Source organism: Delphinus delphis, chromosome 9 (genome assembly GCF_949987515.2).
Source record: "Delphinus delphis chromosome 9, mDelDel1.2, whole genome shotgun sequence".
NCBI classification, from domain to species: domain Eukaryota; kingdom Metazoa; phylum Chordata; class Mammalia; order Artiodactyla; family Delphinidae; genus Delphinus; species Delphinus delphis.
In genome coordinates this window covers 10,443,121-10,705,406 of record NC_082691.1, presented here as the reverse complement: position 1 = coordinate 10,705,406, position 262,286 = coordinate 10,443,121, and the positions used below count along the sequence as shown (strand labels likewise).

At 52.0% G+C, this 262,286-nt stretch overlaps 6 protein-coding genes, 1 long non-coding RNA gene, 4 other non-coding genes and 1 pseudogene across 25 annotated transcripts; 2 read left to right on the top strand and 10 right to left on the bottom strand.

The window, feature by feature from the left end:
• Positions 1–8,766: 8,766 nt before the first annotated feature.
• On the bottom strand, positions 8,767–8,873 carry LOC132431426 (U6 spliceosomal RNA). Its single transcript, XR_009520732.1, has one exon. It is a non-coding gene; the product is annotated as a U6 spliceosomal RNA (small nuclear RNA).
• Positions 8,874–18,191: 9,318 nt separating this feature from the next.
• PURB (purine rich element binding protein B) lies at positions 18,192–24,251 on the bottom strand. The gene has a single exon (XM_060020144.1). It carries the CDS (start codon positions 24,108–24,110, stop codon positions 23,193–23,195), a length of 918 nt encoding a protein of 305 aa, XP_059876127.1. The 5' UTR covers positions 24,111–24,251; the 3' UTR covers positions 18,192–23,192.
• Positions 24,252–45,216: 20,965 nt separating this feature from the next.
• On the bottom strand, positions 45,217–60,464 carry MYO1G (myosin IG). The gene is made up of 22 exons (XM_060020167.1): positions 60,345–60,464; positions 58,674–58,882; positions 58,407–58,500; positions 57,476–57,641; positions 57,147–57,200; positions 56,327–56,422; positions 55,952–56,071; positions 55,106–55,330; positions 54,867–55,012; positions 54,297–54,411; positions 53,950–54,120; positions 53,669–53,739; positions 52,560–52,634; positions 52,227–52,359; positions 51,348–51,514; positions 50,731–50,938; positions 48,510–48,733; positions 47,793–47,937; positions 46,984–47,088; positions 46,663–46,776; positions 45,550–45,704; positions 45,217–45,474 (listed from the first exon to the last, which is right to left on the bottom strand). Exons 1-22 carry the CDS (start codon positions 60,434–60,436, stop codon positions 45,318–45,320), a joined length of 3,042 nt encoding a protein of 1,013 aa, XP_059876150.1. The 5' UTR covers positions 60,437–60,464; the 3' UTR covers positions 45,217–45,317.
• Positions 60,465–63,835: 3,371 nt separating this feature from the next.
• Positions 63,836–67,316, bottom strand: LOC132430586 (uncharacterized). Of its 3 annotated transcripts, none has more exons than XR_009520533.1 (6): positions 67,179–67,313; positions 66,796–66,844; positions 65,457–65,550; positions 64,910–65,130; positions 64,212–64,346; positions 63,836–63,961 (listed from the first exon to the last, which is right to left on the bottom strand). It is a non-coding gene; the product is annotated as an uncharacterized lncRNA (long non-coding RNA). The 3 variants fall into 3 exon arrangements; XR_009520531.1 differs by lacking the exon at positions 64,212–64,346 and adding an exon at positions 64,080–64,183 and having other exon boundaries at positions 67,179–67,311; XR_009520532.1 differs by lacking the exon at positions 64,212–64,346 and having other exon boundaries at positions 67,179–67,316.
• On the bottom strand, positions 66,203–66,335 carry LOC132431452 (small nucleolar RNA SNORA9). The gene has a single exon (XR_009520754.1). It is a non-coding gene; the product is annotated as a small nucleolar RNA SNORA9 (small nucleolar RNA).
• Positions 67,317–73,720: 6,404 nt separating the features above from the next.
• On the top strand, positions 73,721–132,832 carry CCM2 (CCM2 scaffold protein). Of its 9 annotated transcripts, none has more exons than XM_069541008.1 (12): positions 73,721–73,897; positions 76,381–76,439; positions 91,788–91,902; positions 98,018–98,191; positions 121,803–121,886; positions 122,551–122,734; positions 126,146–126,282; positions 127,201–127,336; positions 129,985–130,042; positions 130,389–130,527; positions 131,226–131,364; positions 132,317–132,832. In XM_069541008.1, the coding sequence occupies exons 1-12, from the start codon at positions 73,868–73,870 to the stop codon at positions 132,595–132,597; spliced, it is 1,536 nt and encodes a 511-aa protein (XP_069397109.1). In that variant the 5' UTR covers positions 73,721–73,867; the 3' UTR covers positions 132,598–132,832. The 9 variants fall into 9 exon arrangements, with proteins under 9 accessions (XP_069397109.1, XP_069397110.1, XP_059876158.1 ...); XM_060020172.2 differs by having other exon boundaries at positions 73,820–73,897; positions 76,376–76,439; positions 132,317–132,831; XM_060020170.2 differs by having other exon boundaries at positions 73,821–73,897; positions 76,376–76,439; positions 91,747–91,902; positions 132,317–132,831.
• Positions 132,833–133,019: 187 nt separating this feature from the next.
• Positions 133,020–144,010, bottom strand: NACAD (NAC alpha domain containing). Its single transcript, XM_060020160.1, has 8 exons — positions 143,881–144,010; positions 135,977–141,739; positions 135,719–135,831; positions 135,563–135,637; positions 135,032–135,178; positions 134,802–134,948; positions 134,571–134,693; positions 133,020–134,481 (listed from the first exon to the last, which is right to left on the bottom strand). Exons 1-8 carry the CDS (start codon positions 143,945–143,947, stop codon positions 134,467–134,469), a joined length of 6,450 nt encoding a protein of 2,149 aa, XP_059876143.1. The 5' UTR covers positions 143,948–144,010; the 3' UTR covers positions 133,020–134,466.
• A 6,464-nt stretch (positions 144,011–150,474) lies between these two features.
• TBRG4 (transforming growth factor beta regulator 4) lies at positions 150,475–160,342 on the bottom strand. 5 transcript variants are annotated; one of them, XM_060020141.1, is made up of 12 exons: positions 160,264–160,298; positions 159,553–159,686; positions 157,875–158,339; positions 155,635–155,958; positions 154,858–155,029; positions 154,424–154,581; positions 153,701–153,811; positions 152,790–152,934; positions 152,187–152,432; positions 151,647–151,758; positions 151,419–151,533; positions 150,475–150,764 (listed from the first exon to the last, which is right to left on the bottom strand). In XM_060020141.1, the coding sequence occupies exons 3-12, from the start codon at positions 158,286–158,288 to the stop codon at positions 150,663–150,665; spliced, it is 1,899 nt and encodes a 632-aa protein (XP_059876124.1). In that variant the 5' UTR covers positions 158,289–158,339; positions 159,553–159,686; positions 160,264–160,298; the 3' UTR covers positions 150,475–150,662. The 5 variants fall into 5 exon arrangements, with proteins under 5 accessions (XP_059876124.1, XP_059876125.1, XP_059876123.1 ...); XM_060020142.1 differs by lacking the exons at positions 159,553–159,686; positions 160,264–160,298 and adding an exon at positions 160,303–160,342; XM_060020140.1 differs by lacking the exon at positions 159,553–159,686 and having other exon boundaries at positions 160,264–160,323.
• Positions 154,675–154,808, bottom strand: LOC132431449 (small nucleolar RNA SNORA5). Its single transcript, XR_009520751.1, has one exon. It is a non-coding gene; the product is annotated as a small nucleolar RNA SNORA5 (small nucleolar RNA).
• On the bottom strand, positions 155,195–155,331 carry LOC132431450 (small nucleolar RNA SNORA5). Its single transcript, XR_009520752.1, has one exon. It is a non-coding gene; the product is annotated as a small nucleolar RNA SNORA5 (small nucleolar RNA).
• On the top strand, positions 159,625–213,923 carry RAMP3 (receptor activity modifying protein 3). The gene is made up of 7 exons (XM_060021226.1): positions 159,625–159,633; positions 159,988–160,101; positions 160,225–160,469; positions 164,127–164,297; positions 175,564–175,631; positions 208,532–208,664; positions 212,897–213,923. Exons 1-7 carry the CDS (start codon positions 159,625–159,627, stop codon positions 213,150–213,152), a joined length of 996 nt encoding a protein of 331 aa, XP_059877209.1. The 3' UTR covers positions 213,153–213,923.
• Positions 169,946–171,333, bottom strand: LOC138414172 (whey acidic protein-like; annotated as a pseudogene).
• Positions 213,924–262,286: the final 48,363 nt, after the last annotated feature.

Sequence of the window (262,286 nt, the reverse complement as noted above, 5' to 3'; positions counted from 1 at the left end):
CCTGTTTGGGAAGGAAAGGGTTGCTGTCGTTGCTTCTGCTGGCTGCTGTTCACAGATTCCGAGGGTTTCTCCGTGCTAGCGGGAACTCCCTCCGCGGCGGGCACTGTTTCCAGGCCTGGCAGCCCTTCTCCTCAGCGCTTTCCCTCTGGCGTTAGGTTAGCCGCCCAACCTAAAGGAAAGAAACTCGGAAATGGGGTCGGCGTCCCCGCTCCCGCTGCGAAATTGAGGGAAGGGCGCGAAGGAGGGCTTGTCTGCCCATGGCCGCTCCCCCCGGCTGCCCTCCCCCCTCCCCAAGGCGGCGTGCGGGTCCGGTTGTCCCCAGGACGGCACAGCCCGCGGTCGCCGGGGCCCAGGCCCGGGCTCGGGGCCAGTTCTCACCCGCTGCAGTTTGAAACCTTTGCTTCTTTTCACAGTTGTCTGCACTGACCGCGCCGGGCAGCGTTCCGGGTGCGCGGAGCCGTCCGTCCCCGCGGAGATTTGGTTCTGGCGGGATTTCCCCAGGCGGGCATTTCAGAAGTATCACCAGGTGGGCAGATGCTGTCCCAAAGTGAGATTTCTCTTTCGTCTGACACGGGGGACCCTGAGTCTTTAAGGAAATGTAACTTGAGTTCGAGGAGAGGAAGGGGCTGAGCTTCTAAGTAAGAGTTTGGAAAAATGCGAGTGAAGGTGTAGACGAGCGTGAGGAAGGAGGGGCCTTTCAAGGTGGAGGCAGAGAGCAGTGTGCCCAGATGAATGGAAAACCTGACAAGTAGGTGGAAGAGTTAGGAGTTAATTCAGTAATCAGTAGCCATTGTTAATTGCTGCCCCTCCTTTCCTGTTTCTGGCCTGAGTGACTGGCATTACACGTCTGCCAAGGCATCCACGTGTGAGTTCACCGTCAAACAGTCACCGAGTGATTTGTTGGCACTGTTTGGAGGCGCTGTGCTGGGTATTGGGGATTCAGGGGTTGGCAAAATAGACCTGTCCCTGCCCTAACGGTCCTTGACAGCAGGGGTCAGATGTTACAGAAGTAAACAGGCAAATGTGTGAATTACAAGAAATGCAAGTGCATGGAAGGGAAGAAACAGTGCTTTGAGAGAAGCAGAGTAAATGGAATTTAGAAAGGGTGTAATTTAGCAGTGTTCCACGAAGAAAGAGCAAGTATAAAGGCTCTTGAAGTGAGAAAGACTTGTCCCTTGTGAAGGGACTTAAAGCAGGCTAGTTTGGCTGCTGTAATTCTGACCAGATCCCTCTACTTCCTGAATATCAAATCTGGCTTTTTTTATTTGCTGTGTGTATTGCCACTGATTCAGTTTAGCCTTTGTCATTTTTCTTCTGGATCAGTGCAAAAACCTGTTAACTAATGTCCTATTCTCTTCCTCCTTCATTGCACCCTCCACTCTTTCTAAAATACAAATCTTACTATATCTTCCTTTAACCTCACTGACTTGAGAACAAAATTCAAACCCTTAGCATGGCGTAGAAAGCCCTACCTTTTTCTGGCCCCTGCTCATCTTATGTTTTGTTGCTTCTCCCTACCACCCCTGAAACTCCATCTTGCCTTTGCACATGCCTTTGCTTGAAACAGTCCTCAGTCTCAGCTTCTCCCTGGCTAACTTTTAATTATCTTTCAAGGGCCACCCCAGACATCACTTTCTTCAGCATGTCTTCCTTGACACCCCTGATTTGGATTAAGTGCCCTGTATGACCCAGTGTATTCTACTGTCATCAGTCCTTGTCATGCTGAATTGTGTTGGTCTCCCTTGGCGCATGGAACTCTTTTTTTAGGTTGTCATTGTTTGCTTGGTACAGTAGCTAGTACCATGAAAATGTCACTTGGCTAATGAAAAGAAAGAATACTAACTCATGTTTAGGCCACTTAGATAGGCAGTGTGGTCTGTGGAAAGACTTGAGTTTGAATCCAGACTCCTTTACTTACTAGTTGTGTGATCAGGGTGAGGGATTTAATATTATCTATTTTGTCATTTGTAAAACTGAAAATAGCAATACCTATTTTACAGGTTGTGACCGAGCACTAATTCAATAATGTATGAGAAAGTATTTAGCACTGTACCTAGCATGTAATAAATACCCAATAAATGTTAACTTCTTTCCTTAACAGGAAATTCATTTTCTCACTTGCCACTCTCTACCCCTTAGCCTTCGTGTCATTGATTCAAATTTTGATGAAAATGGAGTCAGATTGACAGAAACTGGTTCTCATCACAGGCAATAGTAATCCCTTTAGTGATTTATACATCTTGTTTAGAGATGAATGAAATATATTGAAGCCCACAGACTGAAGGAAAATGGATGGAAGTTTTCTGGCATCTGTAAACAGAAAAACTGCCTATTAACTATTTTATAAAGCAAGTGTGTTAGTGAATAAAGTCTAATTTACAGTGAACTAGGGTTGCAAAGAAGGCAGCATGAGCTCATAAGGAGCACATCTAACCAGAGAATCTTAGGTACTAGCATCTATAAATTATAAATACTAAACATTAACAAATGATTCAGCTTTGCTGGATTCAACCCAGTAAGATACAGTGGAATTGTTCTCGTAGTGTGGTCCCTAGGCAGCAGCATCAGCACCACCTAGAACTTGTTAGAAATGCAGATTCTGACCCCCAGCCATACCTACTGAATCAGAAAGTGGGGTGGGGCTCATCAAGCCCTGCAGGGGATTCTGGTGCACACTAAAATGTGAGAACCACCAGTATAGTACATATAATATATATAGTATATAGTATAGTATAAGCTATGGTACAGAGTTCCAAAGCCCTTTTCAAAACGGAGGCACTTATTCCTTCACCTCCTGAGAGTGTTGACCGATCATTGCCCGGTAGTCTCTTCCCAGGAATTGTACTCAGCCAGAAGGAGCTGCATCACCCAAGGTTAACCCCTTTTCAGCGGGCAGCCTACTTCCAACGACTGGTGGAAGTGGGATAACTGCACAGCTGCTTTGCCTTAATTTGGGACAACTCTGAAGGGCCGTTCCAGCTCCAGAATTTTCTATGTGATTAACACCAGTGCTTGAACTGTATGGCAGTTCAACTTCTCCCTCTACTTAATCCTGCTTCCTTCATTTTCTTATAGTAATGTTGCCAAGAGTATTACTGTGGAATCACAGTAAACTTCTTGAAGGCAATTAGAGTCTGCTGGGAAGCCTGATCTAAGACGATGGCTTTTCTCTGCAAAAATCTAGTCACTTTTTGATAGGGCAGTATATTCACATGTACAAAAATTTAAAGGTACAAAGGCTGAACAGTGAAAAGACCTTCTCCAGTTATCCATTTTACCTATGCATAGGCAGCCAGTGTTGTCAGTATAGTAGAAGTATTTCAGCCTTTAGAGAGGAGAGCCTTAATGATTACCTAGTTTTTGCGGTGCACGGGCCTCTCACTGTTGTGGCCTCTCCCGTTGCGGAGCGCAGGCTCTGGACGCGCAGGCTCAGCGGCCATGGCTCACGGGCCCAGCCGCTCTGCGGCATGTGGGATCTTCCCAGACCGGGGCACGAACCCGCGTCCCCAGCATTGGCAGGCGGACTCTCAACCACTGCGCCACCAGGGAAGCCCTGATTCCAGGAGTTTTTAATCCCTGTGTTCAGTTTTAAATTTCCCTTTAACACTGCAGTACTCCCCCTAAATATTATAAAGCCTTTAAGAGACAGAAATTTTCTTCTAGTCAGTCTAGTAAAGGACAAATTCTTTTTATTTTTTAAAACATCCCTGCTCTTCCCTGGTGGTCCAGTGGGTAAGACTCCGAGCTCCCATTGCAGGGAGCCCAGGTTCAATCCCTGGTTGGGGAACTAGATCCCACATGCATGCTGCAACTAAAGAGTCCGCACGCCGCAACTAAGAAAGTCCGCATGCTGCAGCGAAGATCCATTGTGCCTCAACTAAGACCCGGTGCCGCCAAAAATAAATAAATATTAAAAAGAAAAAAATCTCTGGAGGTTAATGCCAGATCCCAGTGGCTGGGCAGCTATTTCCATGAGCCAGAACCTGCCAGGTTCTAATGAGGTCAATCAGGATGCAGTATTCACCTACCTACATTCAGCTTTGTGATTCTGAGGCTGGGACTCTGCAAACATTTCTGCTTTGCCTTCTGCTTCCCTGCTAGGCTTTGCCAGTAGGGAGCACTAGAGGGAAACTCCAAGAGTGGAGGAGGGAGAAGGGACTTTTTCCTTTCTGTGTGCTTTCTGTCCCTCCGAGGATCATCACCCAGCCAATGCTTCTTTACTCTGGCAGCAGCAGTTCCTTTGGTAGGAGCAGCTAAATCAGCTTTTCCAACATTTGTGAAGCCAGCCTCATTGCTCCCTCTCCCTTCACGAGCAACCAGCCAGCTCCTTCCTTAGAGGTTTGAGTTCTTCCTAGCTTCACAGGGCCCTTCCTCTAGGTTTCTAAGGTTTTCCCTTTGTTTCTTCAAGGTAACTGCTATTCGTTAACCTCTATGACACCTTAGAGTTCTCTTTTTACCCTTTAACAGTTAACTTTGTATTCAGTTACCAACACTTTGTTAGTTCTCTCTGTTCAAATAACTGGTGTTTTCTGCAACCTGAATGGACCTTGACTGATAAGCCTATGATATATATATTTCCAGTTTTTTATTATGGAAAGTTTTAAACATATACAAAGTAAAAATAGTAAAATGAACCTGATGTTCCCTTCACACAACTGTAATGATCATCAACTCATGGCCACTTTTGTTTTATTTTACATTCATATATACATCTGCCCCTCCCCTCACTGGATTATGTTGAAGCAAATCCAAAGTAAAGGAAAGAGGCAGCAAATATTTTTACAGGAAAATAGTTTCCTTACAAAAACCTTGGGTCATCTTGAATTTGTGCAATGTGCATGCATTGCTTACCTAAACAAGACAAAAAAGAAGAACAAACAAAAAGCAAGCAGAATGAAGAAAAAAAGATTAGAGAGGAAAATAAATGAAATAGAGAAGAAAAACAATAGGAAAAAAATTAATGAAATCAAAAGTTGGTTCTTTGTAAAGTTCAACAAAATTGACAAATCTTTAGACTGAACAAGAAAAAAAGAAGATTCAAATTACTAAGAAGTTAAAGGGGAAATCACTACTGACCGTACAGAAATAAAAAGGACTCTCAGGGAGTACTTTTGAACAATTGTGTGCCAGTAAATTAAATAACCTAGATGAAATGGGCAAATTCCTAGAAAGATATAATAAACTACCAAAACTGACTCAAGAAAAAAATAGAAAATCTGATAGACCTATGACAAGTAAGTTGAATTAGTGACTTAAAATCTTCCTACAAAGAAAAGCCCAGTCTTCACTGTTGAACTCTATCAAATGTTTAAAAAAGAATTAATACCAATCCATCACAAACTCTTCCAAAAAATAGAAGGGTACATTTCCCCATTCATTATATAATGCCAGTGTTACTCTAATACCAAAATGAGACAAAGATACAACAACAGAAAACCCCACTGGCCAATATCCTTTTAATCCAATCAATATGCCATATTAATAGAATAACGGGCAAAGACCACATGATCATCTCAATGGAGGCAGGAAAAGCATATAACAAAATGCAACACTTCATCAAAAAAAACATTCAACAGCTAGGAGTAGAAGGGAACTTCTTTAACCTGATATATGTCATCTGAAAAACACACAGCTAATATACTTAACAGTAAAAGAATACTCACTCCTGAGATCCGGAACAACATGAGGATGTCTACTGTTGCCACTTTTATTTAACATTGTACTGGAGCTTCTAGTAAGGGCAATTAGGCAAGAAAAAGAAATAAAAGTCATCCAGATTGGAAAGGAAAAAGTTATCTCTTCACAGATGATATGATCTTGTATATATGGAAAATCTTAAGGAATCCACGAAAAAAGCTATTGAGGGACTTCCCTGGTGGTCCAGTGGTTAAGACGTCGCCTTCCAATGCAGAGGGTGTGGGTTCGATCCCTGGTTGGGGAGCTAGGGTCCCACATGCCTTGCGGCCAAAAGACCAAAACATAAAACAGAAGCAATATTGTAACAAATTCAATAAGACTTTAAAAATGGTCCACATCAAAATAAAAAACTTGGGGGCTTCCCTGGTGGCGCAGTGGTTGAGAGTCTGCCTGCCGATGCAGGGGACACGGGTTCGTGCCCCGGTCCCGGAAGATCCCACATGCCTCAGAGCAACTAAGCCTGTGCTCCACAACTACTGAGCCTGTGCTCTAGAGCCCATGAGCCACAACAACTGAGCCTGTGTGCCACAACTACTGAAGCCCATGCACCTAGAGCCTGTGCTCCACAACAAGAGAAGCCACCGCAATGAGAAGCCCGCACACCGCAACGAAGAGTAGCCCCCACTTGACACAACTGGAGGAAAGCCCACGTGCAGCAAGGAAGACCCACGTGCAGCAAGGAAGACCCAAAAGAGCCAAAAGTGAATAAAAATTAAAAAGAAAAAGAAACTTAAAAAAAAAAAAGTCAATTGTGGGACTTCCCTGGTGGTTCAGTGGTGAAGAATCCACCTTACAATGCAAGGGATGCAGATTCGATCCCTGGTCAGGGAACTAAGATCCCACATGCCATGGAGCAACTAAGACCGCGCGCCACAACTACTGAGCTCTCACGCCTCAACTAGAGAGCCTGTGTGCCACAGCCTACAGAGCCCACGTGCCCTGAAGCCTGCACACCACAACTAGAGAGAAACCCACACACCACAATGAAAGATCCCGCATTCCTCAACGAAGATCCCGCGTGCCACAACTAAGACCCAACGTGCCAAAATAAGTAAAATAAAAAAATAAATCTTTTAAAAAGTCAATTGTATTCCATATATTAGCAATGAATAAACTGAAAAGCACTTCCATTTATGATAGTATCTAAAAGAATAAAGTACTTGGGAGTAAATTTCACAAAAGAAGCACAAGACATACTTTGAAAACTACAAAACATTGGTGAAAAAAATTAAAGATCTAACCAGAATCTCAGCTTGCTTCTTTGTACTCATTGACAAAACCATCCTAAAATTCATATGGGAGTATAAGAGAGCAAGAATAGGTAAAATAATCTTGAAAAAGAATGAAGTTGGAGGACTCACATCTCTCGATTTTAAAACTCATCTCTGCTTGTTTTCATAAAAGTAGAAATATTACCTTTTAATAAATCAAAGTCTTGGGCAAATGCTAAATCTTGGACAAATGGGACACGGAGACAACAGACAAAAATGGGACTGTCTAGAACAAACACTACCTGTGGGAAGGTTGGGGATGGATGGAGACAGTTAAGAACAAGATTTCTCAATTTCCTTTTCATTTTCTTTTGATTTTGAAATATGTAAACATCTATTTTAAAAGTTAAAGAGAGGGCTTCCCTGGTGGCACAGTGGTTAAGAATCCGCCTGCCAATGCAGGGGACGTAGGTTCGATCCCTGGCCCAGGAAGATCCCACATGCCGCAGAGCAACGAAGCCCGTGCGCCACAACTACTGAGCCTGAGCTCTAGAGCCTGCAAGCCACAACTACTGAGCCCACATGCCACAACCACCAAAGCCTGTGTGCCTAGAGCCCATGCTCCGCAACAAGAGAAGCCACCGCAATGAGAAGCCCATGCACCACAACGAAGAGTAGCCCCCACTCGCTGCAACTAGAGAAAGGCTGCGCGCAGCAACGAAGACCCAACACAGCCAAAAATAAATTTAAAAAAAAAGTTAAAGAGAAAAGCAAGAGATAAAATAGTGTATAGAATGCCATCTGGGGCTTCCCTGGTGGCACAGTGGTTGAGAGTCCACCTGCCGATGCAGGGGACACGGGTTCGTGCCCTGGTCCGGGAGTATCCCACATGCCGAGGATCCCACATGCCGCGGAGCGGCTGGGCCTGTGAGCCATGGCCACTGAGCCTGTGCGTCCGGAGCCTGTGCTCCGTGATGGGAGAGGTCACAACAGTGAGAGGCCTGCGTACCGCAAAAAAAAAAAAAAAAAAAAAAAGAATGCCATCTGTTTATTAAAAAAAAAAACCCACCTGTCTATAGTTTCTTCTTATTTTAAAAAATGTTTATTTATTTATTTGGTTGCATCAGGTCTTAGTTGCGGCACACAGGATCTTTGGTGCGGCATGTGGGCTCAGTAGTTGCGGTGCTCTCGGGTTTAGTTGCCCCCCAGCATGTGGGATCTTAGTTCCCCAACCAGGGATGGAACCTGTTTTCCCTGCATTGGAAAGTGGATTCTTAACCATTGGACCACCAGGGAAGTCCCTATAGTTTCTTTTTTTTTTTTCAACATCTTTATTGGAGTATAATTGCTTTACATTGTTGTATTAGTTGCTGCTGTATAACAAAGTGAATCAGCTATACATATACATATATCCCCATATCTCCTCCCTCTTGCGTCTCCCACCCTCCCTATCGCAGCCCGCTAGGTGGACACAAAGCACTGAGCTGATCTCCCTGTGCTATGCAGCTGCTTCCCACTAGCTATCTATTTTACATTTGGTAGTATATATAAGTCTATGCCACTCTCTCACTTCGTCCCAGTTTACCCTTCCCCCCCCCATGTCCTCAAGTTCATTCTCTACATCTGCGTCTTTATTCCTGTCCTACCCCCAGGTTCTTCAGAACCTTTTTTTTTTTTTTTTTAGATACCATATATATGTGTTAGCATACGGTATTTATTTTTCTCTTTCTGACTTACTTCACTCTGTATGAAAGTCTCTAGGTCCATCCACCTCACTACAAATAACTCAATTTCGTTTCTTTTTATGGATGAGTAATATTCCATTGTATATATGTGCCACATCTTCTTTACCCATTCAAATAATATGGAACGCTTCACAAATTTGCATATCATCCTTGCGCAGGGACCATGCTAATCTTCTCTGTGTTGTTCCAATTTTAATATATGTGCTGCCTAAGTGAGCATCCTATAGTTTCGTTTTAAACAATATTCTGAGGCTCCTCAAATTTGACTTGTAGTCAGTGAAAAGACAAAAGTATAAGAAATTCTCTTTTTATTCCAAGTAAAAAGTTTCTCAGCTTGCTGTAAAAGAAAAGGTTAGGATTATAGTATGTAATAGTTTAACACAGACATTTGGTCAAAAATGAGTAAGAAATAAAAATTCTATTTTTTATTTATTTCTATAAAACCTATAGCTATCTTTTGGGTAGGTTCCTAGAAATGGAATTGCTGGATCAAAGGGTAACTTCTTAGGTAATTTGCTAGGTATTGCCAAATGTTTTCACAGGGGATTTTGTGGTCCCACAGCAATATATGAATGTGCCTGTTTACCCACAGAATTGCCAATGGCTGCCAATGGAGTTTGTTGTCAGACGGTTGGGTTGGTTTTTTTTCCTCAGCTGGTAGGTGGGAAATGGTATCTCAGTATAGCTGCTTAAATTTTCATTTCTCTTATGAATGAGATTGAACATATAACTATGGACCATTTGTATAGCTTTTTTTTCTGTGGATTGTCTGTATCTAGTTCTTATACACACGTGATTTGCTTTTTACCTTGATGTATTCAGAATCCCCAGGACCCAAATAAAGGATCCAGAAACTGCCATGGCAGAATAGTCATATTTTCTTAACTGTTGCCACTCTTTGCCTGTAAGTAAGGCTATAATGCCACAAAATAAATAGTTCTAGCACAGGGAACTGAAAAACTGCCAGTTATGGAGAGTTTAGCTCTTCTTCTGGGAACCTGGATCAGTCTGGAGCGTTGTAACTGGAACATTACGTGTGTCAGTCATCTATTAGTATTTATTGAATTTTAACAACGGTAGAGTACCTTCTCCTGAGCATAGTAACCTGTGTGCTCCTTGTTTCAAAGTTAGTACAGTGAAAACATCACAATGCCCGGTCACTGAATCCTGGGAAGACCAAGTTTGTGGGCTTGATGGGCACGTGGAAAGGCCCCCTGTTGGGCCTAAAGAATCAAAGAATGACCACTGCCTCCTGCTCTACTCTGGAACACACCCTAGCAATATCAGGCCTGGTCCTTAGAGGGCAAATGAAAGCAGCTTTTAGGGAAAATAGAAGAGCTAGCCCCATCAAAGTGTGACCTTTGAAGGCTAAATGGTAGGTGCAGTGTAGAAACTCCAAAACAAAAGCCCCCAAAATTCCCCATAAACTTGTTTCTTGTCCACAAAAGAGAAAACCTTGAGCTGACGAAAGCTGGGGAGAGTTGAGCAGTTGTATCCGAAAGAGAACTTGCAGTCCCCACCAGAAAAGGTATGGTGTGGAATGAGGAGTAGACAAATGAAATCCCACTGCTCTGATGAGTCACTTTCCTGAGTGATGTCACCAGCTGGGTTTTCACTGCTGGAAAGTCAGCAGCTGCTGGACTAGAACATTCCACATTGCTGACAACAGATCTCCTTCCGTCAGAAGACTGTTTTCTTTTATTCTTCCTCAGAACCTAACATGCTTTCTCTTTTTACATTATTTATACTAGGGTGGGGAATCTGCCTTTCTGTCCTGAACTATGCATTATAGAGGACACTATATATTCATAGGGTGGTTTCTGAATTCTGAGCAAAATCTTCAAGATCAGAAGCAGCTAGATGTAGGTATAATTTTTTTTAATGTACAGACAAAAATACCTCACTGTAGGTCTTATAACAAATTATTCATTAACAATAATTTCTTAACACAAAAGCTAAGGGTAACTGGGTCCCTGTACCCAGCTGAAAGAATTCTCAGCAATCACTTCATTTATTGATTTATTAATTTTATATGCAAGTTGTTTACCTGAAAGACAAATACACACAAAGTAGAACAGATCTATGAAATGCAACCAGCAAATGCTCCATTTATCAGAACTCACGGAATACAGACATTTTCTCTAAATCTGGAGGCTGGAGAGTTCTTTGTTTTACCACCAGAGAAGGTATATTTGCCTGTGCCAGATTGAATGGAACCTAAAATAATGAAAATTAAATTACTTTTCAATTTAATTTCTGCATAAGAGTTGTTGGCTTTGTGGCACAGCTTAAAAATATGTACGTTAGAAAATACCACAGGAAACAGCCATCAATGTACCTAACATGAACTCCTTATTAAACCTATTTAGTTAATACATTTTTTTCAATATATATCAATACATACATAAATGTGATTCGCCATTTAATACTGTTGAGATTTTTTTAAACTATCAAAAAATTTCAAAAGGATGTACGCTAAATTATTTAACAGTAGTTACCTTTAAGAAGTGGGTTTGGAGAAAGAGAGCACATTCATTTTTATTTCTTTACAGTGATTCTCTTCTGTTCACATTTGTTAAAATAAGTATGCATTAATTTTTAAAAAAATATTTATTTATTTGACTGCGCTGGGTCGTAGTTGTGGCATGTGGGATCTTTTTTTTAGTTCCAGCATGTGGGATCTAGTTCCCTGACCAGGGACTGAACCCAGGCCCCCTGCATTGGGAGCACAGAGTCTTAACCACTGGACCACGAGGGAAGTCCCTGCATTAATTTTTATAATGAAGGAAATTTTGGAGATTATAACTGCCAAAAACAATGCCCATCAATTATGAGGGGTAGTGAATAAATGAGGCCAAGGACAGGGCAGTTTTGAGGGTGGGATATCTAGGGAGAGCTTCCTGGAAGAGTCTCGAAGTTGAGAAGATGGGGAAGCCTGTGTGATGGTTGTGTCTTGGCCAGTCCTGTACCGATGGGCTCGAGAGCTTTAGTCCATCCTCCCCAACCTCTGTTCTATAAACTACCCATGGGAATCCTGATCTATAGTTGAATAAATGGACCACTGCTCATTCTTACTGACTTGGCTATTTCTTGGTTTGACATCTAGGATAGGAAAAATACAAAATGACATAAAAGGAGCTATTTTCAGGTCCACATTGCTTTATGTCACTGATTTCGTACTGAGTACCTATCTGGTTCCAGTCCACTCCGGCAATGTGACTTGTGTAACCATTTGTGTTCTGGCGAGGACATGATTTTAACAAATAGAGGGTGTGCTGTTGGTACTTATGATTGAATTGGGGATCCTAAGCTGTTTGCCCTGATAGAAGACTAGCATTTTATTTTTTAGTCGTTGATACAAATGAATCAAATTGGCATGTTTTTCTTTTATCTTTTTTAACTTGGGGAACTATTTTAAATTTTGTTCTCAGATACGTATCCTGAAAACGATGAGTGTGACCCACAGTTTCTACATCTGACTGCCTTCGGGCAGAAATCACATGAGGTTCTGCAGAGCTTTGTGGAATACCTGTGGATTCATCATGTGTCATCGTAGGCTCCTAGCATAGGAGTGTTCTCCTTTCTGTGGCAGTGTGGTATAGCAGATGAGAGAACCAATTTAGATGTGTGTTCACTCTTGCCACTGACTAGTTTGGAGCCCTTTATTGGGCCCACTGAGAGGTCTACCAGAGTACTACAGAAGAGAAGTTACCTCTTGAGTGGGGAATATCTTCTTTTATGGTTTCACTGCTGCTGTCTCTTAATTTAAGGAGTAAAGCCTGGGCCAGGAATGATGTTGCAAATCTAATTCTTTATTTCTCGACTGCCTGGATTGAGGCTTGGTTACTAGTGAGAGAGACTGGTTTACTCCGATCTCATTAGGAACCTCTCACTTAAAAAAAAAAAAAACATTTATTTATTTATTTATTTTGGTTGTGCCGGGTCTTAGTTGTGGCACGCGGGCTCTTCGTTGTGCCATGTGGACTCCTTAGTTGCGGCATGCGGGAATCTAGCTCGCCGACCAGGGATCGAACCCGGCCGCCCTGCGTTGGGAGTGTGGAGTCTTACCCTCCTGACCACCAGGGAAGTCCCTCTTCATCTTTTTTTTTTTAGACAATTTTTAAAATATTTTATTTATTTATTTTTGCGTTGGGTCTTTGCTGCTGCGCGTGAGCTTTCTCGAGTTGAGGCGAGTGGGGGCTACTCTTCATTGCAGTGTGCGGGCTTCTCATTGCCGTGGCTTCTCGTCGTGGAGCACGGGCTCTAGGTGTACAGGCTCAGTAGTTGTGGTGCGTGGGCTTAGTTGCTCCACAGCATGTGGGATCTTCCCGGACCAGGGCTCGAACCCGTGTCCCCTGCATTGGCAGGTGGATTCTTAACCACTGCGCCAGCAGGGAAGCCCCTCTTCATCTCTTCCTGATGGAAGCACGAGCAAGGAGGAGCACCTACTGGACCCGGTCAAAGCCCAGTGCTAGTGCTCACTACCCGTGAGCCTGGAGCCCGTGCCCCGGCGACGGGACCTCGCCCCTCCCAGGTCCTGACTGTATGATGAGAACACGGACCAGGGCTCTGAGCTGATTCTCCTACTCCTTCCTTCCTCTGTCCACCTACGCTGGGCCCACTTCCTCCCTGGGGTCTGGGGAAGCGACTTCTCAGGATTTGAGATGCACAGAGGTGTTTTACTGAGGAGGGAGATATGTCTAGTAAGTTTGAGCTGCAACCCATCCTAGCCTCCTGGAGACCCAGGGTCACGTAAACCAGGACTTTTGAACCCTAAATATACCTCAGCCCAATGTGACTTAGTTCCTTCTAGTTCTTCCTAAAAGCTTTCTATTCTTTCTCCGGACTAAACTGTAAGTTCCACTCGGACCGTGGACCATATTTTGTACACCTAGTATATAATACATGGCATATAGTAGCTACCTAATAATGAACTGAATGAATGAATTTACAAATAGTATGACCTCACAAAGGTTATTTAAAAAGGTTTCGTCACTGACCACCAGGTGGCTCTCATTTTCTTGAGAACCAAAGGCTTGGCTTCTCTGGGGAAACTAGACACTGTTGTAGGACCTTAGGATTTTTAAGTGTTAAAGATACTAGCTCAGTCACGCTATTAGTTTATGACAGATTCGGGGATAGTACCTAGCTTACAACATCCACAATACCGAGACTATGAAGTAAAACCCCTATTCCTTGAGGCGCTGGCTCCAATAGAACTCCTCAGGTTATAGCCTGGCTACATCTAGTCCTTAAATTTGTTAGGTGACAACTTCATACCAAGCTAAAAAATTCAGCGGGGCTATGGCAGAACTAATGCGTCAGGGTAAAGGCTTCCTGACCTCTGTCAGTTGGTGGCAAGTGAGGTAATTTTTACCAGAACTTTTGTGATTTCTGCAGCGAGTCTCAAAGAGTGATCCTCAGCTAGCAGCATCAGCATCACCTGGGAACTTGTTAGAAATGTAGCTTCTCAGGTTCCACCCAGACCTGCGCACTCAGAAACTTGGCAGGGTGGGTGGGTGGCTCAGTAATCAGCTCTCCAGGTGACTCCAGTGCACACTCAAGGGTCCTCTGTGCCGGTAAAAGCCCCAGGTTTCCCCGGTGAGGGGGCTACCAAGACAATGCGCCATGATTCCATTTGCAAGCTTTTCCCATGATTAGTTATTTGGGGGTTTAAGTGGTAGTGCGGGTAACGTGGGCAACAGGAGTCACAAGGTGAAAGCCGTATGTTCAGGGAATGCTCTGCCATCCTGAGTTTCTTTTATTCCCTCTAGCAGAGATTCCCAGCCTTTCATCCCTTTCTCTTCGTACCGCAGGCCACTGGTTCTCATCCCTGACTGACTAGACTCCCTTGGAGTCTCAGGAATTAAGAGGTAGAACAGAACGCACAAAACACTGGGTTTATGTCCCCCAAATTCTGATCCAGTTGGTCTGGATGGTGCCTGGGCATGAGTATTCAAGGCTCTCCAAGTGGTTCTGCAGTCAGCATTGAGCACTGCCAGGTCAAAGAAGTGGACAGTCACAGGAAAATTACATACGTGTGTGGGCTGGGGTGGTGATAGGAGTAATTTATAGTAAGAGCCTCTAATACAGAGATCGATCATAGGGAGAACTAAAGGATTAAGCTATCTTAGGTCTTTTCCAACCCCACCCCTTATCTTCAGAAAAGCATGATTTACATACCAGTCTAGTTCAGTGGTTCTCAAAGGGTGATCCAGAAACCTCCAGAGGCCCAAGACTTTTAGGGAGTCCAGAAGTCTAATCTACTTTCCTAACAACATTGTTAGCTGCCTTGTTCACTTTCATTCTCTCACAAGTTTTTAAGTTTTCCAGAGGCTAAATGATGCGAGGTCACTGCTCTATAGCAGATGGAACACGTACTTATGTTGTTTTTGTCTCGAAAACAATTCAGTTTCTAATAGATAGGTATCAATTGATAAAGCCCTGAAAGATAAAAGCTCCTTGAAGGTCTTCAGTAAATTTTAAGGACGTAAAGGGGTTCGTGAAACCAAAAAATTTGGAACTACAGCCAGGATGCATGGACATAAAATTTTTATTTTTCCTTGAGCTTGGGGTATAGGAGACTGGCCTAATCTACTCTCTAAGCAGTCAGTTATGATAAATGAGTGAACACATGGGGTAGCAGTTTCTTTACAGCCTTTGGAAATGATAGGGCCTAAAAGCAGGTAGAATAGAAAGAAATTAGGGGAAGCAACAAGTGGCCCGTCTGGAATATGAACCAAAGTATGAAACTATGTGCAACTTTGATTTACTCCACAGATTGCTTACTAACTAGAAAAGGGTTTTGGGAACCCAGAGGGTCTAGAACTGGCTGTATTTCAGATGAAATGTGCAACAGCTTTTAAGTCATTTCAAGTGGGAACTCACCCAATTCCAGACCCATTTACGAACCCCAGCAGATGGTGTGTGGTATTTCCCTCCTGGTCACCACGTAATCCCTTAAATTAGAGACACCAGCACAAGATTATCATTCACTTTTTCGCATACTTTATTTGTTACAAACATACAATTTTTTAAATATAGACTGTAAAACTCCATCTGCAAAAGTCTGCTATTGTAAGGAGTGCACACCAGCAGTAAGGATTTTTTCTCTATGAGTTTTTCTGTCAGTTTTGCTAGTTAGTGGTAAATACGGGACCCGCCATTTTACAGACCTGACTGAAGCTTCTGGTTGTATTCACATTGCTCTATTGAAGCAGCCCTGCTCATCTCTAAATTGACCGGAATCTGAGCTTCAACCTCCAGGCAGTGAGATCAACAGCCCATCTACACTCTTTGAACGGTTTCCAGGAAGTATGATTACTGAATGGGTACTGCATTTCACGGATTTGTTTGAATTGCCCATGCAGCTCTGTGTTTGTTAAAGTGCATTCTTCTTTTAAAAAATAAGAGGAATAATCTTTACTCTTTAACCAAGGTACTTAAAAAAATGAACTTTTTGGTCTCTCAGCAGATATTCCCAAATTGATCCTATCACTACAAATTTTAGTGTTCTATTTACAAATATTTATAGGGTAACAGGCGTAGGGGACCTTATAAAATTAAAGGTGCATTTTCTCTTGAAGCAGAAATCAGTTCTACAAATTCATACATAGGAGTACACACTTGGTTTACAATGCACAAGCATATGGATATTTACAGAGACTGAAGACATCCTCCAAAACCCCCTTTAAAAGTAACTTCTAAACTCTACTTGTAAATCTAGATCAGGAAGCTCTGTCTCCTGCTATCAGGATTTGGTTTTAATTCATTCAAATTACTTCTATAGATTCTCTACTGGCAGGACATCAGTCCCAACTTTGGAGTGAAGAAAAATCTAGTTTAAGGAAGCCCCTGGTAGATATGACTGGCAGTGAAGGTTACTATAGAAAGTGTGTCATCTGGAAATATATATCAAGATGGATAGACTTCTAGAAATGGTCTTGGAAAAACGTCTGCATGAAGGTGCAAAAGGAAGAATAAATTCCTACTAATCATTCTAGAACTTTAGAAAAAAGAAGTCCAAATACACTGATAACTTCAGTTATTATTCAAATATTGATAATCATTGGAAAAATACTCAAATTTACTTGCCTGCTACCATAACATGCAAAACTCTTTTTAAGTGTGCCCTGTACTGATTTAATATCAGCTTCTGGACTTTTCCCAATCTATTAGCTTCTAGGAATCCAGAGAGCTTCTGACACAGAGGTGACATGTGGGCTGGGAGAAAAGGGTTTAACGCCTCATATCTGAACAGTTTAAAATGAAATTCTCAAATTCCTACGATACAAACGTACCTGTTTTTCAAGTTTCTTGGGACTCTCCCTGCAGTTATATGTCCCTGAAAAAGGAATTTAAAAAGGGAAGAAATCTACTACTTGCCACTCTATTTCCAAATATGTGTAAAGATTTTTCGAGCCAGCCTGATCTTGAAACATAGGGCAAGACTGGGGATAAGAGTTTGCCTTTAAGAAATAAGAGATGATCTAAATCAATTTTCTTGAAAGGTTTACCCATTGATGTCTTCGAAATAGGGAAGAGAAAAAAAGACAAACTCCTTCTTTTGCAATATGCTAGTGGACAATGAACTTGAATAGGTCTATTGCTTTCTCTTCAATACTCTGGGCCCACATTTCATCATACTAAAGGTATGATCAGCCCTCTCTTATCCATGTCAATGGATATTTTCCATATAACATAGGGAAAATGAAATATGTTCCTAGATGCAAAATCCCACGTTAATCAAAAGTAGTCATACTCTTTCATCAAATCATTTGTTAGAATCACCTATGGAAAAAAATAACATTTTTGCATCAAATAAAGCTCTGCCCTCTTGTTATTAGAAGTCCTATTGAGCAGTGACACTACCAATTTGGCATTTGCTATCGTTTTAACATGGCTTTACCTATCCCCACTGGAATGTCTAATCTGAGAGGCGTGAGTTAGACTTTCAAATGAAAAGTAAAAGATTGCAAATAAAGGTGATTACATTGATGGCATATTCTCTATTTCATTAGGAAATATAAAATACATTCATAAAGGTCTTACTTAGATCAGGGGTACAGATATCAATTGGAAATTACTAGAGTAATAAGTCTTCATGATGCAGCAGTATTTTCCAAATTTAATTTTCATACTGACAATTGGACCACATTTACTGAAATAAGAGTCTGTTAAATTCATCAGTAATGAAACTAAGTTTTAAGACTGAGGGCTGGGAACAGCAACTTTAACTAAATAGCAGACAGATACTGATATATCAAGAGAAGTCATCGTTCAGTCTATCTCTTGAAACTTCTGGGGGCTAACACTTGAAAATTAATGACTTTGCTTTTCTAGATTAAAAACAGGGAAATGAGGTTATAATTTGCCATTTCCACCTTATGTCTGGAATTTCAAATGAGGCATTGTCATGTACTTCTTTCTTCTGTGTCTATATTTTTCTTTAGGTAAATGTGGTTTTTTTTTTTCTTTTCTTCTTTTCTACAAACAATCCCCCCCCGCCCCCCGCCCTGTCCCACCCACACACCCATTATCCAGTTTATTCAATGGGAATAGTAACTGTTTAGGAAGACAGCTAATTGATTTACAGTACTCTAAAACCAACCCTGAAAACTGGTAATCTCATTCATTTACTATAACTTCAGTGCTGTTATTGACAGAAAAAAAAGTTACCTTAAGGCTCAAGGGAAAGTAACTTATTATATTGTGAATGCAGCATTATTTACTCTCCCATCCATTGGAAGCTAGCAAAATGCATTCTAGATCAATAATACAAACTTTCTAACATTAGCAAAGATTTCCACTCTTCTTACACAGTTAGAATGATATTCATAAGCAAATTACCTAGGGGAGCCTGAGAAACCATGATCCATATCACACAAAGATTCCATGTATTTCATGATCAAAAAGTGCTTTATCTTTGAGAAATATGTCAGGGTTAAAGTGGAAATATACAATGTAAAATCACGAGACACTTTCTCAAGTGAAGTACAAAGTGGAAAAGGAGCAAAAAGATGGGAGGCTCTGCTCTCTGAACAGGCCTTATGCAGGTGACGTTTAGGGTGTACTAAATTAAAATTGTTTTAAGAGTTAACAGTGGAATTTTACACCACTATATATATTCTAAAACCTGAGATTGGACATCAAAGCAGTCAACTTTTTTATCACAGCAATTCTGATACTTCCTAAAAACAGAAGACAACTCAATTGAATTAATAACTCCAGGGTCAAAAACATTAACTTTCCCCAATCAACAAGGAGACTGATCACAAACGCATTAGACACTAAGAGTGCTGCAGAATGACTCTCGGCAAACGAGTCATTTTACATAAGCAAAAAGTCACTTGTTTCCTTCCCCTTCTCACCGATCAAGGCCACACTATTTTCAAATGAATATCTACTGAGAGATCAGTTGTGCATTGGACAAAGTACCATAATTGGGTTAAAAATGAAAACAAAATTTACAGTGAAGAATACCTATGTGCATGGCTTACACACTCAAGCTTCTTAATTTCATCCACCTCAAGAGCAAGGTAGACACAAATGAACAGTTACCTTTTAATACCTTGTGTAGAGCACATTCTACCCCCTGTAAAGCCAGTCAAGGTCATATTTAACAAAGCATCCTCAGCAACTATAGTGCCTGAAGTGTGCAGCCATTTACAGACCACTCAATATGAGGGCATTATTATAACCAGCCTCTTTTGCCCACAACCCTGCATTTTCAGATAAGCCAGGAAAATTGTTTTGTTTTTTGAGAAAACTGAAGCTTGAATCTCTTAAAAGACCTGCAATTTATTGCAAAGTGATTGAGAGGTAACAAAGGAAGTAGTAGGTTAATAGGCTGCCTGCACCAAAGCCTCTCAATCATTTTGCAGTAAATAATTATGGAAAGTGACTTGACAAGTAGCCATGTGTGCATCACAGCTACAGTCATTTACACCACCTACATGCCTCCCATAGTAACATAGGGTGTCTGGGTTTTTGGTTTGGTTTTCACTTTGATTTTTTGGTGCCATACAGATTTACATTTTGTACTGTGCAGCATATGCACTGAAAATGTTCTTTGCTGGCTAGAACTGCCATTCTACTTGAATGATAGGTAGGGACAATAGAAACCAGAAGGGAAGAGGAGTATCTTGACACAGATTTTTGCTCTTTTGATTCTGTTCCTGAAATTTGATTTCTCATGTCTGTAACTGCAGTAGTTTGAGAAACAAACATTCTACCAATTATCTGAAGAGGAATTTTAGTTCCCTACTTCTCAAGAATATGACTGTTTTGAACATGTGATTAGCTGGGATGTTTGCCAAAGCTGAAAAACAGCCCTAAATCACTGTTCATAATAGTGGTTGAAAGACAAAACAAAAAAATTGGTTTCCCATAGTCTGTACAATGCCATTTTCTGACTGGAATTAACAAAGATCATTTCCTTTAATAAGCAATACTTTGAATGAGTTCTAAAAGCTAGCCTGTTACTATCACCTTGTTTAACAAACCACACACCAAGTGTAGTCTCTATGCTTTGCAGATTTCTATTGTCCCTAGTACTGGAATGAGGATCAGTGAATGCTACAATTAATCCACATCCTCCTGTAATCTTCCTGCAGTGAGAAGAGGCCGTGAACCACCCCCTGCAGGAGAAACAAACCTTTGAGATTGGTTAAGACTTAAAAACCCACCACTATGACGTTTACCACTTAATCTTACATAGGCAGGTCAAAATTTTAATATAAATTACTTTTTCCAACACATAGCTTATGCATTCTTTGCTCCTTTTTTTGGAGGATTCTCAAATTGATATCTAAAGATTTACATATGATATACTACTGTTATATGGTCTAATGACTAAGAAAATTTCTCTGGTAACCAAAGCTGATGCCATATATGGTAGTGTTCTTGGCATATACTCTATATGCCTCAGACCACTTCCACATTCTTTCTGTTCAGCTAATTATAGCTTAGTAGCCACTGGTGAAGGATTGTGAAGACCCTGTCATTTCTACAGAGTAGAAAGGGCAAGGCTAGTTACTGCAATTCAGCCAAACAAAAAGAAAAGAAAAAAGAATAAACCAACCCCTTAGAAAGGAGAGGTACTGCACCTTTGCAAAACTGAACTGGCTCACAGCAGCTGAGCAACAGAACCACCACTGAAGCAGGAAAACAAGTTGGTCTCTACAGGAATTATACATGTTTTGAAAATGAAAAAGTTACAGCTATCAACTAAGAGCTGCAACCTTAATTTTCATTGCTGCCTCAGAGTTTGAAACTTAAACAGTTTCTGCAAACCTAATAATGCTTAGTTTCTCAGCTCCTTTACTAAAACTATTTAGGGATTTGTTCTCCGCAGCAAAGAAATAAACACTCAAAACACATAGGTAAATACAGCAGGACATTATTGAAAACAGCTGCCTTGTAGTACAAAATACAGTACAAGTATACAGATGTCATTAAAACATCAAAAATACTATTGCTCCCATACAATTTAGGAAACATTCTTTGCAACGGAGAAACATTTTTTAAAAAAAGAAATGCTTTAAAAAAAATCTGTTTAAAAAGTCTACTGTGGATGATGAGAGTAGAGAAATAGTCTGAAAAGGGCACCAATGTTTGTGGCTCTTCCACTATTTTTTAAAAATCTAAGATGAGATATTCTGAATCAAATCTAATTTTTAAAAAAGCCTAATTTTATATACACAATTATTCCCTCCCTCTCAGCCACTAATTCATGAAAACGACCTTTTTGTATATTACTCATTTCCCAATAAATACAAAAAGATTGTATAGATTGAATACCAAAATAAGATAATAAAAAGGGTATGCAATAAATTAAAAGGCAGCTCAAATAAAGGGCAGGCATGCAGTTAAAAAAAAATACTAAGATTGTGGAAGTGGGGTTACTTGCCTCCTGGTTGAGAAGGTGTTGCACAAAGTATACCTGAAAACTTTGGAAAGAACATTAGCTCCCATTCAATTCAGTTACCTAGGTTCTGACACTTCTAGGAATACCTTTTGATGGGGTGGGATTAACTTGATTAGTAAAGATCATACTGAAAATCCATTTAAAATATAGAAGAGGCGATCCTTGAAAACCCCAACTTTTATTCTTGAAAGACAGCTGGATAAACTGGCAAAAGGCAGTTTTGTTGAAATTTCAAGATGGTATAAAAATGCTTCCAGGATATAGTCAGCATATTCACGTTCACTTCAGCTCCATTCAGATGGATTTCAGCTTCCAAAGGGCACGCTACTTGAATCACTCATCCATCGTTTGCCAACTTGATTGTGAGGTACTGATACAATGGATCAAGTTCTTAAAAATTTATTTTAAAAGAATAAATGTTGCTGGAATTCTGGACCTGAGGATCTTTAGTGTTTAAACAAATCCACAGATTAAACTGAAGGTAGATGAAGACTTCAGTTTTGGTTATTTCGAACTTTTCTGTGAGGACTTATATTCCATTAAAGCTCAGGCTTGTAGCCACTGTTCCTTTTGTAGATATCTTCAAGTTTTACGGTTTAAAATCCAGCCAACCAGTGGCTGAAACTGCCGAATTAGCCATAATTCACTGGCTCACACGGTGGAGCCACGGGGATCTGGCTCTCATTCATATCTAAGACATGACCTCCATATTTGGAGATCGGGGAAGAACTTTAGTGAGCAGCAACCAATCCACTCAAACAGTTTTCCTTGTGCTTTATGCCTGATTTCTGCTTGTGCCTACCTCAGCAACCCCCAATGTAAAACTGCTTTTATCTTTGAAAAAATTTTGCCAACTTCCAAAATATTATAATAACGGATTCTAGTTCAAGGACTGACACCTGAATCCATCTGCATCCCGGAAAATAATTCTGCAAAGACAAGACATGGACCTTGTTCCAGGTTCCATGCAAAACCATTTAAAAAAAAAATGGATCCGACTTGTTTCTGTATTCCCTGGTGGCTTCTTGAATTCTTATTTTGCCCTGTCTATGATTACTTAAAGTTGCATTCCTTTTCATAAAACTTGTACCCTCAGAACTGGGTAACTGCAAATGCCTCTCTCTTCACAAGAATTCCATGAAGATCTAGATCCAAAACGCTGATTTCAATGGAGGTGAAGGGATAAGACACTATCTTAAGACCAGGTTACCCCAGGTATAATACAAATTCAGCTGTCATCAGTGGGTCTGGGTAACTCAAGAGGTGTTCCTTGGCCAATGTGCAAGGATCTACCCCACCCAGGATTATCCTGATGGATTTAGGAACCTCAGCTGGGAAGCAACAGAAGTTGAGACTTTTGCTCAGGTGAGGAGGCGCTGTCGTCCTCTCTTTGTAGGTTGCTGTCAATTCCTTGGAACTTTACTGCTTTTCTCTAATTGTCCGTGACTGTTCTCTCTTATGGTTATTTCTCTTAATTAACTATATTATTTTAAATTTTGTCTTCTCCTTCTGGGGCCTCCCTTCCTCCCCCTCCACTAGCTCACTGGGATGAACAGGAAGGGGGGCTCTCTAGTGGTGGGGTGGGGAGGCCCGTAGGGGAAGCTAGGCGTTTCAATCCTCATCCACCTCCTCTCCCTCTGACTCGTCTCCGCCGCGTCGCTCATAAAGCTTATCCCTCTGCCGCTCCTGGATCTCTTTCATCTCATCCGCATACCGGCAAAAGGCGCCCCCGAACTTGCCCCAGGCCTTGAAAGGGACGGTAATGGCGTTGCGGTAGGACGGCTTCACCTCGCTCACGCGCAGGAACACTCCGTACTTGTTGCAGCCCACGTCGAAGAAGAAACGCTTAGAGTCCACCGTGATGGAGGTGCCTTCCGGGAGCTCCCCGTACAGGCCGCCCCCGGGGCCCCCGGCACCGCCGCCCGGGCCCCCAGCCAACTCCTCGTCCTCGCCGCCGTAGTCGTCGATGAGCTTGGCCAGCGCGTCGCGGAACTCGATGAGGCCCTGCGCGGGCAACGCGATGGTCTGGCCGCTCTGCAGGCCGCCGGGCCCCGGGCCACCGCCGCCGCGGTTGACCGTCTGGCGGATGCGCAGGAAGCGGCCGCGCTGGTTCTCCTTGAGGTCCAGGTAGTACTTGCGGTTCTCGCGCACCAGAAACTCGCTCTTGAGCGCGCGCCGCGGCCCACCGCCCTCCTCGGCGCCCGCTGCCGCTGCCACCTGCTCGGGGCTGCTGGGGCCCAGCTGCGCGTAGTGTTCGATGAAGTCGCCCAGGTAGTCGCGGAACTCGGCGGCCACCGCCATGGACAGCGTGAGGCGGCTCTTGGAGCCGCCCGCGCCCACCTCGGCGATCTTGAGGAAGCGGCCCTTGGCGTTCTGCTTCACGTCCAGGTAGAAGCGTTTGTTCTGGATGTCCAGCCGCTTCGAGGCCAGCTCCTGCGTCTCCTGCTCGCCGCCGCCGCGAGACGCGGGCTGGAAGCCGCCGGGCCCGCCACCGCCGCCGCGCTCGCTGCCGCTGTCGCCGTCCGCCATCTTCTCGGCCGCCGCCGCGCCCAGGCCGCCGCCCGCCGCCCGCCGCGCTCGCGCCCCCGCCCTCCGCCCTGAGGCTCGTTCTCCGGGGCCCCCCAGCCTCGCCCGCCGGCCCGCTCACGCACTCCCGCTGCTCATCGCCGGCCGCCGCCGCCACCCCCCATCGCCCCCGCGCCCCGCCCCGCCACTTCCGCCGGGCCCGCTTCCGGCGCACGCCTCCGTGACGCCCCCCAGCCCCGCCCCCCACGTCCTCGCTGCCGGAAGCGCCGCGCATAGCGGCGGCGGGGCGCAGGGCAGTGACGTCACGCCCCGCGGGGGCCCGGGGTCAGGGCGGGCTAAGCTGGGAAGGAGCTCGGGAAGTTTATGAGGGTAGGAGAAGTCTGCGTCCTGTTTGTGGTGGTGGTTTCACAAGTATGTCAAAACTCACTGAAATGTACGCTTTAAATAAGTGCGGTTTATTCTAGGGAAATGGTACAGTTATTATTTTTATAAGCAGGGAGGAATTAAAGGAGGGAGGATATGGGGTCATCTGTACTCAAAACAAAACTAACCTTATAGGATTGCTGGATGATAAGCCGTGAGTGATATTTAGCGTAATACCTGAGTTATAGTGAGTGCTCAATAAATGTGCACTCTTATTTTTAGTTCGTGAAATACCGTACTTAGTGCCTGGAACATGCATGATAACATCGTCACCGTCACAGCAGCATAAGAAAAAATGATGGCCTGAACTAAGCAGTGGTAGTGGGGATGGAGCGCTTAGGAAAGGAGTTAACATTTAGCAAACACCTATGTAGAGGGACTGACAGCCATTTTACAGGAAGAATACGTGTTTCATGTGTTACGTTGAAGAAACAGGAATGGATTTTATTTTATTTTTTTTTCAGGAATGGATTTTAAAAGTAAGAAAGTATGTCTTTCGGTGGGAGGAGGTGTGTGCTGAGAGTCACTCTGCCTGGATCTGAATCCCATACTAGCTGTGAAGTCTTGAGCACTTCAGTTAATCTCTTAGTTGCCTCATTTTTAAAATGGGAATAATAGTACCTATTTTGTAGGGCTGCTGTAAGAATTAAATGAGATAATGCACATAAACTGGCACAGAAGAAGCATGCACCGAGGTTTTTTTGGAGAGGCGGCGGTTTTTTTGGCCATGGTTCGGCCACGGTGCAGGGATCGATCCCGGGCCCGCTGAAGTGGAAGCCCAGAGTCCTAACCACTGGACCGCCAGTGAAGTCCCTCCCCAAGTATTTAATCACCCTTTCTCCTGTTTCATAAAAAAGACCCAATCAAACAAAATTATGTAATAGCTATCAACCAAACACAGGAGAGTCCAGGGGAAAACATCAAATCTGGGCCTTGACCATTTCAATCCTGGAGAGGATTTGGACATTTCAAATCCCTAGGGAAGGAATGTGATGTCAGGCATCACTTGGCCTTCATAAAAGGTGTCCATGAAGCTCCTTCTCTAATTTCTTGCTAACCAGACCACTTCCCTGCATAGGGGACGCCAACAGTCAGTTCATGGGAAGGACTCTCTACCCTTCTGTTCATTTCTTTTTTTTTTTGAATGAGCCTGCCCATCCATTCCTTTGTGAGCCTTTTTTTTTTAATTTATGTACTTTATTTATTTACTTTTGGCTGTGTTGGGTCTTCGTTGCTGCACATAGGCTTTCTCTAGTTGCAGCGAGCAGGGGCTACTCTTCGTTGTGGTGCTCAGGCTTCTCATTGCAGTGGCTTCTCTTGTTGCAGAGCAGGGCTCTAGGCGCGTGGGCTTCAGTAGTTGTGGCAGGTGGGCTCATTAGTTGTGGCTCGCGGGCTCTAGAGCTCAGGTTCAGTAGTCGTGGCGCATGGGCTTAGTTGCTCCTTGGCATGTGGGATCTTCCTGGACCAGGGCTCGAACCCGTGTCCCCTGCTTGGCAGGTGGATTCTTAACCATCTCGCCACCAGGGAAGTCCCCCCCTCTGTTCATTTCTTATCAGTTTGGTTTTAATGAGTCCGGTTCTATTTAATGAGTTAAATCTATTGCTTTGTTTCCTTTGAAATTTCATTCTTGGCTTTTAAGCTGAGCATCTTCTCCCTTTTAATCTATTCGACAACCATACTTTTTCAAACTTTTTACAGTTCAATTTTTTTTAATACATGTGATTATATCATATATTTCTATTGAATATATGATACTCGATATTTTATGTTTAAGTCTAGTTTATCTAGAATACATTTTGGTGCATAGTATGAGGTAAGGAATCTAAAAAATTTCCTCCCAGTGACCAATTGTCCCAGTACTATTTATTGAATAACCCTTCAAGGACAGATCTCGACAGGTGGAGATGAATGTAGGTTATTTTGGGCAGAGGGAACATGTGTTCCCAGATGGCGAGAAGTCTAGTTTGGCTGGAGCCCAGGGTGTGTGAGGAGGGGGTGGTGAACAAAAGAGTGGGAAGCAGCTAAACCTGGGCCCGGCGGGGAGACCTTCATTTGGGGGCAGGGGACTGGGCTGGAGTCGAGGGCGAGCCCCTGGAGCCGTGTGAACAGGAGCGTGATGCCTCCCCTCTGTGCTTGGATGAGGTGACCACGGCAGAGGACAGCATGGGTGGGCTTGGTCAGGAGGCAAAAACCACATTGCCCACCCAAGCCAGAGGGGACTGGACGCAGCTGGTGGAGCGGCAAGGAGCCAGTGGGGCTTTTTGGGGCACGAGAAGGGTCCAGATTTAAAAACCGAACGTGGGGGGACTTCCCTGGTGGTCCAGTGGTTAAGACTCCATGCTCCCCATGCAGGGGCCCAGGTTCGATCCCTGGTCAGGGAGCTAGATCCTGCTTGCCACAGCTAAGAGCCCGTGCAGCCAAATAAATAAATATTTAAAAAAATAAAACATTAAAAACCGGACGTGGGGATGTGAGAGAGGAGTGAAGAGTGGTTTCAGAGTGTGTGCTCTGAGTGACTAGAGCCGAGGCCGTTGTTGGAGATGACAGGGGCACTGATGTGAGACTTCAGAGATCCAGATGCTGCAAACCTTAGGTGCTCTTCCCCTCTGTAATTCACAGTAAACAGTACCCAACAGGAAGAGCTGCTCTGATGCATTTTGGGAATATCAGGTTCTTCCCCCGGAAATTTATTACTTCTTGGTGGCCTTAAGCACTTGCTGTGACTGCCTTTTGGCAAATCCAGCACGAGTGAGTGTGAATCTTAAGTACTGGCATCTTAAGTTTGAGGAGCCAGCTGGGTGCCGGAGGAGGGGTGTCTAAGCAGCTGTGGGACCCAGAGAAGTGGAGTCGAGAAGAGGGGCCTCAGCGGAGACGCAGGTTTGGGAGCCGCCAGCAGACAGCGTGGACTTGACAGCAGCTCCCAGGAGGCTGCATAGAGAAAACAGGGACAGGTGAACAAGTGGGGGGGGAATGAGGCCAGGGGTCCGGTGTCACAGTTCATAGGGAACCTACACAAACACTTCCCACCGTCCTGGAAACGTGCCTAGAATCGCACAGCTCTTAAGGGGTGGAGCAGAGGCTGCAGCTCAGATCTCCAATTCTGAATTCTGTCTTTGACGCTGCCACCTTGGGGGGAGCATGGAAGCCGTTTGTCACAGTTTGAATGAGGGCAGGAGTATGGGTTGAGGGGCTGCCCCGGTGACAGAGGGGCTGGTAACTGGCAAAGAGAAGCACGAAGCTGCCTTGTTCAGAGATACCTGAGCCAGCTCCGAGGCTGGGGGAGCTTTGAGGGGGACTGGTTGTTGAGTGAGGTCCTGGAGATGGTTACGGGGTGGGAGGGAGTTGGGGGCTGGCGCTGGGAGGCGAGAAGGCATCCTTTGGCTTGTGATACCAGGGAGAGTGGAGGAGGGGCACAGGAGGTTCTGGTGGAGAGGAGAGCCGTTGGAGCCATTCCTGCGTCTGCTCCAGGGCCCAAGAGTGAGGCCACGTGCTGAGAGGGAGGCCGTGAAGACTTGGGAAGCTTGCACGGGACGAGAGTCCCTGAATAACCCGGGATCCCGCTAAGGCCGGGAAGAAGCACACTTTCTCGAGTCACTTAGAACAGCTTGGAGGCTGGGCAGGAGGCAGCAGATGGGAGCAGGCCTTGCCAGGGCTGGGGAGACCCCTGAGGCAGTGGGGGACAGGGGCCAGTGTCCTCAGATGGCCAGAGCCTTCTGGTTTCAGGCCAGGAGAAGGAGGAAGCGGTCAGACATTGTAGGGCACACGTTTGTTTTCCTGTTATTTTTCCTATTAAGCTTAAAATTGAAACTCAGAACAATTGAAGAATAATCCTGCTCACGCAGATCTCCCAAATGTTAATATCTTACCACATTGGCTTCCTCATCTCTCTGTGTAGTTCTTCTTCCTCCTGAATCATTTGAGAATAAGTCGCAGACATGATGTACCCTTCAGCATCTTTTTCCCAAAACAAGGGCATTCTCTTGCCTAACCAGAGCACAGTGATCAAAATCAAGCAATTAACAGAGATCTGATACTCTTCTCTAATCGACAGACTTGAGTTAGATTTTGCCAAATGTCCCAATTATGTCCTTTGTAGCAACAGAAGTTCCCGTTGCATCCAGTGGGCCCTCATCCTTCTTTGCTTTACTCTGGAGCCGCTTCTCCCTCAATCTGTCTGTGTCTTTCCCAGAGTTGACGTACCCGAGGGGGGAAGGGGCATTATTTTGTAGACTGTCTCTCACTTTGGATCCGGAGAAACTTCTTTACTTCAGTCTGAAAACCCGCCCCGCCCTGGCTAGCTCAACTCCCCACGGAAAGCGAAATGCTGCCCGCCACCCAGATGAGCCTTGGTGCCAGAGCAGGGGGGAAGACGAGGTGGTGGAAGGTTCCAGAGTCAGCAAGGAAGGCAGGAGTGGCAGGCGAGACTCGGTGGGGGGTGGGGAGTCAAAGTGTGTTCGTGACCAAACCTGCAGTGGAAACTGCCCGCAAGCCTTCCTGCCGCGCGCTGCTCGGAAGCTGCATGACCCCCTCGCCTGCTCCGTCCTTTCCCATCCAGAAGGAAACTGGACTTAAGAGAGGAAGGCGGTCTGGTGGCTTAGGAGAAACTGGTATCGAGGGGTGCCATCCCCGAGGGCACTGGCACTGGGATTCCCGGCCCGGGAACCCAGCCCTGCAGATGCATCTCAGCTTGACGCGCCGGGGGCCGGTATCCAGCTGGCGTGCGTTGAAGCCTCCAGTGACATTTTCTTGGGTTTGCTGGAAGCAAGTGTGTTCTTCTTGCACAATCTAAAGAGATTGCCTCATCTGGCCTGGGCAGAAGGCCTGCACCTGCTGTTTATTCTAGGGATTTTTGTCTTCCAAGAGGTAGAAAATCAATTCCTTGCATTGGTGTTGGGGTCCAGGGGGCACAGTTTCTCAGCCTTGGGACTTAACTCAGTAGCCCCACCTCCCTGCCCCCTGCCATAATTCATAGCTCCTCTTGGCCTTAAAAAATAAAATGCTTGGGACACTCGCAGAGGCTGGAGGTGGCGTTAAGCACACCCATCAAGCCCTCTGTACCCTACATTCGCCACCTCCCAGTGACCCCCAATTCCCTGGAAGGGGTACGTGTTCCTTGGAACGTTCCAGGCCTCCACTGCTTCAGTCCCGTTTCCCAGCTGTGAAATGTGTGCAGACCCCTCGGTGGGTGCAGGTGGCACACGAGAGCCCCAGACAGCATTGCCCCGTAGGTGTGATTCATGGGTGTGGCTGAGCTTCCTGTGGGCGTTTCCCTCAGGCTCCGTGTTCTGCAGAGACCCAGTGTTGAGTAGAGAGAACATGAACACAAAACCCAGGAGGACTTCTGTCTTTCTTTGGGAGGCACATTTGTTGGACAAGAGAGTTGAAGCCCCAACACAACCATCTTAAAAGGAACGGGATCCCTAGAAATAGGACGGTCGGAAAATGTATCAGCTGATAATGGATAAGCAGGCCTGAGGAGGCTGTAACTCAGGTCACTAGTGTTTGAACCCACTCACGTCTTAAACAGCAGGGGGCCGGCCTCCATCCCCATGGTCTCTCCTCAGTGACAGGGGGGTGTGAGGGGCCTCCTCCCAGCTGCCCCGGCGGCTCAGTCAGAGCCAGCTGTGCCCACAAAGCCTCTAGTCAGGCCTCTCCTCCCAGCTGCCGTGGTGAACAGGTTTGCCCTTTCCAAGCGCCTTTAGGTCACTTGTGGTCTTTCCATGGAGCTGGACAACAGCCATCTGTTCTGTTTCTTATTTCGTCCAGAAAATCCCAGTGTTCTGTCCCCCGCCTCCTCCTAGGGGTTCTGTTTCAGCTCCCCTGTCCAGCCTTCCAGAAGGCTGTCTGGCTCTGAACCGGGCCCTGCTGGGTTCCTCCGTCTGCCCTTTGTCCAATTAGACAAAGACTGGTGATGCCCAAGTCCATGCTGAGCACAAGCAAGGCCATATGGTCAGGAGATGAAGGTTTCTGAGGCCAGTGGTAATGATGATGACCTGAACTGAATCTGCAGCTTTTAAAGAACCTTTACCTGGTAGAAGTTAGGAACATGGTCTGGGAAAGATGAGAACAAGCCCTATGGGACTGGATTAGAATTGGAGGTATCAACATGAGCTGGTGGTTTCATTACACAGACTTGTGTGTGTGTACATGCACACACACACAGGCAAATAAACACAGAAACACACAGATACACACACATGTAGATGCAGAAATATATACACACACTCAGACATATAGGTATGGGTGTATGTATTTATACACATACAGTTCCTAGAAGCAATGACACCCCAGTAGCAATGAGCACACCTAGCACCCAGACCTTGGTTTCTTAATACCATTCACTACTAAAAGGAACCAGAGCTCCTTGGAGAAATGGCTGGTTTCAGGGCTGGAGGACAGAAAGCACAAGCTGAGCCTGGAATATCTTGTGTCAGAAAGTAAGTAAATGCTCAAAAAATAAGGGGAAAAAAAAATAAGGGGAACATGTCAAAAGGACGCCCCTGTTGGCCAAATCTGAGACAATTTAAGCATCAAATACAGAATGATAGTAACAGACTATAAGCCACTGAATAAAATAAGGTTCCATGTATACATGCTGATATAAATGAGTAATTGAGGGAAAGGAAAGCTCTTCTTTTTCTTTAATATTTATCTTTTTTTATGTCATTGCGCTGGGTCTTCGTTGCGGCTGGTGGGCTCCTTAGTTGTGGCATGCAAACTCCTAGTTGCAGCATGCATGTGGGATCTAGTTCCCTGACCAGGGATCAAACCCGGGCCCCCTGCATTGGAAGCGTGCAGTCTTAACCATGGCGCCACCAGGGAATTCCCAAGAAAAGCTCTTCTTTTCAGTAGAAAGCAAAGTGACAAGTATAGAAGAAATGGTGGAATCTGACAAGCATCAATAGCAATTATCACAGTAATAATTGATTCCGGCAAGAATCATCAATGGATATTAAAAACAGTGGGTGAAAATTTGCTGGGTAAACTGAATATTGACCTAGTCTCAAAGAATCTCACTGTAAGTACGTGTTAATTACAAAAAGAAAAACAGTGACTCTGCAGTGGAGAAACCTGGCAGCCACCACCCTAAGCCGAGTGATCGCGGGTAACATCACCAGGAATGGGACAAATCGACCTCAGGTGTCGTATGATCACAGAGAGGGACACAGGTCACCTCTGTAGTATTCCTACCAAAAATGCAGAACCTGCATCTAGTGTTGAGAAAACAGCCGACAAACCTACACTGAAGGAACATCCACAGAATCACAGACAACTAACTTCAAGAATGCCAATGCCATGAAAGACGACGACTGCAGAACCGCTTCAGATTAAGGGAGAAGGAAGAGATGTGACGGCCACGTGATTTCTTCGCCATAAAGAACATTATTGGTGAGATCTGAATAAGGTCTGTAGGTCAGAAAATAATGTGGTGTTAATTTCCTGATTTTGACAATTGTACTTGTGGTTGTGTAAGAGGTTATCCTTGTTTTTAGGAAATACACCCTGAAATATTTAGAATTAAAACAGACATCATGGCTGCAATTTACACTCAAAGGATTCCGAAAAAGACGCACCTGTACAGAGAGCAACAAAGCAGATGTGGGAAAACTTTAGCAGTTGGAGGATGGGTGAAGGGTATACAGGAGTTCTTTGTGCTAGCCTTGCAGCTTTTCTATAAGTCTGAAATTATGTCCCCCAAAGTTAAAAATACATCTTCAAGTTGTCAAAATGTTTTAAAAATCATCCAAAGTAAATTGTGTTGGCCCTCCTTGTCCCATTGTACCCTTTTCATATTCACTGCCTACTTCAGCATGCAGTCCTCTGGGACTGGTCACTTGCCCATTTAGAATCTACGTGAAGGTTTTCGAAGCCTTTCTGGGCAGCAGGGAGTCCTCGCTAGGCTGAAACACACAGCTCGCGGGGTATTCTCACAGCTCCTACATGCTCTGCCCTGTGGTCAGTTATTTCCCAAGTCTTATTTTACTGCTGGTCTGCAAACTCCTTAAGGGCAGGGACTGTGTCTTATCTTTGCGTCTCCTTTACAGTGAATACTCAGTAAATATCTAATGGAATTAAGTTGAAAGGAAGTATGCATCTTTGACTCTCCGTGTCTTTGACCACTTGGTAAATCATGAAAATAGCACACAGTGAGCAATTACAATTGAGTTACAACTGGGCATCCTGGTGATGTTACTGTGTTTTTCCTCCTATTAGAAACTGTGTTCTTTTTTTTTTTTTTTTTTTTTTTTTTTTTTTTTGCAGTACGCGGGCCTCTCACTGTTGGGGCCTCTCCCGTTGCGGAGCACAGGCTCCAGATGCGGAGGCCCAGCGGCCATGGCTCACGGGCCCAGCCGCTCTGCGGCATGTGGGATCCTCCCGGACCGGGGCACGAACCCGCGTCCCCTGCATCGGCAGGCGGACTCTCAACCACTGCGCCACCAGGGAAGCCCTAGAAAATGTGTTCTTTTAAAAAATGTCTTTATTGTAGAAAATTTGGAAAATACAGAAAAGCAAAAGTAGGAATGTAAATGATTCAGAGATGGCAGCATCAGCTCTTCCCTGATGAAGAGCCACCCACTACCCGAAGATACCAGTGTCTGTCCTTTCGAGCGTTTCCTATGCAAAATTTTAAATGCGAACTTACACATAGGTGTGTGTATATACATATATTCATATTATGCATACTGATGTCTGACAATAAGTTTTTGTTTTTGTTTTTATTGGCCATACCACACGGCATGTGGGAATCTAGTTCCCTGACCAGGGATTGAACCTGCGCCCCCTGCATTCGAAGTGTGGAGTCTTAACCACTGGACCTCCAGGGAAGTCCTGACATTAAGTTTTTATTTTATGCACAGAATTAGATTGATCAAAATCTTTGGTTACCATGTATTTTTATTATTAGTCCATGCGTCACAGCTCTCTTTTATCATTCATTCATCAATTCATTCAATAATAATATTGTAATAAAACTCAAGAATTAGAACACTGACAATAATTGAAATCTACCCTATGTATTCCTCCCAGGGTTTATCCCCCCACCTCTCAGAGGTGACTGAAATCCTAAAGTATAAAAAATACATTGTTTATTTTTATTTTTTTAACTTTATAAAAAGGGAATTATACTGTAAGTTGTATAAGTCAGGGTTCTCAAGATAAACAGAACCAAAAGGATATATATATATATATATATCCCTAAAAACAAGGGGGGTAGGGGTGCCAAGCCTCCCATAGTTGAAAATCCAAGTATAATTTAGTCTGCCCTCTGTATCCGCGCGTTCAACAAATCACAGACAGTGTAGTACTGTAGTATTTACTGTTGACACAAATCTGTGTATAAGTGGACCCATGTTGTTCAAGAGCCAGTTATATATATACATGGAGAGAGAGAGAGAGATTTTAAGGAATTGGCTCACGCTACTGTGAGGCCAGCAAGTCTGAAATCTGTAGGGCAGGCAGCGGGCTGGAGAGCCAGGGAAGAGCTTGAGTCCAGAGGTCATCTGGAGGCAGAATTCCCCCTTCCTCAAGGGAATCCAGTCTTTTTTCTTAAGGCCTTCAACTGATTGGATGAGGCCCACCCACATTATGGATGGTAATCTGCATTATTCAAAGTTGACTGATCTAAACGTTAATCTCACCTAAATAATACCATCACAGCATTTAGACCGGTATTTGAGCAAATATTGGGTACTGTGCCCTGGCCAAGTTGGCACATAAATTAGCCATCACATAAATAGCCTCCTGGACTTGATCTTTTTCACTCCACATTATGTTATGAAGATTCCCACACTTTTTTGGGTTTGCTTGTTTAGCTGGAGTTGATTCACGTTCACTGCTGTATAATATTCCATCGCGGGGAAATGCCCTCACCCTGTTCCATCTTCTGCTGGTGGGCATCAGGGTCATGGCTGCTGTCACAAACAGCCTAGGGGACCCTCTGGCACTTGTTTTCTGGGGTAGAGGTGCAGGGCTTTGTCTTGGGTATATACCCAGGTGCGATTTCCTGAGCTGTGAGGCACGTGAATGTCCAAGTTCATAAGGAAAAGCCAGATGGTTTTCCCGAGTTGTTACACTGGTTTCACTCTCCTCGGCCGTGTTTAAGAGGCCTCTGATTCACAGCCTCTCCAGACCTTGGCATTGTCAGATTCTTCATTTTTGTCATGAAATGGATGAAAAACTCTTCTTTTTTGCCGCCTTGGTTTATGTTTCCCTGATTAACAAGGCCGGGCATCTCTGTGTGTGCTTCTTGGCTGTAGGCGTTTCCTCATTGGTGAAATGCCTATTCGTGGCTTTTGTCCATGCTTCTATTGGGCTAGTAGTTCTGTATATGTTTTTAACACAATTATTTGTGCTCCTGCCCTGCTTACCTCCCACTGCCACCCCTTTGGGGTCCCAGTGGTCCCTCACGCCTTGCCCTTGAGTGTTGAGGGACTCTGAGCCCTCACTGCTTTCCAACAGGTCATGTCCTCACCACAGCCCTCGACCTTCTGTCTCCTTTGGGTTCTCTCACTCGCTCTCCATACGGGCAGCTCTAGCTGGCCATCTTGCCTGCATCCTGGACTCCATGTGGCTGAGACCAGCCCCGGCCCCGGCTGTCCCCACTGTTGGAGTCTCAGCCACACCATCTGCCTCCAAGTCACCAGCTCTAGCTGAAATTACCCTGCAACGGAACCCGACACTGAGAGTCAGAGCCATGGGTCAGCGTCTTGACTATGCTTCTGTTTCCAAAGTCTGGATCCTCCTGTTTTCAGAGTACAAAAGGGTAAACTTCAGGTCCAGGGAGGGGGTTATAACTCTCTCTCTCTTTCCAAACAATTCGTGTTTTCCTGCCTGCCTAGTGGGTTAAGCAATGAGACATCCCCTTTCTCGTCCTCGGATTGAGTTGCTTCTTTGTTTAACACAAGCTTTAGTTCAGGAGATAGAAATACTTATAAAATATCATTTAGTAAAACTTTCCTGAAATATTAAAGGAAGTTTAAAACGAAAAAAATGTCCTACATAATCCTACCAATTCCCTCCGTTTTCATTCTTCTGGTTCCCTTCTAGTTTCTATCCACATGCGTATCTATTTTTATGTTGTAATTACTGTGTGTAGTTATATATAGTATATTGAAATAGTTTCTCCTCCCCCCCCCGCACTCTACATTACTTTTACATGGCTTGAACATGTCTCCATATTTTTATTGTTATCTTAGTGATCACCAATTTAGATGAACCGGTAGAATTAAGTGTCCTGTGACGGGGGCTCTAGGTTGTTTCCAGTTTCGTGTTTGTTATAAGCAATGCTCCTATGAATAGTTATTTTTACTTGGGAAATCTGCAGGGCTGGCCCACTGGGTCAGAGGTGACGCTCGGACGTCTGCGTTTCCAAATCGGTTTCCTCCACCTAGGTGGCTCACAGTGTAGATTTCCGAAGCTGCTTCCCCACAATTTGTTTTATCGTTTTCCTCTAAATATGGATTTTAAGAGACTGGAAAGTGGGGGAACTAAGATCCCGCAAGCTGCACAGTGCGGCCAAAAATAATAAATAATAAAAATGCTCAAAGGACTTGAAGAATAGATGTTTCTCCAAAGAAAAAATATATATAAATGGCCAATAAGCACATGAAAAGATGCTCAAAATGACTAATCATTAGGGAAATGCAAAACAAAGCCACAAAGAGATACCACTTCACACTCATTAGGATGGTTATTACAAAAAAAAAGGAAGGAAAATAAGTGTTGGCAGAATGTGGAGAAATTGGAACCCTGTTCTTTGATGGTGGGAATGTAAAATGATGCAGCCCTTGTGGAAAACAATCTGGTAGTTCCTCAAAAAACTAAACCATAGGGCTTCCCTGGTGGCACAATGGTTGAGAGTCAGCCTGCTGATGCAGGGGACACCGGTTCATGCCCCGGTCCGGGAAGATCCCACATGCCGCGGAGCGGCTGGGCCTGTGAGCCATGGCCGCTGAGCCTGCGCGTCCGGAGCCTGTGCTCCGCAACGGGAGAGGCCACAACAGTGAGAGACCCGCGTACCGCAAAAAACAAAAACAAAAACTAAACCATAGAGTTACCATATGACCCAACAATTCCACTCCTAGGTATATCCCCAAAAGAATTGAACACAAGGTCATGCAGAGATATTTGCACACCTATGTTCATAGCATCATTATTCACAATAGCCAAGAGGTAGAACCAACCCAAGTGTCCATCGACAGATGAATGGATAAACAAAATGTGGTATATACACACAATGGGATATTATTCAGCCTTAAAAAAGAAAGGAAATTTTGCTATATTCTACAACGTGGATGAAATGTGAAGATATTATACTGAGTGAAATAAGCCAGTTACGAGTATAAGTAAGGACAAATACTGAGTGTTTCCACTTACATGGGGTCCCTAGAGAAGTCAAACTCATAGAGATGAAAAGTAGTATGGTGGGTGCCAAGGACTGGGGGAGGAAGGATGGGGAATTAGTGTTTAATGGGTAGAGTTTCAGTTTGGTAAGATGAAAAGGTTCTAGAGATGAATGGTGGTGATGGCCGCACAACAACGTGAGTGTATTTAACGCCACTGAACTGTGTACTTAAAAATGATCGAAATGGTAAATTTTATGTTATTTGTATTTTACCATAGTTAAAAAATATTTTATAAAAAGAGGAAAAAGAAAGAGAGAGAAGAGCCCATGAGCTGTGCTGGTGAGACCACGTGTATGTGTTGGTTGGACAGAGCCCCGAGGCCACATTTTCAATGGTTTAGTGACAGGTAAACCCTTGAAGAAGCTTGATGAGGCTGGAGAAGGGCCTAGAACTTTGGAGGAGCTAGGTTACGAGTTTTGGCCCAAATTTGGAGCTGGGTAGGGGTGGGAGGGTGGAGAGGATGACCGGCCAAGGTAGTCCCAGACATGGAAGGACAAACAGAAAGGGGCTTCTGTGTTGGGTGAGGTGTGCATTAGCCCAAGAAAGGCTGATTTCAGCTTAGTAGGAAGGAAGACTTCTCACAGTCTTGAGCTCTGAGTCATGAGAGAGTTGCTTTGTGGCACAATGACCCGCCTGATGTGGTCTAAATAGGACCCGGTGACCAGCTGAAAGTCCCACCCCACCAGAGAGTAACCCCCTGCCAACCACGAATACCTCTGCGGGGCCTGCCAGACGAGACGCACCTCCAGTCCCTGCAGGGCTCTTGTTCAGCAGTGCTAGGATTCCTTTAGTGATCCCAGGGCCTCGGCACCTCTCAGAGGCTGAACTACAGCCAAGCAGCTGTTTTCACCAGGCCCTGTGTTTGTTTTTTTCTGACATCAACCAATTCTCCGACACCAGGTGCGTGTCAAAGGATTCAATTCATTTCTCACATTCACCTCCCGAGTGAGCACAGACCCCACAGGGGGAGGGCCCAGTCCCACAAGGATACCCACACCCTGAAAGCAGTTGGTACAGGCTGCCCACACTTCTGCCCAGCTGACTACAAATTCAGGGGCTCCTACGACCCTTTCTTTCATGTTCCACACATGGCTAGAATGACTCACAGAACTAGGAAAGCACTATACTTGCAGTTGTAAAGGAAATAAATGAACAGTCGTATGAAGAAGAACAAAGGCAGGTTTGGATACTCTGGGTGGGGCGGCAGAGTGCACCACCCTCCCAGCACGTGGGAGCGTTCACCCACCCGGAAGCCGGCCCCTCACTGTCCAAGAGCGCTATGGACATTTCATTACGTGGGCCTCAGTGATGAAGCCACTGCCACAGACGGAACTCCAGCTCCAGCCCCCGTGCCCCCGGTGGGAGCTGATGGTTCCGGGTCTTTCTGGTGACCAGCCCCCCATCCTGAGGCGAAGTGAATAACAAGAGACACTCCCACCACTCAGGCAATTCCAAGGGTCTTGGGAGCTCCAGGCTGGGACAGAAAGTATACACCAAGTACATATTTCTATGTTACACCATGGGTTCAGATCCACTGAGAGCACCTGGTGGAAAGTGCATTGAGGCAGGCCGGTGGTCTCAGAGGGGTGGCTCATCTCCCTTCCTGTCTCCCCAGGGTCCGCAGGCAGACAGATCCCCATTTCCCTCAGTTGAGAAATGAGGGCATTCACTTTAAGGTTAGTTGTGAAGATCAAATGAGGTGTGTGTCAGAGTGCTTTAGAAATGTCAGAACTAGTGTCTGAGTCTGCCTTTGGGCCATTTCTGCACTTGTGCTCAAATACTGAGATTGGGCTTAATGGCAGATGTGGAAATCATTCATTCATCCCACCAGAGCCTTTGGTGAGAATCATTCATTCATCCCGCCAGAGCCTTTGGTGAGAATCATTCTTTCATCCCATGTGGTCTCCCACTGAGCCTGGCCTTCTGTTAGGTTATGAATACACGCCCACCACCTGCTGAGTGTGGCCTTCTGGAAGGGTCCTCAACTTTAAGAAGGGGAGTTCAGAGGGGGCAGACCACCTCCAGATGTCTGGGAGTTTTTCTTCGGGTGGAGATGCCACCAGGGTATTTGCATAAGAGCTCCCCAGCCCGGGCCAGAGCTGCACTGTAGAATCCAGTGAGGGTTGAGCAGAAAGGCGAGAAACCGGGCAGTCGGCAGAGCGCCCGCGCCTCCTGGTGGCCGCCGGCTGCACCTCGCTCCTTCCCGGACAGGATCTGCGGCCCGGCAGCCTGGCTCTGGGTTCCCTGGTCCATTCACTGGTTGCTCTTGAATGGCTTGCGAGTGCCTGCGGGCCTCCAGAACTCTCGGGCTGTGCTGTGCGCCACCAGCCACAGGGCTCTGAGCACTTGCAGCGGGGCGAGTCCAAAGTGAGGTGTGCAGCCAGTGGCAAACACACCCTGGGTGTCAAAGACAGTACCCCCAGAAGTAAAATGTGATGTTGATAATTTTATATTGGATGCCTGTTGCAATAATAATATTTTCAATAAGTTATGTTAAATAAAATATGATTTAAATGTATTGTGGCTGTTAGAAAGCTTAAAATTCCATATGTGGGGTGAATCCCATTTCTTTAGGTTGGATAGTGCCGTTCTAGACCCTTGGTTCCCAGGCTTTGGGATTTCACGGGTGAGCAAAAGCCCGCCCCCACCGCCCCGCCCCAGGTCTGACTACCAGTTTGATACTTTGCTAAGTGACGGTGTTTTAAAAAGTATTACCACCGCCATTCCCGTGAGGATGGGCGTTCTGTTATAAGAGATGCAGGATGCCACGGTCAGAGTAGAGAGCCCGCTGAACTGCCCACTCATGGCCCATTGATTCGTTTTCTCATTGAGTGGGGAGAGCTCTGTCAGGCCCAGAGTGCAGGGCGGCTCTCCGAGGGGCCTCTCTTGTGAATGTGCACACGGTCTTGCCCTCTCCCTTCTCGGCGTCCACACCTTCTGCAACCCGATACTTGCAGGAGCCCTGCGAGGCGCGGGGACCGGGAAAGGTGAGGAGGCAGAGGACTGCCCAGCCTTGGTCTGTGGGTGTCACCTGGTCCTTAGAGCCACGACCACTGTGCGAAGCTGAGCGAGACCCGGGCAGCTGCAATCAGTCCTGAGAAGAAAGGGCAGGCTCAGTCCCTAGACCTGGCCCTTGGAATCCCATCACTGTCCCCTGATCCCTGCTGCCCACCCTGCTCTGCTCAGGGACGGAGAGAAATATACTAGGGAAGGCCACATTCCAGGCCCACATCCATAGGCTCATTGGCGTAGTTCCTTGTCAAGGGTGTGATTTGGGCTCAAAATATTTTTTTTCTTACGGCAACATAAAATACGTTCAGAGCATAAACTTCAGAAGATAGAGTTGACTAAAAGGAGATAGACACACAATGACATCATACAAAAGATAGCACCGTTAGCAGTAAGATCTCTCCTGTCCTGCCCCCTCTAATACACACCCATATATTTTTCAAAACTGTAATTAGGGACTTCCCTGGTATCACAGTGGTTAAGAATCCGCCTGCCAGTGCAGGGGACACGGGTTCGAGCCCTGGTCTGAGAAGATCCCACATTCCACGCAGCAACTAAGCCCGTGCGTCACAACTACTGAGCCCATGTGCCACAACTACTGAAGCCTGCATGTCTAGAGCCTGTGCTCCACAACAAGAGAAGCCACTGCAATGAGAAGCCTGCACACAAAAACGAAGAGTAGCCCCTGGCTGCAACTAGAGAAAGCCCGCACGCAACAACGAAGACCCAACGCAGCCAAAAATAAATAAAATTTTAAGATAAAACAAAAATAAAAATAAAAAAATTAATCAGCGATCATATTAAGTACAATTGTATTTTTTTAAAAAAAGGGGAAAAAGGGACTTTCCTGGCAGTTCACTGGTTAAGACTTCATGCTTCCATTGCAGGTGGTGCGGGTTCAATCCCCGGTTGGGGAACTAAGATCCCACATGCCTCACGGTACGTCCAAAAAAAAAAAAGGGCAAAATACTTGAATAAACATTTCTCCAGAGAAGAGACACGAATGGCCAATGAGCACATGAAAAGTTGCCCAATGTCATCAGTCATCAGGGAAATGCAAATCAAAACCTCAATGAGATACCACTTCACACTCTTTATGACGGTTATTTTAAAAAAAAGAAATAGGGCTTCCCTGGCGGCGCAGTGGTTGAGAGTCCGCCTGCCGATGCAGGGGACGCGGGTTCGTGCCCCGGTCCGGGAAGATCCCACATGCCGCGGAGCGGCTGGGCCCGTGAGCCATGGCCGCTGAGCCTCCCGGAGCCTGTGCTCCGCAACGGGAGAGGCCACAACAGTGAGAGGCCCGCGTACCGCAAAAAAAAAAAAAAAAAAAAAACACACCAAAAAACAGAAAATAACAGAAGGTTGGCAAGGATGAGGAGAAACTGGAACCCTTATACACTGGTGGTGGGAATGTAAACTGGTGCAGCCACTTTGGAACCATCTGGTTGTTCCTCCAGAAAGTTAAACTTAGAGTTACCATTTGACCCAGCAATTCCACTCCTAGGTATATATGAAGAGAATCGAAAACTTACATCCACGCAAAAACTTGTGCACAAACGTTCACAGCACCATTATTCATAATAGTCCACCAAATGTCCATCAACTGATTAATGGATAAACAAAATGTGGTATATACAAACAATAGAATATTATTTGTCCATAAAAGAATGAAGTACTGACATGTGCTACCATATGGTTGAACTCTGAAGACATTATGCTAAGTGAAAGAAGCCAGACGAATGAGATCACACATTGTATGATTCCATTTATGCCAGGGGTCCCCAGGCTGCGGACTGCTGGTGGTCCGCGGCCTGTTAGGAACCGGGCTGCACAGCAGGAGGTGAGCCACGGGCTAGCGAGTGAAGCTTCATCCGATGCTCCTGATCGCTCCCCATCACTCCCCACCGCTCCCCACCGCTCCCCACCGCTCCCCATCACTCCCCACCGCTCCCCACCGCTCCCCACCGCTCCCCATCACTCCCCATCGTTTGCATTATCACCTGAACCATTCCCCCCACCCCTGTGCATGGAAAAATTGTCTTCCATGAAACTGGTCCCTGGTGCCAGAAAGGTTGGGGACCGCCGCTTTATGTGAACTGTCGGAATAGGCAAATCCGTAGACACAGAAAGTAGGTTCGTGGCTGCCAGAGGCTGGGGAGAGGGGAATGGGCGTGACTGCTAGTGGGTGCCAGCTTCTCTCTGGGGCGATGAAAAGTTCTAATATTAGATAATGGTGCTGGCTGGTTGCACAGCCTTGTTAATATACTAAAAACTACCAAATTGCTCATGTTAAAACGGTGAATTTTGGGGACTTCCCTGGTGGCGCGGTGGTTAAGACTCTGCGCTCCCAATGCAGGAGGCCTGGGTTCGATCCTTGCTCGGAGAACTAGATCTCATATGCCACAACTAAGGAGCCCACCTGCCACAACTAAGACACAGTGCTACCAACTAAATAGTGTTTTAAAAAAATGTTACTTTCTTCTTTAAAAAAAGTGGTGAACCTTGTGTTGTGTGAATTATACCTCAATAAAAAGTGGCAGGAGTGTGCGCAAGGGTAATTGAAAGAATTAAGCCTACACATTTTTTGAGGGGAGACCAGTATAACTTTACATTTTAAAAAAAAGGCCACCTTTAGGGTTGTCTCCTCATCTGCTAAATGGAGACGGCCTTTCCTGCTCCTGTGGTTCTGGAGGGACCAGACACGCTGAGGGAGCCACCGACTGAGCCACACATGGACTTTTCACGTCCCTGCATCTGGACAAGGCTCACCCCGGCATGCTAGACATCTTCCCTAGGGCCTCATGTAGTCCTCGAAACAACTTTAGGAGAATGTTCTAGCAGACTTGTTCTGTTGATAGGAAGCTGAGAGGAGGGCCCATGTCTGGGTTACCCGATTCTAACAGGAAGAGCTGGAATTTTTGTTTTTGTTTTTTAGAAATAGACCCCACATATACAGTCAATTGATTTTTAATAATTAATTAATTAGTTTTTGGCTGTGTTGGGTCTTCGTTGCTGCGCGCAGGCTTTTCTCTGGTTGCGGCAAGCGGGGGCTACTCTTCGTTGCGGTGCGCGGGCTACTCATTGTGGTGGCTTCTCTTGTTGCGGAGCACGGGCTCTAGGTGGTGGGCTTCAGTAGTTGTGGCACACGGGATCAGTAGTTGTGACCCGCGGGCTCTAGAGCGCAGGCTCAGTAGTTGTGGTGCGCAGGCTCAGTTGCTCTGCGGCATGTGGGATCTTCCCGGGCCAGGGCTGGAACCCGTGTCCCCTGCATTGGCAGGCGGATGCTTAACCACTGCGCCACCAGGGAAGTCCAGAAGAGCTGGACTTGAACCCAGTCTGTGGAGCTTCGGGGTGGGTGCCCAAACCCTCAGCTCAGCTTCATTGTCGGGAACGGCCACAGTCTGACATGCCCAGAGCTGGCAGGTTTGTCTTGTGGGTACATGGCCCTTCTGGGGGGAGTGTGTACTTTTGGCATGGAAACTCTATGTGAACAGTTCCCATCCTCAGTGGGAAACCTCAGCAGGTCAAGACACAAGACTGCAAAAGCGGCCCCTTCTGTGGAAGGCGGCCCTCCTGAGAGACAAACCCTTGACAAACCCTCTCTAGACCCAAGCCTGTTTGCTTTCGTTTTCTCACTGATGGGAGCCTTCTCTGCCAAGCTGCCACTCAGCAACACCTCCTGTCGTTGGTCAGTGAGTGGTCTGTGTGTGTCCACCAGGGCCGGCCCCGCACTGGAGCCAGCAGCTGTGGCGCTGAGCAGCGCAGCACCCATCAGGGCCACCGTGACTGGCGGTGAGGACTGACACAAACAAACGATGACAGAAAGCAATGAAATGTCTGCAGGTGACCTGCGTGCTTCAAGAGGGAAGTACTGTGTGTCTCACTAGCTCAGGACAAGGTGCTCCGCAGAAGGGGGCCGTGAGGGTGGGGTGGGAGGGGAATTCAAGGAATAAAGAGCATGTAGGAGAGGACCCGAGGAAGGAGGCTCAAGCAGGTGAAGAGGGGCAACAGGGACACTCCTCCCAGAGGTAGAAGCATGTGCAAGGGTCCTGAGGATGGAAGGGGCTGGGGTCCTGTCACCTGAAAGTGCTCTGCGCTTGTGTGTGGGGATGATTCTGGAAGGCCAGCAGGCCCATCTGATTAGGATGCTGCCGTCTTCCTAAGTGCAGTGAAAAGGGGGTGTTAAGCCGGGTGGCATTCTCCACGGACAACTGGTAGCCACGGGGAATTAGACCGCAGCAGGTTAGGATTTGAGAGAAGGCGCAAGTCCAGGGTGAGAAGTGTGCTGATCCCACAGTTACTCAGGGGTGGAGCCAGCTTGCCTCGGCAGGGGCCCCACATAACGGATAGAGGTGAAGGGAGGCAGCAGGGTTACTGGTGTGAGCAGCAGGGACAGGAACACCGGGAGGAAGGGCTTGTCCCAAAGCCACCAGAGTCACCAGAGCTGGGGAGAAATGCCGGAGTAGGCCATCTGGGGGCTTTGGGGCCTCAAGGCCTCTTCCAGGGCAGGAGCAGCCAGACACAGACCTGCATGGCGGGAGGTGACCCCCCCCTGCCCCCCAGGAGAGGAGAGGTGACAGTGACAAGGGGAAGCCTCAGTAAGTTCTCAGCCCTTCCATGACACACCCAAAGGTCACGGCAAACAGCGACCTCTCTCCACACCAACAGGGCACAATCAAACAAGGACGCCCCCAAATTTAGGGTGCCCCAGGAAGAGGAAGAGCTTAGCGTTGGGGCCAGAGAAGCCACCTACTGAGAGAGGAGAGGAGAGGGCCTGGGGCTGGAGGGGGCCGGGGCCGGGGCAGGGGCTAGGGAGAGGCTCTGCTAGCCTGAGCGGGGGCGGGTGTGCTCAATCTGGCCTTCCTTGGGTTGGCTTCCTGGAGATACCCCAGGCATGGGGACGGGCTCCCAGAGTCTGGGGGGTCCTGGCTACCGGTGTCCCAGAGGTAGGGTTCTCAGGCCGTGGGATGCCCATACCCAGCACCGACACAGACAGCAGCTGGGACAGTGTGTGCCCCCAGTGTGTGCTCTGCCCAAGCCCCGTCCCAAGACGGCCCTGGGACCCCCAAGCTTCCCCAATGGCCCAATAGGAACAATGGAGTCCTACAGGAGGGGAGGAGAGAGAAAGAGACCAAGGCGCTGGGGACATTCGGAAACCCAAGAGGGGCAGCCTTGGATTCAGGGGTCAGCAGAGGACACTGGGGTGACATTTGCCAAATCGGCGGTGGCTGGAGACTGTCCGCCCCCCGACACAAGCCTATGCCCATCACAGACTCAGCGTCCTTTATTGCACAGCGAGACTGCGATCCTTCCCCGGTGTGGGCGCGGGTGGAGAACCCCTCGGCCAGGCCCTGGTGCGGGGGGGTAGGCCGGCTCAGCAGTCCGGCCACAGGAGGGTGAAGGCACCGCGGCTGCAGCGGAAATCTGGCTCTGGCTGCCCCGTCTTGGGCTCCACGGAGACCAGGCGCCGAGCCCCGCGCTGGGTCAGCGGGATGCAGTCGGAGACGCGGACCTCCAGGGCCCGGCCCTCCCTGAAGGACGGAGGTCAGGGTCAGGACGGGCAGGGTTCCGCAGCCCCGCAGCCGCCCCCGCGCCCCGAGACTCACCCCTGGCAGTGCGCGGCCAGCACGCCCACCAGCTCCCCGACGCGGTTATCCAGTGGCGGCCGGGAGCGGTGCAGACACACCACCAGGTCGTCGTAGCCCCGCGCGTGCAGCACCACCAGCTGGTCCCGCCCGCTGGTCACGCTCAGCCCGGTCACCTGAAGGGGGCGGGGTCTCAGGGTCAGGGGCGCGGCAGGCCCTCCTCCCCAAACCTGCACCTCCACCCCACAGCCCAGCAGCACAGGCCCGCCCCCCGCACGCATCTTCCCCTCCCCAGCACCCCGCCCACTCCCCTCGGCCTCTCCTGAGCTCCCCTCCTCTCCCCCAGGCCCCACAATCCTGCTGTCCCCTCTAGGTCCCCTTCCTCCCTCTCTGGTTCTGCCCATAAAGGCGAGGGTCGGGCAGGGCGCACCGCACACGAGGGCTTTTTGCCCTAATGGAATGTTCTAGATCTGCACAGTCTAACGTGGCACCACTGCTCACCTGTGGCTCTCCAGCACCCGAATGTGCTGGTGCCACTGACGAGCTGAACTTTTACTTTTCTTTCCTTTTCATTGCATTTAAATAACCACACGGGTCGTGGCCACCATACCAGATGGTCCTCCAGCCTGACAGTTACACGGACCCCCAGCCTCAGTCCCTGCCCTGGGTTGCCCCTTGGCCTGTGGGAATATGAGCTGCGACTCCAGGGAGCAAGTGGGTCACAGAACTGGACAGAGGGGTGAAAGGCGGGGACAGGGTCCCAGGGGTGGCAGCCACACACTGCAGCCAGCTCCACGCGGTCCAGTGGCGGAGAACCCCGGGCAGGCACTGGCACAGATGTGGGGAAGAGGGGCCATGTGGCATTTCGTTCTGCCAAAGAGTGGAGCAGGAGGGGGGCGAGGAGGCTGAGGATGGGGCTCTGGGCTCCCCACCCGTGGGGCAACCGGAAGCCTCTGCAGGCTGTTCAGCAGGGGCGCATGGGGCGGGGGAGGAGTTGCCGTCCTGAGCTGATGCTGAGTTCTAGAAAGCTCCGGCCATCCCAGGTAGGCATGAGGGGAGGGGCCCGGCAGTGCCCAGCAGGACACCAGGCCAGCTAGGGCCTCACGGATGCCCCCGCCCCCGCACAGGGCTCACCACGTCCAGGGGCACGGCCCGCATCACCCGGTACTGCCGGCCCGGCTCCAGCTTGTAGAGGTGCCGGTCTGTGAGCAGAAGCGCCCGGTCCCGGCTTTTGTTGAAGCGATTCACCTGCGGGACAGGTGCTCTCAGGGTCACTTGCCTGCCCCAGGGGGCTCCCCAGCAGGTGTGGCCAGTGGCCTCGCCTCCCTGAGGCCACTCTCTCACTGACGGGGCTGGAGCTGACGACTTTTGAAGTTTCAGGGTCAGCTGTGAAACCTGTAAGCTAGGCCTGGGCCAGGGCTGCCACGGGCCTGCAGCCCTGTATCCACTGCTCACCTTTCGGACATGGCTGGAGAAGAGCACGGCCCCGAAGCCGTCCTTTTCCCGAAGCGTCTTCAGTCGCTGAGCAAACAGGCCTGAGGCTGTGGGGTTGTCTGTGGCCTGAGGACAGATGGGGGCTGCTTGGGATGGGGTCTTGGGACCATGCTTGACTGACAGCAACTCTCAGGGAATTGGCACAGTTATCCTTGACCTCAGAGAACCTCGTCAGGCCATGCGCCAGCCTCCTGGTGGGTCCACCTGCCACGCTGGCTTCCCTAAGGCCCACCGCACAGACCCCCTGCAGCCCTGAGGTTCTAGGCACACATGTCTGTGCCGTCCACACCACCCACCAGCCCAGCTCCCCACGCCAGGCCCGGGCAGACTGAGAGATGGAAGGGGCTGGGTGGGACCTCGCTCCTCCATGCCAGGCCACCCACCTGGGCAAGCCTCTCGCCCCTGAGCCTTCATCCCCTGCAGAATGGGGCCAGGGGGCGGCTCACAGCACCCGTGTGGGCCAAGGGGGGCCATGGCATGGAGTCAGGGGGCTGTGCCTAAGAAGGGGGATCTGTGCCGGAGAATGGGGGGGCTGACCTGAAAACACAGGAAGGCAAGTGGGAGTAGGGCAGAGGGGGAGGTGCTGAGTAAAGCCCAGGCTAGCTGGTGCTGGGTGAAAACCCTTGCACTTCAGAGGCCAGGGGCAGGAACAGAGGGCTACAGCCCACAGGACAGCCAGGCTCAGGGAGAGGACAGCTGAGGCGGACATGGGCAAGGTTTCAGCCTTGAGCCTCTCCTTGGCACCCAGACCCCACAGCCCTGACACTTACGGAGGACAAGTAGTCCCGGGCCCAGGCCCGCCGGCAGCCCCAGTCCTGTCGCAGCTCCTGCAGGGCCGCCATGGCGGCCACCTTGGCCTTGATCTGAGCCATGTCTGAAGGGGGGATGTTCTTCACCAGCTGCCGGGCCCGCCACCTGGAGAGGGCCAGGTGGTCAGACAGACCCCTGTGCAGGCCTCACCCTTCCCTACTCCTGGTTCTGCCCCTTTTCCTGAGAACGCACGTTAGTGCCTTTTCATGTCCCTTCCCCCACAGGATAAGGCCAGGCCCCTCAGCCAGGCACTAGCCACCCTCTGTGTCCCAGCCTCCCTGGTCTCAGTGGAAGGTGGCCTCTCCTGCTCTGAGCACGCTGGTTGCCCTTCACACCTCTCCTAAAGAACTCCTACTCAGCCTTCAAAGCCCTGCTCAGTTGCAGAGTTTCCCCCACTTCTAGCTCTGACCCACCACCCTCCCTGCAAGCCTCTAGCAAGGAGATGGAGGCCTGCATCCCCTCCAGATGTCCAGAATGGTGCTGGGGACATTAGGAATCTTCCACCAGCTGTGGGGTGTGGGCAGCCAGCTGATGTGCACAGCCCCCTGTTTTCTGCTTATCCAGTGGGACCACCTGTCTCCTGGCTAGCACCAAGGGGTTCAGATGGCCCGGTCCGGGTGTTCAGTGGGCTCTAGCTGAGTGGAAAAGAGTGAGGGGCGGTGGCAGAGGGCGAGTACCTGCAGAAGAGCGCCTGGCAGATGTCCTGGAAAGGCTGCAGCACAGCAGGGGGCAGCGGCCACACAAGGTCACGGCCGTAGAGCGGGGGCTGCCGTGCAGCCTGGAATCGCCGCTGCATCTCTGCCAGGTGAGCACGCACCTTGTGCCTCCGGAACCAGCGCATGATGGTGTAGACGGCCCTCAGTCGCCGGAAGTGCCGCCTGGCCAGCGTGCCTCGCCATGCCTGGGGGGCCAGTGGGAGGTGGTGCTCCATTAGGCCCTGCCAGGCCCCGCCTCCCTCACCTTAGGAGACCCCAAAATGGAGGGGCACCCGAGAATGTAACCATCAAAACCCAGACTGAAGATCCTACAAGGCAAGAGGCCCAGCGAACCCACAGATTGAAAGAGACTTAAGCAACGTATAGACCCTGAGTTGAACAGACTGAGGACACGACTGGGGACGTGTGGTTATTGACTGGACAGGAAAGCAGCAAGTCAGTGTGAACTTTCTAAATCCTGTTTCTGTGATGCTATTAGGTCATGTTCTTAAAAAAAAAACCCCGTGTGTTATAGGAGATAACAGAGGTAACAATGAAATGCAGTGTGTCGTCCTTAGTTGGATTCTGGGTTTTTAAAAGATGTAATGGGGGACTTCCCTGGTGGCGCAGGGGTTAAGAATCCGCCTGCCAATGCAGGGGACACGGGTTCGATCCCTGGGTCAAGAAGGTCCACATTCTGTGGAGCAACTAAGCTTGCGTGCCACACCTACTGAAGCCCGCGCACCTAGAGCCCGTGCTCCGCAACAAGAGAAGCCACCGCGGTGAGAAGCTCACGCACCGCAACGAAGAGTAGCCCCCGTTCACCGCAACTAGAGAAAGCCCGTGTGCAGCAGCAAAGACCCAACACAGCCAAAAAAAAAACAAGACTGCTCTACCATACCATTTAAAAATTAAAAAATAAAAGATGTAATGGGTCATAGTGGGACCCTTTCAGAAATTTAAATATGGCCTACATATTAGACATTCAGATGTGTAGAATATATTTTATCAGTGTTAGGTTTCTTTTTTTTTTTGGTCATGCCCTGCAGCATGCGGGATCTTAGTTCCCCCACCAGAGATGGAACCCGTGCCCCCTGCAGTGGAAGTGCAGGGCCCTAACCACTGCACCGCCAGGGAACTCCCAGTGTTAGACTTCTTGAATGTGCTAATGTCAGTGTGGTTGTAAAGGTGGATGACCTTGTTCTTAGGATATGCGTGCTGAAGGATTTAGGGGTGTCATTACTTTATATGGTTTGGGAAAAAATACAAATATATGCATATGTGAGTATCTGTATGTGCGTATGGAGAAAGAGAGACAGAGACGGGGGGGAGGGGAGAACATAATTGGAGCAATCCAGGTGAATAGTAATCATTGTACAAATCTTTCCACTTTTCTGTAGGTTTGAAATGTTAAAAATAAAAAGTTATGGGGAGAGGTGGGAGAATCCTTATCCTTTGGGAAGACATACTGAAATGATTATAAATGAAATGATTTGCTTCCGAATAACTGGGATAGAGGTGCGATGTCTACCCAAAACCACATTGGTCATGTGACGTGGTTGACACAGGGCAGTAGCGTGTGGGACTAGAGCACACCATTCTGCACGCTTTTCTCCAGGTCTGAAATCTTTCAGAATAAATGGAAGAAAAGAAGGAAAAAAGAAAGGAAGGAAGGAAGCCAGATTCCTGAGTGTCTTGTTTTGAGCACCTGGGCCTGAGGCTGGTGGCCACGGAACAGAGGGGACCCGAACAACAGCCCCACTTTTTTTTTTTTTTTTTTTTTTTTGCGGTATGCGGGCCTCTCACCATTGTGGCCTCTCCCGCTGCGGAGCACAGGCTCCGGACGTGCAGGCTCAGCGGCCGTGGCTCACGGGCCCAGCCGCTCCGCGGCATGTGGGATCCTCCCGGACCGGGGCACGAACCCGCATCCCCTGCATCGGCAGGCGGACTCTCAACCACTGCGCCACCAGGGAAGCCCCACAGCCCCACTTTTTGCTTAAGTCAGTTTCAGTGTCGGTTTGTCACCGGCGAGCAGGGGCTCCCCCGGTACTTGGAAGTGTGCCTGTGCTCTCCCCAGGTAACGCACATCCCCCCAACTCCGGGTGGTACACATCCATCTCTCCCCTCCCCCCAGGTAACGCACACAGCTCTCTCCTGCCCATCCTCCCACGCCCTCCCTGGGGGCCGTCCAGCCCCGCCGCACCTTCTGTAGCAGCAGCACGATGATGGGGATGAGACACGCGCGGCTCTGCTCCAGCGTGACCAGCGTCCGGGGCGAACGGATGAAGAGTTTGCTGTGGCCGAAGGCCACGTCCCCCTGCAGCCCGTGCTGCTCCAGGAGGGCGCTCACGGCCGCCCTATCGGAGCCCAGCAGGTGGTTTGGCCACGTGTACTCACAGGTCATCTTGTACCTGTCACAGAAGGACCGGGCAGTGGGCGCCAGACCCTGCGGAGGAGTGCGGATTCGCCCCGCCTTGACTCGCCCCGCCTTGACTCGCCCCGCCCCCATCCCCCCGCCCCGCCCCTTCCCATGCATGCAGGCTCCCGCCTTGAAGTCTGAAAAGCGCAGGCTGCTTTAGGCACCCGTGGCCCGCTGCTGGAACCCCTCAGGGACACGCCCCTGGGGGAGGGGGCCGTACCTGAGCAGGAATCGAGAATAGGGCCCCGCCTTGACTCGCCCCGCCCCCATCCCCCCCCGCCCCGCCCCTTCCCATGCATGCAGGCTCCCGCCTTGAAGTCTGAAAAGCGCAGGCTGCTTTAGGCACCCGTGGCCCGCTGCTGGAACCCCTCAAGGACACGCCCCTGGGGGAGGGGCCGTACCTGAGCAGGAATCGAGAATAGGGCTGGCGGGAAGCGAAGCCAGCCCTGCGGACCCTCACGTTCTCCAGCAGCCCCAGGTATGCGACCTGGTGCCGACAGTGGCCCTCGTCCAGCTTCGCGGCCACCTTGTCCTCATTGGGCTTGATGCAGCGGATGTAGAAGGGCTCCTGTGGGGACAAAGGACACTTGGAGAGGCCAGTGTCACGGCCCTACAGTCACCTGGCAGGGGCAGCAAGTGAGCTGTCTCCATCCTGCCGTCTCCATCCTCCCACGCTGCTGTCTGTCCGCGTGGGGAAGAGGCTCTCAGGGGAAGGGGAGGCTGAGGGCCCAAGGGCAGGCCGAAGGCTGAGGCCAGGAGGAGACTGGGGATGAGGGGCGGCGGGCAGCATGGGACCTGGGAGCCCAGTGCTGGGTGCGGGCAGGAGGCTGGCCCAGAGCCAGGTTCCGACCGGGCAGCAAAGTCCCTTAGCCCTTCCTTTCGCTCCCCAGAGGCCCTGCTGAGTCTCTGGATATTCTGCTGTCCTTCCACTGCCCCCTCTGACTTTGGGCCCCAAGCTCTGTAAGGTGCTCGTGCCACTTTCGTGTCCCTGTGACCCCAGCTTCCAGAAGCTAACCCGTATCTGGGCAGCACCAGGGCTGGGCCAACCCAAGCTCTGAGCAAGGTCTCCCCCAGCCCATCCCCAAGAGGCAATGAGGCCAGGGGAAGGCTGCTGGGACCCCGCATTTACTCAAGCCTCGGCCTGGTCCAGGGCATCTTAACCTGTGCAGTGGCCGGTCCCTCCCTGCTGGAGGGGTTGTGGCTTGCAGCAGAGAGGAAACAGAAGGATCCGGAAGGATCCAGACTCAGGGTGGGGTTGCAGGGTGGGGGGGGGCCCGTACCTTGGAGGCCAGGTTTTCCACCAGGGCCACCATGGAGTTCTTGAAGAGCGTGCCAGCCGTCAGGGGGCGCTTGGTCACCTCCGTGATGTCCTGCTGCCCATCTGGCCACATGGCCCGCAGGGTGGGGTCTGTGCTGTGGACACAGGCTGCATGGCCAGCCGCCCTCCAGGACAGCCCACACCCCAGCCTGGCCATTTGTAAGCTTCATGGCCTCAGCTTTGACCCTCAGGCTGTCTGTGAGGGTCAGACCGGAGTGTCTGAAGGCCCTTCCAGCCAGAGCCCCTGGGCCCTCGCCCTCTGGTGCCCACACGCATGCCCACAGAGCCTGCTCACCTGTTGTACAGCAGCCGCTTGAAGTCCTGGAAGAGGGAGTCTCTGTTCTTGTCAATGAAGCCCTCCACCGAGTACCTGGTCGGGGGGGACAGGGCCACTGAGGAGACGGGGCCCTCGGACGGCCCCCAGCATGCCCCTCCCCCTCCCCCCACCTGGTCAGCCTCTCTTCCTTCCTCCTCACGTGCTCGTCTTCCTTCCCCTGTCCTTTCTGTCTTCCCTCTCATCACATAAGCCCTCCTCCCTCCAAAGCTTCTCTCCTGAGAGATGCCAAGTGTCGCATCACTGAACCCTGGCTCTAGCACATACGTGCGGTGTGACCTGACCTAGGACAAGTTACTTAAACTCTCTGTGCCTCAACAGAGACCACGAGCTCAGAACAGTGCCTACTGAGTTTCCAAAAATATCCGCGATTGCAATTACAACCAGGAACTCCTGAGTCATTGGTCTACTTTGTTCCAGTGGCACCGAGAGCCTCAGATTCATCGTCTCATCCTTTGACTGTTAGAAAGCTCAGTGCTAAAATCTTGGCTTCACTTGCAGCTCCTAGAAAGGCTCAAGGCCATGGGATCTGACTTCTGGTGGCTTCGTCTTTTGGACTCTTATTTCTTCTCCTTGCGAAGGACACGTTGGACACTTCCTCAGATCCACTTCCAGGTGAGGTGAGTGACAGGGAAATTAATAATAATCATGGCCACTCCTGGAAGACACCTGGGGCCTCGGTACTCAGTGTGTGGCCCGAGGACCCGCAGTGTCCATCTGGCCTGGGAGCTTGTTAGAGACACAGCCTCTCACCCCTCTGCTCCTCCTTGCTGGCCTGCACCTTGATGTGCAGGCTTTGCTCAAAGCGTGACAAGAACTGGCCCTGGCCTAGGAGCAGAGGTCCACCCTGGCTGCACCTCGGAATCTCCAGCCCCTCTCCCAGAAATGGGCATTTTTTAAAAAGCTTCCCAGAAGATTCTATGATGCAGCCAGGGCTGAGAATCGCTATCTTAAAAGCCCCATTGTATGTATGCTTTTTACTTGTGAATCTGGTGAAGGGAATATTTTCAGTGCCTTAAAAAGGGGAAGGGGCAGAGGAGGGGGACCAGATGCTCAGTGGGGGCCCTTACATGACATCCCCTGCATAGTGCTTGATCCGGAAGTCTCGGCCAAACTCCATGGTCTTGTCTGTGGGGCAGAGCTATGGGGGGGGAGGCAGGCCAGGTCAAGGCACAGAAGGTGTGGGGGGATCTGGGGGAGGGGGGGCAGTCCTGCAGAGAAGGCTGAGCCACCGCCAAGGACCCCACCCCCACCCCAAGACAGGCACCGTGGCACCTGTGGCGCCCTTTCCAGTGCTGGGACCAGCCGGGGGGTGCACAGGGCGGGGGAGACCGCAGGGGCGGAGGGGCACCTGGCGGCTGGTGTAGTGCGGGTGGTGGCGGTGGTGCGTGTCCAGGGTCTGCAGGAAGATCCGGTCGGTGATGGGGCCCGCACTGCCGCAGGCCTCATCCAGCACAGCCAGGATGCCCCGGTGGGGCCGCTCCACCAGGTCCACGATGGTGGCGTTGTTGAAGTACTCCACCTGCGGGAGGGCAAACAGGGCAGCTCCCGAGCCCCGTCGGCCGGCCTCGCGCCCGAGTTCCTGCCCGGCGCCCGCTCCCCCACCCCCCCACCCCGCCCTCCTCTGCACACACCCGCCCGCCCAGCGCCATGACTCTCCCTCCGGGCCCGCGCTGTGCAGGACGGCCCGGCACTCACGCTCTGCCAGGCGATGCCCTCCCGCTCGTACTCTTCCTGCTCCTGCTTCAGGATGAGCTGGATGAAGAGCTGCTGCAGCTTCTCGTTGCAGTAATTGATGCAGAACTGCTCGAAGCTGGGGGCGGAGGGGCCGCTGAGAGTCATGCCTCGACCGCCCACCTCAGGGCTTTGGCTCCACGGGGAGCGAGCGCAGCAAATGGCAGGCTTCCCCGCAAACAGATCCCCAGAAGTCTGCCTGAGGGCGCTGGTGCCAGGCGTCCCAAGTGGCCTCTCTGTCGGGAAGCATCTCCCGCTCCGGGCCGCTCTTTTACCCGCCTGCCCCCAAGTCCAGCACGCACGCCCTGGAGTGGATCTGGGAGTCCCAGCGACGGGAAGTGAGCCGAGATATCGCCTTCCCAGGCACCAGTTGACGGCGGCACAGCTAAGGCCGGCTTGAAGGCACGAGCCTGGGGCCAGGGACCGACCGGCACTGACGCCGGACCCCCTGCTCCCCAGCCCAGCCGAGCTCCCCAGGACTAAGGCGGCCTTAGAGGGTGGGCGGGGTCAGGGTGTGGTGGCAGGGCTACCCACCTGTTGACAGGGAACACCTCGAAGCCGTAGATGTCCAGCACGCCGATGACTGTGTCCTTGCCGTCGCGTCGGGGGTCCCGGTCCCGGGGTTCCATGACACGGTTGATCCGGTCCACCACCCACTCAAACAGCCGCTGGTACACTGCCTGGGAAGAGGCCAGGAGCCAGCTGCCTCTGACTGCCTCTGGCCTCGTCTCCTCCGGGAAGGCCTCCAGGTTGCCCCCCCACCTCCAGAGCACCTTGGCACAGGCGTCCCGGGCATAGCTGGCCTCGGCCGCAGTGTGGCCCTTCTCGATGAGTTCCCTGCCTCCCGAGGCCACGGTGCGAGCCAGCAGGCAGCGCAGCACCATCTCCCGGGGTGTGGCCGTCAGCTCAGCCACGTGCTCCACCAGCACCTCATCAGTCACCGCCAGGCCCCTCTGCTCCAGACTGCCCTCCTCCGGCTCCACAAACTTGATGTTTCCCTGGTGATGCGGGAACCATGAAGTCAGGCTCTGCGCCTCAGAGGAGCCTGCTGCACCCCTCTGCCCCTGGGGGGGCGGGGGGAGGCAGGGACACGGGGTACAGTAGAGCTTGGCTCCTACCACATACACAGCCAGAGAGAGAGAGGGGAGCGCTTCCTGGAGCATGCCAGAGCCTTCCCCAAGGCTTCCCACCCGAACGTCATGTGAATGGTCCCACTGCATCCTTCTGCAGCTGGCTATGTGCTACCCATTCCTCATGCTTCCTCAGAGAGAACTAAGGCTCAGAGGCGCTGAGTAACCTGCCCAAGGCCACACAGCTCTTAGGTGACGGAAGCAAAAGGCCAGTCTGCATGTGTTCAGCTTTACTGAGCCCAGACTGCCCTTGCCTGCTAAGTCCGGGCTGATCTGCCAGACAAGGACCAGGCCCATTCTGGGCACGCAGGGCCCACGGCTCAGGGCCCGGCCTGTGGGAACCCACAGCCAAAGCAACTCAGTTTCAGCAGAGGGAGAAGTGGGCCAGTTACATGGCTGGTTGTCAGAGGCCAGTCTCCTCCTCCAGGGGAGGCACCCGGCCAGGGCACCGCATGGGGAAATGGCCGCAGAGCCCACAGCCAGGCTCACCAGGTGCAGAATGGCGGCCAGGATCCGGTGCACGGAGGCCACCTCCTCAGGACTGAAGCCGATCACCCGCATGGCCTCCGTCACCGCCTGGTGGTGGCTCTTCTCGTCGCTGTCCAAGACCTGGGGGAGAAAGGTCCCAGCACCCAGTGCCATGCTGAGCCTCGACTCCTCTGTCCCAGGGAGCATGCTCACCCACTGCACCCCCATCCCGGCACTGAGCCCCGATTCCTCCAACTGAAAGCCTGCCGAGTCAGGGCCCCCCCAGTCCCTCTGAACCATGCACACAGCCCTGGCCCCTGCTGAAGCCACTGGCCACTAGCACCAGGGTCCTGGGACTAAGCGTGATTAGAGCCTCGGCTCCCTGCCCCCACTCACACTGAGCCCCGCCCCCTGGCGGGTGAAATTATATAGCGCGGGGTTTCTCTGCAGGTGCAGTTCTTGCAGCTCTTTGTCCTCACAGCCCCGCAGCACCTGGAGGACCCGACACCCCTCCGTTAGGCCCCTGAGCTCCAAAGACCCCACCCACGTACGCAGGACAAACAGACGCGTCCTTCAACCACCGCTGACCCAACAAATTCATGGTGTGGGTCAGCACAGTGATGGTGTGGACACCGCCTGAGCCCAGGGAGAACCTGCTTCTAGGTCAGATACTGTGTAGACACCACACCTATCCAGGGAAAGACCACTTCAGTGGTCACAGAGAGTGACCACAGAGACCCACTTCAGAGGTCAGACACATTGCAGACATTGCCTGTGTCCTGGGAGGACCTACTTCAGTGATCAGACACCATGTAGACGCTGCCAATGTCCAGGCAGACGCACTTCGGTGAGTCAGAAAGAATGTAGATACCACCCAAGTCCAAGGAGACCCCGCCTCAGTGGGCCAAACATGGTGTAACCACCTGAGTCCAGGGAGACACCACCTCAGTGGGTCTAACCCAGTGTAGACACTATCAGTGTCCAGAATCCACCTTAGTGTCAGACATGGTGTGGACACTGCCCTGCCCGCGTCCAGGGGGACCCCACGTCAGAGTCAGATGAATGAGGTGTACACACAGCCACGTCCAGGGAGCTCCCACTGCAGTAGGGGTGGGGCCGGGGCGATGGCACGGAGGGAGAGGGGAAGGAAAGGGACTGTGGGTGGGGCAATCAGAAGTCCTTCCCTGCAGGTCTCCCCCTGCCTGCTTTGGCTCACCTGGTAGAAGGCATGGAAGTTCCTCTCGCCCACGTGCTGCTTGAGGACCCGAGACTGAGGAGAGAGGAGCAGCTGGACAGAGGCCTGGATGTTGGCCCCACCCCAGGGGACCTGTCCCAGAGCCCCTGGGGCAGTGCAGGTGGGGGTGGTGGCTGACCTGGCTTCAGGGGGAGCCCCGCCCAGTGAAGCTGGGACACCTGAGAAGGTAGGTTCCTGTCCCCAGGATGCCAGGCCTGGGGGGCTCGGCGTGGTGGGGCAGCTCTGCCTGGTCCCCCCAAGGGAGGCCTTTGTGCGGCCCACCTGCCCAGGGTCTCAGTGTTAAGGCCCACCTTCTCCAGCAGGTAGCTGTGGATGTGTCCCCCCACGGGGTCTCCTTTGAAGTCAAAGTTGATATCCATGTACTTGCCGAAGCGGCTGGAGTTGTGGTTGCGGTTGGTGCGAGCGTTGCCGAAGGCCTCCAGCACGCAGGTGGACTTGAGCAGCACGTCCTTGACCCTGCGGGAGGCAGAGGGCCCGAGGGGCTGTAGCGCAAAGACCTCGCGCTGGGGGCCGTGCCCAGGTCCAGCATCCCCGTCTGAGGCTTCCCCATCACAGGAGGAGAGGGAGCCTGAGGGCCTGGCCTCACCCTGCGCTGCCCCTTGCAGGCCTTTGACTCTGAGATGCTGGGCAAGGCACCTGCAGGGGGCTCACGTCGGTTGTCCTGTAAAGCCTTGAGCCTTGAAAGGCATTGGCCCTGCCTTTCCAGACCAAAGCTGCAGCCCGGTGAGGAGCTGGGTCTGCACGCTCGGCGCTGCCAGCCGTGTATGCTTGGGAACTTCCATCGCTGTTCCCACCCCACTCCTGCCCCGAACCCCACCTTACCCCACCTCAACAGGAAGAGCCGGGGCTCCCACACAGCTCCTACAAATGCCCGCTGGTGAGCAGCTGGCAGGCAGGTGGGCCCTGGGTTCCTGACCCAAACCCTGACACCCGGCCTGGCATCCTGGGCCTTCCTGACGGGCCAGCCAACCTCTCCACTTCCATCAGGTCCCGGTGAGGGCTCGGCACCCGTCTGTCGGCCCTCTGCACCTCACTCCCTTCCTGTCCCTAGAGGAAGGGCACCCACGTGCTGGGCCTCGCCTCTCCTGGGGTCGAGAGGTCCGGGCTGCGGCTCACCTGGAGGCTTGCTGACAGCCACTGAACTGGGCCTGAGCCGGGCTCCATTGTGTCTCGTGCCCCCACCAGGCAGGAGGCCGCTCCCCACCCCCTCCCCAGCCTCACCTCTCCACCTCGGCCCTCTGGCTCGGGTTGGTGACGGCAGCGATGTACTGCATGATGTGCCTGCTGGCTTCCGTCTTCCCTGCCCCACTCTCCCCTGCCGGAAGGAAGGACAGTCAGACAATTTCTGGCTGCTCCCCCTTAACCAGCTCCCGGTGCCCATCCCCACTCCCAGGTGCTCCAGTCACCTCCCCATCATTGACAGATGAAAACACCGGGGCGCAGGGAGGCTGTGAGCCAGAGCCTGGGCCCTGGCTGCAGGGCAGGTACCTGAGATAACAATGCAGGTATCCCTGGACCGGCGCTTCATCGCCCTGTAGGCAGCGTTGGCCACAGCGTACAGGTGGGGCGGCCGCTCATAGAGCTCGCGTCCCTGGTACCTGGCGATGGCCTCGGGCCCGTACAGGGGCAGCTCCTGGTAGGGGTTCACGGACACCAGCACTTCACCGATGTACGTGTAGATGTGGCCCTTCTCGAACCTGGCACAGGCAGGGCCAGTCCTCAGTGCTCGGGGCCTCGGGGACACACACCTAGGTCCCGGGGCATTGGGCCCAGGCGGGAAGCCTTGGGGCCCTGGCCCACGCGCAGGGCTGAGAGTAGACGAGGGAGTCGGGGGGAGAGGGGGTGCCGGCTGACTTGAGCCTTCCTGGTGCCGTTTGCCGGGAGTCGCACCCCACACGAGGTGGTGGTGGGATCCAGGCTGCTCTCCACGGGGATCCTGATGTCCCGGGAATCATGACTACCCACTTTATTAAGGGACTGACTTGCCCCAGGCCTCGCTGGCCAAGGCAGAGCTGGCAGTGTGGGAAGCTGGGTTGAGGACCAGAGCAGATGGGGGTGGGAGGCGGAGGGAGGGGCCTCCAGCTGTTTCCGCCTCAAGACCTGGGCGGGGACCCAGAAGCAGAAGCGACCCCGCCCAGCCCCACCCAGACAGCAGGGACTGGGAGGGGTGCCACCACCCTCCCCCCGCCACACCCGGCACCTCCTCAGAGTTCTGGGCGCTTCCCTGCAGGAGCCTAGTCACCCGGAAGGGTGCCTGTGTGCATCATCCCTCCCTCGACTCTTCTGCCCTGGGAGGAGCCTGCTGCCCTGACGGACCCGCCCTGCCCCTGACAGCCGGTCCCGGGTTCCTCTTCCTCAGCTGCCTCAGACGGACGCGGGAGTTCCCTGGCTTGGCTCCCTGCACACCCGGGACCTGCTGGAGACAGACTCTCCCATCTGCAAGCTGTGTGGCCCCAGGCTCGGGGTTCCATCGTTAATACGGAGATGGTAATACCTGTCTCAGAAGCTAGTTTATAGGAATGAAGTGAAATCATGCTTAGCTCTCTGCCCCCAAAAGAGCAGCTCATTTCCTGTCTGACTCTCCATCCCACAGCCCTGACCTTGGCTCAGGGCCCGCCTGTGCCTGACTTCAGCAATCGGGGGTCAGTGGGACCTGTCCCCAAGCTCTGCACAGTCACCTTCTGCTCCCCCCGGCTGTCCAGGGATGAAGCCAGCTCCTGGTGCCACGACCAACTCCTCCCTGCCCTCTGCCCTCTGGCAAGTAGGGCCCCGTGTCACTTCTACCGGCCATGCCCTGAAGCATCCCACATGCCCTCCTGAGAGTGTCATCTCAGCTTGTCCACCTGCACCCCCCAGGGTGGGCCCTGATCACTTCCCTTGGTGCCCCCAGGGCCCAGCACAGCCCCACTAGGGGGACGGAGCATCCACCCAGTCCGGGGGCCTGGCACCTGCCAGGAGGAGGGGTCAGGAGGCACCTGGGCTGTGTGGGAGGCCCGGGTCTGGGAAGCCTGCTCTAGCACTGGCTGGTTGCCCTGGCCCTGAGGCGACAGTCCTTCCTGTCCCAACGTCCCCCTGCAGTCACGCAGACAGCGGGCTGGGGCTGGCGGAGACCAGCCGGAGTGAGGATGGGGAGAAGGGGAGCCCCTGCCCTAGGTCTACCTGAGCTTCAGGTTCTCCATGAAGTCGTCCATGGTCACTTGGTCCAAAAGCACAAAGTCGGGCTTGCCGCACTCAGGGCCTTCGTCCTCCATCCTGCCGGCGGGAAGCACCCAGACCAGGTTGCCCCGACCTTCCTGTGCAGAGCAGCTCAAGGGAGGGGTGCTCTCGCACAGGCCCAGCCCTCCCTCACGCAGCCAGTGTGGTGAAGTAGGAAGTGGGTTCTTGTGGCCCCAGGGAGGGTTTGCCCTCCCTGCCTGCCGTCCCCTCCCAAGGGGCTCTGAGCCGTGCTTCCTGGTTCCCCTCAGGGCGTGCCTCACGGTGGAAACTCCGACCCTCTATGATCTCACCCTCGCCCCAAGCAGCCGCGTCTCTGCGGTCCCCAGCCCTGCTGCACCCAAGCCACGGGTGGGCCCCTGAGCGGGGTTTTCTTGACGTGGCGGTGGCTGCAAAAGCCGTCAGCTCTCAGACCTCAGCACTAGGCGGATTTTCGGGTAGGTACATTGCACCTCGACAAAAGGTGAACAAATGCCGATACCCAGGCCTTTGGGGCAGGAGCCTAGGCAGTACTCCTTCCAAGTGTGACCACGCTGCAATGTGAACCACAAAGCCAGCTTCCAGGCTTAGCCCGCCACAGCCACGGGGCTGGTGGTCTGGGTTCGTCATGCCGAGACCCAGTCTTGCCACTGGTCCAGGCTTCCGGATGTTTCCCAAAAGGGTCCTTTGTGTCCTCGGGGCCCGCCTGCCTGTCTCTCTAGTAGTGAGACCCAGGAGCTGCGCCAGGAGCCCTCCTGTCCCACCTTGGTCCTCACCTCCCAGAGGTGTGGCCTCACTCCTCTCCGTGGAGCAGGCGGGCCCTTGACAAGTGGCCAGACGGGCCAGCTCAGACTTCGACCACACGGCGTCCGGGTTGGGGACACGAGGCAGTTCTCTCTCATCCCTCCCCTCGCACAGGGAAGACAGCGCATTTCCCAAGTTTGAGTCATCCGTGTACTACCTTTGGGATTCTCTACTCAAAAAGCTAGTTTATTTAAGAACTGTCTTTCAGTCAAGTCACTTTTTTTTTTTTTAACCTGAATGAATAAAAGAATTTATTCTATGACATTTAGGGTCTAGACTAGAATACAATTTGGGGTTCATTTTAGCTCGAGACTAGAATAAAATTTCTAACCAAGCGTGATCAAAAGTCTCTTCTTTTAAATCAAGTTTTATTGGAGTATAGCTGCTTTCTAATGTGTTAGTTTCTGCTGTACAGCAAAGTGAGTCAGCTACACGTATACATATATCCCCTTTTTTGGATTTCCTTCCCATTTAGGTCACCACAGAGCATTGAGTGGAGTTCCCTGTGCTATACAGTAGGTCCTCATCAATCAACTCACTTTTTAAACTCTGAAACATTGTTTGATATGCAAGGGTTTTTTTCCTTCAGAGACTTTAAAACGAATACATATCTAATGAAATTGTAAAGTGCTTATTTTCAAACGCCTGATAAAACCAAGCCTCACAGCACTGCGCCCATTGTTCTGAGGGGACTCTCCCGTCCGGACCAGGCTTTGGCTGCACCCTGCGCCAGGCCTGCGGCTTCTCGTGAGCAAGTTCTGGTCAAGTTTCATCCTCCCAGTCTCTGAAGACTCCCTTCGCACCCCCTGCCTCTTTGGCTGGTGCTTTTGAAGGGTTTTCCAAACCAAAGCTCAAGAGTACCTGGGGAGTTCTCACAGAGCCTCAAGGTTTCACTTCCCCAATCTCTGGGCCTGGGGTTTGCATTAAATTAACAAGTGAAAAGAATGATGCGGCTGTTCCAGTGAAACTTGAGACACAAACCTGAACTCAATAAAATTTTCATGTCATGGGACTTCCCTGGTGGTGCAGTGGTTAAGAATCCGCCTGCAGGGAACACGGGTTCCAGCCCTGGTCCGGGAAGATCCCACATGTGACGGAGCAACTAAGCCTGTGCACCACAACTACTGAGCCTGCGCTCTAGAGCCTGTGAGCCACAACTACTGAAGCTCACAAGCCTAGAAACCGTGCTCCGCAACGAGAAACCACCGCAGTGAGAAGCCCGTGCACCGCAACGAAGAGAAGTCCCCACTCGCCACAACTAGAGAAAGCCTGCATGCAGCAATGCAAAAACCCAACACAGCCAAAGCCAAAAAAAGCTTAAAAAAAATGTTCATGTCACGAAATAGTCTTCTTTAGGTTTTTTTTTTTCCATGTAAAGATGTCAAGACTAGTCAAGACTATTCTTAGGTTGGGGGTTGGCCCGTGGGTTAACCAGTCCCAGCTTTAGACCCTGCTGCTGTGGCCCTGCACTTAACTGCGATCAGGACTGTGCTCTCCACTGACAGCTTGCACAAAAGATTTGCCACTCAGTGCCTTACTTATCTGAGGCCAATGACAGCTCACCAGAAATCCTTCCCCGTCCTGGGTCTGGCTGGACCTCTGGGTCCGCTGGTCTCAGGCAGGACAAAGGGTGGCCCTCTATGCAGCTTCCCCGGGGTAGGGTCTGACAAGTTGGGGCACAGTGACAGGTGGAACAAACAGGTAGTCAAGTGAGGATGGAAGGACGGCAGGGAGGTGGCCTGGGGGCTGAGGGCGGCAGTTTCACTCTCATTTTCCAACCTAGGTCGATTTCAAGATGCCGCCCTCTGTCCAGTCCCTTCGATGGCCCCTCACTCTGGCTCCCCTTGCTGGTGCCACTGCCCTCTGTAGCAGGTCCCCAGTCCCTTTGTTTCTCAGTTCCCCTACACACTGTATCCACTTTAGGATTTGCGTTTACTTCCACCTCATCTCAGAGCACACACACTGTTGGGTAGTTGCAGGGAAGGGCCCTGCCAAGGTGCCCTGGAGCGGCATGTACCCACAGAGGCCACACAGCTCACCGTCTGATGGCGCTCGGGAGGAGCCGCCACCTCTCACTCTTCCTCGTCTGCTCGGGAGGCTGTCAGAAGCAGTTCCCCTGGTACCGGCTCGGAGCTGTGAGGCTTTATGCCCCCGCCCCCTCAGGGTGTAGCTGCAGTGACTTGCGGTGGAGGGACCTTTGGTTACTTTTCCATTCACAACATCACTAACAAACTGAATGTAAACGCGGCTCACTGAATCTTTTCTAGCTCAGTCGGCCTTGGCCTAACCTACGGACATTCCTTGAAAAGGTCACAACGTTGAGCTAAATGGGCTTCCACTGTGAAGTTATTTATCAAATGAAATAGATCGTGAGGGTGCATCACTCATCCTAAAAGTATCAATCCACACACCGTGGACTCAACACTTTGGTGTGTAACCGAGTCTGACCCACGCTGGTGAAGAGGACAAAAGACAGAGAACGCCATCAAGCCAGTGGAAGCTACTCCAGGAGTGGTGCCCTACCACCCACTCTGCAGTCTCAAAAGCAATGAGAGTGGGAGACACCCCAGGGGCCCCCTCAAACTTGGCTGAAACTCCTTCAAGGAGGGGAGGGCCCTCCTCCTCTTTGTACCTAACAGAAACAGAGGCTGGACTGAACTACAAATTTTACACCGTTTTATTAAATCCCTTGTTTCTCATTCAGGAGATGTCAGAGGGGCCTGGGTCCTGATGTACAGTGAAGATCCTTGTTCTGGAAGCAGACAACACGGCACCGAAACCTGGGGTCAGAGAAGGTCAGTCAGACATGCACACCTGGCCCTGAGCCACCCACACCTCAGCTGGGCCAAGAACCAGAAACTCCTGACTCCTGGAAGGGGAGCAAGTGAGGATTTGAACCTGCTCAGAGAACTGTGGTGCAAAGGCCTGGGTTCAAATTCTGCTGCACCTTCACCAGGTATGTCAGTGTGGGCAGGCCACCACCTCAGTTCCCACTTCCTCTTCTATAAAAAACAAGGAAACAGGGGTTACCCTGATGGCGCAGTGGTTGAGAGTCCGCCTGCCGATGCAGGGGACACGGGTTCGTGCCCCGGTTTGGGAGGATCCCACGTGCCGCCGAGCGGCTGGGCCCGTGAGCCATGGCCGCTGAGCCTGCACGTCCAGAGCCTGTGCTCCGCAACGGAAGAGATCACAGCAGTGAGAGGCCCGCGTACCGCAAAAAAACAAAAAAAAACAAAACAAGGAAACAACTTGGAGGCCTGCTGTTAAAATAAAGTGACGTGAGGATATAGCCAGGGATTGTTGTAATTGCCCACTGCTACTGAGTGGCAATAAACAGAAATGAACCTGAGTTCCCACTCCTGACTCCACCATGTGCCAAGAGGCCTCTGTGACAGAGACTTAGTAGCAGCCCACCCTTTCCAGGCTGACACACCACTGACCTAGGAGATTCTTGGGGAAAAGGATGCAGGTTGAATCCAAAACCACAAAGGCAATCAAAATGCCATGCCAAAGAATCAGACCTCCACGAGTCTAGATAGTAGACAACTATCTGTCCACAAAACAGTCTCGGGAGCTTAAAGACAATTCATCTGACAATCACCCGACTTACAATTCAGGAAGGTAAGGATAAATGTATGGTTTTGAACCTCTTGACAAGGGGACTTATGGAAAATTAACATATAAAATGGAAGTGAAGTGATTTGCTAGGCCAGACCCTGCACACTTACCACTGCAGAGTCCCCAGAAGAACCTGTCGTCCTTGGAAGGGATCATCTCTCAGGTGTCTTCTAGCTCTCACATCCTGGGATTTCTGCTGCTGAAGCTGGAGCAGGAACACAGGGCAGAGTCTGTTGGGGGTTGGGAGGCTGTGCTTTCAGGAACTGTGAAGGGTCTGACATACCCCCTCAGCAATGGCACGTGACAAGGTAGCCCATCAGTTACATGGAAGCTGGTAGGAGACACAAAGCAAAGACAGCTGATTATTCACCACAGCAGTAGGTAGACAGAGCACCAGCGTTCTCCACCAGCCCCATTTCCCTTCGGGTGACACAGGGGAAGCCAGAAGGCACTCGCAATGCAGTGCGCTGCACCACAGAAAAGGCACCCTGAGCACAGGAAAGCCAAATCTTTTACAGTCGACAGTGGGCAGGCCTGCTCTCTGCTCTGGAAGTACTAGCTCGTACATACCCAGGCTGTCTATTTGAACATCTTTGAAAAGAAAGTCAAAGGGCAGCCAGTGCCTCGCTCCCAGGACTGCAAAACCATGAGACTCACCGACAGTGTCCCGACGGCAGCCCCAGGAGACTGGTGTGTTCAGCATTTGCACTTGGACTGAAGAGAGAGATCCGAGTCTGCTAGAAGCCTTGACCTTCAAGGGAGAAGGTGTGGTGTGACCCCCGCCGTGCAGGAGCATAGGAGCTGTGCTGCCCTGCTATGACCATGCTGGCCATATCCCTGCCTGTACCCAACAGCCCTCGCCCCAAGGCAAGGCCCAGTGGCATTTCCCTAGAACCAAAACTTCCTACCCGCTTCTGGATTCCATTCCTCCCTCCCTCCCTCCATTCCACCACTGCAGACTTTAGCCTTTGCTTCTCTTTGGTTTACCCACAAATGGTAAAGTCCCAAAGGGCAGGGCCCATCCCTATCATTCCTTTCTACTCTTTATTCCTTGCTGCGGGTCTAACTTCACCTTTACCACTCTCTCTGAGCTTCACTTACAACTTCTGTAAGGCTTCTGTTTGAAGGATATAATAAAATAATACAATAAAATTGACCACAAGCCCGGAACAGAGCAAACACCTAAAATCCAAAACGACTTTGGCAAAGACATCAACGTTCTCTAATCTGCCCGGTGCAGTATAGTAGCCACTTGCCAAATGTGGCTACTGAGCATCTAAAAATGTAGGTAGGGGGAATGAAAAACTGAGTTTTAAATTTAACCATATGTGTCAAGTGGTCACCACATCAGACAGTACAGGTCTGTATGCTGCCCAGCACACCAGATACGGAAGGCAGCAGGGAAGTGTCTGAAATTTCTATAACCTTGCTCTGGATGGAGCAGGGCAAGGCCTCAAACCATTTCAAAATTTTTCTTGCAAGCACTGTAGGAATGCACAGGGCCACTGCAGACCCAAGCACGCTGGAGGCTTGCAGCCCACATTCCTTCCAGCCCCTAAAGCTCTGGACAGGCAGCCGCACTCCTACTGAGCACCAGCCGGGACCAGAAACTGGGACAAGAGATCAAGGGTTGAATTAGGCCTACTTGGGTTTACCCACTGGACACAGATAACTGACCAATAGTAGGAAGGGAAGGACTCCGGACAGCAATCCCTTCTGGCTCAGGGAGTAAGGGAAGGAGCCTTGGGAGAGGCAGCTTTGTCAAGCAGTTGAAAGGACAGGAGTTAACTTTAACTTCATTCCTTACGACCCTGTAAATATCCTTATCACCACCTCATTACACAAAATCGACTTTTCTTCCACAGTCTTCTCAGAACTGTAGACCATGACACAAAAGTTGACTCTATCCTCATTTTACCCCATGAAATAACGGTGGAGAAGAACTGCGGGCCCAGTTCCGGGAATGGGGAGCTGGGGCCGGAGCAATGTCACTTACCAGGCCATCTTACAGATCATCTGCTGCGGAGCAGTCGAGGGTCGTCCACCTGGAGGGGGCACGGGGTCAGCTCAAGCAAGGTCTCGTGTCGCCTTCCTAGTTCTCGCCCCTTGGGAGGCTATACCCACGAGCCCATTCCTCCCGGCGCTACCTGCCAAGGCCGCATGTGTACTCCGAACGGGACCCTCAGAAGCTCGGTTAGAACCACCCTCGCGTTTCCCCTCCAACCGCAGGGCGGAACGGCCCAGGCCAAGCACCCGCAACGATCACCGGACCGACGGAGCCAAGCGCGGAATAACTTGGAGACGGCGCGCCCGCTCCAACTGGGCCCGGCGCCCCGCACCTCGCATCCCAGCAAGGCCCGCACGCCCTACGACCCTCACCTGGCTTCAGTAGATGGCAGACACCACCTGGGACCCTTGATGGCACTGGATGGCCACGACCCCAAGGAGCAGCCACACCCCAACTGCCACCCATGGGTGCAGCCGCGCACGCTCCCGCCGCCCGCTGGCAGGCGCACGTGCCGTCACGTGACCCGCGCGGCCCTGGGAGATGACGTCACGAGGGGCGCCAGGGCGAGGCTGGGTGCGCGTTAGCTGCGCCCCTCGGTAGTCCCTTGTGAGGCCGAGAGCGGAAGTCTAGTAAACCGGTGGAGGCGGGGCGCGCCGCGTGCCTGTTACCCCCGGGAGGAACTGGCGGACCCAGGAAGGCGGGGAAGCGGGCCTCGTAAAGGAACAGGAGGACGGCAGCCAGCGGGGAGCTGGGCGCGGCAGGCTGGTGCAGGCGGAAGGTCGCACAAGTGAGAAGCTGGACGCTTGGTCCCTGTTCAGAATAGGGGAAGACACCCCCTTTGCTTTTAGAATTGAATTCTCTGCCCTTTTCAAAGGAATGTCAATCCCTAATGGCTAAATATGCCCACGGCTAGTCTCACGACTCAGGATTGTTTCTCAAGGGCCTGGGAACACTCTTTCTGAAATGTTATTGTCAAGGGGGAGAAACTCTGATCTCCCAGTGTCCTGCGAGGCTACGGGCCCACTTGTCACCTGACTCCAAATTGCCCTTAACTATACGGAAGAGTGGGGTTTCTTTCAGTGTTTGCGTCCCTTTTAACTGTGATGTGCATCACATTCTGTCTTTGTGGAGAGGTTCTCTGGGTTGCGAGGAAATTTGGGGTTTAAATATATTTCTTCCACGCAGGCAGAGGAAAGCGCATTGGAAGGTACTTAGACTGGAAAGGGCGTGGCTTGTTGGAAATACAGCTAAGCATTAACAGGATTGTAGAGTCTTCTCCATGACGAGCAATGGATAAGAACTACATATTCAAAGGTCTTGAATATAAGGCTACGAAAGCAAGAACTTGGTTCTGTAAACAAAAGCTGAGTAATACTTGAAACTCATATTTTATGTATAGCACCTAGTAAATACATTCAAGCAGTTTATAGTATACAAATCCCATTATTTTGTTAAATGTCATGAGACAGATAGGGTGGGAACAGATTGCTCACATGGAGACTAACATTCACCCAAAGAGGTTAAGTGGCTTGCTCAAGGTCTCATAGACGGCTAGGGCTTGTTTTATCTCAGATCACTGCTCTGTCCATTCTGTCACTCTGCCATGATGTAATCGAGAGAACCAGGAAGGTAACTGGTTATGGAGGGTCAGAACATGGGTGACAGTGTGGGTGTCTATGTGTGACCAAAAAAGGTGGGCTTGCCAAGGACTAAAAGAGGACAGCTTTTTTTCTGAGATGATAACCAACAAAATTCACTAGAAAGGGGAAGATGTTCCATGGAAACTTTTATCCAAGTAATAAAAAAGGATGCCAAAACATTAAAAACCACATAATCAAAGCTTAATTGCCTTATACTAGGAGGCTGCATGAGACTGGCACAAAGAGAGACAGACCTGTCAGCAATTTCTTAAGTACTTATCAGAATATTGAAAAGAACTTTTTCTAAAACCACATCTCCAAAGAGTAACTCCATTATTCTTCTAAGCCAAGTGGGATGTATGCCTGGAAAGAAAATCAGAGATTTGGCTCTGAAAGAATACACAGAAAGCAATAGGAGCTTCCCCAGTGGCTCAGCGGTTGAGAATCCGCCTGCCAATAGAGGGGACACGAGTTCGATCCCTGGTCCAGGAAGATCCCACATGCTACGGAGCAACTAAGCCTGTGCACCGCAACTACTGAGCCTGCGCTCTAGAGCCTGCAAGCCACAACTACTGAGCCCATGTGCCACAACTACTGAAGCCCGTGCAGCTAAAGCTCCGCAACAAGAGAAGCCACCGCAATGAGAAGCCCATGCACCACAATGAAGAGGAGCCCGTGATCGCTGCAACTAGAGAAAGCCTGTGCGCAGCAACAAAGACCCAACGCAGCCATAAATAAATTTTAAAAAAACAGAAGGTAATAAGCAAGGAGGTATCAAAGTAGGGCTTACAAGGTTTCTTTCACCGGAGGCACACAGGGTGGCTCTACTTCCAAGGGGTCATTAGGATTTAGCGTTGGTTTGGTCCTTTATCATTTACAGGCCTGGAAACTGGATATTATAAATGCATTGAGAATTCACTTGAATCAACTCTAAAGAAATTCTTTTCTTCACTAATTAAGTCAATACTGGATTTGTCACATGCACAGCATGGTATGAAGTATTGCATGGCATATGTCGAAGAACAACTCAGAGACATCTAGGTAGTTATTTGCTAGCTATTTAGTTCTTGATGAGTGAGAGGGACAAAAAGGAAAAAGCTGCAGTCAGCCTTGGAAACAGTGAAAAGATTCACTTAAAAAAAATAAAGAGCTGGAATCTTGTAAAGATGTGAGTCCAGGAAACTGTCTTTGAACAGGTCAACTGAGGGTAAATTTTCAGTTGTTCAGGGATTTTTCGAAAACTCTAGCTAGGAAGCATCTGTACAAAGGTGTCTCCAGGTGATGTCAGTGCCTTTCCATCTTAGTCTGGCCTGGTGCACATCATTCCTTTCATTAGAACTCTCAGATACAACGAGGAATCCCACACAGTCCCTATCTTTACAGGAACTTAACGATCTAGTACAGGAATGTCCTAACATGGTTAACATCAGAGACATATGAATAAAGTGCTTTGGGAGCGGGGGAGGAAAAAATTTCATCCAAAGATTTAGTGGAAGAGGTGATACTTGAGCTGGGTGATAAAATCTAACAGGTAAGTCCACCAGGGACAAACCAGGTGTCCAACGAAGTTTGTTTTATTAATCTCTTGCAACAAGGGAGAATCCCAGGGAATTCTGGGCTGCCTCTCGTTACAAGAGTAGAAAAGGGGTTTTGTAAGGTTTGGGATTGCCCTGAATAATTCTGAGGAGAGGAGAGGGGAAGTGAGGATCAGCTCTAGACTGCGGCTTTCATGAAGTGCAGGCAGTTCAATAACTGGGTCCCAGTCATTTTTGTTCACGGGATGGGGCCACAGAGCAGGCTAGGGAAGTAAGTGGTAAGAAAGCAGTAATCACGAAAAAGAAGAAGGTTGTTGGGACACTTTACAGTCGAGGTGTGACCTTGGCAGAAATGTTGTTCTCAATTAACACTGCAGCTAGCCTTATGTCTGTTACGAGAGACTGACTACACAGACAATGGTCCGACCGTTTATAAAAATAGCATTCTGACCCACAAAGCGCAGCAACCAGCCCAGGGAACCCACCCCTTCTCTACAGTAGCCAGCCCAGGAAGCTGGCTGTTGTTAAGTCAGACCTGGGGGGAGTCAGACTGCTATCTCTAGTGACAATCCAGGAAAGCAAATGATAACCTCCAAGCAAGCCAAATGGCCAGAACTTGGTCAATAATTTACAGCTTCCCTAATTTTTGTTCCCACTTCTAAATTAGGACCAACCAGAGAAAGCCCTACACAGTCCTCCAATCAATCGCATGGATACCCCACTTCTAGGTAGCCCACCTCCAGCCTCCCCAGGCCACACCCCCGACTTTTTCACTAGGAAGCTCTGCCACTCCTCTGCCTGCCTTTGGGTCTCTGCCAGATGCACGTGATGGTGGCTGACTCCTTCACTACAGCCAGCTCCGAACAAATAGCCTTTGCCTGTTCTCATTTAGTTGGTCCTCCTTCATTTCCAAAATTATCACCATCTGATTATTAGTAGGCAAAATTTTACTTGAAGCCTGGACTTGTGTGTGTGGAAATGAGGCAAAGGCGTTCTAATGGGTAGGAGCAGCCTGAGGAGGGTCAGCCTGGGATCAGGTTGTGAAAAAATAGGGAATACATATATTAGTCTCTACCCCCGGTTCCTAGCGCAGAGCTCCCACATCGCTTGAAATTTCCTGGGTGATAGGAATGTCTTTGTTCTAATGAGGCAACTCTGGGTGGGCTCCTGGATGGTTACTGGATGGGAGCTGGTCAACAGAAAGACCATGATTAGGAGCTTGAAATTTTCAGCCCCACCTCCCCATCCTTCAGAGACAAAATAGAGTTAATAATTGATCATGCCTATATGATGAAGTCTCCATAAAATTCCAGTAGTATGGGGTTCGGAGATCTTCTAGGTTGCCGATCACGTGGGGGGTGGCTGGGAGAATGGTGTGTTCAGAAGACAGCTATACTCCTTCCCATATACCTTACCCTAAGCATCTTTTTTTTTTTTGCGGTACGCGGGCCTCTCACTGTTGTGGCCTCTCCCTTTGCGGAGCACAGGCTCCGGACGCGCAGGCCCAGCGGCCATGGCTCACGGGCCCAGCCGCTCCGCGGAATGTGGGATCTTCCCGGACCGGGGCACGAACCCGCGTCCCCTGCATCGTCAGGCGGACTCTCAACCACTGTGCCACCAGGGAAACCCTTAAGCATCTCTTTTATTTGTATGTTTATCTGTATCTTTATCATATCCTTTTATAATAAACTGGTAAGTAAAGTGTTTTCCTGAGTTCTGTGATTCATTCTAGCATATTAATTGCACCCAAGGAGGGGGTCCTGGGAACCTTCAATTTATAGCTGGTCAGAAGCACAGGTAACAACCTGGACTTTCAATTGTCATCTGAAGTGGGGGGCAGGGCAGTCTTATGGGACTGAGCCCTGAGATGTTTTGCTCTCTCCAGGTAGATATTGTCAGAATTGATTTAAAATGTAGGACGGGACTTCCCTGGTGGTGCAGTGGTTAAGAATCCGCCTGCCAATTCAGGGGACACGGGTTCGATCCCTGGTCCGGGGAGGTCCCACATGCCATGGAGCAACTAAGCCCGCACACCACAACTACTGAAGCCCGTGTGCCTAGAGCCCATGCTCCGCAATAAGAGAAGCCACCGCAATGAGAAGCCCAAGCACCGCAACTAGGGAAAGCCCACGTGCAGCAATGAAGGCCCGATGTAGCCTAAATAAATAAATAAATAAAATAAAAACAAACAGTAGGTATAAGGAGCAGCTACTGTTCTGAGGGCTGTCTAGGGAAGACCCCCTCCCCCTCCTCCCAGGGCTGAGGGCCAGACTTTGTTGGAGAGAGAATAGCTTCAGCTCACCGAATGGCAGAGAAGTGCTGGCAGAACTGGCTGAAGTCCACCCTCTGGAAAACTGTTGATGGAGGTGTCTTGATGACCACTCGGATATAAAACTTCCCAGCGTGGGTGCTGGAGGAATATGCCAGCTGCTGGGTACTGGGTACTGCTGGCAGCCCCGCACTGCAGAGCCAGGTGCTTCGCAGAACCCAGAGCTGGAGAAGCTACCCTTGATGCAGGGAGGTAGGCGCTTCAGAGGCCTCTTTCTGCAGGTGCCTGCCAAGAAAGCTCACCGGAACCAGGTGGCAAAGCCCCTTCCTCCTGCACTGCCTCCCAGCAGTTTCTCCTGGCAAAGCTTCACACTGGGCCACCTGGCAAAGCAGGAATGCTCAAAAGGCCCAGCTCCATGCCGCGAAGAGAAATGAGAGTGAATGTGGAGCTGAGAGACAATATATTGACCACTGGCACAGGAGACAGTACTCTTAAAAAAAAAATCAATTGAGACAAATACTGGTTTGGTGTCAGTTTACATTCTAGCTGTGCTGCGAGGTTCTTACTGCCAGCTTAGTCTAGTGGCAAAATAGTGGGACTGCTGCTGCAGACTCCAGTTTGCAGTGTGCTTTTGGGCAAACCAACCCATTGGGACCTCATCCGTAAAAGGTGGCAGTTATTTCTAAGTGACTGTTAAGGTTCCACCTTTTATTCTGATAGGGTCCGGACGGGCTCGCTGTTGTATTTAAACTTTCCTGACGGGTTTGCCTAAGGAAGTCTGACATTGGAACAGACGAAGACTTAGAAAAAAGCTTCACTGTGGCCGCAGGAATGGAAGGCAAAACGAGAAAAGAAAAGGGAGTGGGTCTTACGCCCCTTCCCCAAGGCCCGGCTCCTCCAGGAGGCCCCGCCTTCGGTTTCCCGCAGGCCACGCCCTTCTATTCTCGCCGGCCCCGCCCACCCGCGGCCCCGCCCCTTTTGTCAGCCCCGCCTTCCCCTTCCACAGGCCCCCCTCCTACAGCCCCACACCCCACCCTCTTCCCGTCCTCCCCCTCCCCACAGGTTCCACCCCTCCCACCGCCCCGTCCTCTGCTTCCTGTTGGCCTGAGCTCCCTCTCCCTGAGCGCCAGGCAGGCTGGGAAGGTGGCTGCCGTAAAGATGGCGGCAGAATTGAAAAGCTGGAGCAGCTCCCTTGGCCCTGAGGGGCCAGGAGGGTGGGCTGAAGGCGGGGCAGTCGCGCTCGCGCCCTCCCTGAAGGAAGTGCGGCGGGATAGGGGCGCGATAGGCGCGCTCCCGCGGCCCTGAAGGGGTGGGGAGGGCAGGCGCGTTCTCGGCCGCTCACAAGGGTTGGGGGCGGGGCGTGTGGGCCGAAGGGGCGTGCGCACGCGGGGAGGGGCGTGCTCGCGGGGGCGGGGCCGCGCCCTCGGCCCGGAAGTGCGGGGTGCGGGGTGCGGGGTGCAGGGCGCGGACGGCCCCTGGCGGCCGCGGGCGGAGACTGCGGCCAGGCAAGCGGCGCAGGAGCGGCAGCAGCCGCGGGGCCCGGGCGAGCATGTAGCGGCAGCGGGCGGCGCGGGGCTCCCGGGGCGGGCCGGGCCGCGGGGGCCGCTCGCGGCGATATGGAGGAAGAGGGCAAGAAGGGCAAGAAGGTGAGCATGCGGGGCGCGTCCTCCCGAAGGCCGGGTGGGGGGCGGGCTGGACCCCAGACCGAGGCAGGCGGAAGGCGGAGGGGCTGGGGTTCGGGGGGCGAGGGGAACACGGGAGGGTCCCTCGGGGCCGCCCGTCGGTCTGCCAGCGCGGGGCGTGGGAAAGTCTGGCTTGGGGATGTCCGTGGAGGGGAGTTCTGATTTGGGAGGTTCGGCGTGGGGAGGCTAGGCGTGGGGAGGTGCGGGACAGGAGTCTGGTGGGACTCCAGCGTGGAGAGGTCCCGGGCGGGAGTCCGGCGTAGGGAGGCCCGGCAAGGGAAGTTCCGAGGTGGGGAGTCCGGCGTGGGGAGGCCCCAGGTTGGAAGTCCGGCGTGGGGAGGCCCGGGGGCGCACACTGTTGGAGGTGAGCGTGGCGGGCAGGCCGGGGACCCCGGGTGGACGGCGCACGGTCAGGCCCGGGACGGGGTCGCGGGAGTCGGTCTCCGCGCGATGGAGTAGGAGGCGAGCCCCTGGACAATGGGGTTAGGTGGTCCTTTGCCGGCCGGGCGCGCGGGGGAGGAAGGAGCCACGCCTTTCCGCCCCTTCCGGTCAGTGACTCTCCCCCAAACCCAGGCTCTGCACATGGCCTTGCCCGTGGGTCAGTGACCAGGGGCTGCAGAGGAGCTGGACCCCATTATGGGCCAGAAAGTTTTCCAGGGTTAGCATCTTGAGAAAATGGGGTGTAAGGTTAATGTAGAAACATTTGCTGCTTAGTTGACTTCAGTATTGGGGTACCAAGTAAAAGCAAAAACTTCTTCATGGTACAGCCCGTTCACGGTCCGGTCCGGCCGGCGCGGGTTGAGTTTTGCTCTACCTAATACCAGCTGAGTGATTTCAGTGACGTTACGTTTGGCAGTTGGATTTAGGACACAGTTCAAGAGGCTCCTTAGTCTTTGTAATTTTTAAAATGTGGCTTTAATTACAAGCTAGAGTAATTGATAAAGAAACTCAACATTTTAAGGAGACAAATAACCATGTGAGATAAGCTATCATTAAAATGTAAAATGGATTTCAATGAAATGTATCTTTTTCAAATACAGGCTTTATAATCGAAGTGTCTTACCTGTTATTTTCGTTTTAATAAATGTGTGTGCACTTTTATGTGCAAGTTTAAAACAGACCTTGATAAATCCTCTGATCTTCTGCTCTTCAGAGCCAGCTGTGTCCTTCAGTTGGCGATTACTCATCACAAGGTGTCCCATTTTAAAAAGGTATTTGAAATGAAGTGTAGCCAGGTGGTCTTCGGGGAATTGTGCAGTGCTTCTCCTCTCACTTTCTTCATTCATTGTTTTGTTAGGTTATTAATACACATGTGTAATTTAAGTGCAGTATCAGTTGCAGTTACCTACAAAGATGGTTTAAGTCTGGAAAACAGCCCAAGAAAGTGATTCAGCCTGCAAGCATTAGACCACAGAGGGGTGCTGCCCACCAAAAAGGGGGAAAGCTGAGTTTATTTAGTGTTTCTACCAAAGCTGGTAGATGCCTTCACAAGAAATGTAGTCAGTTGCATCCTTTCCTGTCAAGGTAGGCAGGTGGGCCAGGGCCCTTATAGGAGGAGGCCTGTCACCAGTGCTCATGGCTGCCAGCATTCTGTGGATAAGCTAGCTCAGTCCTAGCAGAGGACCAATCCTGGCCACACGGTATCTTCCACAATCAGTCCAAATGGTGCCTGACAAGGAGAGTTATTCTCTTCATGTGGGTACTAGCCTATCTGATGGGGAAGGATGAGAATGAACTTTTCCCAGAACTTTCAGCCAGCTCTGGAAGAAACATTTGAACATTCAGCATATTGAGAGAGACAGAGAAGTGGTAAGATATTCCTGAGCTTTTGGAATAGAATCAGTCAATCTCAAGAATTTTATAGTAGGGGCAATGGAAAGATTCAGGCCTAGAGAAGACGAATACATTTCATTGTCTCTATTAGAGGAGATAACCGGTTATTACACAGTTGCCGAAGCCAGGAGGTTAGTGTTTTCTGTGTACTCTGCCACTGCCGTATCTCATTTTCCTACAGGCAGGCTAGACAGAGAGCTCTGGGGCATAGATTTCTATCCAGGCCACGACTTAGCACACTTTACCTCTTGCTCTCAGCCAATCACAAGCCAGTAGAACCTTCCTGCTCTGCTCCCCCATTCAATGTGAGGTCACCTCCAACTCAGTCAATTTGATGCTTAAGTGGTTCTCATTATCGTAAATTAACTAGAGCTATCGATTTTAAAACTTACACACAGATTCAAGCAGAAGCAGCGAGTAATGACTTAATAGTTTTATGAAAGTACCATTTGGACATTTAAATTCTCTTTCCAAGTTAGCTTCCTCCAAAAGTGCAGATTTAAGCCTTTAAAAATGTGGATTGATAGGCTCTTCAGGTCTTCAGATGCTTGTCTTGGTGTTCTGTCAAGCAGTTATTCAGGCTTGTTCTAACGTGGCCTGTTTCCTCAGGACAGGACTCATCGAGCTGCCAGAGAACCAGTAGACCAGAGTGGATTTCATATAAAGTGCACAGGTACAGCCCTGTCCTTACTCAGGCTACCTTGGCACACACGATGATGGTGACTGGAGCCAGTAATGTCCCGTGGAAGGTGCTGGGTGATGGGGTGTGGGAGGAGCTGATGAGAAGATGGGGAGGTCTGGGATATGGACGTGTGGACAGAGAAGTCCACTAGCTGCCAGAGGCGTGGGACCTGGGGAGTAGGAATGACCATGGAGGTCACTGTCCTGCCTGAACGTCCCCAGGGTGACTGGTACCTTTCAGGCCACCATTCCTGCTTGCGGGTTCGGAGAATGAGGCTTCCTCCTTGCAGAGCAGACCCAAGTTCCATGCGTTTTGATACTCTTCTGTTAGGATGTAATTCCTTTTTGTAGGAAGCTTAGGTGTACACTTGAGTTGGATTATGTGCATTTTTATAAAAACACTTGACTCAGATGCGGATCACAGCCTTTGGGAAGACACAGTTGTGGGAAGTCACCCTTGGCCCTCAACCTTGTTCAGGTCCCGGTTTCTGCTGCTTCTGCTGCTGTCGGGGCATAGGTCGCACCACAGGTAGCCATGATTTCAGCCTGAACAAAGTTAAATAGTTTTACATTGGTCTGTTTTATTTGTATTCTTTAAATGAAAAAAAACAAAGGTTATAAAGTACCCTAGAAATGTAGGACTTGGTGTAAATGATAATGAGGCATTATTATTAATTTTGTTGGGTGTAATATTTGTAATGTTTTGTCAAGTTCTGATCTGATAGACATATACGCTGGGGTATTTATAGGTGAAACAATATGATTTCGGAGATTTGCTTTACTCAGACTAGAAAAAAAAGAGGGGAGACAGCTGAATGTTTTGGCAGTGGTTATTCATTATTCGTTATTCTGCTTACTTTTGTGAATTTTTGAAGTTTCCATAAGAAAAGTGGGGAGAAAAATATTCCTCTAGGTTATGGGTCCCCAGTTATCTGCCCACGTACTTGCCAAATCATCCCTTAGCTAGTGTCTGTGAGGAAGTGGGAGTTTGAGCTAGACCAGCCCTCAGGCAGCCATACCTTCTCTACAGGTATGTGTGCATATGTGTAAGTATTTGTATAGCTGAAATGAAAGTTTAAAGAAATAATTATTACTACAAGCAGGGCACTCTGATTTTTTTTATTCTGTTCTTTTTTTTTGGTTTTTTTTTAAACTGCTGGTCATGACCTACTAAATTGCTTTTATAACTGTATTGCTTCTGTAGGTGTCACAGCCATAATATGGGTTAACAAAGTGAATTTGGGCCTCTCCACCTTTTTTTTTTTTTTTTTTTTCCACCTTTTTTTTATTTCCTCTCGGATAGTTGTCACAGTGATTCTTCGATGGCAGTGTTGCACCCGGGGGTGAGGAGGCCGGAAGACCACTGCAGGAGGTATCTGGTGGAGACCAGACGTCAGGCCGTCAGTAGATGAGTCCAGAATAACTGGCAAACATGAGGCTCATTCCTCTTCTGGTTTGGAGAATTACCGTTTACATAGTATCATGTATTTATTAATTTTCTGCATTAGGAACTGTAAATTCCCTGGTCTTCTTCAGTCAGATTGATAACCCACTGATCATGATAATTTAGGTTCAGAAAGCACATCAGAATCTTCTAGTACTTTTCTATTTCTGCTCTGAGCATCGTTTGAGAGGAAGACATTTTTATGACCAATAGTACTGCAATAGGGGGCTGTTCTGGAATGGGAAGGGCTGTCAGTGTTCTGCCTTATGAGGTCAAGGACAAGTGCCTTCTGTACCCAGTAGGTTTGGTCACTGCAGTTACTGTTAGTCTTTTATTTTTTCATTTCTGTCAGCAATAATAACCCACCTGCTCCATCCTCATCACCACTCTGTGGTGTGATGCAGTTAAGTACTGTAGATTTAGCTGATTGGTGTGAAATCATCCTATTTATTTATTTGGGTGCCTAGCACATGCTCAGTACAGTGAGAAGGGCTGAGGCCATCTCATTTTATTTGGAGAGTAAGCTGCTCACACCATGTTAGAGAATGAGAGAGGGCCAGTGCCCTCATATCAGGCGAGACAGGCAGGCATCAGCTAATTCCACCCGGGAGACCATGCATGTGACGTACAGAAGCAGGCAAGGTGGGGACTGAGGCCCTGAAGTGCTGGGAGGGCTTGGAGCCCAGGGTGTTTGTGTGTAGGGTTGGTTTTGGTCCCGGGTGCAGCTGAAGCCATTGGAGGTTTTCATTCATTGCTTTAAGAATTGTTCATTGTCACTGTGCGCCAGGTGCAGATGCTGGGGAGACAGATGAGGTCTGTGGCCACAGAGCTTGAAGCGGAGCTCAGAGGACAGATGAGGATGGATATTAGGAAGTGTGATTTGATAAGAGTGAATAAGGAAACCTTTTTGTTATGAAGACATCAAGTACAAGTGTAGAGAAAATCTTCTAATGCAGATTCAAATGCCACAATGTCAGATATCATCAATGCATGAGCAGGTTGTTTCAGGTACACTTTTTCCTCATCCACTCCTGCTCCCCAGGTGTTATGGGCTAAACTATGCCCTGCGTCCCCAACTCATATTGTTGAAGCCCTGACCCCCCCCAGCACCTCAGAATGCGTCTGCCTTTGGAGATAGCGCGTTTAAAGAGGTGATTAAGGATAAGTGAGGTTGGGCTTCCCTGGTGGCGCAGTGGTTAAGAATCTGCCTGCCAGTGCAAGGGACACGGGTTCGAGCCCTGGCCTGGGAAGATCTCACATGCCGTGGAACAACTAAGCCCGTGCACCACAACTACTGAGCCTGCGAGCCACAACTACTGAGCCCGCATGCCACAGCTGCTGAGCCCGCGTGTCACAACTACTGAAGCCCGTGCGCCTAGAGCCCGTGCTCCGCAACAAGAGAAGCCACTGCAATGAGAAGCCTGTGCACTGGGACAAAGAGTAGCCCCCCCGCTCGCTGCAACTAGAGAAAGCCTGCGTGCAGCAACGAAGACCCAACACAGCCAAAAATAAATAAATAAATTAATTTTTTTAAAAAAAGGGTAAGTGAGGTCACTAGGGTGGGCCCTAATCCCACATGACTGATGTCCTTATAAGAAGAGGAAATTTGGACACAGAGACACCGGGGATGTGTATCCAGTAGAGGGATGTTGTGGAGATCAGGGAGAAGATGGCTGTTTCCAAACTGAGGAAGCGGCCTCGGGAGAAACCAGCCCTGCCGACCCCTTGGTCTCGGACACCCAGCCTCCGGGACTGCGAGACAATAAATAACTGTTGTTGAAGCTGCTGGGTCTGTGGTGCTTTGTTCAGGCAGACTAAGTGGGTTATTTTGAAGCATACCCTAGACATCATGCTGATGTGACAAGAGTCTAGTGCAGTCAGTCCTCTGCTAGGACTGGTTTGGTGGGACCTGGTCTCATTCTAGCCTGGAGGTTCTGAGGACCTGGTCTCCACTGTCACCTTAGACGTGGACGAGCAACTCAGAGTGACGGGACCACCTGCATGTGCTCTGTGTGGGCCGCAAACCGCACACTCACTGTGGTCATGTGACCTAGGGTCTGTAGCAGGGGATTGGGCTGAGCCACATTTGCCCAGCCTCCGTGCCATTGTCCTGCCCTGTGTTCTTTGTGGGCACTTTCACTGCTCCGTTTGCTCTTTCTTATCCCTCAGTCCAAGGCCAGTGGCCGTTCTTCAAATGTGACACTCAGTATTAATGGTTATGCAGTTGCGACAGAGTTTAGATTTGGATTTGTCGATTTAGTAGAAATAAAAAGGACATTTCTTCTTAGCTGTGTGCTGGTGCCAAAAATGTTACAGGTTTTCCTCCGAAGTGTGCCTGAACAGTAGCAGTTTTCTGCTGGATTGCATTAAGAATCAGGGCATTTGATCACAGGCATTAGATGTGTTCAGTGCCATGAAAAGAAATCCTCTTTAATGAGTGCAGTAGGAAGTTGGAATTTGGGCTTTTGTTCAAGGCTTAGGATGGTGAACTGCAGTGTGTATCTTGTAACCCAGGAGGCGGAAAGAATAGTTGAATTCGGAAAGTGAGAAAAATGGTCAGTCTGACCCTGTTGTGTTACCTGGTGTGGGAGATGCTGGCTCACCTGTGTTGTTACTTGTGACTCTGAGAAGAAGAAACTTTTATTTATTTGAATCTTTATTATTCATTCTATAGTTTGAAACGACATGCAGTTTTTTCCCCAGATCTCTAATATGCTTCCTGTGTGTCTTTACCATTAACTCTACAGTCAGGTGTGGTTTAGAATATTCCATTTTCCCCTTGCCGTTTACATGGTGGGGATACAGTTTTATTAGTTTAAGGCCTTGGACAGACCTACGTGTCAGGTATGTTATCCTACTTGTCAATGTCAGGAAACGCTTTGGGTCTGACTGTGTCTAAGTGTTTTATTACTTCCGGGAGAGGTGTTGCTCTAAATAGCTCTTACATTTTATGTTCTGAAATATGCATAGTAGATGAAGGCAGGTACATCCAATGTCAGACCTATTTTAGGCTGTGTTCTAAGCCTCCACATAAAACATGTGCATCTTCAGCGCCACTTCTCGGAAGAGGAGTCTACAGCCACAGTCTGCTTCCTCCGCCCCCCACGCCCCAAGCATTTTATTATGAAAAGTCTTGAATACACCGAAGTTGGAAGAATTTTATGGCAAATACCCATATACCCACTGCCTAGATTCTACCATTAACATTTGGTATATTTGTTGTATCTCATGTCTGCCCATCTCTTCATCCTTCTACCTGTCCATCGACCCATTTTATTTTTCTGATGCATTTCAAAGTAAATTGCAGACATCAGTTCACTTTGATCTAAACACTTCAGCATGCGTATCATTAACTAGAGTTCAGTATTTGTTTACAGTTTTCTTTCTCTGTAAAATTTATGGTGAAATGGACACATCTTAAATGTACATCAGCTAAATTTTGGCAAAAGCATACACCTGTGTAACCCAAACCCCTGCCGAGAAATAGACCATAATCCTCGATCAGAAAGTTCCCTTCCTACCTCTTAGGAAGTCCCTTTCCCAGGCAACCATTGTTCTGTATTTCCACTATAGATTATTGCTGTTTGGATTAATTTCCAATATACATTAGTACTGTCTGAATTAGTTTTATCTGCTCTAGAACTTGATACAGATGGATTCATACAATATACTTGTGTGCAAGAACCTCTACTCAGCATAATGTTTTTGAGATTCATCCACAATGTTGTGTGTATGTTGTTGCTGAGTAGTGGTCTGTGGTATGTATATACCACAGTTTGTTTCTCCGTCACCTTTTGTCGGACATTAGGGTTCTTTTTAGTTTTGTATTATAATGAAAAGCTGCTGTGAACATCTGTGAATGACCCATTTTGTGGACATACGTTATCATTTCTTTTGGACAATAACTACTAATGGAATTGCCCAGTTATATAGGAACTATATATTTAACTTTGTAAAACACTGCCAAACTGTTTCCTACTGAATTTTTGTATGCTAATTCTGTCAGTTATTGAGAAGGGGGGTGTTAAAGTCTCCAGTTATTGTTTTAGGTTTGCTTGTTTCTCCCTGTAGTTCAGTTCATTTTGGCTTCGTGTATTTATTTTTTGATAAATTTATTTATTTTTTAAATTTATTTTCGGCTGCGTTGGGTCTTTGTTGCTGCGCGCGGGCTTTCTCTAGTTGCGTTGAGTGGGGGCTGCTCTTCGTTCCGGTGCGCGGGCTTCTCACTGCGGTGGCTTCTCTTGTTGCGGAGCACGGGCTCTAGGCTTGCCGGCTTCAGTAGTTGTGGCTCACGGACTCTAGAGCGCAGGCTCAGTAGTTGTAGCACGTGGGCTCAGTAGTTGTGGCTCACGGGCTCTAGAGCGCAGGCTCAGTAGTTGTGGCACATGGACTCAGTAGTTGTGGCTCGTGGGCTCTAGAGTGCAGGCTCAGTAGTTGTGGCATGTGGGCTCAGTAGTTGTGGCTTGCGGGCTCTAGAGCACAGGCTCAGTAGTTGTGGCACGTAGGCTCAGTAGTTGTGGCACGTGGGCTCAGTAGTTGTGGCTTGCGGGCTCTAGAGCACAGGCTCAGTAGTTGTGGCACGTAGGCTCAGTAGTTGTGGCACGTGGGCTCAGTAGTTGTGGCTCGCGGGCTCCAGAGTGCAGGCTCAGTAGTTGTGGTGCATGGGCGTAGTTGCTCCGCGGCATGTGGGATCTTCCCAGACCAGGTCTCGAACCCGTGTCCCCTGCACTGGCAGGCGGATTCTTAACCGCTGTGCCCAGGGAAGCCCCCCAGTACTCTCTGAGTTCTTGCTTACGTTTGCCACAAGATGCTCCAGGTTCATCTGATACTTTCTTGTCCAGCCCTGAGCTTGACATTTGTCCAAGGAGCACTGGTTGCTCTCGGTGGAAATGATATTTAGAAACCAAGATCTGGTCAGTAGATGTGCTTATTGCTACTGGGGTGTTATCACTTCTAGATCCTAGAGTGCATAACCCTGATTTGTGAGAAACTTATTCTGATACAATCTACTCCTCTCTTTTGCAAATAGGAACCTCTTTGGTGTTATTTTTTCTTGACAATATTTTCTGGAGCTCTTTCATTATGGGTATGTAGATTCTTTATTCTTTTTTAGAGCCGAATGGCATTTTCTCCTGTGGATTAATATAATTCATTTAAACAGTAGCCTGTTTATGGACTTTTAGGTTGTCATTTTGCTCTAACAAAAAAATGCAGATATTAGCTTTCTACCAACCTTTCACATGTGTGTAAATGTATTTATAGGATTAATTCCTGAAAATGCAATTATCAGGAAAGCATACGTACATTTGTAATTTTATAGATATTGACACATTGTTCCCCATAGTGATTGTTCCAGTTTTTCTTCTTCCATTTAAAAAAAATATATATTTGTTTATTTGGCTACTCGGGGTCTTAGTTGTGGCATGCGGGATCTCCAGGCCCCCTGCATTGGGAGTGTGGAGGGGTCTTAGACACCGGACCACTAGGGAAGTTCCTAGTTTTTATTCTTAACAGCAATTTATGATGAGAGTGCTTGTTTTTTAATATCTTTGCCCACATGGCATATTTCCAAGCTGTTGAATATTTGCCAAGCTAGTAGATGAAAATGGCATTTGCTAATAATTTTGGATTTTATTTTCCAAAGTGCACTTAAAAGTTGGTTTTTTAAAAAAAATAATTAATTAATTTTTGGCTGCATTGGGTCTTTGTTGCTGCGTGTGGGCTTTCTCTAGTTGTGGTGAGTGGGGGCTACTCTTCGTTGCAGTGCGCAGGCTTCTCATTGTCGTGGCTTCTCTTGTCGCGGAGCATGGGCTCTAGGCATGCAGGCTTCAGTAGTTGTGGCATGTGGGCTCAGTAGTTGTGGCGCACAGGCTTAGTTGCTCTGCGGCATGTGGGATCTTCCCGGACCAGGGCTCGAACCCATGTCCCCTGCATTGGCAGGCGGATTCTTAACCACTGCGCCACCAGGGAAGTCCTGGTGCTTTCTGTTGGTTTTGTTTATTCACTTATCCATTTTCTTTGATTCCCCAGTCCTCACTCCTCTTTCATGCCCCTCCTTCATTGGCAACCATCCTTACCTGTTTGATGCAGGTCCTTTGGTTTGTATACCCTTGTAAAATGTTTATTATTTTGATGTGTGGTTTTTTGTTTTTGTTTTTGTTTTGCGGTACATGGGCCTCTCACTCTTGTGGCCTCTCCTGTTGCGGAGCACAGGCTCCGGATGCGCAGGCTTAGCGGCCACGACTCACGGGCCCAGCTGCTCCGCGGCATGTGGGATCTTCCCGGACCGGGGCACGAACCCGTGTCCCCTGCATTGTCAGGCGGACTCTCAACCACTGTGCCACCAGAGAAGCCCAGATGTGTGTTTTTAAGAATCTTTTTATTTTGAAATAATTTCAAACTTAAGAAAAATTGCAAAACTGGCCCAGGAATTCCCCCTAATTCCTTAGCAGAATTAGCGCTGAGGTGGTGGCCTCTATGGAGGCGGAGTTGCATGTGCACTGCCCATCCCTTACGCTCAGCAGGTGCTCGGCGTCCGTGTACGCATCTCCTGTGTTGCTTCCATCACATTCCTGATGACGTGCTCACCAGGGATGCGGACAGGTTTCCAAAGGCCGTCCTCTTGGCTGCACTAGTCTCTTCTGGTCGCCCATCACCAGGGGGTCAGGCTCTAGTAGAGATGCTCGTTGACTTTGCCCATGGCAGCGCTTCCTTTGTGGGTGCTCACACGGGCTCCATGAAGATTCGACACGTGGATAGGTTGTCACATCTGTCCTGCAGCAGGGAACCTGGATGTTTGGCCCTTGGTCAGTGTGTCCAGTGCGTTGGACTGTGGGACACTCATGATCGGTCATGCAGGCAGCTGCAGCCTTCCATGGGTCATGCACCTCAGAAGTGAGGCAGGCTTTACCATCCGTGACCTGGGTCCGGTCTGGTGGGCGAGGCTCTACCTGAGTCAGCAGTGTGGGTAAGGTAGTGGACCTTGCTTCCTCTGGGGCCAGACCACGTGCAGCCTCCTGTTTATGGAAGTGCATGGGTTTTACCTTTAAGTGGAGCTGTTCTTTCTGTTGGGTGTTTCTGGGGCGGGTCTCACCTTATGAGAATGCAGTTGGGAGAGAACTTGTTCGAATTGTGGTCGAGCTGTCATCGTTTTGCCTTCGGTGAGCGTTCCTCCCCCTCATCCCATTCCCACCTCGGGTGCTCCTGTCCTTACGGGAGAAGCGCCTTCTGTATCCCAAGGGGCCATCAGGGATTGGCATCCTCTCTGTTAGTGGCTGTGGGGTCAGAGTGTGACATGCTGTCCGTGATGCTGTCCAGATGGCCCACAGGTGACCCGGGGAAGCCAGGCCTTGGACTTTGCTCTCCTCATGACCCGCCCCTTTAGACAGAGGTGGGCAGGTGGCACGTAACCCTCGCAGGTGGTTCTCTCTGGGAGCCATCAGTCTGCTATGACTCCCACAAGAATGAAGTCCCACCGTCACTCGGCACGTGCCAGCCGGGCAGCCGATGGAGAGTTCAGGCAGTAAAGGTCAGCTGTTCACTTTGCCAGGTGTAGGCAGACTGACTTGTTTTCTTGCCAGAGGGCACAGCGTTCTTTCAGAGGGCACTGGTGGTGTCTGAGGTGGCACATCGGGAGCCATCAGTGGCAGCAACACATTCAGGCCCGGTTGCCATGCCAGGTGGCATGGGGACAGCGGCCCTGCTGTTGGAGGGCTCCGTGCACCAGTGGCTTCTATTACGCTGACTGGGTGGAACCTCGGGCCCAGACATGGGTTCAGTAGTGCGTCTTGGCCCCTTTAGGGGTGCCAGCAGCTCTTGCCGTGCATTTGTCAAGGCTTGCCATGCAGGGTCACCTACACCAGCCTCCAGGCCCTCCCATCAGTGCCTCGTAGCTTCTCTCCCAGTTACACGGGCCGATGAAAACAGCTAGTGCAGCTCAAATGCAGAAACCACAGTCAGTGTTCAAGTCAACAACACAGGAATATGTGGGGCCTGGGGGTCCTCGCCCTCCTCCCCACGTACCCCAGCCCCCCAGTTCCCGCACCCCAGGCTGGGCTCTTGTATCCGTTGCTGTCTCCTCCCGTCCTGTTGCTCTACAGCCCCTCCAGCCAGCTTGGCTTTTCCCTTCGTCCTGTTGGAACGCCAGCGTATAATAGAAGATCTGTTTACGATTACAAGTACATACTTCAGGGTTAAAATGAACAGAAACATCCAAAATCTCTATAAGAAAATCTCCTGAAACACACAAACATGGACTTGAAGAAGTGGAAGACACCTGTGTTCGGGTGGGATAGTGGCATCGTGACTGTGTCTACTCTCCCTGAATTAATTTTTAACATGATCCCAATAACAATACCATGGTGCTTGTTAATGGAATGAGACCACTTGACTTAAAGCTCATTTTTTGTTACGCACAAGCAAGAACAATCTCTGAAGAAGAAAAATGAGGGAACAACCCCAGATTGGGTTGTGCTGTCTCGCCCCCGATTGAAGCTGTGGGGTTGTCCTGGGATAAGCTGCAGGAACAGAGGAGAAAATACAGAAACAGACCCCCCTCCATGGGGAAACTTGAGTGCCCAGTAAAATGGTGTTTCATAGCAGTGGGGACAACTGAGTAATGGGTGATATTGGGGTAACTGGACAAACGTGTGGAAAAGGATGAAATCAGATTCATCCTTCCTAGTGTACACAAGGGTGAACAACAGGTGGTTCAGAGATTTAAATGAAAGCAAAAATAATTAAGCCATAGAGGTACTAGGCAAAAACATGGGTGAATTCTTCAATGATCTGGGAGATGAGGAAACTTTTTTTTGGCCGTATCGCGTGGCTCGTGGGATCTTAGTTTCCTGACTGGGGATCAAACCTGGGCCCTCAGCAGTGAAAGCGTGGAGTTTTAACCACTGGACCGCCAGGGAATTCCCGAGGAAAGTTTTCTTAACTATTATTCAAAATTCAGAGCAAGGAGGGGAAAGACCAGATCTGATAACATAAACATAAGCAAAGTAAAAAGACAACAAATCGAGAAAAAATATTTACAACTTATAAAACAAAAAGCAAATATCCCACATCTAAGGTGCTTCTAAAAATAGAGACAACAAAGGCTGAGGACCTGAGAGGAAAAAACAAGTCAAGAGATGGGAACAGACAGTTCACTGAAAAAGAAACTCAAATGGCTTTTAAATGTGTGAAAAGGCAACTCAGACTCTTGCATAATAAGAGAAATGCAAATTAAGAGCACACTGAGCTACCTGTTCTCACCTTTCAGGCCAGCAGACATCCCTGCTTGGTCAGGCATGAGGAACCGGCCAGCATAGCTCCTGACAGGGCATAAGGGGCTATGTCTGGCTGAACTCTGGGGCCGCGACTGACCCAGCATCCCACTTCGGAAACCTCCCCCAAGGAAACATGGGCAAAAACACGAGGCAGTTTGCGCACCAGGCTGTTCATTTTGGCCTCATTCCACCCCGGGGGTGCAGGCTCGCTAAACCATGCTGCAGCCTCACAGCGGGCCGGGGTGGGAGGGTGCAGCGTGGAGCCCTATCTTCGATGATTATCTGGAGGGGAGGGGCTGACCTCTCAGCATGGGCCTTGTGAGTTTGGACCATGTAACGACTTAAAGGATTACAATTGAATCCAAACATTAAAAAAAAAATTACTTAAAAAAATCAAAAGCAAAGTATTAGTAAAAAATGGCAAAAACAAACAAAAGACATAACCCCACAGAAAAGAGTTATTTCAAGTAATTAAATCATAGAAATTCGACAGCAGGCCGACAGTGGGACATACACCAAGGACAAGAAAAGCAACGAAAAAACTTTCAGCGAATTGTTTTCAGTAATCATTTTATTAGTAATAATACTGGTATTATTGCCACTGTTCCATATGTTTTAGGATAAAGTGGAACTATAGTTACATTAACAACATTACACACTGGCTTTCACCATAGGGGGAGTGGGTGGGTGCAGATAATACCAAAGAATGTGATCAATAACCCTGTAATCCTACTTTGGGTTGGAAATACTGTGAATTCATGAGCTTTTTCTCTTAAACACAAGGTGCTTATTTCCTCACTCTCTCTGGTGCCAAGTCCCAGGCGCAGTGAACACCCTCGGTGAGTGGTAGTGGGCCTGAAACAGCACTTTCCTCTAGAAGCAGCAGTGGCCACTTCTAGGTCTGAGGAGCCCTCAGCGGCTGCCAGGGTCCACTTCGAAGAGGCCGCCGCTGGCCGGGGCGGGACAATTGGATCGTCCCTAAGATGATGACTAATGGATTGTTTAGCTCCAGCGATTCCGAGGAAGCAGCATTGCTGAAGAGAAAGGATGATGCATTTAACTTGACTTTTCTGAAGGATCTGTACCTCAGGGTGACCAAGTAGTCGAGGAGGGAAAAGGTCTCTTTATGTAAATGTTTCCACTAATAAATGATGAAGGGATTGTGGAACCAGACTGTTGAAAAATGTCCAACTATGAGACAAAGGGGCCAGGCCATAGCCATCAGTGGCAGGTCACTGCCCAATATTACGTGCCCCCTGATGGAAGCGTTCTTGAAAAAACATCGCACTTGAGTGAAATAAAGCCTCATGATCCAACCACCGGTCTACAAGAAATACAGGGGCTGAGAAGCATCTTCAAAGTTCTGACAGAGATACAGCCTGCAGGAGCCAGAAAGTGGGATATTCTACAGGACGACCTGCCCTGGCTATTTAACAAATGCATCAAGAGACTTAAGAATTGTGTCGGCTCAGGGCAGTCTATCGATGGACCTGATTCGCATCTTGATTTGAACAAACTATTAAAAAAAAAATGTGAGTCTGTTGGTGAAAAATTTGAACACCAATTGGATAGTTGAAGATTTAAAAAAATTCCTGTCAAGTTTTAAAGCAAAATAATGCTACTGTGGCTGTTTTTTAATTTTTATTATTATTTTTTAATTTTTTAATAAATTTATTTATTTTGGGCTGCATGGGGTCTTTGTTGCTGCACGTGGGCTTTGTCTAGTTGTGGCAAGCAGGGGCTACTTTTCGTTGCGGTGCACGGGCTTCTTGTTGCGGTGGCTTCTCTTGTTGCAGAGCACGGGCTCTAGGCGGTGGGCTTCAGTAGTTGTGGCACGTGAGCTCAGTAGCTGTGGCTCGCGGGCTCTAGAGCGCAGGCTCAGTAGTCGTGGCGCACGGGCTTAGTTGCTCCGCGGCATGTGGGATCTTCCCGGATCAGGGCTGGAACCCGTGTCCCCTGCATTGGCAGGCGGATTCTTAACCACTGCACCACCAGGGAAGTCCCAATATTTTCTTACTTTTCATCTTTCGCTTTATGTTCTATGATAGAGTTGGCAAGTTTTTCATGTAAAGGACCAGATAGTAAATGTTTTAGGCTTTATGGGCCAAGAGGTAACATTGAGGCTTTTAAGTAGGTATCACATCAGAAGAGAGAAAACAAATTTCCCGATTTTCACTGGTGAAATTCAAAGTATGATAATCACTGAGTACAGTTTTTTTGTGACTCAATCCTAATAGGAATGGAATTCTTTTGGGGGGGGCTCACGTTTTGCTTAATTGGGGTTCAGAGTTAGTGCTGTCGATCATCAAGATGATTGGAACGTTCATTTGTAACAGTGCCACCATATTCCGGGTCACTGATTGGGCTTTCAGTTACACCCGTTTTATTATTCAGCGACCGTGTATGTAATTTCTAAGATACCTTTCTTGTTTGCTCTGTCTGTCTCTGTCTCTCTCTCTCGGCTGTGTTTATGGATGCTGTTCTCCTCAGATGCCTCTAAACCCTCTAGAATTTAAGCCCCCATCCAGTCTGTCCTTTGCCCCCTGTGCTCCCTGCCCTTTCTCTTCCATGCTGACCCTGGTGATCACTGTACCTGTGAAAGCAGGACAGGTTGGCTTGTATGTGCAGCTGGTGGCCTTCCTTTAGTTTCCTGTGTTTCCCCGGGAGGGGCAGCTCTGGGACTTTGGAAGGGTGGGCTGTGTGTCGCATGCAGGGGGACCTCGTGGGGAGAAGGCAGTGGACTCAGGCCCCACAGTCAGCAAGTTCCGTCCTGGGGGCTGCTCCACCTCCTGAGGTCTCTGAATCTCACTCCTGGTTCCCTTTCCCTCAGGGCTACCTGATTCTGCTCTGCAGGGGCAGCTTTTAGAAAGAAGGAGAAAGTGGAGTCCAGACAGTACCCATGGTGCCCTGTGTGTCTAAAGAGATAAAGGAATATAGTCCAGTCAATACCAGATGTTTATTCAAACAAATCTAGTGCAGTACTCCTTACCCGGTTTACTGTGCTTTCTACATCTGCGGCATGTGTAGTGGTAACTGAGGCATGAAATTATTGTTCTGAACCAGTCTTTTCAGAATCAGGAAATACTAAACTTTGTTACAGTTTAAATTGAACCATATGAAATAGCCATTTTTATGGGCAGAAAACTGTTGAAAATTAGCACTTTGATCAAATCAAATCTAATTTTAATCTAATATTAATAAATCTAATGTCAGTAAAATTGTATTATATCTGTCATGTTTTGAGCTGTGAACATGGTCACTCTAAATCATCACCCTAATTAACCAGAACAGTTAATTAAGTAGCCGCTCCTATTTGCAGCCCTTCTGGAACATCTAGAGAGTGTAAGGGTCTTCAGCATCAACAAACCCAACTGCTCCTTTTCAGGATCAGATTTGACCCTGAAGGAGTTAAAGTGAGCTTGCTCAAGGACATACTCTTTAGTTTCAAAGTTGCATCTCAAACGCAAGAGTCCTGGAGGCAGGTAGAGGCTTTTGTAGGCTGACGGTCATGGAGAAGGTGTGCTCTGCACAGGCCCCCTGGACTACAGTGCCCTGAAGCAGGCAACAGCCGGCCAGAAACAGCCAGGTCGGCGGGTTCCACCACATAGGTGACAACGCACGTCAGGAGGGGGAGCCCCAGCAGTGCTCTCAGCTTCCTTGCTTACTCTTTTTAACTTTGTCGTTTGGATTTGCAGAATGGTCGGACTTGCAAAATAATGTCCTTCAACTGACTACACGGTATTGGCTAGAAATGTGGGGAGGCCACCCGTGGGCTCTGCTTGCTAGAGGTAGTAAGGAAGATGCACTGGTTTAGTAAGAGGATGGGCTGGTTTAGTAAGAAGATGCACTGGTTTAATAAGTCTGTGCACTGGTTTAGTAAGAAGATGCACTGGTTTAGTAAGAAGATGCACTGGTTTAATAAGTCTGTGCACTGGTTTAGTAAGAAGATGCATTGGTTTAGTAAGAAGATGGGCTGGTTTGGTAAGAAGATGCACTGGTTTAATAAGTCTGTGCACTGGTTTAGTAAGAAGATGCATTGGTTTAGTAAGAAGATGGGCTGGTTTGGTAAGAAGATGCACTGGTTTAGTAAGAAGATGGGCTGGCTTAGTAAGAATATGGGCTGGTTTAGTAAGAAGATGTGCTGATTTAATTAGAAGATGGGCTGGTTCAATAAGAAGATGGGCTGGTTTGCTAAGAAGATCTGCTGACTTGGTAAGAAGATGGGCTGGTTTAGTAAGAAGACGTGTTGGTTTAATTAGAAGATGTGCTGGTTCAGTAAAGAGGTGTGCTGGTTTAGTTAGAAGACGTGCTGGTTCAGTAAGGAGATGTGCAAGCTTAATTAGAAGAGGGGCTGGTTCAGTAAGGAGATGTGGAGGTTTAGGTAGAAGACGTGCTGGTTTAGTATGAAGATGAGTGGGTTTACTTTATGTCTTTTCGTGCATGCAGCCTGTTTGGATTTTGCCAGCAGTTTTAGGGTGTTGCCTGCCTCAAACTTTTTTAAAAAACTGTAAACAGCTTCAGTGGGGTTTGCAGAAGGAAGCTGTGGTTTCTGGTCTTCCTGTTCATTCACATGTTTTTTTCAGAGGGAGGGCTAACATCTGACCATATTTTTCAACAAGCTCAGAAGTGAACAGAGGACAATGCACAGTAACTATCGGCAGAGGGGGAGGAACCAGAATTCCTCCAGAGAAATTCCTCCTCACACAGACTCTCCAGCGGGGTGTTCCATGGAGAACGAGGTAGGTGCAAACCCAGGGTGGAAAGCGCCGTCTAGAAGGATGTTTGGGTCCTGTGGCCTTTACTTTGGGAAGGTGGGGTGGAGGGTTCCTGCTGGCTTCCGGGTCTGAGAACTGGCAGCCCCAGTGGCCAGCGAAGTGAGCAAGGTGAGCTGTTTGTAGGTTGTTGGCTTCGTCCATCTTCACTTAAGGAGTAAGAGACTGTGGATGTCAGGTCTGCTGAGGAAGCGTGACGTTCATGTAGATTTGTAGTCAGTTAGGACCCAAGATCTGAGTTGGAAAATGATTCAGGGAAGAGGTCAAGAAAGAGCACATTCACAGTGCAGACTCGTGCCTGGAATTTCACCCGTGATGCCTGAGGGAGGAGGAGTGCCCGGCAGGAGTGGCCGCTGCCTGCCCGGCAGGAGTGGCCTCGGCCGCTGCGTGGACGGTCAGGCGCAGTGTGTGTCACCAGAGCAAACGGCTGCAGTGGGGGAGGTCAGGTTCATGCCTAGTCCTGAGATAGGGTACTCGAGGTCTGTAGGAGGTCCTGGGGCACGGGCTGTGTCGTACTCCTTATTTGGGCCTCTGCGGCACCTAAGAAAGGCTCTTTTTCTGTTGGTAGGCGCTTAAGTGCTTAACTTCCTTTTTAAAAAGATAGTGAATCTGTTGACTTGCGTTACAGGGAGTTGGAGTTAAGATAGGCAACGTTGAGATACAGCTTTAAACAGTGGTGCTTATGGGAGAGGATTTGTCGGGGTGCTTTGTGCACTTGGGCGGGGGTGAATCTGGGGAGTAGCCGCTGCCTTGCCCAGCTGGACAGTTGGACAGTGGCTCTGCCCGGCCCACGTGCTGGCCTGGGTGTCTCTCCCTGGTGTTGTCCCGCAGCCCTGCGGAGCCTGATCCCCGCTGAGCAGTCCCCCTCTCCCTCCCTCAGCAGAAGGGGCCCTGGGGCAGGGAAGGGGGTCCCTTGAGGTGCAGCCCCAGTGCCGGGCACATGCCAAGTGCCCATTAGACGTTTGCTGAATGCCGAACTGAAGGACCCCAGGGCATTGCACTTGAAGGCTTTGTTCTGGGGCGGTTTTGTGTTACTAACCAAAGGAGTAGGTAAGGGTGCGTGAACACCGTACTGAGGCCTTCGAGGTGCCCAGTGCGGGTTTCCTTCCTTCACTGCCACACGCTTTCTCTAGAACGCGCTGGGCTGAGCACTGTGCACATGGAGTGACGTGGTGTATGTCACCTTATTATTCACTTTGGTCTGCAAGTAGAGGCCACTGTCCCATGAGCAGTTGTGCTGGTTCCTTCAGCACACGCATTTCATACTATAAGTTAATAAACAGACAGTCTGACGGAGAAGTTAGCCTCTGGGAATTTGTTTAGGAGATGCAGTTACTCGGAGCCTGGTCACCCCAAGTGAGATGCTAAGTCAGGCTTTAATCTAACAATACCCAAGGCCAGCCTGGCCCCTGGTCCCTCCTCTGGGAAAGCGCTAAGTGGGCCAGAGTTTGTGTGTGTGTGTGTGTGTGTGTGTGTGTGTGTGTGTGTGTGTGTGTGTGTGTGTTGAAGAGCTACATTTGAGGTTTCCAACTTCAAAAGTTGTTTCAGGCATAAGATGGAAAATATATTGTAAGAATACTGTAAGCATCTAGGTATCACTTCTGAGCCAGTTCGGAAGTTCTGCACAGGTCTAGGAAGCAGCGTGTGTTCCATGTGAGAAGTCTGCAGATGCCTGACAGGGCCACTGAAGCCCCGCATCCCCTCCCTGGATCTGTGCCTCGGATCCTCGGTTGGTTCCTTCAACACTCAGGGCCCCCGTTTCTTCACGAGAGATTCAGGCACAGATGGACGCCGGGTGGCACTCGGTGCCAGGGCTCCATTCACGAAGAGAACCTGTGCTTGGCGTTGTGCTCCTTCCAGGGGCTAAATTGCTCCTTTTGTCTTTTGGGGTCAGAGATGGCAAGATCATTTCAGTGATGATGAACATGGGCGCTCAATGAAAATACCTGTTGAGTGAAGGATGAACAATTACACGGGCTAAAACCACTTTTTAAAACTCTGTATTGATCTGGAGGCTATTCCAGTGAATTAAAGAATCCACAGTCGTTTAATGGAATCCTGATTCTGTGCATCGGAATATTCTTTTTCTAAAATTAATTAATTAATTTATTTTTGGCTGCGTTGGGTCTTTGTTGCTGCACGTGGGCTTTCTCTAGTTATGACGAGCGGGGGCTACTCTTCTTGCGGTGCGCGGGCTTCTCACTGTGGTGGCTTCTCTTGCTGCGGAGCACGGGCTCTAGGCGCATGGGCTTCAGTAGTTGTGGCACATGGGCTCAGTAATTGTGGCTCGTGGGCTCTAGAGCACAGGCTCAGTAGTTGTGGCGCACGGGTTTAGTTGCTCTGCGGCATGTGGTATCTTCCTGGACCAGGGCTCGAACCCGTGTCCCCTGCATTGGCAGGTATATTTTTAACCCCGCTGCGCCACCAGGGAAGTCCCAGAATATTCTTAATTGTTCTCAGTTTATTTTTTTCAAGCAGAACTTTCTTTTACATTTTCATGTTTAAAAGCAACATAGGCTCCAAAATCCTGAGGTGCCCTCTTGTTCATTGTGTTTCTGGAGAAGCTGAGGGGCCCCCACTGTGCCTGCCATCCCCCAGCTCCCAGCCGTGTCTACTTTCCAGCTCCTGCAGCGGGAGCGGGGCGCGCACCTCCTGTGTCACACGCCTGCTGTCCTTGGGTGGGGCAGCCGCCCCCGTTCTGTGCTGAAACAGGGTGAGGCGGCAGAGGAAAGCTGCAGGTTTGCTGGGTGCATTTCTTTACATAATGGTTTCAATATTCCACTTTCTAGGGAGGCTTATCCACTGGTTGAACGTATTTGGGATGTTAAAAAAAAAAAAGCACATGATGCCTGGGGTATGCAACACTGAGGACTGAGTTAGGGAAGCCGTGTCTGATTCCAAATCAGTCATGCCAAGTTCATGCTTGGCCAGGTGGCCTTGTGTGCAGCCTGGGTTCCGGGGCGGCTCCCCTCGCCTCCGCCAGCCTGTGAGCAGTGGAGGGCACGCGCCATTATTTGTCACGGGGCCTCACGGGCCGTGCCTTGTTGCCAGGGTAGCTCCTTTAAAAACAGGGCATTTGGGCCCTAAAGTACACCTTCGAGGCACCTGGCTGGCAGTTCTCATCACGGATTCAGTCCCTGTTCATCTGCTTTGGGCTTATCTCCCCCGGCTTGACGGTGACCACCTAGAGGGTGGGAATTCCGTCTCATCCCCCCACGGGGCCTTCCTGATGCTGGCTGGCACAGACATCAGACACATTACTGCTCCCCTGTAGGGTGCTGGCTCCCAAGAGGTAAAGGCAGCAGAAGACGGAGTGGGGCTCAGTGTAGGGTAAGCTGGTCCTCGAGCAGTAGGAGGCGTCTGCAGTGGGCGTCCTGGTTTCCTTGGCCTGCAGGGGCCAGACAGATGAGGCGTATGGGCTGGCAGAGGGTCTCTCCTTAAGGTGGGTTGCAGGACTCGGGCTCTGGGTCCTTGCCACACACTGATTCTGTGTGCAGACCGTCCCTCAACATTAAAATAACAGCATGGTTTGCATGTGGCCTGTGGACCTGGCGATTTGGTAAGAGGCTGACCTTGGCAAACCCCTCGTCTCAGAACTGGTTTCCTGTTGCTTCCCGGCGTAGAGGAGTAGCGAGGTAGAGCAGCAAACAGGTCGAGCTGAGCTGTTCTCGTGCGCCATCAGGCTCAGAATCAACCGTGGGCTGTGCCCGTGCTGGTTATGATTTGGGAGAGTGAACTTGGTGAGGTTACCAGGTAGAAATGGTGTAGGGACAGATGTTTACTCCAGCCACTTTGGGATATAGGTCATCTGTGTAACATTGTGCCGCGTGTCTCGGTACTTCCACAGCCCTAGGGCAGTGCCTTGCTCATCACAGGAGCTAGGAGGCTCTCAGTGCAGATAACAGTCAAGCAGAACAGGATCGAAGAGTCACGTGTGTGCCGTTGATCGCCTCGGAAGCCAGCCAGAGTGGCAGTTACGGTTCAGGGCCTGGCCTGGCCTGCCCGCAGTCAGGCTGGTGAAACGTGATGTTTACATTACTCAGCTCTCAGTGTCGCTTGCTTTCAGTGTCAACTTTACCATCGGTCTGGCAAATTGTGGGTGACAGTGTCCCACCGTTTCCACGTGAGCCCTACATCACGGTCACCTGGTCCAGACCCCGCCCGCCCCGGATTTCACCTGAAGTGCCTCACCCTCTCCCCCACTCGCGGAATTTGTGCTGGGGCTGACAACTCCTGTGGGATCGAGGAGAAAGAAGCCTGAGCAGCCCTGGGGGCGGGCTGTCTGAGGGCTGGGATCAGCCGTCTCCGGCTCCTCCGAGGAGCCCCCTCGCTCCTCTGTAGTTCGTCTGAGCCTGTGGAGATGATGCTCTCCCTATGATGATGCGATTGGTTATCTTGCCTCCCTTAACCTTTTGTGCTTTTATCTTGTCTCAGCTTAAGTGTAAGCAGTTGTAGGCAGGAACTGTACTCATCCTTTAAAAACAAAATCTTATGGACGATTTCAAATGTAAACAAGAGCAGAGAGAAGTCAATGAAGCCGCACACAGCGCAAGTCTCGTCTGGCGTTGATCCTCCCCAGCCCTGAGGGCCTCACATCAGCATCATTCCCCCAGCCCCCCACGCGGCACGAAGCGCTGAGGGGCTGCATTGGGATGGGCAGTGGGAACTCGGTGGGTATCCAGTGCGAGGAGGGGCGCTCCGGTGTTAGTTGCGGTGGATCAGTGGGGTAAAAGGCAGCTATCCAGGGGCCAAGTGCTCAGGGGTAAGGAGTGCAGGCCAAGGAGCAGAGGAGGAGAGCCGGGCTCCGGCTATAGAAGGGGCAGGAAGAATGCTGGGTCCACTTGGCTGAGGGCGTGTTCTGTGTGGGGCGGGCCCTGCAGGACCTCCTGGAGCCCCCCGAGGCCTCACCTGCCTTTGTGAGGGAGTCAGGGCCCCTCTCCATCCTCCATCTGTGAGATTGACAGGCTGCCGAGGCGCCTCGCAGGCATTGTTTGGGGTGGGATATGGCATGTGGCTGAATTTCCCCCTTGCAGAGGAGAGACAGGAACGAGAGCTTTTGGTACATGGTTGGCGACATAGACATTTGTTTCTTGTAAGTGTTGGTCAGAGCTAGGCCTGCCCTAGGTCCCGGCCGCTGTGTGGCGTTGGGTCCTGCCCAGGCAGGCGAGCTGCAGAATCACAGACAAGACAATGGAAGGTGACTTCTCGGTCTGGTGTGGGTCACCACCTTTGGGTTTCGCTGCTGTGTTCGGTGAGGTTTCCCTGCCGAGGCTGCACATTGGCGTCTTGTGTTCTCTGGTTTTACGTTCCTTTGCGTGACTGGAAGCGGTCACCTTTGGCCTCTGTGTGCAGGTGCCCAGTGCCCACGCCTGACTCTCTGAACATCTGTGCCCGTGGAGGGCCTGGAGGGCTCTTACAGAGCTGCAGGGAGGGAATCCTGGGCCTTTTCCTGGGGCCTGCAGGCGAGGTTGACTTTATTCTCCCCGCTGTCCCTGGCTCTCCCTCTGCAGGTTTACTTTGATCGCAGGGTTGGCCTCCAGGCCCCTCTAGACACTGACCACGGGGTGAGGTCACCCAGGTGCTGGTCAGCGCCCTGAGCCCCCGAGGCCCCGGAGGAGGGAGGGGAAAGCAGAGCGCGTGCTGCGTTCCTACGGGAGAGGGAAGAGGTGGGCCTTGCGGCTGTTGAGCTGAGTTTCCTGTTGATGCCACAGTCCTGGCCACACCTCCCCGCCTTCTCCAAGACCCTGCAGTGAAGTGACCCAGTGGAGCCGGGAGGTCACTTCAGAGCAGTGCTGCATTTTTGTCTTCTGAGGGAATCTCCCCCTTCCTGCCCCTTCTCGGCTCCTGAGTTTACTCACCTTGAGAATTGGCCCTTGACCTTGTAAGTGTCCATGAACAGGTGAGGGACCAGCCCCTCGGTGCCCGAGGCGGCACTGGGCCCAGCCCACCCTGGCTGGCAGTAGCCGGCCCGTCTGCACGGGGACCATGGTGGTGCTTCTGGCCGCTTCCGCTTGTTAGCCATGGGTACAGCGCAAAGCCTTTGTGAATAATGAACTCCAATCATTGCCGTTTCTGCCTGCAGCCTGGAATTGTGTCGCCGTTTAAACGAGTATTCCTAAAAGGTGAAAAGAGTAGAGATAAGAAAGCCCATGAGAAGGTGACAGAGAGGCGCCCTCTGCACACTGTGGTGCTGTCCCTGCCTGAGCGCGTCGAGCCCGACAGACTGCTGAGCGACTATATCGAGAAGGAGGTGAAGGTAAGTCCGCGGCCGCAGGACCCGCCTGCCCGTCGCCAGCAAAGGCCCCCTGATGCACCAAACGCCGCGGTTCTGGGACCCGTCCCCACTCACACCTCGGGTGACTCCCACCCGGCGGTGCCCCTGCGGTGGTGTGTCTGACAACTGGGTGCCCAAACCCCAGGTCTCTGTCTTCCGGCCCCATTTCTGGCATTCTCTCCAGTAGCAAGCTGCCTCCTTTCTCGTAAAGGCTGGCCGTGTGTTTCGGTTCCTTGGTCAAGGCTAAGAGCTATTCCGTGTGCCATTGTCACAGCCTAGGACACGGGCTCCTGAATCCTGTCAAAGCCCGCACCCACTTGTGGGTAAACATGACGCGCACTAGTGTATTGTCAGTGCTTCCCCTAAACACTACATGAAAAGAAATCAGAGAGAAATCAGAGCGAATGGGAAAGGGGACCGCGGTGATGAGAGAGGCCCATACACGTGCAGAGGGAGCTGACGAAGGTGGGGTGACAAGGTCACAGAGCCCACGAAGCTGGACCCGGGGGCTGGGGGCGCGTGGAGCACGGTGTGGACTTGGGGGAGGGGTTTGCTCTCACCTGCCACAGGGGGAGGTGGCAGGTCTCCCTGGTAGAGACATGACACTAGGGGGGCTTTAGACGTGGGGACGCCTGGCCCAGAGGAGGGTGGGGAGAGACCCAGTGTGAAGATGGGCAGATTAAGTCAAAGCCTCTGTCCAGAATGGTGAGAATTGCCCACCCCCTTTCCCTCAAGCTTGCAGATAGGCCTGCAACCAGGCCTCTCCCACAAGGGGGTCCTCGGAGGAGTGCTTTCATGTGGAAGCCACACAACCCGCAGAAGTGCTGCCTCGAATGACCCTGGGGTGACCACCCAGCCAGCCTGAGAGAAGCTGACAGTCTGCACCTCTGCCCGTGCACACGGCTTCTTTCGTGGGCAGTCAAGGAGAAGTACACGTTTGAGGAAGACGTTTCATCTAAAGATAGAGCCCAGGAAAAACACAAGACGTAAACATGAATGTGACAGCAGCAGTGCGGAAACTAGGGGAAAAATAAAAATACATAATGTTGTCAGAAAGATAAGAGGAAATACTGTTAACTGTGAGACAACAGGATAAGAGGCGGAGACAAGAGCTTTTGGAATGAAAGGATCTTAACTATATGTCGTAAAAATTCATTAGAGGGGTCAAAAGATAAAGTCAGGGCAGTCACCCGGAAAGAAAAACCAAGAGACAAGGAGATCCAAAATCAGTAAACAGAAGATGAGAGAGGGAAAAAATTATAGGAGCCATCCAGAAGGTTCAGCCTCTGACTCATGAGAAGAAAGAATGGAGGAGAGCGGGAGGAAGTTGTTAAGACAGTAATGGAAGGACATTTTGCAGAAAATTCACCAACAGACATGATTCTCAGATTGAGAGGGTCCCTTTCTGGTCATGATGACCAGACAGTCAGGTTTCTAAAATGTGACCCCTCAGAGCCCGTTCTGACGAGGTTCTTGGGAGATGTGCTGCCTCAGAGCACAAGGACGCACCAGGAAGGTGGGAGATGCAGGTCCAGAACCGGGGCTCTAAGCACGGAAAAGAACAGAGGGAATTCCCAAGATGGGAATCTAAGGAACAGGCTAGGGCAGCTCTGGGAGAAGAGAACACGGATGGTTTTATATGTTGGAGTAGAGGCTGCTGAAGAATTGGGAAGATAGAATTGTACATTGAAAACAAAGCAAGTGGAGGGAAGGGTAGGCCCATATTACACCATGAAAATTTAAAGTTTGGGGACTTCCGCGTCCAGGAAGAGGGAGTCGACATATTTTTCCCTATTCCTCTCACTAAGTACACCTAAAAATCCTGGACGTTATATATGCAACAACCGTAAGAAGACTCTGAAAGGTAGAGTGACGGCAGACCAGCCAGGGACCTTGGGACCCAAGGGGGGGACCCGTTTGGTGAGTGCCCCGGTTCTCTTTTTCCTCATGTATCCCAAGCTTGGAACTGAAGAAGCTGGCGACCCAGAACAGCCAACAGGTGCACACAAAATCCCAACAAAATTCTCTCTCTGGCCAGAGGACCAGGAAAGGGATAGCTTAGCAGGACAGAAAAATGTTTTACAATACCTGCTCAGTTCAACCAAATGTGACTGAAAAACCTGTGGCCCCGCTGCTGCCTCTACCAGCAAAGACTGTGTAGGGGCCAGCACCCACCCCAGAGAAGGCTGAGTAGGGAGCTGGGGCTTTATCCCTGATGAACCCCTAGTGGAACTGCGGTGTCAGTGGAGACCATGTGGGGAGCCTGGAATTCTGCCCTCGGACAGCAGCAGTGTGACACACACCACCCCTCATGTCATTGGGCCACTTGGGGAGCCAGAACGCCAGCCATGTCCAGCAGGGAAGAGGAGCCCCCCACTCAGGTGGCAGAGGAGGCCCGTGGGGAGTCAGCCCCTCCCCCTGGTAACAGTGTGCTCCCCTCCCGCTGTGGGACTAGAGCAGATTTCTGACACTTGTGTCCTCAGAGTCCTGGAGGGAGAAGAGACGGGGTGAGGTGGGGCTGAAAAGCTGATCAAAGGAATCGTGGCTGAAACCGCTGTGATTTGTTAAAAGACAGACTCAGAGATTCAAGAAGCTCACCACAGACAGGATGAACCCAAAGCAGTCCACACCAAGACACGTCGTAGTGAAACTTCCGAAAAGTAAAGACAAAGACAGAGTCTTGAAAGCAGTGAGAAAGAACTTTACCTGTAGGGAAAACGGAAATGATAGATTTCACGTCAGAAACCACGGAGCCAGAAGGAAGTGACGACATCCTTCAAGTGCTAGGAGACCCTGAAGAATCAGAGGCTGATGAAAGCACCACAGGCGACCCTGCACCCTCAGACAGCAGCCAGCAAACGGACCAGTTTCTTGAAGAGCACAGACTGCCATGGGTCACCAGTAAATAGATCATTTGAATAGTCCTGCAACTATTAAAGAAATTAAATATCTAATTTGAAAACTCCCATAAAAAAGTCTCCAGGCCCAGGTGGTTTCTGGAAAATTCTATCATATGTTTAAAGAGTTAACACTAATTCTACACAGTCTCTTCCAGAAAAACAGAAGGGGAGGGAACACTTTTTAACTCATTTGTGAGGTTAGTATTTCCCTGATACCAAAATCAGTTAGTACGAAGCAAAACTAAATCACAGACATGAATCCAGATGCTTAGGTATAAATGTAACAAAGCGTATAGGATTTGTACGCTGAAAACTACACAACACGGATGAAAGGATCAAAGATCTGAATAAGTGGAGAGACATACCACGTACGTGGATTGGAAGATTCAACCTAGTTAACCTGTCAGTCTTCCCCAAATTGATATACAGGTTTGATGCATTTCCTAGCAAAATCCCAGCAAGATATTTTGTAGATATAGACAAGTGTTCTAAAAGTTATATGGAAAGGCACAAGAAGTAGAATAGCTGGAACGGTTTGAAAAAGAAGAGTTAAAAGAGAGGAATCAGTCCGCCTGGTTTCAAGATGTACTTTAGAGCTACAGCAGTGAAGACCGTGAGGCAGCAGTAGAGGGACTGACGCAGTAATCAGTGGAACAACATCATGAACCCAGAAACAGACCCAAACAAATACACCCAACGGATTTTTGACGGAGGTGCAAAAAGCAAGTCAGGGGAAGGACCGTCTTCTTAGCAAATGACGCTGGAGCCGTTGGGCACCCATTGAGAGAAAAATGAACCTCACGCCGAATCTCACACCTTACACAAAAATTAACTCAGAATGGATCATGGTATTAAAGGGAAAAGGTAAAACTATAACACTTTTAGAAAAACACCTAAGAGAAAATCTCCAGGACCCAGGGTAGGCAGAGACCTTAGACTTGACATCAAAAAGGGAATGATTGGTAAACTGAACATCAAATTTAAAAGCTTTTGTTCTGCAGAGGACTCCATTAGGAGGATGAAAACACAAGCTACTGACTGGGAGAAGATATTTGCAAACCACCTACCTGCCAAAGGTCTTTCATCTAGAATATATAAAGAACTGTCAAAGCCCAATAGCAGAAAAGCCAACAGTCTGATTAGAACATGGGCAGAAGTCATGAAGAGACATTTATTTTGCCAACGAAGACAGTCAGATGGGAATAAGCACATGAAGATGTTCAGCATCACTAGCCCTTAGGGAAGTACAAATTACAACCACAGGGAGACATCACTACACACCAAACAGAATGACTGAAGTTAAATAAGTAGTGAGAACAGCAAATGCTGGCGAGGATGCAGAGGGTCACTCATGCATGGCTGGTGGACATGTAGAATGTGCAGCCGCTCTGGAAAACAAGTGGGCAGTTTCTTAAAAACTAAACATGCAACTACCGTCTGACCTGGCAGTTGCACTCTGAGTATTTATCCCAGGGAAATGAAAATCTGTGTTGCCACAAAAACCTATACATGAATATTAAAAGCAGCTTTATTCATAATGGGCGAAAACTGGAAATACCCCAGATGTCCTTCAGTGGGTAGATGGTTAAACAAATGATGTGCATCCGTACTGTGGAACCCTACTCAGCTGTAAAAAGGCATGATTTACTGATTGCTTCAACACCCTCCAGGAGTCTGCAGAGAATTATGCTGAGTGAAAAAAACCAATCCCCAAAGCTACATACTGTATGATTCCCTGTGCATAACATTCTTGATATGACAGAATTATTGAAACGCAGAACAGATAGGGCTTGCTAGGGGTTAAGGAGGAGACCAGGTGGGTGGGAAGTGGGTGCGCCTGTAAAAGAGAAGCGGGAGGGACCGTGTGATGGAATGTTCTGTAACCTGACCTTCTAGTCACTATCCTGGTTGTGATGCTGGGTGATCACGAGATGTTACCTTAGGTATAACAGGGTGCGGGGTACAGTGGACCTCTGTGTATTATTTCTTACAACTGCCTGCCATTTACAATTATCTTAGAATTAAAGGTTAAAAAAAATTAAAGACTCTGCATAAACAAAACTGTGATTTCACTACCTCTTGGCACAGTGGTGAAATAGAATGTACCTAACAGGAGGATATAAGCACCAAGTAATGATTAAGTAATAAATTATCTAAATTGTAAGAAAAGAAAAAAGGAAGGAGAGATGGGGGTGGTGATATACGGGAATTAACTCTTTCTCTGCCGTAACTGGAAATCAACAGCTAATGTCTTAGATTGATGAATCAGGCAGTAGCAATGTAAAATCGTTACTTAGAAAGTCGGCCCTAGATCCAGAAGACCCTGGAGTTGCTGCCTCTGGGAAGCAGTTTATAGGGTTGCCTGGGTTGGGGCCAGATGGTTGTTTTTTGTTATACACTTCTGGGGACTATTTACGTTTTTAAACTTCCTACATGTATCACTTTGATAAAAATAAAAACAGCGACGACAACACAATGCGCTAGTGGTGAGGAGACTTTTCCTCCCGCATACTCGAGTGTAGTTCTTTATGGAAAGTATTTTGTATTCGGAATGAACATTACTAACATGAAGGTGAGAGGCACTTAACAGTTGCTCCTCATTTCTGAATGCTTACCTATACGGCAACACTATTTAACATTTTAAATACATTTTCTCATTGAATCCTCACCCGGCTTTTTTAAAGCAGAAGCATCCTTCCCAGGGTTTCGACCCCATGAGGCCCAGGGTGGTGCAGGGGTGCAGGCTCGGGACCTGTGAACCGACATTCTGGCTTTTAATTCGGGGGGCAGCAGCAGGTAATTAATCACATGTGTGATACCAAACCCAAGATGCTTCTTGATAAGATTTGTTATTTCTTATTTATTGTATTTTTAAAAGTTGAATAGGTAAGTTATGGACATGGTACAAAATTCAGATGGTAAGGCGATGCCTGGTGAGGAGAGGTCCCCAGTCCCCCCGCCCCCCCGCCCCTGGCAAGAACCATTGGCATCAGTTTCTCGCGTGTCCCTGCACGGGCGGTCTGTCCGTATCCGAGCACACACGTGCATGTGTTCCCAAATGATTACCTAGTGCACACTTTGCACCTCGCTGTTTACACGCAACAGTATATCTCGACATATCTTCGTGGATTGGGGCACATAAAGCTGCCTCGTCCATTTCCCTCCCGTTATAATGGCTGTACCACATTTTATGTAACCAGTGATCTAGTCATACATATTTAATTTGTCTCTGTTACACATTTTACTAACCCTCTAGGATAAATCGCAGAAGTAGAATTGCTGGGTGTAGGGCTCGATTATTTTTATCTTGACAGACATTTCCAGTTGCCCTTCATGCGGGATTTAAGCTGGTGCACACCATGGGCAGTCAGGGCGAATGCCTGTTCATCCACACTCTAAGGGGCCACACAGTGTACCTGCGGGCTTCTTGATCTTTGCCAGCCTGATGGTCATAGTCTGTTACATTGCAGTTTGTACTTACGAGTGAGGTTGTGTATCTTTTCATATGGTCGAGTCAGATCTCTTAAGTGTCTTTCTACAGCTGTTTTTCTGTTGGGTGGTTGGTGGTTTTCCCATACGTTTTCCCTAGCGCTCAGTGTGGTAGGTGAGTTTGCCCTTCGCGGTGAAGTTAGTTTTAAGGTTTTCCCTGTTTGTCGCTTGTCTTTGTTCAGAGATGTCTCGGTTCTCTAGAAGCAGGGCCTGCAACTGGAGATTGTGTTTGATGATTCAGGGTGTGTTCTCAGGAGAAGGGGAGGGAAGGAAGCAGGATGGGGCAGAGGAAAAAGATGTGTATCTGCCCACTTACGGGCATGTAAGGGGCCCCTAAAGGCCACACAGGCGCCTCTTTGTCCCCAGTGCGTAGCAGCTTCCTCACCTCCTCATCACGATCTGGGCCGGTTGCCCTGCAGAACAGTGCCACCTTTCTCCGCTTGCTTGTCTGCCGGCGTCAGGAGGGGACTGCGGTTTTAAGTTTAGATCCCTTTTGTGTCCCCTGGTAGAAGCATTTGACCCCTAGAGCCAGGCTCTCAAAACAGGCGGAGCCAAAAGTCTCAGGGCTGGGAGCACACGCTGCCCAAGCGGGTCTCCTGGATTGATGGTGATCAGAGCCACTCCTGCTGCCGTACCTTGGACCCCAGACCCATCCGTTCTGTCCACTGGGGACCAGGCGTGGTGTAATGACCGTTGGTTCCAGATGTGCCCTGCATTCTGAGGAGATGTGGCATCCTTTCAGGTGTCCCCTCCTGGATGTGCCCCGACCCTGTAGAGGACCTTGACGGTGCTCTGGGCCCCTGAGTTTCAGCATTTTCTCAGACCCTCTTTTCCGAGCCTTGAACAGTTTCCTTCCCCTGTGTACTGTTACTCGAGTGACTGTGAGTCCCTTCGGAGGGAACTGGGGGCGTTGCTGCAGCGCACACTTGTGTCAGGTGTTACAGAGTCCTTCTCCTGGGGCTTGGCCTTTCCCTCAGGCACTTCCTGGGACTGGAAACCGGGTCAGAGACTGCCACTTTGCGTTGGAGCAGCACACTCAGTGGTGGTGTCCTTGTTTGTATACATGAGGCGGGACCGTGGTTGGCTCCCAGCAGCTCTCTTGCCCCTGGGAACGCTTCTGCTCTAGTTGCATCTCTGTGGGGCCTGCATACCAGCTCCCCCGCCCCGCCATTTGACCATTTACAGTCACCGCCCACTGCAGTGAGCACGCCTGCCTGCCCTGCTCCTGGTGGCTGAGCGCTGCCACCTGGCTTCTGCTCGCGCAGGGTTCTGTCGTCCCCCTCGCTCCAGGAAGCCTAGTGCTAAAGCACCTCCGCCATTAGCTCTCCCCCTGAGAACAGCCGCCACAGAGCTGCTGGGCGGTGCCCGCGCCTCTGCCAGCCCGTTCGTTCCAGCTCACCCTTGAGAGTGGGGTGTCTTCCCAGTCCTCCCAAGTAGCAGGGGAAATCGTGGGGTTCCAGGTCTTACATGGTAGGCCCCGTCCAGCGGGCCCACCTCTCTGCATCTTTTGGAACCTTTACCCACAGTTTGCTCGACAGTTCTGCAATCTCCACTGAGTTTAACATGGGCCTTGTGTTTGCTGAGCTTCTAAGCTGTGCTAGCAGTGCATGAGGGCCGTGTCCGGGCCCCTGACCAGGGTTAAGTGCAGAGCCCCGTAGACACGCTCATCCAGCTGGGGGTCCATCCACCTCCATCCGGCACCTGCTGCTCCATCAGTGTTCAGTCTCTCTTCCCAGCAGGTCCCAATCGTGCTATGTTGAGATTTGATCCCAGGAACAGGTCTTATGGCCAGGAGGGGCGGAAGGGGCAGACCCTGAGGAGAACAGCATTGTCATGAAAGGTGCCCATCCCAGTGAGGCCTGTGTGTCGTTTTTGAGCAAGGGGTGTCTGTGTGTGCGTATGTGTGTATGGGGGTCCTGTGGCTTCTAACAAGTGGGATTGGGCCACTTCTGCAGGCCTAGAGTGTTGAGAAGAGTATGAGATGAGGTTCTCAAGTGCATCTACCTAGGTGTCCCCACCCCACGTCTCATAGAGTCCTGCCCTTCCATCAGGGCAACTTGTTGATCGAGGTCAAATAGGTGGATGTTATAGGGAGGCTGACTTCAGCTCAGTATGAAAATGGACTTCTCTTGTATCTCATCAGCAATTATTTTTGGAAATACTTTCCGCTGTTTAGAGCTGAAGTGATGAGCTCACCAGCACGTTCCTGTGTTGGCTGCAGTCTCTATAAGGGCGGCAGGAACGGCAGTGGGGTTAGCGGGTGCCCAGGACAGTCCGACTTTTGCTGCCAGGGCTGATGGAGCTGATGTGACCGGCAGTCAGATGTCCCCTTGGTCTGTGTTGTTCCACCACGTTCATCCCTCTGCAGCTGTGTCCTGAATGTGCTATGATCAGTTAATTGGCACAGCACCCCGCGCCATGTCGTCTCACGGCGGGTGTGGGCTGGTCCCTGACATCGCTGAAGGAGGCGCTGCACATTGGTCAGGACCGGCAGGGGACCGCCCAGGACGGTGGGGAAGGCTTTTGTAAGAACTGCCCAGGAGGCACACTTTGTCCCATCTGGAGTTACAGCAGGAATGAGAGCTGCAGTTTTCCTTTTTGACAGAACATGTTTTACTAATACATATTTTGCAGCAAAACAAGTCTCAAATGAGTGAGGACTCACCTCTGTGAAGAAAGTAGAATCCTTCTCGGTGATCTGTGAGCCTGAATTTGAAGTGTGGTGGCACTTTGAGAAAGGCAGGATGGTGGTGGTGACATGGTGTCCCCCAGGCCACGTGGAGGCGGGGCAGTCCTTGTACAGTCCTGCAGACATGATAACACCAGGGCACTTTTATATGACCCCAACGTAGGCAGTATTTTTTTAATTACTATTTGAATTTAAGGAAAATTAATAATTTGGGATGATATACACATCTAGAAGTGGTAACTAACATACAGTATAATACTGATTATGATTCAAAAGGTTTTTAGCAAATGCAGTTATTGAGTGAAGCTAGGATACGGTTTTTTTATTGTGGTGAAACACGCATAACATAAAATTAACTGTGTTTACGTGTATATTTCATGGTATTAAGTACACTCACGTGGTTGTGCAGCCATCACCACCATCCATTTCCAGAACTTTTTCCTCTCAGAACTTTTCAGTACAATATATATATACACACACCACATATTATTTGTCCATTCATCTATCAATGGGCATTGGGTTGTTTCCAACTTTTGACTACTATGAATAATGCTGTTATGAACACGGGTATACAAATGTCTGTTTGGGTCTCTGCTTTCAGTGTTTTTTCTTTTTTTAATTGTGTTAAAATGTAGCATAAAATGTACCACCTTAAACATTTTTAAGGACGCAGTTCAGTAGTATGAGGTACACTCACGTGGTTGTGCAGCCATCACCACCATCCATTGCCTTAACTCTTTTCATCTTGTAAATCTGAAACTATACCTATTAAACAAAAACTCCGCATTCTTTCCTCCCCACAGCCCCTGGCAACCATCGTTCTGTCTCTGTGAATTTGACTTCTCTAGGAAGTTCACCTGAGTGGAATCGTACGCTGTTAGTCTTTTTGTGACTGGCTTGTTTCACTTAGCATGGTATTCTCAAGTTTTACCCGTGTTGTAATGTACTGCAGAGTTTCCTTCCTTTTTAAGGCTGAACACTATACTATTGTATGGATACACCACATCTCGCTTATCCGTTCGTCCATCAGTGGACACTTGGGTTGCTTCCATGTTGTAGTTATTGTGAATGATGCTGCTGTGAACATGGGTATACAAAAATCTCTTTGAGACCCTGCTTTTAATTCTTTTGGGTCTATCTATACCCAGAAGTGGAATTGCTGGGTCATATGGTAATTCTATTTTTAATTTTTTGAGGAACCTCCATACTGTTTTCCACAGCAGCTGCGCCATTTTATATTCCCACCAACAGTACACAGGCGTTCCAGCGTCTCTGCATCCTCGCTAGCACTCGTTATTTTCTCTGTGTGTGTTTTTCACTAGCCATCCTAATGAGTTTGAGGTGGTATCTCATTGTAGTTTTGATTGTATTTCTCTAATGATTAGTGATCTCAAGCATCTTTTCATGTTCTTATTGGACATTTGTGTATCTTCTTTGGAGAAAACTCTGTTCAAATCTTGTGCCCATTTTGGCATCAGGCGTTTTTTGTTGAGTTTTAGGAGTTCTCAGTATATTCTAGGTATTAATGCCTTGTCAGATATATGATTTGCAAATATTTTCTCCCATTCCGTGGGTTGCTCTTTTACTCTGTGGATAGTGTCTCTTAATGTACAAAATTTTAAAATCTTGTTGAACTCCAGTTTGTCTGTTTTTTTGCCTTTGTCACCTGTGCCTTTGGTGTCATATCCAAGAAATCATTGCCAAGTCCAATATCATGAAGCTTTTGTCCTATGTTTTCTTCTAAGAGTTTTATTGTCTGCTTGCAGTTCTTTTACATAGATATCCAGAAGTGGAATTGCTGGATCATATGGTAATTCTATGTTTTATTTCTTAAGGAATGACCATTCTGTTCTCCACAGTGGCTGTACCATTTTACAGTCCCACCAGCAGTGCACAAGGGTTCCAGTTTCTCCATGTCCTCACCAACACATTATTTTCTGTTTTGATAGTAGCCATCCAGATGAGTGTGAAGTAGTATCTCATTGTGGTTTTGGTTTGCATTTCGCTAGTTACTAGTGATATTGAGAATCTTTTCATGTGCTTATTGGCCATCTGTACACCTTCTTTGGAGGAATATCTATTTAAGTCCTTTGCATATTTCTTAATCAGGTTGTCTGGTTTTTTGTTGTGGAGTTATAGGAGTTCTTTATGTATTCTGGGTATTAACTTCTTGTCAGATATATGATTGCAAATATTTTCTTCCATTGGGTAGGTTGTCTTTGCACTCTATTGATGGTGTCCTTTGATGTACAAAGTTTTAAATTTTGATGAAGTCCAGTTTGTCATTTTTTTTCTCTTATTGCCTGTGCTTTTTTTCCCCCACATTAAAGGTTTTTAAAATTGTGTTAAAATACACATAACATAGAATTTACCATCTTAACCATGTTTAAGTGTACAGTTTAAGTGTTCTAACACTCACGTTGCTGTGCAACCATTACCACCATTCACCTCTAGGATTGTTTTCACCTTGCCAGACTGACACTCTGTACCTATTAAACAATAACCCCGTTTCTCCCTCATCCCAGCCTCTGACAGCCACCATTCCACTTTCTGTCTCTCTGAATTTGACTATTCTGGGATACCTCATATAAGTGGAATCATATAGTATTTACCTTTTTGTGCCTGGGCTTATCCATGTTGTAGCATGTATCAGAATTTCCTTCCTTTATCTTTTTTTTTTTGGCGGTACGCGGGCCTCTCACTGTTGTGGCCTCTCCCGTTGCGGAGCACAGGCTCCGGACGCGCAGGCTCAGTGGCCATGGCTCACGGGCCTAGCCGCTCTGCGGCATGTGGGATCTTCCCGGACCGGGTCACGAACCCGTGTCCCCTGCATCGGCAGGCGGACTCTCAACCACTGCGCCACCAGGGAAGCCCTCCTTCCTTTTTAACGATGAATGATATCCCACTGTTTATAACACGTTTTGTTTATCCAATTCTTCCGTCAAGAATTGAGTTGCTTCCACCTTTTGTTATTGCCTGTGCTTTTATCATATCCAATAAATCATTACCACATCCAATGTCATGAAGCTTTTCCTCTATGTTTTCTTCTAAGAGTCTTATAGTTTTAGGTCTTAAATTTAGGTGTTTGATCCACTTGAGTTAATTTTTGTGTATGGTGTTAGCTAAGGGTCAAACTTGATTCTTTTGTGTGTGGAGTCTTGTTTTCCCAGTACCACTTGTTGAAAAGATTGTCCTTTCCCCATTGAATGGTCTTGGCACCCTTATCAAAAATCAACTGATGCTGTATATGAGGGTTTATTTCTGAGCTCTCTATTCTATTTCATTGCTCTGAGTGTCTGTCTTGATGCCAATACCACACTGTTGGTTATTGTAGCTTTGTAGTAAGTTTTGAAATCAGGAAGTGTGAGAATAGATGAAAGGTAATATTGATAAATTTAAGGAAGGGTTTGCATTTGGTTTACATGAGCACATAAGAAGAGGATAGGGCTTCCCTGGTGGTGCAGTGATTGAGAGTCTGCCTGCCGATGCAGGGGACACGGGTTCGTGCCCCGATCCGGGAAGATCCCACATGCCGTGGAGCAGCTAGTCCCATGAGCTATGGCCGCTGAGCCTGCGTGTCCGGAGCCTGTGCTCCGCAACAGGAGAGGCCACAACAGTGAGAGGCCCGTGTATCGCAAAAAAAAAAAAGAGAAGAGGATAGAAAGGCCTTTGCTAGCTGCACATCTGTGACAACGTTCTGGAATGTTCACTTGTAACAACCTTAAGTATGAGCCAGTAATTAGATGTGCTGCTTATTTATTTCTAAACTGTTCTGTCAGAGGGGTGGATTCTCACCCCTGTGGAGAGTGGGGAAACTAATACACAGTTTAGTTTTATTCTCTTCCCCTCACCCCCATCTTAGAAAGGATAAAATCTAAAACTTTTTAGAATGAGTAAGCATTTCCCTTTGGAGCTACCCAGCACACACTGAAGAGCTTTTGAATGCAGCTGTTCTGAAGTTTAGGATGCTCATCTGACTGTGCCTAGACTCAGCCTGTATCTGCCACTGTGCCCTGTGTGAGCTTCTGCCAGTCCCTCTCATTTCTGTGCCAGTTTTCTTCTCTGTGGGCAGATGGTTGCCTGGCACAGCAGTAGGTGAACTGGCTCAGGCCTCTGTGTTTACTTTGCTTGCATTTGATAATCCCCAGAGTAACCTGCCTGCTTGGTTCCCCAGTCAGAGAGGGCATCTGCAAACAAAGACAGTTTGATTTCTTCCCTCCCAATCTTTACCTCCTATTTCCTTTTCTTGTCTTACTGCATTATCTAGGACTTCCAATACAGTATTGAAAAGCAGTGGTGAGAGGGGACATCCTTTCCTTGTTCCTGGTCTTAGGCAATCTTAGAGCTTCTTACCATTAAGTATTGATGTTAGCTGTAGGTGTTTTGTACATGTTCCTTATCAAGTTGAGGAAGTTCCCCTCTATTTCTGGTTTGCTGAGAGTTTTTGTTATGAATATTAGAGATTGTCAAATGCTTTTTCTGCATCTATTGATGCCATGTGATTTTTCTCTTTAGCCTGTTAAAGTGGTGGATCACATTAAATAATTTTTGAATGTAGAGTCAACTTTGCATACCTGGGATAAATCCCACTTGCTTTTGGTTTATAATTCTTTTTGTACGTTGTTGGATTTGATTTGCTAATATTTTGTTGAGGATTTTTGTATCTATGTTTATGAGAAATATTGGTCTTTCCTTTCTTGTAGTATCTTTGGTTTTGATACTAAGGTAATGCTGCCTCAAAAAATGGGTTAGGAAGTGTTTTTCTCTTTTCATTTTCTGGAAGAGATTATAGAGAATTGATATAGTTTCTTCGTTAAATGTTGAGTAGAATTAACCAGTGAATCTGTCTGGGCCTGATACTTTCTGTTTTAGAAAGTTATTATTGATTCAATTTCTTTAATAGCTTATATGCCTATTCACATTATCAATTTCTCCTTATGTGAATTTTGGTAGATTGTGTCTTTCAAGGAATTCCACTGGTGGCCCAGTGGTTAGGACTCTGCGCTTCCACTGCAGGGGCCCTGGGTTCAATCCCTGGTCAGGGAGCTAAGATCCTGCAAGCTGCACAGCGCGGCCAAAAAAGAAAGAATTCCGTTGGGATCTGACAACATACTTTGTATGGTTTCTGTTCTTTTAAATTTGTTAAGGTGTGTTTTATGGCCCAGAATGTGCTCTGTCGTGGTGAATGTTCATGTGAGCTTAAGAAGAATGTGTATTCTGTTGAATGCTGTTGTTGGATGAAGTAGCCTGTTGATGTTAGTTATATGCAGTTGGTGGAAGATGTTGAGTTCACCTTTCTCCTTAATCATTTTCTGCCTGCTGGATCTGTCATTTTCTGTCCATTTCTGAGAGGGGGGTGTTGAAGTCTTCAGCTGTAATAGTGGATTCATCTGTTTCTCCCCGTAGTTCTATCTTTAAAGTCGGTTTCTTGTAGACAGCATATACTTGTGTCTTGAATTTTTTATCCAGTCTGACAGTTTTTGTCTTTTAATTGGTATATTCAGACGATTCACATTTAAAGTTATTATTGACATAGTTGGATTAATATTTACCGTATTTGTAATTGTTTTCTATTTGTTGCTCTTGTTCTTTGTTTTGTCTTCTACTCTATTTCTGCTTTATCTGGTTTTATTTGAGCATTTTTATAATTCCGTTGTTTCTCCTTTCTTAACATATTAATGATACTTCTTGTTATTTTGTTTTTTATTATTTTATTTATTTTATTTTTGGCTCCTTTGGGTCTTCGTTGCTGCCTATGGGCTTTTCTTTAGTTGGGGCGAGCGGGGGATACTCTTTGTTGCGGTGCATGGGCGTCTCATTATGGTGGCTTCTCTTATTTATTTATTTATTTATTATACAGCAGGTTTTATTAGTTCTCTGTTTTATACATATTAGTGCATATATGTCAATCCCAATCTTCCAGTTCATCCCACCACCACCACCACCACCACTACCATCCATGCCCCCACTTTCCCCACTTGGTGTCCATATGTTTGTTCTCTACACCTGTGTCTATTTCTGCCTTGCAAACTCGTTCATCTGTACCATTTTTCTAGATTCCACATATGCGTATATGCGTTAATGTACGATACTTGTTTTTCTCTTTCTGACTTATTTCACTCTGTATGACAGTCTCTAGGTCCATCCACGTCTCTGCAGATGACCCAATTTCGTTCCTTTTTATGGCTGAGTAATATTCCTTTGTATATATATATGTACCACATCTTCTTTACCCATTCGTCTGTTGATGGGCATTTAGGTTGTTTCCATGACCTGGCTATTGTAAATAGTGCTGCAATGAACAGTGGGGTGCATATGTTTTTTTTTTTAGTTATCTTTTTCTCTGGGTATATGCCCAGTAGTGGGATTGCTGGGTATATGGTGGTTCTATTTGTAGTTTTTTAAGGAACCTCCATACTGTTCTCCATAGTGGCTGTATCAATTTACATTCCCACCAGCAGCGCAAGAGGGTTCCCTGTTCTCCACACCCTCTTCAGCATTTGTAGATGTTCTGATGATGCCCATTCTAACTGGTGTGAGGTGATACCTTATTGTAGTTTTGATTTGCATTTCTCTAATGATTAGTGATGTTGAGCATCTTTTCATGTGTTTTTTGGCCATCTGTATGTCTTCTTTGGAGAAATGTCTACTTAGGTCTTCTGTCCACTTTTTTTTTTTTTTTTTTTGGTGCTATGCGGGCCTCTCACTGTTGTGGCCTCTCCTGTTGCGGAGCACGGGCTCTGGACGCGCAGGCTCAGCGGCCATGGCTCACGGGCCTAGCCGCTCCGCAGCATGTGGGATCTTCCTGGACCAGGGCACAAGCCTGTGTCCCCTGCATCGGCAGGTGGACTCTCAACCACTGGGGAAGGGCCACCAGGGAAGGCCCTGCCCACTTTTTGATTGGGTTGTTTGTTTTTTTAATATTGAGCTGCATGAGCTGTTTATATATTTTGGAGATTAATCCTTTGTCAGTTGAGTTGTTTGTAAATACTTTCTCCCATTCTGAGGATTGTCTTTTCGTCTTGTTTACAGTTTCCTTGGCTGTGCAAAAGCTTTTAAGGTTCATTAGTCCCATTTGTTTATTTTTGTTTTTATTTCCATTACTCCAGGAGGTGGGTCAAAAAAGATCTTGCTGTGATTTATGTCACAGAGTGTTCTTCCTATGTTTTCCTCTAAGAGTTTTATAGTGCCCAGTCTTACATTTAGGTCTGTAATCCATTTTGAGTTTATTTTTGTGTATGGTGTTAGGGAGTGTTCTGATTTCATTCTTTTACATGTCGCTGTCCAGTTTTCCCCACACCACTTATTGAAGATACTGTCTTTTCTCCATTGTATATCCTTGCCTCCTTTGTCGTAGATTAGTTGACCATAGGTGCGTGGGTTTATCTCTGGGCTTTCTATCCCGTTCCATTGTTCTATATTTATGTTTTTGTGCCAGTACCATATTGTCTTGATGTCTGTAGCTTTGTAGTATAGTCTGAAGTCAGGGAGACTGATTCCTCCAGCTCCATTTTTTTTCCTCGAGACTGCTTTGGCTATTCGGGGTCTTTTGTGTCTCCATACAAATTTTAAGACTTTTTGTTCTAGTTCTGTAAAAAATGCCGTTGGTAATTTGCTAGGGATTGCATTGAATCTGTAGATGGCTTTGGCTAGTATGGTCATTTTCACAATGTTGATTCTTCCAATCCACGAACATGGTATATCTTCCCATCTGTTTGTGTCATCTTTGATTTCTTTCATCAGTGTCTTATAGTTTTCCGAGTACAGGTCTCTTACCTCTTTAGGTAGGTTTATTCCTAGGTATTTTATTCTTTTTGTTGCAGTGGTGAATGGGATTCTTTCCTTAATTTCTCTTTCTGATCTTTCGTTGTTAGTGTATAGGAATGCAAGAGATTTCTGTGCATTAATTTTGTATCCTGCAGCTTTACCAGATTCATTGATTAGCTCTAGTAGTTTTCTGATGGCATCTTTGGGATTATCTGTGTATAATATCATGGCATTTGCAAACAGTGACAGTTTTCCTTCTTCTTTTCCAATTAGTATTCGTTCCTTTTATTTCTTTTTTTTCTCTGATTGCCGTGGCTAGGACTTCCAAACCATGTTGAATAATAGTGGCGAGAGTGGACATCCTTGTCTTGTTCCTGATCTTAGAGGAAATGCTCTCAGTTTTTCACCATTGAGAATGATGTTTGCTGTGGGTTTGTTGTATGTGGCCTTTATTATGTTGAGGTAGGTTCCCTCTGTGCCCACTTTCTGGAGAGTTTTTATCATGAATGGGTGTTGAATTTTGTCAAAAGCTTTTCTGCATCTGTTGAGATGATCATATGGTTTTTATTCTTCAATTTGTTAATATGGTGTATCACATTGATTGATTTGCATATATTGAAGAAACCCTGCATCTCTGGGATAAATCTCAGTAGATCATGGTGTATGAGGCTTTTAATGTGTTGTTGGATTCTGTTTGCTAGTATTTTTTTGAGAATTTTTGCATCTATATTCATCAGTGATATTGGTCTGTAATTTTCTTTTTTTGTAGTATCTTTGTCTGGTTTTGGTATCAGGGTGATGGTGGCCTTGTAGAATGAGTTTGGGAGTATTCCTTCTTCTGTAATTTTTTGGGAGAGTTTGAGAAGGATGGGTGTTAGCTCTTCTCTAAATGTTTGATAGAATTCACCTCTGAAGCCATCTGGTCCAGAACTTCTGTTTGTTGGAAGATTTTTAATCACAGTTCCAACTCCGTAACTTGTGATTGGTCTGTTCATACTTTCTGTTTCTTCTGGTTCAGTCTTGGAAGGTTATACCTTTCTAAGAATTTGTCCATTTCTTCCAGGCTGTCCATTTTATTGGTGTAGAGCTGCTTGTAGTAGTCTCTTAAGATCCTTTGTATTTCTGCAGTGTCCATGGTAACTTTTCTGTTTTCATTGCTAATTTTATTGATTTGAGTCCTTCCCTCTTTTTCTTGATGAGTCTGGCTAAAGGTTTATCAATTTTGTTTATCTTCTCAAAGAACCAGCTTTTAGTTTTATTGATCTTTGCTGTTGTTTTCTTTGTTTCTATTTCATTTATTTCTGCTCTGATCTTTATGATTTCTTTCCTTCTAATAACTTTGGGTTTTGTTTGTTCTTCTTTCTCTAGTTCCTTTAGGTGTAAGTTTAGATTGTTTGAGATTTTTCTTGTTTCCTGAGGGAGGCTTGTATTGCTATAAACTTCCCTCTTAGAACCGCTTTTGCTGCATCCCATAGGTTTTGGATCGTCATGTTTTCATTGTAATTTGTCTCTAGGTATTTTTTGGTTTCCTCCTTGATTTCTTCAGTGATGTCTTGGTTATTTAATAATGTATTGTTTAGCCTCCATGTGTTTGTGTTCTTTACGGTTTTTCCCCCGTAATTGATTTCTAATCTCATAGCGTTGTGGTCGGAAAAGATGCTTGATATGATTTCAATTTTCCTAAATTTACTGAGGCTTGATTTGTGACCCAAGATGTGATCTGTCCTGGAGAATGTTCCTTGTGCACTTGAGAAGAAAGTGTAATCTACTGTTTTTGGATGGAATGTCCTATAAATATCAATTACATCTATCTGATCTACTGTGTCATTTAAAGCTTGTGTTTCCTTATTAATTTTCTGTGTGGATGATCTTTCCATTGGCGTGACTGAGGTGTTAAAGTCCCCCACTATTATTGTGTTACTGTCAATTTCCTCTTATAGCTGTTAGCATTTGACTTATGTATTGAGGTGCTCCTGTGTTGGGTGCATATATATTTATAATTGTTATATCTTCTTCTTGGATTGATCCCTTGATCATTATATAGTGTCCGTCCTTGTCTCTTTTTTTTTTTTGCAGTACGTGGGCCTCTCACTGTTGTGGCCTCTCCTGTTGCGGAGCACAGGCTCTGGACGTGCAGGCTCCAGATGCGCAGGCCCAGTGGCCATGGCCCACGGGCCCAGCCGCTCCGCGGCATGTGGGATTCTCCCGGACTGGGGCACGAACTCATGTCCCCTGCATCGGCAGGCGGACTCCCAACCACTGCGCCACCAGGGAAGCCCCTTCCTTGTCTCTTGTAACATTCTTTATTTTAAAGTCTATTTTATCTGATATGAGCATTGCTACTCCAGCTTTTTTTAAATTTCCATGGAATATCTTTTTCCATCCCCTCACTTTCAGTCTGTATGTATCCCTAGGTCTGAAGTGGGTCTCTGGTAGACAGCATATATATGGGTTTTGTGTTTGTATCCATTCAGTGAGCCTGTGTCTTTTGTTTGGAGCATTTAATCCATTCACATTTAAGGTAATTATTGATATGTATGTTCCTATTACCATTTTCTTAATTGTTATGGATTTATTTTTCTAGGTCCTTTTCTTCTCTTGTGTTTCCCACTCAGAGAAGTTCCTTTAGCATTTGTTGTAGATCTGGTTTGTTGGTGCTGAATTCTCTTAGCTTTTGCTTGTCTGTAAAGCTTTTGATTTCTCCGTTGAATCTGAATGAGATCCTTGCTGGGTAGAGTAATATTGGTTGTAGGTTCTTCCCTTTCATCACTTTAAATATATCATGCCACTTCCCTTCTGGCTTGTAGAGTTTCTGCTGAGAAATCAGCTGTTAAACTTATGGGAGTTCCCTTGTACGTTATTTGTTGTTTTTCCCTTGTTGTTTTTAATAAATTTTCTTTGTCTTTAATTTTTGTCAACTTGATTACTATGTATTTCGGCGTGTTTGTCCTTGGGTTTATGCTGCCTAGGACTCTCTGTGCTTCCTGGACTTGGGTGGCTATTTCCTTTCCCATGTTAGGGAAGTTTTCGACTATAATCTCTTCAAATATTTTCTCGGGTCCTTACTCTCTGTCTCCTTCTCCTGGGACCCTATAATGCGAATGTTGGTGCGTTTAATGTTGTCCCAGAGGTCTCTTAGACTGTTTTCATTTCTTTTCATTCTTTTTTCTTTGTTATCTTCCATGGCAGTGAATTCCACCATTCTGTCTTCCAGGTCACTTATCTGTTCTTCCGCCTCAGTTATTCTGCTATTGATTCCTTCTAGTGTAGTTTTCATTTCAGTTATTGTGTTCTTCATATCTGTTTGTTTGTTCTTTAATTCTTCTAGGTCTTTGTTAAACATTTCTTGCATCTTCTCGATCTTTGCCTCCATTCTTTTTCTGAGGTCCTGGATCATCTTCACTATCATTATTCTGAATTCTTTTTCTGGAAGGTTGCCTATCTCCACTTCATTTAGTTGTTTTTATGGGATTTTATCTTGTTTCTTCGTCTGGTACGTAGCTCTCTACCTTTTCATTTTGTCTGTCTTTCTGTGAATGTGGTTTTCGTTCCACAGGCTGCAGGATTGTAGTTCTTCTTGCTTCTGCTGTCTGCCCTCTGGTGGATGAGGCTATCTAAGAGGCTTGTGCAAGTTTCCTGATGCAAGGGGCTGGTGGTGGGTAGAGTTGGGTGTTGCTCTGGTGGGCAGAGCTCAGTAAGACTTTAATCCACTTGTCTGCTGATAGGCGGGTCTGAGTTCCCTCCCTGTTGGTTGTTTGTCCTGAGGTGACCCAGCACTGGTGCCTACAGACTCTTTGGTGGGGCTAATGGCAGACTCTGGGAGGGCTCCTGCCAAGGAGCACTTCCCAGAACTTCTGCTGCCAGTGTCCTTGTCCCTGCAGTGAGCCACAGCTACCCCCTGCCTCTGCAGGAGACCCTCCAACACTGGCAGGTAGGTCTGGTTCAGTCTCCTATGGGGTCACTCCTCCTTCCCCTGGGTCCCAGTGCACACACTACTTTGTGTGTGCCCTCCAAGAGTGGAGTCTCTGTTTCCCCCAGTCCTGTCGAAGGCCTGCAATCAAATTCCTCTAGCCTTCAAGGTCTGATTCTCTGGGAATTCCACCTCCCATTGCTGGATCCCCAGGTTGGGAAGCCTGACGTGGAGCTCAGAACCTTCACTCCAGTGGGTGGTCTTCTGTGGCATAAGTGTTCTCCAGTTTGTGAGTCACCCACCCAGCGGTTATGGGATTTGATTTTATTGTGATTGCGCCCCTCCTACCATCTCATTGCAGCTTCTCCTTTGTCTTTGGATGTGGGGTATCTTGTTTGGTGAGTTCCAGTGTCTTCCTGTCGATGATTTTTCAGCAGTTGGTTGTGATTCCGGTGCTCTCACAAGAGGGAGTGAGCGCATGTCCTTCTACTCCACCATCTTGAACCCTGTGGCCCTCAATTATACTTCTTTATGAATATTTTTAGTGGTTGCCCTAGGGTTTGCAATTTACAACTAATCTTAATCCTTTTTCCAATAACGCTACATTGCTTCACAGGTAGTGCATGCACCTTATAACCAAATTAATTACCCAGTACATCTTGCTACTTTTCTTTTGAACAGACTGTTACCTGTTAGATCAATTACAATAAGTAAAGTAGAAGGTATTATTTTACTTTCATTTATTTCTTCTCTCATTTTTTTTCCCTGATGTAGATCAATTTCTGACCAAATCATTTTCCTTCTCTCTGAATAAATTCTCTTAACATTTCCTGCCTGGTAATCATGAAATCTCCCAATTTTTGTTTGCCTGAGAAAGACTTTATTTCTCCTTCACTTTTGAAGGACAGTTCCACCAGATGCAGCATTGTAGGTTGGTGGGTTTTTCTTTGAGCACTGAGTGTTTCACTCTTCTCGTGCTTGCGTGGTTTCTGAAGAGAAGTTTGATATCGTCATCACCCCGGCTTCTCTGTAGGTAAGGTGCCATTTGGTGTTTTCCTGTTGCTTACTTCAGGGTTTTCTCTTGGTCTTTGATTTTTTTGCAATTTGAATAGGATTTGTCTAGGTGTAGTTTTTGGTTTTGTTTTGCTGTTTATCCTGCTTGATGTCCTCTAGCTTCCTGGGTCTGTGGTTTGGTGTCTGATGTTGAGGAATTTCTTAGCCATTATTGCTTCAAGCGTTTCTTGGGTTTCTTTCTCCCCTTCTTTTCCTGGTAGTCCCACCACACATTTGTTATACCTTTCGTAATTTTCTATTGTTGGATATTCTGTTCCTTTTTTCTCGTTTGTTTTTTCCCTTCTTTTCTTTTTTCTATTTCCTTTTCAGCTTGGGGAGTTTTTACTGACATATCTCCAAGCTGTGTCCATCTACTGGTGAACGAATCAAAAGCAGTCTTCATTTCTGCTGTAATGTTTTTGGGTTTTAACATTTCCCATTGATTCTTTTCCTTAGAATATCCATCTCTTTGCGGACATCACCGATCAGTTCTTGCATCATGTTCACTTTATTAGAGCCCTTAGCATGTTAATCGTAGTTGTTTTAAATTCCTGGTCGGATAATTCCAAAATCTCTGCCGTATCTGAGTCTGGTTCTGATGCTTGCCCTGTGTGTTCAGTGTTCTTTGCCTATTACCATGCCTTATAACTTTTTGTTGAAAGCTGGGTATGGTGATTCAGGTAAAAGGAGCTGAGGTAAAGAGGCCTTCCTGCCTGGCCCCCAGAGTTTTGTCTCAAGCTTGTCCGTGCCCATGTCCAGCCCTTGGTCAGTCGCCTTCCAGTGCGCCTCCCAGGCCGGCTCCTGTGGCTTCTCCCTGGGGGCTGTGATTCTCTGTCCCCCGTTGCTCTCTCCAGTTTTGGGGGCAGCAGTTTGCCCTGTGACCTTGTCCTCTAATGGATCTGAGAAGACATGTTGATTTTTCAGTTTGTTCAGCTCTTTTCTTGTGAGGACAGGAGTGATGACGTCGAACTGGAGACAGGAAGTCTGTTGTCACCCCGTTAACAGCGACCTTAAACATTCGAGTTAGTGAGAGGATGAGAAATGTTGGCTGTAAGAGAAATCAGTAACCCATTAAATCACATTTAAAAACTGTGTTAATTGGTGGAGATGTGACGTGAACACAGCTGACGCAGCACTGCGGCTGCCCCATACTCGGGGCCCTTTTCATTGAGGTTTGTTAGCCAGGTGCTTCATGGCCTCGTGTCACTTCATTTCTCTGTGCTCATCACTCAGCTGCCTGGCCCTTCGTGACTTAACACGTTTACTTTTAGCAGGTTGTGCAGAACCGTTGTTTTCAGTTTCCGACCATGACCCGGAAACACAAGCCATCCTTGTCTGTCCTTTTATTTATTTTTCATTTTTATTTTTATCTTTTGGTCACACCATGCGCCTTGTGGGATCTTAGTTCCCCTATCAGAGATTGAACCAGGGCCCCCTGCAGTGGAAGCCTGGAGTCTTAACCACTGGCCTGCCAGGGAAGTCCCTTGTCTGTCCTTTTCGAATCCAGAGTCCACCAAACTAATTTTGAGGTGTCCTTTACAGGACTTTGATGACAACATTGATGCAGTCTGGTGGGAAGTGTGGGAGTGTTCTCCTCAGCCGGTAGAGATTTTGCTAAAAACTTGGAGCACGCCGCCTTGAGGAGGCCCCCACCGCGAGCCGGGGCGGCGGCCAGGGGGCCTGGTGGTGGGGATGCGCGAGGCTCTCGCAGTGCTCTGCTGGCACGTGGTGGTGTTGGCTCATCTTCCCCTTCTCATGGCACGTTCTCTCTCCACTTTCTCTCAGTACTTAGGTCAGTTAACATCCATCCCAGGATACCTGAATCCCTCCAGTAGGACTGAAATCCTGCATTACATAGACAATGCAAAGGTAACCCCATCTGCCTGACTCTGTCCTCCTAACCCTCAGCCTGCTCCACCTCCCAGCCCTGACCTCTGACCCTCCGCCCGCTCCACCTCCCAGCCCTGACCTCTGACCCTCAGCCCGCTCCACCTCCCAGCCCTGACTTCTGAGCCTCAGCCTGCCCCACCTCCCAGCCCTGACCTCTGACCCTCAATTTGCTCCACCTCCCAGCCCTGACCTCTGACCCTCAATTTGCTCCACCTCCTAACCCCAAGCTCTGACCCTTGTTCTCTGACACCAGCTCTTGGCCCTCTGACCTTGGGCCTTCATGGCCGTGAGGGATGACCCAGTCCCATCATGTTAAGGATGCACTTGGCCCTTGGCTATCAAGACTGTTCCTCAGTCTGAACATGAACTTTATTCTCCAGACTTGCTCCTGGTGGTTCTGGGCTGTTTCACAATTCACGTTTTCGAGATATCCAAACCACATGCCACAGGTCTGAGTCTAAGGGCGGTTCCAGAAGGACCCCCCACGTGGTTTGAACACAGCAGTGCCCTGGGGCGAACATGGCTGCACTCTGCTCATGAGTCAGCACTGGCTGTGTGGGCTGCGTGCGCCACACACGGTGCGGGGTCCCAGGGGAGCCCGTGGCCGGGCCCTGTGTTTCTGATGCCGTGTGGTTCCTTCCAGAGAGCCCACCAGCTCCCCGGACACCTGACCCAGGAGCATGACGCTGTGATCAGCCTGTCTGCCTACAACGTCAAGCTGGCCTGGAGGGACGGGGAGGACACCATCCTCAGGGTCCCCATCCATGACATCGCCGCCGTGTCCTACGTGCGGGATGACGCCTCACACCTGGTGGTCCTAAAGACAGGTATGGACCTGGGGAGTGGGGTCAGGAGGGTCCTTGGCAGGTGCCGACCACACCTCTGTCGTGAGGAGTGAGTCCGTGGATTTCACGGAGCTCTGGAGACAGTTTCTACAGCGCTGGGTCAGCCACTGCTGCCCGCTGTGCCTGAGAGAAGCCCTCTGTCCAGAGACGGGCAGTGACCCAGGAGGCTGTGAGGAACAGGTGCTGAGCTCAGCCACTGTCACTCAGCGTGGCCCCCGTCCGGGATGCTGACGTGGCCTCTGACACCCAGGCCTGGTAGAGCCCTGGGCGCAGGTGGCCCCACAGGGTGAGGGTGGGCCTCAGCTCAACCCAGTCAGCATTCGGCCCCTGCCTTTGGCCAGGCAGTCTTCCCAAAGCGGGGGGAGCAAAGATGAGACCAGACCAGCAAGGAGCTGTCTGCGAGACGTTCTCAGTGTGTCCGTGTAGGAGAATCAGAGAGAACCTTAAACCAGCCGTCAGCTCCCCTCGCCCAGCCAACTCCTCTCACCTGGCGATGAGGGTGCAGCGCCGCCTTACTTGGCACTGCCGGACAGGCTGCCCGGCAGGTCCAGAGCCCCGGCCTAAGTCCCCGAGAAATGAGGAGAGAAATCACAGTTTCACACATGCCGTGCCCTTCCCGGCGGGCAGTTCTCAGTTTGTCGCTGCAGCACGGACGCCGTCCTGGGCTCCTTTAGGCATTGGCGGGAGCTGGGTTGAGCCCCGGAGCTGCTCATTTCCAAAGGGCCGGTGGTGGGGCGTGAGGATGGCCCGCTGGACCGGCCTGGGTCGCACGCTGTGCTTCCTGCAGTGCAGAGTTGTATTTCTGCTTGAGGTCGTTAGTTCACGGGGATCCGAGGGCTTTTTAAAAGCCAGGGCCCTGGTGAGCTTTTTCATTACTGACTCCTCGAGCTTCAAGGAGGTTCCCGTGCAAGGGCCCGTGAATCCGGTGGGGATGCTGCGGGTCCGTGTGCACAGGTAACTGGAGCGGTTTGTGCAGGTGGCTGCCGGGATTCCTACAGCCCCTCTCCTCTGTGTGGCTGTGGCTCAGCGTCCCCTCCGCAGCGTCACGCACAGCACACACACACACTCACACTCCCCACACATGCTTGTAACACCCATGTACATCCTCGCACTCACTCGCATGCACTCACGGGTCCCACACACTCACACACTCTCACTCATACTCGCTAGTTCACACGCACACGCACACACACCGCTGCTCTGTCATGCTGCACTGTGGAGCGAGGTCCCCTCTGTGCTCTGCTTGTTCCTCATTTCCCCATATTGTGTTCAGTGAGCAGCTACCGTTTAATGACAGGCATTATTTTAGGTTGAACAACATGAAGCTGCATTTTAACCTACAAAAATGACAATTGAAGGTGGCTCAAACTAGTAGAAAGCATGTGACATGAACGATCTCGTTTAATCTCCACAGTAAACCTGTCAGGAGGATTCTGTTTACTTCCACTGCTGCTGCTGGACTAACTGGGAGCAGATGGTCACCCGGTGGGTGGGTGGTGGCCGGCTGGTTGAGGAACTGGCTGTGTAACTGCTTCCACCAGCGCTGCCCAGCGCCGTGGTAGCTGCCGTGCCCTGCCAGGGGACTGTCGCCGTAGGAGGCCTGAGGTCTGGGGCCTCCCTAGGGACCGAGCAATGAGGAGAGCACTCTGGCTGCGGGCCTACCGGCGTTTGGGCCGGTAGGAGGGGAGCCGGCCCCTGGGTTTCTTGTGTCCAGGACATTTCTCAGCGTTAACCATAGAGCAGAGTGCTAGGAAAACAGGTAACCGAGTTATTTCTAAGACTCCATAGGAGAAACTTCCCAAAAGATGAAAACCAGGGCCCTGGGCTTTGAGAGCTTTCAAGTTAAAGGAAGAGAATGAATTCCGTGTCCTGGAGCGGCCTCCTCATTCTAGCAGATGGCCCTGAAGGGAAGCCTCCAGACTGGGGGCCTCCTGGTCTCTCAGAGGCTCCTGTGCCCGTCAGGCGCGCTGTGTGTGAAGTGATGCACGTGGCCGTCCTCAGCACAGGTGCCGGCAGTGGTAGCTAACACTAAGCGCCTACTGCCCGCAGGCTGGCTGTGTGCCTCCTTCAGCCTGGGCTCTGCTGGCATTTGGGGCAACATGGGGTCAGGGGTAGGGGTCAGGTCTGGCTGCAGGAGGTTCCGTGTGGCAGGCAGAGCTCCGAGGACATGGAGGCATCTCGTTAAAGGATGTTTCTGTGGATGTAGGAGAGTGGACAGTGGATCTGAACCGGGACCTGTGGGGACAGCCTGTAGGACTGTGGCTGGATGCGGCTGGGGGACTGAAGTGGGCTTGCTTTGCGTGGCTTTGGAGCCACATGCCCGCTTCCTTGAGAGCAGCCACGGGTGCGAGCCACAAAGCTACTAAAAATGTTCTAAAAAAGTAAAACGGAACAAGTGAAATCAACGTTACTGATGTATTTCATTTAGCTCTTTATGTCCAGACATCATGTCAGCGAGGTCAGGGTAACAGTCGCTAGTGAGCGCTCACGCAGTCTTTTTTGTCCTGAGACCTTGTGGGTAGTTTCCACTTTGGGTAGCGCTCAGCACCTGTGGCCCGTGGGTCTGTGGGATGGTGCAGTCCGGGGTCTAACCGTGGGATTCATGGGGCTCAGCCTCCACACAGGGTGCGGCCAGCCCTGCCCCTCAGAGCCCTGGTCTTTGCAGGCCCATCCACCCCCAGCATGGCTGTTCCTGGTTGGGTTCCCGTCTCTCAGCTGTGTCTGAGCTTCGGGTGGTCTCCCTCCTGGATGGGCTCGCGCTGAGCTACCCCGGCATCAGGGGAGCTCAAGCCTTCACCTCCACTTCCTGCTCCCAGGTGTGTCTGAGCATCTGCTCAGACAGGCCTGGAGCCCTGTTCCTGTAGAAGCTTCCCTGGGCCCCAGGCCCCCCTTCCCACTTCAGGAATTCCCCCTCGCGTCCCACAAGACCTTATGTGTGAGGAGGCGGTGTGTAGTGTTAGGAACACAGGCGGGGGCTCTCACGTCTAGATCCCTACCTGGCTTCTGCCCCTCACGCACCCTCGGGCCTGGAGCTCTGCCCCCTGTGCCTCGTTTCCCCATCTCTTGTCAGGATTGTGTATTAACCTTGTCACTAGAACCCTGTGAATGCTTTCTTTTGTGTAGATCAAAAGCAGCTGAATATTAGCAGTTTCATATCTCAGCCTAAGATATTCGCACTGTCTTTGGCAAAGATGCTGGAAGGTCATGTAAGGTGATGGCTTTGAGTGGGCAGTGGCAGGGGAGTGAGGATGGGAGGGTGCTCTTGTGAAGGGAAGGTGACGATGGGGGTGTGCCTGGCTCGGCCTGTTCCCACCTGAGTCAGGTAGGGGCTGCCCAGAGCCTGCTGTTGAGCTCCCACACCTGCCCTAACCTGCCACGGTGTTGACTTTCCAGCCCAGGACCCCGGCATCTCCCCCAGCCAGAGTTTGTGTGCAGAAAGTTCCAGAGGCCTCACCGCAGGCTCCCTGTCAGAGAGTGGAGTGGGGCCTGTGGAGGCATGCTGCCTGGTGATCCTGGCCGTGGAGAGCAAGGTGAGCAGGGTTGGCAGCTGGTACCCAGGCCCTGCCCATGGCCTGCCCATCCCCCCCATATCCTGACCCAGCCCCACCTACAGCTTGCCCAGGCTCCACCCACACCAGAGCCAGCCCCGCCTATATCCTGATCCAGCCCCGCATACCACCTGACCCAGGTCCCACCCCAGGTCCCACTGGCTCCCAGTCTGCTGGTTTGTTCTTCTCTTGGTGGGCCTCACCGCCCCCTTCCTCCATGCTGACGGGGGCCGTGGTCTGTACCCCAAGCTGTGCCCTTGGGGAAGACGCTTGGGAGTGGGGAGTTGGGGCTTGGGGCCCCACCTTGGCCACCCAAGAGCCACCAGCCTCGGGGAGCCCCTTGATACCCTTCTGTTAAGCTTTCACATTTGTGAGCCCAAAGCAGGGCCGCCCCACCTTAGGTGGCCTCTGATCAGCATCCCTCCTCCCCAGCCCTGCCCACCTGCCAGCTGGGAAGTTCTTCCTCATGGGGCCGCCTCACTGGCCTGTCCCCACCGGAAGCTCCTGCACACACTGTCCCGTGTCCCAGGGGCAGAGCCGCCCCAGATGGGACGCTGCGTTAACGGCACACGCGTGAAACACTTGTGCGGTGTCAGGAGTGCCGTCCGTGTGACCTGGCACGGGTGCTGTTCCTTCCCTGCCCCGTTCCCTCCCTGCCCCTTTCCCGTGGCTGGGACAGGAGTGGGGAAACGGTGCTGGCTGGAAGCGCAGTGGAGGAGGAGGGCCGGCAGCTGACGCACTTGCGGGTCCAGCCAGCTTCCTGGGTGTGGGCTGGTGTCCTTGCGGCGCCGTGGGGCAGTGGGAGGCGTCAGGCCCTCGGTGCAGGTGTTTGTTCTGCGTCTGAGGTGTCGAACGCCCGGAAGCGGCCCAGGAAGCCTCCGCATTGTCCTCCGTTGGCAGGTCGCCGCAGAAGAGCTGTGCTCCCTGCTCGGCCAGGTCTTCCAGATCGTGTACACGGAGTCCACCATCGACTTCCTGGACAGAGCCATATTTGACGGGGCCTCGACACCCACCCACCACCTGTCCCTTCACAGTGGTACGTGAGCAGGAGGGCCCCGCCGCCCCTTCCCACCGGGGCTCACTCTGCCGCGAGCTCTTCCCAGGACAACACCCGGGCAGCCTTGTGCGGTGGCCCTGTGGCCACCGTCCCAGGGGGTCTGAGCCGATGCCCTTTGTTCCCAGACTTCACTGTTCGTGTTAATCTGCAAGTTTAATCAAGGCACACGTGATCCCCCCGCTCCCTGCTTTAGGCCACCTGGTGGCTTCCTGCGTAACTTTGGGGGCCAGGAACACTTTTTCTGGAACCACGCCTGGCCAAAGTCACTTTACCAAACTTAGAACCCAGGGCCGGGCGGGGCTCCCAGCGCTGGGGCTGAGAGTGGGTATGGGGCCCCTTCCAAGACGAGGCCTGCCCGGGGCGGGGTGGGGGGCAGTGGCAGGAAGAGCAAGGGGCCCGAAGGCGGTGTAGCCGGGCCAGCGCTCAGAGCCGCTTCCTCCGTGTGGGCACCTGGGGAGCGTTTTCCGGAATCTGTGAGCACGCGCAAGATGCGTCATTTGCGTGGGAGCCCACTTGAGCTCAGTCTTCTAAACACCAAGAGCATCCACTTTCAAACGCTTAGTATACCGAGGACCCGTGGCTTCTGTCAGTCAGGTGAACAGAGAGAGAGGTATTGGAGGCAGCGCAGCGGTAGCCTCCGTGGCAGGCAGCCTCTGGTCTTTCTGTGGAGAGTCCAGCCCTGCGCGCCCCCGGCGGCTCACGTGTCTCCACGAACAGCGCAGAACCCTTTGCGTGCTGACGAAGCTGAGGGCGCTTTCTGAGGAAGGGCTGGCTCTCTCACCTTCTCCTTGTCTCGCCGTTCATGCTGGAGCCGCCCCAGCACTGCAGAGACAGCCCGGCGAGGCCGGCAGCCTGTCCTCACGGGCAGGTGGGGAGGTTGAGGCCCAGAGGCCCGCGGCTTCCGCAGTGGGTAGCAGGTGGTTCATTGAGCTCTATTTAAACGTTCAGCATTGAGATTTCCAATAGTGGTTTTTTTGGAATAAGCTTTTTTACTAAAAAGTACACAGATCGTAATTATACCATTAAATGAGTTTTCACGAAGTAAACACAGGATGTTCAGCCTACCCGCGTGGGCTTCCTTCCTGCCGGCCTTCTCTCTGCGTGGGTGTCCTTTGTCCCCCAGCCCTCAGGTCTCCCTCTGGGGTCCAGGCACACCCGCACTCACACCACGTGTGCCCATGCACCCATCACATACGTCACACACACAGCACACGTACGTACGTCACGTCACACGCGTGCACACACTCCACACAGCACACACGCTCACATCCTCACAGACACTTCACGCACACGAGCGTGCACACTAGACGCTCACAGCACACGCACTCCCCGTGCGCACACACTCTCAGACACGCGTCCTCTGCTGGTTTCTGCCTCAGGCCTTCCTTGCCGGGTCAGTTCTCTCCTGCTGCTGTGACAGGTCACCACGACTGAGCAGCTTCAGCCACACAGACTTACTGGTCTCTCACGGTTCTGTAGGTTCGAGTCCACCGTGGGCCTCACTGGCTCAAATCAGGGTGCGGGCCAGCGGCCTTCCTCCTGAGACTCCGGGGAGAAGCTGCTTCCTGCCTTTTCCAGCTTCCCGCGGCCTTCCTCCCTCCACAGTCACAGCCATGGTGGCATCTCTGACCTCCTGTTGTTGCGGCTCCGTCCGGCCCCTCCCCGTCCACACCAGAGGGCCCAGGGCACACGTCGAGCCCCCTCAGATAGCCCAGGGCATCTTCCTGTCTCAGGGTCAGCTGCCCAGCAACCTCCAGCCCCGTTGCCACGTCACCTGGCATGTGCACCTGGGGTTTGGACGGGGGCATCTTGGGGCCATTATTGTGCTCACTGCACACTCCCCTCCTACTGCCAGAAACGTCCTCTTTCTCTCCCTGTCCCCTCCCCACTCCCACGTTTTCTGATCCCTTTTCTCTTAAAGCTTCGCTTGCTGGGTGTGATGGTGCCTCGGCGTCCCTTCTCGTCTGTGTCACATGGACCTTAGGTCATCTCTTTGGTGTTGCCCAAGTAGCTGCTGTGTACCAGGTCCTTTGCTGGTCTGAGGGTCTCAGGCACCCTGAGGCCCCGTGTCTGTCCTTGGGGAGCAGCCGTCCACGTGTGGAGCCTGGCTGGGTCCAGGCTGGGGCTCAGACCTGCCAGCTCTGATCGTGGCTTCTGCCCTCACCAGCTGTGTGGCATGGGGCAAGTTGCATAACCTCTCTGGTTCAGTTGCTCATCTAAAAGTTGGAGCAGTGGTGATGCCTGCTGGGATCAGAGAAGACAAAGTAGCACAGCCCCTAGGACGCTGCCGGGCGTGGTACCACATCTACCAGTGGTGCTTCTCTTGTCCTGGCCATTGGGAGCCCTCTCCAGCCCTGCCATGTGCCACATCCTCCGAGGACCAGAGCATTGTCCCGCCTCCTGCCCAGCCCTGCAGCAGATGGTGCATCTCACAAGACCCCCAGGAGGAGCAGGCACGGGTGCAGCCCGAGGGGTGCACCCCAGGGGCCTGGCCGGCTCTGCCCATGACGGCCTGCAGGCTCCCCACCGCCAGGGCTCTGCATCTCCTGCTTAGAGCTTGGACACTGGACTCAGTGCCCCCTCCCTCACATAACCAGAAGCTTCTGTGTTCTGCACTTTCTGCACAGACGACTCTTCCACAAAGGTGGACATGAAGGAGTCCTACGAGACGGAAGCCAGCACTTTGTGAGTACCCCGCCCTGGTGGTGCCAGTATGGCTGCCTGGCTCCACCCTCCTCGTCGGTATCCCTCCCCCACCCCCGCCCCCTTCAGGAGCCTTCCAGTGAGTGGGCTCCCCAGGGTCACACCAGTGACATCATCACTCCACTGAGACCCTGCTAGGCTGAGGGCCCCTTCTGGGTCCTTCCCTGCACGTGTCTTTCTCTGTCCGGCCCGAGCCCTTCCCTCCATGACAGGCCCCCTCCTCCTCTCAGACCCTGGCCCTAACTGGGCCCCCATGGGGGGTCGAGGGTGCAGGCACGGGGCAGGGCTGGGGGGCCGCCCACCCACGGCTCGGCTCGCGTCCTTGCAGCTCCTTCCCCGAGTGTGCGCATGCAGGCGGCGTGTCGCCCTTGTCCTTCTGCACGCAGACGGCGCCCCACGCCAAGACGGTCAGTGAGAGCGAGCTGAGCGCCACGGCCGCCGAGCTGCTGCAGGACTACATGCTCACGGTACGCTGCCCGCTGCCGCCGCCGTCAGGAGACCCCGGCCCCAGAGAGCCCACGTGCTCTAGCAGGCCTGTGCTGGGGCCGGCGGCGCCTTGGGGTTAGAATCTCCTTGCGGGGGTGGGGCAGGGCCGGGGAGGGGAGGGTGAAGGCGTGCTTCTCTGTGGGTGGGGCTGGGGGTGAGCGTGGGCGCCTTGCTTGCAACTGGGCCTCACTGCCTTTCCCACCAGGTCAGTCTTTGGGGAGGGCGTGAGTTGGCCAAGGCCTGAGCATGGGGGCTGCTCTGGCCTCCGGGGCTGGACCACAGGCCTGTCCCTGGGTCTCTGGTGGTGGACGGTAGCGGAGGACCGGGTCACTCCCTGGAAGGGCCAGATGGGCCTTGTCATCACTCAGCAGATTCTTTTACCCCCATCCCCCGACCTCACGTGACGTTCTCATTAGAAACTCGGTCAGCTGGCTGAGCATCACTGTGGGCTCCAGGGCGCTGGTCGCTGCGCCCCGGCAGTGGTGTGCAGACGCGCCCTCTGCCTGCTTGCGGGCAGCCTGGTCAGCCACGCCTGCAGCTTAGGGCGGACGGTGCGGGCTCCTCTCTCCCCTGCCGGCCGGAGCCGTGGAGCTGCAGGCCCTCTGGGGTCACGTGGGGTGTGGGCAGGGGGGCGGCAGCGCCGGTCACCACCCCGCCCCGGGCCCGGCTCTCTCGGCAGCTGCGCACCAAGCTGTCGTCGCAGGAGATCCAGCAGTTCGCAGCGCTGCTGCATGAGTACCGCGACGGAGCCTCGGTGCACGAGTTCTGCATCAACCTGCGGCAGCTCTACGGGGACAGCCGCAAGTTCCTGCTGCTTGGTGAGCGCGCGACGGACGGGGGCGCCATTAGGAATGGGGCCAGCCAGCGAGGCCTGAGTGATGCGGCTGGGAGGGGCCTGTCCCAGTGACGGGTGGGGACCTTCCCCCGGGGAAGCGGGAGGGGCCCCACGGGAGCCAGACTGAGGATGAGGTGGGCGCCGCGCTGCCTGGCGAGGGCCGGGGGAGGCTCTGCAAGGAGGTGGCGCTTGTGCAGGTTTGGGAGGCGGGGCAGGTGCTTGCTGGGCGGGGGAGTGAAGACGCCATTCCCGGTGAAGGGCAGCCTTAGCCGAGGCCCGAGAGCTTAGCACGCGGAGTCAGCACGGCGGGCGGGTGCTCAGGGCCTGCCACGGACAGGGCCCTGGACGGTTGCCCAGGCTTGCGAGGCCGGTAGCGCCTCTGCTTTCCCCATGCTGACCCCGGAGAACACGGCTGGTTGACGGTGGCTGGTGGAGGCTCCTGGGTCCTGGGCTCTGCCCCCAACGGTCCGATGAGGGCGCACTGCTCATGGGGGTGAAGGGCTGGAGGTGGACCTGCTGCATCCAGTCCGAGCTCTTGCTGACCCCACTGCCCCCTGGAGTCAGTCGCCACCCGACGCTGGGGTCCACAGCCCCTGTTCGTACTGTCCTCACATAGGAGGCGGGTCTCTGTCCAGGAAGTGGGTGGTCAGCCGGGCGCCGGGAGCACAGCTGGGCGGCGGGGCCCAGTGCTCGGAGCCCTGCGTCAGCCTCCCCTCCCCTCCGCTCTCTCCTCTCCTCTCCTCCGTCTGGAAACCTGTGCAGTGGGGCTTCTGTGAGGACTGAGGGGAGTGACGCGAGGGTGTGGCTCCCGGCCCACGCCTGCCCCGCTGCAGAGGCAGGGCAGGGCCAGATGCAGGCGGGTGGTGGGGTGGCCCCCCCCGGGCTGTGGGCTTTTGTGCGGGAGCCGCAGGGTCAGGTGTGCCATGTGTGTGCAGGTCTGCGGCCCTTCATCCCCGAGAAGGACAGCCAGCACTTCGAGAACTTCCTGGAGACCATCGGGGTGAAGGATGGCCGCGGGATCATCACCGACAGCTTCGGCAGGTACCGCCGGGCCATGAGCTCCACCTCCACCTCCACCTCCAACGGGAACAGGGCCGCGGGCAGCTCTGATGACCAGTCCGCGCCCTCGGAGGGGGACGAGTGGGACCGCATGATCTCGGACATCAGCAACGACATCGAGGCGCTGGGCTGCAGCATGGACCAGGACTCGGCCTGATGGCGCCGGGACCCCGCCAGCCGCCCTCCCCGCGTGGGGCCCCGGGCGCAGGTGGCTCTACTGTGAAGGAGGCACCCTGGTGCTGGGGCGGAAGGCCGCACTGCGCCCCCCTGCATGCCACCCTGCCTCGGGAGGGGGTCTTGTCAGCCAGACCCCGGACAGCTGTCATTTTGCACATGACGTTTCTATTGAAACTCTCAGAGACCTTAAAAGAAGTTTACCGCAATGTGAATAATTTATCTCTGCTTGCTAGCGTGTTCCTGCTCCAGTGGGGTAGGAGCCGGGGTGTGCGCTCTGGCCTCTGTCTCAGACCCGCATGCCCAGGCTGGGCACGGCGGGCTGGGCGCTCATGCCCGCTGCCTAAAGGGAGGGCTCGATTTGGGGTTGTGGACACAGGGCAGAGAGCAGGTGTCCTAAGCACATGTGGACGTGAACATCAGGCCCCTGCTGGCGGGACCTGGGCACTGGGCTGTCTGAGGGGCGCTGGCTGTCCTCCTCCCTCCCCCAAGCCCCAGTCCCCGGCTCTCATCCACAGTCATAGTGGTCTCCATAGCAGACCTGCACACCACCGCTTCGCTGGAAGCGCCGTCCCCACCCTGAGAGTGCGTCGTCTTGGAGCCCAGGGTCGCCGGTCGTCAGGAAGGCCAGTGGGGGCACTGTGCCTGCCCCTTCAAGGCCCTTTGCCTCGTTCCCCCCTGGGCCCAGCCCCTCCTGTGCCCTTAGGACATGGGGAGGCAGTGGTGGTGACCCCAGGGCAGGGCCGTCGGGTTGCAGGCTGGGGCCTGGGCACTGCTGTGTGGGCGCGGGAGGGCCCAGCTCCAGGACTGCTTCCTCGCCCGCAAGACGCCTGCGCGTTGCTGCGAGGCCCCTGACCGCGTGTGCGGGAAGCACCAGGCTCAGCAGGGTGGGTACTTGAACCCGCAGGAGGGAGGGCAGGGCCGTGGGCTCGCGGTGAGGTCGTGAGGGGACCAGGCAGGGGTCTGCAGCCCGCTAGGCTCCCCCTCTTCTGAGGGGCGGGGCAGGATGGGAGGAGGGGTCTCACACTTGGCTCTGGCCCTGGCTCTCCTGGAGCTGGTTGTGGGCCTGGGTTGGGCAAAGCTAAGGGAGACCGTTGGTAGGTGTTGTCTCTAGGTATGTGTGCAAATCGACCTGCCCTGGAAGCATCTGGAACAGTTAAAGATAGCCACCTAGTCAGGGGCCGGCACCTCCACAGCCCCCCCTGGGCTTGCGCGCGGAGGGGACCTGGTGTCCCAGGAGTGTCCTGTGGCCAGCCAGGAACTGCTCCTCCTCTCTGGGGGCTCCACCCACACATGGCCTCCCACTTGGTGGTCTCCCTCTTCTGTCCTGGAGTGTGGCTCCCACCCTGCAGATCCCTGGCCTTTGTAGGAGAGAGGAGAGGACACGGGGAGGACGGTGACTCCTAGAGCTGGGCCGTGGTGAGGGGCCAGGAACTCTGGGGCATGAACTGCTGAGTCCCTGAGCAAACGCTGCCTTCCTGCAGCTGCTGCGGCTCAGGGCCCCTGCAGAAAACTCTGAGCCCCTGCGTCTGGGGAGTTCCTTCTGGAAACTGCAGTCCCCAGGCCCACACCTGGGCCCGCAGCCAGGTGACCGGACTGCCCGCAATCTCTGGGCAAGTTGGGCGCCCTGGGACGTGGGGGAGGGACCACCACCCTCTGGGACTTGGGGGAAGGACCGCCACCCTCCTTGGGGCCTGCGTGGCTTCATGAAGCATCTTCACGCTTCCTCCAACCCGTTGAGCCAGAGCCTGCGCTGGGGGAGCCTTTGGAGGAGCAGAGGCGGTGAGGGGACACCGGTTTATTGAGCAGCAGAGCTTGGGGGCAGGGGTGGAGCCAGGTCTCTGGTCAGCAGCTACATTGTCAGCTCCTGCAGGAAGCGCACAAAGAGAGGGTCACGTTGTGTGAGGCCACAGCGGAGACGGCAGCAAGGCGCCTGCGAAGGGGCCGGCCACTCACCATGATGGCGTTGACGATATCGCTCTGGTTGTCCCTCAGGGCCCGCACGGCCTTGGCCCTTGACACGTTGGCCTGCGCCATCACTAGCTCTATGTCCCGAAGCTCCAGCCCCGTCTCGTCCACCTGGAGCGGGGCAAGCAGGGAGGTGCTGTAGCGGTCCCCTCCCCCAGGAAGAGGCCCCCAGCAAAGCTGCGCCCTCGCGGGGCTGGGCCCTGTGCCCCTGGGCCTCACCTCCTCGTCGTCGTCCTCTTCCTCCTCCTTGCACTCTGGTCTCACCCTCGGCCCCGGCGCTGACTCGGGGACCAGGGCGGAGGGCTCCGAGGGTACCTTGAACTTCTCAGCCGCAGCTCTGTGCACCTGCTGGGACAGGTCCTCGATCTGCAGCACAGAGCACAGCTGTCAGCCGAGCCCACGCCCCCAGCCCCCCCCCCCCCCCCGCGCCCACGGCCGGCCGGGTGGACCTTGGCCTCGCCGAAGACCACGTAGGTGTCCGAGGCCGGGCTCTTGAAGACGTCAGGTTTGGCGATGACAAAGAGGATGTTCTTGGACTTCTGGATGGTGATCCTGGTGACCCCCTGGATCTGTCGTAAGCCCAGCTTGGACATCGCCTGGGGGCACAGCGGTCTCAGGCCCGGGCAGCAGCCCCAGAGGTCCCCGGTGGGGGCTGGGGGAGGGGGAGGCAGCGCACTGCCAGGATCACGAGGGCTCTGCCACCGACTCCCGGGGACCCTCTGTGGACCCCCCCAGCTGGCCCCCTGTGTGTACAAGAGAGCATTGGCCCCGGGCTGAGAGGCCACGTCAGTTGACAGCCCAGGCCCAGTTACTTGCGCGAGGTGTCCCGTCACTGCCTTTACCCAACGGGCCCCTGCCAATGGACCTCATCGGCCGTGGGGTGCGAAGGGGTCCCCTTAACGCAGCCAGCCCCAGTCCTGGGTGCTTGGGTTGCTGGCCAGCCTGGTCCCTCCCGGGGTCCCAGCAGGGCCCCAGCCCACCTTTCGGGCCTTCTTCTCACTGCGGCTCTGCTTGACTTTGGTGACGGTCTCCTCGCTCCCGCCGCCTGCCGGGGCCTGAGGAACAGAGGGGTCTGAGCACCCGAGGGTGGGGCGTGGAGCCCTCCCAGGGCTGTACGTGACCCCGCGGTTGGGCACCTGGGCTGGGCACTGCGCGGTCCGTGGTTCCGAGAGGTCCTGTTCCTCCAGCTCGGCTGACGACTCCCCGTGGCTGTCCGAGTGCTGGCCGGAGCCCGGAGCCTGCGGCGAGTCTGAGGACAGGGCAGGTGTGAGGGTGGCCTCCGCCTCTGGACAGGGGCCTGGGGGCGAGCAGCGCTGGCTCTGCACCAGGGGCTGGCGTCCCCGCCCCGTGCAGCCCCCAGCTCAGGACACTGCTCCAGCCTGGATCCCCCTCACCTTCTTCCAAACTGTCCTGGTCATCCTGCTGCTTGGCGGCTGGGAGCCCTCGAGGTCCGGCTGGGCTCCGGAGCCCAGAGCCAGGAGGCACTTGGCAGGGGGGCGAGATCCTCGAGGCCAGGTCTTTGGCATGGGTAGCCCCCTTGGGGGCCGCCTTGGGGCTGAGGAGTGGGGAGTGGGGCGGGAGGCTGGCCTGCCCGGCCCCGGGGGGATTCTTGGTCCCTGAGAGGGCAGCCACCGCCCGCTGGGCTCTTGCCCGTGGTGGTGGGAGTCCCAGAGAGCCCAGGGGCTCCGCGCCCTCCCCCAGGTCTTCCCCGGGGACCTGGCAAGGGCAGGGGGCAGGGGGTGCCGCGGGGGGTGGGACTGTCTGCATGAGGACACCAGGAGCGGAGGACTCAGCGCCCTGGATGCTGGCTTGGGGTGCACCGGGCAGGCCCCCTAGGGGGCTTTGTGGAGGCTGTGGCGGGGAGGAGCTGAGGACTCCCAGGGCTGCCCGGGCCTGCTGTCCGCTGTGCAGGCCCCTCACGGGCTCTGGCTGCCTTGAGGGCAGTGGAAGTGCCAGGGCAGGATCTTTGGGACAGCTCCCTCCCAGCCTGGGTACAGCCCCTGATGGAGACCCTGGGCAGGAGCCCAGCCCGGCCTCTGCGGCCACAGCCACGGGAAGCCTGGGCCCCAGGGCGGCCCTTCCCTCCTCCACTGGGCTTGGGGGCCCCACCTGGCCAACCTCCAGGCTGGCAGCAGGACATGGCTCTGGGCTGCAGACGACTGCCTTTAGAACTCCACGCTCCTGGTTCTCAGCCCCCGGGGCCTCCTTTAGGGGCGAGCTGGGCTCAGCTCCATCACCCCCATGCCCACGGGCATCAGGACAGGCTCCCTGCTCAGGTGCCAAAAGGCCCTTGGCTACTTCCTCCCTACTGGAGTCAGGCTCTGGGGGACCTGGGGCCTCCGTGGCAGGCTCAGGTGTGTCTGGGGCCTCCGTGGCAGGCTCAGGTGTGCCTGGGGCCTCCGTGGCAGGCTCAGGTGTGCCTGGGGCCTCCGTGGCAGGCTCAGGTGTGCCTGGGGCCTCCGTGGCAGGCTCAGGTGTGCCTGGGGCCTCCGTGGCAGGCTCAGGTGTGCCTGGGGCCTCCGTGGCAGGCTCAGGTGTGTCTGGGGCCTCCGTGGCAGGCTCAGGTGTGTCTGGGGCCTCCGTGGCAGGCTTGGAAGGGCATGCATCTCCGTCCAAGGGTATCCGAGCATCTGCAGCTGGCTCCAGACCACCCAGATGGATCTGATCCAAGGCCAGAGAGTCTGATCCTCCAGTGTGGTCTGGGTCCCTTTTCTCAGGCGCTGGCCTCAGTTCCAAAGTCTTGCCTCCTTTCTGTTGGGCTGTGGTGGCCATGGGCTCTGTCCCTAGGGTGTAGCCTGTGTCAGCCTGCAAGGCCTGAGGGCTGGCCTTGGAGGCAGATCCCTGGCCAGAGGGGAGGCCTGCATCCTGCAGGGGCAAGGATGCCGTCAGGTCCACTTCTTCCGACTGGGGTTCAGGGCTGGCCTCGGAGGCCAATTCCTGGCCCGAAGGAAGGCCTGCATCCTGCAGGGGTGGGGATGCTGTCAGGTCCACTTCTTCTGGCTGGGGCTCAGGGCTGGCCTCAGAGGCAGATCCCTGGTCAGAGGGGAGGCCTGCATCCTGCAGGGACAAGGATGCCGTCAGGTCCACTTCTTCCGACTGGGGTTCAGGGCTGGCCTCAGAGGCCAATTCCTGGCCCGAATGAAGGCCTGCATCCTGCAGGGGTGGGGATGCAGTCAAGTCCACTTCTTCCGACTGGGGCTCAGGGCTGGGTTCGGAGGCAGATCCCTGGACCGAGGGGAGGCCTGCATCCTGCAGGGACGGGAATGCTGTCAGGTCCACTTCTTCCGGCTGGGGCTCAGGGCTGGCCTTGGAGGAAGATCTCTGGACCAAAGGGAGGTCTGCATCCTGCAGGGGCTGGAATGCTGTCAGGTCCACTTCTTCTGGCTGGGGCTCAGGGCTGGGTTCGGAGGCAGATCCCTGGACCAAAGAGAGGCCTGCATCCTGCAGACACAAGGATGCCGTCAGGTCCACTTCTTCCAGCTGGGGCTCAGGGCCAGCCTCAGAGGCAGATCCCTGGTCAGAGGGGAGGCCTGCATCCTGCAGGGACAAGGATGCCATCAGGTCCACTTCTTCCAACTGGAGCTCATGGCTGGTCTTGGAGGCAGATCCCTGGCCAGAGGGGAGGCCTGCATCCTGCAGGGGGAGGGATGCCATCAGGTCCACTTCTTCCAACTGGGGCTCAGGGCTGGCCTCGGAGGCAGATCCCTGGACCAAAGAGAGGCCTGCATCCTGCAGGGGGAGGGATGCCATCAGGTCCACTTCTTCCGGCTGGGGCTCAGGGCCGGCCTCAGAGGCAGATCCCTGGCCAGAGGGAAGGCCTGCATCCTGCAGGGGCAAGGATGCCGTCAGGTCCACTTCTTCCGGCTGGGGCTCAGGGCCGGCCTCAGAGGCAGATCCCTGGCCAGAGGGAAGACCTGCATCCTGCAGGGGCAAGGACGCCGTCAGGTCCACTTCTTCCGGCTGGGGCTCAGGGCCGGCCTCAGAGGCAGATCCCTGGCCAGAGGGAAGGCCTGCGTCCTGCAGGGGCAAGGATGCCGTCAGGTCCACTTCTCCTGGCTGGGGCTCAGGGCTGGCCTCAGAGGCAGATCCCTGGACCAAAGAGAGGCCTGCATCCTGCAGGGGGAGGGATGCCATCAGGTCCACTTCTTCCGGCTGGGGCTCAGGGCCGGCCTCAGAGGCAGATCCCTGGCCAGAGGGAAGGCCTGCATCCTGCAGGGGCAAGGATGCCGTCAGGTCCACTTCTTCCGGCTGGGGCTCAGGGCCGGCCTCAGAGGCAGATCCCTGGCCAGAGGGAAGACCTGCATCCTGCAGGGGCAAGGACGCCGTCAGGTCCACTTCTTCCGGCTGGGGCTCAGGGCCGGCCTCAGAGGCAGATCCCTGGCCAGAGGGAAGGCCTGCGTCCTGCAGGGGCAAGGATGCCGTCAGGTCCACTTCTCCTGGCTGGGGCTCAGGGCTGGCCTCAGAGGCAGATCCCTGGGCCAAAGAGAGGCCTGCATCCTGCAGGGGGAGGGATGCCATCAGGTCCACTTCTTCCGGCTGGGGCTCAGGGCCGGCCTCAGAGGCAGATCCCTGGCCAGAGGGGAGGCCTGCATCCTGCAGGGGCAAGGATGCCGTCAGGTCCACTTCTTCCGGCTGGGGCTCAGGGCTGGCCTCAGAGGCAGATCCCTGGACCAAAGAGACGCCTGCATCCTGCAGGGACAAGGATGCCATCAGGTCCACTTCTTCTGGTTGGGTCTCAGGGCTGTCCTGGGGGGAAGATCCCTGGCCAGAAGGGAGGCCTGCATCCTGCAGGGGCAGGGATGCCATCAGGTCCACTTCTTCCATTTGGGTCTCAGGGCTGTCCTGGGGGGCAGATCCCTGGACTGAGAGAAGGCCTGCATCTTGCAGGGGCAAGGATGCCGTCAGGTCCACTTCTTCCGGCTGGGGCTCAGGGCCAGCCTCGGGGGCAGATCCCTGGACTGAGGGGAGGCCTGCATCCTGCAGTGGCAAGGATGCCGTCAGGTCCAGTTCTTCCAGCTGGGGCTCAGGGCTGGTCTCGGGGGCAGATCCCTGGCCAGAGGGGAGGCCTGCATCCTGCAGTGGCAAGGATGCCATCAGGTCCACTTCTTCCGGCTGGGGCTCAGGGCCGGCCTCGGGGGCAGATCCCTGGCCAGAGGGGAGGCCTGCATCCTGCAGTGGCAAGGATGCCGTCAGGTCCAGTTCTTCCAGCTGGGGCTCAGGGCTGGTCTCGGGGGCAGATCCCTGGCCAGAGGGGAGGCCTGCATCCTGCAGTGGCAAGGATGCCGTCAGGTCCAGTTCTTCCGGCTGGGGCTCAGGGCTGGCCTCGGGGGCAGATCCTTGGCCAGAGGGAAGGCCTGCATCCTGCAGTGGCAAGGATGCTGTCAGGTCCACTTCTGGCTGGGGCTCAGGGCTGGCCTGGGGCTCAGATCCCTGGCCATAGGGGAGGCCTGCATCCTGCAGTGGCAAAGATGCTGTCAGGTCCACTTCTGGCTGGGGCTCAGGGCTGGCCTGGGGCTCAGATCCCTGGCCAGTGGGGAGGCCTGCATCCTCCAGGGGCAGGAATACTGTCGGTTCCACTTCTCCTGGCTGGGGCTCAGGGCTGCCTGCAGCGGCAAACCCCTGGCCTGTTTCTTCCTTCAGGTTCTGCAGAGAGTCGAGGCCCGCCTCTCCCTTCGAAGTGGGGGGCTCTAAGCCTAAGGCAGCGCCGTCTCCCTTCTCCAGGGACTGAGGTGTGATTGTGGCAACAGGTGCTGGTCCCATGGTGGAGCCTGCCTCTGCTGCCCAGGCCCGCGGGGTCACCGCAGTGAGGCCTGCGGCTTTCTGTGGGACGTGAGGGGCCATAGCAGCAGCGGACACCTGGCCTGGAGCGGGGCCCACCCCCGTTATATCAGAGATGGGTTCCTGGCTCTTGGCAGCCCGGCCAACGTCTCCCTCGGACACCCCAAGAGTGGGCTCGGGGCCCCAGGAGGCGGCCTCACCAGGGCTGTCCTGGAGCAGGGTGGTGGGCTGTGCGTGGGGCTCCCCGCTGTACAGTCTCTCATCGTCACCCCCCGCGTAGGAGGCCGAGTCAGGGTCAGAGGAGGCGGCCGAGGTGTCATCTCGGAAGGCGAAGGCCTCGTCCATGCCCTCAGTGATGGACAGGTCGGACAGCGACTGCAGCGAGGACGCAAACGTGCTGTCGTCCTCGCCCTGCCCGGCCAGGTCCCTGCTGGGGCTGGGAGCCTCCTCCTCGCCCTCCTCCGCCTGCTCCTCCTGTTCTTCCTCGGCGGGCAGCGGGGTCACCTCGACAGCCTCCACCTGGAAGATTAGGCTGCCCTGGAAGGGCAGGAGGGAAGCAGGGATCATCGGGTCGTTGGCCAGGAAGTCCAGCTCGAAGAAGTGGCCCTCCTGGCCCCAGGAAGAGCTGCTGTCTGCCGAGAGGCTGGACTCTGGGGACGAGGTGTCCGGGGTCCCGGCAGGGGGCAGCTCCCTCTCATCGGCCACAGACCCAGGTGGGGAGAAGCCCCAGCCTGAGGGCACATCCAGCCCTTCAGCCGGGGCCTGCAGGCTCACGGAGCAGGATGGAGACGAGGCCCAGCTGTCCCCGTCCGCCGTGATGTAGGAGCCCGAGGGCGAGGCTGGCGGCGAGTTCCCCAGCTCAGCCTGGGCATCCTGGGCCTCCCTGTGGGGCCCGGGGCCAGGGAGCAGGGTGGAGGCTGTCTCGGTCGGGGTGGAGGGAGGGGTGAAGTAGGAATCGGAGTCGGGGGCAGGGAAAGGCACAGGAGGGTCACCCTGAGAACACAACTCGGGGGGTGGGTTCAGGCTGGCGTGCCCACCCTCCCAGTCCCTGAGCTCTGGCAGGGTTGCCCTGGGCAGAGGGGATGCCCGGCACGTCTCCTCGCCCATCACAATCCGGGGCTCCAGGGAGGCTGGGAGAGGACTTTCAGCAGGCCGAACCTCGGGGGGCCCTGGGCTGGGGTCGCCCTCTGCCTGGACTGCCCAGGCCGAGGGGGCGCGTCCCGGCCCTGCATCCCAGCTGGCTCCGTCAGGCGGGGGCCGGGCACCCGGCTTGCTGGGCAGGAACGTCAGAGCTAGGGCACTGGGCTTAGGGGTCAGGACACAGTGCTCCAGCTGGTCCCCCCTCGGGGTGGTAGCCGCAGCCGCATCGCAGGACAGATCTGTGGAGAGAGAAGGGCGTGAGAAGGGCAGGCATCTTCCCTGAGAAGCAGCTCCCAGGCTGCAGCCGTCCCTCCCTCAGACGGGAGTTGAGCACAGGCCTGGGGGCCCGTGGGGCTGGGTGTCCGCTGAAAAGAGAGGTCACGAGAGGGAAAGGCGATTGCTGTGCCTGGGGGAGGATTTCCAAGAGTTCTGACCACGGTGAGCAGCTTGAGGTCTGGCTCTTCTCCGAGGTGCTCAGTAAAGATGAGACCAGCTCCCGTCGCCTCAGACACTAGCCTGTTGACTCCTTGCCCGTAATCTGCGCTGCCTCAGCTGGGCTTGCCAGGAGACGCCTGCTTATGACCCCCCAGGTCAGTGGGCCCCCAGGGAGTAGGAGGCCTGCACTCCACTCATGTCTGGAACATTCCAGATCTCACGCCTGCTGTGAAGTGGGGCTCTTGCTTCTCTGCCTCATCTCTCCCCTTTCCTCGCTGCCCGCACCCGAGGCCGAGCTGTCGGGGTCTCCCTGGGCTCCACCCCACCCCTGTTCCCAGAGCTGCCACGTGCACGAGGGGAAGCAGGGGCCACGGCGTGTGGTCCTCAGGCAGGACGTCCCAGCTCAGCCAGAGGCCGTGCTGGCAGTGGTGCTGGCCCTCCGGGGAAGCAGAGGCGGCCCTGCCCTGCCCTGTGTGCAGCTGTGGGGGCCTGAGAGAGCGTCCAGCTGAGTCTCCACGGTGGCAGCCACCCCGCAGGGCTGGCAGGCCTGGCTCCCTCTGCCAGGGACATCTGTGGGGCGTCCCACGGCAGTGGACAGGGGCTACCAAGCCCTGGCCACATTCTCTGGAGGGTTCCTGTTCTACCGTGCTCACCCAAGACCTCCCACAAGTACAACATCTCCTGTGCCTCAGCTTCCAGTATGCAAAGGGGAGAGTGTCTGCCAGGATTAGAGGGGAGCTTACGCAGGGGCAGCCCCTCCCCAGGCTGCCCGTTGGCTGCAGCAGTGGCAGAACCCGGGCCCTTGGGCCACACTGCTTGGGGTGCTGGCGTGGCCAGGGGGTCCTGAGAAGGGGGTCCTTTGGGTCCATTGGAGTATGATGAATACCTAACCCCAGGAGGTGGGTGTGGCAGGCAGGGCTGGGTGCTGGAGATCAGGCTCTTGGCACTGAGCCTGGCGTGGTACCCCTGTGCACCGCACTAGACTCCAGGGCCCCAAGGCAGCCAGAGGGTGAAGCTGGGCCAAGGGGGCAGAGGAAGGGAAGCCAAAGGTCAAAGGCTTTTGTGCCTCATTCAAGGTCGCCAAACAGTCCAAGCAGAGCCAAGCAGAGCCAGCCCCACAGGACCCAGAGGGAGGCCAGGCCCCTGGACCCAGCCCTGGTTTCATCCCCAGGGGACTTCTCACCCACAGTCAGGTGCCCTTGGCCCTCCCGGAGCCTCACATGGCTGACCTCCTGCCCGGTGGCCATCCCTGGCTGGTTTTCCCAGGCCCAGGCAGATTCCCTCCCATACTTGCTGACTGAGTCTCTCCAAGGATTCGGGCCTGCACTCCAGGGCTACTGCTCTCCAGGCCATGCTCCCCCAGGGCCTCCCACGTTCCAGACCTCAGCCGGCACCTCCAGCTTCCCCAGGCTCCAGCTCCAGCCCTGTTCCTTCCTCCTGAGCCAGGACCAGTCGCCAGCCCTGAGGCGGCTCTCAAGCATCTGGAGGGGCGGGTGCCCGGTGCATCCCCAGTGGCCGGGGTGCAGTTGACAACCCGCAACCTCCAGTCCAGAGCTGCAGGGGCCGCGAGGCCCCTTGCTCCCCCAGACAATGGGGCGCGGCAGGGGACCCTGGCGGGGAGCACACGGAGCCCTGGACGCTCGAAGGCCTTCAAGTCGCTTCTGGCTCCTGGAGGACATCCCTGCTCCACCCCGCCCTTCCCTGCAGTCCTGAGTGGGGGCCAGAGCTGGGCTAGGATTCCGGTGCCCGGAGGGGCAGGGGACCAAGGAAGGGGACGGAGCGGGGATGGAGAGAGAGAGGGACGGAGAGAGGGCGGGGAGCGGGGAGGAAACGGGGACGGAGATGGTATGGGGACAGGGACGGAGAGAGAGGGGTGGAGAGGGGACGGGGACGACGGGAGGGGTTGGCGGAGACACACGCAGGCGGGAGAGCCCCGCGGCCTCACCTGTGCGGGGCCCTGTTCCGCCCGCCTCCGGCAGCAGCAGCTCGGCGCGGGCAGCTTCCCCCGGCATGGCCTGGCCGTACGCCCGTCCCTCCGTCCCCTGTCTGTCCGTGAGTCCGTCCCGCGGAGCCTGCGCGGCCACCGCCCCTCGGCCGGGGGGTGAAGGGGGTCAGTGGATGACGTCAGCGCCGCCCCGCCCGCCCAGCGCTCTGAGTGAGCGTGCGCGGGCGCGCCAGGCACTGCGGTGCGCCGGGAGCGGAGGGGGTGGGACAGCCTCCTTCCCTCCCCATACCCCACCCCGGCTGCACTCTCCACCCGCGCTCCGCGGCCCCGCCTTTCCCGCAGCATCACCCCTCCGCCCCCACTAACGGGAGCGGGGTTCAGGGCCAGTCGGAGGCCACTGGCCGGGTCGGGAAGAGTCACAGGGTCTCCAGAATTCGGGGTGCGGGGCCGGGGGGGGTGTTGGAGGTTCTGGGGGGCCGAGCGCTTTGGGGGAGGCGGCGGCGTAGTACCCTTGCTCGAACTCCCGGCCCCCAGCTACCCAGGCAGGGCTCCCCAGCCTAACCCAACGCCTCCATCCAAGAGGAGAGCTGGCGCCGCAGCTCCTCACTGATTGGCTGGTCCTCGCACGTCGGTCTCCGTGGCAACCGCCTCCCGGCTCCATGGCAACCAGAGCTGGCTGGCGGGAGCGCAGCAGGGAAGGTAGGCCCAGCGGAGCTCCGGGCTGACTGGTCCCCGGGGCTCCCCGCGGCTCAGCGCTGTCCCACCCTTCAGCTCTCGGGCAATGGAAAGAAGATGGAGAAACACGCCTTCCTCCATTCTCAGCAACCGCCCCTGCCACACCCCCGAGGACGCAAACCCTCCCCGAGCTTTCCGGAGATGCGCCCTTGCTTCCACGCAGGCCCGCCTGCACTCAGATTCGCCGAGCATCCGCCCTGTGCCAGGCTCCGGGAGACAGATGAACATTGTCACCACCCCAGAGATAGACGAGGGCGGGGGCAGGCAATCAGAGCGGCCATTGTTGCGGAGGGAGTCTCCTCCATCCTCAATCTTCTGTTGGCTCTACCCCAGAGCCCACGGAGCCAGGGGCTGCCTGCTGGGCATCTCCCCGGTGCACCAGGCACCAGACACATCATGTCCCAATCTAAGCCCTGCATCTTGCATCCCTCTCTGTCGCTGGAAATCTGTCCGTCTATCCCACTGGTGGGGGACTCCTCTTCCTCCCTTTCCTCCACACCCATCTTCACCCTCTTGGGTCTTGGAAACATCCAAGAGTTTCTAAGTTGCTCCTTCAGGGAACTCGCTGGCTGTCCAGTGGTTAGGACTCGGCGCTTTCACTGCTGGGTCCCGGGTTCAAGCCCTGGTAGGGGAACTAAGATCCCACAAGCCGCGGCACAGGCGGGGGGGGGGGGGGGGGGGCGGGGAAAGTTGCGTCCTCCTACGGCCCCTTTCTCATCGCCTCAGCGGAGTCCTTCCTAAGTCTCACTTCTCTGCCAGCCCCTGTGGCGTGAGCTTGTCTCCCTGCTCCTCCTGACTAAGCCAAGAAAAATGCAGGAAATCAGAGACCACCAAAACTGAACTCTCAAAGATGAAAAGAGGAAGGCGAGCTGGTGAGGGACCCCAGGACTGGAGGAGCAGCCCACCCAACAGAAGGGGACCCAAGCCCGGCATTTCCTAACCCAACCCTCCTCCCCACACACAGCTGCTACCAGGAGGAGGGCCAGTGGACGGGAGTCTGTCACAATTCTAGGGAGTCTGGCAGAACTGGTACGAAGATCAAGGGAAGTCTCCTGATATGGGGTCAAGGGAAGCACATTCCTCCCCACACCGTGCCCTGCCTCACTCAGGCTCCTGCCCACCCCCCCCAACCAGAGGCTCTGGCGGATGGGGGCACTGGCAAGGGAAACCCCACCACAGCAGGCTTTCAGCCCAGCAAGCAGGGCTTCCTCCCCCAGGAAAACACCCCCTCCCCGACCCAAGGCACAGGATGGTCCAGCCTAGGAAGTGCCTCCCACCCATTCGAGAGCACCAGCAGGGCCCAGCGGCATGAGACCAACACAGTGCAAGAAAGCTCCTGAATGTTATACTGTCCTTAGGTCCACAGGCCGTGAAAGCAGCCCAGGACCTGCATCTTGAACCCAAACAGGATGACTGCCTGCTAAAATTAAAAATTTGAACATAATAGCCTGTCTGGGATACAATTAAAAAAAAAACAAAACACCCATCATACCGCGGAAATCAGGGAAGAACCCAACAACCAGGAAAATCACATCTAGAAGAAGAAAATTTTTAAGAAACACAGAACTGAACTGAATGAAGATAAAAATACAAAATCAGATTATGTGGTCTGCAGGTAACAGTGCTAAGAGGGATATTTACAGCACATCAGAAAAGGGGAAAGGTCTCAAATCAATCATCTAAGTTTCTACCTCAGGAAACTAGGAAAAGAAGGGCAAAATAAACCAAAACAAGCAGAAAGAAGGAAAGAGCAGAAATCAATGAAACTGAAAACAGGAAAACAACAGAGGAAATCAATGAAACAAAAAAGAATAGTTCTTTGGAAAATTGATAAACTTGCAAGATGGACAAAAATAGAGAAGACACAAATGACCAGTATGCAATGGGGGCTATAATGGTTAATTTTATGTGTTAACTTGACTGGGCTTAGGGATGCCCAGTTAGCCCGTTAAATGCTATTTCTGGGTGTGTATGTGAGGGCATCTCTGGAGATCAGCATCTAATTCAGTAGACTGAGTAGAGATCCGCCCTCACCAATGTGGGTGGGCATCAGCCCATCCGCTGGGGTGGGGTCAGAGAGAAACAAAAAATGAAGGAATGGTGGATTCACTCTCCTCGAGCTGGGACCTCCTTCTCCTACCCTCGGACATTGGACTCCAGGGCTGATACCAGTGACACGCCACCCCACACCCCTCCCCATTCTCAGGCTTTTGCACTTGGACTGGATTTATACCAATGACTATGGTTTTCCTGGTTCTCCAGCTTGAGAAATGCAAATCATGGGACTTCTCGGCCGTCATAACTGCAGAGCCAATTCCTGTAATAAATCTCCACTTACATTTTTCTCTCTCACATATTCTGCTAGCCCTGTTTCTCTGGAGAATGCTGACTAATAACAGGGCTACAGAGTCTGAGGGCATTTCAAGGATACTAAGGGAATGCTACCAGCAATGCTTATAAATTCACCAACTTTGAAGAAACGGACAATTACTTGAAAATTGAAATCTACCAAAAATTCAAACTAGATGAAATAGATAATACGAATAGTCCTAAAACCATGAAAGAAATTGAATTTGTAACTTAAAAAAAGCTTCCCCAAAGAAGTCTTCAGGCCCAGATAGTTTCACTGGAGTTCTACCAAGTACTTAAAGTAGAATTAACATCAATTTTAGACAATCACTTCCACAAAATAGGAGGAAACACTTCCTAACTCATTTTAGGAGACAAGAAATACCCTGATACCCAGACCACGCAAAGATAGTACCCAAAACAAACAAACAAAAACTACAGACCAATATCTTCCATGAACATAGGCACAAAAAGTCTAAAATATAAGCAAATCAAATCCAACAATGTATATAAAGAATTACACATCATGACCAAGTAGAATTTACTCCAGCTATGCAAGTGTGGTTCAACACTTGAAGGTCAATGTAACCCTCTACACCAACAGACTAAAGAAGAAAAATTATATATCAATGGATACAGAAGAAGCATTTGACATAGCCCATCAACCATTCAGATTAAAAAAAAAAAACTTCTCAGCAAGTTAAAATAAACTTGATAAAAATCATATACAAAAGCCTTACAGCTAACATCACCCTTGGTGGTGAAAGACTGAATGCCTTCTAAGATTGGGAACAAGGCAGAGATGCCTGTTCTCAACAGAAGCTCCCCTCCCCCGCCCTTTTTTCAAACAGTGCTGGAAGTTCTAACCCCTGCAGTAAGGCAAGAAAAATAAGTAAAAAGCAGATGGACCTCAGAATGAAAGCATGAGGAGCTCCACTGACCAGCTCCCCAGTGAAAGCTGGTGAAAATTATAAAACAGGCAAACATTTACAGCTCCTGGAAAGGGTCTGAAGGGCAAATAGGTGAAGCAATAGCTATTCAAGATCTATGCTGGGAATTCCCTGGCGGTCCAGTGGTTAAGACTTTGTACTTCCACTGCAGGGGGAGTGGTTTCCCCCCCCCCCGCTGGGGGACTAAGATCCCGCATGCCACGTGGCACAGCCAAATAAAATAAAATATATGCAAATTTACGAAGAAAGCAGTCTAGAGTATTTGAGAATCCACCGTGTACAGAGTGGTGCGGCCAAGAACACAGGGCCCCTCGCCCCCTGCCCCTACCCTGGGGGGATGGGGGCTTTGGCACTTATTATCCTGCCCCCAGATACCCGCTGCTGGAGGTGAACCCCAGGCAAGTGTGGCCAAGAGGTGGGGCTCCCTTCTGTTTAGTCCCCACTTGTGGAAGAGAGACTCTGTTTCACCAAAATTGAGAACTTCTGTGTTTCAAAGGCCACCATCAAGAAAGTGAAAATATAGCCCACAGAATGGGAGAAAATATTTGCAAGTCATTTATCTGATAAGGGACTTGTTTCTAGAACGTATAAAGAACTCTTACAACCCAATAAGACAACCTAATTAAAAACTGGACGAAGGATCTGAATAGGTATTTCTCCAAAAATTATATGTAAATAGGCCATAAGCACATGAAAAGATATCATTAGTCATCATGGAAATGAAAATCAAAACCACAATGGGATAGCGCTTCATACCCACCAAGATGACTAGAATGAAACAACAGGTAAGTGTTCAACATCCCTAGCCATTAGGCAAATGCAAGTGAAAAGGTATCACTCCATACGCGCCAGAGTTGCTGCAGGAACCCCTGCGAACACCAAAGGCTGGCAGGGATGTGGAGGTCCTCACACTGCTGGTGGGACTGTAACATGGTACAGCACCCCCCGCACACACTGTGGCAGCTTCTTAAACAGCATAGAAATCCCATACGACCGAGCAGCGGTATTCCCGGGCACTCATCCCAGCGAAATGAAAGCTTAGGTTTACACAAACACCCACACACAGCGCTGAATCAGTCTAACAGCAGTAACCAGGAAGGACCTACTGGATGAAACGCCACAGAATGGTGCCCGTGAAGAAACCCAGTATCTAAAGGTTGTATACTGCATGATTCCTCTATAGAACATTCTCCAAGTGACAAAACACATGGAGGACAGGTTGGCAGCTGCGGGTTAGCTGAGAACAAGGTGGAGGTACGAGCATAAAGGACAACATACCGTGTCCTGGTGGTGATGCACGTGTCCTGCATGTGGACCCTTATTCCCGTCAGTGTCCTGGTGTGACATGTGCCAGAGCTCTACAAGATGTCACCTTTGGGGAAACTGGTAGGGGCACGAGAGACCACTGTGTAGTTCCTTACAACTGCAGAGAAGCTGTTAAAAAGTACCTCAGATAGAAGCCAGAGATCCTGGTGAACAGGACGAGCTCTTTCCTCGCTGGGAGCCCCCAGAGGCGCCCCCGCTGGCCCAGCCCCGCGCCCTTGTCCACACTCGCCCTTCACTGGGCAGTGCTCCCTGCTCCCTCATCTTGCCTGGGCTTGGACTCAGCAGCTTCAGAAAGCCATCTTGGCTGCCCTTGTCTCTGGGTGAAGAACCCCCACCTGCCTGTGCAAGTGACAAGGACCCACGTCCTGTGAGCTGGTGTCCGATGGTTCCCCCGCTACCCCAATGCCTGTGTGCCTCACTCTCTGAGGGACCGCTTTGGAGGGAGCGGGGAACAGCTGGGATGGGGACCCACAGGGGCGAGATGGCCCTTCTCCTCTGCTCAGCCCCCCTCACACCAGCCTCTCTCCACTCTGTACTGCTGGGGGGCACATGACACTGCCCTGTCTCCAGCAAAGTCTCCTGTGAGGGACTGCAAGGAAGCCCTTTTTTTTTGGCCATGCTGCGTGGCTTGTGGGATCTTAGTTACCCAACGAGGGATTGAACCCTGGCCCCCAGCTGTGGAAGTGTGGAGTCCTAACCACTAGACCGCCAAGGAATCCGGAGAATGCCTATTTCTTTCCAGCATCTGGGGGCGCTGCTGCTGGTGTGGTGAAGGGGCCTGGGCTACGCAGGCAGACAGTTCCCACAATGGCAGCATGACACCACGGCACTCTGGTCTGGGTGTAAGGATAGCAAGGGGTCTCTTCCGGCCCCAGTGTCAGTCAAGTGCACGCCTGTCTTCTACTCAGAGCCAGTGCCTCCTGAGTGACTGGCCTTATGCCACGTGGCAGTGTAGGCCGTCAGGGTCCCCCACTCTCCCAAGACCATCGGATGGGAGGGGAACTCCCAGGACGACTGTCATCAGTAACCACACCATGATTAGAACCCCAAGCCATGCACTGAAAACCCCATTGCCCCCCCGCCGGGAAGGTCCTCGTGCGCTGAGGTTCAGCACTGCAGGACTCAGCCTGTGCTGGGGCTGACTGCCAGCCCTGAGCAACAGGCCAGCCGTGCACGAATGTACACAAGAAGGGTCCTCCGTGGGTGGCAGAGAAGCTGGTACAGACAGGCAGCTGATTAAAGATTTATTACCCATGAAAGAACGACCTGCCACTCAGAGATGCTGGCCACCAGCCCATTTCCGGCCAAGGTCCTGCACTGAGGTTTGTCCTCGGGCGTGCCACCTCTGGCCCACCAGTGCTCGTGGCTAGGCCTCCAGGGGAGTCCGGCCCCCTGGTCACACAGTCCTTGCTACGGGACAGGTTACTTGGCCAGCTCCTCTGCCACTGCTTTGCGCATCTTGTCCTTGAGGTAGGCGCTCTTCTGCCATTCAGACTTAAGTTCCAGCCACTCGTAGTATGGGACCTGGGGAGGCAGGAGACAAGTCAGGGCAGGCGGGGACCCCTGTCCCGCCTGCTGCCCTGCACACCACACCCCTGGCCTCCAAATCCCGAAGGAAGAAGCCCACGGAGCTGCCGCAGCATGGGTGGGGAAGAGACCCTGACTTGGTCAGTGCTCAGAGCTGCAGGGGCCCACGGCTACACAGGACCAAGAGCAGCCTCTAGATTTTAAAAGTTGTACCGAAAGCAAAACAAAAAACTCAACAGGAGAGTCACTCATGTGAATCCCCGGCCCCTAACAGGACAGCCTGCTCCCGTGGCACAAGTCTCTGCAGTGAAAAGCTGGAGCCAGGCCCCAGGGCCGGAGCACAGCAGAACCCTGGCTGAGGCACACGTCGGCACGCGGACCTGGGCACCTGGCTGCTCTTACCCCGTCTAAGACTAAGAGGCCCTGGCTGTGGAGATGGGAACAGTGCCTATGGCATCAGATACTTAAAAGCTGTGTGACATTGAGAAAGATACAACACCCTTTCAAACTTCCCTTTTCTCACGTGAAGGGGGAATCCCAACATGGCTGACCTCAAGAGCTGGGGTCCGCGTGAGCACTGGCTCCTCCCATAACCCGACCGGGCTGGAGGCTTCTCCCTGTGCAGTCACCACCCACCCAACAGATACTCACATCGACCAGCAGGAAGCCAGCGGCCAGCAGGTGACGCCGGGCCAGCACGAAGCGCCCCAGTAAGTCTTTGCTCCTGCTGTTGAAGTTGGGGAACTCCCAGCGCAGGAAGGCCAGCCTGCAGGAAGAGGGGCGCTGTGGGTGCTGACAGCTCTCCTAGGCCCCTGGAGGGAAGAGCGAATGCTGAGGAGCCAAGTGCACGTGGCCCCCGAGGCTTGTGTGGTCGCTCACCTCTTGGCCCCCGGGGGTAGTGGCTGGCTGCCAGAGGGCAGGGCGAGATGAGGGGCCACAAAGGCCCTCAGGGGCAGGAGCTGGCTGTCGGTGTCCAGCAGCACCTCAGCATCTAGGGAGAGCACGGAATGAAAACGTGTTGGGGACTGTCCCCTGGCGTCCAACTGGGCTGACAGCCCCGCCCCTACGATGGATGAACAGAGACCCTGGAGAGCAGAGGGGGCAGGTTTAGAACAGTCCCCAGATGGGACTGCTGGGAGGGGGAAGGGGGGAGGGGAGGGGGAGGGGAGGGAGAAGGGGGGAGGGGAGGGGGAAGGGGGAGGGGAGGGGGAAGGGGGAGGGGAGGGGGAAGGGGGGAGGGGAGGGGAAGGGGGAGGGGAGGGGGAGGGGAGGGAGAAGGGGGGAGGGGAGGGGGAAGGGGGGAGGGGAGGGGGAAGGGGAGGGGGAGGGGAGGGGGAAGGGGAGGGGGAGGGGGAGGGGGAGGGGGAGGGGGAGGGGGAGGGGAGGGGAGGGGAGGGGAGGGGAGGGGAGGGCCCTCACCCAGAACCCAGCCATACTGCGTGGCCACCATGAAGCTGCCCTTGTCGGCACTCCCCAGCAGCCCCTTCAGCGTCTCCTGTAGTTCCTTCTGCAAGGGGGTCACCTTCCTGTCAAGGGCCGAGGGCCTGGGGACCAAGGCTGAGGCTGGCAAAAGGGGGCCCGTGTACTCGGGGTGCTCCAGCTGGGCAGTGGCATTGATATGGAGCAGCTTCTGGAAGGTGCTTTGATCCTTTGGCGACTCGACACCTAACGGTAGAGGATGGAGAGAAAGGGGAGGAGCTAGCGGAGGGCCAGGAGGAAGACGGTGGAGGGACACGGGGGCCAGGTGGGAGAGCCAGAGGCACCCCTCACCCAAGTCTCACCCTGGACTCTCGGCCAGGAGCAGCGGGAAGAGGGTCTGCCGGTCACCCACTAGGAGTGGACAGAGAAGGAGCAGATGCTGGGTGAGCCCGGGCTTGCCCAGTCTCCCGGATGGTGAGTGGAGCCCTGAGGCTCCCAGGCGCCCTCCTGGCTCAAGGCTGGGGCGGTACTTGGGATGGGGTGGGGGATGCACAGGGGGCTTGCCATCACTCAGGAGAGGGAGGAATACCCCCCACCGCTCACCTAGAAACTGGGTGTGAAACTCAGGGTGGAGCACAGCCTGCAGCTCGGCCTCCAGCACCTGCTGCAGCACACACAGGGCCCACACCACGTCCACCTGCAGGGCTGGCTCCAGGCCCGCCAGCTCTGACCCCAGCTTCTCATGCACCTGGGCAAGGACGGGGTGGGGTGGGGAAAGCAGGTTTGCTCCGTGGCCGCAGGCATCCCTGGGTGGGCAGCACCTGGAGCTGCGTTATGACCTGGCCACGCTGAGGCCCGAGGGGGTGATGGGGAGCAACGCTGGCCCAGGTGCTCTTGGTCAGGCTTGGGGCACCCCTGGTGGAAGGTACCAGAAACCCTCCTCATCCCTTAGGCCCAATCTGGACAGCAGCTGTGTTCCCCCCGCTGCCCCTCCCACTGGCAGGGACCTATGGCACAAAACCACGTCTCCTGCACAGGGGAGGTATTTCTGGCCCTGAGAAGAGTTAGAGATTATGAAAGGGGAAGCAGCTGGCTGGCTGGGGCAGTGCCCACCGCGGGGCCCTAGGGTCATACCCAGTCCACTCACAGGATGCTCTCATCCCTGCAAGTGGATTGAGGTCTCTGAGCCCCAACAGGGCATTGAGGGAGCCCTAGGAAGCAAGAGCAAGGGTCCCCCAGCCCTACTGCACAGTGAGCCGTCGGATGCCCTCCTGACCCTTGGCTGCCATGCTGGATTTTGCGTGTCTCGTCCCCAGACAATCCCTGGGACGCCTGGCTCTAGCCAGCTCCTTCCACGTGCCCATGCCGGGCCTTCCTCCTTACTGCCTACACCCGGGGCCCCTCAGCACATATCCAGCCTCTTCCCTCCCTCCCACTCAGTCCCGAGCTGCTCCAAGGAGGGCTGAGCATCCGAGGCAGGGCGAGTATAGGAGCTGGGGGCGTGAAGACTGTACCAGGCTGAAGAATGGATCCTCCCGTTCTGGGCGGAAGTTCACACGGGCAAAAGCCAGGAGCATGTTGTACAGGTGTGGCAGAGTGATGCTCCGGGCTCTGTCCAGGACGTGCTGGGCCGGTCAGGTAGGACAGAAAGGCCGGATGAGAGGTGCCCGGTGGCCAGTGCCCCATGCAGACCTGGCCCTCCCCCAGAGCCCATGAGCTCCCAGCCCCAAGGGGTAATTTACACAGGGCAGTGGGCAGAGGGCCAGACCCTATCCTCCCAGAGGCAATCACACACACAAAAGGCCCCTGACGGCAGCTTTAGAAATACTCCTCAGCCTACAAACACAGTTTCAACCTGTTGCACATAAACCTAAGTGCAAACATCCTCTTTCTTCACAACTCCATTCTGGGGTAGCTGGAAGTTCAGGGAGAGTTCTGAGTGGATTCTCAGCCTCGCTGTCTACACTGCTCCCCACACAGCTAGCCAAAGACAGACAAAAACTCCTATGAAGTTTGGTGAAAGAATGGAAGAAACCGTTTACAACTATATTTTCTTTCACTACTAAATCGTATCATTTCTCTCCAATAAGCCAGAATAAGGACTCCATGTTTGCCACCAGGAAGTGTTTCCAGGCCGGAGGGGGCTCCCTAATGGAATGACCAGGGAGCCGGCTTACGCAGGGGGTCAGGCACAGAAGGCCCTCAAAGCCAGGCCTCAGGCCTGCACCCCAGCTCACCTGGGCAAAGGCCTCAAACAGGGGCAGATTGAGCCACTTAAGGAAGGCAAAGGACTTGGTGCAGCGGGCCACCTCGCTGGACGTCAGGCTAGGAGTGTGGGGCAACAAGTCTGCAGCCAAGCGCTGGAACACCTGCGTCTGGTGGAAGCCGAGTTTGCCTTGGGGACAGAGCCCGAGATTTAACTGGTGAGGATCGGCAGGCCACCCTCAGGCCCACCCGCCACCCACCCTGGTCTCAAGAAGCAAGAGCTTGGTGTCTGTAACCAAATTTATCCCTGAGGCCCAGCAGAGAGGATCAGGGCCCGTGAGTCACAGTGTTTCTGTGGCAGCCTTTTAGGCCAGTGCCCGCCACGGTGAGGCAGGCACCGAATTTGACACAGCTGCGGCCAGAGCTCAGCCCCTGCCCCACTCTGCTCTCCGCGCACAGGGCTCACCATAGGCGTAGGCCAGGTCCAGGAGGATGCCTTTCGTCAGGGGGAAGGGCTTCTGGACCAGGTGGTACGAGATGGCCCGCAGCAAGGGCACCGACCGCCGGTTCTGAGCTGCCAATGTCACCAGCACCTTCCGCAGCTCCTCGGGGCCAAAATGCTCCACCAGCTCCAGGCACTGTCAACCACAGCCGGCAGGGTCAGCTCGACGGCCCGAGGGCCAGGGGTCCCATGCAGTGCAGGCCCTGCGAGACAGTAACTGGGCCTGAGCTTACTAAACACAGGCCCCACCCGTGCAGGGCCTGCCCCCACGCCCACCCCAGGGAGACCCCAGACGGGGGCGCCATGTCTGCAGCCAAACTTATCCCCAGGCCCCAGGGCAGGGGACCCGGGGCCCATGAGCTGCGGAGCTTGCTGTAGCAGTCATCTGGGCCAGCCCCCGCTACCACGGGAACAGGGGCTGAATTTGACTAGACTGCAGCGCTGGGGGTGGAGCAGGGGGTGGGCAGGCGTGGAGTCTCTAGGAAGCACTAGCCGGAGGCTGAGCCACTGGGGCGGCCCAGGACACACTTCAGGAGTTGCCGGCCATGCCACCTCCAGGTTATGTGCAAGACGCAATTTTGGAGGAATACAAAGGAGTGGGGTTCAGGCTCTGCACCCCCCTGGATCCTTGGAGGAGCCAGTGGGTGCGGAGAGCTGCCTCCAGCTGTCTGAAGCGCCAGTCCCTCCAATGCCATGCCCCAGACTCTGGACAGAAGCTGCCAGGGCTCTGGATCCCAGTACCTTGTCCTCCAGGCGGGTCATCAGAGACTCGGAGAGGTGCCCCGTCTTCATCATCATGGCCACCAGCATGCGGCTGTCATCGATTTCTGCCCAGCGCCGCTCCAGCTGCACCAGCAGCTCGGCCAGCAGCTCCTGGGAGTCCTGCTCCTGCATGTAGTTGGCGCTGGACTCGGCCAGGAAGGCCAGGTGCTTGTACTTCAGCCTGCGCATGCGCCAGCGGACCTCCTGTTCCACCGACCGCAGCTCCTTGGAGGTGGGGGGAAGGCCCAGTGCATAGAGGCTCCGGAGCAGCTTCACGAGGGTCCCATGCCAGACTGCAGTGATCTGGGTGGGGGGACACAGGCAAGGTCACACCCGGGACCCTGCTGACCCTGTGCTGTCACAGAGCGGGCCGACGCTCCAAGCTGGTGGCTGCCTCCCTAGAAGCAGCTCCCCACCTGTCACTTACGCGGGCGCACCAGGCTGCTCCTCCCTCACAGCCTGTCTGGGCCAGCAGGCCCACCACAGCGCTCCCTGCAGGGTGTGTCTCCAGGCCTCAGGGGAATACGGGGGCCACTCGGGGAGCCCTCTGGTCCCACCCTCAGGGAAGGCAGTATTCAGTAGCTGAGCAGGGCTCTGTTGTCTGCGGCGCTAAGGCCCTTAACTCTGCCACTCTGCAAATCTCCTGAGCCCTCATCTGTGAAATGGGGCTGCACTGCTGAGAGGGGGAGCTGAAATCACACACACGTGAGGGGCAAACAAAAAAGCTGTTGTGTGAAAGGCCGGGCAGAAGGAGAAAAGTATGCGGGACTTCCCTGGCAGTCCAGTGGTTAGGACCCTGCGCTTCCACTGCAGGGGCCGGGTTCAGTCCCTGGTTTGGGGAACTAAGATCCCACAAGCTGCGTGGTGCAGCAAAACAAAAAATAGGTATGAATTTGATCTCAGCATCACATGAGCCTCCAGTGGCTCCTGCTTTTTCTGCAGATTTCCCTGAAGTAGGAAGGCTCTTTAAAAGAAATCTTGTTCACTGCTTACATTTCTAAATACTTTGTTCCTGGTTCATTACTAGTTTGTAATTTTGTTCCAATGTAATTTGTTACAATGTAATTTTGTTCCAAATGTTCAGCCTTGTCTCTAAAGCTTACTTTGTGTGTAAAATGTTCAATGAATAACAACTAGAATTATAGTCTTAGAAAAAGAAGGGATCTACTTAATTTTTGAGTTATATTCACAGTAAGAAATAAAGCTCTACTGTGACCTGCACATACACACTTAACTAAGAAAAAAAGTTCCACGAAACACTTCCCTTACTACATGTGAACTGTTTTCTACATTACTCTATCTCATTAAAAACACTTGGCCACTTCCACTACACTTTCATAACCTACAGTTTGAAAAATTTCATTTAATGTGGTCCCTTCCTTGAGCTGCAAGTCTCCTCCTCACCATCCCTGACAAGTGGACACAGGGCCTCGCCCTTCTGAAGCAGCCAGGGGGAGGGTCTGTACCTCTCTGCTGCGCCCCAGGCCCTCTGGCTCCAGCAGACCCCATGGAGCCACGGGAAGAGTCTGCATGAAGGGAGTCCTTCCTCACACGGAACACAAACTGGGTAGAGTCCTGCCCCCAATCCCTGCCACACACAGGTCCCTTCTCTCCACGCTCCACCTTTAAGGATCTGATCAGATAACGCCCATGGGCAGCTCAAGTTTCTGAGATCCTCTGCTAGTCACCCCTCATCTCCTCCAGCTTCAAGAGTGTTTCCCCCGTCAGCCACACACTGAGTGGGGGCTATGCAAGCCAAGACTGCAGGGCGAGGGGGAAAGCCCCCAAGGCATTGAGAAGAACCATGCTCCATCCTTCTGCTTCTATTTACTGTGTCTGAGTTGCTTATCTGTAAGATGAGGACAGCAATGTTCACCTAACAGACCTGCTGTGAGGATTAACAAGAGAAAGCAGACCTAATTGGGAAGGAAATCCAAAAAAGAGGAGTTATGTGTATTTGAATAGCTAATTCACTTTGCTGTACAGCAGAAACTACGGTGTAAAGCAACTATATTCTAATAAAAATTAATTTTAAAAAAGAGAAGAAACACATTAAAGTACTTTGGAATCTATAAAATGAAAAAATACCACTGGACGTGGAGGGCCTGAACACACAGCAGAGCTCCTGTCTACACCCGGAAAGTGACTGGATGCTTCGGACTCCGGGGCCTCTGCTGTTTTCTGCTTGTTGAACCTGCAGGAAGGGCTCTCGAACCCACCTGGCTGTTGACAAGATGGAGAAGTTGCCGAAAGCGGGCATCCTGTATGAGCAAGGCTTTGTCTTTCGGCTTCTCAGACAGCAGGCGAGAGAGTTGGATGAGCGTGAGGGCGGCGTGGTTCTCGTGCAGACAGTGTCCGCCACCCAGAAGCTCCAGGAGCTCCTCTGGCCTGGTGGCCTTCTCGATGAGCTGGTCCACCTCCTGGCGCTCAGGGTAGGGAGTAAACACCTGTTCCTTCTCCACAAGCTCTGACAAAGGACCTGGGAGGCGGGAGCTGGATGAGGTAGCCGAGGACGTCAGAGGCTTCTGGGCTCTCCGGGCGAGTCTCAGCTGGCCAACCGCGGACACGGCAGGGGCCAGACGGGTGGCTTCCCTCAGGAAGCACGTGCATCGCTTCACCAGCCGAGCAGCCATGGCGGCCTGGGGGGCGGGGAGAGAAGCCTCCTAGCAAGTGACTCCAAAGCCCTGAAGAGAAAAAGAACAGAGAAGGGAGTGGTGCAGAGGCAGTTCCCGACTCCCAAACACAACAGAAGAACCAGACAAATGAAAAGGAATCATAAGGACTTCCCTGGTGGTGCAGTGGTTAAGAATCCACCTGCCAATGCAGGGGACACGGTTCAATCCCTGGTCCGAGAAGATCCCACATGCCACAGAGCAACTAAGCCCACGCGCCACAACTACTGAAGCCCATGCGCCTAGAGCCCATGCTCCGCAACAAGAGAAGCCACCGCAATGAGAAGCCCGTGCACCGCAATGAAGAGTAGCCCCCGCTCGCCCCAACTAGAGAAAGCCCGCACGCAGCAACGAAGACCCAACGCAGCCAAAAATAAATAAATAAAATAAATTTATTAAAAAAATAAAGAGTCACAGCCACACTCCCCATAAACCAGCCCAAACCTCTCCTTCCTGACTGACCGTGCGCATGCAGCAGAGTTTTCTGAAGCAAAAATCTCAGAGGACTTCTGCTTCGGTACATGATATAACCAAATAACAAGACTTAGGAGCATCACTTAGGAGCTTGGGCTGGAGGGTTTCCAGTCCTGGCTGTAGAATCACCTAGGGAATGGCTCAACACCTCAGAATCCCAGGCCCGACGCAAGACCTCGAGTGGGAGTCTCTGCACACAGGGCTTGAACAGCGTCCCCCCCCCCCCCCACTTTTTGAATTTTTAAAAGTACGCAGGATTAAAAATTATTGACTTATGGAGACGATGAGACAGGATATTTTAAATTAGACTACTCATGGAAAACCCTGGACATATCATCCACATATACATCCCACAGCTTCTGTGGATGTTATTTTAATACTTACAGATGGTGAGTGAGCCTCCCCAAACCAAGCTACACTGTTACTCACCGACCTACTAAACACACACGCACACAGAGACGCACACAGAGACAGACACACACACACACACACACACACACACACACACACTTTCCAAGGGCAAACCTCCTGAACCAATCATAAAAAGCACTTCACAACATGGCCCAGAACTGTCTTCGCAGTTTTACCTGTTTTTCCTCCCTGGAACACACCCTCATTCTACACAGGCCTTGCACTTTCATTACACCTTGGCAGGGCAGGGCAAGGCCTACTGCCTCTTTTTTTTTAACCCCCCTTCATAGGGCCCGGAAAATCACCCCCCATCTTCCCGCACCCAGACAAAAAACGTTACCTCCTCCATGAATGTTACATATCCCGATGCAGCTGCTTTTAACAACTCTGTCCTGCTCACCAGCGTGAATAAATGACCTGGGTAAGGCACCCCGCCGGGGCACGATAAAAGGCGTTATAACCTGGGCCTCCCTCCTGCCAAAGCAGAGAGCGTGTTTGACCTTCGATTTCCGAGAACTTGGCCTGGGACATTTTATTTTTACGTGAGGTCACTGTTGTAGCTGTAGAAAGCTTAGATTAACTGTACATAAAGCAAGAGACTCAGAGAGGAGGAACACCGATCCAAGGGTAACATCCACCATCCACAGAGCCCCAACGGCGGGGAAGCACTGAAAACGTTCCCGACTAAAGACCGTCCTACGAGCTAGCGAGGAAAACAAGTTTAGAAGCCCAACTGGGATTTGTGGAAACACCAACCCAGAAGTTCGGCCCTCAGACGCAGAAAGAGAACGACTTGCACGAAGGCCAGCCAGCGACAGCGCGGAGGACCAGTGCGGGATCGCAGGCCGCCACGCTGGACCTCGGAAAAAGGGCGCGTGCGCACGAGCAGGCGAGGCTCTGGGCCGGGCCCGCCCCCACCCCTGTGACCCCCGTCCCCCACCCCTACACCCTGCGTCCCGTGCGCCCTCCCGGTCTCCTCTCCCGGCCACGCCCCCATGCCTTCAGGACCTAGGCTCGTCAGGACCCTCTTCCCCCCGGCCCCGAGACCTACGCCGCCACCACCGCCACTGGCGCAAGAGCCCCGGCTGACCTCCATACGTCCCAACACGGCCCTCGGCCTACGCTGCGCGGCGCGCTCTTTTACGTCACTCGGCGCGCCGCCGGAAGCGAGGCTCGTCGCCTGCCGCCCAGCCGGAAATCACTTCCGGTTCCTTTTTCCTGCTGGGGCGATGTTCGCTCAGGGCGCGGACAGATGAAGTGAGTGACAGGCGCCGAGCAACTTCGGAAAAATGGGAGGGGCGGTGGGGAAGAATAAAGTGTCGAGAAACGGAGGCTGGGAGGCCTGGGGACCCTCTGGTCAGTACCCAGCCCTCATTCGGAGTATAGGAGGCGACGCTTTGTCGTCAGTGCGTGCTTCCCACCACCTCCCACCCCCGCGCCTTACCCGCGGGCTTCTCATAGCCTCTAGAGAAGCCCCGGCTGTAGACTGCCCAGGGCTGGGCTGTGGCACGCTGGGAAGGCCTCTCAGCGCAGGTGTGCGGAAATGTAGGCACAGATTGCCTAGATCTTGCAGTTTTTCCGAAAAAGAATCTAGGATTCTGGAATTTTATGTGCAGTCTCTTGACTTTTAAATATTGACGTTTACTTGTAAAAGAAACTGCGGGGTAAGCCAAGCAAGATGTATCTGAGTTGTGTACGTGGACTTGATTTATCTTTCTTCCTGCACGCCTTTTTTTTCTTTTTCGGTACGTGGTTCTCTTACCGCTGTGGCCCCTCCCGCTGCGGAGCACAGGCTCCGGACGCGCAGGTCGAGCGGCCATGGCTCACGGGCCCAGCCGCTCCGCGGCATGTGGGATCCTCCCAGACTGGGGCACGAACCTGCGTCCCCTGCATCGGCAGGCGGACTCTCAACCACTGCGCCACCGGGGAAGCCCTGCACGACTTTTTATTTCCATGGAATTAAGAATTGCTTTGTATTTTTGGCTTAAGATTCCAGGGACCTGCCTGGCGGTTTATTTTTAATTTAGTTTTTAAAAATAAACTTATTGGGCTTCCCTTCTCTTACTTTCTGTTCTTTATCTTATTTCTTGATTTATGCCCTTGTTTGGGTGGAGCACATCCTTCAGTACCTCTGTGAGAAATGATGCAAAGGAGGTCAGTAAAGGCCTTGCAGGTCTGAAATGTCTTTATTATATCCTCCTGCTTGATTGATAGTGTGGCTGGGTGTTTTAGAAATCATTTCCTGATTTTGAAGCCTTGGTTACTCTGTGAGCCTCTAGCTTTCAAGCTTTTTGAGTTTATGTGGAGTCCAAAAATTGTACGTGAGGTGTTTTTTCGCCCGCCCTCCTTCCCTTCCTTCTTCTTTTTTCTTCCTGTTTCCTTCTCCTCTCCTCCATTCTTTTCCTTTTTTTTTTTAATTTCTAAAGTGTGGAATCTAAATCTAAATCAGTGAACAAAGGATGTTGCAGCCATCAAGCCACTACAGCTGCCCCTTGATGGTGAGCCCTGAGGGGACTCAGGATGGGAACGAACAGGATACTGGCCCCAGATAGCTGAGGTGCATATCAAAGGAATGATTTCAATGAGCCCAGACTAGCATCTTCGCAGACATAAAAAGTGCTAAATTAATTAACTTGAGATGCCCGGTTTTCTTTAATTAACAGTAATCTTTTGTTGTTATGACCACCTGGTTTTTGTTACAAAACTATATATCCTGGTTCCTCTTCAATACCTCTTCGGAGCAGTCCCTCAGAGCAATCTGAGAGGCTGCCTCCCGGGTTTGAAATCCTCAGAAAGTCCACCAGATAAAACAATTCTCAACTTTTAGGTTGCGCATTTTTTTCAGTTAACAGGAACCAGTCCAATGAGACCACGTATTACATGATTTCATTTATATGCAATGTCCTGAAGAGGCAAGTCTGTAGACTTGAAAGTAGATGAATTGTTTTCAGGGGCTGGGGAGATGGGGGTGGTGGTGTAATGGGGAGTGACTAATGGGTATGGGATTTCTTTTTGGGGTGGTGAAAATGTTCAGGAATTATATAGTTGCACGATTAACTGAATGTATGATGAGCCGCTGAGTACACATTAAAGAGCGAATTTTATGTTAGGTGAATTATACCTCAATAAAGCTGTGATATAAAAAAGAAAAAGAAAGAACGGTGGGCTAAAAAGAAGGAACTCTAGCACATGAGTAGAGCATGTTGGCAGTGAACCTCGCCATCAGGCCATTTTCTTGGGTAGCTACTGCTGTCATCTTCTTAGGTCTTTCCTCTTGGGCTGGTGAGAGTTTGCAGAGGTATTTCCAGAGCTGCCAACATTTTGGGAGCCTGGCTGAGGAGGACAGCTGGGTGGGTCGGGGTGTGTGGCCTCAGGTTTGAGCATGCGTATGTTTCCTTCATCATCGTTACTGTTGCTACGGAACAGACGCCGCCGCTTGCTTTATTGTGCTTGTGGATGTTTTGAGGATGGCTTGTCTCTGCTGTACAATGACTGGGGCCTCCACTGGAACCACTCAAAGCTAGAGACAGTCTACCAAGAGCCCGCGTGTGCCAGCCTCTCTTGCTTAGCTCAGGGGTTCAACCGTGGGTGCTCCAGCAAACAAGGGAGACCCCGTTGCCTTTCATGACCAGCCTCGAGAAGCACACAGGGTCTGCGTTCTCCATGGTGGAAGTGGCCACGGCCCCATCTAAACTCAAGGGGGGTCTCTGACCTCAGTCTCAAGGGGAGGAGTGCCCAAGGATTTGAGGCTGCATTTAGAACTGCCACAGTCACTCAGATTTTAGCAAGGTAAGCCCACTCTCCCAGAGGGTTGAGGCAGTTCATTCCAGGTGCCCTCCACTACCCTCTCTGGAGAGAAACTTCTGGCCTTTTTTTGGTGGGGAGAGATGTTGGAGAAAGGTAGTTACTCAGTTCTGTGGGTTTATTTATTTGGCTGCATCGGGTCTTAGTTGCAGCACATGGTGGGATCTTCGTTGTCGTGTGAGGGATCTTTTTTTTTAGTTGCAGCATGCAGGATCCTTTAGTTGCGGCATGCAGGATCTAGTTCCCTGACCAGGGATGGAACCCGGGCCCCCTACATTGGGTGCACGGAGTCTTAACCACTGTGCCACCAGGGATGTCCCCTTATTTCCTTCCTGATTCTACTTGCTAGCACACTCCACCTTCCTCCTGATCCCAGAACTGCCTTATTGGTGACTTTGAGGGATGGAATGGCCTGGGGTGGGGATCTGACCTGAATGCCCTCCTCGGACTGCAAGGTCCTCGATGAGGAACAAGCCATGGGTCCACCTGGCAGGACATCAGAGCTGTAGGAGATGAGTTTGTCTCCTTCCCAGAGGGAGGGTGGAAAGGAGAGCCGGGATACCTCAGAGCCTTTCTCATCCAACACACTTGCTGACAGATGAAAACTGAGGTGCAGAGAGGTGTGGGAACTCGCCAACACCTGTTCCCATTCCAGTTGGAATCAGGGCCAGATGAGCTGACAGATGACTGTGAGGAGGTTAGGGTACCAATTTGGTCCTACTGCCTGCGCACCCTGTAACCTGGGCCGGGTACTGAACCTGCCTGGCTCAGTCTCCAGGTCTGTCAAAGTGCTACTTCAGGATGTGTGGTCAGGATGCAGGGATACAGGCCTCTGTCGGGAGCCCTCCAGATAAGGCCCCCACGTGGCTACCCTCCCTCCCTTCCCTCTGCCTCCTTCCAGGCTGAGCCTCGCACTCTTGCCACCACCCTCTGCTAACAGCATCTTCTCTCCTGAAATTGTGCCTCAACTAGATGAGCAGCCATCCTGGTGTGCCCACCGTGGTCCTGGTTTTAGCACAGAAAGTCCCCATCAAGGGAAATCCCCCAGCCCCAGGCCAGCCAGAGTGGTAGATCACTCTGTCCTCAACCTGCCCACTCTTCTTTCCCCAGGTGTACTCAAACCACAACCTGCCAGAAGCCCTGGTGCGCAGAAGAGCCCCGACACAGCACGTCTGAGGCTGCCAGTCCTGACGGGCCCGCCGGCCGGGTTGGCCCTCCACTGGTGTCTGGAAACGTGACCGCTAAACAGTCCCCTACACTGACGACAACTTTCCCGCTATGGTAAGAGTAGCCCCCTGCACCCAAACTGGACAAGTAGTGCGCTGTGCTGACACCTGCTTTCCCTCGGAGAGTCTGGAATTTTGGTACACGCTGGGCAGAGGGTGCTTACAAGACCAGGCCCTGATAAAACCCCTGGATGCTGGGTCTCTAACGAGCTTGCTTGGTAGACGCTTCATGGTCCCAGCTTGTTGCCAGGGGATTCAGTGCCTCCAGGGTGGCTCTAAGGGGAGAGGTCTGGAAGTTCATGACTGGTCTCCTCCAGAGTTCACCCCATGTGCCTTTTTCTCTTTGCAGGTTTTGCTCCGTCTCCTTAGTTAGAATAAATCTTAGCCATGAGTGTGACTCTATGCTGGGTCCTTTTGGAGAATCACAGAACCTGGGGGGTGGCCTTGGGGACCCTGGACAAACCTGGCCAAGGGCTTTCCTCTCAGGAGAAGACTTTCCCTCAGGGCCTGGTAGCATTGTTGCGTCTCCAGACCCCCGAGTAAGAGGAGGAATCAGACCTGGTGGCTGTCCCAAAGTCAGCCTGGCCCCAGCTTTTGTTGGGCACATGAACATGTCCTTTCTGCCCTTCTCTGTGTACAGGAAACTGAGGCCCAGGGAGGGCAGGACAGCCCATGGGCACATGGAGAGTGAACATCCAGGTCTCCTGCAGCCGCCTAGACCTCCCCATGCCTCTCCGTCCTGGCCAGGGGCTCGCTCCCAGCTGGGTAGGGTGCTGGGCCTTCTGCCCTCCCGAATCCTGAACACGGCCGGCTTCCAGGGGCCCACAGCCCATGGAATTACTCTTCCAGCCTTCCCCCTGGCCCTTCCTTCCATTATGTTCGTCCTTCTACTTTTCCATCCATCCCCCTTGCCCATCACTCCACGTTGCCCAGCCTTCCACCTTGTCCACCAGCAAGTCTTGCGGAGCCCTCCTGGTGCGGGGTGGAGAAGTGCACAGTATAGTGTATGGAGTGGGGCCTGGGGGTGGCAGCCTGTGGGCCAGGCACTGAGCCGTACTGATGGGGCCCTTCTTCCAGCCTCTCCTGCCTTCCACCTGGGCTCCTGCTCTGGGGTCTGTAGGAACTGAGTACCTGTGCTGCAGGGGGCGGCCTCTCTCTAGATAGAGCTATGGTGGGGCTAGGGGATCAGCCTAGTAGGGTGCTGGGAGCTCTGGGGTGGGCTGCTGTGAGCAAGCATTGAGAGGTGGTGCAGCGGGGAGAGAACCCCCTTCACAGCCCCTGGGTCTCTCTGGGATGGATGTCCAGCCCCTGAAAGTGACTATTAAAATATAGCGTGTTAATAGAAAATCTGAGATAACTGCCAGTGAAGATAGTTTATCATTCACAGTTCCCAGGAGAAGGAGACACATCCCTCCACGAAGAGCCACAAGGGGAAGCACAGGGTCAGCCAGGAGGTGGGGAGGTGGCGGGGCAGGAGTGGGGAGAAACTGTGGGTTGCTTTACTATGGTTTCCTTGGAAGGAGCTGGAGAGGAAGGATGACAGGCTTATTAGGACCGGCTAGTGTGAGTAATGTCAGTGGGCTCTGGGGTGGAGGGTCTCCCCCTAGTGGTGTGGTCCCTGGCCTTGCACTGGGAGAGTGACCAGGAGTATGAGACCCCCTAGACGAGGCGGTGGGGGTGTGGTCTCCGGATTGCTTACTTTACACCCCCAAGGAGGGGTGTGGGGGGCAGGAGGCTGAGCAAGGTGAGTCAGGCATATCATCGACGTGTCCAGGGTATGCATGTAGGACAGATGTTAGAGCATCAAGTTTACAGAAGCTGGACACGTGGTTAATGCAGAGACTGGGGCGTGATGAGCATTCTCTGCAGGGAAGGAGTCCTCAGCATGGCGGGGGAGGGGGGAGGCTGGTGAGCCCCCGCACCCCGTTCCTTCTAAGCTCAAGTCAGGGTGGGCTCAGGGCCCGCCGGGGATCTTTCCTGGGTCTGGGCCCCGGCAGGAGCGGCAGCCCCGTCGAGGGGCTCAGCTCCATCTCAGACTCACCTCTCTCCCCCAGAAGCTCTTCTGGCACCTGCCCAGCACAGGCAGGGGTGTGGGAGGGTGTGCCCACTGGCCTCCAGCCTCCGGGCTTCCTGGAGGTACAACAGCACCGCACTGTGAGTCCCTTTGCATGGTAGGTGTGGCCCCCTCAGGACCTGTAGCCCCATCTTTCTCACACCCTGGAATGGCCCTTTACCTGCCCAGCGTCCAGGCCTCCCTCCCGTGCGTCCTCCTGCAGCCCCTCCTCTCTGGCGCTGCACTGTGCTCCCAGCTGTGCATTACCCAACTCAGGACCTTCCAACGTGGCCGCCCACACACCCCTCCCACCAGCTGGCCCCCAACATGCCCCAGTCCTGGAAGGCCAGCCTTCTTTCCCTTTTTACTTTTTACCTCCCCTGGGAGCAGCTAGAAATGCAGAATTCCAGACCTCCAGAATTGGAATCTGCATTTTGGCAAGATTCCTGGAGATTGGGGGGCACCTTGAAATCAGGAAGCCTTGCAGCCTCACCCAGCAGTCCTTGATTTCCTGGAGCTGCTGAAAACAGCGTGTGGGCCCCACCTGCCTTTCTGACCCAGTGGGTCTGGGTGGAGCCGTCTGACACCACCAGGTGACGCTGCTGCCGATGTGGGCCGAACTTTGGGAACTGCCCTAAGCTGCACTTTGAGCCACCTGAGATGGCAAATTGGCCTGGGTGTAGGTGTTTAAAGAACTGAAAGTTGCTCACATGGACTGTAGGTGTCGAAAACCGGGCTGCACATAAAAACTGAATCTGGTCCTTGTCCCTGGCACACAGCTTCAAAGACTCTTGCAAATTCCTGAGTGATAGGAATTTCCTTACAATTTCCTTTTGTTATTTGTAATGAGCCCCTTTCCCATACCCAAGTTTATGCTAATGAGGTGACTCTAGGGTGATTAGAGGGCTGGGGATTGAGTTAATCACCGATTGCTGATGATTTCCTTGTAATGCTTTTTTTTTTTTAAATTAATTATTTGGCGGTGCTGGGTCTTAGCTGTGGCACGTGGGATCATCATCATTGTGGCATGCAGGATCTTTAGTTGCGGCATGCAGGCTCTTTAGCTGCGGCATGTGAGCTCTTAATTGCGGCATGCGGGATCTAGTTCCCCGACCAGGGATCGAACCTGGGCCCCCTGTATTGGGAGCATAGAGTCTTAATCACTGGACCACAAGGGAAGTTCCTCATAATGCTTATTCAAGATCCCACAAGAAAGCCTTTGGACACAGAAACTCAGGGATCTTCTGGGCTGGTGATGGTTAATGGGCTGGGAGGGTGGCATACCCTGAGCCCACGGGGACAGAGGTTCCTGTATCCCCCTCCCACGCCCTCACCCTATGTGTCTCTTCATCTGGCTCTTCCTGGTCTGTATCCTCTATAGTAGAACTATAACATAAGTATTGTGCTTTCAGAGATCTGCGGGTCGGTTCTACCAAACTATTGAATCTGTGGGGGTTATGGGAACCCCTGAATTTTAGCCTCAGGGCAGCGATCCCCAACCTTTTTGGCACCAGGGACCGGTTTCGTGGAAGACAGTTTTTCCACGGACCGCGGTTGTAGGGATGGTTCAGGCAGTAATGCAAGCGATGGGGAGCGATGGGGGAGTGATGGGGAGTGATGAGGAGTGATGGAGAAGTGATGGGGGAGCTATGGGGAGCGATGGGGGAGGGATGGGGAGTGATGGGGAGTGATGGGGGAGTGATGGGAGCGATGGGGAGCGATGGGGGAGTGATGGAGAGTGATGGGGAAGTGATGGGGAGGGACGGGGAGTGATGGGGAGTGATGGGGAAGTGATGGGGAGTGATGGGGAGCGATGGGGAGCGATGGGGAAGTGATGGGGAGCGATGGGGGAGGGATGGGGAGTGATGGGGAGCGATGGGGGAGCGATGGGGAACGATGGGGGAGTGATGGGGAGTGATGGGGAGCAATGGGGGAGTGATGGGGAACGATGGGGAGCGATGGGGAGCGATGGGGGAGTGATGGGGAAGTGATGGGGAGTGATGGAGAGCGATGGGGAGCGATGGGGAGCGATGGGGGAGCGATGGGGAGTGATGGGGGAGCGATGGGGAGGGATGGGGGAGGGATGGGGAGCGATGGGGAGCGATGGGAGCAGCAGATGAAGCTTCGCTCTCTCGCCTGCCACTCACCTCCTGCTGTGCCGCATGGTTCCTAACAGGCTGCAAACTGTACCAGTCTGTGGCCCAGGGTTTGGGGACCCCTGCCTTATGGGATTGAGCCCTTGATTGTGGGGCCTGACTTGAACTCTGGGTAGTTTTTTGTTTTTGTTTTTGGCTGCACTGCACTGCACAGCTTGTGGGAGCTGCACAGTTCCCCAACCAGGGACTGAAGCCATGTCCTTGGCTGTGGAACTGTGGAGCCCTAATCCCTGGACCAGAGGGACTTCCCTCTGGCTGGTTTTGTCAGAGCTGAAATGAATTATAAGACACTCACTGGGTGTGGGGTGGGGTATGCACACGTCACTGGAGGCTCTAAACCAGGCTGCCCGAGGAACAGCCTCTAACACCTTGCCCTCTGTGTGTCCCCGAAGCTGGTCAAGGCCAGTGAGGTCTGGCAGCCGCTGAGCCCCAAGCCCTCCCTGCAGCCTCTGCTCATGCTCCCGAGCCCCCATTCCTCAGCACCTCTGAAAGGGGTCAGACCCCAGGGGCCGGCACCGAGAGCCTGGTGGACAAGTCTCTCCCAGCCCAGAGACGCCACCATGGCCCCCAGCTCCCAGCGCCTGGCTCTTCCAGGAGCTTCCAGGCCTGCTGGGGAGCTCCTGGGGGCAAGGCCTGTGTGCTTCTCCTGCCCCCCACCACCCCGGGCAGGTGCCAAGGACAGACAGACAGAGGACCGAGAGACATGAAGCCAAGTGGTTTTTTTTTTTTGTTTGTTTGTTTGTTTTGCGGTACGCGGGCCTCTCACTGTTGTGGCCTCTCCCATTGCAGAGCACAGGCTCCGGACACGCAGGCCCAGCGGCCATGGCTCACGGGCCCAGCCGCTCCGCGGCATGTGGGATCTTCCCGGACTGGGGCACGAACCCGTGTCCCCTGCATCAGCAGGTGGACTCCCAACCGCTGCACCACCAGGGAAGCCCCAAGTGGGTTTTTATTAGCAGCAGGTAGGAGGCATCTTGGGCTGACTGGATCCAAGAGAGAAGATTCTGGCTGAGAGGACTTGGACCGGTCACTCCTGGCAGCCAGGGGCTCTCAGGGATGTCCCTCACTGGAGAGAGCCCTCTGCAGGGGACGCGGAGGCCTCAGAGGAGGTGGAGCCTGGTCACGGTGGAGGCAGGGGAGGGAGGGATGCTGTGTGTGGGCCAGTGAGCCCTCCACACTACTGTCTCGGGCCCTCACTATCGCCCGTGGGCAGGCAGGCAGGCGAGGTCGCAGCTGGCAGGGACTGTTATCTGGGAACCATGTCTCTGGGCTCCTAACCCAGAGCTCCTCCCCAGATTAAGTGGCAAAGGCACAAGCATTGCAGGTGGGCCCAGCTGGACCAAGTCCCACCAAGCAAGTGTTCCTCTGAGCCCCCTTTGCTAGTCTGAGACCCACTCTAACCCAACGGCATCAAGTGCATGCAGAGGCCTGCAGCTGTTGCAGCCCTGGGTCACTGCTGCCTGAGCCCCCGCCCGCTCCTGTGTCTTACTGCCCTCAGGGACCTGCAGAGGCCCCAAGGTCAGGGGAGGCAAAGGGAGAAGCCAAGTCCACCATCCCCAGGGCAGTGTCTCGGGAAGGTGTCTTGAGGGCGGGGTCTCCGGGATGCTTACCTGTGGTGGGGACCATACACCTCATGGCACACGACGAGCTGAAGCAGCACTTCTGGTTTTCCATAATTGGTCATCCCTGGATCACTCGTTTCTCTCTAAGCAGAGCTTTGGGGCCAGCAGGGCCTGCACCCAGGGACAGCGGCCAGCCTTTGGAACAGGTACTAGGGGAGAGGCGGGCCAGGCCTTCATCGCCCGCTGGCTTGCTGGGGCTGCCCCACTGCTGGTCTCTGGCGGCCCCCAACCTTCACCCCCGCTTGGTGGCCTGGAGCTTGAAGGCTGGGAGGGAGACAGCAGCCCTCATGGATCGCTGAGCCAGGCACTGGTGATGTTGGGAGGAAGTGGGCGAGCCTCAGCTGGGCCTCCAGTGGGTCCAGCAGGTGAAGCGGTGTCATGACCGGGCTTTTATGGGGCCACTGGGGGGTTCACTGAGAGCGGAGTGTGGAGTGCCGGCTCAAGGGGACCCTTGACAAAGCTGGTCCCTCCCTTCCTCCAGATGGGGCTCCACTGGGGCGCAGGGACGGCGGCGTTACCTATGAGGGGGACCAGCAGGATCAGCAGCAGGGGCTCCTGGCGCAGCACCTGGTGCCTTGGGGACAGTTCTCATCGTTGACACAGGAGATTGTGCAGGAATCCTCGGAGGAGGAGCTGAACTCTGGACACGCGCCTGCCCTGCACACAGGATGGGCAGGTGGGTGGGGGTGGCCGGATCCCGCCTCCCCTGGGGCTCCTCAGGGGAAAGCAAGGTGGGGCAAGGACAGAACCATGGGGAGGCGGGTCCCCAGCAGCCCAGCGCTCTGCTCTGCTTCTAGGAAAGAAAAAATCTGCCAGAAATGTGACACAGCTGACAAAAGTGTGAATCAGCTGTAAAAATTAGGAAACAAGGCCTCAGGCGCACTGCAGGAGGTGGAGTTAAGACCCTGAGGGGCCAGGACAGGCTCCCCCCATGCCCAGTTAGCTGCCTGGTCACTTTTCACCCTGGGACAGTGGCCTGGGCCCTGTGGCTCTAGTCCCCCAGCACACGGGCATCTTTGGGCAGTACCCCACTCTTCTGCTGTCACTGACACACCCCGCCGCGGGATGTGCCTCCCCCGTTCTCTCCTCTTGTCCCAGTTACCAAACTGCCAGGTCCGGCAGTGTTTCAGGGGCGCACCTGGAGGGGAGGGAGTTCAGGATGACCCTCCTGGGCCTACCTGGCAAGGTGAGGGCCGGGGCCAGCCTGAGGGCAGCCTTCAGGACGAGCAGGGCCAGGGCCAGGCTGGCAAGACAACGCATGGTGGCGGGTGGCAGGCAGGTGGCAGATGGTGGCTTGTGGCCCCGGGGCACCTTTAAAGGAGGCAGTGGGGGGAGGAGCATGGCGGGGAGGGGAGGGCAGGGCGGGCGGCTGGGGCTGCCCCAGGGGGACCAAGGGGCTTCCGGCTTGGACGGAGCCCAGACTGGGCAGCTGCTGCCTCGGGCCGCATTTGTAAACAAAAAAAGAATTCCTAATAAAGTGGACCATTTTTTTCCACTTTGAAAGTAATGCGTGTTTACTCTGAGAATTAAGAAAATGAAGGGCAGACGAAGGAAGAAATAGAATCCACAACGACACGACGTGGTGTTTTTTTCCGTGGTTGTGGGGGTGCCCTTCAGGGAGAGGGAGTCACGGGTCCAGTTCAGCACACGGTCCACAGGTAACGGAGAAGGAGGAGGAGCCCAGGCGCAGGGGTATCTGGGGGGGCGTTTTATTTCTCCCATGGTGTCTTTTTGTCTTTTCCTGAACATTCTACAGCAAGAACAGGCCGTCTTGAGTTTATGGGCTGCATGTTCTGTGCAGAGAATGTCGGGCATCCGAGAAAGGGAGGGGCAGGGGCAGTGTCAGGGCTGTTTCTGCACAGGGCGGACACTGGGAAGGCCTCTTCCCAGAAGGGCCCGCCTGTGCCCTGTGAGCGGGACCAACACCAAGGAGACGTGCCCCTCCTTCTCTGGGGAAACTTCCTTGATCCTGCTGCCCTGAGGGCCTGGACAGGGAAGGTGGCCCCGGGGTGACCACGTGTGCTGATGGTCAGTGCCCACCCCTGGTCCAGGCCATACTCTGCCTGGCCTGTGGCCTCTTGACCTTTGACACAGAGCCCCTCAGTGCTTCCCTGGGTACTCGCGTTTCCAGATGTTTTAGCCCGGAACACCCTGCCAGTACGACAAGCAGCTCAGGTCCCCCTGGCTCTCCCTGACTCCGGGCCCCATGTAGCACCGTCTCAGTCCCTGGGACCCCTCAGCAGAGTTCTCGGACCTCAGCCCAGGTCCCTCCCGGGGTGGCCAGTGCCGGCCTTCAGGGATGGGGGTCTGGAGTCCTGGCCAGTGGCGACTTGCTACCTGCTGGTGCCTCTTTACACTGGCAGCTCACAAGATGCTCCCCCTTTGGCTGTTTCCCCTCCTGCAGTCTGAGAAGAATGCAGTGCACAGGTCAGAGCGGGGTACTGGGGTTCAGAGAAGTGAGGGGTGGCCAGGCCACGGTCACTCACTGGCTGGTCCTGCTGACCTTTCTCTCCCTTTTCTCTGTCCCTCCCCCTACACCATGGCCGGGAGGACTCAGGGTCCTCCTGGCTCAGATGCTGAGTCTGAGGCCAGGCTGACCACACCAGGAACTCAGGCCACGGGGCCGTGGCCTCATACTGAGTCGCCAGCCTCTGGCTCCCTGGGACACAGCCCTTGGGCTATGGGACCTGTGGTCATAGGGTCACAGGGCCTGGTCCCTTCCTCCTTGACCATAGGGCTGGCTACATACTTTGTGGGGTGCCTTGTTCAACAAGTGGGAAGAAAATGTTGGTAAGGATACTAAATACAAAGGTTTTCCTCTTTTCCACATCTCTCATTTTTAAAAATGGTGTTTTTTAAAAATGTCACTCTAGCTAAATTAAAATTAAATGTTCCTATTATTAGTGTGAATATTATCATTCATTTTTTTTTTTTTTTTCTGCGGTATGCGGGCCTCTCGCTGTTGTGGCCTCTCCCGTTGCGGAGCACAGGCTCTGGACGTGCAGGCTCAGCGGCCATGGCTCACGGGCCCAGCCGCTCCGCAGCATGTGGGATCTTCCCGGACCGGGGCACGAACCCGTGTCCCCTGCATCGGCAGGCGGACTCTCAACCACTGCGCCACCAGGGAAGCCTCAAAAAGGAGGTTTTAATCAGGAATGGGTGGTGAGTTTTATCATAAACTTTTATACATCTATTGAAATTATTACCTATTGATTGGCTACATTTTTAGGTTGAACCACAGGAAAATGCAAATCTTCCAACATTTTTTTTTTTTTTTTGCGGTACACGGGCCTCTCACTGCTGTGGCCTCTCCTGTTGCGGAGCACAGGCTCCGGAGGCGCAGGCTCAGCAGCCATGGCTCACGGGCCCAGCCGCTCCGCGGCATGTGGGATCTTCCCGGACCCGGGCACGAACCCGTGTCCCCTGCATCGGCAGGCGGACTCTCAACCACTGCGCCACCGGGGAAGCCCACCATTCATCTTTGTATTGTGCAATGCCAGTTTAAATGAGAGCACGAGAGCATTTGACTCTTACGTGGAATCACCAAAATCGTACTTTACATCCCTGGTTGGGATGGGCACATGTATTTCATTCTGCACAAAACTTACAAAGTGCTTTCTCTTCACTTTTTTTCCTTTTATTTTCGGATTCACTCTTTTTTTTAAAAAATAAATTTATTTACTTTTGGCTGCATTGAGTCTTCGTTGCTGCGCATAGGCTTTCTCTAGTTGTGGCGAGCGGGGGCTACTCTTCATTGCAGTGTGCAGGCTTCTCATTGTGGTGGCTTCTCTTGTTGCGGAGCATGGGCTCTAGGTGCACGGGCTTCAGTAGTTTTGGCATGTGGGCTCAGTAGTTGTGGCTCTCAGGCTGTAGGGCGCAGGCTCAGTAGTTGTGGCACATGGACTTAGTTGCTCAGCAGTATGTGCGATCTTCCCGGACGAGGGCTTGAACCTGTGTCCCCTGCATTGGCAGGCGGATTCTTAACTGCTGCGCCACCAGGGAAGTCCCCATGCTGGTCTTTCTGGCCAGCTGAGCTTTCGCACATTAGCATGATCCTATCACTCACCATCCCTCCCCCCAGCCACCCCTGCCATCTGAAATTCTTCCTATACAACCTGGGGGGTGAAGTCCAAACACAGGGTGTGGCATGAATGCCCTTCCCATGAAGTGGTCAAGCGGGAGGGTTTGAATCCATGCCTGGGTTGGGTCCCGCCCTGGCTCTGCTAGTTCTGTGACCTTGAACTACTTACTGTTTCTCACCTGTGCATGGGGTGAGGCTGTTGCCTAGGGAACCCAGGTGTTGCAAAAGCATTTGGCACCTGGGGCATAGCACGTTAGCTTACATTCCTGTCCTTGACATTCTCTGATCTCTGTGATTTAGGTTGAGACTTTTGGGGCGGTGAGGGCTGTTAGCAGATTACATCTCAGAATGTATTTTGTTATGATCAACACAAGGGCATTGGCTAACGTTGAAGTCTTGCCTAAGATTTGAAGGCTCGAGATTTAAGGCCCCTGGGTAAACCCCTCGTGGAAGGAGTCTGTCCTTGGGAATCGGGCTCTGGTCTCATTTGCTGTGTGACCTCAGACAGGTCGTTTCCCTTCACGTGCCCCTCAGTTCTCCCACCTATGAAACGGAGGCAACGACAGCATCTTTCATAATGGGTAGGTGTGAGGGTTACATGAGGTGGTAAATTAGTGAAGGTGCCTCTTATCTAGAAAGCTTTCTACAGATTTCAACTGAGGTTATTTAGAAGATAATTTCACAGTTTTTAAATTAGAAAAATAATTGATACACATTGCAGAAAACTTGCACAATTCAGAAAAGCATAAAGAAGAAAAAGAAAATCACACGTGATCTGTGTCCTGGAGCTACCTTGTTAATGTCTTCGTTCACCTTCATCTGGCTTTTTCCTATGTAAGCACATGTGTATCTGTCACATCCCACCATATATACACAGACTCTTCCCCCCAGGCAATCTCGTGTCACTGGGGCTGTGCTGCAGGCGTGGTACAGTCACATTTTACTCAGAGCACTCCCATGCCTTCAAGACTTATGGAAAGCATGGTGGTCAGTGGTGGGGAACCAGGTCACTTCCCTGGCAGGCCACCACCATTAACCCATTTCCTCAGCTTCTAAGAGAACCCTTCACACAGCCATGAGACTGGGACTGCACTTTTCATCTGGAGGGGGAGTAGAGGCCAGCTCTAATTGCTGGGTGCTGGGGAGGCCAGGCCAGGGGGGATGCAGGCCCGGTGGGCTTGGGGGGAAGGGGAGGGGCAAGAGGTGTTGGCAGGCCAGGCCTTCAGGCAGGTTCTCGGCCCCGAGGGCTAGACGGAGAACCAGGAGTTTCCAGGAATGATGTTCCCTGGGCTCACCAGCCCCGGGGCAGGGACGTGGGGTCCTCGGGCCCTGGGGATGTTCACTGGCCCCTCTGGCCTGGCCTCAGCCAATCTTCTTCCAAGACCTGCAGGCCTTTTCTCTCTGCACAGCTCCTGTGTGTCCGGATGGATGGGGAAACTGAGGCTCAGCTGTGATCTCCCGGAGCATCAGTTACATGGTGAGCTAAGCGCATAGTGTCCCCACTGGTTCTGTGGGGTCGGCTGGGTTTGGGGTTTCCTCCAAACTCTCATGCCCAAGACCAGGTAGGGGAGGCCACGCCGTTCACACGCTTGCTCCTCTCAGTGGGGACCATCACAGCCCCTGGGTGGGAGTCCCGTCCTCATCGGATCTCTCACAGCTCATGAACTTTTCCACACCCTGATCTTACCAAGTCAGTGCATGTAGCGGTTGCTTCTCCTGCCTCTTGCTCCTCTCCAGAAATTTCTTTCCTCCCCCAAGTTTCTCAAGGCTCTATCGGCACCTCTTGTTCAGGGCTCCTGGGTGTGGGGCTGTCGGGGAGCCCTGCCCCTTCCCTCATGATCCAACAGCACTGTGGTCCCCTCGGGCTCCCATGGGGTCTGCTGGGTTAGCGGGACATCCAGGGTGAAGGGTGTGCTGCAGGGGCTGCCGGGTGGTCCTGGTAGGAAGGCTTGGGTGGCTGCACCCCACGGCATCACCCCTGTTCAGGGTCCCTACTCTTCATCCATTCATCCAGGCTGGTTGTCTGGCCAGGGACACCAGTGAATGCAGCCCTCTGGTCCCAGGTGTGCACTGGTGCAGGCATCTCACCGGCTGGGGACCTGGAGGCTGAGAGAGGCCGGAAGATGTGGATGGTCCAGGGGCCATGAGGGGTGGTGCTGCCAGGCACAAAGAAACGGGGTCTTCTAGGGCAGCGGTCCCCAACCTATTTGGCACCAGGGGCCAGTTTCGTGGAAGACAATTTTTCCACGGACGGGGGGCGGGGGGCAGTGGTGGGAGTGGTTCGGGCAGTAATGCCAGCGATGGTGAGCGGCAGATGAAGATTCCATCGCCCACCGCTCACCTTCTGCTGTGCGGCCCGCTTCCTAACAGGCTGCCGACCGGTACTGGTCTACGGCCCCGGCATTGGGGGCCCCAGTTCTAGGGAAGTCTGATAACCACGTCACTCAAGTGGGAGGGAGCTGGGGAGGCTGCAGACCTGGACCACACAGGGCATGGAGCCAGGCCAGGTGTCAGGGTGGGTGGGCACGGCCAGTATGTTTCAGAAAGACCCTCTGCTGGCTGACTGGGAGGTGGGACCGTGAGGGGCAGGGAGACCCCGGGAGAGCCCACTGCCTGTCCTGCTGATAAGGGTGAGGCCTGGGCAGAAGGAATGTGGGACCAGGGGCTTGGGTGTCCTGGAGCTGAGGAAGTGGGGGTCCAGCCCCGTGATCAGGGGGAGAGCAGGGTGGAGCCTCCCCCCTCGTGGTGTCTCCATCAACCCTTGAATCCAAGCCCAGTGGGCTTGTCCTGCCTCAGATGAAGCCTTGGGTAGAGAATTAGCACTAATGGGCTCACAATGGGAGGGCTTTTCAACAAGCCCAGCGAGCCAGAGGCACACCCCTTCCTTCATGATGGGGGCCTGACAGCTCGGAGAGCGGAGCAAGGCTTGCCGGGAGGACAGGGACCAAGGAGTGGATCTGTACAAGCCTGCAGGTCGCATCCCCAGGGCCAGGCCAGGGCCCACAGCACCACCCTGCCGGCTTAGAAAAGAGGCCAAAACTGTTTCCCACAATTCCTGCCACTAGGAGTCAGAGGTCAGAGGCTTCCACTTTACTCAACAGACATGACAACCTTGCAGCCCTGTCACCTCCATGACATTTAAAATTTTATGTTTGTTCTCAACATTAAAGTAATTGGAGGGACTTCCCTGGTGGCGCAGTGGTTAAGAATCCGCCTGCCAATGCAGGTGCCACGGGTTTGAGCCGTGGTCCGGGAAGAGCCCACATGCTGCGGAGCAACTAAGCCCGTGCGCCACAACTACTGAGCCTGCATTCTAGACCCTGCAGGCCACAACTACTGAGCCCACGTGCCACAACTACTGAAGCCCACACGCCCTAGAGCCCGTGCTCCACCACAAGAGAAGCCACGACAATGAGAAGCCTGCGCACTGCAATGAAGAGTAGCCCCCGCTCACCGCAACTAGAGAAAGCCCGCACGCAGCAATGAAGACCCAACGCAGTCAAAAAAAAAAAAAAAAAAAAGTAATTGGAGATTTTTCATAAAATCTAGCTTTCTTGTGTGGAAATAAACAAAACCAACCAGATGGGGAAGGCAGAAGTGTGTGTTCAGAGCTGGCTGTAGCGAGGGAGTTGCTCCCATCACTTGGTTTGGCAGAGACTCAAGGGCAGGCAGGGCAGTGGGACAGCTTCCTGGAGGAGAAGGAGGGCTCAGGGCTGCCCTGGTGGGGGCTGTGGGCCTGGGGAAGCTGGAGGTGCCCTCACTAGAAGGGGGGGTCCCATGTGATTGGTTGGGGGAGTGTGTTTGGCTTTCTCTGGTTGGTCCTGAGTTGGAGGTAGGGACTGAAATTAGGGAAGCTGTCAGTTATCGACCAAATTCTGGCCTTTTGGGGCTGATTGTTACAGGGGTTATTGTTTAGCTTCCTGGATTGTCCCTAGAGACAGCAGGCTGGCTTCCTGGGCTGGCTGCTGCGGGCTGCGGGTCAGAAGTCTGTTGTCTATGTGATTCGGGCGTCAGTCTCACTGGGTCCTCTTGAAGAATCAGAAGCCAGCCTTGCGCTTCTGTAATGGTGGAGAGGCAACTCAGATCCACTTCCCCTTCCCAAGGGCGACTCAGGAAGCCAAGCAATAGTGGTCAGAATTCTCACTGAAAGCATCAAAACCCACAGGATTGGAAGACAGGGACCCCAAGGTAAGCCTCGACAGCTGCCTTTGCGTTCCTGCTCTAGGAAGTGAGCCGTGAACAGCAGCTTTGCTTTGGCCATGTCCCTTTGTCATAGCTGATCCATGACGTGGGCTTTGTGGAAGGCCTCCGGGGACAGGGGACTCCGTTACCATTGATCCATGAGCGCAAGCAGTGCAGCGGAGAATACAGGCACGGGGCCAGACTGGGGCTAGCTCGGGCCTGTCCAGTCTGGGAGAAGGGGACTGAGGCCAAGAGTGGGGAGTGTCTGGGCTTCCCTGGTGGCGCAGTGGTTGGTAGTCCGCCTGCGGATGCAGGGGACATGGGTTCGTGCCCCGGTCCGGGAAGATCCCACATGCCGCGGAGCAGCTGGGCCCGTGAGCCATGGCCGCTGAGCCTGTGCATCTGGAGCCTGTGCTCCGCAACGGGAGAGGCCACAGCAGCGAGACGCCCGCGTACCGCAAAAAAAAAAAAAAAAAAAAGAGTGGGGAGTGTCTGGAGGGGCTGGAACGGTGGGAACATGGGGACCGAGGGGACAGCAGCAGAGACAGAGACCCCACGTCTCGATGGTCCAGGAAAAGGGCTTTGCACGTTCGTCCAAGTGTGATGGGAATAAATGAAGGGCCTGAGCAGAGGAGGGTCTGGTGCGTGTTTAGAGAGACCTCTTGGGCTGCTGTGTGGAGAACAGAGTGAGGGGTGGGCAGGGTGAGGGGGGAGACCAGGTGGCTTCTACAGCAGCAGGGGTGAGGCGGGGCGCTGTGCGGTGAGGGGCATCCATGCACTTTGGAGGCAGACCCACTGGGACCCGGATATGCAGCAAGCCAGAGGCCAGAAGTGTCCGGAACATCAGGGGAGCTGTCAGCTTATGGGAAATGCATGGGGTTTGCAGGGAAGGAGTGCAGGGAGGGGTTCCTGGCTGAGCCCCAAGACACCACATTTGGGAACTGGTTGGGGAGAAGGATGCAGAACTCCAGGTGGAAGAGGGGTGGGCGGAATGGAAGCACCAAGAGCAGCACCTTCCAGGGGAGGGGATTCCCCCTAGGTGTCCCGGCTGAGCCTCCTTGTGAGGACAAGGAAAAAAGTCCTGAACAGAAAACAAACCTCGCCGGCTAGCAACAAATGATCAGGAGTTGAGTTAGGTGAAAGAAGGACCCCAAGAAGGCTCAGCAGAGCCGTAAGTGGCCTTTGCCCTGCCAGCCGAACTTGATATTGAACGCAGCCAGCAGGAGACAAAACCCAGGATGTGCCCAAGATGGGGCTCTAAGGACTCAAAGATCTAGAAATCAAACTCTCCCACCCACAGAACATGGCAAGGAAAACCATCTCAAACTGTGGCCCAGAACAGAGTAGAGAATATACCTCTTGAGGATTCGCACCAAACACGTGCAGCACAGAGCAGCCTGCAGGGGAGCTCGGCGCTCTGCAGACACAGGGTGGCTGATGCCCTTTACGAAGTAAAACCCGGAGAAGAGAAACACTGTGGAGACCATCGTGTGGGGTCCCGAGGTTCCTCTCTGGAAGGGTGTTTGTGGGGCAGGGCTCTCCCCACTCCTGGTAGCCGCTGCTGGTCTCTGGCACACAAGGGTGGTGATGGTAGGGCCCGCCAGCAGGCCTTTTCGATCTGGAGATTTCTGTCTTAGCGGTAGGCTCCAAGGATGGACGTCCATGCCTGGGTCCCTCTGCAGCACGGGGAGGGAGATGGGAGAGTGGGGGCAGGGGTCCCAGGTGGCCCCCGGCCAGCCCACCTAGTGCTTAATCTTGTCCAAGTGGGTTTCTGACTCTGGTGGTTAAACAGGGCTATGAATGGATCAGGTGTGGAACAACACCTGGGCTCAAGCTCTTCTTGTGGTGACAATGGCTGTTGTCTTTTTTAAAAAATTTATTTATTTATTTACTTTTGGCTGTTGCTGGTCTTCGTTGCTGCGTGTGGGCTTTCTCTAGTTGCGGCGAGCAGGGGCTACTCTTCGTTGCGGTGCGTGGGCTTCTCATTGCCGTGGCTTCTCTTGTAGAGCACGGGCTGTAGGCACATGGGCTTCAGTAGTTGTGGTGCACAGGCTTAGTTGCTCCACGGCATGTGGGATCTTCCCGGACCAGGGCTCAAACCCGTGGCCCCTGCATCGGCAGGCAGACTCTCAACCACTGCGCCACCAGGGAAGCCCTGGAAGCTTTTTGATTACTGCTTCAGTCTCTGTATTAGTGATTGGTATATTCAGATTTTTAAAATTTCTTCCTGATTCAGTCTTGGAAGTTTGTATGATTTTAAAAATTTGTCCATTTCTTCTAGGTTGTTCAACTTGTTGGTGTGTAGTTGTTCATAATATTCTCTTATAGTCCTTGTATTCCTGTGGTATCTGGCTTTTTTCCCTCCTCTTTGTTTCTGATTTTATTTATCAAGGCCTTCTCTCTTTTTTCCTTAGTGAGTCTAGCTAATAGTTTGTCAATTTTGTTTGTCTTTGCAAAGAACCAGCTCTTAGTTTCTTTGATCTTTTCTGTTGTCTTTTTAGTCTCTATTTGATTTATGTTTGCTCCGGTCTTTATTATTTCAGTCTTTATATTAACTTTGGGCTTCATTTGTTCTTTTTCTAGTTCCTTTAGGTATAAAGTTAGATTGTTTACTTGAGATTTTTCTTGTTTCTTGAGTTGACCTGTATTGCTATAAACTTCTCTCTTAGTACCACTTTTGCAGCATCACATGTTGGTATGTAGTATATTTATTTTTATTTGTCTTCTGGTAATTTGTGATTTCTCCTTTGATTTCTTTGTTGACCCAGGAGTTGTTCAGTAGCATGTTGTTCTGTCTCCACATATTTGTGATTTTTCCCACTTTCTTCTTGTAGTTGACGTCTAGTTTCATTCCATTGTGATCAGAAAATATGTTTAATATGATTTCAATCTTAAATTTATTGAGACTTCTTTTGTGTCTCAACATATGGTTTATCCTTGAGAAAGTTCCAAGTGCACTTGAGAAGAATGTGTATTGTGCTGCGTTTGGATAGAATGTTCTTTATAAATCTATCAAATCCATCTGGTCTAATGTTTCACTTAAGGGTGTTGTTTCCTTGTTGAATTTCTGTCTGGATGATCTTTCCACTGATGTTGGGGTGTTAAACTCCTCTACTATTATTGTGTTACAGTCAATTTCTCCGTTTAGAACTGTTAATGATTACTTTAAATATTTTGGTTTTCCTATGTTAGATGCATATATATCGATCATTGTTCTGTCTTCTTGATGAATGGTCTTCTTTATCAATACATAATGTCCATCTTTGTCTCCTGTTACCTTTTCTGGCTTGAAGTCATTTTGTCTGATATAAGTGTGGCTATACCAGCTTTGTTTTGGCTGCCATTTGCTTGAAGTAGCATTTTCCATCCCTTAACTTTGAGCCTATGTTTGTCTCCAGAGCTGAGGTGAGTCTCTTGGAGGCAGCATATAGTTGGGTCTTATTTTTTAATCCACCCAGCCACTCTGTGTCTTTTGATTGGTGAAGTCAATCCAGTTTCACTTAGGGTGATTATTGATAAATGAGGATTTAGTACTGTCATTCTATCTTTGGTTTTCTGGTTTCTCTATACCTCCATTGTTTCTTTTTCCTTGTGTTTCTGTCTGCCATTTTGGTTTGGTGGTCTTCTTTGGTATTTTTCTCAGTTTCCTTTTTTTGTTTTTTTGTGTGTCATGTCTCTGCTCTGTGTTTATGTTTTCTTGGTTACCCTGAGGTTTGTATAAAATGTCTCATAGATAAAATAGTCCTTTTTCTTTTTAAAAAATCTTGTGTGCCTGCCAATGCAGGGAACAAGGGTTTGAGCCCTGGGCCGGGAAGATCCCACATGCTGCGGAGCAACTAAGCCCGTGCGCCGTAACTACTGAGCCTGCTCTCTGGAGCCCGTGAGCCACAACTACTGAAGCCCGTGTGCCACAACTACTGAGTCCTTGTGCCTAGAGCCCGTGCTCCACAACAAGAGAAGCCACCGCGATGAGAAGCCCATGCACTGCAACAAAGAGCGGCCCCCGCTCGCTGCAACTAGAGAAAGCCTGTGTGCAGCAATGAAGAACGAACACAGCCAAAATAAATAAGTAAATAAATAAATTTATAAAAAAAAAACTTGTGTAAATTATTATGGAAATACAGCATCAAAGCTAGCCTCCTAATCTCATCTCCCCCCCCACCTTTTAAAATTGAAGTATAGTTGATTTACGTTTTGCTAGTTTCAGGTGTACAGCAAAGCGATTCAGTTACATATATTCCTTTTCAGATTCTTTTCCATTATAGGTTATTACAAGATATTCATTATAGTTCCCTGTGCTATACAGTAGATCCTTGTTGTTTATCTATTTTATACGTAGTAGTGTGTATCTGTTAATCCCAAACTCCTAACTTATCCTTCCCTCCCCCCTTTCCCCTTTGGTAACCAAAAGTTTGTTTTCTATGTCTGTGAGTCTAAAACAGTCCTTTTTCTGCTGATAGTATCTTATTTTCATTTACCTATATGAGTTTCATCCTTTTCTTCTTCCCCTTTTATGTTTTTGTTGTCTCAAATTATCCCTTTTTTTGCTGTAAGTTTGTTACTTATACCTGAAAATGAGATAGCTATAGCTGTTTTTCTGCTTTCCATTTTTTTTTTTTTTTTTTTTTGCGGTACGCGGGCCTCTCACTGTTGTGGCCTCTCCCGTTGCGGAGCACAGGCTCCGGACACGCAGGCTCAGCGGCCATGGCTCACGGGCCCAGCCGCTCCGCGGCACGTGGGATCCTCCCAGACCGGGGCACGAACCTGTGTCCCCTGCATTGGCAGGCGGACTCTCAACCACTCCGCCACCAGGGAAGCCCCTTGCTCAAAGTTTTGTGTATTTTTGCTGTTTTGTTTTTGGTAGAAGAGTTCCTTTCAGCATTTCTTGTAAAGCAGGTCTAGTGGTGATGAATTCCCTCACCTTTGTTTGTCTGGGAAAGTCTTTATTTCTCCTTCATTTTTGAATGACAAATTTGCTGTATAGGGTATTCCTTTTTTTAAAAAAATTAATTTATTTTATTTTTGTGTTGGGTCTTCACTGCTGCACGCGGGCTTTCTCTAGTTGCAGCGAGCGGGGGCTACACTTTGTTGCAGTGCGTGGGCTTCTCATTGCAGTGGCCTCTCTTGCTGCGGAGCACAGGCTTCAGGCATGCGGGCTTCAGTAGTTGTGGCTCGCGGGCTCCAGAGCGCAGGCTCAGCAGCTGTGGCACATGGGCTCAGTCGCTCTGTAGCATGTGGGATCTTCCCAGACCAGGGATCAAACCCCTGTGCCCTGCACTGGCAGGAGGATTCCCAACCACTGCGCCACCAGGGAAGTCCCTGTATAGAGTATTCTTGAGTGACAGTTTTTATCTTTCAGTATTTTGAGAATGTCACTCCACTCCCTCTGGACTGTAGGGTTTCTGCTGAGAAATCTGCTGATAGCCTAATTCGGGTTCCTTTGTAGATTATCATTTTTTCCCCGGCTGCCTTTAAATTCTTTCTTTTTCCTTGACTTTTGGCAATTTTAATATAATGTGTCTCAAAGAAAGTCTTCTTGCGTTGAGGTAATTAGGTGTTCTTGTAACTTCATGGACTTGTGTATCCAGTTCCTTCCCCAAATTTGGGAAGTGTTCAGCTATTATTTCTTTAAATAAGCTCCCTTCTCCCTCTCTTCTCCTTCTGGGATACCCATTATGCTAATATTGCCCTTCCTAAAAGATAGCTCTTGTAGGATTTCCTCATTTAAAGGAATATCTTATTTCTCTTTCCTCTTTTCCTTGTATTATTGTTAGATTTCTATCTTCTATCTTGGAGCTCACTAATTCTCTCTTCCATATGGTCTGCTCCATTTCCAGTGCTAATACTCTCTTCATCTCATTTATTGAGGTCTTCAGCTCCAGAATTTCTCTTTGGTTCCTTTTGAGAGTTTCGGTCTTTTTGGTAAAGTGTACCTTCTGTTCATCGTTTTTATTCCTGAGCTCATTAAACTGCCTTTCTGACTTTTCTTGTATCTCTGAGTTTCTTTCTTTTTTTTTTTTTTTTTGAGGTACACGGGCCTCTCACTGTTGTGGCCTCTCCCGTTGCGGAGCACAGGCTCTGGACGCGCAGGCTCAGCGGCCATGGCTCACAGGCCCAGCCGCTCCGCGGCATGTGGGATCTTCCCGGACCGGGGCTCGAACCCGTGTACACGCCTGCATTGGCAGGTGGACTCTCAACCACTGCGCCACCAGGGAAGCCCTGAGTTTCTTGATGACAGCTATCTGAATTCTCTATCAGATCACAATATTTCATGACTTTAAGTTTGGTGTCTGGAGAATTGTTATTTTCTTTTTGTGTAGTGTTACTGTGGTTCTTCGTGTTGTTTGATGAACTGTGCTGGTGCATTTGAGGCTGGACAGATTGGGAATTAGAGTCCTTTCTTTTATTTTCCAGTAGGTGGCGCCATCACACAAGTTTTTGGTTTCTCTTAGCTGAGCTGCCTCTGGTTCTATTTCAGTGCACTTTCCAGCTTCGTCTTCTCTGTAAAAAGTGTGGCTCTGTGCCTTCATTGTCATTTCTTGTGCCTCTGGGGTCATTGCTGCCTTGTTTCTGCCAGGGCTGCTGTCATCCCTCGGATGGTGGGCTCTTTCCTTATGTCTGGGATCCCCGGAGACACAGGCTCCCTGTGGAGGAGGGAAGACGAGGGGAGGGGAGCCAGGGTCCACGGGGCACCTCTCCTGTGTCTGGTGTTGTAAGGTTCCCGGGCTCCACCACTGCAGATGGGGGCGTGTCGTGGCGCCTCAGCGGCTGGGAAGATGGTCCCCCAGCCCTCACTGCCACTGCTGCCCAGTTACCTGTGGCCACGGGTGCCGGTGCATCTGGGACGCCTGAGTCATATGTGCCCCTTCTTCTGCTGCTCCTGGGTTCTCTGAAGCTGTGGGCTCAGCTGCCATGGTCAGAGGGCTGGGACTGCAGGCAGGCACCCATTCCACTGTTCCCACGGTTCTGTCTTCTCTATTTCAGTTCACCCACCTTTAGATGTACTGATGTGTGGACATTCCCCGTCCTGTTGTGTTGGGCAGAGGAGCCTTTGCTGAGCTGTGGATGTCTTACCGGGTATAGATCGAAGGGGAAGGACAAAGGTAGTTTTCCACTCCACCATGTTTCTGAGGTCACTCTAACTTTAAAAGACAGTTTTACAATTACCGAGTGGTAGCATGATCATAACAAATTAATTAAAAACAATTTGGCATCTTCCACGTTCTATTATTTTACATGAATCTCATCTAAAAAATTAAAAAGCAGTTTGCACAGCCAAAGTGTAACCGGAAGAGCCAAATTTGACATGTTGGATCTGTTCCTTTTACTTTAACATTTGCTTTCCGCCGCTTTTGTTCACTAAAAGGATACTGTCTCTACACAATGGCCTGCCTCTGGGAACCCCGCCCCTCTGCCTGAATGTTAAACCAAAGTGCCTTTGTTCAGGCAAACATCCGGCCCTATCCACCTGTGGATGGCTGCAAGAAAGAAGAAATTAACACCTCCCCTCCCCAAGGCTGGTCATTCCAGGTGATATCTGCAAAACTTATGGCCTTTTTACTTTACTTCCTCATCTCCTCCCCATCTCTGTGCTATAAAAGAAACTGGCATCCAAACCCCGATAAGATGGTTATTTTGAGACTTTAATCTGCCAGCTTCTTGATCTGCCTGCTTTCTGAATAAAGTCGTATTCCGTGCCTCAACACCTGTCTCTGATTTATTGGCCTGTCGTGCGGTGAGCAGAGCGAGCTTGGACTCGGTAACAAAAGGAGAAACCATGGATCACACAGAGGTGGGGGAAGCATGCAGCTAGACCAGAGAAAGAACCGGCATTTGGGCTCCATCTCTCTGCAGACCAGTGTTCTCCACTGCTCATGCTGCCGGGCAGTTTCATTAAGTTCGGCAAAGACAGTTCTATTCCAGCACTTGATGGCAAAAAAACCCGTTTCCCAAGCTGCGGAGGGGGTGGCTTGGGGCTACCAGATGTCACGGCAGAGAACTGTCACCACAGAGAATCCTGAGCCCAGAAGTGGGAGGGGGTGTCAGAGAAGGAGCCAGGGATAGCTGCTCAGAGGAGACGACTCCAGAGCTGGATCTTGGCGTGTGAAGTTGGGGGCAGAGCCAGGTGGAGACAGAAGGCACAGTCATCCAGGGCAGCAGACATGGAGGAGGGCCCGCCCCCAAGGCTAAGTGCGAAGGAAATGGTGGTTTCCAAGAATAAGAAAAGTCAGCGTCCTAAGTGAACAGCGAGGGCACGGAGACGCCTGGAGAGAGGAGCAGAGGTCCCTTGTGGCTGGAGAGACTGCACACAGCTCTCCCCTCCAGGCTCAGTGCAGGGAGAGCAGACCCGGCCGCCTCTGAATCCACTCCTGCCAGGATTCTGCCGACCTCTGTGGGCATCCCTAGCCCTCATCATCCTGCTCCCCGTGATGTGTGTTCCTCTTGTGCCCACTGTGACACCAGGCGCTCCCAGCCTGGCAGCCCCTCCTTTGTGCCTGGCGGGAGGCTTAACCTCCTGCAACCAGCCTCTAAATGGTGAGGTCCTGAAGGCACGTGGCCGAGCCCTCTGCACGGCTCACCCCCAGGCAGCCCTGTTTCTCCTCTGAGCTCCGGCCAGCCCCTCTCCAGCTAAGCCTGCACCTCCACCAAGCCTGGCCAGAATCCTGGGGGCTTCTGGCCAAGTCCTGCCAATGTTATCCCTAAATACGTCACTTCCACTCCTCACTCTCTCCTACCTCCCGGTCCCTGTGACCTTGTGCCTCAGGGTCCGTCCTCCTAACCGCTTCTCAAAATGCAGATGTAATGGCTCTCTTGCTCACCAGCTTTGGCAGGCTGAGTGATCTGCCAGCCAGAGAGGGTGGGACAGGCATGACCACCACCCATCCATCCATTCATTCAGCAGGTATGCATTGGGCACATACTTTTGACTTGGCACTGTTCAAGGAGCATGCTTCCCACAGGAGACAGACAACCGTTCTTTCATTTCAGCCACAGGGGTGTGTAGGAGAGCAGGGCCGAGATTTGAAGCCAGGGAAGTTGGACAAGCCAGGCTCCAGCATGTGCTACAGAGGGACTTCATGCAAATCAGGTCATTGATGAGGTAAGCAGGTCATGTTATTGAAGGCTCAGGTCTGCCATCACTAATGTGCACTTCAGCCGGAATATCTGTCAGGGTCCAGCTGGAAAAGGAAAGCTTGTTTATGGTGGGACTTTTCCAGTGTATACCTGCTGAGTGAATGGATGGATGGGCAGTGGTCATGTGTGTCCCACCCCTGTCTGGATGTGGTGAAGGAGGTGATTGTAGGGGAGGAGTAGAGGGGGACGGCCGAGGCAGGTGGTGAGTGTGGCGGTCTCTCTGCTGGTCCCCAGGGAAGTGGGGAGCACCTCTGCAATGCGTACATTTCTCAAGCCTGAGAAGGGAGGTTTGGGGAGACGGCCCCGCTCTCTGCCCTCAGGAGACACTGTGAGGACAAGAGTGCCATCGTGGACTGCCACCAGCCTGCCTGCCCCTATGACTTGGGCAGCGCTGCTCCCCAGAACTTTCTCCAGCGGTGGAAGTATGTCCAGTATGCAGCCACAGGAGGCTCTTGAGTACGAGCGTGACTAGTGCAACTGAGGACCTGAAACTGTAATTTGTTTCACTGCGGGTAATTAAACCTAAATAGTCACACATTTCCTTTGCGAGGGATCTGAGAGCCACATCTCCGAGGCCGCATTGCCAGCTGGCTTCCTGTTAGATCCTGCAGTAGGAGGCGTCAGAGGGGGACTGGAGGGGGTGGGGCAGGAGATGGCCTCCTATCTTGTCCTGGCAGGGTCACTCCTGCAGTGGCCAGCGTCCATCTCCTTCCAGCACCCTGGAGTGGGCCTTGTGGCTCGGTGCTCAGCAGCACCCCTCGGCCAGCCACACTTGTTCTGTGGATGTCAGGCACGCTGATGGCATCAGAATTTACACCTGTTTGAATTTTGTCTCCCTCATTACTAGCGAGGTGACCGCATTTTACGTTACCCCCGTTTCATCGTCTCCTGTGCCCTGCTTGTTCATACTCTGTGGCCCGCGCACTTTCCTGTCAGGCTGTTACTGATTTGTAGACATTCCTCTTACCTGTTGGATATGAATTCCGTGTGTTGCAAATACTTCCTTTCGTTAGGTTGTTTTTATTACCACTCTATGGTATTCTTTTGTCCTGTGAAAGATGTAAAATTTTATGTGGTCAGAATTGTGCGCTCCTTTATGCCTTCTTGCTATAACCCGGACTAATCTAGCCCAGAGTTAGAAACACATCCTTCTGTAGTTTTAGTAATACTCTGATGGATTTTTTAACGTTAAGTTCTTTTGGTTCATTGGAAATTGTATATGTGCAAGTGTATCAGGTCAGGAATTAATATAATTAATTTCCCTCAAAGCTGACAGAGTGCTCCAAGCCCACTCTGTCCTCCTTGATTTTAAATGCTGCCTGTTTAAGGCCCTGTCCTTTCGTTCAATTTGTTCAGTTCCTTGAACTCTGCTATCGCTCGGCAGTGTGTGTGGTGCGGCATGGCGTGGAGGGAGGGTCAGAGCACACGGCCCGGCTCACGTGGGTACCACTGCAGCTCTGCATGGACCCTGCGCTCCATCTTCAAGGTAAAATCCTGAAGCTCAGAGTTTCAGCGATGTGCTCACTTCACGGACCCTCAGCCTGAGGTTTCCAGCCGAGAGGGCCGGCTCCAAAGCCTGTGTTTTCTAGAAACTCGAGTGACAGGACCGGGGTCTGGGTGGTTCAGAAATGGTGCTCCAGGAGCACCTCAGCGTCAGAGCGCCCAAACCTCTGTCTGGGCTCGTTTTCTCTTCACTCTACACTTTACCTGGGAATCTCGTGCTTTCCTGTGGCTTCAGATACCATCTGGATGCCAAAGACCTATAGGCCTGTTTCTCCACCCAACCTGCCCCCCGGGCTCCAGGCCCAGGCATGGACCTGCCTGGGGACATTCCCCTGCAGGGCTCAAGCAGACCCCTTCCCGCCAGCCCACATCTTTCTTCTCCCCACTCAGGGACCGCCACCAGCACCCCCTGGGGGTTTGAGCTGCCATCCTGGGCAGCCATCTTTGTTTTTTTAAATTGTGTTTCGTTGTTGTGGTTGTTTTTGGTTTTTGTTTGTTTGGTTGGTTTTTTTTGGCCTCACCGCACGGCATGTGGCATCTTAGTTCCCTGACCAGGGATCGAACCCGTGCCCCCTGCAGTGGAAGCGTGGAGCCCTAACCACTGGACTGCCGGGGCACTCCCTGGGCAGCCGTCCTTGACTCGTCACTCGCTCTCACTCTGTCCATCCTTTCTGGAGTCCTGTCAGCATCTGCCGGCTGTGCCCTCCCTGTGGCTAGAGGGGCCTGCTGAAAGCACCACCTAATCAGCTCTGCAGAGCAGGCCTACTGCCCGCAAAATAAAACGGACATTCCCTGAGCGCCCCCTGGGGGCTTCACTGCTTTTGGTCTGGCCCACACTCCTCTGGGGTTGGACCTCCTCTTCCTCCCCTGCGCCCTCTCTCACCTCTCCCACCTCAAGTGAACCCCACTTCCCCGGGCCTCCCCAGAAACCACTCACGTTGGTTTCATGCGGTTCCTGGTGTCGAGGTCTGTTTCAGGGAGCCCAAGGCAAGACGTGAGCTGTACAGTAAGTCCCCTACATACGAACCTTCAAGCTGTGAACTTTCAAAGATGTGAACGTGTGTTCCATCCACGTCAGGCATGAGCGACATTGCAGCTTGCCCTCCGTGTCCTATTGCTGGCGATCCTTCAGCTCTACCATCTCCCACCTCCTCTCCCTCCTCCAGTCAGTAACTCTTCTCGCCTGTTCACTTGATGCCAGCCCCTGGATGCCAGCTGTTGTACCGCACTGCTGTACTTTTCAAGGTACTGCACTGTAAGATTAAAAATGTTTATTTTTTGTGTTTGTTTGTTTTTATGTATTATTTGTGTGACAAGTATTATAAACCTATTACAGCACAGTACTACATAGCCGATTGTGTTAGCTGGGTACCTAGGCTAACTCTGTTACACGTGTGAACAAATTGGACTTACGAATGCGCTCTGGGAACGGAACTCGCTCATACGTAGGGGACTTACCGTATTTGTTTTAGGGTGGGTGAGCTTTCCGGAGCTGCCATGACACTGACCACAAACGCAGCAACTTAAATCCACACGCTTATCCTCTTATAGTTCTGTAGGTCAGAAGTCCAGTTTGGGTCCCTTGGGCTACAGTCAGGGTGTCTCAGGGCCCCCTTCTTCCTGGAGACTCCAGGGGAGGATCCATTTCCTTGCTTGTTTGTGTCACTGGCAGAATTCACTTCCTTGCGGTTGTAGGACTGAGGTCCCCCCTCCTCACTGGCTCTCAGCTTCTGAGGTCACCCACGTTTCTTGTTTTTAAAAATTTATTTTTGGCTGCGTTGGGTCTTCATTGCTGGGTGAGGGCTTTCTCTAGTTGAGGCGAGCGGGGGCTTCTCTTCTTTGTGTTGCACGGGCTTCTCATTGCTGTGGAGCACGGGCTCTAGGTGCGTGGGCTTCAGTAGTTGTAGCACGCAGGCTCAGTAGTTGGGGCATGCGGGTTCTAGGGCGCGCAGGCTTCAGTAGTTGTGGCGCATGGGCTTAGTTGCTCCACGGAATGTGGGATCTTCCTGGAGCAGGGATCGAACTCACGTCCCCTGCATTGGCAGGCAGATTCATAGAGGCAGGAAGTAGAATGGTGGTTGCCAGGGGCTGCGGGAGAGGACAAGGGGAATTACTGTTTAATGGGGGCAGAGTTTGGGACGATGAAAAGTTCAGGATATGGATGGTGGTGTTGGTAGCACAACATGTGAGTTCGCTTAATGCCCCTGAACTGTACACTTGAAAGTGGTTAGGATGGTAAATTTTATGCGATGTGTGTTTCACAACGACAATGACAAAAACAACAACAGCAACACAGAGAGTTGAGTTCTGGGCCCTGGGAAACAGCTGAGGGTCAGGTCCCTCTCCCGGCCGGCCGAGGGGGATCTCCCTGCCGCCCCTACTTTGTATACAGACCCTCTGCCTCATCACTTGCGGGGGTCACGTCTGGCGCTTCACTGAGGATGGAGAGACAATGTTTCACCGGCAGGGGGCGCCAAGTACCCGTGCACCTGCCCCACTCCGCCGCCCTGTCCAGCCAAGTCTCCCACCGTCTGGGTTTTGAGGGGAGTCTCCCAGAAGGAGTCTCGGCTCCTCTCATGCTGGCTCCTGGGCGAGATGCATGGAGCCGATACGCCCCGTGTTTCTCTGATCCCATTTGCTCACAAACCCTCCACTTAGAGAAGAAGCTCCTTTACTGTCGAGAGAATTTGCTCCTAAAACCATTACAAGAAAAATTATTGAATAAATATCATGAGACTACTGTGTCAGTCAGGGCTGGATCAGGAGAGAGAAGCCACACAGTAATTGGCACGGGAGAGTTTGCTATAGAGGACCGTGAACGGAGACTGGGTGGCCTACGAAGGAACGCAGGACCGCAGCTGTAGGGATGCCTGGTCAGCAGACCCCGGCGGCAGGGGGCCGCACCCTCAGGAGGAGTGAGTCAGGGGCCAGGCGCTGCCTGGGCGCATCATACGTGGGCGTGGGAACCGAGCGTCCCCGTGTCACACGTGAGAAGACACAGGTGCAGGGGCGGCTGCTTCCTCTCTGGGGTCTCAGACCCTGGGTCCCGGCAGTACAGACGGGGAGCAGCCCCTGTGGGATCCAGCAGTGAGCCCTGTCCCCTCCCCTGGGGGCAGGGGATCTCCCCACCCCATGACACCGTCTGAGCTGGTCTCTGGGTGGCACTGGCTGCCAGGCCACTCGCAGGGGAGAAAGACCACTTGGGCTCACCCTTCAGGGCTCAGCTTACTCCACGGGGCCTGAGCCTACCATGAACCACAGGGGAGGGCCTCGTGCTCGTCCAGTGCCTGTGTTTCCCAGAGGACCTGGCATGGGTCCCTGGACCCTGCAGGGGCCCCTCCTCAATCAACACAGCTGCTATTTTCCCATCTGGTGGCCCGTGGCCAGGCAGGGGTGAGGAGAGGACCCTCAGGGAGCTGCCTGCAGGCCTGCTAGAGAAGGTGGGGTCTGATGGCCTTGCCTTCCCAATGCGGAAGCCACCTGCTCAGAGTGGCTGTGCCGCAAGGAGGAGCCAGACGAGCCTGACAGGCATGATGGCTACTCTGGGCCTGTCATGGCCATCTGGGTCCTCCCTATCTCCACCTCCATCTCCACTGTACCGTCTCCACCCCCACCATCTCTATCTCTACCTCCACCACCATCTGCACCATCTCCAGCTCCACCATGTCTACCTCCACCATCTCCACCATGTCCACCTCCACCACCATCTCCACCTCCACCATCTCTATCTCTGCCTCCACCACCATCTGCACCATCTCCAGCTCCACCATGTCTACCTCCACCATCTCCACCATCTCCACCATGTCCACATCCACCACCATCTACACCTCCACCATCTCCACCTCCACCATCTCTATCTCTGCCTCCACCACCATCTGCACCATCTCCAGCTCCGCCATCTCCATCGCCACCATCTCCATCACCATCTCCACCATGTCCACCTCCACCATCCTCACCTCCAGCACCTCCACCTCCACCATCTCCACCTCCATCCCCCAGGGCCTATGAATCTCAGCACAGAGAAGCTTCTTTGACCTCAATCCTCACCTCTGACCTGAGAATGAGGCAGGGCAGTTATCCCCTTCAGCTTCAGATGGAAAACTCGAAGCTCCCTGAGGGTTTTCGAGCTTGGGGCGGGTTCCTATAAAAGCTGATTGGACCTGTTCTCAAGGGTGTGTGAGCTGAACCGAGGGCAGTTGGGGCTTCAGGGGAACAGGAGGAAGGCTGGCTGGGAGACCCTCAGGTGGGTTTCTGGATCCATCCATGTGGGGAGGAGATGGTTCTAGCCTGTGAGCTCAGGGAATCCCCTGGGCCTGGCCTGTTCTCTCTGCCCTGAGGCCCGAGGGCTGCAGCTGACCTCCCAGACGTCATCAGCTTGGCCCAGAGGAGCTGGCTGTTTGTGAGTAGGGGCTTCCATCCCTGGAGGGATCCAGGCTACAGCCTCTCCCCCTCTTAAGGGCAGATTGCTTGTGGATGAAACAGCATCATCCTAGGGCAGCACCCACTGTCATGAGCACTGACCCTAACCCACCTGTCCAGGGTGTCCCCTTACCCAGCCTCCACCGTCCCACCTTCCCCTCTCAAGCTCATCTTTCCACAGGGACAGCCCCTCCTGTCTTCCTGGGAACATCACACCCTCACACCCCTGCACCCAGACCTAGTGGCGTATACAGCAAACACGTGTCCTTCCTCACCATCCTGGGGGAGGCTGGCCCCGACTCAGCCAGGACCTCAGTGCAGCTGGAGGAATGTCGAGGTGACCTCTCATCCCAGGGCCGCCCACATGGCTTCTCCTTGTCCGTGAAAAAGCAGCTGTGCACAGCAACAAGCCAGAGCTGCCCATCTCTTAAGTTCTGGCCCTGGAGTTCCCAGAACGTCCCTTCTTCTGTGATCCACAGACCATAGCAACCACTAATGCCAGCCTGGATCTGGTGGGGGGAGGGGCAGCCAAGAGTCTCTGATGACCTTTGAAGCGTCTCTGATGACCTTTGAAGAGTCTCTGATGACCTCTCTGGAGAGAAGAGGAGCAGCCGGCTCTCAGCAGGGGAGACAGCTCTGCACAGGGGGGTCCAGTGTGCCCAGCGGGTGCCAGGACAGGATGAATGTGGGAGCAGCAGTGTGGGGCCCCAGAACGATGGCCCCTCTGGGACTCTCCCAACCCCCTTCTCACTACCTGCCTGAAACCACCTGCGCCAGCAGACCACGTGCCCTGTGCACGGGGAACGGAAGCCAGGGCCCTGCCTCTCAGGCACTCCCTCTAACGGGGATGCGTGGGCAGCCTGTAGGCCTCGGGAGTTTGCCCTGGGGCACGGAGGAGCTCCATGGAAGTAGGGTGCAGGGACCCGAGTCTACGGGATGGGGGAGGGGAGGGCATCGCAGACAGGGGAGCAGCTTCATCCAGCGCCCTGCCTCCCAGGGTGCTCATTCCCTAGTACCGGTCAGTGTGGAGCCACAGCCCCAGGCTGGGGCAGGCTCCAGGGTGCTGTCTGATCTGCCCCCCGCGTCCGGCCCATCTCCCCCATTCCAGCCTGCTAGCTGTGTGCAATTGCCTGCGAGGTCTGGCCTAGCCTCTCTCGTGGAGTGGTGCAGGCCTCTGTGAGTCTGTGGCCTCCTGGGACACTGGTGGACACCTGGGCCGTGCTCTTGGCTTGTCTCCCTTGGTGCAGGGCATCTGAGAGAGGGCAGCTGGCAGGAAACACTGGCCGAGACTTCAGCCCCCGCTGAACGCGTGGAAGGCCTGGGTCACAGGTGCTGAGTCGCCCCTGCATCTGTGCTTGCCACCACCTAAGGCAGAGGCAGGCAGGACGGCTGGTCAATTTTAACTAGCTTGAATTCTCCCTTGAAATAATTCTGTTTGTAATCAGAAGAAGCACAGAAAGCTTCAATCCCTTATTAAGTGGACTTCCTCACGCAAGAAAGGTCAGTTCAGCTCTTGCAAGGTAGTTGTTTTGCGATGCCTGTACTAGAATCCCTCTCCCCAGCCCTCCCTCGCAGGACCTGGACTTCGGGGTGGGGGTATTACCCATCTTCCACCACTCAGAGAGGCGGAGCCCTTGTCCAGGTGGGGAGCCCACTTGCTCCATCCCTCTGACTTGGGAAGGGCCCAGGCCGAGAGCAACCAATCCCTGAGGGGCCCCCATCTTCCTGACCCAGCTCCCTGAGCCCTCAGACCAGCACGTGCTGGGGGGTGTGTGGACTGGGGGCACCGTAGGGCAGAGGGGTCCCCACCAGTGACAATGTGACCAGCTGTCCATGGGGCCAGAGTCTATGCTAGGGGCTGAGGGTGACAGAGGTGACCAAGCCAGGTGAAGTGATCCATGGTTGGAGAATCCCAAGTCCCTCCCTCCCTCCCCTCGGAGCCCATGACACTCCTCTAGGTCAGGTCCTTAGGGGTACCCAGTCACTCTCCTGGCCCTCGTCTTGTCCCCTGAGGCCTCCAGAGGGCACAGGGCAGGACCAGGGCCTGAGGACGCGGTTCTAGCCATGGGCAGTGGGGTGTGTGCAGGAGTGCAGCCGGGTGCACGCGTGTATGGCCCCACCCGCTCTAGTCCAGAGGGGTGCAAAGGCTCCTGGCACAGGCGAGGCCCCAGGAAAGTATCCTGGGGGCCTGAGGCCAGTAAGAGTTCGGGGGTCAGCTGCGCTCCACCCTGAGGGCTCCTCTCCGCACCCTCACACAGAGATATCCCCACTCTCAGCCAGCTCTCTCCCCAAGGGCGCTGCCCTCGCCGGTCTCATGGCACAGAGACGCACAGCAGTCCTTCTCCAGACACCTTGCCCAGCTCTTCTTCGGGCTGGGGGGAGGGTGGGTGCATCCGCAGGATCCTGCCCGCTCCTTGGCAGGCTTCCCTCACCCGCCCCTCATCTTGCCCTGCAGCCCAGTCGGGCGCGGAGCCTTCCAGGCGCTCACCTGCGGCGGGCCGCGCCCCCAGGGCTGCAGGAAGGGGGCTTGCGCTGGGGAGGGGATCCGTCCTGGGGGAAGGACCGTCCAGTGAGGGAAGACATATTTTGGGCTATAGGGCGCGTCCTTAGGGTACTCGTCCTAGGGATGGGAGCATCCTGGGGGAGGAAGCGTCCTGAGGGGTAGCACGTCCTGGGGGAGCACGACCTGAGGGAGGGCACCTGGGTGGGAGGGAGGCGCATCCTAAGGGGCGCAGAGCACATCCTGGGGGAAGGCACCTCCTGGGGGCGGGCTTTTTGCGGCCCCTTCCCCGCCTGGGCTCCGCCCCCGGGCGCCCCTAGCGCCCCCAGCCGGGACTCAGGTGCACCGCGCGCCTCAGCTGGATGGTGCGCCACACAGCTGGACCGCGCGCCACAGCTGGTCAGCCATGGAGACAAGAGCGCGGCGGCGCCCGCACGTTTTCCCGCTACTGCTGCTGCTGCTGCTGCTCTGCGGTAAGGGGACGCTCGGTCCGGCACCGGGGGCCCAACCGCCTCTGGGGCTGTGGGATCCGCGCGGCCTTTGCCTTCCTGCATCCGCACCTGGCTGCACCTCCTCCCCTGCACCGACCTGGGCGAGCCTGGCGCGCCCCGCTCCGGAGGGGCGAGGGGTGACCGGGTGCGGTCCCCAGGCTCTCTCCAAGCCGATGGCGACGGACCGGACTAGGAAGGAAGGCGCAGGGTCTCCTGCGGGCTCTGCATCGCCAGCCGCCGACTCGGCCTGGGCCTGCCCCTCCCAGCTGCGATGTCCCCGGCCTCGCTGCCCTGGAGCTGGGGACGCCATGCCAGCGCGACACCCCGAGCGAGCAGCGGCGGCGAGCATGTCCGTCTCCCTCCTCCCTGTGAGATAGTGCGCTCCTCGTCCCGGGGCTCCTGCGTTCACACCAGGCGCAGGGGTGTGGATGAGAGGAATCCAGAACTGGGAGTGCTAGACCTTCCCTGCTGTGCCGGTCCTTCCGAGGACAATGTTTCAGTGTGAGTGTGTGTGCGCGTGTCTGGAGAGACTGGCTGGAGGGGGCAGGGGGCGGCTTTCCGAGGCTTCCCCTCTCAGATCCCTTCTCCAGCAAGAAAACACAACTCCTGGGAGAACACATTGCTCACAAATTGGGAATGGATTGAATGAAAAGGTTGTTTTGAAAAATCGTTCTCAAGAAATCATCCAAGAACAAATAATAGGGTATGCGTGTTTGGGGAGGGCTTCGGTGGGAGAGACTTGCTGAGACTGGGAGTTGCAGAGCAGGGTCTGAGCCTGGCCAGCTCTGGGAGGAGGGAGCCCTGGCCTGGGGTTCAAGGGTCTCAGGCCCTGTCCGTGGGGGCCACTGTCCCCTGGGTCCTTTGGGATGCTCCCTTGCTCTCACTGGTCTCAGTCTCCCTGGCTGTAAGATGCAAAATTGGGCTTATTTGAAATATCATTGTCCGCTTTTTTTTTTTTTTGCGGTATGCGGGCCTCTCACTGTTGTGGCCTCTCCCGTTGCGGAGCACAGGCTCCGGACGCGCAGGCTCAGCGGCCACGGCTCACGGGCACAGCCGCTCCGCAGCATGTGGGATCCTCCCGGACCGGGGCACGAACCCGTGTCCCCTGCATTGGCAGGCAGACTCTCAACCACTGCGCCACCAGGGAAGCCCCATTGTCAGCTTTGATGACGTGAAATTTGGAAAAGGCGGCATAGGCCCATCGACATCTTGAACTCTAGGTTACCCTTCCACTGGAGATGCCTGGGGTGGAGAAAGTGTGACTTCATTTCACATTCTGGGGTTAGAGCCCTAGGATTAGCTGGGTTTTGTGTTGAAGGAAAGGGTGATTGGTGGCTTCCAGAAATCAGGAGTGCACTGATGTGGCATTTCAGCAACCTTCAAATACAAAGCTCTTGGATGGAGGTTTTGGTCCTTGAGATGGAAGAGGAATCCTTTGCTTCACTATGAGGGAATCCGAGGTTCTCCTCACCAGCCTGTAGCATGGAGTTGAGAAGGCCCAAAGGCAGACCCTGTGCAGAAATCTCCTGTGTTAATAATCTTGGGCTCACGTGGGCATGGTTCTGGAGGCCACCTTGTCTTGTCTTGTTGGTCCCAGTGTCCCCCTCCCATGGAGCCTGGGGTGGGGACCAGGCCAGCCTCTCAGCAGACACAGCCCGGTGCTGGTCTGGTCAGAGTGAGGGCCTCAGGAACTGGCTCCTGACTGCGTCAGGGAGATGCAGGGAGAGGCGAACCGGCTCTTGGTCCCGTGCTGCTTTGTCATAGGTGGGATGGGGGCCATATCAGCCCTGGAGGCTGCTGCATCTCGAAGGAGGGTTTCAGGGCTGCCGGCTGTCTATGCTGTGGATCCTGACACCCTGCTGTCCCTGAGCTGCCTCTGAGCTGTGCCAAGTGGGGGGCCTGGCTTCCCAGGGCGCAGGGCCACGGGGGGGGGGTTCCTCTTGACCATAGGGGCCCATCAGGGGCTCTGAAGGGCCCATCAGGGAAGGTGCTTCTTTGAAAATTACAAACCCTAATTCAGAAGCAGTTGCTGCCGTGCAGGGCCCTGGGGTAGTGAGGTCAAGAGAAGTCCACTCAGCTGGGCCTCTGCCTCTGTGTCTGTTCCCACCCGGAGCCAACACTGACCTCAGCTTGGGCTGCTCACTGCTCGGAAGTCAATGTTCGAGAGACAGGAGTTGGTGGGGGGAAAGAGATGCTTTATTCAGGAATCCAGGAACCTAGGAAGATGGCAGACTAGCATCCCCCAAACCAACTCCACGTTGCCAATCAGCGGACAGGAGCTTTTAAAGGAAAGCTTCCAGGACGTGCAGGAGACTGCGTGCAGAACAGATGGAGTTGCTTGTGTCATGGCGACAGTCTGATCGTCACGCAGGTAGCCTTTCCCCTCTGGCGGCGGTTTTTATCAAGTATGTACAAAACAGCCCAGGAGTATGCATCAGACACTGTCATCTGTCCTCCCTGAAGAGCAGGGAGGGAATAAAGATTCTGTGACTGCTCTATGGCTGATTTACTCTTTAACTTGTTACCATTCTCTAGGCCCAACTGCTATTTTTGTCACTACATGTCTACATCCTTTCAATCATTACTTCTTGAGCCAGGCTTTTGTGACTCAGGGGAGGCCCCTAGGAGACTAAAGCTTTTTGCTACAAACAAGAAACGGGGGACCCAGAAGGGCTTCTGTACCTGAGAGGGTCCTGCAGAGTCCTGCTTGGTTTCAGTCCCCCCTTTTCTTTGATATTTTCCAATCCTGAGGAGGAAGAGGTGCAGAATATGAAAGGGAAGAAAGTTTTGGATAGAAAGGTTAATCATAAACTTAGCAGAGGAACTTGGCTTTGGTTCCGTTTTTGTTTTAACTTTTCCCAAATCTTTGAGGGAATGGGGTGATGATCACTCTGGTTACTTCCTGGTGAAACGAGGCCTAGTCCTGCCACAATTTGGGGAATTGGACACAGAGTTGGAAATAGTCCCTATTTCCAAGCTTAGCATCAATATTTTGTATTATGAAAACAGTACTTCCCTCTTTGATTGCTTTGTCATAGCACCTAGACAAACATTTGAAAATTAGTAGATATATTACAATGAGGATAATAATCAAAATGCATGTTTGTACTATTCTCCAAATGTAGTTTTTCCCTTAATGGTTAAAGCAGACATACAATGTATGTTTAATAGACCACAAACAGGCTGTTTTAAATTAGCATGAAATTTGAGTTAAATCATGTAAACCAGAAAGACTTCCCTATACCTCAATATGTGAAATTTTCTTCTGTCATTTCCCCCTTTTGGTTGCAAATCTTTCAGTAGAAAGCACTGATGATCAAAGTATCTGTCCCTTGATTGTGTTTGCTGCCTGCCCTGGGTCTATCATGTCCCTTGGTGCTACTCCTACTTTTTGTTTATATGTTTGCCTAGTTATCCATGTTGGGGGAAAACTAATCAGACATAACAAACAGCTACAAAGGTATGTTGACAGGGAAACATTTTATAGGTTATACATCTTATCAATTATATCAAATTGTCACACAAACATTGCACGTGCTCCAAGCAGTAGACTTAAAGCAAGCAGTGATACATGTCACGAGTAGTTATACTCTGTGACAACTTTATTAGAGAAATTTTTTCATATAATGTTTTCCATGTAGTTTAATAGACCAAATAATCTTAATTAGTTTAATATGTCTTTCTGAGATGGCTCAGGGGCCCTTTGGGAAAGTCAAAGTTAGCTAGAGAAAGAAACTTACAGTCTGTTATCAAAGCTGCTCAATATTCCAGGAAAACTTTGTTCTCTTTACAGAGAGAGAAAAACAAACTCTAGTCCTGTATTAGTTTGCTTTTAAATTCAATCTAATCTCAATCAATCCTGACCATGCACAAAACTCTTTTCTTAAGGTTCCTTTTCCATAAACCTTCTACAACTTTCTGTATCTATATAAGTTTGTCCCTTATTTTTTCCCATCTAGAAACAATGAGCTCTAGGACAAAATTATTTTCCCTTTTTCTTTAACAAAAATATCTCCATCCTTCTCTTGCTGACAATGTATTTTCTTTACATTCTGAAGTGATTTCCTTATTATTTTTAATAGTTTAATCGCATATTTATTAGAATTTTTAACCCTTAAAAACCGTAATCGCCAGCAAAAACCAAAAGCCAACTAACTGAACTGTTTGCTATACCAACGTTTTCTGATTGGCAAACTTATAAACATGTTCTCTAACCTCTAAAAACATTTTTTAAAAAATACGTTTTTATAGCATAATTTCTCTTTAAAGTGGTTCAAGATGTGTGTCTAATAAACCCAAACACCTTTAGTTTTTTTTTTCTCTCGTAAGACAAAAGAAGATAGACTTGTCTAGCAATCAGTGTTCCAGTACTTTATCTTAAAAATGACCTAGACCTTCAAGAAATGTTTATCATTTAACTTAATTCAGAAAAACTCGAAAGTTTCAAGTTACTAAGAATCTGGAAAGACTAAAACATAATTACTTCTAAAGAGTTCACCTAAAAGCTTCTATACCACTTATCTTTATTTTTTTTACTTATGACAGTATCATCATACAAAATTCATTTTCTTGTTGACAAGTTTTTCAGTAGATATAATATGAATTTACTGACTTTCAGTAAACCTAGGTACAATAAAATCATACTTAACATTGATGACTCTAAAGACATGTCTGTATTAACTATACTTAAACTAACTTTAATGCTGGATATTAATTTAATACTGAATATTCCCCAGATCACATGAACCTGAAATTCATTTTGGTTAGTTTTTTGTTGTATTTAGAAATGTTTGATTTGTAAGCACTTACTTTTCTTTAAGCCAATTAAGTAGCGCTCATTTACAAATTAGTTTTGGTAATACTATCCAGAGATAAAGACATATAATTATAATGTATGCATAGACATACATATATCCAGATAGGCAGAGATCTCATAGCTTCATTAAATTAATTAATTAATTAATTAATTAATTAATTTATGGCTGCGTTGGGTCTTCGTTGCTGCGCGTGGGCTTCCCTAGTTGCGGCGAGTGGGGGCTCCTCTTCATTGCGGTGCATGGGCTTCTCATTGCGGTGGCTTCTCTTGTTGTGGAGCATGGACTCTAGGTGTGTGGGCTTCAGTAGTTGTGGCAGGTGCGCTCAGTAGTTGTGGCTCGTGGTCTCTAGAGTGCAGGCTCAGTAGTTGTGGTGCACGGGCTTCTTTGCTCCGTGGCATCTGGGATCTTCCTGGACCAGGGATCGAACGCGTGTCCCCTGAATTGGCAGGCAGATTCTTAACCGCTGCCCCACCGGGAAGTCCCATACCTTCATTTTAAAACTTATTCATGAATCAGGTATTTATTTCAATACAAAACTTATTAGTTTATAAATCTTATCCCATTTTTCCTCTCTATTGTGAAACAGCTCTAATGCATAATAGTAGTGTAGTTTAGGGACCCATTAAAGGGCAAAATTTTCCCCCCGAATCTAGGGAGTATTATGGCCAGGTTGTATTACAAAGGAAAATCATCTTTTTACATTTCATTGCTTTGCAACTGGAAGTGGTCCACTTCTGCAGGACGCACCCTGAGGTGCTGCATTCCGAAAACAGATTTTGTTTCCCATAGAAGTCACACTTACGCCCAAGACAAATGCAAAGATACACACAAAGAACACAATTCAACTCTTGTAGCACAAGAACAGAAGGGTGAAGTCCAACAGTTCCCTCGACTTACCCAAATGAGGTTTCCTCTTTTTAACAACAAACAACATACAAATGGAAAGATAGGGAATCAGAACATCGTGTGTCATGGCAATTCACCTGGCCAGTGTAAAACCAAAAATAATAGTTGAACTAAGTTAAGTTTACTTACTTCAGTTTAAAAAGCCTCTCCCCCCATCCTTTTTCACTTTTGGTTGAAGTTCTACTAATTAACCCAAGGCCTACTGCTCGGTTTCATGCCTAGCCCTTGACCAGCCCCTTGGGTCTGGGTGTGAATTCTGGGGGCCTCCCTTTGCAGCACCTTAACACCAAGATTATGAGACACTTACTTACTGGCCCTTAGCTTCAGTTTCCCCCACTCTAGTGTGGATGCAGGAATAGCACCCTATAAAGGGCTGTTGTGATAGCCATTTGGATTCAATGAGTTCAGTCCCCATAACGATGTGCGGGGACCAAGAGTGTGGAATGAAAGGGTTGTGTGTATGGGAAGCTCCCATCAGTGCCTGGCACACATTCTGTGGGCACTCGAGTTTGCTAGCAGCTGTGGCTACCAGCGGCTCACAGCACCCCCAGGCAGAGTGCCCATGCCAGTGTGTATGTGTATGAACATGTCACTGTCACTGTTTTTGTCACTGGTGGGCGTAATGTTGTCCTGCTGTTGAGCCACCTCCTTTCACACTGGATTCTGTGGACTCAAGCGAGCCCAGAGGCAGTGGCTGGATATCAAGTAGCCCAGTGACGCAGTGATTGCAAGGAGGTGGTTAGCCGAGAGGTGTTTGAAGGTCCTCTGACGTCCCTATTCATCATATAGATACAGAAACTGAGGTCCAGGGTGGGGAGGGAACTCCTCAGACTGCAGGGACTGGGGGCAGAACCTTTCAGAAACCACACCCTCCCACAGCCCTACTGGCCATGGCCCATCGCTGCAGAGCCTGCAGTCTGCTCGATGCTGATTTGCGCAAGAGGAGAACGAGAGCTCCTGTATTTCGTTTCCAAGTGACTGGCCATAAAAGGCCTTTCTCTTGGAAATGCATCTGTTTGGCTGTTTCTCATCTCCCAGAGTCTGGAAGTCCCCTAGACAAAAGGAACACAGTGCATTTTCTTTGTTTCCCTGATGGAACCAACTGAAATGGTTTTCTATTTCAACTTAATTCCCGAGACCTTTACTAATGCAGCTGGTAGCTTGAGTGGGTGGCAGCAACACACTTTCTTGGTGTTGTCAGGAATCTGCATCTTTACCTCCCTGTTATAACACAGGGCAGGTTGTTGGGTTTGGCTGGGAGCCCCTGAAGCCTGTGCATCAGAAATGGTGCCATGGGCTTCCCTGGTGGCGCAGCAGTTGAGAATCTGCCTGTGAATGCAGGGGACACGGGTTCGAGCCCTGGTCTGGGAGCATCCCACACGCCGCGGAGCAACTAGGGCCGTGAGCCACAACTACTGAGCCTGCGCGTCTGGAGCGTGTGCTCCGCAACAAGAGAGGCCGCGATAGTGAGAGGCCCGCGCACCGCGATGAAGAGTGGCCCCCGCTCACCACAACTAGGGAAAGCCCTTGCACAGAAACGAAGACCCAACACAGCAAAAATAAAATTAAAAAAAAAAAAAAGGAAATGGTGCCGTAATTACCAGTCTCCCCACCCCCTCACGGAGGGCACCTGTGGTTGATCAGACAGGTGTCCCATGGTGCCTGCCCTGTGCATCCTCACAGCATCCCCCGCCCGCCCCCATGGGCGGGAGAAGTTATCCCAGGAAACCTGCCTTAGGATGTCACGTGGTCCTTGATGACACATTCTCAACCTGCCCTGGCCAGGCCCCTGTGGTGCTGGGTATGTGGCGATTCTGGGACACATGGAGATTCTGGGTTCATGGAGATTCTGTCCATGAGGAAGCAGGAAGGAAGAGGAAGAAGGGGCTCCAGTGGTGGGGAGAAGTGGGAGGGGAGGAGGAGAAAGCCCTGGGCTGGGTCTCAGTGATCCGACAGGTGGCCGTTGGGTCAGGCTGAGGATGTCTAGGTGTTCCAGGTCCAGGGGTCCAGGTCCAAGGGGTCCAAGAAGTCCAGGGGGTCCAGGTATTCAAGGTCCAGGGGGCATCTAGGAGGTCCAGGGTCCAGGTATTCAAGGCCTAAGAGGTCCAGGGGGTCCAGGTATTCAAGGTCTAGGGGGCATCTAGGAGGTCCAGGGTCCAGGTATTCAAGGCCCAAGGGGTCCAGGGGGTCCAGGTCCGGAGGATTAAAGTCCAGGTCATCCAGGTCCATGGATCCAGGTTCAGTTGGGTCTAGATGGTGGTCCAGGTGGTCTAGACAGGCCAGGTCCAGTCGGGCCATGGCTGGGAGGAGTGGCAGCAGCCAGCAGGGGCGAATAGTGTGAGACTTGCCTGGCCCGTGCCCATGTGGGAGGAGGGTGGAGCCCAGGACAGCCATGAAGGATACTGAGAGGATGCTGTCAGGGGATGACAAGACCAGGCCCAGGAATGGGTACAAGGGCTGGATGTCAGGTGGACTTTCAGAGCCTGTGGTGGGGAGCCTGTCAGTGAGCTGTGGGGAAAAGATGCCTTTGGAACAGGGCAACCAGTGGGAGAAAGGAGCATAGGCTGCCTTCTCATCATCTGCCTCCACCTCAGCCTGAGAGCCTGCGTTCCCTAAAGTCACTAACTGCGGGCCTGCACGGCCCTGGACCCAGGGCTGCACCTGGGTTCGGCCCCCTACCGTGTTACTGAGCAGGTCGATGACTTTCCCCAGTCACAGTGGTCCTGTCTTGTTGGGCTGTTGCAGGGCTCGGCGAGCTGGACCACACTTAGGACAGGGCACTCAGTGGACATTGGTCAGTACTGTAGTGGAGGGAAGCCGGGCAAGGAGGTGTCACGGCAGGTGTCACGGCTCCATTTCCAGATAGGGAAACCGAGCCTCAGAGAGGAGAGTGAGTGCGTCTGGGCTGGGGAGCAGAGCCACGGGGCTGTCTGACTCCCCTCTGACTCTTGGTTTCAGCGCTCCCATTTTCTGTCTCTTACTCTGCAGAGTGTGGGCCTGGGTCTCGCATCACCCACCTGGAGCTTGTCAGAGATTAGCATCTTGGTGCCCCAGGCCTGCGGGGTTAGAATCTTCATTGCACAAGATCTCCACGTGCCTGTGTGCACGTAACTGTGAGCAAGCATTGCTCTTCCCACTTGTTCTCAGCTCTGACAGCACGTTGGAATTATGTGGGCGTAGGGGCAGTTTAACAAACACCGATTCTTGGTCCCTGTCTCAGGGCCTGGGCTGTGGCCTGGGTGAGTCTGGTGTGCGGCCAAGTCAGACACCTCACGTGGTCACCCTGAGAGACTCAGTCTCTTAAATGATATATCAATTCACGTATAGCTCAAGAACCTTCCATTTTTGCCCTTTATATTATCACTGTCATACATTTTATTTAAACTTAAGTTGTAAATCCACAAAACATTATTTATTTATTTATTTATTTATTTTTATAAATTTATTTATTTAAGTTTGGCTGCTTTGGGTCTTCGTTGCTGCATGCGGCCTTTCTCTAGTTGCAGCGAGCGGGGGCTACTCTTCATTGCGGTGCGCAGGCTTCTCATTGCGGTGGTTTCTCTTGTTGCGGAGCACGGGCTCTACGTGCGTGGGCTTCAGTAGTTGTGGTTCACGGGCTTAGTTGTTCCACGGTATGTGGGATCTTCCCGGACCAGGGATTGAACCCGTGTTCCCTGCACTGGCAGGTGGATTCTCAACCACTGCGCCACCAGGGAAGTCCCCACAGTACGTTATTGTTTTTGTTTTCACAGTCAGTTATCTTTTAAAAGATTTAAATGTTGAGAAACAAACTTTATATATTTACTCCTAGAGTTACAATTTCTGGTGCTCTTCATTCCTTTGTGAAGATCAATATTTACTTCTGATATTATTTTCCTTCTCCCTAAAGGAAATTCTTAAATATTACTTGAAGTTTGAGTGTGCTTGTAATACCTTCTTTCAACTTTTGAATGTTTGAAAAAACTTTTATTTTTTAAAAAAGCTTTTTGAGGTATAACTCACATACCACACATTCACCCATTTAAAGTATATAGTTCAATGTTTTTTAGTATATTTACGGAGTTTTGCAACTATCACCACCATCCAGTTGAGAACATTTCATCACTCCTAAATAAATTCCATGCTCACTAGCAGTGATGACCCATTCCACCAACCCCCTTGGCCTTAAGTAATCTAATCTGCACTCTGCCTCTACAGAGTTGGCTGTTCTGCAGACTTCATTAAATGGAATCCTACAATATGTGGTATTTTGTGACCGGCATCTTTCACTTAACATAATGTTTTCAAGGTTTATCCAAGCTGTAGCACGTGTCAGTACTTCATTCTTTTATGGAAAGAAATTACACTACTACCTCTAGTAGTGTGATTGTGGGGTCATATAGTCATTGTATTTTTAACATTTTGAGAAACTGCCAGGAAACTATTTTTCAATGTGGCTGCATCATTTTACGTTTCTGCCAGCAGCATACGAGGGTTCAAATTTCTCCACATCTTCACCAACATTTGTTAAATCTTTTTTTTTCTCCCCTCCCCTCCCCCCAGCTCTGTTAGATCTTTTTGATAATAGCTATCTTGGGGGGTGTGAAGTGATATCTGATTATGGTTTTGACTTGCATCGCCCTGATGGCTAACGATGTTGATTGTCTTCTCATGTGCTTATTGGTCATTTGTGTATATTTTTGGAGAAATGTTTATTCAGATCCTTTGCCTATTTTTAAATGGGTCATTGCTCTCTTTTTATAGAGTCATAAGAGTTCTTTATCTATTCTAGATACAAGCCCCTTATCAGAAATACGATTTTCATACATTTTCTTTCATTCGGTGGGTTGTCTTTTCACTCTATTGATGGTGTCTTTTGAAGAACAAAAGTTAAAAATTTTGATATAGTTCACTTTCTGTCTTTTTCTTTTGTTGTTTGTGCTTTTGGTGTCATATTTAAGACGACTTTGTCTTATACAAGGACACAAAGACTTTCTCCTTTTATCCTAAGAATTTTTATAGTTTAGCTCTTACATTTAGCTCTCTTATATGTTTTGAGTTAATTTTTGTGTAGATTGTGAGGAAAGGGTCTAACTTTATTCTCTTGCATGTGTATATACAGTAGTTCCAGCGCCATTTGTTGAAAAGACTATTCTTTCCCTGGTGAATTGTCTTGGTACATTTATAGAAAATAATTTTATTCTAAAATGAAGGTTGATTCTTGGACTCTTAATTTTATTCCATTGATCTATATGTCTACCCTCATGCCAGTGCCACACTGTCTTCATTATTGTAAGATTATTGTAAGTTGTGAAGTTGTGAGTCCCACATAGGCACACATACACCAGATACACACGGTAGGGCAGCGTGCACATAGACACACACATGTACAAACACACATACCACACAGACATACGTATACACCCATACACACATCAGGACACACACGGCAGGGCAGCACACATACATACATACACACATACATATGTCAGGATACACATGGCAGGGCAGATACACCTACACACACAACACACACAGATGTGAACACAACACACACACACTAAGACACACATGGCAGGGCAGCGTACACAAAGACACACACACACACATAGATGCACACACATACATATATCAATACAACATATGTACTCCAGGACATGCACAGCAGGGCTTTCTCTTGATTATATGATGGGAGCCAAAGCTAGGGGTCACGAGAGGGAAGATTACGAGGGGGGGAACTGACCCCTGGAAATCGGATGCCTGGAGAGGGTGGGGGGACGGGTCCTGAGGGTCAGACAGGTGGGTGTTCCCAGTGGGAGGAGGGTGTTCTCTGGGGGTGGAGGGCACAGGAAGTGTTGGGGGCAGAGCTCAGGAAGAGTGATGAGAAATCCTGGGGCAGGGGTCCTGCCAGACCCCAAGAGTGTTCAAAGGCCTGGCCGCTGTTGCTGGACCCTGCAGCCCTCAGCCCCTGGCCTCCTGGAGTTCAAGGGGGTGGCTTTGACAGGGTGGGCAGTCCTTACTGTCAAGGGCCCTCTGTCGCTGCCCAGAGGCCTGGGACTGTCATCAGACTCTCAGAACGCTTCCTGGGACATGCTGCGGGTGCCCTCACCCTCGAGGTGCAGTGGTTGCCCCTGCTCCCTGTCCCCACCCAGCCCGGACTCCGTCAGCCCTCAGCCTCTCCACTCCCGGGACCCCTGTCCCTCTGAATGCTGTCCTCTTACCTGCTTCTTCCCATGCCGCCCTGGGAGGCCACGGGCCCTCTGGGTCCTGTCTCCTGGATGCCTCCAAGTGGGTCACTCTTTCTGCACTGGCTTCAACCTCCCCGGGTCACATGGAGGTCAAGGTGAAGGAGGAAGACCCCAGCTGGCCTTGAGGGTCATCAGCAGGAGCCCTTCAAGGCTCATGCCAGCAATTCCAGCAGTGCTCACGGCTCTCTCCTCTCTAGGGGAGTGTCCCCCAGTGGGCGGCTGCAATGAGAAGCGCATGCTGGCCATGCTGCCCCACTGCGGCCAGACCTTTGCTGAAAGGATGAAGAAGGTGGAGGTCTGGAAGTGGTGCAACTTGTCGGAGTTCATCGTGTGAGTGTCCCTGCTCAGGCACTGGGCCTGCCCTCGCCCTGCCCTCGCCCAGCCCACGCCCTGCCCGTGGCTTGCCCACGCCCTGCCCACGCCCAGCCCACGCCCTGCCCTCGCCCAGCCCACGCCCTGCCCTCGCCCAGCCCACGCCCTGCCCTCACCCAGCCCACGCCCTGCCCATGCCCTGCCCGTGGCTGGACTACCCTCTGCCCACAGCCCGTCTGTATCCTGCTGACCGTGTGCCCGTGCCCTGCCCTTGCCCTGCCTACGTCCTGCCCTCGGCGTCTGTGCCCCGCATGCTCCGAGGTCCACTCCAAGCCTCACAGCCCTCCGCTCCCCACACGGACCACCCTGGCAGTTCCAAACTGGACACTCCAGGCTGTGTGTCCCCCATTCCTCTGAGCGAGGTCATGTCTCTGGGAAACCCTGACACCCACTGCCCTTCCAGAATTGGGTTAGTGCCCTGCCCTGGCATGCCTGCCTCTCTTCACGGTCCATGCTGGGTGGAAATTGTCCTTTTGGGTTTTCTTCACAGCACCGGCCAGGGCTGGGTTTGTAGTCAGGACCAGTGGACCCCAGAGAAACTGAACCCCGCTGGTTTCTACCTGGTGCGGCGGGAGCAGTGCCTCACCACAGAGAGCCCCACGTCTAGAAGCTCCTGAGGTTTTTGATCTCCTCTGGTCACACCTAGCATCAAGTGTCAAGGTGGCCCTTTCACCTCCTCAGAAATCACCTACGGGCTGTGCCCGCCCTCCTCCACTTCCCACTTGGCCATCTCAATCTGGTGCGCTGCTGGCGGCCGCTGCAGACTCACACTGTCCTGTGAGCCGTGCTTGCCTGGAGGCCCCATCCTCCCTGGGAGCCCCGGATTTGCTCAGTTGCATCAGCCCTTTCTCCTCCAAGACCCCGGCCCCTGTGCTCTCTGCCCCCAGTGGCTGTTCTAGGGGCTTCCATGCCCAACTCCCCCGGGGACAGTGGCAGGCCCCTCGCAGACATAGTTGTTCGCTGAACCAAACAGTATGAAATTTCTGTGTCTGCTGGGAAAGGGGGCTGGGGGCTCGGGAAGGGGCTTGGCCAGGCTTCTTCTTGTCCTCTGAGCCTGGCCTGGACGCCAAGCCTGGAGTGGACACACAGGGGTCCGGGGTAAGGGAGGATGAGGTGGGCGCTTCCCATCCTGTGCCTTTGTCACCTGCTAAAGCCTCAGCGAGGAGATCAGACATCCAGCCCTGGGGCCTGAGGACAGCAGAGGGGGCAGCCAGGAGGGGGGTCTGGGAGTTGGAGAGAGAGGGGCCGACTTCCACCTGAGTAGGGAAATTTGCCTGGCGGGGGAGGGAGTCTGACGGGGGCGGTTTGCCTCGCTCCCGGCCTCTGCATCCCCCTTTCCCAGCTGGCCTATGGCTGCGTCTTCTCTTGCTCTGGAAGCCAGACTGAAGGGAGGACATGGGGAGGCCCTGGGTGACCAGGGGATGCTTGAGAAGCACAGACCCTGTCGTGACCCTGGTTCTGCGATGTCACACAAACAGCAGCTTCCTTGTGAAGGACACCCTGATTTCGTCTCCAGCCTGAACTTGGGCTGGCGAGTTAACAGGGCTTGGGAGCAGTGTGTGCAAGTGTGTGCGTCCCTGCCTTCTGCCTCCCCAGCCCAGGGAAGGGCGGGATGCTGGGGTGTGGGAGTTGGCCTCTACAACTCTCGCCATGTGCCTGAGTGCCCGACCTCTCGGTGTCTTTTATCCTAAAAGCGTTTGCTCTTAAAATTCGGAGCCACTTCCCAGCGTTCTTGGGAAGCACCAGGTGTGGGCATTCTGCGCCTGGCCCCGTAGGTCGACCCACAGAGATGGGTGTTGTGCTCAGCTCTGCCCCATTCCTGGCCTTTGGGGCTCACCCCGAGACCTCACCGAGCACCTACTACGTGCCAGGCACTTGTCAGGAGTGTATTCACTTCACCTCATTTGGTCCTTTCAGTCACCTTATCAGATAAGAATTATGAACCCCATTTACAGGCAGGGACACTGAGGCTCATGGAGGCTAAGTAATGTGGACAAAGTCAGGAAGATGGTCAGTGGGCTAGCTGGGATTGAAGGACATTGATTCTTCATCCTGACCCCTAAGCTGCTGTCCTGTGCTGTTTTCTGTGCACGGGGGTCACTCGGGCCACACACCACTCCCCAGCCCCTGCAGGCTTGCTGTCCACAGTGGGGCTTCCCCCAGCTCCATCTGCTTCGTTCCAGCCCTATGAGCCCTGGGGTGGGTCGGGGCTTGGCAGGGTGTCCAGTTAGAGGCTCTGTCTGGGGTGGCAGGTCACTGACGGGGCCCAGTGTGAGGGGTGGGTCTTGGGGAGTGATGGGTTTGCCTGAGGACCTGCCTGGTGAGGTGTCCCAGAGCCTGAGCATGTCCCAGGGGCCACATCACGGCTCTGCACACAGATTCCAGGCTGTACCCTTTGCTTCCCGTTCTCTTTTGCCTCGTGTGGCTCTCCCTTGTCTGCGTTAGCTGAGGGGTGCAGGGCAGACGTGTGCCGGACCAGCAACCCAAGCGTCTGGACTGGGAAACTGCCCGGGGCTGCCGGGAGGCGTGGGCACTACGAAGGCCTGGTTTAGTGATTAGCAGCCCCGTTTCCCACCGCCTTTCCAGGCAGAGACGAGGTTCTGTACAGGAAGCTCCTTGCAGGAAGCAGTTCCTTCCTGTTGCTCAGGCCAGGTCACTCGCCCTGGGTCCACACCGGAGGGAGGAGGGGGGCCACAGGGCCTGCTGCCTGTGGGGATCTGAGGCAGGAGCCTCTCCCGCTCCCATACCTGTCCTGCATGCAGCACTCTGCCAGCTGCAAGAGAGTGTGGGCAGTGGTGGAGCTGGTGCACCTTGGCACGTGTCTGACCAGCCCTCTCACCAGAGCACCTTGGACAATGGCTGCCAGCCTAGGCCACCACTCCCAGGGGCCGCTAATCCCAGGCCAGCTGGCCGTGGGGCTGAACTCTGGGTCCTGGTAGCTGTAGCCCTTGGTTGGCTTCAAGGACCGTCCAGAGCCAGCCCGCTGGATGGACGTGGCTCCTCATGGGTGGTTTGCTGAGTGCCCTTTCCGGTTGACTGACACAGACAGGAGGACCCTGGGGCGGGGGGAATCCCACGTGTCCTGTCAGATGGGGGCTGGGAGAGGTGACGTCTGAGAGGAAGACAGGCCGGGGCTGGGCTCACAGGTGGGACACGCTCCCCCAAACCAGGTAAATGAGGGCAAGCTGCCTTGACTGGGAGGCCGCTGGTCCTCGGCCTGCCTCAGAGAGACCTCTTCCCCGGGGAGCCCATAGAGTGGCCTTAGGTGACAAGGGCCTTGCAGGTCCAAGTGGCTGTGACTCCACACACCCCTTGGCCTTGGAAAAAGAAGCCAGGCCCAGAGTACCCCCTGGGAAGACTTGAGAAATGCTGGGCCCAGACCTTGGGCGTTGGGACTTCACGTCCTCATAGGAAGCAGGTGACGGGTGTGGATGACCAAGATGAGGCAGGGATGACGTAGGAGATGCAGGACGGGGCATGAGGTGTATTTTGGGGGGCTCACGGCCTCAGAGTTTCCATGCTGGGCTCTGCTGCCTCTGTTTTTTTTTTGTTTTTTTTTTTTGCGGTACGCGGGCCTCTCACTGTTGTGGCCTCTCCCATTGCGGAGCACAGGCTCCGGACGCGCAGGCCCAGCGGCCACGGCTCACGGGCCCAGCTGCCCCGCGGCACGTGGGATCCTCCCGGACCAGGGCACGAACCCGTGTCCCCTGCATCGGCAGGCGGACTCTCAACCACTGCGCCACCAGGGAAGCCCTGCTGCCTCTGTTTTAAGATGGGAGGGCCAGGAGTTGGGCTCGATGACACCGGGCTCTGTGCAGAGGTCATTGTCTGCTGGGGTGGGCACGAGGGGAATCGAGTTTGTGACGCGGCAGCCTGCGAAGGGGAGTAGAACATGGCTGTGCACTTTGGGGAAGGGGCTCAGGGGCAGATGAAAGCGGGGCTGAGGCCTAGAGGTGGGAAGCAGAGCATGGAGTCGCCATGCCAGAGAGCCTCTGGGCAAGGACGCCAGGGAGATGGACCCTGCTGGCCCAGCAGGCCCAGTAGGGCTCAGAGCAGGAGGCCTTCCCCTGTGTCCTGGAGCCATGATGAGAGCAGGTAGCCAGACAGGATTGCCCCCCACTTTCCTGGCGGTCAGGGCCAGAGTGAGGAGGGGCAGAGGAGCCAGGCGGTCAAGCCCTCTGCCTTCGCAGGTACTACGAGAGCTTCACCAACTGCACCGAGGTGGAGACCAACGTGGTGGGCTGCTACTGGCCCAACCCCTTGGCGGAGAGCTTCATCGCTGGGGTCCACAGGCGGTTCTTCCAAAACTGCTCCGTGGACAGGCAACACTGGCAGGACCCCCCAGACGAAATTCTCATCCCGCTCATCGCAGTGCCCATCCTGCTGACCATCGCCATGACCGGCGTGGTGGTGTGGCGCAGCAAACGCACCGACCAGGTGGTGTGAGGGCCCGGTGAGTCCGAGGGGCCCCGCCTGGGGAAGCGGAAGAAAGTTCTCCAGGGCTGGGAGAGCCGGTGGACACTCTTCGGCTGCCCCCACCCTACCTGGGCGGCCTTTGGGCTGGTGAAAGAAAACGTGCCGCGGCTGGAGCCTGCGTGCTAGGCACAAGTCACCGCTGCTTCGCCCGCGCTGTCCCAGGCTGGGCTGGGGCCTCGGAGTTCCTAGCACAGAGTCCCGTGGTGCCCCATCTGCAGCCCCGGCCAGACCCCGCCTCCCAACTGACTCTACCCCTGGCCCCAGCCCAGCCCTGACTCCACCCCTTGGCTCTGACTCCACCTCTGGCCCTGACCCCACCTCCAGCCCTGGCCCCACCCCCAGTCCTGACCCCACCCCCGGTCCTGGCCCCACCTCCCACTCTGACTCCACCCCAAGCCCTGGCCCCACCCCGGCACCGCCCTGGAAAGGTGTGCCTATTCCCACCTGGCTGGGGGTTGGGGGTAAAGAGATAGTGAGGGGGTTTTTGTAGGTCCTCGCTTCGCAGGCTTTGAGTCCTCTTGGTAGGGAGCCCACCTACAGATCTGGAAGACTGAGGGTTGGGTTGGGGGTTCCGAGGAGCCACAGCACAGCCTGAGACCTGCTTTCTGGGGCCACCACCAGGGGCTGGAGCTTCCTAACGGCCTCCCGCTGTGAGCACGGCCTCGGGGTGGGGTCCCCTGCGCTGTCCTTCTGGCTGAGCTCTGTCTGCCATGTCTGTGCTTTCTCTGAGTAAAGAGTCATGCTGCTTCTGGGGTTTCCAGTGTTATTTCAGGGAATTCCCAGAGACCCCTCCTGGCCTCTTAGAACCGGCAAGTCCCCCATGCCCATTTTACAGATGGGGAGTGCCTGAGGCTCCAGAATGTCGGAGCTCAGAGTGGCAAAGAGAGCTTCACACCAGGGGAATGTGGGCAGGCAGGAGGCATCCACCCATCCAGCTTGCAGAGGTTTTGTGCTTCCCACTGGCACGCTGCGCTTTGAGGATGGAGGGGAGACTATCCTTCCAGCGTTTCAAGGTCGCCTAGGGCTTGCCAAGACCCCCACCTGGTCCTGGGGACCTGGGAGCAGCTGGTGGGGGCACTTCGTCCGCAGACCTCTCGCTGGGCCTTGTCCATGTTCCAGTTCTGGGGCCGAGGCTTTTGGATGTGGGCTGTTGGCTTCAGCACGGTCTTGCTGGGGACCAGAGGTGGGCCATGGCTATGAGTGGACGTGGAGAGAACCTGGCGGGGCAGTCCCTGTGTCCATCAGAGGCCCCGCCCCCCTTCCTGCCCAGAGATGTGCTGGTCCCCTGAGCCTGCTGGTCCCCTCTAGGTGCCCAGCGGTGCGGGTAGGGGCACAGTGTAGGGACAGAATCTGAAACTCCTGGCACTTCTGCTTCGTGAGGCAGCTTCGGCCGAGGACCAGAAGTCTGTGATCTGAACGTGAACCCACGCTGACTCCAGCGCATCTCCCGCTACCTGAGCCTCGCTGGTCACCTTCGCTGGACGTCTGCCAGATGACGTGGCCTCTGGAGGCCGGGGTGCGGGGTCAGAGTGCTCGCGGGTCTCAGACCATCTCAAACGTTTAAAATGTTGGCCCTCTTCTCAGATGATGTCCTGGGGGGCGTGGCTGCCTTGGCGGGTGTGCAGCCCAGCCCCTGGCTGGCCCTGGTCACTCCCTGTTTGAGGGCCTCTGGAGCACATGCTGTGTGTGCCTTCCCCTCCCCAGGAGTCCTCACTTCCTGGGTCCCATAAGAAGCTGGGCCCCCACCAAGGGGCTACTCCTGTGTGCACATGGCCTTCAAGTGGCCCTCTTGGCTGCGGACCCCACCCTTACCAAGAGTGGCGACCCTTGCAATCCTGGGCCAGGCACCGGGCCACCCGACCACCCCCCTTAGCTCTACAGTGCACTTCCTTCACTATGCTAACTTTAGAGACCTCCTGGCCCCCATGAGACCTCCGACCCCCAGGCCAGCTCCGTCCAGCTCTGGCTCTCTGCCTTCCCCCCCGCCCAGCCTGAATCCTGGTCAGTGGACTATTGGTCATGCCTTTGCGTGCTCTGTCAGCCCCTTGGCCCTCTCGTCTTTCACTGTGCTCATTGGCAAAACCAGGGCACGGCTAACCCAGTTCTTTGCCTCCTTGAACCTGCAGCGGGGCTGCTGAATGTGTCGGGTGAAGAACGCACAGGGATGCTGTGTCAGCACCTACTGCTGGGTAACAAATATCACAGACTTCAAGGCTGGAAGTAGTCCAGCTCTGCAGCCTGGAGTCGGGGTCCAGGTTTGCTGGTTCTCAGTGCAGGGTCTCTCCAGACTGGAGCCAAGATGTCATCCGGAGCTCGGGGTTCTCGCCCAGGCTCACGGGGTGTGGCAAAGGCCCGTTGAAGGGCTAAGGGCCCCATTTCCTGTGGCTGTCGGTGGGGCTGCTCTTAGCTGCTAGAGGCCCTGCACATGTTCCTGCCTACATGGCCCCCTCCATCTTCAAAGCCAGCAAAGGAGACTGTACATCATATTGACCCCTCTGACCTCTAGACTTGGATTTATCGGGGTGGGGGGGGGAGTCATATGATCGGTAAGCCCGCCAGGATAATCTCCGTATCTGAGAGCCAGTAAAGTTGAGACCTTAATCACATCTGAGAAATCCTGTTGCCCTGGTTAGAGTTTGATTGAATAATCGGAGAGGGTGTGTGTCTACCAGGGTGGGGACCCCAGGACATCTGGGACCCCCACCCCGACCCCAGCCCCAGTTCTGCCCTTCCCTCTGCCTGGGTTTTCCCGGATGTCTCACAGCTCCTCCTCTTCGTCTCACTCCTTTATTTTATCGCTGAGTCTCACAGTGGCAGAGGGCTGGTTCCCTCCATCTGGCACACTAAGTGTCACCCCTGTGCCCTGCTTTGTATCAATTGAAGGCGGGTGGGGAAGAGGGTCCAGCAAAGGACGTGGGCTGTGAGGGATGGAGGGTGCAGGGAGCAAGGTGTCTCTAGGGCCGGTCCGGCAGTCTGATGTCCTTTGTGCACTTACTTCTAGAAACATTTATTAGCGTGGGAGTCCCTGGGCACCATTTCTGGCCGAGGTGAGGTTGGGACTCTGACTGAGCCAAATGCTCCTTGTGCTGTGTGTGTTTGGAGAGTCTGGAGTTCCCTGCACTGAGGTCCTGAGGGCTGGGGGCCGTGGAGCTGCCGCACTGCTGTGGACAGGACTGGGGGGTGGGAGCCCAGGTGCCGGTCCCCACTCACCTCATCAGGAAGGGAAATAAACCTGCATTCAACATTCACCCTGTTCAAGAACTTAGGATCCAGGAATAAGAGGAATGTCTACTCAAGTTTCCTATTTGAATCTTTCCTCACATTCTCACCTATCCATGCGTTCTTTTCTAGGATCTGGAGGGTCCTGGGTGCCAGGCCCACACAGGGGACGTGCGTGTGTATGCATGTGTGTGCATTTGTGTCCCTCTTCCCCCAGCTCCCAGACAAGGGGATGCCATGTCTCTCCACTTTCTAGACAAGGAATCTTGATATGGTATTTCCCTGGGAGGGGCAGGATTTCTCATCCCCTCCACCCCAACCTCCATGTTACAGAGACTAAGTTTTAGTCATGAACAGCTGAGATGTCAGGGCTCCCTGCGCCCGGCCAGACCTCACTGGTATTTGCTGGGGAGCTCTATCCCAGGCATGGCATGCTGAGAATACTGGGGCCCCATCAGTGTCTCTTCAGCTTGCCTCTAAAGTGGAGGTTCCTCCCAGGAGAGGCAGCCTGAGAAGACCAGAAGCTGCCGTCCCCACCCAACATCCTGTTCATAAAGTGGGGGTGTCATGCCACAACCCCAGCTCTGGACGGTGGGTCTGAGATCTTCCCTAGGGGAGAGGAAGCCATAAGGATAGGCAGCTCTGAAGCTCTCTCCATGACAACTGACTTTATTTAGAATAGAGCGTAGGGAAGCCCAAGCCTAAGGGAGCTCTCAAGAACTGTGGGCATTTTGGTGGTGAGTAGTGGGAAGCGGCTGGCAGCTCCACTGTGGAGGTGAGCATGAGAGGAGGCTGGCAGCTCCATAAGGGCACAAGTTAAGCCCCAGGCAGCTGGGTTTTACCACCAGAGAGAAGTGGGGACAGAGACCAATGCAAAGAGCCCCAGTAGGGTCAGAGCAAACCTCATAGCCTGGCCCTAAAACCACCCCACCAAGGAGCTCAGATTTGATTGGATTAGAATGTGGAGCATCTATGTCCCAGGTCATCGTCAGCACAATGGCGCAGTCAGCCAGACACCAGTGGAGCCTGACAGCTGAGCGTGACACCCGCAGAGACAGCAGATTCACACAGAGATCAGACGCAGGGACATCAAAGGCGGCCCTGCGGAGCCTCTGTGGTCCTGAGTGTGTGTGGTGAGCCCAGGGCTGTGCTCTCTGAGAACGACATGTGGGCTCACACTGACAGTCCAGCCCATCCCCAATTTGTCCCTCGTCCTCCAGTACTCTCCGAGAGCACGTGCAGACTTGCCTCTGTCTTACGTACACAGATCAGCCAGGTGCCCCTCCCCTGGAGGGGGTTGGTGCAGGAACCCTCAACGTGTCCTTGACCGAGCTGTGCTCTGTGTGTTCTGTGTGGACCTCTGCACAATGGTCAGGGTGCTGCAGGGGACCACACTTACGACGTGACCTTTGACAAGTATGTGGCCTCTGCACAGGTAGGTTCCTGGTTCACACAGGGCCCTGGGAGGGCGGGATGAGATGACCCACACAGCTTGCTGATCTTGGCACACAGTAGGTGCTCACTGTTGGCTGCTCTTATGGGAAGTCTGGGCTGGGGTCTGGACTGGGGAGTCCCTGGTGTGTCCCTCCGTGGAGGGTGACACTGTGGGAGTGGACGATGTGGGAGTGGACATCCCAGGGGATGTGCTGTGGGATGTGGGAGTGGACATCCCAGGGGATGTGCTGAGTGGGGCACAAAGAGAGCTTAGGGCAAAGTCCCGAGGGTTCCGACCTTAGGAAGGAGGGTCCTGGGCAGCAGGGAGGGAGTGAGAGAACCAGAGAGTTTCCAGAAGGCGTCAAATGCTGCTGAGGGATCCAGTTCATGGAGACCAAGAAGAATCCCCTGGATGTGGTCAGGTGGCGATCCTTGGACCGCTGTCAGAACCACCTCCTGTCCTGCAAGGCAACAGGACCAAGAATATGTCACCCCCGGTGGGAGGCTTACGTGGCTTCAGTCGGGTCCTCGTGGGGGGAGGGCACTCCTGACCCTCCTGATGTCCTCACCATCCCCCCGAACAGCAGGCCACGATTACACCGGGAACGCTTGCTGGGGGAGCCCTGATCCTGCTGGGACTGTTGGAGAAGGTTCCAGAAAGAGCAGAGTTGGCAGATGACGGGTGGGTCAGAAGGTTGGGAGATTGGGTGGTCCTGAAGGGTGTGGGAGAGGTGCTGAGGAGCAGGTGGGCAGCCCCGAAGCTGCCACTTTACAAAAAACAACTGGAGATGCGGAAAGGCTTTAAACAAGGCGAGGTTCCCGTGGTGGGAGCGGATTTGAGGGATAGAGGAAGGAGGAACGGGCCCTCTGTGTCGTCACTGCAGAGGCTCCTCCCACCCACTGCTCCCTTAGTGGCCGGTCTGGCCTCCAGCAAAGCAGACCCACCCTTTCCTCACGGGCAGGGGCCCAAGTGGAGGGAAGCTGGGTGTCCTCTCGGGGAGCAGCGGTTCCGGGCAGGGAGGCAGAGATGCGCAGGCGGAGGGGGGCCGTTTCCCCGCAAAGGTTTGACCCCGCCCCTCCTACGCGTTTATTTCTGGTCCCTCTCGTCAGGAGCCTTCTCCTTGGGGCTGGTTTGGTCACCAGGCAGCAAAAGCCTTGAGGCTGTTTTTACAGCTTGCCTCGGGGCAGCCAAGAAGGGGGAGCAAGGCCACCTGAGCCCAGCGCTGCTGCTGCCTCCCCCACATGCCTGGTGTCCAGGGTGCCCGCTCATGTCCAGAGATGCCCACTTGTGGCCGGGTGTCCCTTTGTGTCCAGGGGTGAAGACACCTTCTTATTGCTGTCATTTATGTTCAGTTAACAGTGGATGCCTTTAACTTGCAAAGTAGCCAAAATGAATGCAATCAGTGGAAGGGAATCAGTCAGAACATCAGAACCGGGGTGGCGAGTTCCCTGGTGGCCTAGTGGTTAGGATTCGGGCTTTCACTGCCATGGCCTGGCTTTGATCCCTGGTCGGGCAACTGAGATCCCGCAAGCCACACGGCGCGTTTCCAGGAAGACGAAAGAGGCCCCCAAAGGTCACTCTTCATGTCTCTGACCATAACTGGGTAAGGGACGTATGGTTGGCAACTGGCTGGCGCTGTTCCCTGAGCCCTGCGGGAGCAGAGAGGCCGTGTGTGGCTGCACAGGTGCCCGGGACCTGGCTCCTCCCCGACTTGCCGAGGGGCCCCAGGAAAGTCCCAGGTACCTGGCCTTCGGTCAGCAGAGGACACGGGGTGGACGCAGGAGAGGACCCACAAAGGCTGCCAGAACCGAGTCACTGGGGCTTTGGCGACGGGTCCTGCCCGAGCAGGGGCTGGAGAGTCAGATGTGCTCAGGACAAAAGGAGGCTGGAGGGGAGGCCGGGTGACATGCAGGTTTGGACCTGGGGAGGCTGTGGACAAGGGGCAACTTCTTGAGGGATTGGGGTCCCCTCCACACCTGCCTGCCTACGAGAGCTCTCCTTATCCAGAGGCTCGGCTCTGCGCTGTTGTGCGGGCTCTGGACCAAACTGTGATGGACGTGCAGAGGCACAGGGTCCACATGGCGGGTGCCTGGGGTCACCAGGAGGAAGTTTGACAAAGGCCGTTCCGGGCCCGCTCTGTGCTCAGGAGCTGCCCCCTGCCCAGGCGACTCCTGGATTGCGTTTGGCCAACGAAAGGCCCCAGCAGCTTGGAGAGCGGGCGGGTTTCTCCCGATCACTCCTGCTCCGTCGGCCTCTGCAGCAGCTTCCCTGTGGCCACCCCTCCAGCTAGGCACCTCAGGGTGGAGGTGCCGGCTCCTCCCACCATGCCTTTCGGACGGAGATTCCCATCAGCACAGCAGGAAACTGGGCGGCTTTGTTGTTTCTGAGGCTCGTGGCTCTCTGTGATGCTCGAGATACGGTGGAATTCCATCCGAGCTCCTGGGAAAAGCCAATTCACAGCCAACCGGAGACCGTGGGATGGGAGGGGAGGGCAGCCTGAAGATAAGCCACAGGAATGCACGGTTGCCCTCCCACTCCACAGCCCTCCTCGGCCCTGAGTCTGGGAGGAATTGGGGCTGCCGATCTTGTCTGCCTGCCCAGCTAGAGCTCACCAGGGCTCTGTGGCCTCAGGGGACCTCCCTGTCTCGAAAGCCCCCCATCTGTCCAGCTGATCTGACTCAGTTAAAGCCAGAAGTATCGTCCCCTCCCCCGTGCCTAGGAGAGATGCCCTCTGGAGTCAGCCTCACTGACAGCCCTGGGCCCCCGTCAGGTACCCCAGGGCGGTGCGGGACAGCTTCCCTCCTAGGGCCTGCGGTGGGCTCAGCTGACCCGCTGCCCGCAGGTGTGGGCTGGCCCAGAGCAGCCTGCCTGGAGAAAAGCCTGCCTCAGGTGGACAGAGCTGCCCCATGGTGCAGTCACTGCCCAGAGGATGAGATCAAAGGCCTAGGGCTGCCCAACCTTGGGGCACAAGTACAGGCAGCGGGCGCCACTGGGGTGCTGCAGCCCCAGGACCAGATTCTGCAGGGCACAGGCATTCGTGGCCGCCGGGGCCTCATCTAAATCCGTTCCCAGCCCTAACGGGGACCCTGAAAGGAGCTTGCGCCTTCTTGTGGCAGCCCCGCAGCCGCAGAGGTGGCTGACTGGCCTGCGGCTGCGGTTGCCAGCTGATCCCGGAGGAGGGGCCATGGGGCTCCTCTCTGTTCCCCCAGGATGTTGGGTCACCCCCCCCCCCCACACACACACCGGCACTGTAGTAAGGAAAGGCGCTGAGAGGCTGGCGGGGTCACAAGGAGTGATTCTTTCCCCATGTGATCTGACCCCAGGGGTGGAGGCCCATACGGTTTGCCACCCCCACCCCCACCCCCAGCCTCCCCAGAGCCTCGTCCCCGCCCCCTCAGTGCCTCCCTCACCAGCGCCCAGTCCTGCTTCCCCTCCCAGCCAGTCCGCACCTAGCCAGTGTCCTAAAGTGCAAGTGAGGCCAGGAGGCGGCGGTGTCCTTGGCTCTCAGCAGGATGTGCGTGCCCCCCCGGCCCGGTGTAGCCCCAGCCCCCCCGAGCCACCTTCCTCTGCACCACCTGATTTTGGGGTTCTTTTCCTGGTGGCATTTTCAAAAAAATTTTTATTGGAGTAGAGTTGATTTACAATGTTGTGTTAGTTTCAGGTGTACAGCAAAGTGATTCAGTGATGCCTATCCAAATATCCACTCTTTTTTTTTTTTTTAGATTCTGTTCCAGTATAGGCCACTACAGAGTACTGAGTAGAGTTCCCTGTGCTCTACAGCAGGTTCTTATTAGTTATCTATTTTATATGTAGTAGTGTGAAGATGTCAGTCCCAATGTCCCAATTTATCCCTTCCCCCCCATCCCCTGGTAACCATGTTTGTTTCCTACATCCGTGGCTCTACTTCTGTTTTGTAAACAAGTTCATTTGTACCCTTTTTTAAGATTCCACGTATAAGCGATATCATAGGATATTTGGTTTTCTGTGTCTGACTTGCTTCGCTCAGCATGACAATCTCTAGGTCCATCCATGTCGCTGCACATGGCATTAGTTTGTTCTTTTTTTATGGCTGAGTAGTATTCCTGTGCCTCATGATTCTTGACCACCAGCTCCTCCAATGCCAAGCCTACACGCACCGTTCCTGTCCTGATGCCAGGACGCTCTACCCTTCTCGGACTCTGCCTGGGCAGTTACGACCCACCTTCAGGTCTCTACTTCCTCCAGAGGCTGCCTGAGCCCTGGTTAGGGGGGACGCACCCCTCACACTAATGCTTGCATGCAGCCTGCACGGGGCCCTGCACCGCTCTCTCCTGTGTGGGAGACGGGTCTTCTCTGCCCGGGAGTCACTTGTCAGCAGGTCTTGTTACTTTGGGGAATAATTGTGAAAGTGTGCGAGTGTGTGTGAACGTGTGTAAATGTGAATGTGTGAGTCAGTATGAGAGTGTGCGTGCACGTGTTGTGTGTGTGATTGCGTGTGAGCGTGTGTGTGAAGTCAGGGAAGACACATATGGTTCCAGGATGGTGGTTGTGATGAACTGTGTGTGTCCCCTAGATGCATGTGGTGAACCCCGAACACCCAGGATCTCAGAATGTGTCTTTCTTTGGAGATAAAACCTTTTTATTAAGGTTAGATGAGGTCACATGGCTGGACCCTAATCTCATATGACTGGTGTTCTTATAAGGAGATCAGGACACAGACACACACAGTGGGAGGACCATGTGAGGACACAGGGAGAAGACGGCCGTCTACACGCCAAGGAGAGAGGCCTCAGGGGAAACCAGCCCTGCTGGCAGCTTGATGTCAGACTTCCAGCCTCCAGAACAGAGAGGGAATAAATGTCTGTTGTTTAAGTTGCCCAGCCTTGTGACGGCAGCTGAGCTGACTACTGCAGTTATCGTGACCTGCCCCTTTCCCCGTCAGTGGCCACTAGGAGAACTGGACAAGCCGGGGAGGAAGCTCTCTGCTCCTTCGGGCACCACGCACACTGTTTACAGGATTCTGACCAGAGTGGAGCTGCAACCCTGCCTGTGCATGTGGTCCTTTTCTGAGACTCTCTGATCACTACCAGAAGGCTCTCTGTAGTCAGCTGGCCAACCAGAACCCATCCGTGTACCCTTACTCGGGGGTCTCTGGCCTCTGTCCCACTTCCTGGGGCTCAGTCTCCACGGCTGGACCCACCCCTTTGGGAAGCTCTCATCTCTGTGTTCACCTTTGCACTGAAAATGATCCTTCTGGCTGGAGGTGTGATATAATGTCCTCTGTTCAGATGGGCGATGGCCGCCAGGTCACAGAGCAGTCAGCAGAGTTCTTAGAACTCCCAGGTCACAGAATGTGATGGCTGCAGAGGCTCCAGTGCTCCCGTAGTGGGTGGGGGGGAGCTGGGGGGGAGAAGAGGTGGTCCTGCCAAAGCGCCTGGAGATGGAAGGTGACTGCGGCGTGTCCTTCCCCCGAGCACCGATGTGATTGTGTGCCTTGCTTTAGGCATCGTCCACCCAGGTGGCCCAGGACATTCCTTTGAGTCTCCTTATCGAGTTCCACGTGTCCCCTTTCCAGTTTGTTTCTGCTAAAATCTACTGAGCCCCACTAAGAGGCAGGCCATGCACATCATATGTTTGTAAACTGATGCCCACGTCAAGCTACTTGCGACGGGGACTGTGTTGGCCTGAGCTCTGCGTTTCCTCCCATGCTCAGCCCTCGGCCCCTGACCCCACCCTGCATGGATGTGCCTCAAGTCAAACGCCAGTGGATGTTGAATGGATGCAACTGGAGGGAAAGCGGGTTCTGGCCACAGAAGCTGCTTCCTTTGGCCGATGCCCCTCTGCTCCATAGGTCTTGTTTCTAAGCGTTTTGGTTGTTTACAAGGATGTTGTTTTCGTCCGTGTGGGCTGCTATAACAGAATACCACAGACTGGGGGTTTATAAACGGAAATCATTTCTCACAGTTCTGGGGGCTGTGAAGTACAAGACTGCAGCGTTGGCCGCTTCTGCGAGGTGTCTGGTGAGGGCTCACTTCCTGCTTCTCAGATGGCCCGTTCTCGCGGTGTCCTCTTGGTGGAAGGGGCTAAGGATCTCTCTGAGGTCTCTTTTATAAGAGCGTGAATCCCATTCATGAAGGCTCTGCATTAGAATTTCAACGTACGCATTTTGGGAGGACACAAACATTCAGACCAGAGCAGATGTGAAAGGGACTCTGTCCCCCAGTGACACCAATTCATGGTGGGGAGTAACTGAGACAAGATAAAACAGTATTATCATTGCTTCTGCATGGAGTCTATGGTGCTCACAATATGGTGCGTTCATGGAGGTCTCTTTGTGATACAGATCTGCTTTAGTACAGAAGTATTACTAATTTTACAACTGGAAGATTGAGTACTCAGTCAAGGAATTAACACCAAATAGATATTAGTTATGATCAATAAGGTATCTGGGAAGCACAGACGCTGGTCTAGTTAACTAGCATTAATAACACTGTGACAATAAAAATGACGAGGGAGGCCAAGAAAGAGCCCCACCTTGGGCCCCCGGTATTTTGGACACTTATCTGTATCTTTAAAATGAATGTGGGTCCTCAGGATATGAGGGCAGTTGAGAGGGACAGGCCTGATTGCCCGTTCCAGGATTAATTAAAACTATCTGCGACCGGGTGGCTCTGCACCATTTCTGGAACCATAATAAAAGTACTCATGGCTTTGGCTTGGAACCTCCAAGACTCATTTATGTGTTCATAAGGGTCTTAAGAATTTTATAGCATTGAGTTTTATAGGTTGAGCCCTTTCAGAAACCATTTTCCCCAGAGCAGAACTTGGTTTAGGGATCCCATTCCAGTATGTCCCCTTGTCAAGGCAGACAAAGGGCGGGTGTATAACTTCTAACTAAGTGAAAATATCTATTTATATTTTCTATTTTTAAAACAATACACATTAATTGTAGAAATTTATGAAAATCCAGAAAAATAAGCAGAAAATAAAAATTATCATCCCACCACAGAGGTGAACACTATATATATAAACATACTGTCCGTACTCTCTCTTCTCTATCTATCCCATTCATCTATCACTTCTAGCACTGCTGTATCTGACCATCCTCACCCACCTGTCACGGTCCCCCTCCCTCACCCACCTGTCACGGTCCCCCTCCCTCACCCACCTGTCACGGTCCCCCTCTCTTACCCACCCGTCCAACTGAAAGGTGTTCTAGGACATACTCATCCACAACCCCACTGATATGTTTGCTCTTCTATTTTTGTTGATTTCAAAACAGTCCATCAAAAGCTCGATCCAAGATAACCAATAATAATATAGGCTGAAAATCAGCAATCGTCTGGAGCTGATGATGGGTTTTCTGCTGCCTTTGCGTGGGTTGGTGGGTGACCATATTCCTCAAAATGCATATGTTGAAACCCTACCTCCAGGACCTCGTAATGTGACCCTATTTGGAGGTGGGGTCTTTTTTTTTTTTTTACTTAAATTATTTATTTATTTATTTTTGGCTGCGTTGGGTCTTCGTTGCTGCGCGCGGCCTTTCTCTAGTTGTGGCGAGCGGGGCTACTCTTCGCTGTGGTGCGTGGGTTTCTCATTGCGGTGGCTTCTCTTGTTGCAGAGTACCGGCTCTAGGTGCGCACACAGGCTCAGCAGTTGTGGTGCACGGGCTTAGCTGCTCCGTGGCATGTGGGATCTTCCTGGACCAGGGCTGGAACCTGTGTCCCCTGCATTGACAGGAGGATTCTCAACCACTGTGCCACCAGGGAAGCCCTGGAGGTAGGGTCTTTAAAGAGGTGACTAAGTTAAAATGAGGCCATATGGCTGGGCCCTAATCCAATCTGACTGGTGTCCTTTTAAGAAGAAGAGATCCGGACACAGATACACACAGAGGGAAGACCACGTGAGGATATGGGGAGAAGACGGCTGTCTACGTGCCAAAGAGAGAGGCCCTGGAGAAAACCAACTCTGCAGATACCTTGAACTTAGACTGTTCTAACTCTAAGTGCTGTTCTGGAATAAACTTCCGTTGTTTGAGCTGCCCTGTATGTGGTACTTCCTTTTGGCAGCCCAGCAGATTAAGGGAGTGGGGTTGGCTTAGGGCAGAGCTGGCCCCACCTCTCCTCTAACTTGCAGAGTACCCGGAGACAAGCTGCTGCCTGTCTGGTTTTCCTTCTTTGACAGCACCAAGGGACAGATGTGCTCTAAGGCAGAAACACCTCTCTTCTCTGCAGAGAAGTGGGGTCCTGTACTCTGGTGATCCTGAGACCCCATCAGCAGAGGGTCCCTGCCCTTCTGTGGCCTGTAACTTCATGGAAGATGTAAAGAATTACGCATGTGCTAGAGGCAAAGGAGTGGCAGAAGCTTCAGAGAGGAAGGTACTCAATTTTTTTTTGAAAGAAAGAATAAATGAGTAAAGCACGGAGTATGATTGCAGACCAAAGCGGACGGAGGTGACTTCTTTCTGAGACCCGATCACCGGCAGCAGAGATGAAGAACCGGGTCAGAAAGGACTCAAGTGTCCCTGACCCCAGGTGCCCATCACTCAGGACAGCACCCCCTGATCCCAGCCCCCCATCATTCAGGACAGCTCCCCCACCCAATCTCCATCACTCAGGACAGCTTCATCTGCAAGCAGAACGACCTCAGAAAGGGGTCCAGGAACTGGGACAAAGATGAAACCTTTTTCGGAGATTCTGAACTCTTTATTTCTCCTTTTCTCTCTATTCCTTGCTTGTTTCCTAACAGTGAGTTCTTCAGTTCACAGGACGTGTTTGGGGGACACCAGGAATGGGGGTCGGGGAGATGGTTTTCTGTTCCCATGAGAAGGAGAAAGTGGGTGACCCAGGAGACAGGGAGACAGAGGGAGACAGGGAGGGGGCAGTGGGAAGGCAGGGATCTTGGTGGCTCCTTTAGCCAGAAATTAAAAGTGTTTCCCAATAACAAAGCCACCAGAGGAGGAACATGGGACCTGGGCTTCCAGGAACAAACAATAGTACATCCTTCCTGAATGTTCACTGCATTCTGGGAACTGTGCATAAGCGCCCTGTTTCCTGTGATTCCCCCCATGACCCTTGGGGCAGATTCTATTTTTATTGCTATTATGCAGATGAGGAAACTGAGCCCTCAGTGCGGCTAGGTAATGCTTCCAAGGCCACGCAGCTGGTTAGTGGTGAGAAAAGGTTAAATGCTGGTTTTATCTGATCGCACATACTTTTAACCACCCCCGTATTGACTTGGGCATGAGAGAATTGCCAATGCCTCTGGACAGAGAAACACGGAGCTCACCGTCCCCTCTGCTGGGCTTTGGCGCTTTCTGGCTTTGCCTCCCCTACCCAGCTGGCCCCCAGGGAGTGCAGTGACGTGCTCGGCTGTCTGTAACTGTGGGGTGTCCTGGAGTTGCCCGAGGCTCTTTGGAGCATGGGCTCGTGAACTTCCTCTAACCTGGTGCTAGGTGATCAAAGCAGAGACTCAGGGGATGGTCCTGTCCAGAGTCCCCCCCACCCCACCGCGCCCCCCCCTTATCAGCTGGGGGAACGGAGGCACAGAGAGAACAGACCTGTCCATGACCGCATGGGGGCAGCAGAGGGGTCTAGCCCGTCCCCCACCCCCACACTCCCTGCTCAGTCATTTCCCATCTCCCTGTGCCCGATGCTTATCTTTATTCACAGTAGTTCCCCTGCTCCCATCTTAAGGGGCCACGGTTTAGGTTCTTGGGCGTCAGTCTGTCTGCAGGTGTCTCTGTGTAAGGAGGGCCAGAGCTCTCTGGTAGCGGCACCATCTGTGTCCCAGGCACGGCTGCAGGGCCAGCTTGGTCAGCTGTCAGGGACAGGGCTCCCTGACTTACCAGCAAACTTGTACAGACTGTGTCTCCTCGTCCATCAATATGTGGCCAAGAAATGCAATATTTATAGAGTTGCTGGAAGACTATGAGAACATCTGTGCCTTAGATATCCTAAAACCACCCTGCTTATGGCAAAGCAGCAAGACTGCAAGCAATTGGCTGACTGGGGCTTTGAGGTGAAGACATTGGCTTCTTCTTTAAAAAATTGAAGTATAGTTGCTGAACAATATTATATAGGTTACAGGTGTACGATATAGTGATTCACAATTTTTAAAGGTTTTACTTCTTTTATAGTTATTATAAAACATTGGCTCTCTTCCCCAATTTGAACAATATATCCTTGTAGCTTCTTTTATACCTAACAGTTCATACCTCTTACTCCCCTACCCCCATATGGCCCCCCTCCCTCTCCCCACTGGTAGCCACTGGTCTGTTCTCTGTATCTGTGAGTCTGCTTCTTTTTTGTTATATTCACTAATGTGTTGTATGTTTTAGATTCCATACTGGCTTCTTTTTAGAGACTTTTGAGAAAACGGCCTTGGTTTACTCACTACCATGCTGCGATGAAGACACTAATTGCGATGGTCATTGGGTCACTCGATGACCTTCAGAAGAAATTCCCTTTTGGTCTGGCTTCAAGAACAGTTGCATTTCTCTTAAGTGACTGGATGGCTTTTTCCCTTTATATGCTGTAAACTGTGTAGCGGGTAATGTTTTCTTTTTCTTATTGGCTACTAGGAAATTTAGAGCCACTTTTGGGGCCTGTCTCTGGCAGGTATGCAGAGTCTCATGGAACACATGCTGGATATTAACCCCACTCCCTGTTCTGTTTTATGTTTAGACTTATTTATCTTTGACTTTTGTTTTTTAGGTTTTGTATGTATTCTGTAGATCTCTGTAAGCACTTTTTGCAGCAAAGAGGAATATACTTAAATTAATGAATAAATATGCAAATAAATAAGGTTGGAAATGACAAATTTGCTTTTAAACAGGTTTCTTCAATCTCAGGTGTGTGTAATTCAGAAACTGGAAAAAACCTGCAAAGGATGTGCTTACACACAGAGAGATTAAATAATCAGTTTCTAGATTATTAGCCTCCATAGAGCTCTTTCCTAAAACTGTCCTGCCTGGGAAGTTTGGTTAAGGAACAATGGGTTGCTTTATTTCCCTTTTACAAACAGCATTCTCCCACTTGACTCACACCTCTTAGCTATCCCACTTATTACTAGGGGCATGACGGGGTGAGGGTGTGCAGGGGGGGAAGTCTCTAGGATGCTAGAGGGTCCACTTCAAATCTTGTGTTGGGTTGGGAAGGTGAGTGGGCTACTGGCTGGGAGGCATGTTCTTTTGTGTGTTGGCAATTTTAAGTTTTGCTTTCAACTCAAGAGAAAGAGGAACCCAGGAAGGGCTAATGGGTGAAGGATTCCCTAAGTTCTTGTGTATTTGAAATGTGTTTCCTGTAGACTTGATACCTGAAGGACAGCTTGGCTGTATTTAAATCCTCCTTCACACTTCTGTTCGTTGGGTGTTTGAAAAATGCCACTCCATTGTTGCCTTGCTTTGTTCGTGTGTTTTGAAAGGTCTGAGGTTAATCTAATTCTTTTGCCTTTTAAGTTATTTTTTTCTTTATGTCCGGAGGCCTTGAGGATTTTACCTTCATCTTTGATATGTAATAGTTTTACTAAAGTACGTCTTGAATTTGGACATTCTGGGTTACTTTTCTCAGGTTCCCAGTGAGCCCTTTATGATACACAGATTCAAGTCTTTTCCTGTTTCTGGAATGTTTTCTTGGATTATATTTTTGAATAATAATTCTATTCCACTGTTTTGTTTTTCTTCCTCAGGGATTCCAGTAATACAAATATTATTTCTTCCATTTCTACTCCTTTCTCTCTGACTTGCTTTACTTCTTTCTCTTGTGTCATTTTTATTCTCATGGTTGTTTTGCTGTTTTCTTTGATTAAATTTCTTTGTATTAAATTTGCATTTAGCAAAACACCAATAAGGAAGTTGAGAGAACCCCACTCTTTACTATGCAAACCACATGAGAGTCTTCCTGACACATAACACTGTGCCTTACACCAAGTAGAAAATAAACTCTAAGCAGCCAGAAAAAAAAAAAAAAAAGTTTTGCATTTAAGTCTATTTTCTCTTGGGCACTTTGTGATCTATTCTTTTTTTTTTAATTGCTGAACTACTTTATTATTATTATTTTATTCTTTTTTTCTAAGAAATTTCATCCTTTTCTTCCACTTCTCTTCCGAGTTCAATCAACTCTTTTCCTTTTCTTTCTGTTTTGTCCGTTTCTGTTCTTGACATTTGGATTTCTGATTCAGATGGGTTTTCATATTCTCAAATGCTTCGACTATATCTAATTCTATTTGGAGTGTAGACTTACACTTTTCTTCTTTTTCATTTTTGGAGGATAGGTGTGTTTTCCTCTGCTGGTTTGTGTATAAATTCATTTCCTGATGTTTTGCAGCTGTTCTCTATGGGTTTTATTTCCTCTTATTTATTTTATAAATAAAATTCCTAGTTAAGCATGACCCTTTCCTGTCAGTCTGGCAACTACGGTCCTTGGGATGAGAGTTTGCTTTGGGAGAGGGGCTGCAAATCCTCTGATTTTGTGGGATTTTGTCATGCATGACCCTGCACTTACTTCTTCTTGTTTTCCCCTAATTTCCAAAGGACGCTTCTTTCTTCCCCTTTGGCTTTTTTGGGAGGACAGTTCCTTTAGATCATGCCTGCCCCTGAACATGATGCCAGCCCTGAAATTGTTCTTTGGAATTAGAGGGGGCATTTTCAGGCTGGATTGGTCTTACCTTCTGAAGAGTCACTTCTGCCTGGACCCTGCAGCCCCCTCCTCTCTGTGGTCTTTTTCTGGCAGCCTTGGTAGGGCAGTGGGTGGGACCTTGTGCCGGGGTTTGCTGCTTTTTCTCTTTTTACTGACAGTTATTTTGCAGTCTAGGTATTCTTTATTTTTAAGAAATGTTGAGACTATGGTTTTGCATAGAAATTTCATAGTTAAGTTATTTCATATCATTTGGGGAGAATATTTTTGAGTCCTATGGGTGGAGATTTTAACACCCTCCTTTCATTTATAGATAAAACAATTAGGCCAACAAATCAGTAAAACTATGGAAGATTTAAACAGTACCATCTGTCAAGGTGACCTGATTGATATTTATAGAACACTACACCCAGCAATTGCAGAAACATATTCTTTGCAAGGATGTAGGCATTTTCTCATAAAGAGAGACTATCTACCCGAGCTTAAAAACAAATCTCAATAAATTTCAGAAGTTTAGAGTCATATATAGTGTATTCTCTGCCCACAATGAAAATAAATTAGAAATCAGTAACAATAAGATATCTAGAAAGCCCCCCAAATATTTTAAAATTAAGCAAAAACTCTTTTAAAGAACCTGTGGTCAAACAAAAATCACAAGGTAATTTTTAGAAAATATCTCAACTTAATGAAAATGGAAACAACATGTCAGAGTTTGTGCAGTGAGCCAAAGCAGTGTTTAGTGGAAATTTATAGCCCTGAATGCTTATATGAGAAAACAAGCATTATTTATTTTTTAAAACAAATTAAAAAATTCTTTTATTTTCTAATTGATACATGCATTACAGTTAGAAATTACTATCAAAAGGTTTATAACGCTGCTACTATTACTACTACTACTGACAGTAATGATGATGATAATAACAATAACTATAACATGGAAAGTCTTCTTTTCCTCACCACCTCTCACAATGTCCTTCTCTCCCAGGTACTGTCCTGATTTTAATACCAAAATTCCTGAAGAAGCACATTTTAAATTAATGACAATTCTACCTTAAGAAGCTAGAGAAAAATTAAATAAGTAGAAAACCCAACAATAAGTAGGAGGAAATAAATGTTAAAGGTAAGAGTGGAAATCAATGAAATAGAAAGCAGATGGCCAATAGAGGAATCAATAAAGTCAAAAATTGACCCTTGGAAGAGATTAGTGAAATTGATGAAAACCTAGCAAGACTGATGAAAAAGGAAAAAGAAAATCCAAAAATTACCTACATCGAGAAAGAGAGAGGGGCCATGATAATAGATCCTACTGATATTAGAAGGAGAATACAGAAATATTATGAGCAAATTTATGTCATTAGGTTTGACAACTTAGATATAATGAACAAATTCTTTCTGAAACCTAGTTTATTAAAATAGACACAAGAAGTAATTGGAATAGCCCTGTAGCTATTAAAGAAATTGAATTATTAATAAAAAAAACTTTCTAGAAAAAAATCTTTAGAGTCAGTGACCTTCATTGGTAAATTCTGTCAAACATTTAAGGAATTAATGACACCAATCTTACATTAATAAAATAGAAGAGGAAAAATGTTTTCTAACTCATTCAGTGGGGCCAGCATAGGTCTGATACATAACAATGAAATTACAAGAAAAGAAAATCACAGACCAATATCCCTCATAAACATAGGTGCAAACATCTTTAACGGAATATTAGCAAGTTGAATCCAGCTGTAGAGAGCAAGGATAATGCACCTTAACCAAGTGGGTCTGACCACAGGAATGCAAGGTTGGTTTTACTAAAAAAATCAATGTAAATCATCACATTCATAGAACAAAGGAGAGAATTTACATAGACGTGGAAAACAAAATTCAGTAGCTATTCACGATGATAACAACTCTCAGCAAACTAGAAAGAGAAGGGAACTTACTCATGGTGAAAAGGAAAAGGAGTGGTCTCCATAGGGTCACAGGGCAAGAGGTCTCAGGGTGCAACCTGAAACACTGTCCGCTCAGCAGGCCTATCCCTGGAGGCAGCACTCAGGGACACTGGCCATGACCTGGACTCGGCTTTGCACTTCCCCGTTAACTTGAAGAGCACAGTGTTGACTTTCCACCTACACCTTCCCCTCAGGATGGAATATGTTGGCTTTCAGGTTAGGGAATCCATGTTGTTGAGCAGTCCCATTTCTCATTCTGAATAAACCCACTGGCCCCGGGTTCAGGGCCTCTCATGGTGGGCTGGCTGGCATGACCTGACAGCTGCACCCACTGGATGGAAAGCTCCCACTCTGGGGACCCAGCCAAGTCCCCACTGCTTCATTAGCTGGCCTCTCCTTCTACTGCAGTCAGCCTGGCTCTTCCTTGACAGTGTCTACCCTGGATGCCCTGAATCTGAAGAGGTGACACAGTTGGCAACAGCAAAACCCCATTTGGAGGTCCGCGTTACTGAAGTCTGGGTGACGATGGCCAGGTTCCATGGGGAGTGTGGTACTCTCTGGGAGTTGGGGTCTCTGTAGGGTTGGTGGTGGTGACTATCAAAGAATTGTTTTTTCCTTCTTTGTTTTATCTTCACATGGGCATACTTATGTGTAAAGCAAAGAAGAAGCCAGCTTTCTCCAGCACTTCACTTTCTTTTACCAACATATTTGTTGTATAACTGAGTATTGAGTAATTGAGCACTGTGTAATAGAGAAATTTTTCTATCAACATTTTATATGCCTCTACTTTTGGAACTATAATTCATTAGAATTATGATGATAAAATTGTGCAGTGATATCAACCAATATTCTACAAACCCACCCCACCACAGGTTGGGTCTTTACAGGCAGAAATGATGTGGTTGATTTTTCAGGAACCTCCCGCCGCCCACAACCAAAATGTTCTGGGAGATTTTCAGGGAGTGACTCCATTGGATGTAACTCCTACTTCCGAACTCATCTCCTTGTCCCCAACATCTCCGGAATCTCCCATGTATCCTTCATTCCAAGAGCTGAAGCTGTCTTCCTAAAACACAAGTCCCATGATGCCACACTCTCCTCTGCTTAGAGAATCCTTCTGACTCCCTACTGCCTACAAAGAAAAGTCCATACCCTGGATGTGGTGTCCTGAGTCCTCTGTAGCTGGGGCCAGTCTTCCTCTCCACACCACCCATTCCAGCCTCGAGAACACTTCTCGCCTCCTGCATACGTGTGTGCTCTCAGGCTGTGGTCTCCATTCTTCTCTCTGCACCTGGTCTCTACTCCCCTCCTCCACCTTCCGTCACTCATCCCCCAAGGTCCAGTTCCAATGAGTCATCCTCCTGGAAGCCTGCCTCTGCTCCCTCCACAGAAGCCCCTCCTGCCTCCTCTAGGGTCCTGGGTCATTCGGCTCTGAGCGCCATCATGGCACATGTGTTGATCATTATAAGGATCTGTTGACAATGTCTGCCTTCCACACTCCTGACCACAACAGCCAGCACCAGGCATGCTTGTCAGGCCTCAGGCACTGCTTTAGGTATGTTGTGTATTTCATCTTATAGGACAGGTTGCTCCTCTTCCCTCCATTTATGGACCAGGCACAGAGAAATGTAACTTGCCCAAGGTCATTCCTCTTCCCTGAACGCCCCAAGAACCAGCTGGGCGAGGACCCCTGCCCACATCTGTCACTATTCTCTCAGGTGTCAGCTCCTTGCCGAGGCTTCGAAGAACATATCTAATCCACCTCTGAATCCATAAAGGGCCCCCACACGTCCTGGCCCATGGGACTTCAGTGAACATCTAAGGAATAAATGAAAGTGATTTTTGGAAGAGTTCCTAACTGCTCCCATTTTTTCCTCTTTTAAGGTAAGTTATTTAAAAATTATAGAGAAATATACAGACATGGGAAAATGATAAGGAGGTTACTTTTCTCCATAAAACAAAGTAGAATCTTGGCTCTTTCCATTGCCAAGGTCATCCCAGGAAATGAGGAATCAGCAGTGGGCATCAGCACGAAGCATCTTCCTAGAGGTCGGTGGATCAGGAGTCTTTTTCACAGAGAACTTGGTGTAGCTGCAGATGTAAATACAGGGTTGCCTGCAGACAGCAATTAGCTGGTTGAGAGAGAACCAATACAGCACAGACAAGCAGGGAACGAGAACATGCGAGAACCCAGGGGAGGCTGGAAGAGGAGGTCCGATGGGATAGGACAGGTTAGCTGTTTCAGTACCTCTCTGATAGGGAAGGAATCTCATTCTGCATTTCCTATGATTTTTGACAATAATCTTGGTTATGTTAGCAGCATGGTAACTGTGCACAGAGCTCAGTTCACAGCATGGGTTCACACTGGTAACATTTTTGTTGTTTTCATAGTGAGGCCAACTAAAGAGCTCTTCCAAGAAGGACCAGAAGATGGTGAGGCCAGGTGGGTTCTATCTGGGTCCTTGCCTGGTTGCAGGCAAGATTCTGCTGCCCAGATTGGGCAGACAAAGTCAGCATCTCCTTGCCCTTTACTGATGGGGACTCCATAAAACTTGCTCCAGAATGCCTTCTGGCCAACCTGTGCCCCTCAGGCTTGGCTGTCATCACTACCAGGGTCTAGGTTGTCTGCATAGGTAGGACCATGTGCCTGGACCCAGAGCTCTCCCAAATCCTCTCTCCAGGGAAGCAGCAGTCCACACATGGGAAAAGGGGTCAGTACAGGTCCAGGAGGAGCTGGAACTGTCGGCTAGGGACTGTAGCCTGAGGCCATCCAGCAAAGAGGCAGACGGAGGAACATCAGTGCATCCTGTCCCCTGCATCCCAGCTTTGGTGTAGGCTTGGGAGGCTGTGCTCAGGTGAGAACTTCCTGGTTGCTGTCGAGTGGTCACAGCCATTGCAAGAAATCTCCGTCCAATATTTGGCTTGTGAGAGAAGGAAACTTGGTCACAGATGGCAGTGGTACTCATGAAGAATGGGACTGAATTTGCAAGCAGTGGGTCCTTCCTAAGACTGGAAGTTACACCAGCAGACTTCCCCAGTTCAGGCTGAGTGTACTCGAAAGCAAGCGCAAAGTGAAGAAACTAAAGACTCCGGAGGACGTTCTGTGGGCTGTTCCGGAAACTAGAATCTACCCAAGAGAAACAAAGACCAAGAGCAGCACTCGGCGAACTACACAAGTATGATGAAATCGAAACATCCACATTGAGACAAATCAAGGCCTGAATGTGTCGGAAGCTTCCGGGTGCGCCTGGTGTGGTGCCAGCGTCTTTGGGGTTCATGGGGCTTAAAATAGCTGGTAAACAAAACCAAATCAAACCTGATATGGGGCCCCATGCTTCCTTTCTCAATGTTACCATTGACATGGCTGGATTTACGTTTGTCTTTTTGCTTGTTGTTTTCTAAACGTCTCATAATTACTTTATTCCTCCTTTCCTACTCCCTTCTATCTTAAATAGATATTTTCTAATACAACATTTTAATTCCTTTCATGGTTTTTAAAAGTATAACTTTGAGCTATTTTCTCTAGGGCTTATATACACACCTTAACATACCAGATTTAGTTCAGATTTATACTAGCTTAATTCCAGTAAGATATAAAAGTGCACTCTGGTATAGCTCCCTTCCCTTTCCTTGTTTATATGCTATTATTGTTTTCCGTATCACATCTGTATTGTGCTACAAACTCAATACATTGGCACAATGATGGCTTTATATAATCCCATGTCTTTTAAAGGAGCTAAGAAACAACAGGAGAAAACCAATGTATTTATAGTCTTAAAAATAGTAATATTCTTGTTTACCGTTGCTGGCTCTTTTCATTTCCTCCTGTGGATTCAAGTTACCCTCTGCACTCACCTCCTTACACCACAGTAGTTTCATTCCCACCCTTTCCTTTGTATTGTTATTGTCAATCATATTACATTCTTTTTGCTACAAGTCCAACAATATTGGACATATATATATGTTTCATATATATTATTTTATACTATTTCATATTATTTATACTATTATAATAATACTATATAATATATAGTATATATATACTATATATATACTATATACTATAATATATAGTATATATACTATATATATACTATATATACTATACTATTTATATTATTATTATATATTATATTTTATATTATAAATTATTTTATTATTATACTATTTTATACTATATATGAAACTACAGTTTCATATATATTATTTTATACTATTTCTTTTTACATAAAATAAGATGAAAAGAGATAAGACTATTTAATTATGTTGTTCTTAAGAATCATTACCTGCATTATTACCTTTCCTGATCCAGTTAATGTCTCACTGGTTAGCAGGGCTTTCTTTGAGGCCAGTTTTGTTTTTTTTTTTTTAAGAGGCCAGTTTTGAGGCTTGCTCAAAGCCTTTGAGAAGGGCTCCACTCACCTGTCTTTTTCCCTGGTTCTCTCTGTTAAGTTTCTAGTCCCATTTCAGTTGCTGCTCTCATGGAGCTGCCAGCCTCCTCTTAATTGCTCACCACCAAAACCTACATCATGTTTGGCAGCACCCTTGGGCTTGAACTTCCCCATGTTCTGTTCTAAATGAAGTCAGTTCCCCAGAGAGAGCCATAGAGCTGTCTGTTCTCACTGCTTGTCTCTTTCTCTGAAAACCTCTGGCCACTGTTTTGAGGCTGGGGGTCAGGACAGTGACTTGCTTTTCTTGAAGTGACACCCCACTTTTACACTTGGGGTGATGGGCATATGCAGTAGCCTCTGGTATTTGTGGCTTGCCTCTCCTGACATTGAACATTACCTTATGAGTGAGTTGAGTTGAGGACAATTTGGTCCAGTATTCTCAGCCTGCTACACCTGGGTAGAGCTACTGCCTTATCAGTAGGGGTTGGTTGGAAGAAGGGATTCCCAGAGTTCTCAGCCACACTTGCCTGGATTATCGCTGGTGGGGAGGTGAGAAATGCTGGTGGCTTGCTCCAGCTGGGGAATAACTGTAGCCATAAATTGGGAAATGGAGAGAAAGGGAGCCCCGTATTCTTGACTGAACCTACCCAGAATTAGGTTCCATCACACTGAGCTCTGGGGAAGGGGATGGTGAGGGAGTGGGTCAGTACTCAAATGCCATTGTATCTCACTGTTATCCCTGAGATTTAGTAGGTTTTCTTGAATAAATGTTTCTCCATTTGCTCTGTGCTCTTAGGATAATTCCAGAGACTCTAAATGACTGCTTTAAAAAATAATTGTCACTAGTTATTGCTGTTTTGCTGAGAAGAGGGCTGTGGAGCTCCTCATTCCACTAGTCTAGAAGTGCTTGCCTTTGATTTTGAAAGATATTTTCACTGGATATAGACATCTAAGTTGACAGTTTTTTTGGTACTTTAAATATGCTTCACTATCTTCTTGCTTGCCTTGCCTCTTGCTGTCACCTTTGCCTTTCTTCCTTTCTGTGTTTCATGTCATTTTCCTCTGGTTACTTTTAAGATTTTCTAGTTGTGAACATTTTGGTTATGACATACCTTTGTGTATTTTTCTTCATGATTTTTGTGCTTGGAGTTTGTTGAGTTACTTGGATCTGTGGGCTTATCATTTTCATGAACTTTGGAAAAAATGTGACCATTATTTCTTCAAAAAATATTTTTCTGTCTGCCCCTCGACATCCTTTTGTTTGGGAGACTCCAATTCCATATTGATTGGGCCACTTGAAGTTGTTCCCCAGCTCACTGATGTGTTGCAGTTTTTTTGAGCACTTTTCTCTGGGTTTCATTTTGAATAGTTTCTATTGTTATGTCTTCAAGTTCACTACTCTTTTCTACTTCCATGTATAACCTGCTGTTAATCTCATCCAGTGTGTTTTTCATCTCAGACACTGTAGTTTTTATCTCTCAAAGTTTGAGTTGGGTCTTTTTAATACTTCAGTGTTTCTATATAACATGTTCCATCTTTCCTCTAGCTTTTTTTTTTAAGTTGGGGTATAGCTGTTTTACAACGTTGTGTTAGTTTCTACCGTACAGCGAAGTGAAGTAGAGTTCCCTGTGCCATACAGCAGGTTCTCATTAGTTATCTATTTTATACACAGTAGTGTATATATGTCAATCCCAATCTCCCAGTTCATCCCACTCCATCTTGCCTCTAGCTTTTTGAACACAGTTATAATAACTGTCTATATATTTTGTGTCCTTGTCTGCTAATTCTAATAGCTGTGTCAGTTTTGAGTCAGTTTTGATTGACTGATTTTAATGTTCATGTTGAGTTGTATTATCCTGATTCTTTGCATGCCTGGTAGCTTTTGTTTAACTACCAGGTACAGTGAATTTTATCTTGTTGGCACTGGGCGTTTTTGTTTTTATAAAAATATTCTTGAACTTTGTTCTTGGATGCAGTTATCTTCATAGAAGCCATTTGAATCTTTCACGTTCCACTTTGAAGGTTTGCTAGGCTGGATGGAGCAGTGTGTATTCTGGGGAATGATGTTAGACAATTCTTAGTACTTCACTCAGTGAACTGCAAAGTATGAGACTATCCAGTCTGGATGGTGGGAAAAGGCACTATTACCAGCTCTGTGCCAACGCTGGGTACTGTTGTCTCTAATCCTTTGAGATGATTCTCTCCCAGCCTCACCTGGTTTCTTCACACATGCACTGACCCTTCTTAACTGAAGACTCAAGGGGGACCCTCTGCAGACCTTCAGAGCTCTCTCTCTGTGCAGCTTGTATCCTCTCTGGTACATTGTCATGAAAACCCTAAACACCTGAGTCTCTCGCCTGCATCTCCTCAACTCCCCGTCCCTGTGCCACACCTGGAAATTATCCCAAGGCAGTAAGCTGGGACCGTAATTGGGCTCATCTTGTTTGTTTTCCAGCTCTCAGGATCCCTGTCCTTCATAGTCTGAGGTCCAATATTTTGAAAATTGTTATTTTATACATTATCTCTTTTCTTTTTCTGTTTTTTTTTTTCCAGGCATGGCAGTACCTGCATGTCCTGTTACTACTCCATCTTGACCAGAAGCATATATCCGGATCTCATAATGTTTTCTTTTACTCCTGCATTTTCTGTTGCGTCTTCTTCTCAGGGAATAGATTTATATTTCAGGCAACTTTCTATCCCAGAACCTAAGAATCATATATGACTCCTCCCTCTCCTGCATTCCACCTCCATTCAGTCCTCAAAGTCTATCCTTTATGCATTTTTAGCCCTTCCTCTCTTTGTCTTTTCTTTTTCTTTCCCTCTGCCACTGGGCTAGTTCAGGCCACCATAGTCCCTTGCCTGGATTATCAAATTTCCCTTTTCTCTCTTCTCACCCCCTTCACTCCTTACCCAAATTCCTCCTCCTCTTGTATTCAGTGAGTGCTATATTCATCCACCAAGTTGACTGAGGCAGAAACAGGAATCATTCCAGTTTTTTATCTTCTCTGCAAGCCCAGTACCTAGCATATTCTAGGTGCTCAGTAGAGATGTTTTGTTAAGATGACTTTTACACATATGAAAAGATATTCAACCTCATCATAATAAGAAATATACAATTTAAAACATATGAAGGGCTTCCCTGGTGGCGCAGTGGTTGAGATTCCGCCTGCCGATGCAGGGGACGTGGGTTCGTGCCCCCGTCTGGAAGATCCCGCATGCCGCGGAGTGGCTGGGCCCGTGAGCCATGGCCGCTGGGCCTGCGCGTCCGGAGCCTGTGCTCCGCAACGGGAGAGGCCACAACAGTGAGAGGCATATATATATATATATATATATATATATATATATATATATATATATATATATATATATATATATGAAGATGCCATCATTTTTCACTGATAAGATTGGCAAAAATAAAAAATTGATAATACAGTGCACGGGGGAGGATGTGAGGAAAAAGCTCTCTTATATGTTGCTGGTGGGGATGTAAATTGGTACAGGGCACTTCAGCAATATCTGTCAATCAGAACTGGAAATGCATACACCTTTGGCCCACAATTTCACTTCAACAAATTCGTCTTACTGAATACTTGCATATATATATATGTAATCTATATGGACATTCACTACAGCAGAAGTTTGGGAGCAACTTGAATGTTCAAGCAGAATACTAGTTAAATGCAAGGTGGTACATTTGTTGTGTGTTGAGTGGGGGTAATCCCCGTGGTGTGCTGTCAGGTTCAGAGCATTGTGTATTTCATGGCCCCTGGTGGACCCGGTCCAGAGATGGGCAAGAGAAGGAGAGACTGACTTTTCATTTTATACCTTTTTGTAGGCTTTAAATATTGAACATGTACATGTATTATCAATTCTAAAAATAATATTTTAAAATGTGTTGCTTAATATTGTTGGATTCCTCTCTATTAACCCGACCCCAGTACTACATCAGCTCGATCTCTAGGCCTTATTGATTCTACTATGTAAAATTTTCTCAAATCTGTTTCCATTTCTGTCCATCCCCTTTCCCATTTCTGCCTACTCTTCTGCAAAGCCCAATTTAAAGGCCTCCTCAGGCTTCCCTGGTGACACAGTGGTTAAGAATCCACCTGCCAAGGCAGGGGACACGGGTTCGAGCCCTGGCCCGGGAAGACCCAACATGCCGCGGAGCAACTAAGCCCGCGAGCCACAACTACTGAGGCCACATGTCACAACTACTGAAGCCCACACGCCTAGAGCCTGTGCTCCGCAACAAGAGAAGCCACGACAACGAGAAGCCCACACACCACAACAAAGAGTAGCCCCCACTCGCTGCAACTAGAGAAAGCCCGTACACAGCGACGAAGACCCAACGCAGCTAAAAATAAAAACAAACAAATAAATAAACTTATTTAAAAAAATAAAGGCCTCCTTGTCCTGGGGATCCCTGATCCCCTCCCACTGGTATGAGTTCAGTTCTAGACATGTTAGGTTTTGGGTGCCTGGGGTACATATCTCAGTTTGGAGCTCAGGAGAGATTTAGACCAAAGATACAGATGTGGGAGTCATCAGGTACATTTGTGGCTGCATTCTTGGGCACATGAATTGACTGGTGGCTACCAGAAATGATAGGATTTTCATCTAGGACTGAGGATTGGGAGATGATGTTTCTGGAATGGAATCTGGTGGTCAGGGACAGCTTCTCCCAGGCCTCCAATTTGATACTGGACTTCTGAATAGCTGCAGGAGCTGTAAAAACACAGCGAACTGCATCTAGCAGGATTTCCTCCGCCTGCCCGTGGGACCACACGGCATGTGTTTTCCCAAAGGCTAGACGTCATCCAGAAGCCCCTCCCACAGCTGGCACTGTGCAGGGGTTGGCAGGGGAAGGTGCTTCCTTCCATCGTCTCCTGGGACGCCCATGAGAGTTTCCACTTGAGAAGCATGTCCACTCATGACACATCTGCTGTGTGAGGTCAGCCTGGGTGCCAGCCTGGAGGGAAAGGTTGGGTATCAGGGCTGACCCCAGTGCCTTTGCTTGGTATAGCAAGGCTCTGAACTCACCCGGCCTCGACGTAGGAAGAAAGCCTGGCGCTGCCGAGGGCTGATTGACCTGAGGGTCAGGATGGAGCCATGCTGAGCGTGAACTTCAAACAGGAAACCTGCAGGTTTGTCCTATTGTCCCCTTGCTGAATGGCTATAGTTTCCAGCCTCCGAGAGAGGAGAAGCCCTGAACCTGAAACGTCAGAACCGAAGGCAGTAATGAAAGGGCTGGTGCAGCGGGGCCGCGGGCATGTTCCATTCCCCCTGGGCTATATTAACACTCCCCATCCTTCAATCTGAGTCTCTTACCTCCCCAGAAGACCTGGTAGGGCCAAAGTCCGCTGCTACCTGTGCCCATTGTACCAGGAGGGATGGTGGTGTTTGTTCAGACATCAAACCGATGCATGTCTATTTCCCCATAAATCAGGTAGTTCCGCGGGTTCCCTCCTGCTGACTTAATTCCACTCCGATAACGGATATGACAAGATGGTCACGACTTGGCTTTGAGTTTCAAGACTGACCTGAATTTCTAGTGAGGCAACAGTCTAGAAAGCCAGGCTTCAAAAGGGGCGTCTAAATTCCACACCTCCCCTTTCAGGCAAAGCTCAGGGTTCCGGGGACGCAGCGTGATGTCAGAGAGACGGGACCCAGCAACTGAAGGCTTGGAGACAGGCAGGCCTGGTGGGATTGCTTGGCCTGACGACAGTCCTCCCTTTTCTTCCTCAGTTGGGGGAGAACCCCAGGTGCGGGGTGGAAACTTGTGGACAGGACTTTTGGTTAAAGAGGAGGATTGACAGGGTCATTTACCTAAACCTGACTAAAGCTACCCAGGAGGAACGAGAGGATGAAGAGAACAACAGAGGAAACAACAGCCGAGGAGCATTGACAGCACAGTTTGAAGCCGGAAGTGGGTAGATTTTGCAAAGTGGAGAGAAGTGAGACCTAAGTGAGGCCTGGGTGGGCCAGGCCCATAGGAGGCAAGTGGGGGGAGCCAGGGCTCCAGCGGCGTGGGTTGGCCCCGTCAGCGGGGTGAGCAGTGAGACCTCTACGCCCGCCCCCTGCCCTCTCCCCCTGCAGGAGACCCTGTGACTCCAGAGAGGCTGAGGGGTGAAGGTGAGGCTGAGGGCGTGGGTGGGCAGGTGAGGCCCAGCCACCTTCTGTGCTCCTCCCTGGAATGTTCCCCGCTCCTGCAGGGGGCTGGACAATCGCCCCCTGAGGGAGCCACCCAGCTGGGAGGCCAGAGCCACGCACGCTGACCTCTGGGGACCCCCGCAGTGAGGCTGTGTGGCCACGCCTGGTCACCCTACTCGAGGCACATCCGTCCCCAGGCCCTGTCTTCTCACTGGGGCCTCCAGCCAGTGTTCCACTGTTTTCCCTTTAAATAGTCACATGTGGTCCAGGGTCAGCTGACTTCTCCAGAGATCCTCTGGGATTTCGTGATTTATAATAAGAAATACGTATTTGGTCTTCATCCTGTTTATGGCACAGAGCTCCTCAAACCCTTGGAATTCTTAAGTGGTGAGAGTGATGAAGGTGTCTCTTGTTATGTTAATTTTGGAAATTAATAAATAATTAATAATGTGATTTTGGAAAAGAAACTTCCGGTTGCCAGGAGATCCAACCGTGCAACCATGTGATTAGAGGGTTGGAACTTGCAGTCCCGATACCCCCGCCCCCCAAACTCCGGGAAGGGGAGAAGGGTTGGAGGCTGAATCAGTCATCAGTGGCCAATGATTTAATCAATCCTGCCTATGTAATGAAGCCTCCACAAAAGCCCAAAAGGACAGGGTTTGAAGACCTTCCAGGTTGGTGAGCGCGTGGAGATTCGGGGAGAGCAGAGCTCCTGGAGAGGGTGTGGAAGCTCCATGCCCCTTCCCCATGCCTTGCCCTGCACATCTCCTCCATCGGGATGTTCCTGAATTATATCCGCTTATAATAAACCAGCGATCTTGTGAGTAAACATGTTTCCTAAGTTCTGTGAGCTGCTCTAGCAAATTAATATTGAACCCAAGGATGGAGAGGGTCGTGGAACCTCGACTTTAGAGCCAGCTGGTCAGGAGCACAGGTGACAACCTGGGCTTTCAGCTGGCATCTGAAGGGAGGGCATCAGTCTTGTGGGATCTGACTCTGTGTCCAGGTAGACAGTGTCAGATTTGAGTGGAATTGTAGGACATCCACTTGGTGTCAGAGAATTACCTGGAGGCATGTGCGGGTCCCCAGCCCCAAACTTGACACGCACACTGGCATTTGGTGATGGGAATTTTAGCCTCTAACCTGAAAGACAGAGACCAGAGCAAACAGAGCAGACAGAGGAGCTGGGAGGACCCTGAGACTGAGGGGAGGGTGGAGGGGAAGACAGACCCCGTCACCGCCAACCCAACAGTGTTACTGTCCTCAGCGAGGCAGGAGGCCTTGCATCTACCCCACTGGATGTCTTTGAAGGCCAGTTCAGAAGGCAAGAGACATGAGAGACACAAAACCAAAGTATCCAGTGGAAGGGTGGAAAGGGAGATCTCTCCCCATTCACTGCTCTCGCCTCAGGCCCCTGTAGTGTCTCTCCCCGCTCTACCTGTCGTCTCTGCCCCTGCCTCTCCCTGTCTCTGCCGTTCTTAGTGTGCCGAACCAGTTAGGGAACAAGGGGTCCCCACACATCCTCAGCAGACTTGCTTCTCTCTCTTTGACAACCACATCTATCGGTGTGGGCATCTGGAAAAAGTGAATATTTACGTTCTCTAGGCTGCAAGGTGGAGGTAGACAAAGGGGTGGGGACCGAGTGTTGGGTCAGCCAATCACCTGGCACATTGACTCGGCCATTCTCTTCCTGAGGATGCCAGGGTTGTCTGCAATGCCCTGCTGCCACCCTGGATCCCGTGGTGGACATCCTCCACAGACCCCTTCTCGGAGCCCTAGAGGGTCTCTCTGGAGTGTCTACCCTGGAGCAGAGTTCCTGGGTCTTCTGCATACACCTGCTTCATGTTATGAGTGTCACCATATTGCCTTCCGAGATGACTGAATCCCGTTTATTCTCCTCCCGGTAGACCAGGAGGATTCCCCTTTCTTCACATCTTAACCAGCACTTGGCATCATACCCCTTTTTAATTTCTGTGTGTGATTCTATTGGGTACAACGTGTCCTCTCCTTTAAAAGCTGTGCTTTATCCTCTTACCAGTGAGGGTGAGAGTGTCCCATAGCCAATTGAGTTTCCTTTCCCATAATTCCTATTCATCCCCATCTATCTGTTGGAGTGTCTGACTTTGCATTATTCATTCCAGGAATTCCTTACGGTCCAGATTTCACTCTCTTGTCAGTCTTAGATGTGGTTTCACCCATTAATTTGTACGTGATGTTCGTCACTGAGCAGAGTCCTTAAATGCATGTCATCAAATGCATCAGTTCTTCACTTTGTGCTTTTATTTAAGAAGACTTTACTTATTCTTTTTATTTTATTTAAGGAGGCTTTCTTCACCCCTAGTCACGAGGATATTCTCCATTTTCTTCTCACGGCTTTAGAATTATACCTTTCCCATTGAAGTCTTTAATCTGCATGGCGTCTACCTTTGTAAATGGTGTGACATGGGGTCTGGCTTTGTGTGTCTCCATGTCAGGAGCAAGGAACAACACCTGCCATGAAGCTGTCCTTTCTCCTCTGCTTTCTGGCGTTGCTCCCTCTAATAGTTAGCCCCCCAAAGGAGCCCTTTGTTTGGAGCAGAGTTGGCTGCTGTCATTCAGGTTCTGAAGCAGGTCTTGAGGTAGGAGATATATAGGCCCCAGGCTGAGCAGCTGCAGCTGACTCCTGCTGAAGCTTCGAAATGGGATACCAGGAGGACCACTGGGCCCTGATCGGGTGCATTCCTGTGGATTTCCCGGCCCGACACATGCGCGGGGAAGGTCCTTGGCCCAGGGTGAGGACAAAAGGAGGGAGAAGATGCCAGCTAGAATCCGTCTAGGCTGAGAGATGCGTGCTCACCCCAGGACCAAATGGTTGACCAGAGACAACCCGGAAAACTGCCCCTATGTAAGCAATCTAAGCCACTCCTATTGGGTGCAACTCACTCTGAGCTCGCCTGTGTGCTCTTTCACAGGTATTTTGTTTTTTTCCACGTGTACTCTGCTTCTTCCGCGTGTACTTTGCTTCTAAGAAATGCTTTTATCTTTTTCAAAATCTTGGTCTCTTTGCTGAATTCTTTCTTCAAAGAAGACAAGAACCGAGGTCTTTCTTCCAGCTTTTCACCTCTGGAATCAGTCTGAGTGCCTGGGAGAGCGAGTCCTCCCTCTGCTTTTTTTCCAAAGGGCACTGAGCTGTCTGCAGATCTTTCCTGTCCTGTATGAATTCTAGAATGTCCTTGTTCGCATTCCTCACAAATTCCAGTGAGAGTTTCGAGTGGGGTGGCACTGAATTTGTAGTTTATACAGCTGCAACTTTACACATACTTGTGTAACAGTTTGACTGCTTCTTACCTTCTGTATGGAGCGCAGCGGGGCGGTGGTGTGTCTGTCTCCTGTGTCTTTGGCCTTCTGGCACTCACGCACGCAGCATGTGGGCTGCAGGAGGAGCTCACCAGTGCCTTGTTGGATAAATCTGTTGAATGGTCGTGTTAAATAATGATGCTTGTGAAAGCACTTTGCAAACTCGGAGGAAGCACACCGAGGGGTACAAACCACAGGCCAGGGCAGCCCGGGGCTCACTTCTTTTTCCCCCTCCCCTCCGGCCAGTGGGGGCTGGCTTCTTCACCTGCGTCATGAGTGATGCCTCCAGCCCAGGATCGGTTTGAGGATCTAAGTGACCCCTGACACGAAGGAAGCACCACATGTAGATCAGCTCTTCGCGTCATTGTCGAAGCTGATGTGAAGGGAAGATGATACTAATTCGACTTAAAAAACTCTCCTGATGGCTAAGGGAATCTGCTGGTGGGAGGCTTAGGCGCACTTGATGTGTTTTGCCATCTGTCTCAGTCAGCTCGGTTGCCATAACGACATATTACAGACTGGCGGCTCAAACTACATTGATTTTTCACAGTTCTGGAGGCTGGAAATCCGAGATGAGGGTGCCAGTGGGGTTGGGTTCTGGTGGGGGGGCCTCCTCCTGGCCTGTAGATGGCCGCCTTCCTGCTGTGTCCTCACATGTCACAGAGAGAGAGAGAGAGAGAGAGAGGAAGCTCTGGTGTCTCTTCCTTTTATGAGGCCACCAGTCCTATCAGATTAGGACCACACCCTATGACCTCATTTAACCTTAATCACCTTCCTAAAAGTCCCATGTCGTCTTCTGAAAGTCACATTGGGGTTACAGCTTCAGCACATGAATTTTGGGAGACACGGTTCAGTCCGTAGCACCGTCCTGTGGCACAGGATGCGGAGACAGAAAGGTTTCCCTGTCTGTTTTGGCTGAGACCCCGGGACCACAGGTGCCCACTGCCTCCCTTTGAGGGAGGTGAGAGGTTGGGACTTAGGGCAGCAGGGCTGTGGCAGCTGGAGGGAGGCTTCTTGGGAGACAGGTGCCTTCTCCTGACCTTGAGTCTTCTGGCAGGAGCATCAAAGGAGGCGGCTCAGAGGGTCTGACGTGCATCTCCTGCTGTTCAGCGTGGAGATGCCGTGCTGGGGGAGGACCTGAGCGCCCCTAAGCCCCTGCCCAGACAGGGGAGGGGGATGCCAGGAGACGCCCCTGCACCCACTGCCCTGTAGCCTGGTGGAGCCCGAGGTGGGCGCGGGAAGTGGCGGGGAGCAAGGCCTTCCCCAGACACTGGTTTGTATGTTGGGCTGGCTGGTTTAACAGCCAACCTGGAGGCTGTCTCAGGACCAAGGTGACTTCTGTTATCTGAGAGTGACCAGAAAAGTGAGGGCCTGCCTCAGTGTACCTCTGAGGCGAGGAAGGGGGCAGCCCACTGGAGGGGACTCAGGGCAGGGGGGCTGCCCTCCTGGAGCCCTCAGGGTTGTCTTCTCAGCCCCACGTCACAGGTGGAAGACGGAAGCACAGAGCGCGCTGGTACCTAGGGCACAGGGACGGGGCTGTGGCCGCGGGGCCCACAGGCTCAGTGCGCGGCCCTCTGTGAAGGCGCGGTTCCCACTTCTGTCCCCCGGGGCCGCTGAGGTCCGTCCTTCCCCTTCTGCTCGCCCCAGCCCTGCTGTGCCCCTTGACTCCCCCTGCCTTCCATCTCAGTGACCTCCATGCTTTCAGGGCACCCCCTGAGCAGGGGCCTGCGGGGCAAGTGTTCACCCCACTCCCAGCGCTTGGGCCAATGTCCGGATATAGAAGTGCTGGGGCAGTGACCTGGGGGAGCCTGAGGGGGTGACAGCGGCTGGGTGACGGGCAGCAGGAAGACATAGGCCTGTGCTATAAAACAGCTCTTCTGAGCGTGCAGAGGGACCCTCACCCCGAGTCTCAGGGGAGCAGAGCCTGGCCAGGATCCCTGGGAAATCTGGGAGAGGGGAGCTCTGAAAACAGCCCAGGCCAGCGGTTTCCAGAGGCGCTGGGATGTGGGATCTGTGGAGGGGTGGGTTGCGTTAGGCCCAGAAAAGGGATGTTCTTCAGGGTCCTCGTGGGTCAGAGATCCGGTGAGTCCCAGAGAAGGGACTGGTGCGGACAGAGCTCATGGACGAACGTACCACGTTCGTTTGACACGGGTTTGGGTCATCTTTCCAGAAAACCCAAACCCTGGTTCACACATAATGATATTTTATATATTAAAAAAAGCTTATTTTGAGTAATTTCAAATGTATAGGAGTTGCAAGAAATCCCATAAACTTTTTACCCGGATCACCGACTGTGACCATGGCAAATGAACATCTTGTTCTCCTTCTGTCCACATACCTACATCTATCTGTGGACATTACGTATACGTGTACACATGCTCTCTACGTGCTTCTTCTTTTCTTAAAAAAATATTTATTTTTAAATTTATTTTTGGCTGCGCCAGGTCTTAGTTGTGTCGCTCTGGGTCTTCGTTGCGGCACGCAAACTCTTAGTTGCGGCATGCATGTGGGATCTAGTTCCCGGACCAGGGGTTGAACCTGGGCCCCCTGCATTGGGAGCACGGAGACTTACCCACTAGACCCTTTATGAGCTTCTTATACTCCTTTAAGTATACGTGTATACCAGGACACCAGGCAGTGGCTGGACCATTATAACCGAAGGTGGGGTCTGACTGCTCGCCGCTCAAACGTCAATAAAGAGGCAAGGTTGGCGGAAAGGAAAGCTTGCTTTATTTTGTTTTTTTTTTTTTTTAGCTTGCTTTATTTTGGACGCTGGCAGCCAGTGGGGAGGGCGGACTCCCGTCCAAAGGCCTACTCCCCCCCGACAATCCGTGGACAAGAGCTTTTATAGACGGAGGGAGGGTGCTCCGTGTAGAAACATCACAGTCAGCTCCGACAGTCATCTTGAAATTGGTCATGGGGTGGTCTGTTCAGCATCATCTTGATTGTTTTAAGTACAGTTAATCTTCGGTTCCACGGTTGGTTCGTTCCCATTTCTCTGAGGCTAATTATTGGAACTGTGGCAGGTGATGTCATGGCTACGGTCTGGTCATCATGTAGTTCCCTTCTTCCACTTGGTGTGGGTATCAGTGTCTGTAAGACAGCTCCCAGGATACGGCTCAGAATATTATCTGTAGCCCTTGAGAAGGAACTAAGTGTCCTTACTGTGCTTAATGACTGAACTATTATTATGTGGTCTCCTTTGACTGCTTTCCTTTGTTTCTGCATTTTCTCATGTCTCTGATTAAACTTAACTCTTCGGCTAAAGGTTTTCCACAAACGAAAGGCAGGCGGAGGACATTGGGGGCAAGGACCATAGGGTCCTGTTCCGTTTCACCATCACTGGGTAAAGGGATCATGAAATGACAGAGTGGAAACACTGCAGCTTGAACAAAAGCGGGCAGAGCTGGACAAAGGGAGGAGCCATCAGACTTCCCAGATCCTACAGGACGCACGACAAGGCCACTTGGCTGTGAACGTAGGTAATCCTTCAAGGAAAGGGAAGACCGACCTCAAGGCGACTCAGAGGTCAGCAGGGCTGCCCCTCCCACTGCAGACCCAGGGTGCCCATGCTGGGGCAGGGCTGCCTCCTCCAGGCCACTGGGCAGGTGGCCACCACCCAGTGCCTCCGGGACCAGGCTGTCCCCCATGGCAACACTGCTGCCCGGGGAGCCTAGGAGGCCATTTCTTCCCTTTGCACCCAGGGTCAAACTCACATACCCGGGTCGTATTCACATACCCAGGGGCAAACCCAAACGCCCAGAGTTATACCCTCACCCAGGGTCACGTCCACGTCAAGGGTCAGATCCTCACACCCAGGGTCACACCCAGACACACAACACTCCCAGGGTCACAACGACACCCACGTCCACCAAGGCCACCCTCCTACTACGTTGTCTGGTTCCCCGGCTGGCCTATTTTGGTCTCTCTTGGGTTAGGGCCAAGGCTCTGGCCTCTCTGGGGGCTGCAGGTGGGTTGTGGCTTGGGGGCTGCCTGGGCGCTTCCAGGACATGTTTTGGTTCCTGGGTAAGTCCCCCGTGTTCGCAGACTGCCCTCCCTCTCTGTGGCCTCTGGAAGGCCCCTGGGCTGCCGCGTGGGCATCCCGCGACACCAAGACCCTGAGTCACCCTGGGCGCCCCCTGCTCCCCTCCTGGCCTCGCTCCCCCAACACCACAGCCATCCTCTGAGCTCCTCTGGGGGCCCGAGGTGGGATCCTTCCTAAACCAGGTCGGTTCCAGCTGGTACCCGGCATCTTGGTGGCATGGAGATGGGGATGGAGGTGGTCAGGGAAAGTCGGGAAAGGGAGGGGGCAACGTGGCCACTGTGGCATTTGCCCAGCGCTCTCTGGTTGTGCAAGGGCACACTTGGGCCCATGGCAGCCCCTCCACGTGTCTGCTGTCGATGGGAACAAACCCCAGACTCCCTGGGGAAGCTGGGGGGAGGGGTGGGCACTGGTCCCTCTGGGCCTCCCACCTCCTCCTGGGCAGTGGGCCGCCAGCCAGCCCTACCCCACCCCCTTCCCGCTGGGGGGAGAGCAAAGGCATCATGGCGGGGCTGGGCGCTGAAGTCCAGGGGGTTTTTCCAGGGCAGGGTCAAGGGTCCTACTGGCTGCTGAATCCTCAGCTCGGAGGATTGGACAGTCCCTTGCTGCTCAGAAGACTCCCACCCCTCGGGTGAGCACCCAGGAGACCGCCAACACCCTGGAGCAGGCACCCACCCACCCCCTGTCCGCCCCTGGATCCCTCCTAGCGTTGCCTGACTGCAGACCTCGCGTCTGGAGCGGCGCAGGGAGCGCGGCGTCAAGGCGATTCCCCTTCTGGGTGAGACGAGAGCTCAGCAGCTCCCTTGGCTTCTGAGGAGTGACAGGTAGCTGATGTACCCACACAAATTGCTTATAATTTTAGCTCAAGGTGGAGCCACCAAGTTTTCTAGCTGCCTCACGTGGGTGGGTTGAGAGCTGAGGCATATTGCCCTGAGGTTTTGAAGGGATGGGTGAAAGCGTGTGGACTGACTAGGCCGGGCCCTCTGGTGTGCGGGCTGCCCAGCTTTTGCAGAGGTGTCCAGAGCCTCGACCTTCCCCCACGGGGCTCACCCACATCCCCAGCAGGCCTCCCGCCCTGTTTTCTCAGCTTTCTGCCCTCCTGACTCCACGAAATCCCACCTCGCAGTTTACCTGGGCTCAACCTTGGCCCCTTAACGCAGAGGCCGGCTGGGGGTGCTGGGTGTGAGGGGTCTCCCACACCCGAGACTCCTCCTTGGGGCCCTGCACTCACAGCCCTTGGGGTGCTGTGGAAAGGCCCTGGGCCAGCCCCGCCCCTCGGGAGCCTCACCTGTTGTGGGGAGAGGGCAGAGTCCCGGGCCTGGCCCCCTTCAGGTGCACCCGTCGTATTTCTCTGCAGACGTGGAAGCCTTGCAGGGATGTGGCCCCTACCTCCCCACTCAGGGACCTGGATTCGCGCCCACGGAGGTGACCTCTGCAGTCTGTGGCCACGGCCAGCCTTCAGGGATGTGGCCCCTACCTCCCCACTCAGGGACCTGGATTCGCGCCCACGGAGGTGGCCTCTGCAGTCTTTGGCCACGGCCAGCCTTCAGGGATGTGGCCCCTACCTCCCCACTCAGGGACCTGGATTCGCGCCCACGGAGGTGGCCTCTGCAGTCTTTGGCCACGGCCAGCCTTCAGGGATGTGGCCCCTACCTCCCCACTCAGGGACCTGGATTCGCATCCACGGAGGTGGCCTCTGCAGTCTTTGGCCACGGCCAGCCTTCAGTGTATGTTGGAAGAATTGGCTGGTGTGCATTTGGCTGTTTAAAAAGAAAGCATTGAGTACCATTATGCCATTTATCTTTCAACCACTGCCTTTTGTCGTAGCTGAGCACATCCTTCCCTACTGAGCTCCTGGTCCTTGGGTGGGGGATGAGCCCCCTGAGGGCTGAGAGCCTCCTGAATGACTGCTCTGGCTGATGGAGGGTGAGGGTGCAGAGCCTGGGCTCCGAGTCAATTCTGCCTGGGATATGGGATCAGCCTCCCATCTGAAAGTCTGGGAAAACCCATTCACTCCTCCATCCATGCATGCATGCATCCAGCCAGCCAGCCAGCATTTCTCAGGACGGCTGGGTACCAGCAGCACTGAGGGATTGAGGTGGGGTCTTTATTCTGGACTCGCAGTTAAGCCCCACGTGCAGGCTGAGAGCTCGTTCTGTGGAGACGATGGGAGAGGCTCCGTCAGGGACGGAAGAGACTGTGTCTCCCTGGCTGGCGTCTCAGGTGCTCACACCCCAACCATCGTCACTCTTGTTTTCTGTGTAGCAAACTAGACGTGGCCCTAGGCAGTCACGGTGACCTTGGACTCAATAGAAACTCTCTCTAAATTCCACTCTGGACCACGCTGGCCCCTGGTGGTCTGAGAGGGCTCTGGCTATGTAGACAGCAAGGGCTCTATTACAGGAGGTCTGATCTGTGCCCCTCCAGAGCCAGACCCCGCTGCCTCAGCATATTGGTCAAGTTATTCAGATAATGACAGCAAAAACACATTCTTGTGTCCCATGCACTGAAGCATTTTGGGGAAAATGGGGTTTCTGATGCCAGCAAGCTGAGGGAGAGCTCTGTGTTCAGAGGCAGCAGGGTGGGGCTTTAAGGCTGGCCTCGGGGACAGATGGGTGCTAGTGGGGAGGGGCACACAGCCGGGGGTGGAAGTGGAGACCCTCCCTCAGCCAGGGCCCCCTGGGGGGGGGCTGTGGATCAGACTCCTCTCCATCTGGGCTCTTGGCCTAGTGTCACAAAATAAGACAGGTGACAAGGTCAATTCAGACAGGAGCGCCGACCAGAGAGTCCCTGGGTCAGACGCTAAGTGGGAACACATCTGCGGGTGAAGGTCGAAGCTGCCTTCAGTGGGCTTTCTCCAGTTACGTTACAAGCCGGGTTTGGATTTTGGGGGGTAGTCCCCATGTTTGCCGGCCTCCTCCTCCGTCATCTCCTAACTACCTCCCCTCTGATTCTGAAACACCCTGAACGGTTCATTCCACAACAAATACTTGCACACGCTCACTGGGTGCTGGCTCTGTAGGAGGCGGACGTTACCGGGCCTCCCTCTGTGGTCAGAAGTCTTGGGGAGACAGTCCAGCCCCGCCATCAGGATCCAGGCCCCCTGCGGCATGAGATCCAGGCTTCTGGGCCACCGTGGGCTGTGCACCTGCAGATGCCTCAGGAGGGAGGTGGAGTGGGTGCACCCCTCCTGGGCCTGCCTCTTTGCTCAGGTGAACGGCAGTTTTCCCAGAGACGTGGCTCAGAAGACGTTCACGGGCATCTCAGTGTCCAGACTTGCCTTCACTGGCACCCCTAGCTGCAAGGGTGTCTGGGAGTCAGCATTTGCCTCTGGACACACAGACACCCTAATAAAGTTGGACTTCCTTTAACGGAGGGAAGGGGACATACAGGGTCTGCCAGCAGTAGTAGAAAGCAGATGAGTCCTGCCTTCCTATGGGCGGTGGGCGCTGACCAGGAGGCTGACACCCGCGGGGCAGAGGAGGCCGTCATCCCAGAAGCTGGGAGGACACGCTCAGGGCAGAGGAGCAGCAAGAGATGCCCCGAGAGGGCTCAGCAGCTGCCGGGCAGAGAGTCCTCTGGCTGAGTTAGGAAGTGGGGTGCAGAGGCACTTGGGAGAGCAGTGGGGCTAAGCAGGAGGCGTGCAGGTGGCAGGTGTGACCCCTGGGCGCGGAGGTGTGGCTAGGAGCAGCCTTGTTAAATGTTAACAGCGGGCTTAGCTGTCCTGGGGTGTACTGGCTGGATTTCATATCACAGACAGGAAATCAAGCCCCAGAAAGACCCTGTGACTTTCCTGAGGGCCCATGGCTGTGGGCGCTGCACCAGGAGGGCGGGCCCTCCATCCGCCATGCTTGCCTTCCAAGCCCCCACTGGCCAAGTCCCAGTCATCCCTCCGACCGCCCTGAGCCCACCTTCCAGGCAGTGCTCAGGGGCCCTGGGGCTCCCCACAGAGCCCTTGCTCCTTCCCTCCTGGCGGGTTCAGCAGAGCGGGTCCTGGGAGTCCTCCTCCCTGATCCTCAGGCTTCCAGGTGGAGTGTCCAGATGTCTCCCGACGGGCTCGCCTGACTCTGTTCCTGGGAGGGGTTGTGTCTGTCACCCAGGCCTCTGGACCCCGAGCCAGTGTCCTTCTGGCCTTGCATCGCCGACCTTCCTGCTGGCTTCAGGGCTTGGGCTGTGGTGAGAACACTGTCTTATTTGAGACAGTGGTGTGCAGAGGCGAGAATGGGCGCCTGGCTTCAGGTCCTGGGGTGACCCCTGACGGCCAGCCCTGCCCCCGTGACACTTTCCTCTTCGCATAGCTGGGCTTCAGTGGGGCCGAGCGTCCTTGTGTGGCACAGAACAAGTGCTCACGAGGGCCGAGCTGATGCTGTTATCAGTACAGTGAGTCTTACATAAACTCAGCCCCACTGTCTGGCCTAGTATTGGGGACACAGCCTGGGGGGTGAGTTAGGAGGAAGGAAGCACCATTTATTGAGCATTTTACTGGGTGTGGAGTGTTTTTCTTTGCTGTTTTACTCAACCTGGAGAACAACTTATGAGGTTGAAACCGTTTTTGTCCCTTTTACAGATGTGGGAAGAGAAGCTCAGAGGGGCAAAGGGAGTTGCCCAAGGACACACAGCAAGGAAATGGCATAGCCAGGGTTTGTGCTCTGGTTGGCTTGCTCCACCAGCCATTTTTCTAGGATTCAAGTTTTCCCGTCTAGTGAACTCCAGCGAGCCTGTGTTAGGGCATCTCTGAATGAGACGGGCTCACAGAGGAACGAGAATGAAGGGGCCGGCCCCCTCCACACGTGCCTCCGGGACCCAGCAGATGCCCCTGCCCCTCCCTGCGGGCCGCCCCCTGTGGTCCCCCACCCTTGCCCATGCACTGGTAAGTGGCCCCTTGGGAGCCTCTTCACTGGTCCCCGGTGAAGCTTGATGCCTTTGTTCTGAGGACTCACTTCCTGGCTTTAAGCAATTTCCATCTGTTTTCTCCTGAAGCTTCTTCCCCAGCCTGTTCTTTACCCTTCCCGGGCTCCCGAGCCAGTCACCACCAACCTCCACCCGTCAGTTCTCAGATGGCATCCGGTCAGCTGGTCACTGCTCCCACCACCTGGCTCCCAGTCACTGCTCTCCTGGGTCCTTCCTCATCTCAGACCTCTGAGGGGGCAGCACCCCAGGCTCTGTCCTCCCAGAAAGCCTCTTTTCTGTTGGCGATTTTCTGTTAGATTTAATTCAATCTCGTGGTTAAAGATCACTATTAAAAACAACATTCTCATGCAAATAGACAAGTTCATATCAAAGTTGGATTTAACTCACTAGTGAGGAAACCTGCAGAGACGCCTAAGAGCTCTTCCAAGTTTGGACCAAGTTCTCCTTAACTGTCCACATTCAACACAGACAATTTCTGGAGATTTGTCTCCTTGTGCTTTTGTACTAAGATCATTAATGGAACACGTCTCTTAGTCAATCACGTTCTACAATGGAAATTAGACATAGGTTTACCTTTAAACACATTTTCCCTATCATGATTATTTGCACATTGATTTCATTCCTCTAAGCTGCTTTCCTCCTCCTCTGAAGATTTCTAAACGCTCCCGTGGTCACTCGTGTTACAAGGGCCTTTCATAGTGACCGCTCATCCCATCTGGGCCCTGTGATCTCCTTGGGCAGCAGGTGTGAGCTGACTTGGCCCTGCCTTGCTTTTTGGTTCAGTCAACCTCCTAAAGTTGTACAAAATCCCACCTGGAGTTTCCTCAAGGATCCAGAAAACTTGTTTTCAGCTTAAAGGATTAACTCTCTTCACCAAGCCTAGACCATTTGTCTGTACCAGTTGGTCCCCAGATCTGCCAGGGGGGCGGGTCTGTCTCCCAGGGCCCTGAAACTTGCAACACCCTGTCTGCTGTGAGGGACCTTCCTCACTTCCCATAATACCAGCCCCAGAACCTCAGAACATGGGCCATCGTTCTCTAGGGATTTTGGGGGTTTGGATTCCGCCTGGGAGCACAACCCCACTCCTGAATGGTGGCTGTAAAGGGCTGGATTGTGTCCCCCCCAAATTCATATGTTGGAAGCCCTAGTGCCCAGCCCTTCAGAATGTGACCTTATTTAGAGATAAGGCCGTTGCAGATGTAGTTAGGATGAGGTCATCCTGGAATAGGACGGACTCTTAATCCAACAACGGGTGTCCTTATAAGCGGGAAATTTGGACAGAGAGGCACAAAGGGAGAACACTACGTGAAGACTGAGGCGGATATCTGGCAATGCTTTTACAAGCCGAGGAACACCAAGATTGCCAGCACACCACCAGAAGCTGGGGTGGAGGCTGGGAACAGATTCTCCCCGACAGGTGCAGAAGGAACCAGCCCTCGCCGACACCTTGATCTTGGACTTGTAGCTTCCAGGACTGGGAAAGAATAAATCTCTGTTGTGTAAACCACCTGGTTTGTGGTGTTTTGTTACGGCAGCCCTAGCAAACTAATAGAACACCCAACTTTAGCAGTGCAGTATTCTTAACCTTAACAGCACGTGACAATTCCTATATCCAAGTTACCATCCCAATGGAAATTGAAAAAGAGCAAATCTGTTTTTATGTAGACAGCCATGTCTACATGTAAGTAATAACTTGTCTAAGTAATGTCTAAGTAATAACTAAGTAATAACTCAGTGCACCGTACTTTCTCTCTCTCTTTGTGGAATTTTAATTTATTCAAAAATTTCCAGATAATCAAAGATCATTCACGAATCGTGGACTTAGAGCCCATCAGGCACCTTGGAAATGATATTTCAGCTAAGTGTAGCCACACGCTCACTGCAGGTGTCCCAGACCTGTTGGCGTGACTGTGGACCCACGGCATTTGCAGCCCGGTTTGACATGAACAAACTGATTTTATAAAAATAAAGACATTAGTTATTATAATTCAATTTGGTTGAATACATGATTACATCCACAGTGCTAAACGTTTAGTGGAAATGACAGTGACTCATGAAACCAGAATAGGAAATTTAAGACGTTTGAATTAATTCAATTTATTAAGAGGAAACAAACACAATTTGCTTTGCCTGCATTGTGTTCCACACTGTGAATACCATACAGGAGAAGATAAACAGCAGAATTTTTTATCAAGATTAGACCAGTTAAATTTGTCTAAGGAGGAACGGTGACATGTAATATTCAATGAAAATTCTTTGTAATCCAAGAAAAATCCTTGTATAATTCTCCTGTGTTTTCAGAACATAGTGACATTTAAAAAGATCTTGTTTAAACGTCTTGATATTTTAGGCGTTTTTGGAGCTGTTTCCTTTTCACTACTAACTCATCACATTCTTTGCTCTTGGCCTTGTAGCTTAGCAACAGCATCTAAACTCAAGGTGGGTGGAGGCTTCAGTTCCATTTGTCCCTCTGAGTTGGAGTACCCCCTCCACGGCATTGAGACTTTTTCTTAAAGAGTCAGTGTGTTTGAATTCAAAGCACTAGGAGGTTTTCATTTCCTTCTTAGAGGTCTTATGTAAGTGCCTATTAGGATCTGTCAACCAATACAAACAGATTTGCCTTTCAAATGTGAGGCTTGTTCATTCCCTTGGGCAGGGGACATGTCCTTCTGAATCCATCTTCTCCTGTGTTCCTGGGACTGCCTAATAGTCAAGGGCACGGGCCTAAGGACCACACTTTCCAAGCCATCGTGGTGTCTCTGGAAAGACTGCTCCCTTCCAGACGCACAGACCTGCCAAAGAAACCAGAACACGGACACTTGCCCAAACACGCCTGCAGTGGAAAACCACAGAAAAGGGCCCCTGCAGGTACACAGAGGCCTGGCGTGGGCGATCGGCTGCCTAATGAGTTTAAATGGGGGCCTTCGTCCTCTGCACAGCAGTGGACGGCTTCAGGTCCATCACCCACCAGCACGGTGTGGGCCCACGGGGTCCATTAGGACAGCCAGAGACCAGGGCTCTCCCCCCGTGGGATGTCCAATGATTACACGGCTAGTAGCTGACAGAGTTGTATTTAACTCATGAACCGACAACAGACCACCTCCCCTGAACGTCTGTGTGTATCTGATGGCAAAACCACACCACGGGGGGCCTTCCTCTCCGAGGTTTCAGGGCTGTTGTCAGCCTGCTGCTTTGTCAACGAGGGTCATTACAAGCACACAGTGACAGCAGTTTACACTTCCCCACAGCGGGAGATGCAGCAAAGGTTGGCAATCAGAAAGTGCTCTACCATGTACCAAAAGTCGTCTTGTTTGAAAATGAATACAAGTGTCCTTTCACATCTGATCTGGATTTATCAGGCCAATTATTCCCACCCTTGTAACTCCAGCAAGATGGTCACCCGTCTGTCTCCTTACTTCCGGCCCCACCAGGGCCCCAGATCTGCTCCCCTCGGCCCGGCTCAGGCCAGGCCAGGCTCAGGTTCTTACAGTCTCTCTGGCACAAACCCTGGCATCATCTTTGATTCCTCCCTCTGTCTCGCGCATGGTCTGGAAATGGGGGAGCTGGGCTGGGTGGGGACCAAGACTTGGGGGATTCTTGCATTTAAAGGCAGGGAGACAGGATCACCTGGAAAAGGAGGCAGAGGAGACTCCGGAGAGATGGCGTTTGTGAGGTCTTCCAGCTATGGGAGCAGCAGCAGTGACCAATTCTGCCACGTGGCTGGTAAGGAGGGCCGAAGATGGCCATTGAATTCAGTGGCTTTCACTGAATTCGCAAACACCATTTCTTAGAGACATAGCTCTAAATATCCACTTTCTTTTGGAGATTTATTACAGCTTCTTGTTATTTTATTTTATTTTTTTAAATAATTAATTAATTAATTAATTTATGGCTGTGTTGGGTCTTCGTTTCTGTGCGAGGGCTTTCTCTAGTTGCGGCGAGCGGGGGCCACTCTTCACCGCGGTGCGCAGGCCTCTCACTGTCGCGGCCTCTCTTGCTGTGGAGCACAGGCTCCAGAAGCGCAGGCTCAGTAGTTGTGGCTCACGGGCCTAGTTGCTCCGCGGCATGTGGGATCTTCCCGGGCCAGGGCTCGAACCCGTGTCCCCTGCATCGGCAGGCGGATTCTTAACCATTGCGCCACCAGGGAAGCCCTAGGATGACTATTATAATCAATTCATGCTTTATACCTCACCTGCTTCCTAAAGGGTTTCAAGGCAGCTTAAAAATATAGGCTGTTGAGAAAGATTGACTTCTGGAAAGGTGAACCTTAGGAACCTACTTTCCCACAAAAGCAGCAGAAATAATGACAAGCCAATAAAACCCAACCATTTCAGAACTCTGGAAATTAACCAAAGGTACAGAACAAACTAAAACGCATACATTCGAGAAAAAAATTATCCTGAATTGTCCTAAGAACAGCAGGGGATGTGGTGGTGTAAATTAAGGCTATGACATCTGCCCTTCCTCCCCAGCTCAGTGGCATGAAATGTTGGCAGCCCCGCAGCCAACAGAGGAATGACCATTTTGAGAGCTCCACTAAAAGCCCGAAGCTCAGAACAGAGTCAACAGCTTGACCAAACTAGAAGTAACCTGGAAGATCTTCACTCCCCTGGTATAGTCTCTACTTGATTTGACTCAGAGCTGAGTTCTGGAAAAAAAGCCCTATCCGGGGCTTCCCTGGTGGCGCAGTGGTTGAGAGTCCGCCTGCCGATGCAGGGGACGCGGGTTCATGCCCCGGTCCGGGAAGATCCCACATGCCGCGGAGCGGCTGGGCCCGTGAGCCATGGCCGCTGAGCCTGCGCGTCCGGAGCCTGTGCTCCGCAACGGGAGAGGCCACAGCAGTGAGAGGCCCGCGTACCGCAAAAAAAAAAAAAGAAAAAAAAAAGCCCTATCCTATTACAGAAAACACTAGCAATCTGCTAGTAATATGGCAGCTACACAGGCTATAATTTCAGCTGAGGTGAAAAAAGACTGGCCAAAATTATAAAAGGAAGACCTGGAGAACTAGATGACCATAGGGTACTTCAAAAAGCTCTGGCACATTCCTGGGTATGCATAGGGCTGCATCCGTGCCCAGGAAGGACCTGGGAAATGGGCAAGCAGGCAACGAAAGCTAAACCATCTTGTAAATTGCCTACAGTTTCAAGATGGGCCTTTACAAACAGACCCCGTTGGCAAAAGGTAGTTCAAGGCATTGAAGATCGATAACTGGCTGATCCCTAAATGATCCTGACCTGCGTGACTCATAGGAAGCCAGGTTTTAAAATAACGAAAAGAACTAAAGCTAAGAGAGAACTCAGTGTGCACGCATTGCCAGGAATACAGAATCTACAGAATTAATCCAGGAAAGTCACACAATAAGTAAACAGCAACAAGAACAAGAACAAAAATGAAACAGCGGCCGCAAATTCTGTGTGTGTGTGTGTGTGTGTGTGTGTGTGTGTGTGTGTGTGTGTGTGAAAGAGAGAGAGAGAGAGAGAGAGAGAGAGATTCTTTCATCCTGATTTCATCACTGGTCAATTTATTCCTGCCTCCGGGTAAGGGGAGCAGAAGTGCCCTACTCCCTGACCCCCCTCCCCTTGCCTCCGAACAGCAGGTGGACCACAGTGGTGTCTTCCCTGGTCCTTCCGCCCGCTGCTGTGGGACCCAGGTACCCGGCATCTTCTCTGCAGGTCCGGCCTGAAGATCCTCTATTTGCCTTCGAGGTGTGAGGGACACAGAGACACAGCGTGGCCCTGGTGGACCTGAGCACCCTGCCCCTGCTCTGTCCTCTGTATTCTGCTTCCCTGATCTCCAAGAAAGACTCTGACATCTGCATTTTCTCTCCCTCTTTCTGTCTTTCCCAGTTTCTATCTTTTTTTCTGTCTCAAACTTTCTTTCCCCTTCCTCTATCTGTCTCTCTCAGTCTCTCTGTTACTCCGTCTCTCTCTCTCTCCATCTATCTATTTTAAGGAGTTGGCTCATGTAATCATGGGGCTGGCAATTCTGAAATCTGCCGGGCAGAAGGCAGGATGGAGACCCAGGGAAGAGCTGATGCTGCGATCTTGAGTCTGAAGGGCGTGTGTAGGCAAAAACCCCTCTTCCTCAGGAAACCTCAGTCTTTGTTCTCTTACAGGCTTCACCTGATTAGATGAGGCCCACCCATGTCATGGAGGGTAATGTACTTTGATCAAAGTTCACAGATTTAAATGTTAATCACATCTTAAAAATACCTTCATGGCAACACCTAGATGAGTATTTGACCAAACACTGAGTACCATGGTCTAGCCAAGTTGATACACAAAATGAGTTATCACAGGCATCATGTGAGGCTGAAATAAGAGCTTTTGTTTAGGGGACGGGGAGCGGGCCGGGGGCTGGGAGTCTCAGCAATGCTCTCTTGTCCACTCTGGAGTCTTTTGGGGACAGAGGCTCTAGAGAATCATGGAGAAGCAGCAGCTCCCTCTGGAGGTGGCTAGAGTCAGGACTGCCACCCGGCACCACAGGCCCCAAGCTTCAGGGGGAAAGGCCAGTGGGTACACGGAAGACTCCTCCCACTTCCGTGCCAGGGCCTGCGAACCGGGAGCTGGGAGGGTGGTCTCCCCTCCCCTTCTCTGACTGGCAACATGAGGAGCAGGGATGGGCATGAGCCCCCGGGCCTGACCTGCCAGGTTTGCCCGGGGCAGGTGGTGCCCCAGAGGTCAGGATCCACCAGCCCTTCCTTCTAGAAGGAGGTCAGGAAGCTGCTTCTCTCTTTCCTCTTTGCACCTGAGGATCCTTCGGGGTAAATGTCTGCTCCACGTACTGGAGACTGCCTTGGAGGGTATGACAGACGAGGTGTCAGGGGTGGGAAGGGGTCCAGCTGCGGCTGCAGGCTGAACTCTGCAGTTCCCAAGGCACCTTATCAGTGATGAAGGTGAAATACACACACACACGTGCACATACGCACACACGTATTTTCTATCACCCCGACCGCCGTGTTTTTAGTTGATTCCACTTCAAGAGGCGGCAGAAAAGGTGTGACTATTGCTCTCAACACCTAACTGGCGGCTCTCGTACTGTCAGCAGCACCTGTGACTGTGTCATCAAG

Excerpts from the sequence above, each read along its gene's own strand:
- PURB (XM_060020144.1), bottom strand. The coding sequence starts at position 24,110 with ATGGCGGACGGCGACAGCGGCAGCGAGCGCGGCGGCGGTGGCGGGCCC.
- MYO1G (XM_060020167.1), bottom strand. The coding sequence starts at position 60,436 with ATGGAGGACGAAGGCCCTGAGTGCGGCAAGCCCGACTTTGTGCTTTTG. Across the intron at positions 58,501-58,673 it reads TACCTGCATTGTTATCTCAG|GGGAGAGTGGGGCAGGGAAG; the intron begins GTACCTGCCCTG and ends TCCTTCCGGCAG. Across the intron at positions 47,089-47,792 it reads CCCGGGACTACTTGTCCTCC|GCCACAGACAACCCCACAGC; the intron begins GTAAGTGTCAGG and ends ATCTGTCCTCAG.
- CCM2 (XM_069541008.1), top strand. The coding sequence starts at position 73,868 with ATGGAGGAAGAGGGCAAGAAGGGCAAGAAG. Across the intron at positions 76,440-91,787 it reads ATTTCATATAAAGTGCACAG|AAGTGAACAGAGGACAATGC; the intron begins GTACAGCCCTGT and ends CAACAAGCTCAG. Across the intron at positions 131,365-132,316 it reads CCGCAAGTTCCTGCTGCTTG|GTCTGCGGCCCTTCATCCCC; the intron begins GTGAGCGCGCGA and ends ATGTGTGTGCAG.
- NACAD (XM_060020160.1), bottom strand. The coding sequence starts at position 143,947 with ATGCCGGGGGAAGCTGCCCGCGCCGAGCTGCTGCTGCCGGAGGCGGGC. Across the intron at positions 141,740-143,880 it reads CGGAACAGGGCCCCGCACAG|ATCTGTCCTGCGATGCGGCT; the intron begins GTGAGGCCGCGG and ends CTCTCTCCACAG. Across the intron at positions 134,694-134,801 it reads AAGAGGACGACGACGAGGAG|GTGGACGAGACGGGGCTGGA; the intron begins GTGAGGCCCAGG and ends GCCCCGCTCCAG.
- TBRG4 (XM_060020142.1), bottom strand. The coding sequence starts at position 158,288 with ATGGCTGCTCGGCTGGTGAAGCGATGCACGTGCTTCCTGAGGGAAGCC. Across the intron at positions 155,959-157,874 it reads TCCATCTTGTCAACAGCCAG|ATCACTGCAGTCTGGCATGG; the intron begins GTGGGTTCGAGA and ends CCCCCCACCCAG. Across the intron at positions 154,582-154,857 it reads GGACCTGGCCTACGCCTATG|GCAAACTCGGCTTCCACCAG; the intron begins GTGAGCCCTGTG and ends TCTGTCCCCAAG.
- RAMP3 (XM_060021226.1), top strand. Across the intron at positions 160,470-164,126 it reads TCAGGGCGCGGACAGATGAA|GTGTACTCAAACCACAACCT; the intron begins GTGAGTGACAGG and ends TTCTTTCCCCAG. Across the intron at positions 164,298-175,563 it reads ACGACAACTTTCCCGCTATG|CTCCTGTGTGTCCGGATGGA; the intron begins GTAAGAGTAGCC and ends CTCTCTGCACAG.